Below are 280,604 nucleotides of genomic sequence, written 5' to 3'. Positions count from 1 at the left end.
CAGAGCAAAGACAACAACAACAAAAATAACGATGACTATAATAAGTAGACATAGTCATTAAGCATTTAGAAATGTCTTCAACTTTAGTCTTGGAACTAAAAACATTAAAAAAAAAACAGAACCAAAACTTAAACTCGTCTTTCTCATTGACTCAATTCTCGATGTTATTGTTGTTTTTGTTTTTTTTTTTTGTTACTTCTGCCAACGCCTACCTAGACGAAATATGCAATGCAAACAATTTCTTAATGGATTTCATATAGATTAAGGCTTAGCAATATTTCAATACAGTAAAATTGATTTATTTTAAGAAGCATATTTAGGGAATGACAAATAAGTAAAGCTTCAAGTTGAGTTTCAGCTAAGAATTTAAAATGTATCACTTTTCACTTATCGAACTTTAATTCAGCAATTGGAAATTAATTTCAATTCGCAAAATTTTTCTAAAATGAAATAAGAGCTAGTTTAAGATGTTAAATTCCGAAAAATTCTTGCCGAAAGTGAAAACCCGAACCTGGCCTTTATATTTAAGAGATTATGTTGAAGAAAATTAATTGAATATTTTGAAGAAAATTGATTTTTATTTACACTTCTTAAGGTTTTAAATGCTTTGGCGAATACAAAAAAGGAAGCAAATAAATATTTCTAAATATATAATTCCCATTCTAACTTTGGAAAAAGAAAAAACATTTTTTTAATGAAAATAATTCAAAAATTGTTTACAATTGTACCGTTTATATGTACTGGGCATGTATAACACAGCATTTTCTAATGAAATATATCTAAATTCAACATTATATTCAACAATGTTGTGCCTATTTGCAATTTTATTACTTTTTCATTAGCATTAAAAAATTATAAATAAAATAAATATTAAACTAATATTATTAAATATTATTTAACAATTGAAAACCAGTCAAATTGAAATATGGAACATTCATATGGTTATGTATCGATAGAAAGAACTCCGCAGGAAACGTGCACCACTCGCTTAATATTATATGTCAGAGTGAATATTCGTAAAACTCAAACCCAAATATATGAACATGTGCAATGGGTGTGAGTGTGCGCCTGTGTGTGTGTGTGTGTGTGTGCGCGCCTGTGTGTGTGTGTGTTGTGAAGGTGTGTGCACATCGTTAAGTGATTTGTAATATTGTATTTCCCAGGCATTACTCAACGATTGCCCACAAAATCAACCACCCAAAACAGAAAAACGAGCAAAATATATACTCGTAGATATAGAAATACATCTATAATTTTTTGATGGGAAATTCTCGTGTGTGTGTTTCACTTTTCTTCATAATTTTTTTTTTGAAATTATTGACAACAAATGACATTTTTGCAAGTATGTTGCACTTGTCTCATTATTGCCACATGTGTGCACCGAGTACGTGCCACAATTGCTGTGCCCTGTGAGACTTTGATGTTGGCCTGAGTTTGGCACTTGTCATTTTTATGGCTCAACATTTTTCCGATATGAGCAAACGTGTGGGAAAATACACATATATATATATGTGTGGACGACCAAGCGACCCAAGTTTTTGTGGGTGTCGATATGTAATTGCTAATTTTCGACAGAGTGTAAGTGCGAGAGTGTGAATATGTGTGTGTTATGTGATATGTTTGGGAAAATAAAGGAAAAGCGTTGGGTATCAAGAGTTTCAAGTGCAGGATATACACATCGCAATCCTTTAGGGGTAATTCACATCAACAATGTCTGGCACAAAACGCTGCCACGCTGTCTGGTATGTTTTCAGGGTCTATATCGAGAGTCGGAGTCGGAGTCGGTTCTGTTCTTTTCTCTTAGTTGTGGTATTTGGACTTTGAAGTTAAGATTGCCACAGAAATGTGCAGTGCACATGTGTGTACGGTTTGCGACTGTTTATTAACTACTAAAAATAATGGAAACAAGTAGTAAAAAGTATAAATTTACTGTGTAAACAACAATGGGCCTGGTCCCTGAATTATGAATGAAGACAACGCGAGAGCGGCAGGCAAAAAGTATCTCCTAACTACCAACAATTTGAGTATATATATAAATATATAATACAACTCGTATATAGCATAGGAAATCATTAAGTAGATGTTTATGTTGTTGTGTCGCTTTCATGTGGTCGTCGTCACATTTCAAGCCTTTGATGAGAGAGCGGTCGCCGAAGCAGTTCAAGTCAATCAAAGGGGCATGCCTCTCTGATGTGGCAGCAAATTGTGGCACAAACACACACACAATTGTTAATTATGGCAAGTTATGTGAGGCAACAAATTATACAGCCCCTAGGGTGGTCCATATAATGCACTACATATACTCTATTATATACATATATCTCTTTATGTATAGGGAGAAAGTATATTTATATAGAGCCTCTAAGGCAATTGCGATCATTAGACGCATAATCAAGTTATTACCAATTGTGTTACGCGTCAACAACTAGAGCAAGTTAGAATGCTCTTGATAAGTTTGCTCGACTAAAGAATTCCCTATGATCAGTTAAATATTTTTTTTATACTTTTCCCTTACTGGTTTCTTGAATAAATCTTTCTGAAACAATCACAATGCATGGATAAGTTATTTAAATAAATATTAAGCTTGATTTACTTGATTATAATTTTTTTTTTTTCGTTTCAGTTCATTATTTATATTTAATATTAATTTTAATTGTTAATTCCTAATATAATATTTAGTCTTGTTAATCTTTTTCTTTGCAAAAGCATTTAGTCGTGTATTAATAAAAATAAAAGAAAAACATAACTATTTTGCTTATAACTAAAGATTTAATAGTCTCTTAAACAAATAAGCAAGACCAGCTTATGTATAAACCTTTATTTGAATGATTCCTTAATGTATTTATACTAACTGTCATAATACTAACTTACTAATGTTCTTTATTACAGGGTATTAAATAGACTTGGGCTCTGTTTTCCTCATGGCTTGCGTGCTTACGCAACAACAAAAATCAAATAAAATGTGTACAAATAATTTGCCGTGCGTAATTTGTGCAAATAATATGCGTAATTGCCTGACGAGTTGCGCCTTTAAAAATGACACGACCGACGCAGAGAAGTAGGGTCAACAGAGGGAGCACTGCAGACCGGAGGGGAGAGAGGAGGAGAAGAGAGTTGTTGGCGAGTTATAGCCGACGGGACGGCATAACATCAAAGCGCAGTCAATACGATGCACACACATACTTTATGTTTCTTTAAACAAAATTCAGTAAATGTTCGCTTTGTTTTTATGAGACCAACGATAATAAAATTTAAGGCAGCAGGCGACAAAGTAAACACAACAATAAACAATTGATTAAAATTAAAACATGACGAAGAATGAGTACACTAAGAATGTACTGTAATTAGATATTAACAAGTATACAAATAAATTTAAAAAATATGTCTTTTTTTAGGTATAGTATAAATTTGCGTGAGTCTTAAAAAAAAGTACATTACAGTTTATAATATAGGTGTATTAAGGCTAAATGTATATTTTTGTAAATAATATGTAATTTTAAGTTTGATAAAATATTAAAATAAAAATATTTGTGTGTACAACCGATTATGTTTTAAGTGTATTTCTTCAATGATGAAAAATTTTTGAAATATAATTTAAATTTAAGTTTTCTCAAATATAAAAAAAATAATTTAGGTGCATAGTAACAATAACATAACAATCTATTATTTAAGTGTGTTTATGCATTGATAAAACTCACCTAGAAAAAATAAAAAATATTACAGATTTTATACTTGTTCTTATTGTTATTTATTTGAATTAAAATAATAATACTCAACCGCATTCTAAGTAAAATATAAAATAAATTATTTAATATTTGAATAATTTTAGGTGATTTTTCGATTATAAATATAATTGGATTTCTAATACTTTCCAATGTTGTCATAAGCTACCCAGAGGAACACTAAGCAACTGATTGCTAAGCAGATTGACTAACCGACTGTCTGACCGACTGACTGATTGACAGACTGAGGGCAATACTTGGCAGGGAAGGGCGCCAACTGGAACGGACGTAGTTAGAGCAAATGAAAACATTAGTAGAGTCCGATTAAATAACTCAATTGTACTGCAATCAGTTGAGTACCTCAAGCATTTGCTCAGTCTTGAGACCCATAAGGATATTCCTGGCACGTTTAATTATCGGATACTGTGAGACGACCTTGGTTCTCGTCAAGGCTGTGGACTTAGTCGTAGTCATCAACTGCGTGTGGCAGCTCATTATGCACATTTTGGTTAAACAATGGTCGCATTGATAGACCGGCAATGGTTTTATGGCCTCTTTATGACAATGTTCGTCCTTCGTCCTTCATACCCTGGTAATGAGTTCTACACGCCCAAAAACACAGCTCAACTCAGTTCACCTTGATTTTAACTACTTATATGACATTTGACACGCGCATTTACAAAATTAATAATGGAATCTTTCAGAGTGCACGCGTCTTTCTATCGACTTTCCGGGAAACTCAACTCTAGGCTCTGTCATTGACTTTGACTTTAACTTTTGGCCTGCAAAGGATCCTACAGGATCCTTCTCCTGTGACATTGGCATCTGCGGGTGTCGCAGCGCTTGTAAAATTTTATTGATTTCTTGTTTGTCTTTTGATTTAGTTTAAGACACATTGTGCCCAAACATCTATCGCTTTGTTTTCCCATCCTGTTTAAGTAGTCGTCGTGCTGCTTCAGTCGGAGGACACGCGACAGGAGCTGGTGACAAGTTTTTCGCTTTTGTCACAGTCACTACGAAAGTTTTACAACACCCTATACAAAAACTTCTCAAGGTTGCAGTTCGAAGCGCAGTGAGCGGTGTCAATGAAATAAGATATATTTACTATAGATATGACAGGAGCTTGTCAAAAGTCCTTGAGAGTTGTAGTTAAGAATTCTGTTTTCTGGTTACCAAAATTTATATTTCAAAAATCGATCTACCTTCGAGAGTGACTTTTATTTTGAAAAGTGGTTTATAAAACTCGAGTTCATTATAGTGCAGTTTTTTATTATAAATATCAAAAAGTTTTTAATATAATTCCGTGTTGGAAAATTTTAATTGCATGTCATATTTATCCATGTTATATGATAATCCTCATGCTAAGTTCTTACAAACATTTTTGAAGCTATCAAATTAAAATTTAGGATTGCTAAAAATTTCCCAGGCCACAGATTAAAATATTTTACTAATGAATACATGAATTTTGCCGTGAAAAGAATAAATTTTATTCTATAAATTTTCTTTCAATTAGTTTTTAATAATTAAAGAATAATTAGAAAATTAAGAAGACAAAATTAAATTCATTTTGATTTAACGTCTTGTAGTATAACTTTTTATGAATTTCTACCAATTAATTTTACAAATATTTCATAAGAAGACATTTAATTTTGAATTCAAAAAAACAAGTATACTCGTGAGCTATTCTAGGAACAAAACTCTATGAAAACAGATAATCTTCTACTGTCAAGATGTTAATATTACACGTGTACACAAGTTGGCATACATCATTCAATCATTGGGTGTACAAAATGGAAGCTACCTGCTTTGATTGCTCTTGAACGTCCCAAATTCTGATCAGACTCATACAAATATACACACAGACACTCAGACACTACAACACAGATAGACCGCGATCATTAGAGCTGATTCGGCCCACGTTGACGACGACTACTCCATAAGTTGAGTGTGATTAATGATTTGCAACAAATAGAGGCACAAATCTGTGGCCAGCAGCATAACAATAGGGAGCCAGAAGGCACACCTATTAACACCCAGACGTACTTGGACTGGCACCTACATTTCTTTTTCTTAAAATTCTCAACTAGAAGACCATGCTTCCACGAAGCAACAACAACAACAACAATAAAAACAACATTATTAATTACATGCATTAATTTCTGGCACAATTCGTGGAGAGGAGAGGCAACTGACAAGTGATGCAATGTTTCTGAGAGAATCAGAACCAGAACCAGAACCAGAAACTGAACCCAAACCTCTGTTCAGGTTTTAGGCGCCACTGTTGATGGATTCGTGTCTCAAACTGAGCTCATGTAAAATGATGTGCTGGTGATGAAGAGCCGTCTAAATTATGGAAACGCTTGTCACCCGCTGCGTGTGAGAGCCACAAAGGAGGCAACAAGTCCGACCCCACAGGCTGTCTATTACATATACATATAAATATATTCATGTGAAAGAAACCTGTACCATATAAGTATAACGAAATAATAATAGTAGTATATCAAACACTCACACACATTATGTTATATGTGTGTGTGTGTATCATAATGCAGCCGCCATATCGTTAATTTAATTTGTGCAATTTTGCAGCCAAATATTTTCCACACTACCAAACTGCCAATAAAGCCCACGCAAGCGCAAACCTGGCAACTTGGTTGGCCAGTTACCTAGTCCCTAAATCGCAAACGCAACTACATTTTACATACATAAAATTCACAACTATACATACATACATGCACATTGTATGTACGTGTACATCACCATCTCTTTCTGGCATAAGTTTTGGCAGAGTGAAACAAGTTTTTCCAGTTTTTCAGCCAATTTTCTTTTGTGCGCGCGCAATTTTTCATAACTATGCTCTGTATTTTAAATTTGCTAAAGGGTATGCTAAGGCGTATATTTTAGTATACTTTTGTAAGAAACATCTGGGAAATATCTTAATTCTCAAAACTCAAAACAATGAGAATCTCAAGAAAGTAAAGTGTGAACTTATTTTTCTTAATATTAAATTTACAAAGCTGTAACCTAACTTGTATTATAACTGATACTATATTCACGAAAAACTTTTTCATATTAATTTATATTCATTTTTTATTTATTTTTTAACATAACTCAATTAATTTTTTATTTATTTATTCATTTATGTACGACTAAAAGCAGTCGGCAAAGAAAAAATGACTAAGAATAAAAATTATGTTAAGAATTAAAATTTAAAATTAATAAAAAATACTAAATTTATTAAATTTGCTTAGTATTATTCAATTATTGTTGCATTCCGAATTATTTTTTTTTTAAGAAAATCCATTAAATTTTTTGTTAGCATCTTATTTTATCTTTATTTAAAAAATGTATTAATAACTTAAATTGGTTAACCTTAAATTTAAAAAAAAAAATGGATTAATAATGTTTATATAATTATATTAATTTCTCTATTATTCTATATTAGACATAATAATGTATTTTATTGCATTTTTTTTAAAGAAATTCATTAAAAATTAACCTAATTTAACTTTATAGTTGAAACAAGTTCACATATTATTTATTTTTTATTTGAATTGTTGTTATTTGCGAAATTCATAAACGATTTTTTTTTCTTCTTTTCTTCTAGGGTATTCAGTAGTTCATCAGCTGGATTTACAATTTTTCTACTTGTTTTAAAGACACTTTGACGCTTCCTGCTGGCAGCGTGAAGCACTTGAATTGCTTTCGTTGCATTTTAGTTGCATTGTTTTTGTTGTGCACAACGCGCACGCTGCACGCTTTATAACAACCATAACATACATAACAACAACAACAACAGTCATATCTATATATCAAATATTTAATTCACAAAAAGCTTCTACCTGTTAATTAATTTGTTGATATGGCAAAAGTGTTGGCTGTGTGAAAATTGTTGATCGAATTCCTGGAATTGGCCGCAAACAGAACGGAAGCATTTTGGCAACGTCGACAATAAGCCAATGTATGTAAATGTTGTTGTTCTTGTTGTTTTTGTTGTTGCAGTTGTTGTTGCTGTTATCATTGCATTTGAATTTGACCCAATTTGTCAGCGCTTTGGTCTCAAGTGCAGCGGAAATTCATAAGATTGTGTTACAAAATCAAATATAAAATGTTTTAAAAAAATATATTGAAAACAAAAAAAAAAATTGAAATAAGACCTGAGACGCATTGGCGCGTCAACTTTAGATTTTTGACGCGTGCCCGAGCTGCATGACTCTCCAAAATTGTGTGGCTATACACGCTAAAGATTTGTTGTGTATTTTGTTGTTTGTTGCACATCATTGTTGCAACATCAGCGCGCGCGAGCTTGAGCTCGAGCTCGAGTACTCTTATATTTGAAGTCCTCGATCGAGTGTCTCGAGTGCTAATAAAAACCCACTGAGTGACTGACAGTCTCAACAACAATCGTGAGTTATTGAGGCAGCTAATCTGGGTTGGACCTTTGCCTAAGCCTGTTAGACAGCCAGGCGGGTATCCATGAATCCGTCTGTTGTGTGGGGTGAATAACAAACAAGCTATTTAACACTGCACAAAATGCTGAGCAATCGGACAATGAGATGGCAAAAATAAAATAAAACTGCAGATCCACACAGAGATTCAAAGATTCCAGATGAGAGTCGCGAGTTGCGAGTCGCGAGTCCAGAGAGCTACACAAAGTGTCGAAGATCAAAATCAGCAGCGTTCGAGAGGCGGGAATTGATCGCGTCGATTAATTTGTCTTGCAGCAAGCTTTAGCTTCAGTCTCTGTGTCTGTGTCTGTGACTGTGTCTGTGGCAGCATGAGTCTGCAACATGTTGCCTCAACCAACAAATGGAATGCACTTAATCACGATTAGTTGTAATCGATAAGCACACAGGAGCCGAGCTAATAACTACACTGACAACAGACAGTCTGTATTTTATTCAGTTTTTTTATTTTTATTTGCTTAGAAAACAAACACACAAAGATTGAGTTGAGTTTTTGAGTTTACTCGGGGTGGTCCTCGATTTTTGGGCATTTGCATATGAAAAGCTCCACAGTTTGCCTTAAATGGCCCCTCAATGATTTCAACATAATATTGTAAGGCTTTGTTACAGACTATCTACTTACTTGCCCCCTTACCACCACCATCACCAATCAATGATAAATGGCGCAATTTATTAAAATCAACAAGCCCACATTTCCACTTTCCTCTCTCTTCACGCACTTTTCCTCCCGAAGTCTACCACCAAAAACCAACTCAATTCGGGCTAATAATTTTGAATTTATCAACATTTGTTAGCCGCGATTATGAATGACGTGTGAGGCCAGGTAGCCAAGAAGTCGCCACAGTCTCCACACACACACACATTAAAAAAACGCATACAATCAAACATTTTTATTCATTCATAAAATGTTTCGTTTGCTCCGCGGGTTGCCTTTCTGAAAAAAAACATATGCAAAAAATTGTATTCAATTATTTCGTATGCCCAAACGTGTATTTTGGAAAAAGGTTTTTTTGTTTCTTTCCAGGTTTTTAAATTGTCCGTATCGTGTGGAATGTGTTGTACAACACTTTTAACAATTGCTTTTAACAATTTGTGAGTGTCGTTTGGCTAAATGCAATTATTTTCATACAAATATTTTGAAATATGTATTGAATGATAAATAAATTGACGACTGTTGTCGGATGTCTATCATATTTTGATTTTCTTGGATTTTCATAGCAAAACTTGAAAGAATGCTGTGTAAGACTGGAATTTATGTCGCAAATTAAAAAAACATCAAGTCGGAAAGGATATAGTCAAGATCCCGGCCATAGAATACCCGTTACTTATTTCAATATATATATTAAAGTACTCTATAGAAATTACTACCTAATAAAACTATTACATACTTTTGGGGATTGCATTTCCTTAATTTTTAAACTCTTTGGTTTGCTATTACTGCCGTTCTACTTCTCTGATCTTGCTGCGATTAAGTAAATTAATATTTAATACTAATAGATAAAGTTAAATACCATAAAGAACAAATTATCATAAAATCTGAGGCTGTGGTGTCAAATATGTAAGCATGGGGTCTATATAAATCTGTGTGCCAAATTTGGTTGCTATATCTCTTATGGTCTCTGAGATTTAGGCGCTCACACCGAAGGACGGATAGACGGACAAGGCCATATCGACTCGGCTGTTGATGCTGATCAAGAATGTATAGTATATACTTTATAGGGTGCCCCTCTTTTTTGTTACATACATTCCAACAAACAAAATATACCCTTTCACTTATTTTGTAAGTAACAACTGAAACTACATCACCACATATATAGCGGAATATAGTATCTATAAAAAGGAACATTTCTTAACTATATTTAACTTTTAGAAGAAATGTTGAATAAATATATAAATATTTGCAGCTATAGTACAAGAATTAAAATTGATTCTTAAGTATATTTCCCCACACAGAATATGTATAGTTAAAATAAATTGAAAAGTCGTGCTTTCCCAGCTTGGTAACAAATCAACACTCAAGTTAAACCCGCTTCCTTTTACCACCTGACACAGCTCATCAGAGAGGGAAGAAGAACACAAACAAGGCATAATCCAGCAGAAAACGAGACTTACAACAATAAAAGTCTCAAATCCGAAAAACGATCCACTAAATTTCGTACAAGAGGAGGCGCCACGTGTGGTCCTGTTTAACATGAGGCACAAAATGCATTAAATCAAAATTTTAAACAAGTGCAAAAATGTCAATAAAAAAGCAGAAGGAAACAAGCGAACGATCGAAACGATCGAAGGGCAAAAATAACTTTTTTTTTTTTTTGTTGCTTAAATTTGATTTTTCGAATGGCGAGTGTGAAGCTGGAGTCTCAACCTTATGTTGCATGGAGTGTATATGCTGGCATGCTGTGCATTTAATTTTCAGCTTTTGACATATTTATGATAACTTGGGTCATTTACGTGCAACCTTTGTCTTGTTGAACACCCCAAGTTGTTGTTCGAACGCCAGGTGGAAGGAAGGTGCTGCGCCTGTGCAACGTGCCTCAACTCATACCGAATGTGGCATTCCACATACACAGAGCAGGGAGAGAGCAAAAGGGCAACTACTTGGTCAGGGCAGACAGTCAGTCAGCGGACGGCACGGCAGGACATCGTTTAATTGCGAACAAGTTTTTTAACACGATGTTGTACAACTTTGCCTTGTTTGCATAAACTCAAACTCAAACTCCAACTCCAACTGCAACTCCAGCTCCAGCTCAAACGAAAGGAAAAGAGAACAACAACATAAAAAATAAATAAACAGTCATCATGTTGCTTGCAACATGTTGCCAAGTGCTGAGCCACGTTTATACAGCCTGATTATCCTGGGGCCGATTGCCTTTTGTTATAATGAGTCTTAACAGCAATTTTTATTGAAGGCAGCTGCCCTTGAGCTCAATGCCTCGATCCTGTCGCCTCGCTCATTTCACCTGATCCTGACGCATTGATAACGCGCTGAAAGCCACACCACAAATTAATTAATTTATGAGACGACGACCCGAAAGGCGCGGCAGTGCAAAGCGTCGCGCTTCGTCTTGGCATTGAGAAATGCGCCTCACTGATGAGCATAAAATTGCTCCCATTTCACATCAAAAGAACGACGAGTACGAGTATAACCCACATTCGCATGTCGCAGTCATAAATTCCATGTACAACAGCAACAACAGCAACAACAACAATAACAATAAAAATTTTCATGCTAATGAGCAACACGCTAACTGTACAAATGTCTAGTGTGGAACTGCAACTGCAACATGTCCCTGTTTGGGAATATATATAGTATGACTATATGTGTACCTACGTCTAGGCCTTTTTTTTCGAGTGAGAGGGCTTAGCAAATGAAGCTTAGAAGCTTTTGTCCTTGCATGGCATAACTCATAATTTCCTTCATTTCTATCTCTCTCTACCATTCTCATTCTCTCTCTGTCTGTCTCTATTTGTATAACTTTGCAGCGGTTATTATAATTTTGTCATGAAATGTGTAGCACATTTCCATATTATTAAACCTATATTTCTAGGCAGACTCTCTGTTTTAAATGAAACTTGATACTTTTATTTTTGCAGGACTACTGTATCATATAGGGATAATTGTTGCTAAATCAAGATTATTTATAGAACATATTTATGTTTCTTAAAATATGCCAACAAATCTCACAGGCTGTGTATAAAAACATGATATTTATTAAGATCAGATTATTATATTTTATAAGAAACTGTCATAAGAAAGATTGAGCCTTAAACAAGTTTATTTTATAAAAAACAGTGTTGTTTTCTTGGGATATCGCAAAAAAAATCACAAATTATGTATTTAATAATAGTTTACAACAGGGGTGCCACAAAATTCGAAAACAACCGAAAATCTCTCAAAAACTGGGACTCACCCATATGCTGTCAAAATTTTATGAAATTCCGACTATCCGATATTTTGTAAAACAAAATATTCTTTTTAAGGATATTTTAATTAAAACCTGTATGCTTAACTACAATTTTACAGAATTCTGAGTGAGTATGCAAGAGTAGCCGAAAATGACTTTGAATTCCCATTTATTATTTAATGTGAGAGTTTATAAAACTATTTTTTTATATCAAATCTTCGGACATAACTTTTTTCTAGTTTTCTTTTCTCTCTCTCGTTTTTCAGCTAGTGTATCAAATCTTCGGAGTGTCGAATATAACTATTCTTTCTAGTTTTCTTTTCTCTCTCTCTCTCGTTTTTTGCACGTCCGTTCGTCGCATCGGCCCACACACGACTACAACTATGCGGCCGAGCATGGACTTAATTTACACTTTTGTGTTGGGGCGCGTGTTTATCGCACACACAAAATCTCTAAAGTTGCACACACACACCTGGGGAAGAAGAAGCAGAGGCAGATAGAGGGAGGTTGGTGATTGGGGGTTTGGTGCTATATGACTGCATTTTTATAAGCTGCCAACATGCGAAAATGGGCTTTAGCAGTTGTTATGAGTGTTAACACTCTCATGGATACCTGGGACTGGCCCGCCAACAACAACACCAACAACACAAACAACAATAACTAAAGAACGAAACCGAAACTGAAACCCTGTGGGTTCTCTGCTTTATTATTATTTTTGGACTGGTGATATAATGTATTTTTACTGCTCTATGTATGTGACTTTTGTAATTTGCTGTAAATGTTGTAAAATGCCTGACGTGTAATTTAATTAATAACAACAACAACAACAACAACAACGACAACAGCAACAAATAAGCGACATAAAACGAGCAGTGAAAGTTTTGCAGTTATTAGTACGTTATAAAAATAGTTTTTTCTTTTGTTTTTTATTTTTTCATTTAATGAAATGTATATGGCTGAAAGGGGCAGAGGGGTCGTCAGGATTGCGGCCTGAACTTCAGTTAGTGTGGCTTTTATTGTCGTGTTAGCAGGCAATGCCAACTGGGTGGGGTTCGGTTGTAATCTTAATTTTCGTTTTCGTAGTTGCTAATTTCGAAACCATATATCATCAAGGGGCGCAGCAGCAATTCATCAAATGATAATAATAGCGATAGTCGAGAGAAATTCGCTTTCAAAGTCTTAAAGTGTAAATAATGCAAGTCGAGGCTTACACATAATATGACATGTATTTTACCTTTTTATAGGCAATCTAATCTATCTTCCAATAGGAGATTTTTGCTTTGTGATCAAACAATTATAATTCTAATAAACGAAAATAATTTTACACAAATATATAATTTTCAAATTAATATAATTTTTTAATTCAAAGAAATATAGATCCCACATTTTCAGCATAACAGTTAGATGATTAAAAAATATAATAGGTTCGTAATCATATAATAAAATCATAAAAATACAAATGTAGAAGATTGCCGATTAATAAGTTAAAAGATTTCTAAATATCATTATATTAAGATTTTGCATCCTTTCTTATAAGGAAAAAGTTTTAAATTTTCCGCCTAGCACAATAAAAAAATCCGATTGATTAAAAATCTCTTGATTTTCAAACAACAAAATTCTGGAATAGAATTCTATTGATTTATATTAAAGTAATAAAAATTATAATAAATCTATATTAAACAGCGACAATCTAAATCTTAATTTGCATTTATTTCTATTATATTTTTAGTATACCAGTTTGTTGCTTGCTTGTTTTCTGAGCTTCTTGCAGCATATACTCTCTCAGTCGAATATCTCAAGTTGCAACTGGCAATTTGAGGCGTGTTAGAAGTTCTACCCCCTCTTCAACCCAATCCAGAGCAACCTATCTCATACCCAGCTTGCATGTTTGGGTCTGTGGCATTCTCTGGGTACGTGCAGAAAATAACACAGCGATAATATTAAATTGCTGTCAACAAGAAAATATGTTGGTAAGTTCTTTAGCTTTTTTGGTATGTTGTAAGCCTCAATTGATTTTCTGTCAGCGCACAAAGTGCATAATGCAAAACACTTTTGCAAGTGTTGATATGTGTTATATGGTAGTTTCTTATCAACAATGCCAGTCTATTGCCTGGCTGACGGAATGATGGACTGACATGCACAGAGCGAGAACGACAGAGAGAGAGAGAGAGGGAGAGCGAGAGAGAGAAGCAAACAAATAATAATCAACGGTCTAACATCAAAGGTGAAACAATTTCAAGTTTTCATGTAATTGCCGACATGCGCATATGCCATAAAGAAAAACCCCTTGGAGTGAGAACAGCAAGAACAACAACAACAACTAACATTCCTTTGTTTTGCCAAGGCGCCAAACTATTAACCGAATAGCAGTAAATTTGTTAATGCCTTTGTCTAAACATGTGCGTTGGCAGGTGCCTTAAATTCCATAGACTTAACTCAGTTTGGATGGCAAAAAGCAAAAGCAGCTGAAACCAAAAAAAGGGGTTAAAATGTGTTTATTTGTTTATGGGGCAACCCCCTGCAGTTTCCCCCCGCTGCTGCTGTTGTTGCCGCTTCTTCTGCTGTTGTTGTTGTTGCTGTTGTTGTTGCTGTTGCTGTTGCCGTTTATGGTGTCCAAGAATAATACTCGCAAAGGGTTAGGCCCATAGTTATATATAGTTGATGCCCCAGTGCGTTTGACTAATGTCTCATTTGCATGCCAAAAGCAGTTAACAAGTTTTAACAGCGCAGCGAGTTAACCAAAATTATGCCTTGTCTTGCTTTTAAAAACAACTTAGTGGATAATACACCCCTAGTGTTAAGCCATCCAGTCAGCCATCCAATACTACAGCAACAACAACAAAGACACATTCATTTCCTCCTTTGGCGCGCCTCAAGTGTTGTCACCTGTCATAATAAGTGCGGAAGCAGCAAACGTCGAAAGGAGACCAAAATGAAGAAGAAGAAGAAGAGAAGAGAATGGAAAATATAAGCAAAATCAATATATCGAATAATTAATACACTAGAAATATGACTCCAAATTCTACAAATAGAAAAAAGATATAAGACAAGATAAAACTTTGAAGAAGAACATGCAGATAAATATAGCTAGATATTGATAAAACTAAAAATCAGGTTAATTTATCAAGCTCGGGGAAATTAATGAACTTAACTTCCCATCTGAATTTTACATCTCGAAATATTCGTAAAGCCAACTTTCTAAAGAAGTCATTTTACACCATTTGCAATTTAGAAAATTAAGCAATAAGTACCAAGCCCACTATTTTATTGAGCCTAACGATTTTCTTAAATTCAACTCACATCTCTAAATAGAAGCCAACTTTCTGCAATACTTCATTTATACCCTATTCCAAAGTTAACCAATCTTAACTAAAATAATAATAGACTTAAAAAAAAACCAACTCTTCTAATTAATGGAGCTTAAGGGATTTTGAAGATTTAACTTACATTTCTAAATAAAAGCATACTCTTTGAAGAATGGATTTTACACCCTTTTGCAAGCAATTCGGAAATTTACAAAAAAAAAAATTATAAAACAAATTATAAAAATAAAAACCAAGTCTACCAATATATTATTTATCAAATTCTGCTCTAATTTCTAAATAAAAACAAACTTTCTGACAAAGTGCATATTCCTCTTATATAGGCAATTTAGAAATTATTACTGCATTTGCTTTCAATTTATAATGTGTGCCGACGGAACGCAACGTTGCTGCTGCTATTTTTCAATTCATTTTCATAATTGCAGCAAATGTAAATTGCAATATTATTTTTTTTTCCCCTTTAACTTCTTCAGTTGTGGCAAAAGAAACACACTCACATTTCTTTAGCGGCATATGCGTGTTGCACTTGAATTTGTTGGAACTGTCGACTGTCGCACTTGAGTTGAACCTGAAGCGAACCTGTTTCAAGTGGATTGTTGTGGAGTGCCTTGTAGGTAAGTTAGTAAGTATGTGGATTGCTGTTGGGGGCCTCTGAAACGGAACCGCAAATTATTTTAATTTGCGTTAAATAATGCAACGAGGTGAGAAAAAATTAAGAGCATTGCTGTATGAATTGTATATGAAATGCAAAAAAAGTATAATAATCATAATAACGTTGAGAGAGCACAAAAAAAGTATGGTACATTTTAATGTAGTCGTATATGTATACAAGTCAGACAGTAAGTCGTATGTCTCAGACGAATAAAGGTTGCAATAAAATTATTACACGGCTGTGAGATACTCAGCTCTGTTTGGCACGTCGAGCTTTAGAAAATTAAAAATTATAAAAATCATTTAAAAAATGTTTTTTAACATCACATTTACAATATACTATTCTCAATTAATATGAATAAGAATAATAGATTTTTTAATTTATGCTATTATGAAGTCCAAGATGGTATTAGAATATAAACTTCTGTATTATGAAGGATAAATTTAATAGCAATTTTTTGAATGGTAAAATATCTCAAATTATAATTATCTAAAAATATCATTTATGAGGTAGGACAATATATGTATATTCAGTATTAAAAACGATAAATTGAAAAAAGACACAACTTTTATAGAATAATTCGATAATTTTCTTTCCACTTCAGTTATAAAATGCCCGCTTATCACCGTTTGTGAGAAAGGGGTATTCGAAAAACGTTTGGCAGTCGCGCCTGGTAACACTCATTAGCTGACAGGCAGCCTCGTCCAACGGTCTGTCTGCCCCCTTTCATATCCTGGCACAAAGTTAAATGCGCCGACCTGTAATTTGCCTGCAATACGGCGTCGCAATAAACTCAATTTACGCTGCCTTCGTAAAAGACGAGTGCCACATGCCCCGAAAAGAAATATAAGTACGAGAGCTGGGAGTCAAGAGTTGCAAGATGTGAGTTGTGAGTTGTGAGTTGTGAGCTGTGAGAGGCAAAGTTCCTGGAGTTTGAGAGCAGCTCCTTGTTGTAACGTGTTCATTGGTCTCCGACTATCGTAATGTTTATGTGAAATGGCTGTAGGGTGCTAAAAGCGAACAACAATGCCACGCAGTTTAGCTCTTGACATGTTTAGCAACATTGTGGCCAAGCCCATGTTGCTAAAGACCAAGAAGCTCAACCTTTAAGTCTTGAATATTGTGTTGGTGTGTGTGATTGTGTGTGTGTTATATGGTAAGCAGATGTTGTTGTGCGGTAGCCACTACTTGTTGTTAGTGTTGTGTTGTGTTTTTTGGCTTATTCACAGGCAATTTATGCATGTTTAGATCGATCATAACTCTTAATTAGCAGGCAGGTAAACCTTGTCAACTGTTGATTGACAAGACTTTTAAGGTTTCGGCAATCACCGAAAATAAACATTTTTGCGTAGGCCGATCAAGTGAAAGGCGAAATATTCAAAACTATTAAGTGTGTTGAAATATAGAAAGCGAAATTTTAGCTGCTCAAGTTTAAAAGGCAATAAAAATGATGATTGAACCCAAGTTCTTAGTTTATCTTATTAATCAATTCCATCCTTAAAGTGTTAACCAATTTTTTTGTAATGTTAAATCAAAATTAAATTTTTTTTTAATTGATGTGTTGAAATCGAAAAGAGTTTTAACTTGATTAAAGTCAAAGTTCTTAACAAACTTTTCTTTACAAACTTTAAACAAATTTAATTGACCAAACGAATATTTTTAAATGACTTAGTTTATTATAGATTTCAATATTATGCCACACACTATTTAAAATGCAATAAATGAAGTCCAATAAAATATTCCAAGTCATCCTCTTGGTTAAATCTTAATAAACTACAACTATAATTGAATAAATAAATATTAAATATTTTAGTTTAATAGATTGTAGTAAACATTTCCAGCAACTTTATATTTACTAGTTGTCACATAAATAAAAGTTTATTAAATAAATACATTTAAATAGTAATAAAATAATGCCTACACACGGTGTTTATATTCCTTTTTTATTATTTTTCTTTCGTATAAGCCAACTAATCCAAATGTTTTCATATTCGTAAACCTCATTCTTCGAACTGCCCTCAGGCAAACCCACACGCAGTCCAACCAGACACAATGACTCCAATGACTCAAGCGATAACAAACCAACCACCCACACACACATTCAAGCATGAGTACCCGTATATAAGTACGAATATATTCATATACCTACGAAGTAAATGCCACCTTCAATCGATCTGACAAACGCTGATCGATCGCCTGCGAGGCATAAATCTCCCAATGCTATAAAACTCAAGTCAATTATTTTATGATAACTATAAAAATAACATGTATAAAAACGAATAAAAAAATATTTAAAAAAAAAAGAAAACTTGTAAGGACAACAAGTTGTTCATTTTTTCTATCGTTTTATTCGTTTTTTCTTTCAAATGTGCACATTCAATCGTTCAATCATCAATCATAATTTTCAACGATCAACAGCTTTGTAGGCAAACGTTTTCATGTAAAGCCTTAAATATTTTCACACCTTACAAACAATGTGCAGTCACGATCACGTTCAGTTTAGTTCAGTTCAGTTCGGTTTGAGTTCAGGTAATGCGCCCATTGTCTCTTCAACAATGGAAACTAAGCGACAGTTGAACAAGGCCCCCATATAGATTTTACTCATATCTCAAAAAAAAATCTATATTTCTTTCTAGCGAATTATGACGCGCAATGAATGATCGATGAATGATATGATTTTATACGATTTGTAAAGGGTCTTTCAGAAACGTCATATTCCCGATGAGTCAGTGCAACATTTTTGTTTCTTTATCTTTTCTTTTTTTTTTTGAAGATTTATGCTTTTGACTGTTCTATGATGGAAAGTTTGTATAGGATGCTCGATGCCTTTCACTGTGTCATTGACTCGAACTGCTGACGGCTTCATTAATACTCTTCTACGCGGAGTCTGTGCCGATGGACCACAAGTTATGCATAGATATTAGCATTCTGAATGATCACGAGTCGAGTGCGCAGTTGACAGCGTTGACAAGTGAGCTGGCTTATGATTTTTGACAGGCCACAAGGCGTATACATAACATGCAATCAGACAATCTCTCAAATACTTGCATACACCAACTAGTTAATAAATTTAAATTATAGTTTGTTTTATGTTAATCAAACGGCAACAACGACAACAGCAACGACAGCAATTGCATTGAGTCAAGTCATAATTGGTTAGCAATGCGAACCGTAAATCAACACACACACACACACACTCTCAAGGGGTTCAATGGCATATAAAACCCAATAAGATAGGGAAGAGAGGTGTGAGTGGGGACTTGGGAAGACTGACACCTACACCCGGGCGGTAGCTTGAAACTGAAGCCACTGAAGCGACTTAAGCAGCTTCCAAAGTTGTCAGCGCAAAATAAGACAAATGTTCAAAGCGGCGACGTGGTGACCAACCAAAAAAAGTGAAGAAAAACAAATTAAGAATGTGACAGCAGCACAGTTGAATGAATAGGAAATACCCTGTAAGTAGAAGAGTTAAGTTTAAATTAATATATTTAACAAATGGATCAAAAAGCTTAGAAATCTGGCAAACAAAACTAGACATTTTGATAAAAAAAATTGAATTTAAATAAAAATTTGTTTTAAAGATTAAAACTTCATTATTATATGAAATAAAGCTGCATCTATTTGGAGACATTGAAAAGATATTATATTCGGGTATTAAAAAATATATATTATCTATATTACTGTAATAAAAAATTTAAGAAAATAAAATTAGCACAATTGAAAGAGTAGGAATTTCGCTAATTTAGAGCTAGAGATTAAAAAAAAAAAATCTTGCAGTGAAAGGTTTAATTTCAACATATAAGCAATAAAAATTTAACATATCAACAAACAGTTTAAAATATATAATACATAATTCAGGACATATGCAAACTGAAACTTAATTTTAAATTGAAAATTAGCAGTAACTGTTGAAAAACATTGTAAACATATGATGTTCAGCTTAATATATTTATTATTTTCAGCTTCTCAGCATACCCATTTATATTTGTTTATTTTTTACTGGATATCTATATGAGCATCTGTCTTGCAACGCTGTGTGGTCCAATTAAATATGCAACCGGGTCTGAGAGCGGTTCGGGGTCTGTGATCGCGTCTGCCACCAATGTGCGAATGATGCGTGAATTTGGAAACCGAGCAAATCTTGCACCACCACCACCACCACCATCACAGCACCACTGCACCACCAGAGCTCGCCTGTTGACTGATGAGCGCGCGTGAGGCACATTAATTGGAATTGAGCAACCCAAAGGCAATGCAATCCAAGCAATTCAACATTTGAGAGAGAGAGACTGGCGCATATTTTATCGCTATTGAAGCGTTTGGCGTTAATTAAGACAAAATCAGGCGAAATTTTTGTCACATTGCCGAGTCTGAAAGACACAGTCCCCAAAGCGCATACAACGAATTCTGATTCCGATTCGGATTCAGACTTGGATTCTTATTCATATTCCGATTCTCAGTTCAGTTACACTACACTGTGGCCGTGATTAATTGTGCCTTGTGCTGGCTGCCAAGTTCTTTGCGACTGTTTACTTTTTGCTTTGTTTTTATTACGACCACAGCAAAGAAAATGAAAAATTAGTCAAGAAAATCTGGCGAAATAAAATGTCGTCGGCGACATTTTGCAAAGAGTTTCTTTTTATACTTTTTTTGTTCTTGTTTCTTGTGCTTTACATGTGTGCAGTCTGTCAGTGGGTGTTGTAGGAGAACTATATATACATATATATATATATATATATACTTACGATATACTCGTCAGCATTCATCTTATACTTTAATCGTTGCACATTAGTCAGTAGGTTTTGAGATTTGTGAAGAGAAATGGAAGGAAAATAGCCTAATATGGTTGAGTTCAACAGTTGCATGCACTACAAAAGATGCTTAAATTAATTTGAAATATATATCTAAAAAACTAGCAAGCAAATAAAATATTTTCATAACTTTTATTAAATTTTTTTATTAATTCCAAGCTTAACTTTCCGATTGTAGCTCATTTTAAAGTTTAGCTAGCCGCAATATTTTTATTGCAATTATTCATAGAGAAAAATGTGCATTTATTGTTGTTGCTGTATAAAAAAGATCAAAGAATTGGCATTATGTGGTTGTTGTCGTTGTCACATCAACGCGTTGCCATCGACAACAAAATGCAAAAAAAAAAATTAAAAGACAAAAAGAGACTGGCCGGAAAAGCGACTAATTAATGTGCTTTTAATTATAAATGTGACCGCAGAAAGCTGTAAAAATACATATATACACACAAACGAGACCGCAAAAGCTTAGGCAAGAAAATTATATGTAAAGGACAGGACAGTAAAACAGGAGGAGATCCTGACAACCGCAAGGTGAGTGGCAGCAATAAGCAAAAAGGGTCTCTTGTTGTGCCCCATTGCGACATGTCAGGGCAATATAACAATAACTACTCAAGACAGCCCAAAAGTAACACATTCGCAGATGGACATGAGGAGAGAGGGACAATAAACATGGTTATGGACATGGATATGTTGGCTTGTTAGCACACGACACGCTGTGGTCAGCAAATGAGTACAACAGCTGACCAAACTGGGCTCAAACGGCATTCTTCATCTCCCTCTCTCTCTCTTTGTCTCTCTCTTTCTCACTTGACCTCTGTCTCACCTTTGGTAATTGTCGTGTCAATTTGGCACATAACCACTTGCCTGGACTTTCGACTACAAACGACATCGTCTATGTCAAATTTTAAACATTGATTATCTGGAGACATATTCAGCAATTAGCAAATCAACTCGACTGCGGCTTGTGGCATAAGATATAGTGCTAGTACTTGCCACAAGCTCAGACCGAAGGCCTCAGCTGCTCCATAAATGACAATTACCAAAAGTGTCAAAAGCATTCTTGCTCTTAGTGTGCGTGTGTGCGTTTGTATTTTGTTAAGTTTTAATATGACAGCAAATAGATTGGAAGAGGAGACATATTGAATCAGTTCAGCATATGACAAACCATATTTGATATTTAGATGAGACATTGCCCAGAGTAACGCTCCATAAATGACCAAAAATTTAAATTAAATTAAATTAAATCAAGACGCATTGTTAACTACAATTATGGAAAGCTTATAAAGACGCCACTGACGGGAGAATTTAAAATTATATATGTTTCTATTCGGTTATTTCCAAAAGCTTATGATGATGATGGGCTTTGTTTGACTAAATCAGACAGATCTATCAAATGTGTTCCAAAAATCTCTAGAGTTTGTGAAGAGAAATGCTTTTGAAAAAAACCGTTCAATTATTTCAAACATATTTTTATATATTTTTATTCATTTAAAAGATAAATATTAAATTTTGTCAAATCTCTAAAAAAAAATTTAGACATTTAAAAACAATAGTTGCTTTTTTTCAGGAACATCAACATTTGCTTTTGGGTTTCTTTTTCGCTGTTAGAATTTTGAAAAGCTACACAGGGCATATTCTATAAATTTCTAACAACCCTAAAAACAACTAAGTACTTGTAGAAATAATGTTATTTCTTTGGAAATTAAAAATTTATTGACCTTAATTAAACTTATGTTTGTTATTAATTTATTTATAACATAAAAATATGTCATTATTTAACTATCACTATTAATTTTTAGTATGAAAAAATTTATTGTTTCTTAAGATATCTCAGCCAAACTAATAATTGAAATAATAATAGATATGGTTAAAGTTTTAAGTACACACAATCCTAAATATATCTGCAAAGTGAGCGATGCCGTCGGTATGTTTCTTTTTCTTACAGTTATTACCAGTTTTGCTTACTTTTCTTTTCTAATAGGGTATAAAATGTCAGTCAGTGCAACTAATTTGCATATACCCTTGAGCCTGACAGGAGTAAAGTCGAGTCTAGTCACCTAGAAATCGTTGAGCCCTTTCCCAATGGACATGTTTAACGGCTTCATTTTACACATCATTTAATGCAAAACAAGTTTCAGTTGATGTTCTCTTTTCCTTTTCCTTTTCCATTTTTAACTTTTCGCTTTTCCTTTTGTCACTCAATTTAAATTTATACTGCTAAGGGAGGCACACAAAAGGATTCGATTGATTTATGGCACACTCCAAAACAAGAGAGTGAATCTTTCACTTGTCAGAGCCTCATACAGTTCACTGATTTTGCATTGTGCAATTACAAAGTGTTAACTAGAAATTTGCTGGGCTTGCAACATATGGCAACAACATTTACATTTCACATTTGCTGGCAAACAAATTTTAAATTAATTGCGTGTTGTCGAGCGAACCTTTGACACATGGCGCAGTTGTCATTTGGTTGCAAGTTGCAAAAACTAAACAAACAAACAAAAAAAGTTTCTATAATTTAGCTTTAGTGTGTGTGAGTGTGTGTGAGTTGCGGCTCTTCTTCACAAAAATTGACAACACGCAAATGGCTCATTAGCCGCACCTTGAATGGAGATAGGTTTAGCACCTCCTCCCCGCTTCCCTTCTCAGGCACCACAAAATTCGCACTGGCAATTAATAAACTTTACAGCTCATTATTAAGCATTATTGTCTTTCAACATAGGCAAACGCGTCCCCGTCTTTGGCCCCGGCTTGAATGCAGTTAGCAGTTTTGCAGTCTTGCCAACTTTAGCGTTCAACTTGCGGCCATTTGGGTTCAGGTTCCTTCAGGTAATTGCCGGTTTTTGCAAAGCGCCGACTCATATTAGTTGCAGTAATATTTCATTTTGACTCATCTTCGCGTCAATTAAAAAGTAACATGTCTGCTATCACCTCTCGATCTGGTGATGATGAGTAAATTGCATGCATGTTGATAACGCTTCAGTTGCCAGACGAATCTACTTGCAAACTTGCAACACAACAATGGACAGTTCCTTAATTTTTTCAGCCTTTTGTTGATATTGTTGTTGTTGTCTTTCATCATTGTCATTATCCATCTGTGTGGATCTATGTCACCGCCACAAGGCAGAAGAAGAAGCCTGAAGAATTTAGCATTTCAAGCTTTCAACACAAGCTTCACAAATTGTTTCTTTATATCTAAGTTAAGTTTCATAATCTTTTAAAATTATGATGTAAAATAGAATCAATTCTGAGGCCTAATAAAGTCCAAAATGGCATTATGTTTAAGAATTTTATTAGTTTTGAGAATGTTATAAATCAGAATCAAGTTTAAAGTGTTGTTTTATACTAATTACAATATAAGTATTTGATTAAAAATAAAAACATGAGATTTAAAATTTTCAAAGTGTGGCCACCTTTTTAAAAATGATTTTCTGCTTTCATCAGTCTGTCTACCTTAACGATTAGTCCAGCCAATTATCAACGAGTAGTTACCACATTTGTACACACTTATTTGACATGAGTTGCAGTTAAATTATTTGAATTATTTAACAACAATGTTATTGAAAAAGTCACATTCACGGCACATGTTCTATAACAAGTTCCTCAAATAATTTTGCGAAATGTTTTAACACATGTTCAAAGCCTTGTATCAACAACTCTTTCGATAGAAACTCGTACAGCGGATGCAAATCTAACAACAAATGCTTTAAAGTCACGTTGACTCGTTTGTCTGTCGATTAAGAAAAATATGTTCAAGCACGTTAGTTAACATCAAAAAAGAAATGAAAAAAAAATAATGTATGTAGGCCAACAAATAAGATAATTTCAGCTAAGAATTTGTTAAAGTTGTATAAAGTTCTTAAGCAATGTCAAGTTTTGTAATTCTTGGACTTTCATTTTGTTGTCGCTTTTGTGGGTTGTCCCACTGAAACTGATTTCAGACTTGAGTGATTTTCTTGGCGAAGAAGAAGAAGAGCTCAAGATTTAAGTTCAAGTCAAAAATCATTGAAGCATTCATAGCGATTTACCCCGTTAATGAGACCATAGATAACAGCAAAATAAACTGTCAACTTGGCCAAACAAAGAGAGACAAGAGGCGCACACTGATTAAGTCAACCCTAACAAATAGAGTTGCGTTCGGCAGTAAACAAAATAGGCCGTCCCTTGGTTAACCCTCAGCACAACAAAAGGGGTAAAATGTGCGAAATATCACAACTTGTCACTCGGATGCGTCACAACAACAACAACCACTACGTCAACAACAACAACCACTACATCAACAACAACAACAACGATGCCAGTTACGCCGGATTAACAACCCCTTCTGTATCGAGACGAAAGGGAGTTCGATGCAATGAGCGCAATTTATAAAATTGTTACGCTTAATAAATTAAAATTTCATTTTGAAGTATTGGGCGTGAAATTGAGCTTAGCTGAGGCGTTTCTCTATGCCCGAATTCGCATTAGGGATGGGGGTGTATTTATACCCAAACAAATTATTCAAAATTGGTTACGTTGATTTTAAATCCTTGCATTTAAATTAAGCCATTTTTAACTGTAAATAATTCAATTATTACTTGGTATTTAAATTTATATAGAATTTGAATTGGAAGTGTACTTTTATTGCAATTTATTTTATTTCTCAACTAAAATTTATGTTCTCGATTAATTTTAAAATCATAGGTGTTGTAAGTTGAACTAAATTATATTTTCCTTCCATTTAGAATTATAGAAATTTTAAATACATTTTAATTGGTATTAACGCGAAAATTTTTTTTCTGCTTGCGTTTTATCTAATTTTAAACAAAGTTTTAATTTGAGAATTCTCCAACTATTTTTGAAATGTGTAGAAACAAAATTTGAAATAAAACCAAATTCGGAGCTCATTGTTTTATGATTTATATTCATATATAAGTCGTATTATATTATTCTTATATCAACCAATAGGTATCTAAGTTTTATTTCATGAATTTAATCTTATAACTTTTGAAACTACCCATGCTGATGGATCAAAAGCTTCTGAAGGCGGCGGCAGCAACAAAAGCCATGATCTAATCGACACACGCAATGCTCGTAGTTTAGGCCAATTTCTAATCAAACATTTTCTCACCTCAGTCTGAGCCGAGTTGTTGTTGCTGCTGCTGATGTTGTTGTTGTTACCCTTTTGCCTTTTTGTGTTGTGGGCGTGTTCGTTGTTGAACGTTCTGTCGGCGTCGGCATCGGTTGTATCAACAGCAACAGCAACAGCAACAGCGGCAACATTTCTGTGTTCTTTGCATGTTTTTTGTTTTTCTTTGCTGCAGCCGCATTTAACTTGATTCGTTGTCGTTGTTGTTGTTGTTGGTCTGACATGTGAGAATTTGCCGTAAATCAACCTGTTGCTGTTGTTGTTGCTGTTGCTGCTGTTGTTGCCGCACACGTTTTTCGGCGTCTGCGGCAGCAACAACGGCCACTTGGCTTATGAAGTGCCACAGAGAAACAGGTTAATCGATTTTAAATCGGTTTTGATGTTGTTTTGATCGCTGCTTTATGCATGATTGTGTGTGTGTGTGTGTGTGTGTGTGTGTATGTCGCTGCTCTAGTTTTCTAGTTTTTGACGTCTGAACTTGATTACAGGTGATTTTAATAATGATGTGTCTGCTGCATGCAACAACCTCAGCCACAACGCCAACAGTTAATTAAATGGAACCCGCCAAGTGCTTTGGGCAGATGCGTCTTTTAATCCTTGATATACTCGTATGCCAGCAATGCCAGTTGGCCAATTACTAAGTACGAGTAGTTGCTAAATGCGTTGCATATTCATTTGTCTTGCTAAATGAATGGTTTGTGCACTTGATCAAACCAAAATACCCTATGAAGATTACAGAGTGCATTTAAGTCGATGGAATTGCAAAACTCTCAGCGGCGAGCAAGCAAGATAAAAATACTTTGTTGAAAAAGAGCATAATAAATTCTACCAACTCTTAAGAGAAAAAGAGAGTGAGAGAAAGCCACAGATAAAACACAATGATAATGAAAAAGTAAGTAGAGTTCTAAAATACAATCAAAAGCTCTAAAAACATCTGTAGATTTTTAGAAAACATCGAATAAGTTGCAATAACACGACATATGAATATAAAAATAATTAATTATATCCGAGATAAAATTAATTTAAATTATTTACTTTATGAACCTTTATCAAAATTTTTACAATAATATTTTTTACTTGTTATTTCAAGGTATAATATTTTTAAATTTAGTTTAAAAATTTATTTTTTTGTCTGCTAATTTAGAAATCACTTTTTTTTTAAATAAATGAATATGATTAAGTATTTACTCTATTTCTATTAATTGTTAAATTTATTAATTATTATTTCATATAATACATTTTCAAAACATATCCATAATTTATTCTTCCCTTTTAATAAAAAAAACCAAGCCACAATTAATTCCACTGCTACTTGAAACATACAAATCAATAAGCTGACACTGGCGGCAATTGAAGTATCATCTATGTATTTATTTCACATGGCGTAACGCTCAGTTTACCCCACTAACCACACTTAGTAGTACAACATAATTTTCCGCAAGATTTCAAAACAAAACGCGTAAATAAGATAAAATACCAAGAGCAAAACAGGCAAATGAGGAGGGAAATGGAGGGAAAACTATGGAAGCAAGCGAGTGTTGGGGTAGCCCAAGATGATTTATTTGCGAACTCGTCTGTTTGGTTCCACGCGAGTGACAAACGCAACGATGATGATGACGATGCGCTGCAATGGAGTTGGCAGTGAAGCACTTAAAAGTGCTGTAATTGCTGCAACGATTCCATCCCTATCCCCATTCCCATCCCATTCGCAACCCAAACCCGACTCGACTCCACTCAACTCGACTACTGGGATAGCAGGAAGTGCGCGACCGCGCAGACCAGACACTTAAGGCAGTCAGCTAACAGATCAGCGCTACCAGCAACGAGTTAACAGAGCTGCTACACTGAGAGAAAAAATATTTGGTAAATGGCATTGACAAATTACAAGTACCAAAATATTCAAATGACTTTGACTTGTATTTAATTTTGAAATATTCTAAGTTGCTCAAATAATTTACTGGCAACTTTAAAACATCGAGAACTGAAGATATTTAAACCAAATAATGTTTTGAATTACGAACTGAAAACCTCTATAAATCTAAAAACATTTTATAGGAAAACAGTGGCACATACGATAAAATATTAATTCTATAATGTTTTGAAGCTATGTTAACTAACAATAAAAAAATTTTCAGACTTCAGATTCCAACGCAAAAAGATAAAACCAAAAACAGATTCAATGGGATTTAGGTAAAAATAAAACCTACGCTAGTTTAACATAAAAGGCTCAGTTTATGAGTATATATTTAAACATCTAATTTGAATTTTGAAATTTCGGCATTTAAAAGCAATTAAAATTATATAATTTATTAATTTTTAAATTGAGCTTAATTTTTCTAACAGTGTAGCAGATTTCTTCATGTCAAATGATGAATTACAAGCGGAAGAGAGACATTTCAGTGGCAGTGGAAATGAAACTGAGAATCTGTGGCAGGCTCAAGTGTTCTTTATTTTAGTGCCCACTGACAGGCGAGTTGGCTTCTAGTCAACACACACAAACACACACACATGCTCACAGAGAGTTAGTTGCACACACTAATTACCTAGTTAAACTGTCAAATTGACAGATGACAGTTTTGTCTGTGCGCGTAATGCAAGTAACATTTTGCCTGTCAAGTTTTGTTTGCAGCATCCTTTTATTTCGGTTGCATACTTGCAACATTTTTATTTGTCATGCCTCATTTTCTGTCAAAATGCTGTCATATATCCGAAGATCATAATTAACAATTTCGACAACAGAAGCAGCGTCTTCTGAGAAATGCCGCTTTTGTATTTTCATGTCGCAAATTTGCAACTGAACATGGGCCACAAATATCAATGGGCGCACTTCAGTGTTTTCTCTGGTCAACGTTCCCCCTCCCCACACCACACCCGCCGACCTGGTCCAATGTCTGGGCGTTTCGCCGACAAGTACGCGCTATTTGAGTATTAATTATGCAAACGTGTGAAACATTTTAATTGGGTGCAAAGCAGCAGCCGCAACTGCAACTGCAACCAAAGACAAGTCTCAACAGTCTCAAGGCGTCTAACAAGTTGCCTGCCAATGCAAATTTTCTTTCAATTATATTTCCACATTTTCAGCCTTCTTGTCACTATTTTTTTTTTGCTCGCAATTTTTTTTTTTTATATTTTTTTTGCCGCTCGACATGTAATTGCGCGCTTTCCTAGCCACAATTAAACTGTCATAGACATGACGCAGCATTATGACGTCGCAATTATAGCTGTCACTTTTGACAGCTAAGCTCCACGAATTGCTTATGATGAGTTTTCCAAGAGCAAAGAGCATCGAGCATTTCCAAGCTTAGACCACCCACTGATTTGCATTGATATCATTTTGGAATATTCAAGAGGGATTTAACAATTCACCAGCCCACTGAATTTGATTGACATGATTTAACATTTTGTAGGATGTTTTCAACTCTCTTATGCATTTTTTCTTTAAATATATAAAACATGTTTTTTTTGTCAATATCAAATTAAGTTGTCAGCTAACTAAATGAAAGATAATTTAACGTAAAATATTTAGAAATGTCAAATTCAAATACGCATTTGATTAATATATCAAATTTATAATGAAAATTATTATAGTTTTTTTGTTAGACTTATAGAACAGTCTAAGGGAAACAGTCCCCTTTTGTTTTTTTTTATTTTTCAACACTCCGATCTATTTGCAAAAGCTGGCAGCATTCTCACGCCTGCAACAGTGCTGCCAGACTGCCCTAATCAGCTTAAATTATGCTTTTGCCAGGCTTTTTTGGTCGCAATTTATAGCCAGACATTAATAAGCTGTCAACACATGTGTTAGACCCCAAAAAATAAATAAACGTGAAACCAAGAGAATCGTTCAAGTTCAGCTACAAAATCCTGTTTTTAATTTCACTTAACAAACTGCATACGAGCTGAACCCTAATGATGGCTCATAACTTTTGGTCAACACAAAACAATTCGACAGTTTTATATGCGCTTTTAAAGCCCAAAAACTTTTTCGAGGCCAAAGGCTAAAAGTGGCATCGAAGTGAGAGAGAGAAAGATATATATACTTGAACCCTACACTCCGTTGGCCCCAGGTAAAGCCCCGACAGTTAACAGTTGGCATTTGCTTATCCATACCCTCGTTTATATATTGATCGATCGTTCGACATGCAAAAACGCCAACTGCAAAGTCCCAGTGACCGTTGCCCATCGTTGTCGATCCCGCAGTCCGTTTGTCCGTCTGTCTGTTTGTCCGTCTGTCTATCCCGCTGTCTCTTTGTCTGCCTTTTATTATTAATTTTTGTATTGACTCTCTCCTGTTCTCCTTTTTGGCCATTTAACTGATTACAGTGCCTTGTGTCCAGGCCCAGCAGGTGGTTTTCAATATGCCTCAGCATCGACGCTTCGATGTCGTCGTCGCTCCGTCTGCTTTGGCCACATTGAAGCATACTTTGTTATCGAGCAGAAAGAAAAAAACGCAAAGTAAAAATAAAACTCATCAGCCGCGACATTCCGCAACTGCCAACTGTTGGCAACACCCACGCCAAAAGTGGCCAAGAAAAAAACCTAATCCAACGACTTATTTTGAGCCGGCAAAAGCGATAATTGTGCGTTTCCAAATGGCACGGTAATCCAGCTCTAGCCACACCCATTACGTTAATCATAATAAAAACATCAACGTTGCAACGTTCGAAATTTACAAGCTGCCCTCGAGCAATTCCCGCTACCCCAATAACAATGAAAGAGTTGCTCGCCTAGGCGTTGTAGCTGCTTAAATGCAACAATTTTATTTGTAGCAGCAACGCATGCAACTAACTTGAGACAATGTAGTTACACTGAACAAAAAAGCAAGGTACTTATGAATTAAAACATTTTCAGTTACATAATTTAACGATTGGAAATTATGCAATATTTTTTGATATACAACCGAAATAATACTAAATTAATTAATTTAAAAAAAAAATAACAAATTTTTAATTTGAGCATTGTACACAAAGTACACCAAATAATAATTGATTTTTGCTGACAATTTTCGTGCAGTGCAATTTTTGAGCTCCTGGCAGTAGCAACTGTAAAGCTGTCGCCCCGCTTTGCAGCTTCTCTCCTCTTTGCTCTCTGTGCCTCTCTTTCTCTCCACGTTCAGACGCTTATGCGCCTCTCTGTCTGTCAGTTGGTCTGTCAGAAATTGCCAACATGCCAGAGATTACCAACTGTCAGTTGAATGTCATGCCATTGGAACATGCCGTCAACTGAAGTGTTGAACTAATTTAGCAGCTGTTGAAAAAAGCCAAAACAGAGCGAGATAGCTACACATACAATAGGGAAAGATAGCAAGAGTGAAAGAGGGAGGGAATGAGAGCAAAAGAGAGAGTTACCCAGGCGTATGTGTAATGTGCAATAACAAAGAAATCGAAATAAAAATTCAAGTATTTATGCACAATGCAAAAATTTATTAAAAATTGCGGCTGTGCTGCAATTAAAATGCTTGGCGCGCATGTTGTACAGTGTACACTGTCCATACATACATATGTACATAACGTAAATACTAATGTACAAATGATTGCAATACAATTAGCTGCACATTAAAAACATATGATAATTATGGCGTGCAAAAAAAAAATAGCTGACGGCGACGGCAACGATGATGATGATGATGTTAATGATGTTAATGATGTTGATGATGTTGACCAGCGGCAACAGCCCACGCCAACATCGTGACCATCTTCTAGTCAAATGAAATCAGCGCGACGACGGATCCGTTGATGTATCTATGCCGGAATCCATCAGCTTTAAAGGAACCAGCACCACTGGCAACTGCAACTGCAACGGCAACGGCATCGGCGTGTGGTGTTGATGGTCGTGTAATTAGAAAATGTTGTGCATAATTGGAATTGTAAATGAGCTCAGCTAAAATGCAACACACACACACACACACATACACAGTTAAGAAATGATTATGGGCAAGACAAAGCGTCAGCAGCTCAGGAAGTCAGCAATCTTGTTGAGCGCTTTCCAACAGTTCTCTTTCCCTTTTTCCTCGCTGCCATCCCCGAATGTGTCCCAGTCCCAGTGTTTAAGACATGTTCGTGTTTGCGTTGTTTCAAATGTAAATCTTCAAGTCGTTTCAATATTTTTCACTTTTGTTTCAGTTGCTCGCTTTGCTGATTTTTATCTGCAGTTAAAAGAATTTGTTGTCTGCATTGATGTTTGCTGTATGTAAACGTTGATTTTAATGATGTGCCATGCGGCCAAGTTTACTTCACTCCTCTCCGCTCTCAACAGCCTAAATCATTCCACATAGAGATGGAAGACATGAGCAAGACCGACTCCTCTCTAAGCAAATAAGATTATTTTTAAATTTTCTTCCTTTTAGTGATTTGAAATTATAATAAAAGTATTATATTTCATTTACAAAATAAAAACAAACTTACTGTATATGAATACAATATTTTCAATATTATATTGAATTTTTCCAATAATTTTTTATTTAATATAACAATTAAATACCCCCAAAATATCTTTATATTGACCAGTAATAACACTTTAAATTATCAGTTTTTATTCTTAATTTAAATTAAAATTAATAATATATAGTTTTTTAATTCTTTTTAATTAATATCATTGAAATTTTTAAATATTCTCGCTTCGAACGCAAATTATAATTAATATAAATTAAAACCTTGTTTTTTTACTGTCAATACTTTAATAAATTTTCGAATTTTCATTCATTGAATATTTTATAGGTTTAAGCAATCAAGATAAAGTGGAAAAGAAAGTGATGAAATTAAATAGTTATGATAAATTCTAACAAAATCAATATAAATGTTCTTTTTTTACAAGTTTCTTTTTAAATGATTGCCAGGAACTAGTCAAGTTAAGAAATTTAAATATATAGATTATCGTGTCGTTTCACGATCGAATAAAAAAGTCACGCTTTCAACTCTAACTTCATACGATACAGCCACTGCCTTTCGGGTGGATAACTCAAGCATTTTATTAGCCGTTGAATGAAATGACCAACTCCGCTTGACTAACTTGACTAAGTTGATTGTCTGACATGACTGTGGATAGCTGACTGCTGCTAGATACCAGATACCCGACTATATACTCAACAGATACAAATACAGATAATCGTACATACGAGATTGTACATCTATGTATACATTTATAGATATTGAGCCGCTTGAGCTGCTTTTTAGCCAGTTTTGTTTCAAGTTGCTTGACTTTGTGCATTCATTTGGTTTGAAATTAAACCGAACATGATTTTAAATGTTGAATTTTAACGTTTTAATCGTCGCGTTTATATTGCCATAAAATAAAACTCAAGAAGTTGGCAGCAAGAAAGTAAATCAAAGGCAACAAAGTTTAAAAAAAAAACGTTTCGTGTTACACGAATTTGAAAACACACACTTAAATGTTGTGCTTGATGTGTGTGGGGCGCTGTCATGACAGAAGGTGGGTAAGATTGGTAAGATGATGGGCAATAGTCATCGGGATCGAGATCGCGAGTGAGGTAATAGTATAGATCTGGTAAAAAAAAAATGTGAATAATAATAATTTTAATAATCCTAATAATTATTATTTTTATATTTAACAAAATTATTTATAAGTGCACAATGACCTTTTAAGCCGTTGATGATTTATATATATTTTTTTTAATTTTTAAGAACACATCTATTAATTTTTGTATATAAATAGTGCAAAAGTTGTAAACTTTATAGCAAGTAACATAAATACATGCATTCTTTAATCACACATCGATCAGTGTGTTGTGCAGTGGAAAAAATTGAGATTTTTACAGGTCATAAATTATGAGACACCTGTAAAATGAGTTTAATGTCATACCAAATGCCAAACAATATCATCTGACGTTATGGTAGACGTCTAACGTTGGGGGCGCGGATGTTGTTAAGCTATAAAGCAAAAGCCGATTTAACCATTTATACCAAAACAGTTACAACACGAAGCGAACTAAACCAAAATTTTATGTGCAACGAGCGTTTTGTTGAACATATCATTAAAATATCAAAGTTTATCACCTTGCCACACACGACAGACACTAGACCTAATGTAAGATCGAAGAAGAGTCACACACACACTCACACACACACAGACATTCAAATGATTGTAACAGACGGACGGTCGACTTAATCCGTTCATTAGGTTTACGGGCATAAGTCCATGCTGTTTAGTGAGGCGTTAGAAGCGAGCACAACAATGGAACTGATGGTTCTTTTCTGGGTCTCTCGAATCTTGAGGTCTGAGAGTCTGACAACGTTTGAATGACAATCACAATGACAATAAGAGAAGAGAGTTGAATGCTTGACAGCATGACAGCCTTTTTTGTTCAGGCCGCGCATAATATTTTGACATTTTTAGTGCCGCTTATGAAATGCCAAAGAATTTCAGTTGGACCAAAACTCAAGCTCAGCTTCACAATTCTTTTTTCATTGGGTGGGGGGCTTTTAGTTTAATTAAATTCTAATTTATTGTAATTTATCGCCGTTTAAAGTGTATTTTCATGTTTGAAAATTATGTCAACGTTGCCACGATTTTAGTTGTGATCCATTTTCGATTTTATTTTCGTTAGTTGGTGAGCAACTTTTTGATTTCAGTTTTTGTTTGTTATTTTTTTAAACAAATTATCACTTCTTTTTTTCTGCCAGAGCAAATATTGGTCAATTGTTGGTAAGCGGCTTAAAGTTTATATGAGAGCTCGCTGAGATTTCAGCATGTAAGCAGCTTAAATAAGTTTTTATTTTTCTTTTTTTCTGTCTCTCATTTTTCGATCGCTCAACAATATTTATCACAATATTATGACTTGATTATGTGGAAAGACTAATTTTTATTTGCCTAAGAACTTTTTTGTGTAACACAAAACGTTGCTCTGTATTAAGTGTTAAGTTGGCACTGAAATGAACATCAAGGTCATAAGACCTTTCACTTCCTATTGGGCAATTTGGGTCTGATGGGAGTTTTATAAGAAACAATGCGAATCGAAATGATTTGTTGTGAAGATTTCATAATTGAGCGGAACAAAGATGTCAAAGAAATACAAAAAAATACAAATTTTTGGAGAGACCTTAAGTTGTAAGGCTTTAAAAGCTTGATGGCCATTGAAATATAGTTTAATGACTTATTATACCGATTACTTTTATAGATTTGCATTTAAATTTACTGACAGCTGATATGATGTACCAAGATCTTATAGTCGATTGTTATCAAAAGATTTTAAATACCTAAACTTTTTTAAAATACAACATACAGATTTTCTGATTATTAATTATATAACTTTCTATCCTTCTTATTTGCTAAAAGTATTTTCAAATAATTACAAAGATTTCCCTGTATCATTTTAGAGAAATTTTTTTTAGCTTGTTTATACAGAATAAATAAGAATGAGTGCATAATGTATTTTCTCTTTACTCTCACACTCAGAGCTTCTTTTCACCCTTTACCATACATATATTTGGGGTACAGGGTATAAAAATGCAGATAAGCCTGCTGCATACTTTTAAAACGATTTAAGACACTCACTCAAAATAAAAAGACACACACAAACATTTTCAAATCAAGTGCGTTGAAAAAGTGAGCCCAAAACTTCCCCTCAAAATAAATTAAATAAAAACTGAAGCCCAAAACAAAGTCAAGTCAAAGCCAAGTTGCGGGCCGCACGCGTTCCCTGAGCCAATTAAACGCGCGTTATCTGAGCCAAATTTTAAAGCGTTGATACATAAATCCTTTCGTTAAGCCCCGCAGCGTTCTTGACAGCCAAGGCACATGCTAACATGCCATTTTCCACACCCCAACCATATAAAAGACAACCCCAGTTCCAGTCCTAGACTCAATCCCAAACCTTCTTCAACTCTTTCTCTCTGGCAAAAAAAAGGAAGCGCAAAACTTTTTCGAAAGAGTTTTTTCTCTTGGGCGTAAACGATGCGTTCCCTCAAGGATAAGCCAACAGGACGACGATGCGTAGCTAAAGCGAATCTCTCTCTGTCTCACTCTATATGTATATACATACAAATATGTGTGTGTGTGTGTGGCTGGGTGTATTTTAAAATTCAACTGTGGCTTAGCATGCGCATCATAAAATAAATTTTAAGCGCAAGTGGCGCCATTAAGACAGCTTTTAACTTTTTTGCACCCACTACGCGGCTGAGGCGATTTCATAGAGGATTTTCCGGTACGGGTCAACAATGGGGAAAGGAGGGGATGCGGTGGAAAACCGGGTGCTTGCTGTTCCCATGTAATGTGCAAAAAGTTTTTCAAAACCCTTTCCACACCCGAAAAGCGTAAGCGATATAAACATATTTATATACACAGACAGCTCATTCGTTAGGGTGTCTCAAGACGTTGATAAACTGATTTTTATACATATCAGAAATAATACAAAAAGTGGTTTGCTGAAAAGCTTTACAGAAAAAGCTTAGACCTATTTACCCTGTAAATGAAATATATTTCGTTATGACCCTTTCGCACGACTTAAATATTTCCATAAAACTAAGAATAAAATGTTCATTCTCCATGCTTTTTTATAGCAAATAGTGATGTAAAAACACATTGAAATATCAACAACTCAATATTCGCGGAAGCGATTATCAACAACTTGAACTCTATCATTTTTTTTATAATTTTTAATATTTGACCACTAATAAGATTTTGCAAATAAATTAAATTTTTATCCATCACTTTGTATTTTTTTCATGACAGTTAAAAAAACCGTTTTGGGTAAACTCGATATTCGTAACTCGATCAGAGTTTCAGAGTTTTAATTTACAATCACTAATCAGAAATAGAAAGCTAAGTTATTCTCAATTTTCACTATGAATAACCCTACTTAAATCTATATGTATGTATATCTACATATAAAGTTGAGCCAAACAAAATGGCGGCACAACATAACAGAATATCTTTTGCTCCTTTTTTGCCACACTTTTCTACATTTTTTCCCTGCCACAAAACTTTTCGACGCGCTCTTTTACAAATTACCAACAACTTTAGTGCTATTTTTACGATCAGAATAAGCGTTGATGTGGATATATAAATATATAAATATTTATATATGTGTGTGTGGGTGGATAAATATTTACAAGCATATATACAAAGCTCGTAGATATTTAAGTACGCTTAAGCGTGAATTATATTTAATTCGAAATTTCAGCTAATTCGCCCCGCGGTGAATGCAACTGAAAACGAATAAACACCAAATAATTGAATTAAACTGCCATTCACGGCAAAAATGCACGTTTTTCTTGCTGAATTGTTGAAAAATAAAAGCAAAACGATTTATAATTAATTTTCTTTTTTTCATAACATGCCGGCAGCAAAAACAAAGACTTATGGATGCTTTTTAAAAGGCTATTAAAAGCCCGATTTTGACATTTATATTGACAGGCAATAATAGACAACATAACTAAGGAAAGCACTCGACAGTCGAAGAGTCCAAGCTCAAAAGTCTCGACTCTCATGTAGCGGCAACTGTTGCAACTCGTATAAAAATTAAAACCCTTGCGGTGCTCCAATGCAAATGCCACCGAAAAAAAAGAAAACCAGTAGCCAATGAGACCTGCAACAGGAATGAGGTGAACTGAGGCAAGTTTAGAGCCAGACGGCGAGGCAGGCATAAATCTTTGGCGGGAATTTTCACCAAGGCAGCGCCAAAATGACAATTGTGTCAGCTACTGTGTGTGGAGTCCATGCCCCCAATGAAATGGCAAGCGGCAGCTTAGAAGTTGCAACTAGCAACAGCAACAACAACAAAAAATAAATAAATTATTTTTATGTGCGCGAGTGAACAGTTTATTTTTTTTGTAATTTTTTTAACCAATTTTTTTTTGTTAGTTAAATTTGCATATAGCAATTTTTAACACCTCGGGTGGGTCATCAAGCGTGGCCTAGGCAATCATAATTAAACAACAAAAGCGTAACGAAAGTGTGTGTCAGTGTGTGTGAGTGTGTGGAAGCTGCAACCAGAAGCTGCAGTCGACAATTATGCGCCGAGTCTAACAGAGGCAGTGAGAGAGAGAGGGAAAGGAGAGAGAAGGAAGGTAGGAAGACAGGCAGACATGTTGACGTACCTTTTGGGCATAAAATTGAAATCCCGACCAGGATGCCACGTTGCTGCCGCCGCCGTCGTTGTTTTGGCATTAAAATTTGCCACTTCTTCGACATGCGGCAGGCTGGCAGGCTGGCAGGCAAGTCAAGTGAGGCAGGCAACACGATGGCAACGACAACAGCAACATACAAATTTATATGGCTGCGGGGCATGTTGAAATTATGCCATCAAATTGGTATCAACAACCCAGCGAAGAGACGAGACTTGCCTGCTGCTGCTAGGAGTTCTCTTCTCATTCTCATACTCGTACTCGTTCTGGTTTCTTTTTTCGATTCCTTTAAAATGCTAGTGGGCTGCAAAAAAAAAAACAACTACAACAACAACAACTAGCGACAATTTGTATGCGATGTGTAAAGTAAAATGTTGTCTGGGTGTGAACCTAATGCGTGTTGAATGCCGCATGTGGCATCATGCGCAAAACTTGCCCCCGAACAACAACAACATTGCTCAAAGTGGGCTTGTAAGCAAATTAGAGCAACTTGTGCAGCAGCAGCAGAAATTATAATTGCTTTGATATAGACGTTAAGAGTTTAGATGGCGATGACCTTGTGCAGATTATTAAAAGGTAAGAAAAAAATATAAAAATACCAAAATAAAATTCCTAAGTGGAAGACAATGTGGAAGACAACTTCATGACAGGTATAAAACTATCGAACACCTATCACATAGCTTTAATATCAATCGATCAATCGATGAAGAAATAGATTTAAATAAATATTTTTTTTTTTTTATTTGATTTGTACAAAAATATAAACAAATACATTTTATTTTTATTATGTTATTACGAAAATTATATAGTTATTTGAATTTTTTGAGAAAAATTAATTGTATTTTAAATAAATTTAAAATTATTTCCTCTAGTTGATTAGTTAAAAAAGACATATATTTATGTAGATAAATTTAAAATTAATTTATCTATATCAATTACTTTAAGTTATGTCCAGTTTTCTATTAGATTTTTTAATATACCACCCAAAAAATCTTAAATATTTAAGATATTTAATTAGCAAAAAGTTTTCGACTTTATTTAAATAATTCTAATATAGATTTTAGATATATATAAAATGTAGGATGACAAATTTAGCTTTTATTTATAGATATATTTTAATTTATAATAGCTATACAAAAATGTACTTTATATATATATTTTTTTAGTGAAAATGGGTCAGTTTTTTTTATTTATTTTCTTTTTAATAATTTATTTGTTTTTTATAAATAACAAAAGCTTTATTTAAATACTTGATTTGTTCGCAATAATAACAACAGATAAATTTAGTTTTGAAAAGATACTATGTATATTATTCAAATAAATATTTGCAATTTTAAGCATATATGTATTAACTAAAGAAATTCCTTTCAGTTTAAACTGTGCATTTGCCTGGAAGCTCTTTCACATATCTCACATTTTGTAGAGTCCTCCATCCTCGTTGGTTGTGGCCAAAACGAATTGAAGCACGCAACGAGTAATTTCAATAAATAAAGCAACGACTGCCCCTTCACTTTGTCGAATATTGCGAAAATTAAGAGCACAAAAAATAATTACGCACTATTGCAATAATTTTATAAAAGCGAGCGATCCACAAAAAGGGATCGCAACAACAACAACAAGAAATGCAGGCGGGTAACATGAACCTGTCGGCAATGGAAAAAGAGCCAAAGAGATCCGAAACATTAAAAACAAAGGAAAAGAAGGAGTTGCGCCACAATCAACGCCCCACGGCCAGTTCAAAATGCCAGAACGGCGACGGCGGCCCCAACAGAAGTTATGATGAGGCTGGCGGCCAATATAATATGGAGAGCAAAGATCTGGGGAGCAGGGAAATGGTTGCTTGGATGCTGTCCAGCGATTTGGCAATTGGCGCGGTCTTTTTAGGCCCTCAGCTTGAAAATTGGTAGGAGTTGATGCGTTGATGCAATTACACCATAATATTCACACTTTGCGAGGTGAGAAAATTGCGGGCTATTAAAAGATCATAATAACGCTTGATGCCGTACGAAGCTGAAGCTGAAGCTGAAGCTGATGCTGCAGCTGTAGATGAAGATGAAGATGCTGCAAATTGTTGCCAACTGAATACTGGCAAATCGGTAGATGTTGCCACAGCAGCAGAGGCAGCAACGGCAGCAACCACGGCAGCAACAACATCAGCCAAAGCATTGCCGCCGACATTTATGACAGGCTATGAAATAATTTTTGCACCCTTTTCTTCCATATAAATACGTAATATAATTCCCTCTTTGTCTCAGTTCGGTTTCTTCGTTAGTTGTGAAGTTGTGGCATTATTTCCAATGCCAAAACCGACAATGTTGCACACATGTCAAAACTTGGAGGCGCTTCACTTGATTTAGAACTGTGCCAAGTGGCGTTCGCAGAAATTGATTTTAAAATCGTTTTGAAAACTATTAAAAACAAAACTCAAAATGAGTCCCATTTGCGTTCCGTTTAATACAAAGTTGTCAAATGGCTGAAATCTCTGCGAACTTTTTTGGCTGTCATTTTTTGGTTCATGGAAATCAGCATGAACAAATATTTTCATTATAAATAAATCACATGATCATTATTAATTTTTAAGATTTGAAGTGAACATATTCTAATCATGATTTGACTCTGAGATCTATAAGCCCTTCAAAGGGTATTATTTTTCATAGCTATCTCTTATCTATAATAACTTGAATATCTAGATCATAATTCTAATCAACAGTTGTAAAAAGGTGTCTCAACTCACAGCGTTTTTTGAAACCAGTTTGCATCCCTGGCGACTACCTGCAGTGAGATCAGCTAGATTGTCTTATCTAACCAGCTTTTAACACAATATCACATTACGATCCGTAAATCCGTAACACATTCACAACGACCTTTAATCAAAACAGCTAGTTAACGTTCATTTCAATACATTTTATGATTATTAATATTATTTGTTTATATTCAGCTTGATTATCACTTTGTTCAAAACCAAAACAGCCAACACACGCTGTCCACTTCCATACATATATTAATCTGAACTCAACCCAACAACATTATACTTATAATCGTATATACGTATATATATCAAGAGTCATTAGAATTGTCAACGCATAAATTAATTGCTCATAAAGTTGGTAAGTTATGATTGCTTTATACGACTATAACTGCTTTATTTTATTTTTTTTCTTTATTTATTTTTTTTCTTGTTCTCATTTTATTAATTTGTGTGAATGGAATTTGTTTTGCGCCGTTTACGAAATCAATTGTGACATATCCGTCGATTTAAGTTTTATTTTGCAAAGCTTTTAATTACCACGACTGTTTAATGACCTATTATTAATTTTAATTGCATGATAACATTAAGAACTTTCGATTTTTAACTTATTAAGGGGATTGTCAGCCTGTGAACAAAACTATGTATGATTGAAATTTTAAAAAATATGAATTTTAGAGTCACCTCTCTCACTCTATATATGAAATTGGTTACAAACGTTATGGTTTAAAATTTATTTCAAATTTAGAGTATTTCCTAGTCGTTCATTTCCAACGACGGCATTCTTGCTTCTTTCTTATTCAGCATACATAATTAAGTGATACAAACACCAAATAGAAATACTATTTAGATATGTTCACAATGAACTACGGAAATATAATGACATAAAGCCATCAAGTTGTCAATATATCAACAGTAATCATCACGAAATGTTATAGAAAAAAGTTAACAAAATACCTACTAAATTATGACCAACTTTAAGATAAATTGAAGAGAAACTAGTATTAGTTTAAAGTTTAATACAAATTTGACTATAAATGGTTTTGTTAATAATTTTTTTTATAAGTTTGAATTCTAATTGAATTCTCTTATTAATTATTTATTTTCACTTTTTTATTTAATATCAACTAAATAGCTTTCAAGATAAAATTAGAACCATTATTTTAAATTGAAAATTTAGTAATATTACATAATAATGTAAATTTAAAACTGTAAATATAATCAATTTTGATCAGAAAGCATTTGTCCACGATTCAGTTGACTTTTATATTTTATTATTACTTTCAATATTATCGATAACCATTCAAATTTTTTATATTCTGTTTCTGAACTCTATTCGACAATTATGTTTTAAATGTACTATGAATTATTCTTCTCTTAAGGCAGTGAACTCTAGGTATAATCGAAATTTCACAGTTAATAATGAAAAACCAATCGATGGATAGTTTTATATTTGCCATCAACACATAATTAAAAGTGTCTGATAGTTTCGACTATTAGATTAATGTATAAATAATCAAGTAAATTCATCAAGCATTCGCATAACGAATCAGATTTATTACAAAGCAATTTCCAAAGACCATAATACGAACATTTCACAATCCAGAAAAAACGATAATAAAGCATTTACACAATAAAATGTTAAAATTTATGGAATTTTGATTAAGAAGTGTCTGATTGGGCGCCACGAGTTGTTCAATTTGTGGCATGTTGACTGGGTAAATGTTTCAATCGTTGTAGCAAGCATTTCAACGCAAATTTACAAAATTACATTTCAATTATTTGTGCTATTTTATTGTGGAATCTTCGTCTTCATTTCAGTTTCTGGCCAAGGGAGACAGCGATCATCACACCTACTTTCTGGCAATGATAATTGCCCATAATTCAACAGCTTTATGCTGTAGAAGATTCGAGCTTGAGTTCCGACTTTCAAGACCTCAACATGTGCTGTCAGTTTCATGCAACACACGTGCAACATGCCAACTTCTGTGTCCAACTCCGAAAGTCTCCTTTCTGACTTATCACAACGCATGCCACTCTCTGAGGCACACAAATTAGTTTCGTGCTTAATGATTGCGTAAATGGTTGATGGAATTCGTGTTGCTATTGCCCATTAAGTTGGTAGTCTTCAGTATTCTTCTCTCTAGCCATAAGTCGAAAGATCTGCATGGACTGCAGATGCACAACATACATACATACTGTCTGGGCTATTACAAGACTTACTGAAGCGCCAAGCTGGCAATAACTTGGCAAATTAGCTGGTAGTAATTAGGTTGTAAAGAGCATGAAAGCTTAATTCATCCCATAATTAAGCAATAGAATATTTAATTAGAAGACATATTCGAAATCATCCAATTACAGCATAATGCATTCCAAACTAACTGAGAAAACTCTACAATTTATTTCATAAATAAAAATTACACTCAAAAATCAATTAAATAGTTCTGACATTTATCCTTTTCACTTCTACCGAATTCATCTTTTTATTTTTCACATGAATACGTTGTGAAATCCCAAATGCATTCCATAATGCGTTATAATTATGAATACAATGTTTGTATAGCCGCTGGCAAGGATATAAATACAAAGTTGGCAACATTAACAGAGTGCCAAAGAACATAACCTCAATATAGAGCAGCATAACCTCAATTTTTTATGTATTTATAATAAATATAAAAAAAACAATAATGTTGCGTGCCTTGACAAACACACGAGATACCAATCAACAGTATGAAAATCAACGATGAAAATAAAAACAGAAGAAAAATAATACAAAAATTTTTATTAAAAAATTACAATACCCAAATGACCACGCCGGCTGTCTGTCCCTTATGAAATGATGATCTTTCGATGCGATGCGATGCGATATGATGTCGATCCCATACCAAAAAAAAAACAAAAACAAGAGAGGAGAAGAGAAGAAAAAACCTGTGCCAACTGCACATTAAATTGTGATGCATCAATAAAATTTGCCTGCAGCAAGTTCCCAAAGCCATGCTACGAAAGTGTTAACTTCGAAATATGTTGCCGCTCTATAATTATGGATGGTTTTCGGTATAATTGCGCCTGGGTCTTCAGTCAGCTCGCATGCAGAAGGCAGACGAACTTCGACTGCTTCAATCAAAGCAACTGACGAACTGACGAGCTGCAACAGCAGCAGCCCCAGTGGCTGTTGTTGACGACCCTCGACACTGCCCCAAAACTTCAGAATTGGTATCTGTATCGGTATCGGCATTGGTATCTGCATCTGTATATGTGTATGGGCCAGGTTCAACACGGTGTTTGGTAGCTGCCGTCGCTTGAAGTAGCGCAAATTCATTTATCTAAAAAAGAAAAAAAAGAAATGAGAACACTGAAAAGGCACGCCAGTCAATTCTAAGGTGTTGGCCAGCTTGCTTTAAGCCAAATACGACCCCAAAAACGAAAAACGAATGAGAGCCAAGAAGAAAAACGAACAAAATTCGAGTAATTCCGGTAATTTACGGACTCCCAAAAAAAAAAAAAAAGAACCTCGTCGACGCTTATGAATCATAATCACAATTTTTGCCTCTCTGTCTCTGTCTCTCTTTCTCTCTTTCTCTCTTTGTTTCTCTCTAGCTATCTCTCAACTCGGCGACTGTTTTGGACACTGCTGATGATGATCAATGATCTGTAAAGTGTTTTTCGTTGGAGTTATGACTCTGAAGGCTTCGCTCTCGACAGTCTCAGCCTCAGGCTAAACGTGCGCTCGCTTTAATTTTCAATATGTCTGGAGAATCGGAGACGAGGACTATGGAGATCGGAGACGACGACGACGGCCACTGGGTCAATGCTGATGGCTTTTGTTTTTATGGCAGACATGTAGGCACCTTTCAACTAATTTATAAAAAAAAGAGATTCGTGAATCGTTTTATCTTTCTGTGTTTTTTTTTTCATTGGTGTGTCTAAGCGAGTGTGTGTGTTGGGTGTATAATATACACTGTATATGCGTGTGTGCCACTGAAAAAAGTAAAAAAAAATATATAATTAAATGTTTTGAATTTTGGAAAATTTTAAAATCACAGCTTAGCGTGTTGTTGCTTAGCAGTTCTTGGTATGACCCAATATAATTAAAAGTTTATGAAGAACTCAATCAAAAATTAAAATAAATTACTTAAATACATATTGAGTGAAATTTTTTAAAAGTAAATATTATAACTAATTAAATAAAAGCTAATAAGTAATATTTAAAAAAAAATACATATAAATAGGCTGCAATTTTTTGTAAAAATACTCACAAATTAATATTGTAGAACTCTACAAGAAATTTACATTAAAAATATATTGAAAAACTATTAATATTGGTTTACAATAATAATATAATAAAATTGGCAAAACCCCCACCAAACCCATCAAAGAAAATACTTTTAATCAAATTGCAGATCAGAAATGGTGGAAAAAAAAGTATTTTAAAATATACAAATAAATATAATAAATAACTGCACGTAAAACCACAACAAACTCATTATTTTACATATCACACATATTTTGACATAACCATAACCAACTGGACAAATAAATTGGCAACAGCCAATCGATTTTGGTAGCTGCTTTTCAAGTGAGAAAAACATATCCTTCTCTGTCCTGTAACCGCCATTTCCAATTCGTGGTCATAAATCGCTGGCTCCAGCTTCAATAATTCAGTGCGGGAAATTTTGTGCTGGGTGTTCAAACAAATCAAACCGCACACAGCAAAAAAAAAACCAACAAAATTCAGACAACAACAAAAGTAAAAATCATTGCTGCACAAATTTATGAGTCAAATAACAACGGGAGATGACAAGAACCCAGCAACGGTCACCACCTACAGTTCAATTTGTGCTGCCTGCTTATGTTCTTGTTGTGGTTGGTTGTGATGCCATCTACCGGGTCATGTTTTGGCCACTTGGTCAATAAGTCAGTTGCTTTGGCGCAGCCGAGGAATAAATGTGACAGAAAATTCGACTTAAAGATACCTCACATCAATTTCTATAAGAGAAGTTATAAAACTAAAAAATAGAGGAAAATTAGATTCGTTTAATAATTATGAAATATTATTATATAAAATTATATATAATGTTTTTCTAAAAATTAAATTTTTTTCATTTTAAGAATTAAAGACAAATTTTCGCTTTCTGTAAGGTTTGTTATACTGATTTAACAAAAGATTTAATTTATTTAACCTAACGCGAATAATATTAGTAATAATAAAACTAATTTTGGAAGCTTTAAATCTGTTTATTTTTAAACAGTGTTGTCCAAAGTAGGCAATAAAATACCTTTTTCTACCATTCCTTTCATATCTTGATACGAAAAAGTCTTTTATAGAATACTTAATCCAACTTTTGGACGACACAGTTTTAAAGAGTAAAAATTTTCCAATTGCATTGCAACGTTCGCTTTTCATCAAATAATCAAAATTTTAGTAAAACTCGTGAAATGTGTTAAACAATTAGTCGAGTAATTGTTTTGACCAAATATAAAAATTAATATTTATTAATTTATTCTTATTTTTTTTTTATTAAGATATTATATGTTCTAAGAAACAGAAGCCATTAAAAAAAATATAAGAGACAAATCCAAACAAATACCAAGCAAAATTTAATGGATCTTACAATAATAAAAAGCTTTAGTTTAAGCAGAAAATAAATTAAATTAACTATTCAAGCTGTCTCTCTCTTCAAGGGGAATACACTTTTTGTTCATTTTTATTTACAGGGTATTTAGAACGCGTGATAAATATTTGCGTTTCATTTGTGCTGCAACTATGGGACATGTATAAATAATATTCGCACGATATATGTCCCCTTGGCAGGCAGACGACGCCATCGCCAACTTCATCTCCAACTCCAACTCCAACTCCAACTGCAATACCATCTCCATCTCCGAATCCGTTCCAGTCTCCATCTCCATTGCCCTTGCCATGATGCGCAGGCGCGAAACAGGCGCCTCTGGGCATCAGCGGGTTTGGCCTACGTGGGCGCCGTCGCACTTTATGTGCGGAATTCCATTTCAAAAAAAATAAAAAATGTAAGAAACGAAATAAAATAATAACAAACAAAACAAACGCAAGTCGCCGTCGTCGTCGCCCAACTTGATATATGCGCTGCTTGCTCATAAAAATGTCAAAAATTGTGTTGCGATTCTGGCCAACACAGAGAGCTCCCTTCAGTGTGTGTGTGTGTGTGTGTGTGTGTGTGAGCGACGCTTTGTCTACCTTGGGTCCTCATTCTGGACAAGGCACATGGAACTTGGGCTGCTGAGCGCATGCGCGCATATTTCGCTTTAATTGGCAAACGCAGCCACCACCGAACCACCAAACCACCAAACCACCGAACCACCATGGGCACCGCCAACGATGACGCTAAATGTGCACAGCACACGCATAGGTGGGCCACGAGATCCTCTGCCCGTTCATCCCTCTTCAGCTTCCATTGCAACGCTGTCTTGGACGCGTTTGTTTAGCGCTTTAAGCGCATTTAATGTGACACAGAACGAAAAGGATAACGACGACAGCAACGGCAACGGCAGCAGCAGCAGCAGCCGCGCAGTCGACGCAGACAGAGCAGCACGTGACACAATGGGGCAAATGGCCAGTAAGAAAAATACTGAGACGACGCATGCGTGCCAAAAGCAAATTTCACGCAAATCAAAATGTCATAAATTCGTGGCTTATGCCCAGTGAGAGCCTCGGGCATCAGTGGCTATATTTATAACGAAAATGATACGTCTGTGCATCGTCCCATGCAAAAGCACATACACTTATAAAAAAACATACACTGAAAACAAAAATATTGAGCATAATTTATTTTAAGAAAAAAAAAAAATGCAAAATGCTTTCTCTTAATTTAGGAATTTTTGAGGACATAAGCTCTTAAAATTCATTTTTCACAAAAAATATTTGACCTTAAAAATATTTTTAAAACCAAGAGTTTTCTCTAATTTTAAAAATTTTGAAGACAAAAGATCTTTAAAATTATTTTGTCAGAAACCTAAGAAGTTTTCTTATTTTCTATCAGTGTACAGGCAGAAAGACTAAAAAGATGAGCTAAAGCAAACGCACAAAACGAGAACCAAATGACAAGTGTTAAATTGGCGCGCGAGTTTCAACATGTCGTCGGCCGGCCTCCAACAAAGACCAACAACAACAAGAACTGACGGCGCTCTCAAGTGGGAGTTTGCATGCCTACGGACAAGGGCGTAGCCAGAGGGGAAAAAGGGGTTCAAGGCTCCTTCAGCTACATTTTTTTTAGTTTTCGAATTCCGCTCAGAGTTGTAACGAAAACACATCAATGTTATAAAATCTGAAATTAGCGATCCTTCGACCTTTTTTTGTTTTCAGGAATGAGAATAAGCTCCAGTTGTATTTCTATTTATAGAAGGACTAAAGGTTATACGGCAAGTTACAAATTAATTAATTCAAAAATCAAGCATGCGCTCGAAACCGACTAGAAAACTAAGAACAGTTGGGAATTTTAAGGTTTTAATCTTATTTAACTGATAAATTAAATTAATTTAATAGAATATTTATAGTATTATAATAATAAATTTTGTTGTAATATTTACTGTATTGTCAACAGAAGGCTAGTCCTTGAAAAAATTACTGACTGGAAGGAAGATCTTATCTTAGATAAAATTGCAAAAAAACCCTCGAAGGTCAATTAACTATAGTGTGTAGTTATACGAATAATACCACACAAAAAAAATTATATAAAATTCACCCTTTCACACAAAGCTGACTACGCTCTTGCTTATATAAGGATGTGTGCATTTATTTTTGTGTGTCTGCTTTCAGAAATAAATGTCCAAATTGGAATGCGAGATTAGGAGATTATTATGAATAGGCTTTTAATTTTCACTAAATTTACTCCAACGCACTGACACCGTATATTTGTCCCGCTCTCGGACACGACATCGCCTAAACAAATGGAATTTGACGAATGATCGCATAAATTTGGGAAAAAAAAGCCTGATATTTTCGATACTTATCGAAATCATTAATTGATTAGGGCTGTCAACTGATCTATATATTCAGCATTAATGCGACAATGCTAAAACCCATTCAAGCTTACAATAGTATTATCAAATCAAAATAAATTTGTATGTAGAATGACTGTTTTTGAAAGTAAAACATTAATGTGCTTTTTTTTTTTTGCAAGAAAACATTTATATCCATTTTGGACTGCATACAACGTTTATAATGGCCGTTAAGGCTTACAGAAGGCACATGAGATGCATGTGTGTGTGTGTGTTGAATGCGTATAATGGACGCCATGCTCTTAATCGCTTCAACAACAACAGTTGTAACAGTAACGGCAACAAGGACCAAGGCTAAAAAGAATGGTTTGGGCCCTTATAGTCCAGTTAGTCCTTGCGATTGCGACATTCATAGTCTGACCAACGAACAGCAATTAAAACGGATTAAAAAGGCAACAAACTGATTTATGAGCCAAGAAACTCAAATAACGACAATACGAGAGCAATGTGGGTGGTTGGGTGGTTCAGTGGTTGGATCAGACCTGCACTTTGGTTGGAATAAACGATACTAGTTCAACTCATTCGAAATTGAAATAATTGCGCAGTGAAGCAATTTAGAAGAATCACATTCACATGCGTTGCCTGTCGCTGTTTTAATACCCTCTTAGAGGCTATTATTATTTTATTATCTTATATGTAACACATTAAAGAAGGCTTTGAGGATCCCATACATACAAATAGACTTGATCAGGATGGCAAGCTAAGTCAATTTTAAAGCAATATTAATGAAACTTGGAATGAATCACTATTTTTATAAGGCTCTCATGGAAACAATTGGTAATTTTTACTTTTTACCCTGAGACCTTTTTTACTTTCACCTTGAGACTTGTGGATTGTCAATTTTATTATTTTTTACCCTTAAATTTAATTTTGCATCAAAATTGGAATAAACAATATTTTCCATCACTGTCCATTTTAACCTTTTTTAAAAATTGCAAATTGCCATACCTTTGTCAAATCTGAACCAAATTTCTTGTGGAATGTAAATTTAATCATTGTTTGGTCTGTAATTTGATTATGCAGCAAAATTGTAAAGTGAAATATTTTTTTTCATCACCGTCCATTTTTCGAATACTTTCGCTTTTTCAAAAAAAAACTGATTTGTGGGAAAACCAGGTCTACTGTATCACATAGCTTTCATAAAACCAATATCATTTGAAAATTTAATATAGGACTCTTTAAGGGAATCTAACTTTCGGAGTGTCGATTAAAAACTTGCTTTTCTCTTGCTGTTGTTGCTCTAATTGAAAAATATTAGCAGAGCAAACGAAATGGCACGAGGCATGCCACAAAAGCCAAAAGGAAAGCTTTGCTGCTGCTGCAATTTGGCGCATAGATCTGGGCAAGCAATTCATGTATTTGGAATTTATAACCGCATATAGCGCACATAAATCCCATGCAGCAGCCAACAGCAACAATAGCACAAACAACAACAATAACAACATCAACAACACCAACAAAATCGAACTTTATGTGTTGCAATGCCAATGGCTGCCATATGCTGCCACCACCACCCCTCTGGTCGTAGCCCGGATAAAAGCCCCTCTTGTGGCACTGTCGCCAAAGCTATTGCCACCGTTAGAAATGGCTGACGACGGCATTGCTTTGGTAAGAGAAGGGGCTAAATCTGACCAAAGGGAGGCGGGGGATTGGCTGTGTACAACGCTTATAATTGCCTGTTGTTGTGCTGTGAGCACGCATCGGTCTAACACCCACAACCCACCGTCCAACGTCCAATATCCACTTCAGTGGTGCGATTGTAAAATGTAAAATTCCAAATAAATGGCCATGAGGTGGCTGCTGCTGATGTTGTTGTTGCCACTTAAGCGCCACAACCACCGGCAAGCGCTGCTCTGACCATGTGTTATGGCCTAAAGTAAATCTTCATTAGATTTGCCAGAGTAACCAAAGGCTGATGTTGCCTCTGCTGCTGCTGTGGCACGACCATAAAAAGCAGCGGCAACTGGACATATCGGTATTTATGGCCACTTTTGTTGTCATTTTAATTGATTTCAATTTTTGTGCATTGAGTCTCTCTACCAACTGCCCCCGATAAGGATGAGTTGCAAGACAAAATTCTCGGCACTTTCAAGATTATTCTATTCAATTTTGCACTGAAATGCACTCGAAATTTACGGTCAGTCGATATATTTCCAACTGTCACAAGAAGCACAATCTATACAAAATTTTAAAACAATAAATAAATTGACATTTTTGTAATAGTTTAAAGTTGTACTAAATGCATTTATTTAATTTATCCTAAGTTTTGCACGATTTCAATATGTTTTTCTACATTTTTTTTATTTTAATGTTACACATAACCTCAACTTTAACATTAATATTGACTGTATATATTAAACTAAAGAAAAATAAACTGAAATAAAGTTTAGCTATCAGTCTGAAAACTTTTTCAAAGAGAGTTTTGTTTATATAGAAATCTATAAATTTCAGCTCAAATAAAATAAATTAAATAACAAAAAAATCGGAAAAACCGCCTTGCTGTTGATGCTGTCTGTTAAGATTATGATCTTAAGAAGCTGTTGCATTTAAATTTATATTAAAATCGATATTTTGAATGTAATGAATACTAATCGATTGTACCTGAGAAACTCTACCTTATTTCGAAATGGTTAATTTTTATGTAAGAAAGTAATGGTCACACTGAAAGCGAATACCAACGCAAATGAAACGCAAGAGAAAAACTAATTTGAAACAAAGAATAATTACTTTATAATTGTTGGGCTAGAAATTAATTAATACATTTGAATGGTATGAATATATCAGTCTGTTGCTGCCAACTCTCGAAAATTCATCATATAATTCATCAATATATTCCTTACATCCACAAATTCCCGTCTTATATCCTCAAATTCCTTAACTCTATTCTCCAATTGCTATAAAATTGTCTAACACGAATCACAATCCTTTAAGAAATCACCATTTACTTAAGTTGAAAATTGATTTTAACTACAAATTAAATGAAATGTGACTCAAGTGGGCAACAGTTCAACAGAGTTCAACAAAGAATGAAGAGAAGTTGTGAGGAAGGGGCTTCCCTGGTTGGAAGTAAATGACAACAGCTGGTTTCAGTCTCTTTAGCCTCTAGTAACACTCCCTGAACCTCAAACGCTCCACTCATTAGCAATTGATGAAGCGCAAAGGGGGCAAAAAGAAGAACTGAAAGTTCACAAAAAACAAAAAACTTTATGAAATTTTGTGGTTGCTACCGTTTTACCAAAAAATGTCTGCGGTCTGTTGTTGAAGGGCAACCGCATGGCCAACCCCTAATTGTTGTGGCCAGCAAATAAGTATACTCTCGCTCTATGTATATAATGCAAAACCGACTTGTACATAACAGTAAACTTGTGAAAGACCAATAAAGATGATTAAAATGTAATTATGCTTAATTTTCTGACAAACACAGGGTTGAAAAATACTCTCAAACTTGGCATATTTTAATTGATGAGCTTCGGGGTTGAACTTTTTAAACTTTTCAACAAATTGTAAAGAAGGAGGTGGTTCGGTTGTGGGTGGTAGAAGTACCTGCAGCTGAGTGAGAATTAATTTGTTTTTGAAAATTTGGCAAACTTCGTTTTGTGGTCTGTGTGTGAACCTTTTTCATAACGATGAGAAAATATGAAATAAAAATGTGAAAGAAGGCAAAATAAATAAATATTGTTGTTGGGTGAAGTGGTAGGGGGTGTGCTGCGGTTGATTTGCCTTAGATGATTTTCTGCGTAAAATTTGCACTTGTTACGGCAATCATTGAAATTTGTCCTCATTTTGTTCCACTGGGATTTGGACATAGGGTAAAAGGCATTACGTTAGGGGTTGCAATCATATGAGGGGGGTTGAAATGATATCAGTAAGATAGCATTATTAATCACATAGAGGCATAAAATTAATGTCTTGTGTGCAAGTGTGGCAAATTGATATGTTCAACCAGATATCAATTGCAATCTGTGGAGTGTAGTGTGGGTGGGAATATTTTATAAATCGAATTGTAAGGAAAATTGTTGATCAAAGAAATTCTTAGAAATATTGGAATTTTATAAATTTATTTAAATGTTAATGTGTAAATAACGTAAATAAATACTAAATCCAACTACTATTGGTGAACATTTAGACATTTACATTTATGTATATGCAAGAGTTTATATTATTAAATTTAAATAAAATTAAAAAAGCAGGGAATCAAGCCGAAACAACTATGTCGGTAAAAGTTTCTATTTTGTTCTCGGTTTCGGTATCAGTAATTAGTAAATTTTCTAATGTTCTTTTAATTGTTGTTTTATACTTATTGTGACTAGTCGATTAAAACGTAAGAGTCATAGTTTTCAAATTTAAATTGTCTTTATATAAAACTCTTTAACGAAATTAATTAAATTTAAGTACAGAATCAGTTAGCAGGTCAAACCAAAGTCAAAATGACATTACGCTTGAAAATCGGAACAATTTCAACAAAGTTATACAAGTTAAAAGTTGGTTAAATCTTTGACCTAGCAACTTTACAACTTAAAAACTGTTGTTATTTTTGAATTTCCGGTTTTAGTCTCTGATACCACAACCAAAATTTTAAAAAAAATTTTTAAAAAAATTATACCTAACTAATTATATGTATCTTGTGCATATTTGTATTTGTTTTTATAAAATGCCCATCCCAACTGGGTCAATTTATTCTTCCGCCATCGTTAAAGCTCGCACACAATAACCGCACCAATTAAATGTTGTTTTTGATAAGATTTTGTATCAAAATATAGTATTGAATTATGTTAATTAATAATTAGATACAATGCCCCAACTCTAAACTAGGCATTTTTATTTCTCAGCCACACAATAACCGCTTGAAGCTATTGTTCATTTTATTAATCATTTTAATTATAATTTTTTTTATATGTTTTTTCTCTAAGAAACAATGCCGAACGAGTTCCTAAAAACTAATCAATGAATTTATAATAACTGTCATAAAAGCGGCAAGTGTGGAAAATATTAAGAGCGTTAAAGAGGAACAAAAACTAGATAAAAATCTTTAACAATTTGCTCAACATGACAAAATACACTGAAAGTGAGAAAGACAGAGAGAAGCTGGCAGAAGTGCTCGACTGGAAGATACTCTGTAGACAGAAATAAAAAAGGGTTTCTTTATTCCTATTCTTATTTATTAAGGAATTAAATTTTTAAAAATATATTTCACGTTCAATGAAATTCAGATATAAAACTAAAGAGAAAACTGAATTGAGTTGCTTATCAATATCTCCTTTTCATAATTTTCTTTTCGTACAGGGTATTAACATGCGTCTCGCTGATCAAAAGACACTTAAAACAGTTGGTGTGCAGAAGCATAAAACTAAGAAATTTGTTTAATATGCTCGAGTGGCTGGTAGATTGGAGAAAAGTGTGAAGAAAAGTATCAAATAACTCAAATACTTCAAGTTGAATCATAAAAACTACTCATACAACCGCTGTCATAAACTGAACCACAATTTTTATATCTTACGTAGTTTTTTTTCATTCTTTTATTCTTTTTTCATTTTTTGTTTTTTTTTTTTTAAGTGGCATTCTTTGTATCTTTGACTCTTGCCATTCAACAAATGAGCTGTTAAAATAAAAAGTCGGCATGTGTCCTTAGGCCATCGAAATTAAAACGGCATTGTTGTCCCCTTCTGCCCCAACAAAATTCCGGGTGCCCCCCATCCAGTCACCCAGACAGTTGGCAACTCACTCCCGCTGTGCGAACTACCATCAACTGCAGGATATTGCATATAGAAATCTGTAAACACGACACATCAAATTTGAGAGATTATGACATATGCATTTGTTTCCGAATAGTGAATACTCTTCTTAAATCATAGGTTTAATATGTAAGACATAATTACTGAGGAGTATATTTAATGTGAGCTAATTTAAGTAGGGCTTTGGTCCTTTTTACAAAATGAATTTTAAATATTGTTTGTGAGAACTTTTTTTAATCCAAAAACTACTTTATTATTCCAATTGAAAGTATCAAGGATCAAATAATAAAAAAAGTCTTTACTAAAATTTAATGTATATGATTATTAAAAACTCGAACAATTTTACAATCAAACTCGATACTGATTGAAAATTTTTTTTTATAAAATATGGTATTTGCATAAAGTATAAATATTTTTTCAAATTATAATATGTAACTTATCTTCTTTGATTTGTATTGATAATAAAATATTCTTTATAAACCAAAGCTTATTATAAATAAATGTTCTTATTTTTAAAGCCCCAGCTCCTATTTTGTATTCAAATTATAAAAAATTATAAGGTTTACAATTTATGCAGTATTAAAAATAAGCATATCTCTATTTATCCAATTAATATTTTTTGTTTCATATATGTTACATTTTTAATGATAAAATAATAATACCTTTCTTTATAGGTGCGTCGAGAGTAATAATTATGTTCAATGCGCGTCTAATTTGCATTTATAGGCGCCGAAGTATTTATGATTTTGTTGGGCTGTCCAAAAATGTCTTGAATTCAATAGGAAAAGCGAAACCGTTAGATGAGCGTACCGACACCAGTGACAGCTCCCACTCCCACTCCAACTCCTCTCCAGCTTCAGCTCCGACTCCAACTCCAACTCTTCTCCAGCCAAGTCATAGCCTATCCAATTAGTTTGGGGAATAGCATATGCGTCATGTACTTCCATGATTCACGCTAATTGCAGGCCCACAGGTTGCAAGTTCTAAAGGCTTGAGGTGAGTTGTCGGGTGCTATGAATGATGCTTGCTACGTGCTACGTGGCACGTTGCCTGAGCTGATCAATATGCGTACTCGTAATCGGTGTAATCAGCCATGCCCTGATTAAATGGCGGCCTGACGCGTATACTGTTCAAGTACGAGTTCAGGTAGCACCCAGAGAGAGAGGGTCTCTGTTTATAACGGTGTTATGTCGTTAATGTGCAATTGGCATGTTGGCAACACGACTCGATACTCTCACACACACACACACACACACTCTCGGAGGCAGTTACCTCAAATTGAGGCTGTTAAATTGTTAATGAGACAATTTCTTAAGGCAAGCAACAAGATTTCTAAGCAACATAGATTATATTGTAAGCTACTTAATACCATTAATACTTTTAGAAATTTGGTAAATACAGTTTAAATGTCGAACTTTAACCTATATATTAACATAAGCGAAGTTGTACTAGAGTTATTTTAAACATGTCTATCCTAAAATATATTTGAAGAAATTTTCAAAAGCTTGACTAACAAAACTGAAAATAAATAGAATTTTTGTCATTAGCAAGTAAAAAAGAATAATAGAATTTTCCATCCTTATCTCAATATTACATGAGTTACAGATCCTATTTAAGCTCTCATTTCTATATAAATAATCCTATGATAATAGCTCATCATTAAAATTATAGCGTTTTTATTTCAAAATGTTTTTTTATTACTCTGACCGTTTCATTATTTGTTTAAATGGAAAATTACTAAATGTTATTAATTATTATTTTTAAAATGTATATACTTTAAGTTACTAAGTAAATTTCATTAATTATAATAAAGTCTATCGCATAATCGAATTGCTGGAGATTTTAAATTCTGGATAAATATTATTAATTTATTTATTGCGCATCTTTTAAACCAAACTTTTCCTACTTTCTTCTCCTTCTCCTTTTGCAGCTGTATCTACCGTACACAACCCCAAAACATTCCCAAATTTGAACATAAATGCTTCAAATTGAGGCGGCAACGCCTTATTAAATGTTTTTTCCACTCTGAAAACATTCCACGCAATGGCATCCTTCCACAAACCGCACGCATGCGATATTTAGGCTAAATGAATATGAGAATATCCTGTAATAACTGCTTAAAAAATTTAATTGCAGTTAACACACAAAAAATGATTCATCAAAATTGAACATTTGGTTACAGTGAACGCCCCATTTAAGAACTAACGTGTGTTCCGGTGTGCGGCAAAAGGTGAGAAAAGTATTAACAAAAAATGAAAGGTGGTACAACGTACCAAAAAGAAACCGCAAATTACATGCACATGCTAACAAATAAAAAAGTACAAAAGTGGAAGACGGTAAAAGACGAGGGGATACCCTGTAGGCAACTATGAACTCGCATTGGGCAGCCATTTCAGTTGTCTCCACTTATCATTTGACTGGAAGCTGTTCCAACTCCCGAATGAATCGTTTAGAAAGCGACTCGGACGCGGATGTGGATGCGGATGCGGATGCGGATGCGTCGAGCTGTCACTCTGGAACTTTAACAGGTGCGCGCTGAGGGAGGCGCGAAAAAAAAGGAAAATGAAAAAATAGAAATGTAAATAGCGAAACAAATGTCTGGCAAATGCGGATAACAAACTGTCAAAGTTTTGCGCTTATTACCAAACAAAAAATAGAGAGAGAAATGAAACTACACTTGTAAATATTTGTTGTACGCTTATTTGCATGACACGGTGTCCATTTCTGGACTCCCCAGCCCCCTCCTTACCCACCCGAACTGGACCGTTGTCGTCTGTGCAGCACCCAGCGGGACGCGTTGGTGTTTTCTTTATTTTTTACGTATGTTTTCGTTCTCTTTCTGCCTTCCTCTCGTTCTCCTGCTGCCTCACTTTCTGTATCTCTATCCAGTTTTAACTTCCTTTTTTTCCGAGTTGTTTGCCAACTGCGCAGATTTTTCATAACAAAACTGACTGCCAGTTGTCATTTTTTTTCTCTGCATACCCTATAACTGCGTGCATTTAGCGAAGTATCTAGCAGGGTATTTTCTGCTTAACAATTAAAATATATATTTTATTACTTATTTGATGTGCAGTGAACAAGTTGAAAGTATTTTTTAATAAATCATTATTTATGCAAGTGACAGTTAAGTTAGTTTTTTTTCAAACAGAAATTCAAATATCGAAAATAAATAAAAGTGAGAAAGAAATAGAAATATTTAAAAAAATTGTAATACAAATATTTATGTTTTATTAATATAATAATTTAAAAGTGAAAATAATTTTTGCTCACATTATATGTAATTTTTTTAAATTTTTTATACAGAAATACAAGTAGAAAAATATTTAAGAAAACAAAATATTTATGGTTTTTTCAAATGAATTAATCCTAATTTTCAAATTAAGTCGTATAGTTAAGAAAGAGACATTTGTTAACTCAATAGTTTGAGTTTGGGAAGAATCATACCGGAGAGTATAGAGAGGGAACTTAAAATAGTTATAGCCAAAAGTCTTACGCTTAACATCATCAAATCTTGGCGTGAATCCAATATGCTAACAAAGCCAACATATCATTTAGAATATTGCATGGGGAAAAACTGGAAAGGTAACGTTTGCAGAAACATTATAATAAACTTTCAACAGATATGGTGTGATTACAGTTGCCAGCGGCAGCTGAAGGACTCAGCTCAGCTCAGTTTCCAGCAATTGTCATTTATAAAATGAAAAATGAAAATTATATAAGCGCAACCCTCGCCACAAACACACACACACCCACTCATACACATTCACAGAGAGACAAAAGCAATAACTTTTTTCGAGCTCATCAAAAATGGCTTCAACACGAACAAGCAGAGACACAAAATGGCGACAAAAGCTAAGACACAGACACACACGCATACAAAAGCAGACACCCACATAAAAAGCAAGTGTAAGAGAGTAAGAGAGCGAAAGAGTGAGCGAGAGAGATGGAAGCTGCACACACACTCACACACACACACACACACAGTGTGGAGACAGTACGAGAAATGAGTCCCATGTCTTTCATTAAAACTTTCGGCAAATTATCGGGTAACATATGCTAGCGGCCTGATTGTCAAATATAGTGCAGGGAAAGCACTACATATATACAAAATATATATATGTATGTATGCATGTTATATATGTGTGGGTGTATCGCATACTCACCCCATAAATTCCAATATACTACCCCTTCATTGGTATGTGTGCGAGTGTATAACACTTTAGCGCTTGAGTGTTGTAAGGGGAGTATTTTCGCATATATTCTTGAGAGAGAGAAACTTTATATAAATATTAAAGCATCAGCATCAACTAACGGTTATTCATACGTTTTTCTTTGATTTCCTCGGGGATGCACAAAGCGTGCGCAAAGTAAAAGTGCAAAACAATGAAACGGATGAAGTAGAATTTATTTCCCCACTTTTATTCCAGCAGAAAGCTAAGAGAAAAAATTGGTTGAAATATAAAGAAAGAAAACAAAAACAAATCAAATAAATTCGCGCAGGCGTTGTAATTTTAGAAAACCTGTATAAACTGAAATTCTATTCTGACTGAGATGATGTTTAGCTAAGAGTTGGGATTCTGGGGTGGAAAGTCATTAGTAGTCCAATGTTAATTTGGTGCGCCTAATAAACTGCTACTTTTTGCTGGATGCTCGTACACCTGTACACTCTAACCCCCTTCCCCCTCTTTGGATGCCTTTCTCTCTCTACTCCCCTGGCTGTCAGGCTGTGCAAATTTGCCACTTCAACAGCTCCTTTGCGGCAAGCGAGTCACGTGCGCTTAGCGAGTGAAAGCTGGAAATTTTGTTGAAAAAGGATATATGGGCACACTGCTGGCGTTGTCATGACATCGTGCTCTGCATTCCAAATGTCCTGTTCGCCATCTTGTCTGTACCAGTGTACAGTATACACACACCTCTTTTCTCTTACCACTTTTTTTTTGCATTTTTAAATGACGTGGCACTCCTAAAAAACTCGAGAAAAAAATAAAGGAAGTAAGCAAATTATTGATTTTCTGTGTGTTTTTGTCTTCGTGTGTTGAATCAATCAAACCATTTGTATGCATACTTGGCAACCCTGTCCAACTGTCAAAGTGCTCACAAATGTTGTAACTGTCAAATGTGGTTTCATTTATTTATTCATCATATTTCTTAACTGCTTTTTCTTAGTTTTGACATGGACATGTCCATCATTTTATACTAAAAGTCACAAAAAGTCAAGGCATATGAAAGATTGTAGAACTGACAAGTCACGCGGGTGACAATCCCAAAACACCTACAAAAGAAATCACTAAAATAAACATTAACACGAAATCATGAAAAGATCTACAAAAAGTTGACAATTGAATGACAATAGAATAGAATGTACATATTTGATACTTACATGAAATATTTGATTATTTTAAGTTGAAGTAACTGGTGCAACAAGTACATTTCAATTATTATAGTTTTCAATACATAAAATTTCATCTCTAATTCAAATCTAGTATGTCTGTTAATCTCTTTGATAAAGAACATTCATTAACCAATAATTAAATAAAAATTTACCACCTTAATTGAAAAGAATTATATTGAAATCAATCGCAAAAAACCAAGTTAATGCATCCGTCAAAAAAAAACTATAAGAATCGCTTTATTAACAACTGGCCAACGCAATTCTGGTCAATTGATCTTCAGTTAAGCGCATCCGTTGCGTTCCGGTCGTATAAAAGCATAAGCATAAGCCGATACAGAAAAAGTATTGATTGCACATAATTATAGGATATCGATACGCGACGCGCCAGTTCAAAAAAAGTGAAAAGTGAACTTGCAAAATGATTAATATTGGCAAAATTTCACACAAACACACACACACACACACATGTGCAACTTGGCCAATATTTGCGCTTAATTAAGAGCTGGCAACTGGTTTTTGGGAGTTTCGGGCAACTTTGAGCGTTTTAAAGTGAAACGCATAAAAATCGGAAGTTGCAGCTTTAAATTTAATGCGCTTACTTTAAAAAGAGTGTTGAAAGCGAAGCAGCAAAATCACGATTAAATTACCAACTTGCAAAATGACAGACGCTCATTTTGCTACCTGATCAAAACGGGATGTGGATATTTTATCATATTCAAAATTTTTATTTAAAATTAATTAAAATGCTTAAACGTAACGTATTTATTTATAGCTTAACGAAATTGCTACACACTTGACGAAAACTGCTCTGCAGCTGCACAAAAGCTGACAGCTATATATGTGGGGCAGCTGTTTGACAAATAGATGGCGCCACCTTTTAATAACAATCATCAAAATCTTCACACGTCGCGCAATTTAAATCTTCTTTGAATTTTAGCAGTTATATAATGAATTTTTATAATTGGATAAAATATCGGTGAAAATTTTCTCAATTCTAGCTTTAAAGTAATAATGGAAATTGATCACAAGCCTACCAACCCTTTCTTTTTGCGGCATGACTTTTTAAACAATTTGGCAGCACTGCTATTACTACCGGTATTAAGAAGACCGTTGCCCGGCAACCATTTTTGAATTAATCAAAACACAAAGTGACAAATCAATTGAAAAAAAATAAAGAAATCGAGAATCATGAAATTTATACCGCTGCATACAACAAACACTGCCATTGTGTACAAAAATTCGCTGTGTTCGTTGGCATCACTAATGGTATTGGTTTTTATAGCATTATCGGTTATGTTGCCGGTTCTATTGGTTTCCCTGCTGAGTCCCTATTCTGGGATTTCCGAGTCGCGGGTGTTGTATGAACAACCCAACATACAGTTCAACTATCAGTATATTTTCTTGGCCAACATGGAAACGACGACGGAAAATGAGGAATCCCCGTTCTTGGCCTGCAGCAGTTTTGGCAACTTTAATGCTCGCATACAAAAATTTACAAACAGCTGTGATGCTAGCAAATACTGGACTGAGGATTTGGATCATGATACTGTCACGGATCGCCTGCACTTTCAACTGGAGCTGCAGCATTTGCCATCCCGTCTAATGAACTTTGATTTGTTGCTCTTCTTCGAGGCAAGACTGGGACACAAGTGTGTGCTGACTCCTCCTGCTGTGTTGGCACATCAGCTGCAACTGCCACAAGCGGCACGTCTGCGGAATGGTCGCATCCAGCTCAAGGGAGAGCTTAAACTGAAGCAGTATGTGGAGTTCACCTGCCCCTTTCCAGGACGCAACATTCAAACCCAGTTCCGTCAGGTACAGCTGGACACGAATAACAGTCATGCGGACATGTCGCAATACAAAATGGAATCCTTACTCGGACAGGTTAAAGCCAATCCCGCCTACTTTCAGCTGGCTGTACAGGAAACGTATTATAGAACAACTGTTCCACGTTTAGAACCGGGATTGTTCATCGAACTAGAGGTGGATGTTCTCCAAGTGGCAGCACGTTATCACTTGAGCATTTGGGAGAGACTGGGACAGTTTTGGTTGTACTTTGCCTCCTTCTTTGGCATTTCGTTTTATATAATGAACAAGCTGAAGGATTTTCTATTCGGCCGACATATCATACGCTCCTGGGAGATAATTCCCTGGAAGAAGCTCTACTGACACCAATCTGGCGCCATTCTGGAGATGGACAACTTCTCCATTGGCGAGTAAGACATTTGTCATATTTTCAGTCAATGATTAAATTAAATAACAATTATACAAAGAATTTTAAAAATGTAAGCGTTGATTGGAGGGCGGGATTTCCTTATTTATCGCGACTATTCGACATAAGCGCCAGATTACCAAATCCTGATGAAGAAGGTTCTGGCGTTGGATCATACGCTCGGTTATCCTCCAATACAATAGTAGTGCGTGGGTAATGATCCAATTGCACAAACAGATAACGAAACTCTTGCTTTCCGGATGAGTTCTACAATATTAAGGGAATGGGAGATAAGCGTAATTATTTTATATGAAATTGATCGCACCTGTCGGGACTCTAGCTGAACGGTGGCCTTGTTGCGCAGTCCTTGGACATAGAACTGCATGCGCATGTGCGGCACGCCATTGCGATCAAAGCTGCTGTGTGCCACATGCTGGCGACGTCCACGACGTGACGTTTCCCCAAATCCTTTGATTGGTGCTCCCAGTGAGTCCTGTACACGCGGATCATCCACCACACGCTGCAGGGCAGTGGAATATATGTTGTTCGAGCTATCCTTGGAGAACAGCTCACGGAAGATGGCATAAAACATGATTCCGGTTACTCCCAGTCCAGCCAATATGATGGCCGTATAACTGGCCGTCTTTGTGTTCTCCTTGATCTTCTCACCAATCGGCCGCACATCTGTGGAAACATTACTGCCGCCACGTGACTCCTGTAAGGCACCACCACCGCCATTCTTGGCCCCTAAGAATTAACAACATTAACTTAATAAATAAACAAACTTATTTCCTAGTTGACTTTACAAACCAGAAGCCTGCTGTGCTAAACGAGCGCTCGAATGCAGCGCTGCCGCGCATTTTAGGCGCACCACAGTGGGCAACAACACCGTCCGCCTGTGCAGCAAAAAACTGCGCAGTAATATTGATTGGGACATGTTACAATCAATAAAAATAGCAAATTAATGCACGTAAGAGACAAATAAATAAAATGGAAACTTAATAAACAGCTGATTTGCTGACACTGGTGATTAGAGTCGTATCGAATCGTTCGAACTAAGTTCTATTGAACTAATACCTAAAGTGAAGGAACGAACTAAATCCCTAATTGTAGGTCATTTAGTTCAGTAACTAGATTCTTATACATTTCGTTCAGTAAAAGAAAAGTGTCGTTGTTTTTCGGCGAGGCGTTCTTAAACCGAGGGCTGCCCACTCAGTTAAAATTTCTGATCTGGTTTGATTTTTTTTACTTAAAAAATAAATACATATCCAAAAAAAGGTATTTAAATTTTTGTACAATTTTTCAATTTTTTTATTAGCTGGAATTTTTAAATATTTGCAGAATTTTCTCGATATTAGATATAAATTGGAAATCTAACTATTTGAAATAAATGTTAAAAATAATTCATTTTCTATAAATTTATAAAAAATGTAAGTTCAAAATATTAGACAACTTTCAGCTATTTTGCATCGCAATTTTAGCTGTTTTTTAGAAACAGCTATTTCGTCCTCTAAATAGTTGGCATCGCTGAAACAACACAGCTCTACAAAGCAATTCGACAACTCTAGCAACAACAAAAAATTAGATTGATATAAAAAGAAAAACAGTGCGTAATCTTTACGCCAGTTACTAAAAAGTGCGCAATCACGTCGCTCTTAACGCTAGTAAATCAAATCGCCAAGCGTACATTCGCGGGTGGTGTTAACCAATTGAAAAAATCTAAAATTATGGTCGTCACACACAATGTAAAGGGCTACGAAGAGTTTGCCAAGAAAATGGAGGAACTGGAAACCGGGGACGGCAACAATCCGGTTCATGTTCTCTTTAGCGGCGGCAAGGATGAAAATGGCGAGAGCTGGTGTCCATACTGTGTCAAGGGTAAGTTTATAAAACGGCTAACCACAATATCTTTTAATTACTTCTACTAAACCGCAACCCGCATTTTTTTTCTTACCTGCAGCCGAGCCGGTGATACACGATGCTCTGAAGAAGGCTGCGGAGAAATCCCACTTTGTGCATGTCGACGTTGGGGAGCGCTCATAGTAAGTTGTGATGAAATCGTTTAAGTATATATTTGAAGTGGTAACACCCAGAACGTTCAGTGATAAAAGTTAAAAAAGCCGATAGCTGATCATTTTTATTGTTTCTTTTATCTTTATGAGAACTTAAAAGAATGCGATGATAATCGTAGATTACACTAGGCAACACAATTGTTTTCTTTTTTCTTTAGCCTTTAACAAATCTACTATTTCTGATATTATTTCCATGATAACATTAAACTAGTTTTAAATGTTTTCTGTCTTAAATTTTTTGTAACCTTATTTGCTAACGTGCAATTTTGATCAATACTCGAAAAAGGCACAACAGTTATTAAAGAACACAGCACTTTCGAAAGTGAATATAATATGTATCTATTAATCATTCAAACAAAGTTTAAACATTAAACCATTAGTTTTAGAGATATCTATTTTTTATTTTTAATTAGGATAACGTATTTGTTCGTTTTTTTTTTTTTTTGGGATTTTTGTACTTAATTTTGATAAGAAAATTTTAAAATAATTTAAATTTGATGATAAGAACGTGAAGCTTTTTGTGCTCCATTTTAAGCCTATTTTAAGCTATAAAATTCAAAGAAAAAAATTTTAAATCTCTAATTTTATGTGTATTTCCAGCTGGAAAGATTTGAATTGCCCATTCCGCAAAGATCCCAACACGCACTTGATCTTTTTGCCCACATTGCTGCGCTGGAAGTCGCCACAGCGCTTGGATGGCGAACGCTGCTCCAACAAGGATCTTGTCGAGATGATGTTTGAGGATGAGGATTAAAAAACTTTAGAGACAACATGCAGTTACTTATACATATTTTTATTTTGGAATGTTTGCATACACATTAAAAAAAGTTTCGAATGTCGCTCAATAGTTGCTTTTATACTTTTTTATTTCAACCATAACCACATGGATATTCGTAAGCTGAGCCCTCGCATTTGGCGTTAATAGCTTGTGGAAGCGGTGATAATATTGCACTAAACTGGCCAATGCCAGTTGCAGAAGCTGCGAACCCGTCAGCAGCGATGGAAACGATAAAAGCACTTCGCGATTAAGTTCCTCCAGAGATTTCTTCCAATTCGCAGAGAAGCTGGCAACCAGACCGAGACTTCTTCGCTCTTGTTTACGCAACTCGTCCAGCTGATCCTTTTCAAAGTATTGCTCGCACTCCTTCACAAATTGTATGATGCCGCCAAAGTGGGGAGCGAGAATCTCCTCAACATACTCAGCGCTGCGTGCATTTAATTGCTCTCGGAAAGCCTCAGCTTCTTTGGAGTTGTCACGCGTATGCTCCATGAGCACGCCCAGCACGAGATCATAGTTGTTTATCAGATAGATCAATTGATCTTTGCGTGTGGCAAATATTGCCGCCATACGTAAAATAAAGCATTCCACCTCGTTTTGCAGATCCAGTAACAAGCGGCTAACCAGCTCATTTGGAAAATGCTCAGAGATGCCCACAATGGCAGCACTAAATTCAGCATAACGACGTGTAATCTAAAAGAAAGGGACTTTAAAAGACTACCAAAAATTGAAAAATAAATAGCATACATAATGTGGACCCATTTCCTTATTAAACTTTGTCGGATCGCAGTCGTGGATGCTTTGAATGTTCAATCGAAAGACGTGCTCAAGACGTGGCCAGATAGCCGATTGGAGTGAGTCCCAATATCTGTAATAATATTTAATATTCAACAACGATAGGTTCGATAGTGATTATGAACTTACTTATCCAGTGCAGGCACACAGCGCTTGTGGCACATGAGCTGATAACGAAAGATTAAATGTATGCAAAGGAACATGGCTATTGTATCATAACAATCATGTATGGACGTTTCCAGATTTTTCTAAAACAAAGAATATAATATAAATATCTGAATATTCGAAGGATGCAACAAGAGTCAACTTACAATCATCAACGTCAATGTTTTGCCCATGATTTGATTGAACAAATCTTGTGCCTGGGTGCCACGGACCATAAAGAATTCAGTTACAAACAGATACTCCCGACAAGCGTTGTCAACCAAGGCATATTGCTCAGAACGAAACAGAGCTTCAACTGTGTACTGAAAGAGGCAGTAGCTTAAACTCTAATAGAATCAATGAGATTGAGAAAACCTACGCGATTCTTGAGCTGTGCATGGGGTACAATAATGGGTGCCTCCAGCTGCTGGTTAAGAATGTCACCGCGTTTGCCAATGGTAAAGATTGTACTCTTGTGTTTAAGGCTTGTCGTTTTGGCAAACAAACCCTTGGATGCATTGTCCTCTATGCCCATTAGATCGTCCTTAGTGCAGGATTCCTCAAACTTGAGACCAGTCAAGCGCGTCGAGTAGCTCTGCAAGGCAATAAATAGTTAATTTTAACTCTGATTGTAAATCCAAAACTCACCTTAAAGTAGGAATAATATATTTTGCCCATCGTATCGATGTATTCACTGCAGATTTCCTGTGCCACATGCCGCTCATTAGACAGAATGAACTCAAAGAAGAACTTGTGCTTCAACATGGCATTCTGTGGGATCTGATAGTTGGTCATCGGTTTACGGAACTTGTAGATCTGCTCCAGCAAATAGGTGCGTATCTTGGACATTGCCTTGAGCCGTAATTTGTGCAAGACATCGCTGACGTCATTAGTCGACTTGGATTCCTTGAAGCTGAGTTCCTTGACCAGCGACAGCTTGTGATTCAGCACGTTTAGTTGGGTGCTAAATTCACGCTCCGTCACAGCCGTATCCATAATGATGTTGATCATCTCCTCCGATACGGCCATGTCCTCAATGAATTGCGACAATTGGGCTTTAACCGACTGTCGATTGGTCAACTGCAGCGACATGGACACCGATTTGCGTTGCAGCTGGGTTATTTCTGTGCTGATATTGTTGAGAACACTTTGGAAACTCATCAGCATGTTCTCCATGCGTTCCAGCACATCGTCACAGTCGTTGATTTGATTATGCAGATTGGCAATGTTTTGTGACTCGGCAATGTAATCCTCAATAGACTTGTTTTCCACATCTTTGAACTCCTTTTCGATTTGCCGCGAATATTGACGCAGATCCGTTGTGTTCTTTAAGATCTCGCGCACTTCTTCGTTGTCCAACGACGCCTCCTTAAGAGCGTCCATTGTTTACCAAATTTGGGTGCAGTTTTTTACTTATTTTATTTGTATCCAATAGTTGTTAGAGAATGTTATGCTGACCACGAGTACAGCAAAAGTGATTCCTTTAAAATGCAATATTGTTAATAATTAAGTGCTCCTACACTTTTATGCCGAATAGTTATGTGGTTTTTGTCATCTAATTAATGCTGATAAATTTATTAAAAACTTTTCTGCTCAAAAAAAATAACAATACTGCATACTCGGCTGAATATGCTAACAGCTGTTGCAAGCTTTTCAGCTATCGTTATCGATGTAATCTATCGATAACTATGAAAAGACGCGATAGCGATAACGTTGCTGAATTTAAATTTAATATTTGAAATAAATTCATAATTTAATGTGATAAAGGTGTTCATATTAATGAAGGTTTGAGGTTCATCATCCCTCAGGAAGAGAGGTTACAAATTTAATTTTAAGAATAAAAATATAATAAAATCATCAAAATTCGAAGAAAAATTATTAAAAAATTTTAAAATAATGAAAAAATTTTAAAATGGACTATATTTTAAGTTACTATTTTTAACATTGTACCTAAAATAATACAACTTGCCAGATCGCAAAATTTTGATGGGTGGCAGCCTTTTGGGCCAACACAGTGTTTCCAGTTTGTTTGGCGCCGCGGTTTCTAGTTTGCGTGCGTCGCTTAATTAAAATTTGTACATTCAGTGCCTGAATATATAAATATATATATATTTAAATATTAGCTTTTAAAATTACGGTTCTGTGCTATTTCGTTATCTCATTCTGTAATGCCATCAAGTTGTGTTTTCGAATTCGATCGACCCAATCCGATTTACTATAGCGGCGAGACAATCAACGGACGCGTTGTTTTAAATACAACAAGCAACAAGTCTGTCAATGGTAATTGTTTGTGTTTCTTTATAGTTTTAGCTAAGTAACACAGAGAAAAAGCTTTTCGCTGTGATAATCAAAATTCGATTATGCGATGTGTATACAAGCATTAGTTATAAACCAGTTTTGTCTGCGAGAATGAAGTTAAGCGTTGCCTTGCCTTATCAGATTATCAAATTCGCCAATTGAATTGTTGAATTATTTTTTTTTTTTGCACAAATTCTAAAATATATTGCACAATGCGCAACTAAGATGTATAGTATGACGTATGCCCAAAGTTAATAAAATTTAATTTCCAGTACATGAGAATATAAAATAGCTATGTACTAAGTAAACTGTGAAATACACCCTAGACAAACAAATGAGCAAATTATAAAATTGGTCATTTTTTTTAAAAATAAACGAGTTTGAAATAATGTATTGTACTCACAGCCACCACAAGCTAAAAAACTCTTAAGTACAGCTTGTTATAACTAAAACCTTTTTATAAGCTAAAAATAATAGTTTTTATATTTTTTTTATCAAATCAAATGGTGTTTCATACAATTGATAAGCACTCGCTGCCTGAAATATTTACATGGAAAATCTAAAATACATGATTAATAATCCACTTTGTTTCACTCTGCGTGCTAGAAAAAAAGATGCAGACGACGAATGAATAATACAGAAATAAAAACTCAAGCATGTTGCTTATTATGATTTGGCTTTATTTCTTGCTGAACAGCGGTCTACATACTATTCGAGGGGGAGGCGAAGGTGGGTTGGGAAGAGACTCACACGAGGACTGTTAATGAAAAAATTGAGTCATATACGGAGTATTTTCGAGGCACTGAGGCATATCTGAATACTCGAACCAATGTATTTGGTGAAGGAGAGCTTCTGCAAGGCAGGCACACCTTCACATTCTGCATTCCCCTCCCGCTGGACTGTCCAACATCGTGTGTGGAATGGTATGGCAGGATTTCGTATGAGGTGTCACTCGTAATCGATCTATCCTGGCGATTCAATAATGTATTCAAGCAACCACTAACCGTACTGCAAACATATAATCTCAACATGTACCCAGAGATGCTGGTAAGCTATTACCTCTCATAAAGGCATACTATGCAAGAAACTGGTCAATTTTCCCGCAGGTACCATTGGTCAATGAAGACATCAAGTACTTTTGCTGCTGGCCCTGTTCGTCGGGTCCTGTTGTCTCAACGCTAACAATACCCTTTGGTGGATATGCTCCTGGACAAAGGATCAACTATTCCTTACAAATAGATAACCAGATCTACGAGTTCAAAGCCAGTTCACCTCATTACAAAACACGGACCCACAAGAATACTCTCTCCTCAGAGTTCCAGGCCGAACGAGTGCTCCGTTTATCGAAACGCCTGATAAATGGCAGCCTGGTTATACCACCCGTGCCACCCTCATCGAGACTTAATCGCATTATAAACGTGTATTATATGATTTCCATGGCCATCAAGACGGGTTATTGTCACACAGATTCGGAAATTGAGATGCCCATCATTATTGGCACAATCCCTCTAGCTCAAAGTGCCCAAAATCCCCTTAGTGCTGCTCAATGGATTCCGCAGACACCTGACACTCCAGCTGGGGCAGCTGCAGATCTGCCACCAAGCTACGACAACTGCAGTGAGTACCCCCGATAACTTTATTAAATATTTTAGTTTAATTGTTCATCTTTTTTCTCGATTCCACTATTAAAGAACTTCCCTCATTCGAGCAAGCCACTCATATTGGAGGGAAATTCGTGGATACAGATGTCAATGAACATGATCGTACCGACGATTTCATACCCCGATATCCCATGTACACTAACTTTGCTACACCCACGGCACCACTACCAGAAGGACCAGATGTGCCCATCCTGCAATTACCGCATAATCCCAATGCACCTCCAGCGAACTTTTAAAAAGCTGTTGGAAATCTAATTGAATCTTACTACAGAGCCTCACTATGCTAAGGACATATTATTAGTAGTTTTAGATTAATTTTCAATCTGAATTATATATTTTCAAATGTATTGCCTTACTTATATTATTAAATGCATTTATTAATCTTAAGTTTGTCTATTTACACTTAATGAAGGAGAGGAATTTAATCATGGATATTTTAGGGACACTAATTAATATTTCATAGACGGTTAAACCAGTTATGCTTAAATCAGATTTTGCGCACACTGCTTATTCTGTCCAAAGATTTTTGGACAATTAAATTAAGGCTATGAGCAAAGCACGGGACATGACGCCAATTGCCGATTCTTATGGCACCAACAATGTTGAATGCATTGTCCGATGCAATTGCCGACACTTTGTTTTTAATGTCCCATTTCTCAACGATTTCTTCTAAAAATCCGCAAAGATTCAGCGATTTGTTATGGATGTCCAACCATCTGTTGTTAAGCAAACTGCTGTCGCCGCACGGAGCTTTTCCGTTATGGATGACCCAAACTCATCGCGAAGCTTGGCTATCAATGAGTTTGTCAGAGTTTTTCTGGTTGGCAGCTTGTAGCCTGGGGTATGTGACACATCGTCGACGAATTGATTGAACTCCGGCTCTTCCACTATTCTCAAGGCGTGGTGACCCTTGGCGATCATGCGGACCAGTTGCCTGTCAACTTTTTGGGTTTTTCACGCTGGGACTGGCCGATGCACAAAAGTTGTTATTTTTGGCTGCGCATTTTGAGCAACAACCTCACTCTCCTCATTTTGGCGGACAACGGGCTCCATAGCTGCCGGGTGCTTGCTTCTTAGATGCCTGCTCAAATTGCTCTGTGATTTGCAGAGCAAAACACATTTACAATATTTGCATTTAGCTTGCTGGCTTCCAACATCTTCAAGATAGTTTCATATTTCACTATATTTTTTAATTAGGGACATTATGAATTTTTAAAATGAGTTTTCAATAATGCCGCTAATTCAAAAAGCGAGTGAATTCAAAGAAAACAAACGCAAAGATGAGCAAGGACGCAATGATAAGCAATAACGCAAAGATGAGCAAGAACGCAAAATGAGCCAACAGAATACACGCAAAATGCCCTGACAAACAACGAGCGCAAAGTAAACCTCGAGCAAAATGCGGAAAATGAACAATAGTGAGCAAGACAGAACATGTGAGCAAAATAGAACAAGTGAGCAAAAAAAGCTAGTTTGCAAAAAAGAGCAAGTGAGCAATAATGAGCAACTTGGAAGGAACATGTTCACTTGCTCACTTCAGTGAGCAACTCTTTTTTGTTCACTCACTTACGAGCAACCCAACACTAGTTTCCACAGTTGGAATGCGAATGTAAACAGAGTGAACGCGTTGCAATTTCATAAAAGTAAATAAACAATTGCGCGACTATGTCGGAGTTTAATCGAATATTCAGTGTGCTAAAGTTTAAATTCGCACCAAACATCGATTGGGGCTATGTGGAAGACTGTCTAACCGAGTATGAGACTGAGGAGGAGGCGAGACAATGTGCTTACAAATTCTGGTCTTTGCCAATGTGTAAACAAAATCTTCAAGAGCAGGATCATCAATTGCAAATGCTTCGAGAACTATCAAATTGCATACGGTCGATAAGATGTGGTGATAATGATAACCAAAATAGCTACGACGCAACCTATGATAACTGGGCAAAGATCGAAGATATTTCGCCTAGAGAATATTTGGCATATATTTATGCACTCGCTAGTCTGGCTACATTATCGCAAGATACCCTAAACGGTGCCAAGGAGCCTTTAAATGAAAATATCAACATTCAGCTAGCACTCAATGCAGTAAGCACGTATTTCCTCACGCTGACCATTCCGGGCGCAAAGAGTTACGGTGTCTTCGACGAGGGCGTTATTGAGCATTGTCTGAAGGTTTTTAAATTATTGGAACTGAATGCCAACTCTGGTATACGTGCTAACAGTATTTGGATATTATTTGTGTCCATCTGTGATGATCTCAAATTAGTATTCCGCTATGTTCATTTCAAGGATCACCAGAAACCACGTAACGATATTATAAAATGCCTGCTACAAATTATATATAATAATTTTCGACATGGCTACAACAACTCGTGTAAGTACTTGCAAATTAATTACATATTTAACATTAATATCTCGACACTGTGACTGTGACCTTAAAATCACTAAATCGGACATCTCTGATTATTTATTGCAATAATATGTGAACACAGCCGGTGAAAGCGGTGTGTACACACTGGCACATAGCCATCAGCTGTTTTGGTGAGGTAAAGATTATACAAACGATTGGTTGTTTAATTAAAACAATCATATATTAATTTATAAAACTGCTTAAGTAGCTTTCCATGCTGCGCACATTTGGATCGCTGCGCGTGCAGTGCCAGCAATTGCTGAGGAGCACGCAATATCGTTGTCCGAACAACAAACAGCAGCTACAACTCCGACCATGCCGCCTCAAATCCACACTTGGCGGTGGCAGAGGAGGAGGAGTCGATCCAGAGGCAGCGCGTAAATTGAGAACAAAATCGACACTGTACTACATAACAGCTGGCGGTGTACTTATTGTGGGACTCAGCTATGCCGCCGTGCCACTGTACAGCATATTCTGCCAGGCTTACAGCTATGGCGGCACCACCTCTTCCCAAGGCCACGATGCCGAAAAGGTGGAGCATATGCAGAAAGTGACGGATCGTGTGATGAAGATACGCTTTAATGCCGACATTGGCTCCTCGATGCGCTGGAACTTTAAGCCGCAACAGTATGAAATTAAAGTCGCACCTGGAGAGACTGCACTCGCCTTCTATACGGCTAAAAATCCGACGGATAAGCCCGTGATTGGCATAAGCACCTACAATGTGATACCGTTTGAGGCTGGAGCATATTTTAATAAAATTCAATGCTTTTGCTTTGAGGAGCAGATGCTCAATCCCCATGAGGAAGTTGATATGCCCGTCTTCTTTTACATTGATCCTGAAATAACGCAAGATCCGGCCTTGGAATATTGTGACACCATCACACTGTCCTATACGTTCTTTGAGGCAAAGGAGGGATTACAGCTTAACTTTCCCAGCTATGTTAAACCACATGCTGCCAAACAGGCATAAGATTCGCTTGTGTATTTGGTTTTTTATGAAATAAACTTGTTGACTTGTAAATTGTACAGTTAGTTTGTCATATGGAAAGAAAAATACCCAGATATATATAAGGAGTTTTACTTTGTTTATAATTTATGATGTTGGTTAAAGGAAGCGATCGCTCCGCGAATAAAAAATTTTTCAGACCTAGAAATCTGAGCTTGAACAATTTCCATATTTAATCCAGTTTTTGATAAATGGTCTGCTCGGCATTTTTGTATTTTGAAGCTAGAAAGAATAATGCAATTTGTTGATTTTGTTAAAATTTGGTCGAGCTTTTGATAAACATTTTTTTATAAATAAATTTGTTATTTCTCTCACCGAGGAGTGATGAACTTTTAACATCCGTACAATGATTCATCTATGCTTTATATAATTTTGAATTTCATTGGATTTTTAATTGCTTTCTTAAGCATTGGTTTGCTTAAATTTGTGTATTTAAATCGCGGGCAGTTCGAATTTTGATAATAGCCAGAACTAGCTATAAAATGGCTAAGCTGGCAACAGTTAACAACTGTTTAAGAGCATCAGTTACAGTTCAATACAGAAATACAGAAAACCAGTGAATCTCAAACTGCGATTGCATTTATGTCGTGGTCGATAACTGCAGTTGCAGAAGTCAAAACAGCTGTTGTGTTTTAAAAGCGATATGTTATCGCCCGTCAGGAGCTGATTAAAACATGTGTAGCGTTCATTGAACGCTAGACGCGAGTTTATAAATAGATTAAGACTCGACAATTGTCCAGCAGCCGCTTCCGTTAGACGTGTCGATAGTGCGTTCGACCTTTTTGAACTGAATAATGGTATTTGGCATGACGTGGAAATAATAATGCGTGTAGTTCTTGTCCTGCTTGTGATTTGCGCTTTGAGCGTCGGTTTTGCATTGGATTTGGAGTACGAAAAGCCGACGGTGCTAATAACGCTGCTGGTGCGCAATAAAGCACACATATTACCCCTATTCCTTAGCTATGTGGAGCAGCTTGATTATCCCAAAAAGCGCATTGCCATTTGGTAAGTGAATAGTTTTCAATTGGGATTCTGATCTGCAAAATGATGATGAAAATTTGCCAGGTTGCGTTGTGATCATAGCAGCGATAACAGCGCCGTGCTGTTGCAACAGTGGCTGAGAAAATCGGGAAATCTTTATCACAGCGTTGACTATGACTTTGACCAGAAGACGCAGCGTTATCAAAATGAAACCTCTGTCTACGATTGGCCGGAGTCGCGTTTCAAGCATTTGATTGCACTGAAAGAGGAGGCGCTGCAATATGCACGTGATATTTGGGCTGACTATATATTCTTCTTGGATGCCGATGTACTTTTAACATCGCCCCAAACTCTAACTTCGCTCACACGTCTCCAGTTGCCGATTGTGGCACCCATGTTGTTCTCGGAGGGTCTTTACTCGAATTTCTGGTGCGGCATGACTGAGGATTATTATTATCAGCGTACGGATGAGTACATGGAGATATACCATAGACGTAAAGTCGGTGTCTATGAAGTGCCCATGGTGCACACAGCTGTCCTGGTGGATATGAACTATGCCGGAGCACGCTACTTAACTTTTGACCGTCAGAGATTAATCCAAATGCAGTCCGAACAACAATTGCGAGTATATGATGGACCCGTCGATGACATCATTGTATTTGCCATGTCAGCCAACAGTTCCGGCGTTCCGCTGCGTGTCTCCAATGAGCTGGCTTTTGGCTATCTGATGCAACCACTGGAACCAAGTGATACTCTGGAGCAGGATGTGCAGCAGTTAATCAATATACGAGCCAACATGGTTAATGATTTGGGCCAAGTGCCGCCAATTCTTGATTATTTTCAAAATCACATACATTTGCCTGAGAAAAGCAAAGTTAATTTCGATCACATCTTTATGATCAACTTGCTGCGTCGTCCAGAGAGACGGGAGAAAATGGAGCGAATATTCAATGAAATTGGATTGGATGTGGAGCACTTTCCTGCAGTGGATGGCAAGGAATTAAACGCCCAGCTCGTCCAGCAAATGGGCATTAGTTTTCTGCCCGGCTATGAGGATCCGTATCATCATCGACCCATGACCATGGGCGAAATCGGTTGTTTTCTTAGTCACTATCGCATTTGGCAGCAAATTGTGGAGCGCCAGTTGCAGCAGGTGCTCATCCTAGAGGACGACATACGCTTTAAGCCATATTTCAAGTCAAATGCGTTGCGTGTGCTAGAACAAGTCGAAAAACTGGACTACGATCTCATCTACTTTGGACGTAAACGTTTAAAGGAAGAGAATGAGCCATGGGTCGATGGCACCGATAATCTTGTGCATGTGGGCTATTCTTATTGGACACTGGCATATGTCATCACGTTGCAGGGCGCAAACAAGTTGCTGGCAGCGAAACCGCTGGAGAATCTCATACCTGTGGATGAGTTCCTACCCATCATGTTTGATCGACATCCACAGAAGGACTGGAGCTCTGTTTTTGAGACGCGCAATTTAATTGCATTTAGCGCTGCTCCATTGCTGCTTTATCCCACGCACTATACGGGCGAGTCCGGTTACATATCGGACACGGAGGACTCCCAGCAAGTGGCGTTCGTGGAGACAACGGCTGACGAACCGCAACCAAAGAGCGATCGCCAGCAAATATTTGCCAACAGTCTGCAACTGGATCAGGATCTAAAGCTCGGCGAGAGTAGCCATAACAATGCCTTGCCCCAAGTGAGCATGGGAAAATCCCATCAGGAGCTCTAAGAACTAAATCTTTGTTCAAGCAATTTTTCATATAATGCCAAAATTTATACATTTAACTACTTTTAAAAATGCTCTGCCAAATGTGTGCCTTGTAAAAAAAAGTTTTAAGCTAACAAGCAATCTCCATTACCACCAAATACTAATTAAACTTAGTGAAACACTTAACGAACAACTACACTTAAGATGATAATAAAGAAATACGTTAACTTGGTGACAAATTAAACAAGAGTTTATTATAATCTATTTTACAGAGAACGTAATCATTATAAGTATTATTTTTACTAATTACATAGTAATGATTACTCGATGATTTTTACAAATTTTCATCATTCAGAATAATTATTGCAATTTATGGCTTACGGGTAGAACGTTATGCCAATTCAGTTTCATGTCTTTATAAAAGGAATAAAAAAGGCTATTGATATTTAGTCATTATCTTCGACTTAATTCACTTGATTCATGGCGAAGGGAATGAAAATTATACTTGAGCAATCTATTCAATGCACTTAATTTTCCTTGTGTGATTTTTCTGGGCTGCCTTTATAAGTACATGCGGCAATATTTGGAAAAAATCCTACCCGATCAAAAAAAAAAAAATTGTATGTGATTACTCAAAAATAATCATTATCATTGATGAAAATACATAACAATCAATAAAATGCAAAGATTTCATTGAAAGCTTCATTGTAATGTTTATCTTTTTCTTGTATCTGTCTTCCTTGTCAATGATTTTTTGAATGAAAAACAAGGAAAACTATCAATCTTTGTGATCTCTGCTACTTTATGCTATAGATTTTGATAATAAAATCCTCTAAATTATGAATCTCAACTGTATTATACATGAATCCAATTCCCCCAGTAGAAAATATCCAAAACCTACACACATCTTGTAAAAATTGCTGTACACCTTTTTATTTGATTTTTGTTAACGACTATATAAAACTGTAACTACTTAAATATTATCAGCCCCAACTCGTGCTTTTAGCCCATTGCGCTCTTAATGAACATGTTCTTGATGGGCGGCAGATTTTCAGTCAACTGTAGGCCAAGACTTCGCAGCAACACAATTGGGCTAAATTGTGTGCTATAAACGGAGTGCAAGCCATGAACTCCAACCATAATGGGCACATTCTTGGCCAGACATTTGCGCTCGTATTTGATGAGATGCTGTGTGTCGCCGAGCCGGAAACCTGCATAAGCTCCTTCGGCCAATGTTTCCACCAGATGTCGCACATCACCAAAGCCCAAATTGACGCCTTGGCCAGCCAAGGGGTGAATGCGATGTGCAGCATCGCCCACCAGAGCAGCACCATTGCAAACGTACGAGGATGCGTGGAGGAATCCCAGTGGGAAGGTGGCACGAGTACGTTCCTGCAGGCCACTCACACGCGGCGGATACTGACGCAGATGCTGTGATCCCTTATTGCCAAAGAAGGCATTCACGGCTTGCATCGCTTTATCTGCCACATCCATACGGGGATATTGGCGGCAAAAGGCCTCGTTAACGGCATCCACAAATTGTGAGGGCTCCATGGCCAGCAGTTGTCGGGCATGCGGCACTGTGGTGCTCCAGACCAACGAGCTTTGCTTATCGCTCAGCGGCAACAAGGCGATGGGACCATTTGGCAAGAAACGTTGCCAGGCCACTGAATTATCACAACCATCCTCAATGTTCAAGTCCAGATTGGCCACCAGGCTCATACGGTCGTACTTAAATGAGAAGACATCGACGCCCATTTGTTTGCGCACCACAGAGTTGCAGCCATCGGCTCCAATGAGCAGTTCACATGAGAAGCTGCGTCCATCTTGCAACTGCACACGTGTATTGGATGCCCCCGATTCCCGGGGCAAGCTGACACATTGTATGCGCGCCTTATTCAATACCTTATAATTGGGAGCTGCTGCACGGACGTGGGCATAGACCGCATCCAGTATTAGTTTGTTCTCTACGATGCATGCAACATCGCTGGCAAAGTTGTCCTGTTGAATTTGAATCAGCGCATCGCTATTAGCCTCCCACACCTGCATCTGCTTGACCGGCTTGCAACGGGCGGCCTCAATGTGTGGCCAGGCATCAATCGACTTGAACAGATCAATGGAACTTTGATTGATGGCCGACACGCGGTTCAGGAAGGGACCGCTGGCATCGAAGCCCTTAAATTCCGGTGCTGCTTCCAGTAGCAACACCTTCTTATCTGCAAGTGTCGCATTCTTGGTCATGGCAGCGGCCAGTGTTGTGCCCACCATTCCGCCTCCGCCAATAATAATATCATAGTGCTCCTCTGCCGGCGAACCTTTTGTTGTTGTCGTCTCTGCTGTCGTTGTCTCTGCTGTCGTTGTGGCCAGCAGTCGTTTGGCAATGCTGCACACTTGTGCGGTTGCCGCAGCTCCACCTTTTTTACGCAACAAGACCAACATTTGGACTTGTATTTAATTTCACAACAAAAAATAGTAAAAGGAGAAATAATTTCCTATCGTTCGTAAGCGGTCCGTTGGAGATGGTCGCTATCTGCGCAATTTTCATTGTCAAACATCGATTCCCGCTATGTCTAAGTATCGATTAGTTGAACCATGTCTGCCGTGTGTAAGCTCGTTATCGAATCACGCTGTGACTGAGATTCTTTTTTCGGACGATAGCAGCTACTGTGTAAATTTATTTGCTTTATAAATAGCCTAGTTTTGTAATGCTTACAATTTTTTTGCATTTCCATTGCGTTCTTTTATTGTTGCTTACCATCGCTTCTTTTATCTGTGACTGTGATCGTCATCCTGTCACGAGCTCATCTCCAACTGCTATTTTTCGATTAATTTATTTTGATAACCGATAGCAATTCAATCAATTTTGAATATTTAAATATCTCAATTACGTTTTATTTACAGGTGCAAGTCAATTGCATAGTAAATGCTTTGAACTCTTTGATGAGATTGCCAATGAACATAATGGCGATGTATACGAGACCTTAAAATTTATTATGGCCCAGACGTTTCACATGCATAGTTTTCCGGAAAATTCAAAATCTGGTGGCCCACAAATTGGCGATCACATTTCTGATTGGTTTATCAAGCTTTTGGAAAAGTATCCAGATATTATATCGAACGTATTGGCGACCTATATTGAGTCTGTGATAACAAACCCCATTCGGGAGGTAAGTAAAATTAATAACATATATGAGACTATAACATGGGATTTAATATATATTTTTAAATTTTAGTGGAAAGCTGTCGATGAAAAAGTGGCCATTGGCTATGCGGCCAAATATGATGCAGCGCTCTTTGCCAAATGTAATAAATCCTGCACGGATATTTTAAAAGAAACCATTAAATCAGACGACGCTGTGGGAATGCAAATACGAACTCTTGAACTTATTGAGCGCATTTTGCAGCAGGAAACCCATGTGGAATGGAGTATCTTTCGGCACGATGTGTCCACCAAACCACGTGAGGTGTCCCTTATCGGTGAAACAATATTATGCCTTAACGATAGAACATTTACGGTACGGAAAAAGGCCAGCCAGGTGATAAATCTATCGCTTAAACAGGGATCGCCCATCACAATTCGAATACTCCAAGAGTGCCTAAGTTTTGCGCAATTCGGAAATCCGGAGAATCCATCAGAGCCAACGGAACGGGAACATCAGCTAAGTCATGAAAAGCCTGGCGTATTACAATACGCCTATAGCTTTGAGGGACATGAGGAGTTGGAGCCACTGGTCAAGAAAATGCCACAAATAATCTACGAACGTTTTGTGGATTCAAACAATGGTCCCGCTCGATGCTCGGGGATTACTCTGTTGGAGCGTTTGGTGCTGACCAATCAACGTATCATCTACGACACGAACTATGAGCGTGAGTTTTCGTGCTTTGCCGTAGACTCGCTCTCCTCGGTACGTAAGACAGCTCTGGAAAGCCTCGACACACTATTGCAAATATATTGCAATTGCACGATTCTTATAGATCTCTATTGCCGCTTATGGCCTTGTCTGCTGAATGATGAGGACATAGCACTCCAGAAATTGGCATTGAACGTGAGTGGAATTTAAAGAAGTTTATATAATTATATTCTTGGAGAGGGTAATTTAATTTTGTCGCAGTGTCAAAAATAAACCATTAGTATGAAAACCAATGTTGTTTCTCAAATTATATCAGCAAAGCTTAAAGATTTTGTTTTTCTGTTGTCCTCTATATCCTAGTCAAATTTAGTTAAGTTCAGAGTACTATATCATATATACTATTGGAGTGATCAGTCGAAAATCAAATTAAAATAAGAAAAATTTTCTCCTTTCATGTTTTCTTGAGATATTTCAACTAAACTCACAGTATTTGTATCAGCTATTATCTAATATATCCTAACAAATTTTGGCTAAGAGCAGAGTACAATTACATAAACTCCTATATGAATGAACGGTCAAAAATCTGACTAAAGTACGAAATATTTTGTTTTTTTTTTTTGAGATATCTTAACCAATCTTAAAGATTTGGTATTTATATTATATTATAATATCTGACTGCTGTATTAAAAGGTAAATGATGAGTTGAAAACTGAATAAAGAACTCTGCAGGGGTATCAAATGTTATATTTTCTTTCTTAATAAATTCCAAATTTACAAAAAAAATTTTTTCAGAGTTTTAATCGGAACGTGTTGATGAACATACAACCACTGGAGTACATCAATGAGCCAAAGAATCGTTTGCCTTGGCGTATTCTAGCCACATTGTTGACGGTGCAACCACGAAATTATATTCAACAGAGACTCACTCTGCTTTTACAGAACGAAAATATCGTGACGTGAGTAATATAAGTTAATTGTGAACTAAAGAGTCTACTAATTTGTTGTACATTTCACAGCCCCCAATTGGTGAATACCATTATATCCTACTTGTCCACGGCTATGGCAACGGAAGCCTGGACATTGCTTGTCTTTATATCGAGTCGGATAACGAACAATTTGGATTCGCTAATCACAACATTTAATGGCTTGTCTTCGTACAACATGAAGTCCAATCAGTTGCTGGCACTTGAATTAATTACTTATTGTCTCAGGAATTTCTCCAAGTCGGCACTTAATCAGCTTTTCACACGTCTGCTGTCGGCCCTGAGATCGGGCAGCATCTGGTTGGCATTGGTTTCTCCCGCTGTGCATCTGTTGAATCACATCGATCGATTGTCGCACAGTCAGGGACCACAGGACAGCACCTATGTGGAGAATTGGAATGTGCAGCTACTCGAGGATGTCACGGGAGCTATTCTGAAATCTATGGACAATTTCCAGGAGGAGCATATCTGCATGGCATCTCTCCTGGGCACCTATACGGAAATTATTTCAAAGTCTCCACAGCATCGAGCCGATATGCAAATTGTTAATTTTGTTCTTAATTATTTGCAATTATGTTCGAAATTAAATGACTCCAGTTTTGATACGGATAACGAACGCAATTTAAACTGGATGGTTGTAATCGCCGGTCGATTGTCCTTACGCGATAATAGTCTTGCCAATAAATTGTCCAGAATATATGGTCAGATATTAAGTAAAAACGATCGTCCGCAGTTAATCAATAGCACACTAATTGGCATGAACGATCTGGGCAAAAAGTATCCCACAATTTTGGAAAACAATATGAAGTGTATTCTGATCAAATTGTACTCCAAGTTTGCCACGACACGAGTACGCACCTATCGCTGTGTCAAGGATGTTATACTCGCGGGCAACATTAAGCTAAAGGGTCCCATACTTATATCTTTACTCGCTGGCCTGGTGGATGATAGTCCCGAGGTGGCACGTGAGGCAGATGCATTTTTTATACGCTATAAAAAACTGTACGATAAGATGCTATTTCATCATTGTCTGAAGGAGTGTCCCTTCGACTTCAATGATCAGGCATTTCTAAGAGGCTCAACGCGACTTGATGCCAGCTTTAAATCGCCATTGAAGGGCACGGGCATGGCTAAAAGTAGACGTCTTATATATAATCATATTATGACCTCGCTGGATGAGAATACTCTGCTGTTGTACTTTGGACAACTTAAGCTTTTGGCGGGTAAAGAATCACATATATGTATATACTGCTGATTTTAAAATGAACACACTTTATAAATTTCCAGAGAAAACTAAAGATACTGAATTTATAAAATCCGCTGGTGCCTTGGACGTCATTGTCGATATATTGTTTATAATGCGACGCATCTGCTCTTGCACCAAGGCCAAGGGACAGCAGAGTGGCTCACAAGCTGATGGCGGGAACGACGATGGAGCCGCCGAGGAGGACACTCCAGCACCGCCAACGCAGCAGGAGCAGCCACCCACAACATCCGCTGAGGCTGCGCCGGCCAGAGCACGTGGACGCGGTGCAAATAAACGTGATGCAGGCGAGGAACCGGTAAGATACTATCTGTAATCTTTAGTATCATTCTGCTCATCCTTTTCTTTCTCTTGGAACAGTTGAAGCAACTCGAGCGCTGTCTGCGTTATGTGCCGGAAACGTATAAGAATCTCAACAGTGTCATGAATCCGGAACTGCAGCATGAATTTGATCAATTTTGCCTGGCTATGACTTTACGTTTTTCTAACTATACGGATTTTGCACAGCCAGCGGAGTTTTGGAAGAAGTATAAGCAGACCAAGACCAACAGCAAACCCAAACCTAAACGTCGACGTCTCAACGAGGAGGGCGATGTGGCGGAAGATGATGATCAGTCGGCATCTGGAGGTAGCGACAGCGACAGTGAACTGCCGCTGGATCGGCACACATTACCGAGCTCGGCACACGGAGGTCTACAGCGTAGAGGTGGCCTCGATGTGCTGGCAACAGAGCTGATTTTTCAGCAACATGACTGGTAGATACATTTGTATCTACAACTGAATTATTCTAAAAAGTTAACTTACCCACACATTACGGAAAGAGCTGTGGGAGCCAAGAGAGCTGCTGTACATATTTGAAATTGTATTATATTGATTGCTATGTATCTACGATCTGAATTATCTGAATTATTGTAATACTCGTAAGCGAATTTTGTAAATATTTGAGTTCATATTATATTGATTGCTATATTAGGAACTATAGACCTTTATTATGGATTTTAGGCTACGTGTAAACTCGTGAAAGATTACCTTGCCCACCTGCACCTCAGTCAATCCCAGATCCTCGGCTTCAACCGCCTGGATGACAAGACACTCGAGCAGTGCCGCATTTATAGGCTGCTTAAAGATATTCACATCCTTTGGAGGCACAGGAGTCGGGTTCGGGTTTGTCGTTGTTGTTGGCGTTGTGGATAGCTGTGGTTTCTTGCCCAGAGCAGCTGCACTCGGTGGTGGCAATGTGATGACATTATACAAATCTGCAGCAGGCAGCTGGATTGCATCTGGCGCCGGCTTCTGTGGTGTAAGTGCCACCACCGATGGCTGCACTTGGTTACTAAATTGTTGACCAACAAATGCAGCTGAGCCAGGTGCTGGCTTGAGATGTATATTGATGCCAGCTTTGGCAGCAGCTGCCGCTGCCTTTGCACTCAGCGCTGCAGCTCGTTCCCGCTTTGCAATTTGCGCCGATTTCTTCGGCGGCGTTGGCACCGCCAGTCTCTCTTCTGTGTTGCGGCATCCTGCAGATTGGACTCTGAAATAGCCATGTTTGAACACTGTCATCGACTTACCAATGCATTTGCAGTATATGGAACAAGTTGCCATCGACTGATAGCAATCGCAATAGTTTTTAATACATTGCGAACGCTTGCAACAACATCCTTTGGGAGTTTGCTGCTTCACTTGCCTCTTGGTGGGCTCCTTGGCAAAATTATTGTAGGACCTTGTCTGGGACATTATTTGCTATAAAATATGGAATTGATAAGCTCTCTGACAGCTCCTGACAGCTGTCATGCCCGTTGTAATAATGGCATTCCCGTTGTCAACCTCAATCAAAATAAAAGAAGCTAAGTAAAAGTGATAACCTGAAATTTGAAATTTTTAAAATTCCAAAGAGGGCAGGCTGCATTAAAATCGAAACCAAGATCCAGATGGAAATTTTTAAGAAATTAAATAAATTTGAATGCAGTATGAACTTATAGGTCAACCCATGATCAAAATGACATTCTGCTTAAAAATTGGTCCAGTCTTGACAAATTTATAAAAGTTTGTAGTTGATAAAGCTTCTAAGCTTCATCTAAGCTGTCACTGTAATTTTTAAAATAAGTTTATATTTAAATACTATTCTGCAAGCTTGAATTTTTAATCAACTTCTTGTGTCATAATAAGATTGCATTTAATTTCGAAATTATTTAAAACAGTCACAAAACATTGCATAGATCCCTTAAGCTGATAACAAACTGAAAACGGAACCAACTTTTTATGAAAGTCCCGCTTGTTTTTAAATTTACAACGTCATCTAATAAACATAAAATTTCATTGCTTGTCAATAACCGTTGTTCGCTTTGCGGAAGTGGTGATAAATTTTCGTTTACACGAAACGCGAAAATGAAACTCCTTGAAATTGTTGTGCTTGTTATCATAATAAATGTATTTGTTTGCACTATTCAATCTATTAAGGCTTAGATAAAGTAATTATGTACAATTATATATGTTGTACTTGTAATAAAGATAAAATTTGTTAAGTACCTTTTGTTTAACAAGTGAGTAATATTCAGGTTTAACAAATAATTAGTTGTTGCTACATTTTCTATAAACTCGAATATGTACTATGTAATATGTATACATAATATGGCATGGTATGATATTTTTGGTGTTATTGTTACTAAGTATTAATAACACTAATCGAAAAGCTAAATTTTTCGAAAAATTTAAATTTTTATGGAAAGTCATCATCGTTTTCTTGTATACTAGTGTTAGCACTACCTATGAGTATTTATTGCTTGCACTTTACATAGTTTTTTTTTTTAATTTTTAGATTGGCAGATACATAAATAATTGTATTGGTTGCTATACAGGCAGATACGAGTGTATATGTATGTGTTTAGTAGAAGACTTATTAACAATTAGAAAGTAATTTCGTGGCCTGCAATTAATTGTTTCTAAAGTAAACGCACACTTTTCCCACAACATCATCATTAACGTCTATTATCCGATGGAAGTTTCTGCTCATGGGTAAGGCAACAGTTTGATTCTACGATATGAATTCCACAGTGATCATTATCACGAATTCCTCCAACGCATAAACGTTATCACTCAACAAATTGTATTGTTAAGCATCTCATAACAATTCTGAATAGATCCAGCTCCCGTTCCCGCTGCAGACGCCTCCTGTCGCGTCTTTAGAAAGTTACCCACCCAATGTGCGGTTAAATCCAGATATTTTGTTTTCGAACCAGGATTATAATCAAGAAAGCCGGCTCGTGGTACGACCTCCTCAATTTGGCTCCCATCGGGCCAATTATTATAGCTGGCAATGCTAATGAAGCCCACGTGATTAAGTATTGCTGTGCGCCAGGCCACGCCATAGTACTAAAATAAAAATAAAATATTAATTCAATTATTTACAAGTATTTAATATTAGTAATCAGATAATATAAATATAAGAACAGCATACGCGAAATATTAATTTGTTTCACAAACATTTTTAAAAAATACAAATACTAATAAATATTAAAAGCATTATATAAATGCAATAAAAATAATTCATATTTTAAATAATTAAAAAATAAAAACAAGTAAATTTATTTTTCTTTAGTACGTCTATGTATATTAAAATTAAAAATTTAAAGCTTAAATAACCGTTTATAACAAAAATTATAATATAATAAATATAATGGCCTGCTCTAATTATTTTGGAAACTTTTATATACGAAATGTCTTAGAACTTACGCGTCCATTGCTGCGATGTCGCTGAATATCTCCGTGTCTTGGAAATTTATTACGCTCGGCAAAGCCCGGTCCTACCGTGGGCACAAACAGCATTTTGTAGGACAGTGCATAGGACTTGAGATATGACCAATTCTTCCAGGTGCTGGCAAAAACAGCTCCATTGCTTGGTAATTTGCTGTAGAAGCCATCGAAGCACAACCGACGCAACACATCCGCATGGCTTTTGAGTCTGTAAAGGATGGGGAGTTTACTCTATCTCTAAATAAATCAGGTATCTCAACTCTCACCTGATGTGTCCAATGAAGAAGGCATCTAGGACACGTCGTAGTCCACCTGGCTGCTCATTGCCAGTCGGTTTAGCTGACAAAGTAAAGACCGTTGGTCGGCACAGTTGACGTCCCAAGCTCTCGCTTAACTTATAGGCATTGCTGACATAGAGTACTGGGAGCAAGGCCGCACGGGATTGACTCCACACCCGGTAGAAGCCGGGCAGCTCAACATAGCTGGAAATCTCCTGCAGCTGTTGACGCACATACTCCACAGTGCGATTCCCCGCCACACTGAGCTCGAAGGTCACGCTGAGATTGTGTTGCGGTGCAAGCTCCAGGATTTGATGCAGTAGCGCAGGATCTGAGGGTCGGGTGAAGCTAAGGATGAGCACTCCAATGCCACAGCTGCGTATATTCTCAAAGTGTTGACCCAACAGCTTGGCACTGGGTTTGTACAATCCCAGAGCCGGATAGAAGGCGGTGTTCAGAATCTTCACTGGTTTTGGCGTTGTCAGTGGTAGAGATGCCACCTCATTGGGATGCTCTGGCGGTGGCAATGGTGGTTTCCTTGACTTGTACCACGGCACTGGAGCCGTGTAGAAGATGTGCACTGCTGTGGCAATCGCATCTATAGTGGTCCGCTCCTGTTCCGCCTCATTGTCCCGCTGCTGCTGCTGCTGTTGCTTTATCTGCTGCAGACGACTCTGCATAATCCTCGTCTTAATCTTCTGCTCGTCATACTTCTCCGGCACAATGACACCATGGTCACGTGGTGACTGCAACAATGCCACTGCCCCATCCCGCGTCTGCTGCTCCGACTGCGGCTGATAGGCACGTGCTATAAAGCGTTCATCCAACAATCTCTCAACCGCTATACCATTTGGTCCCGAGGAGCCCAATAAAATGATGCAGGTGATCACAATCAAGGCCACAATTGTCACCAGCAGCAATATTTTAAATTTGCGTCGTGTTTTCACATATTTTTTAAGCATCATTTTGTGTTTTCGCAATTACTTTACACATTGTTTGGCCATTTTTTTTTTGTCGCTTGTCTGCTCTGTTTCTGATTTTTGCTACTGCCCACCCCCAAATGGAAGCCCCTTTCACCCCACTGCCCTGGCGGACAACTGCCGGAAACTCCAACGTTTTGCGCATGTCCCACAACGGACGTGAAAACTGCCCAAAATAAAAACCCCTTCGAACTATAAATTTGAAAAATCAAAAAATTAACAGGGACTGTAATTATGGAAAGTTTTATTATAAAAAATACCTCATATTCATTATTTTTAATTTTTATTATTTACATATCAAATATTGACTAACTTTGACTTATACTTTAATTTAATCTCAAGAATTAATCATTATTCGTTGAGTTTTATTCTTTTGCTCAAAAATAATGATTATTGTTAAAGTTTTTTAGTACAACTCAAAGTCAATCATTATTTCAATAATAATAATAATATAAATTGTAAATTTGAATATCATGGTGAAAAATATATTAAAGAACAATATTGGTATATTTCACGCTGTTTCACAGTTACTATAAGTGAATAATTTTTGAATTTAAAAAACAAAATAATTATTGTTTACCGTCCCTGGACATTATTTCTGAAATCTTACTTCTAACGACAATTTATAGCTTAGGACAAATTAAACTCGTAAGATACTTACGAGTATTATCCCCGAACTGTTAAAAACAACATTAAATTTAACAACTTAACTCATTGGGACCCTAACTAAAAATTAGGCACTAATAAATTACTGATTAGTTTTCGTAAAAAAATTTTGTGTTTATCTTTGTACGTCAACATATGGTTTTGGATTGTATTTTATTAGTTATAAAGTAGAGTTTATAAAAAATGTATCTTTTCATTAATTGCTGGATGCATTTTTGTCATATGCATTTGCATTTAAATTGTATTTGCTGATTTCCGTCTGCTGTGACTAGCGTCCCTCAACTATAAAATACAGATTAAGATGGGAGAGGAGTTAGAGATATTTGCAAATAAATGGAAATTTAAAACTCACTATAAGTGGACAGATCAATTTCCTCTGGCAGCTCGCTAATGTTGACATCGAAACGATCCTGAACCTCGTTAAGTGTTTTGGCATCGTTCTCATCGGAGACAAAGGTAATGGCGAGACCTTTGGTACCAAAACGACCGGCACGTGCCACACGATGCAGATAGGTATCGGAATCCTCGGGCATATCGTAGTTGAACACAATGTTGACACGCTCGATATCCATGCCGCGACCAAAGAGATTTGTGGCGACCAAAATGCGCTTCTGGAAATCCTTGAATTGTTGATAACGATTCAAACGCTCATCCTGATTCATGCCACGATGGATGCCAATAGCCGGAAAGTTTTGTTCGGTCAGCAATTGAGCAAGTGCCACACATCGTTGCACGGACTTGACAAAGATGACAACCTAAAAGGGGGAGGTAAAAATCAATTGTTATACAATTACACCACAGAGTGAAATGTCTAGTGTATAATTACTTGATTGAACTCAAGAACATCGAGCAATTCAAAGAGTTTCTTGTTCTTCTCGTTCTCCTTCAGATTGACATAATGCTGCTGCAGACCGTGCAGCGTCAGTTTGGCCTCATCATCCACATAGACTTCCATGGGCTATTTCAAAAATATTGGAAATTTTTTGTCGCATTTTAAAGGAAAAACAATAATGATTGACAAAATACAAATTGCAACTTAAGCTAAAGTACGCCTACAAATTCTACATACGGCCACGCTAATTAACCATCATCATCAACTCTAAGTAGTTTGTATGTACTCGTATTTAATGTAGTTGTTGTTGCTTTGCTGTGCCCCATTTTTGTAGCGTCTAGCATCACCTCAATCTGCCCCAAAGGCTGTTGCGGCAAGTAGCAATCGCTCCATGCGGCCATCAGACGTTTTCGCAGTATCGTAAATGTGTGACTGTTGTTGCTTTTATTTTCTTTTCGGGTTTTGTTTATGTTGATTGTATATCTGTTCTCTTATTTTATCTTATTCAGGAATTATTTGGCATTTTGCGGTTGCATTTTACACGTTTAACCATTTAGAAAATGGTTTTTTAGCAGTTATGAACGCGAGCTTTCTTTGTTTTAAACGCATTAAGCGTGTGTCCGTTTGCATTTAACGCGTTTAACCATTTAGAAAATGGTTTTTGGCAGTTATCAGCGAGAATTTCAGAAATGTTATGCGCCTGTAGCGCCGGATCGTTTACAATTATCGCGTTTAACCATTTAAAAAATGATATTTTTGGTATTTTGCATTCAACGACAGGTATACGCATGTTTTAATCATTGCGGATAATGATTAATCCCAATTTTGGAATTATTTAATTAGTTTTATACGCGTTTAACCATTGGGAATATGGTTTGCTGATTTACGGAACAAGGCAGAAAGTGTGACAATTGATTTTTATGTTGGTAGCATTTAGATTGATTTGTAGGACGTGCGCGTTTTGGTAATGGATTATTATAGCTAGTGGTCGTAATAGTAGTAGTAGTAGTATTGCGACGGAGATATTTACATCTTGCATGAACTTTTTGCAAACGGGACGTATCTCTTTGCTCAAAGTGGCCGAGAACATCATAACTTGTTTGCCGTGTGGTGTGCTACGGAATATCTCCTGCACATCGCGACGCATATCTACAAACAAACAAAAGATAGAAATCGTTATATTTAGAATCAACAATTATAGTAATTAATTTTTAAGAAACCTACCCAGCTGCTCCAACATCTTGTCACATTCGTCCAGAACAAAGTGCTTCAAGTGCTTCAGGTTCAACTTCTTGTTGCGAATCAATGCCAAAATACGTCCTGGTGTGCCAACAACAATATGAGGAGTGCCATTCTTGAGAGTCTCCTCATCCTTTTGAATTGCCAGACCGCCAAAGAATACAGCAACCTATATACAAGAGACATACTTATTAGTCTCAAGTCTCTCTAATCAATTGGGATTTTGAACATACCTTAACTGTGGGCATATATTTGGAGAAACGTTCGTACTCCTTGCTAATTTGGAATGCCAGCTCTCGTGTGTGACACATGACTAATACATGACAGGTGTTATTGTCGGATGGCTCAAGTTGCTGCAGCGTGGCAAGCACAAAGACAGCTGTCTTGCCCATACCGGACTTTGCCTGACAGAGAATGTCCATGCCGAGCACAGCTTGTGGTATACATTCATGCTGAACTGCAAGTGTTGCCATATTTATTTATTAATCTATTGTTTCACATACACAACTGTACGTTTTACATACCTTCGGATGGATGCTCAAAACCGCAGTCAACGATTGCACGCAATATTTCGGGCTTCAATAAAAAGTCACGGAATCCCGAACTGTGTATCGATACATAAGTACCCTTCACATCTTTCTTTGGTGCCTCTTGGCTCTCAACGGCAGTGGTCTCGTTCTGCTCCTCATCCTCGTAGTCGAGAAGATCGTCATTATCGGCCATTTTTTTTTTTTTTTTATTTACTTTCTGTGTCTACACGCTAATGAAAATGTAGAAAATTCTGTAAAAAAAAAATGGCTCTTGTAAATTACATGTGTTTGTGTGTCGTAAATGCCGCGTTTTTATGTGCCAAACCGGCGTATGCTCTCCGCCATCTTGTTTTTCACCACAGTGAATCATGGCAAATTTTCTTTATTACACATTAATGTGAAATACGCGCGATGTTTTTGTATATATGTACATATACACATTTCATTACACAGCTGTACGCTTTCCTTACCTTTTGCAAGAATTTCTTTAATTTACTTAAATGCTTTTTATATTTATCGAACGAGTTTATCAAAGCGAGGCTGGCGTTGAATGTGACGGACGAAGTTGTTGTTGGATTAACTTCAAGACGCTGCCACCTGGTAGAATAAAACAGTTGCCTTTTATTTTAGCGTTGCCAGTCCTAGAAATATGATCTAGATCATTTTTAATATATGTTTCCTTTTTTTTAAATGATCTTCTTGGTCATTTTTTTAATTTTGATGCTAGAATATTGAAAATTTATTGCTGTGTCTAGAATTTTGTCGATCTTAGATTTATTTATAAGTTCAATTTTTAACTTCTGCCCCGAGAGATGACGATTTTTCAACCCCATTAAAAACTCTCCCTTTTTTTTATGTAATTTTTAATTATTTATTGCAAAATTATGTGTAAATAAACTAAAAATAAATTCACACTTATATTGTGCGCCATTGATCAAATTGTTCGAATTAAGTTCAATTGAATTGATCACTTAAGTGAGCGAGCGAGCTAGATTCCGTTGATTCGAAATCGAGTCTTATTTTCGATAGACGTCATGCCTAAAGTTTTTAATAAAATAAACTATTAACCGAAAGAAGAGAAACGTAGCCAAATATAAATAAAACTGTGATTTCCATTATTAAAACTTAACTAATGTACAAGATTAAATAAATTAATGATAACAATATCTACAACATTCAGGGTTGCATTCGATCTGCAACGACAGCTAATATCGTCACCACAAAAATATCGATACCGATAGTTTTAGCGTCAGTCCAAAAGAAATTTCACGACGGCCGCGTTTTCCGTCGGCAATAAAGGATTTTGCATATAATTTGTGCAGTTATTCGATAAAATAGCAGTGCTCACGTAAGTTTGTTTATTAATTTATATATGGATCAGTTAGTTGTGTGTAATTTGTAGAATTAGCTAACGAAAAGTGCAAATGAATTTCCGTCCCTGATTGCCTCTCAATCTTGATGCTGTTGCCCCCCTGCAGCTGCAACAAAATGCCGATATGAAAATGCAAATTGTGAATTAAAATCGCCATATTGTGCAATTTGAAAGAACTAATCTTAATACAAATAGTTCAACGCATTGTGTGCCGCAAACAAGTAGTTGTATGCAGTATATTTAATAAACATTTCGTTGCCGCACCCGCGTATTTATACCCCACACCCATAAACAAAACGCCGCAAAAGTCACTCGAATTTTTTCGTTCGCTTTAGTACAGTCGCTTGAGTGAAAATCTGTGGTACGTGTTTGTGCTCTGAGAGCGTATCGGCCGCAAAGAGAAAGAGAGAGAGATAGAATGAGAGAGAAAACTCGTTTCGCTTTCGTTGTGCTCTTCCGCATTTTTGAGTAGTTTTTATTATATTTTCAACATTTCTGTTTCTGTTTGGAATTTTATCAGGCCAAAAGCGAACGATTGCGCGCAAAAATATCTCGAGCTAATAAAACGTAACGTATTAAGGTCAGTTTAAAGTCTGCTTTATTTTGATAATAATAAATATTAATTAGTGCACAATTGTCTTATTAGACCGTAAACAAGATGTCAACTAAATCTCGACGCGCTGGCACCGCGACGCCGCAGCCCGGCAGCACCTCGACCCCGCTGCCACCAGCTGGTCCACAGCAGCAGCAACAACAACAGGCGAACAGCCCGTTGAGTCCCACGCGCCACTCGCGCCTCGTGGAGAAGGTGGAGCTGCAAAATCTGAACGATCGTCTCGCTTGCTACATTGATCGTGTGCGCAACTTGGAGACGGAGAACTCGCGTCTCAGCATTGAGGTGCAGACAACACGTGACACTGTCACCAGGGAGACAACCAACATCAAGAACATCTACGAGACGGAATTGCTCGAGGCACGTCGCCTCCTCGATGAAACCTCGCGTGAGCGTGCTCGCCTCGAGATCGACACGAAGCGCTTGTGGGAGGAGAACGAGGAGCTGACCACGCGTCTGGACAAAAAGACCAAGGAGTGCAGCACAGCTGAGGGTGAGTTTCGACTGACTACTAGTTACCCATATTAGCATTAATAAACAAACAATTAATAAGAGTTCCAACGTTAGAAAGAAACATAGGAAAACAGAGTTGGATAGCCAAATTAGGAGACTAAAATTAGGAAATGTGGGAAACAAAATATTGATAAGCTAAAAATTGGAAGGAACAAAAATTTTAGTATATTTTAAAAATAATTCTTTGCATATTATAATCGCATGTATTGCTATTTCCTAATAATATTTTCATTTGTATCCATTTGTTTCACTCTGTTTAAAAATTCTTTATAACTCAGTCAGTTTTTCAGTGTCTAGTGAAAGGGTTAGATCACTATCAGAGATTCTTTGACGTAAATTGTATAGAAGTTAATGTTAAATTCAAATATATCTCTTTGATAAAAACTAAGGAGACACTTAATTAAAGCTTCTTATTTTGCCACTTTATAAGTTTGGTTTTGCTTAAATTTGGTAATATTTTTTGTTCTTTGCTCTTGTAATTGCTTGATTCAATTAATCTTAATAATTAACCCCCTCTCCTTCTCTATCTGCATCCCTCGTTTAGCCAATGCCCGCATCTATGAGTCGCGTGCTAATGAGCTGAGCAACAAATATAATCAGGCCAATGCGGATCGCAAGAAGGCCATCGATGAGCTTAACGAGGCTATCAAGGAATTGGAACGCTTGCGCAAGCAACTCGACGATTCGCGCAAGAATCTCGAACAGGAGACATTGGCACGTGTTGATCTGGAGAATAACATACAGAGTCTGCGTGAGGAACTCTCGCTGAAGGATCAGGTGCATGTGCAGGAGATCAACGAGTCGCGTCGCATTCGTCAAACCGAATACAGCGAAATCGATGGACGTCTGTCATCGGAATATGAGGCAAAGTTGCAGCAATCTCTGCACGAGTTGCGCAGCCAATACGAGGAGCAAATGCGCAACAATCGCGATGACATCGAGTCCTTGTATGAGGCCAAGATACGTTCTCTGCAGGATGCGGCTTCCCGCACCCACAACTCGACGCACAAGTCCATCGAGGAGCTGCGCAATTCACGCATACGCATCGATGGCCTCAATGCCAAGATCAATGATCTGGAATCGATCAACACCTCATTGAATGCCCGCATCCGTGAGCTGGAACAACAACTGGACAATGAACGTGAGCGTCATGGCAATGATATTGCCTTGCTGGAGAAGGAACTGCATCGCCTGCGCGAGGAGATGGCGTTGCAGCTGCAGGAGTATCAGGATCTGATGGACATCAAGGTCTCATTGGATCTGGAAATTGCTGCCTACGACAAGTTGCTGGTGGGCGAGGAGGCGCGTCTGAATATAACGCCCGCCAATACCGCCACCGTGCAATCCTTCAGCCAATCGTTGCGCAGCACACGTGCCACGCCCTCACGTCGCACCCCCTCGGGCGCCTTAAAGCGTAAGCGTGCCGTTGTCGATGAGTCGGAAGATCGCAGTGTCTCCGACTACTATGTGTCAGCCAGCGCCAAGGGCAATGTCGAAATCAAAGAGATCGATCCGGAGGGCAAATTTGTAAAGCTGCATAACAAGGGCAACGATGAGATATCCATTGGCGGCTGGCAGCTACAGCGTTCCCTCAACGAGGGTGGACCGGCGACCACCTACAAGTTTCATCGTTCGGTCAAAATCGAACCGAATGCCACAGTGACCGTCTGGTCTTCGGACTCGAGGGCCACACACGAGCCGCCATCCAACATTGTGATGAAGCAGCAAAAGTGGATTACGGGCGACAACACCAAGACGACTTTGTTGAACAACGATGGCGAGGCTGTTGCCAACTTGGAGCGTATCAAGCGAATTGTCTCAACGCACGTGTCCTCCACACGTCTCAGCCGTCGACGCAGTGTCAGTGCCGTTGATGGCAACGAGCAGCTGTATCATCAGCAGGGAGATCCAAATCAGAACGGCGAGAAGTGCTCGATTATGTAATAGATGCAAGACAAACAACAACCATAATAATAACAACAACAACAACACAGAGCCAGAATAACAGACAAAACAGACAAACAGAACACAGAGAACAAACACAAACAGACAGTCACAGAGACAGACAGACAGAAAGTATAGCTATCAGTTAAGTTAATCAGTTTTGTGGCTACCCTAAGTAGTAACTAATTTATTCAATTGTAAATCTGCAAGAATAGGCAGTTGAACGATTTATGTCTTCAAATTCTATCCACATGTTTAATTATTGAATCCTGTTCTTTCAATTCCCCCCACGAGTTTCGTTTTCTGTTCCTTTTGAAAAAACAAAATCAAAATCAAAAAAAAAAAATGACAAATTATTAATTAACGTTACGTGTTCCGCCTTTAAATTCAAATACAAAATTAAAATAACATTTTTTCCATACAATTCAGTCTCAAATATTATTAAGTTTGTAAACTTTATTTGGTATATTAACAATACTGTTTATACACTCGTTCTCCGAGTTGAATACTAATTTTATTTATACCACATAGAATTTACAAGAATTAAATTTCCGTACTACCTTTTTTTTTGTGCGTTCAAGTGCTTTGAAAATGCTGTAAAAATCGTAGCATTTTTGATGCATTTGTACGATTTCGCCTATCCACCATATAATTAATATAAATAAAAACAAAATACATATATATAAATAGTTTTATAAGCAGCATTAAAAACATACGACGAGCTCATGTTAAACTAAATAAAAAACAACAAAAACTTAAACTACACACATGTAAGCTCTTTTACCATACACGTATGTATAATAAGTTAAGTATATATTTTGTACAAGCAGAGCATATAAAAATACATTACTCAAAAACTTAAAAAAAAAGATGAAGAGATTTCGTAGTATGAGGAAAGCCTGCAATATATTTTTAAAACGATTCAATTTCTTAGGTCAACATGAAATGAAAACTGCTCTCTCCCTCTAGTGCTGCTGGTGGTGCTCATAAAAATATTTTTTTTTGGAAATTTTTTTTTGGGCGCTAAACCGGTTTTTCCTGTAAGAAGAAAAGCAGCTCAATTTTTTATGGGCGTGGGTGTGGCCACGTCAACACTAAACTACACCTACGAATATTGAAATTAAATGTACATTCTAAGTATGTAACTGCTAAAAAAATAAAAACAGATAAAAATGTTTCATAATTTTTATTGAAGCTATTTCCAAATTTGTGCTTTACGTGCTCTCTGCTGAGTTATTTTTGGATATATTTATTCTATCGTTGTGTGTATGCATGTGACTATTGAGTTTCACTCAATTATGCTCTTGGTTGCATTGCATAGTCTGGCAGCGCCACAATCGCACAGTAGACTCAAAAAGGGCGTTCGCAAATGTCACTCAAACGGCTAGCGGTAAGTTCAACGCTCGCTGCATGCGTTTTTTTTGTTTTTAAATTTTAAATCAACTGTGGCTGCAACTGAACTGGCACTTGAACTGATAATCAAACTTAATTCATATCACTAGTATAGGCGCGATAACGTCAAATCGTGTAAAGTATCTCAAGGTTATAATTGTCCCAAAGTATTAAGTATGCTTCTGATTGCAGCTGCGTCAGTTACTCTCTTTATCGGTAAGAGCGCCGCAGTCCAGTCAAGAGCTAATCGCGTTCGGTAAATAAATATTTGTGTATAGTACATGTATATACATATGCGTATTGTATAAATTGGCAGCCAAATTGAAGCGGCACCCACAGCTCGTTGCCAGTCTCGAACTCAACTCGAACGCTCCAAGTTGACCGCTCTCGATTTTGTTCTCCAGCTACGATATTTAGTGCTTGCCTTTGTACTTTTCTGTTATTGTTTTCGTTGCCTGTGCGTTTAATATTGCCAAACGTTTCATTAACATTGCTAAGGTGAGTGAACAACTTGACGACCGTCAAGCGTCCTCCTTCAAGTACATGCATACATACACACATAACTGCATACATATATATGCATAACTGCATATGTTTGTTTGTATGTATGCATTGCTGAGTGTGTCTTATAATTTTGAGAACGAAAGTGTTTGTGGCTACAGTGCACGCTCAAGATGAATGTCAATTTAATTATAATTACAATTGTTTAGTAAAGTCAACTAAAACAAAATAAAAATTAAATTAATAATTACGATTTTAATTTAGACAAATTTATATGTGATTAATATTCATTATTTTTTAAACAATTAAACCATGAGGTTCAATCAATATTTAATTAACGCATATAAAAAATAATAATAAATAAAATATTATAAATTTCAAATAAGATTTGCATTTAAAATCGCTTTAAATTAAATTTCAATTAGATAAAATAGTATTAATCATCATTGGACATTTTAACCTAAATGTTAAATAATAAATATTGATATGTTTCTATATCAAAATGCTTAATTTCAGTTAATATATAATCTCCACATACATATTTAAAAAAGTATGTTTTCTTTTTCATTTAAAATTTAAATTTTATAATAAAAACATGAATTCGACTTTAAAAATATTTAATCAATGTACATAAAAAATATGCAAATAATAAACAATTTTGAATTTTAAACTGAAATGCTAAAATGTTAATATATAGGAGTATACGTAATTAATAGGCAAACTAATGATAAACTTAAAATTCGACATTTGCACCTCATTGATCAGTCATATCGAGCGTGCACTGTCGAAATGCCGAACTTTAATCAATGGGCGGCTTGCCTTCATTGTGTTTACGAGCGAAATACAGATATACAAGTGTACATACATGCAAACAAATATATGCCAGATCTAATCAGACCTTATCTGTAATCTATATTTATAAACAGAGTACAGTAATTTGAATTCCGAATTTACCGTCTTAAAATGAGATTAATAATCTTGGAAACGAGTGAATCGGTGGGCAAATGGGCGGCCAAGTATGTGATGAAGCGCATCAATGACTTCAAGCCGGGACCAAATAAGTAAGTTAATACCAATGTGATAATTGTGATAAGCTTAATCATATTGACATTGTTTGTATTACATTTTATAGATACTTTGTGCTGGGTTTACCCACTGGAAGCACACCACTGGGCATGTACAGGGCGTTGATTGAGTTCCACAAGCAGGGCAAGGTCTCCTTTCAATATGTGAAGACCTTCAACATGGACGAATATGTGGGTGAGTTGTTGCTCCTTTCCCACTTTTGATCTTCACCCAACTTGCAGCTAATTGTTGCATGTGCATGTTGCAGGATTGCCACGTGATCATCCCGAGAGCTATCACTACTTTATGTGGCACAACTTCTTCAAGCACATCGACATTGAGCCCGCGAATGTCCATATCCTGGATGGCAATGCACCCGATCTCGTTGAGGAGTGCAATCAATTTGAGCAGAAGATCAAAGAATCCGGTGGAGTGGAATTGTTCATTGGCGGCATTGGACCCGATGGACACATAGCATTTAATGAGCCTGGCTCATCTTTGGTCTCTCGAACGAGGGTCAAGACGTTGGCACAGGATACGCTCGAGGCGAATGCTCGCTTCTTTGACAATGACATGAACAAAGTGCCCAAACAGGCGCTCACCGTGGGAGTTGGCACCGTAATGGATTCGAATGAAGTCATGATCCTAATCACGGGAGCCCACAAATCCTTTGCTCTCTACAAAGCCATCGAGGAGGGCGTCAATCACATGTGGACCGTGAGCGCATTCCAACAGCATGTGAACACCTTAATGATCTGTGATGAGGATGCAACGTTGGAGCTGCGCGTGAAGACGGTTAAATACTTCAAGGTAGCTACCAGGCCTTAATCGAATAAGTTTACGGTTGTATGTAGCTATTTACCTTCTAAAGGTGTTTGGAGTAGATCTCTGTAATATTAACCCATTAGCTGGCAATGTTCTACACTTACAAAAGGTTTCAAATGGTTAGTTCTTAAGGCTGAAGAGACTCTTGCTAATTCTTGGATGATATGATTTCACAGGGAATACTAAGAGATACAGACGAAGGCGCCTCCCAGGAAGGTTACACAAATTTTAAATGTAATGTATGACCAAAATGGTTGTGCCCCCTCTTTTATATCGTTTACTGTTATACAAGTTGATAATTTTTTTTATCATTTTAGCAATTACTTAGATAAATATACATATAATAATGTAGAGCATACTTCCAGCTGGTTTAAACAAATTATGCCTAAGAATATTTTACATTTGGAAGAGATCTGATATTCAAGACTGTACCGACTGTAAATTTTTGAAAGCTATTATAGAAGCAATTAAAAAAGAATCATTTAAAATTTATTAATATTTTTAAGCAGTTGATATTTTATTTTTATTTTGTAGATTATTCTTACAGGCGGTTAAAGTTATTTTAATATTTTATAGACTGAAATAGATATATGAATGATTTTTATAAGAATGCTTTTCATAATTTGAAAAGCTCTTGATTATAACCAAAATTGTCTTAAGTTAGTAGTGAAGTCAAATATGGTCAACATACAATTAAAAGCAATTTTAAGCAGATTTTTTAAATTTTCGGAAATGAAATTTAAGTGAACTAATGATCAAGACTTTATTGTTTGTAGCATGTGAAAAAAGACAAATATGGTTCCCCCAACAGATCGAAGAAATCTTAAGCTAACATTTTTCTATTATATTTGTAAAAATATATATTTTGTTAAAATAATGTTGAGCATTCTTACAGTTCGAAGAAAACGGTAAAAAAAATGTTTCAGAAATGTAAAGAAATTGAAAATTTTTTTGCTGTAATTTTTTATTTTTTCATATATGTATATTATTATACTGAAATTGGCAGTTACCAAGTTAGTTAACAAGTAAATAAAACATTAAGCATATAATACATGTGATATGATGTTAAGTTAGTTGCGATCTTATTTTATAGTTATAGTGGTTATCGGCTTAACAGGCTGTTAATTTAGATTAACAGTTGAAAGCGATTATAATGAATGACAGAATTCTTAACTTAAGTGGAAATTAAATTATAAGATGTTACTCTAAGTACTGTGTACAATGCTTAAAGACTGTTATTAACATCTGGTTTATCTTTTCAGAGCCTGATGGATGTGCATGCCAAGCTGATTGAACAGCAAAAGACAACGTAACTTAAGATGTGACTACGCTCAGCCAGGATGGATTCGGATCCACACGGAGAGAGCAACAAATTGTTTATGAATTTATACAAACTTATACTTATGTTTAGTCTTTATAACGAGGAAACACTGTGCGTTGTATATTTGTTTATATGTGTATATAAAGAGACAAATCCTAACAACATCCACGGTTGCGAATCTGTTTCTCCTCGTGCTTTTCAATGAGACGGAACAGTTGCTTGGCATAGAGCATGGAACGCACAGACTCCTCCAGGATGAGCTGATGATTCGCCACAGCACGACGCACTTGCTCCTGTATCAACATGGCCTCCATTCGCTTGGCCCGTTCCGTCAGTCGATTGACCACGCTGGCATTCACATTGATGATGCCCTCGGCGGCACTGATGATGCTTTGACAGACCGCCGGAGTGTTGATCCTCTCACGCTTCAGACTCTCACGGATGAGTTGCTGCAGCACCGTTTGCCGGGCAGCTTTCAAGTAGCCACGTCTTAGGTGCTTACGCTCTATCTGGTGACGGAGGGGTCTAAAATGAGATCCCTGTGTGCCGCCCCAGACTTTGCTACGCATGGTCTGATTCCTCTTGCGCTTGCGTAGCGATTCCCGAAAAGTTGCCGCTTCACACGTTGCAAGCTGGCGTTTCTTACACTCAAGCGTTCCGGCTGGAGGCAAGTGTTCACCTGGTGCCAGATCTCCTGCCGGTTGCTCAACGATGTGCTGGGTGCCCAGTGCAATTTGTGGGCCAATCCATTCATGATGTACAATTGTCGTATGCACTCGTTGAGGAAACTGCGCTTCGTGGGACTCTGATAATTTGGCGGATTATTGATTATATAGTGATCCCGCTTATAGACGACACAGTAGCCACTGTGTCCGGCCATGATGCCCGGATATTGGTAAACGATCAACTGTTGGTCCGAGTAATCGATCGGTGAATTAAAGATAATGAGCTTACTCTGTGCGTCCAACGGAGTGCGAAATATCAACAGCTGCGATGTGTCCATGACTTCGAGGCGTTCCAAATGCGAGTGTTGTGGCTAAGGACACCTCAACGGGCTTATATAGCCGACAGGTAAACGTTTATCCTGTCAACTTGCGTAAAAACTACCAATCGCGAATGTGCGTGTCGTAATTTTCAGGTTAGCTACGAAAAATTGAGGTTAGGTACGAGCAATTGAGGTTAGGTAGTGACTTAACTTCGCATAACTGCCGGTAAATATTAAAAGTTGAACATCTGATTTATTAAGCAACATATCACCCTGCTTACCTGACAACTAGCTTCGTATTAACCAGGTGCGCATCTCAATTTGTAGGTTAGGTATAAGCAATTTAGGTTAAGTAGAAATTTGACTTTGGTAATTTTGGACAAATATTAAAATGGGAAAATCTAACTTTTTATCACGTAGAGTCTGATTTCAATTTGACCTGGCAGTTTGCGTAAAAGAACCCAAGCGCAAATGCGACTTAACACAATTTTAAGATTAGGTAACACTGGTAAAAAACGAGTACGATAACTTTGTGCAAATTTATGTAACAGAAAACAAGAAATCAAAACTGCCTAGACAGTTAATAAAGTTAGATTAAAAAATATAAGATGGGGAAAAGACAAAATAAAAAATGATATTTACAAAACCAAACCTTGAACGTAATCATTTTTTCTTCTTGTTTATATATATTTACTTGTTTATAAAACGTTAAAATAATTTTAAACATAATCTTAATATTAAAATTTGTAAATCTTGGAAGCTCCGACTTATTAACTCAGTAGGCCGAAAAAGGGCAGCTCGAAACGAAATCGAGTTAATCGAGTTTTCTATCCGAATTTCTGGTTCAATTACAAAGTAGGCATGTTATAGGTACAAAGCTGGAAACCTTATTGGTAAGCAGGTACGTGTTTATACAGAAAAGTACTACTTTCCAAACTTTAAAAGGTAACTTTATGCAGGTCCTTTAAGGGTTATATGTGTAATCGGTTCGCTAATCCATCGATACCAGGTGTTTCCCTATGTAAAGTAGGTAGCTAAAGCAGTTACCTGTTCCTGATATTTTTGGCATATAATATGCAGTGTAAACGAGTTGCAGCTGTCAGATCGAACTGAACTATTAAAGCAATCACAGCTATATACGCAATATGGGAGCTTCACTCGACAGCAAAATGTCCTGCGAAAAGCCTTTGGCAGTTGTCAATCCGATGCCAGCAGATGATAACGTTGTCAACATTGAGGAGGACGAGGAGGAGAAGGCCAATGTAACATTGCATCTATTTCATTATCGTCAACAAATAGGCCTCAAATCCCACCATGTGGTCAAATGGGCCTCGGCCAAGTTGCTTCTCACCGAAGAGTTGCTCAAGCAACAGCAACAACGATTGCAGCCAAATTTGAAGATATCGTTGGATGAGTTAGATTCGGATGCCGCGTGGGCTGAAAGACAATTGGCCATGTTGACGGATGACGAGGACGACAATGAGGATGATGACACGGAGAATAGACCACCAAGAGGCACTCCTCTGGACAGTGAACTCAACCATCTGATGAACTATAGAATGAAGCTAAGGAATACCATAGTCCAGGTGGCCCAGGAGAAGCTGCGGAAACGCGAGAAGACAAAGATCAAGCGTTTGAAACGCCGCACGCTCATCTCCTCCAAGAAGCCCAGCAACAAGGACAAATATCGAGCATGAGTTCGGTACTCCAGATTAATTTTACTTACTTGTATATATTTAGTTTAATTGTCTTATTTGTAATTTTAATTGTATTTGTTTTGTTTTCAACGCCATTAAAATGTCCGCTTGACACTGATTTCAAATTTAAAGCGAAATTTTTAATTTGACCAACTTCCTTTTTTGCGCTTAATTCGAACAGTTCAAAGAGCAAAGTTCAATGTGCTGCCGTGTCAATGTCCCAGTAGAACCGCTTAACCCCTATTGCATAATTAATTCCCCCAATTGGTAAATGTAATTGCCGATTTCAACTTCTTCTCATTTGCTATCTGTTAAAAAAAAGGACTAATGTTCTTTCCGCAGAGATTGACTAAAAATTCTGTTTGGTTTATTTTATGCGAAACAATTCTTTGGAAGCTTGGGTATCCTAGCTGGTATAGTAATTAGGTGAAGTCAATAATAAAACAATTGTGAATTAAGATTAAAATATCTAAAATATGATATTCTACTATATATGAATAAATTGTATATTTTAAATTCTTTAAAGTACCTATGCCCAAAACTAAAGGAAACATGACCGACCCCAGATATATTGCTTATATAAGTCAGAGTTCCAATTCTCAATTTGTTATACCTTTTACTAATTAAAATACTTGATAATGGTAAGAAAACCTTTTTTTTCAATTATTTATGTACTAAATACCACATCGTTCGTCACAAAATGTTTCATTATAAATTTTGAGGCATGTCCTTTTACCTTGTAAAGAGGTTTTTTTTTTCCAAATATTAATGCATTAGCCACGTAAGCTCGATTCCTAGAAGCCTAGATTAAATGTAAGCGAGTGTTACATTACATTTATTGAGAATATGTTTATTTGACATGGCTTCTATGAATCGATCAAGTTAGATTTTTCGTAGATTATAATCTAATAATTATTACACTCGTGGCTATAAGAGCTGAGAATCGTAAGTAAGATTAAGATTTTCAACAAACAAACTAGCAAACTTTTCATTTCATTTTGGAAAGGCCACTTAACATTTTAAATTTAATTATCTTTTGAACCAGTTGTCGGAATGGGATGTTGTATCAATAGACGCGTATTTTTGATATGATTTTGCGTCTTCGACTTACACCCCCTTTTCTCATATATTATCTAATTGTAGTGACTCCATTTTCAGTATTCTATTTGCAATATACACTGTTAATATCCTATGCTATCATATCCTTAAAAAAATTTGTTTTTTTTTTTCATTTATGTTTTTAAAGTTTTCGTATCTAAAAATAGCCTCACATTTATGCATGGACAGAAAGAGTAATATAAGACATTACATAACTGATCGGTTTTTAAACAAAGTAGAATATTATTTTGAAAGCTACAATCTCAGATATCTATAGCTTAGGAATTTGATAAGATTTTATTACACCCCTGTTAACTGAATATTAATTTTTTACTTTTCACATTCAATTTGTTAAAATTCTAGGGTATTGCAGCTTCGTATCTTTCATTTCCCAACATAGCAATTTATAGTCGCAGCTTTCCGCAATGTAAGCCACCAAATTAGTCACACAAAGCACCACATAAATAAATTGACTTTAAGGAAAATTGAAAATTTGAAAATGAAAAAAAAAAACACCACATAAATTTTTAAAGCCATATCAGTTAAGGGTAGATTTTAGCATTATGTGGTACCGAATTCTGTTTTAGGCTGAATATTCCGATAAAATTAGTAAATTTCATAAAAATATTTAATTAAAGCATAAATACTTGGAGTATCCGGCTGCTCGACAATTAAGAGGTGGCACGGCAGGCACATAACACACATAACACACACACAGCCAAATACACATATGCGTGGTCCAAGCCAGTTCAAGTAAGTGGCAATTCTCCGATGTGGTGCTGCCTCTTTATCCTCCTCACCAACCACTTGTCAGCATGGAATGTCCCACATCTCTCCCAGTTCTTCTTAAATGCGAATCAAAGAAGGGTATGATAACTTAGTGCGCATGCACGTAACAGACAGAAAAGGTCGAAGGTCTAATCAACTTCAGTCTGTCATAATTTTTCCAAAACTTAACCGATTTTCAAGCGTATTGTCGATTTGATTATGTTTTGGTCGCTAAATTCACTCTGCATTTGAAATTTGTTCTTTTATAAAATATAATATTTTTCGACTACCATTTTCAGAATTCGATTTCGATGGCAAGGGTCCCCTTGTGATTTTTGAAAATTGCAAATTTTAAATCTCATGTTTTTACTTCTAATCGACTCCTTATGGCGTAATTAGTATAAAACAACACTTTAAACTTGATTCAGAGACCTTTTATATTCTTGTAAAAAATCATGTCAAATTGGACAAAAATTTTGACTTGTAAAGTTGCTAGGGGTAGAGTCAGACCAACTTCAAACTTTCATAACTTTGTCAAAAGTGAATCGATTTTTAAGTGGAATATCATTTTGTTTATGGTCTTTTTTTTAATATCAAATTGTAAATTTGGAGTTTTTACTTTTAATCCACTTTTTATTATTATTCTTATTATATTTAGTATCTTAGTGTAGAGTACACTCGACTATAGCACACTAAATTTTTTTTTTATATGTTATTTGTTGTTGTTGCAGCTGATGGCCACGTAGCAGGCATTGTTTTTGGCTAGCACTCATAATGCTAGCGAGGAGTAAATTGTGCATTGTGGATTGCTCTGTTGTACATGTCACCATTTCATTTGCCGCTGCTAGGAATTCCAAATTGTCCAGGGGGGTTGACAGGCAGGCAGACAGGGGTGAGAGGGAAAAGAGGAAGGGAAGGGAAGGGGAACGACCCGCTTGAGAGCTTGTTATGCAAGTTGAAAGGGAATTTGTGTCAGGCTCTGCATTGGCGTCGTGTCTGCGTATGCGAGAGTGCGTGAGCGGATCATGATGAGCAGCAGCTGTGGCACAGAGTGAGACAGAGGGAGAGAAAGAGAGAGAGGGAGGGAGGGAGGTAGAGGAGTTGGACCTGGACAGCAGCATAATTCTAATTATTTTATTAAAAGCATTTCATCCAAAAGTATTTAATGCACGCGATAATTGCAGCGTCATTTTCTAATTGCATGCAGACACGTTTCTGGGACAAGTTCAAAGGATGCATTCGACATGGTCCTCGATGTCGAGAGTCCTGACAACATTTTAGCCAAAAACCTTTTCTTTTTATGGATATTTGGACAGTTTGTCAGGAGTTTAAAAGGCATTTTGAAGCGATTAAATTGGATAATATTAACTTAAATTTAAAGTATTGTTCTTTTCAATTAAGGAATTAATTTGGGGCTTATTTGAGTATAAGATCGTTTAAATAATTATGTTCACAACATGTATGTAAAATTTAAATGCATTAAAGCGCATAAGTGTGTATAATTATATGTGTGTTATAAAATTTTATTTAAATTAGCTTAAACAAATGGAAAAAATTATATCAGTGAGTTTTGGGATAATTAATTTTCTTTTTGCTTAAATTAAAAATTGTATTGATTCACATTACACATTGTATTAAATTATGATGGAAGCTAGGAAACTTTTTTTCTGCTTGTAATAGTATGCTTTGGGAAATGTTTTTCAGTTTTCGTTGGATCGGAGTAGCCTGTGCCCATTCATAGGACAATTGTCAAGCAGAGCTACACGAGTACAAGCGATATATTATCATTTAGTTTTTGAGTCTCACAAAATTAACTCGTTTTCTGTTCCGTTTTCCGAATTTATATTCATATATATTTTGAGAAAGTAAAAATAAAAAAAAAACCAAAAAAAATTAATAATATTCGTTTACAGTCATTTTCTAATTTTCCCCCATCTATTATATATCCGATATATATTCAATTCGTGCATGAGTGTGTGTGTTTGAGCAATTGTTCTCTGTAAATTGAAGGAAGGAACTGCACAGAACACAAACCGCAATCGACAATCTGATAATCTGACAATCCGACAATTCGATAAGATGAGTGAGGAGAAGAATATTGTGTGCCACAAGTGCAACGAGACGATAACGAAGCGTGTGATCACCGCATTGGGAAAGACATGGCATCCGGAGCATTTCCTGTGTCTCCATTGCGATGAACAAATCGAGGATGCCACATTCAATATACAGGACGGCGAGCCGGTCTGCAGCAAATGTTTTGTGGAGCGTTATACAAGCACCTGTGCCGGATGCAAGAAACCCATATTGGAGCGCACCATTTGTGCCATGGGAACAAGCTGGCATGAATGCTGTTTCAAATGTGATGGAGCCTGCAAGATGCCCCTCTCGAATCGCCCCTTCTATGAGCGTGATGGCAAGGCCTACTGCAAGCAGGACTATGAAGATCTATTTGCAGTTCGCTGTGCCAAGTGCGAGAAGCCAATCACCGACAGTGCCATTGTGGCCATGAATGCCAAATGGCATCGCGATTGCTTCCGTTGTCAACGTTGTGAGAATCCCATCACCACACAGACCTTCACCATCGAGGGTGACAAGCCCGTCTGTCCCGCCTGCACTTGCTAAGCGTCTATATCAAGTTGAAGTTGCAGTTCCAGTTCCAGTTCCAGTTGCCCAGCTGCAGATCCATCATTGGAGCCACCATACCAAATAAGACACATACTATATGCTATATTATAGTTTGAGGTTAGGTTTTGACTGTTTATGCATTTATAGTTTTTATAAGCCAAAATACTCATATTGCTGCCAGGAGATTGAAATTATAAATGTAACAACACGCTCAATCTGAGGCTCAACAACTATGAAACATTTACGTATACAAACACACCATTACACAAAGCGTTCCCGCTCACCTCCACCCACCTACACCCACCCACCAAACACTGTCTACTCACCACTCCATCCATCCACCTACTTAATATACCAAGAAAATGCCGATGAGAATGTTTGAGATGTTTTATTTCATTTTCATAGCAAGATGTGACCATGTTTTCTTTAACAGTAATAGTATTTAATATTCCTAGTCTGGATAGTATTTCAGTAAATAGAAATAAAACACATTTTAGTCCATATTAAAAAAAATCTATCATTTAATCTATCATTATTTTATGTATTTATCAATTTTATTCTAAAAATAAATTTTCAATAGGTTTAAATAATTCTAGGTTTTAATCCAACAACTCTTTTTTTCCAAAAGAATAACTAGCTTAACAAACTTCAAATATTTTGTAACTTGAGCTGAGCTCAGTCAGAATTACCTCTTTGACTAAAGTTTGCATTTTTTTCAGCAACTAAATAATTAAATGAACAATTCATAAATATTTTTTAACCTAACGGCAATCGAAAATAAGATATTAGCATTCATTGATTCTAAAATATACTCTAAATGTTTTAAATTATCTTCTCATTTACATTTAAAAATTTTATTTTTTCACAATATATTTAAGTGTGCATTTTTTTTTGATAATGTTTTTAATTCAAGTAATTAAAGTTTAATACAGAAAAGCAAGTTATGGAATATTTTCAGATCTTATCCCAAATTAAACCGAATTCGAGCGTTCTGTGGATGTTTGTTAAACACACAGTAAACAATAAACACAGAGATAAGCAACCCTTGCCCAATAGATGTACTCATAAATATAATTTGAGATTCTCTATTTACCGTTTGAGATGTGCACATAAATGTTGAGTACTTTGTGAAGCGGGATGAGATCATGTTTCGGGCGGGCGTTGTCTCAATGGAGGCAAGAGACGAGAGACAAGAGAATATAGTAAATGGTATGAGAGTGAATTGCAGAGACAAACAATCAATTTGATTATCTCATGTTCATAGACAGATTCAATGTCATATTCATATTCATAGACATATTCATATATTGGCTATCAGTGCGCGTTGGGATAAGGATTAGCACGTTGATAAGTAAACAGAGTCATCAGTGGCACAGCAACAGTGTGACTGAAGGCGGAAAATGCACTGGGGATGTTTTTCCAAGCGAGGAAAATTCGCTTCGACAACAGTAAACACACACACGCACACACACACGAAGTCAACGATGACGATAACAAGCGAACACCGAGAAGAGCCGACGAAGTTTCGTTTTATTTGGTGGCTTTTGTGGCTTTTTCAGTTGACTCGTTGCCGGTTTCAGTTTCATTGGTAAAACGAAGCGCATGGAAAGCGGTTCCAAAGCAGCTCCAACGCAATTGCCAATTAACTAACGTGGTTAACATCGTAACGTACCGTAGCAATTTTCCGACGTGCCGTTGATTTTCTAACTTGCGACCAAAAATTTCGCTAATTAATTGCAATGCAAAAACTATGCAAAACAATAAACAAATGTTGCAAGCCAACTAAATACAATAATTACAAAAGAGTTTGCAGCTGCTGGCCATAAATTGAATCAAAAATCTTGTCGAAAAGATATCCGAATATTTATTCTCGCGATCTTTTGTCTCGATAACAAACATATTTATTGCATATTTGTGGATATAAGATAAGAAAAGTGCACAAAAAAAAAAAATGGTAGCTGTTCGGTTGAAATATAAAAAATAGTTAAACGTAGTAGAATAATGAATATAATGATATTATTGTAAGTTTTACATAGAAAATTAAGAATTATACAAGATTATAATACTTTCGGAGTAAAATTTGGAAAAAAAAAATAGGTTAAAGTATTTATTTTAGTTCTTTAAGATAAAATAGAAAATAATTTTTTTTAATTTTTGTAGAGTTAAGTAAACTCAGTTTAGCTTTTTTGTTATTAACTTCATCAAAATACCCTTGAATTAATTTATTTAAAAATGTATGATTTTTATACAAAAGTAATTATTGCAATTTCGGCTCAACTTATTAGCCTTATCAAAAATATATATGTATAAGAGTACCTCCTCGCACAGTTATATTCTATTTTAATCAAACTAATGAAATAACTAGAACATTAATCATTTCTATATATATATTTTATCTTCTTCAATTTTAATTTCCATTTAAGATTAATTACGCATCAATTGAAAGTATATTAATGCAACCTTAAGTCAATGTAAACTACAATATTAAATAACATGTGTTTTTATAAGCTCATTAGCTGCTGTTCAAGTATGTAAGGTGCAAATGGTTCAACACAATAATTATAAGCTGAGTGACACTTGATTAATAACATTACCAATGAGCAATCATCTTAATCAATTTGCATATTGCAATCTAGATGCAAATTGTTATAAAAAATTGTTTTCAAGTGCTCCACAGTTGACAATGAACATTAATATTATATCAAATAAGGATAATTTACATTGGTTTCTGGCAAATGAGTCTCTATTGTTTGGTTTCAAACATTACGCATACGCCACCGCTTACCTTCGCTCAAAATATTTAGAAATTTTGAACCCTTTTTCCTGGAAATTAAACAAAACAGCAGCAACTAAAAAAAAACTAAAGTGTGTTATCAGGAAGTTATACACTAGCAGATACCCTGTACAAATTTTATCTACAAAAAAAATATAATAATAAAAACTTACCTTACCATAATTTAAGTTGTATTTTTAATAATAATAATATATTGCCCTTGGCAACCAGCTCTTTGATACAGGGCATTAATAACGCAACCCAATTTTGTAAGCTCACAAATTTTCGAAAAACGTAACAATTATTTTATTTTTGACGGTTGCCACGATGCGTAGTCTGTGAATTGGCAGCGATAGAAGCAACAAGAACAACGACGACGACAACAATTCCCAGAAGCCTCAAGTTCATACAACTTCGAACAGTTGTACTTTGACTTTTGCCAGCGACGGTTGTCGGTTGTTGGTTGTCGGTTGCGGGTTGTTTTCTTGCCGCTTGTCGGATGAACATTTGCTGTTTATGTCGCTGCCTTTTTCGGGCGCAACAGGACGCACCTTAAAAACCAAAACCAACAATTTCGTCGCGCTGCTATTTCTAACCTTTAATTGGGAAAATAAAAGAGCGAAAAAAAAATAAAATATCTACAGGCAGCTGGCAAAGCCAAAGCCAGTTGAAGTCGGAGTTGAAGTCCACTTTGGAATTGGCAAGTGGTAAAGTGGCAAATGGCTTTTGGTGCTTAGAAGCCGGCTTTGTGTCAGTGTTGTGCACAGTGTGTCAAATGTGTTGAACTTTAAAGTGGCCTCAGGTACTGAATGAAGTGCTTGACACAGCCACAGTTACAAACGGCAGTCAGTCTGTCAGACTGCCAGTCAGTTAGACAGACAGTTGGTATAAAATTTGTTTATCATGTTGTTTGACTTTGTGCCTCTTTTGAATAATGCTTTGCTATCTACACATGCCTCTAGTTTCAGCTTTTTTTGTTCTTATTTCTCTTTATCACACCTGCTTTGAATAGCTCCACAAACTAACAACTCCACAACTTCCCCCTCAACGAACCACTTCCCCATTAAATAAACTACAAAATGAAAACTCCTAAAAAGCACTTCACAGTAAGCTCGTGATGATCTGCTTTGAGTCTTTTTTAAGAATTCATTTGTTTTTTTTTTTCTTTTGAAACTTTTGTTCAGATTTGGACAATTGTTGTTTAATAAAGTTGCCAATTGAGAAATCAATTAATGTAAGCCAAATGTGTAGCTGTTCAATGAGTTGGCAAAATTATTAAATTCTATTATTTTTAGGGGCTTGCCAGCTTAAGTCGAACAAAATCCAAGTAAATACTTGTATTGCCAAAAATAGCAAAAGAAACAATCAAGGAACCATTTAAAAATACACAACACAATTTATCAACAAAACATTGTAATATCCCCCAAAAAAATTAATAAAACTGATAAATAAATTCGAACCCATTTTTAATTGCAATAATCAGAAATTGTACGGAAAGTCCCTTGAGCTCGATGGAACTTTGTGTGGCCTTAGTTCTACGATAAATTAAATTCAATAGCTTGCAGAAGAGCGGTGCGGTCGACTGGATGATACCCTGTAAATAGCTGTAAAAGATGCTTTAGGTTTCAGTGTAAGCAAAGCGTTAATATTATTTATAGAACAGTAACTTAAATTTAATTTTATATTAATACTTTCATCCTCCTCATTTTAAAAAGTTACAGGGTATTTTAATATTTTGACTGATAGCAGTCGAAAATTATTGTGAACTTGCGTTGTAACTCTGTCATTTATTATTAAAATATATTATATACATTTTTTTATCGTCTCACTATTGTTACTGTTTTTTTTCGCACATTAATTGATAAATGTTTTTTTTATCAAATTGTGATCAAAAGTAATCAAGCGACTGATACAAAAAAAAAAACAAAAGCAAAATGAAAAGTGCGTAAAAAGTGCGAGAGAAGAAGATAATTGTCAACAGAATTAACAATTACAATTATAAACAGAGCAAACAATTTTGCTGAGTGGCGGCGAGGCAAACATAAGATACAGTTCCAGTGCAAACCCAGACGAAGAAGAAGATTCCTAAAGCAACAACAACAACAGCAGCTGCAACAACAACACTTGCTGATAAGAACAAAGAAGCAACTGAAGAGAAGCTTCGTTTGCTTTTTCGCATCGCTGCGTGGAGAAGCGCAGCGCAGCAGATAAAATGGCGTTCAAATGCAGCGGTAGCGACAGTACCGTTATTGTGGCTGCCATTGTTGTCGCAGTCGCACTGAGGCTTCACATCTGTTTGGGTAAGTAAACGAAAAGAGACAGACATTATATTTGATGCCTTTTGTATATTTTGTAATTGTTTTACAAATGTTTTATCATAACATGCAAATGTAAACAATTATGTAGATATTTAAATGCTGTTAGATAAGGGTACACAAGCGACACTTGCCAACATGTTGCCAGATAACCTTTTACATATTCGAGTATCTGTATATTTATCTATTAATCTTAAGTTGTGCGAGATTATTTGTTGGAGCACTTAAAGCTCACAAAGTGAAATGAAGCTAAAAGCACAGCGTTGACAATATAAGCAATTCAGTCAAAAATTCCGATGAAGCTATAAAAAGTAATAGAGAAAATATAAAGACAATTACATCAAAATTTCATAACTTTTTGAACACTTTATCAATGTTAATATGTTAACAGATTAACATTTGTTTAGAAATCCTAATTAGCATATGAACAATTTTAAATATTATACATATGTATTATTTATTACATTGTAAAAATGTTTATGAACAATGTCATTATAATCATTGCTTGGTCGCTATTTTTATTCTTCATATAAACTTTTTCCATTAATTTTTTTTTTCGAATATTTTTCAAAATTTCATAGCCTTATAAAAATGTCAAAATTTAACTGATTTCATTAAATAATTCCTTGATTATATTTTTCATTGGGTTCATTATATTTTTATTTGGGATGTAAATCTATCAGGGTTGTGACTAGCTAACTAATTTGCTAATGCATTGATCACTTCATTAGCATTGAAAAAATTAATGCTAATTTAAATACAATTTCACTAGACCTAAAAATAATAGTGCTAATGATATACAATTTCAGTAGCATTAAAAAATAGTAGTGCTAATAATATGAAATTTCAGTAGCATTGAAAATAGTGGTGGTAATGATATGAAATTTCAGTAGCATTGAAAAATAGAAGTGCTAAATATATGAAATTTAACTACAATTGAAAATTGGAAGAAAATTAAAATTAAAAAAATAACATATAATGAAAAAATATTATATTTGTTTCTACAAACAGAATGTTTTACAATAGAATATGCGACTTTAGAGAAATTAATTAAAACTAATGTAATTTTAGTGGAGTTTGAAAGAGTATTAGAAAAATAATATACAAAGATGAAACAGAAGGAAAAGGTGGGTAAGAAATAGATAAGCAGAACTAGGAGCTCAATCGAAATGCAATTATCAAGCAATTATCAAACTGATCGTTTTATTAGATGCCCGTATAATGCTACTTGAGAATCAACATGACACGCATATAAATTGACGGGCCGGTGCATTTCTAAAGGCAAACCAATGATGATTATTGTGGGGATACTTTCCCACTCCGAAAGGGGAGACGATCATAAAAGTCAATTACACTAATTTGCATCGAGTGCCGGCAAACGAACCTCACAGATACGCACCGTGGGAATGCGGTGGAAGATACAGATACTGAGATACTGGAATACCTGAAACCCTTTTATTATACAGTTCCATTCGACCATCGGTGGTTCTTCTTTAACGTGGTTTATTGTGATTTATGTATACCACTCACCTAATGATATGTACGAGTCTCGAATTCTTTATGGGCCTTCCGCACAGGTGTGAACAGCACAATTTTTTACTTAACAGACAGTTTTGACATATTCGTAAACGATATGTCAGCGTTTTATAAATTTGTGGGCATTGCACAGGACCAGCTGACGTTGGCTAGTTAGTGTGTATTATGAACACACCCAAAATTATTTCACCACACAGACATATCAAATTTGTAGCCTCTTCGGGGGTTGGATCAGTAGCTGACCTCAGTCACCCCTCTGCTTTACCTTTTGCATTCCCTCTCTCCGCTGCCCTTTTCTGACTTTATCTCTGTACATATTTGCATTATTCCAAGTTGAACGCACTGCGTCCTCATCGCAGTCCAGAATCTCTGCTCTCTGTTCGTCAATTGAAAGGTGTCAATGTGCCAAGCACAGCTGCTGCCCAATTTGAATTTGAAAAATCAAAATCAATGAAGTCAATAGGTGTCCGTTTATTGAGTTTATAATATTCGTATTCTGCGAGCATTTAAGTGGCCGTGGTCACTTGGCACTTGGCTCGACTTTTGTCCCACTTCAGCACACAGCACTACGTCACTCTCTTTCTCCCCCAAGAGAACCAGTCTATGACTTTGATTAAATTGTTGTTATTATCTGGTATGTTGTTGATCAAGCAAGTGGTTAATAATAAAATATTAAGCAATAGTCTTTAAACACATTTCGAATTATGTAAATCTTTTTTAATTAATTTCCAATTTTGAAAAAAAATAAAATGGGATGCCCATAAAATCTCGTTCGGATATCGGTGGCAATGGTCTTATCATAAAGTCACTATAAGAAAGAGGATCAATGCCGAGTCGTATGACCATTTCTTTCATTGTAGGCCGCTTTTCTGGATCTTGATCCCAACACTGTTGAATCCATGCTCTTATGGGTTTGGTTTGTTCCTTAATCTCGATATCATCAATCGATGGACGTTCATTTTGACTTGCTAAGTTCATAATGACTAAAGGATCTCGACATTGCAAGTGATAGAATGGCTTCTTTTGGGTCATTATCTCCCAGCATAAAATGCCAAAGCTGTAGACATCACATTTTTCCGTATAGCGACCATGACCAACCTGTTTATGGAAGAATTATATTATGATAAACTTAAAGCATTTTGAGGATAACGTACTTCTGGAGCCATATAAGGGGCGGTGCCAACCACCGACATCATTGAGGCCAGGGGCCTTACGGTTCCAAAGTCACATATCTTCAATGTTCGATTTCCATTGAAAAGTAGCAAGTTTTGTGACTTAAGATCACGATGTAGAATTTTTTGAATTTGGTCATGCAAGTACTCAATAGCCTAAAAATCATAAAATGAGAATTATTATCAATTATGTAAGGTATTTGATTATTCGAACGGACCTTGGCACATTGGAGCATCCAGTTGAGTTTACCCAAATTTGATACTTGTATCTCACGATTATCATCTCGGTTGCAATGTAAGAATTTGTAAAGACATCCACATTCGGCATACTCCATAGCAACGATAATTTGATTTTCATCATCCTTTGTGGCTCCATATAATTTCACGATATTGTCGTGGTTAACGAGCGACAAATACTTTACCTCTCTTTCAGGGTCGACTCCCAAATCTCGCTCAACATCTCGAATTCTTTTAACCGCAATATTTCTCTTGCCATCTTTAGTTTTCCAGACAGCTTCATAGACATCTCCAAAGGTTCCATGACCGATTGCCTTTTTTATGATGATAACATTAACACATTTATCATAAGATAGACAATTAAATTTTACCGGTTTTTTTAAACTTAAGTCAATCCAATTAACTTTGTCTTCATCCTTTAAGCTAGGCTGATATAGGCCGTCTAGAATTTTAACCAATGCACTCATGTTTGGGCGATTAATTGGAAAATTGTCACAGCATAGTTTAATTATCGCTTTTATGACATCGGAATTCTCGACATCTAATTCTCTTGGGTTATTAATTTTTGCAATGAAAGTCTAAAAGTAATCGGCTTTTATGTCAAAATGTTTGGTTTAGGCATTTTGCAGCTTACCTCCCAAAGTACAATGCCAAAATTGTAGATTTCGGTTTTTTCCGCAAATAGGTTGTTGTAGTGGCTCCCAGTTGTATTCGATAGATCTGATTCAGAAGCTGTGCTAAAATCACATATCCTTAATGTTTGAAAATTGTTGCTAAGTAACAAATGGCGCGTCTTCAAATCATTATGGAATATTTTTGGAGTCATGTTATGCAAGAAAGCAACACCCTAGAAATACACATAATAACAAATATTCCAATTTTTTAATAGAATCGAATTAAAACTAACCTTGGCACATTGAAGCATCCAACTGAGCTTACACGAATATGGGACATATCGATCCTTATTTTCCAAGGAAACATTAGGCTCATATGCAATATCTTGATAAATAGATTTTCCTTCATCATGTAAAAAATCGTAAACAGTACCACAGTCAGCATATTCCGTGATCATAAGACCTTTAGATGTCGAATTTTTCATTGCGTAATAAAATTGTATAATATTCTCATGTTTGATGCGTGATAGATATTTGATCTCGTTCTGAAAGTACTGATCATCAGAGTTAGTTGCAGTTACTTTTACCATGAAAATCCTGCCATCTTCATGTTTCCTGATTTCTTTAATGCTTTTGGTGTTGGTTGAAAACTGAAATAAAGCATTGAAAATGTATTAACTTAAAATTAATAAAAAGCAAGATAGAAACTTTTTCTTCCACACGCCGAATATTAAACACCCTTATCTTAAGAAATTTTTAAATACAAAACAAATATAGTTTTCTAAATAAATTCCCTATTCCACCGATTGTTCCTAACTTAGCTATATCACATACATACTATATGTAGTAATCCGATCTCGCTGGCTCCGTCGTAAGTATTTTTAAAACGTAATATGCGTACTATATGGGCTCTGTAACGTAACATCACGTAATTCATTTAAAGAAAAAATTATAATGACTCTGCAAGGGTATATAAACACACACACCGGCTCACACACACACACACACACATTTTAATAGTAATTTGGTACCTCTTTCTTGGACCTTAAGTCGCTCCACTGTATTTGGTTAGTCATTTTCCAACTAAGCTTATCAATAAGACAAGAGTTAAGCTGCTTCAATATACATATATGTATCACTATAAACGCGATTCACTTAAACTGATAAAGTCTAAAATTTCAGGAGCCAAACATGCAAAAGGTTTGATCGCAACAACTTATGACAGCTAACTGCAGGTAAAGATAAGAATGTTAGGGACGGAACAAAAAATTTTTATTTATCGATCACTTGAAATGTTATTTTGCTATCAATATTGTTAAGCTTATCGATTATTATTAACTGAATATTCAAACTTTCAATCCAACTTTATTTTGTTATATGAACTTGGCAACCTAAACAATCCAAGGTTTTATCTAACAAACTGGTGATAAATTATTGCGGAGTTTGTCAAAAACGAGCTCAGTTATGAGTTGTGTCTGTCGCACCCAGAAACGTCTCATAATTAATGCATTGACTATGTTATATGCATTCTTTCTCTTTAATCATAAGAGTTTGTCATTTGATTTCTTTAAAGCTGCCGACTTTATAAATGCCCTGGATTCAATTTACTAAGTACCCTTTATCACTCGCCCAATATACTTATACTCCTTGATGATGCCCTGTAAAAATTAGATAACAATATTGTGGATAACAAAGCCAGCTTTGAATTCTGAAACTTTTATTACGATCAGATAATACATATAAGTTTACAGGATATCCTCTAGTCAAGCACGCTAATCTAAATCATTTCTGCTTGTTTATGACCTGCATTTGTCATACGAAAACGGCAGCTTGCACAGCTCTCGACAGATGACTAGAAACACGTCGAAATTTTGTTTGCTCTCAAAACAGTTACGTATAATTTCTCACCCCACTGAAACTGTGAACTCCATACGATTTTAACTAATTGTAGGCTCCATTAATTAAACGCAATTAGCATAGAAACAAACTCGTCCGCTGACTTTGACAAATGTGCTCAACGCTCTGCTGACAGTTAACAATTATAGAGTCAGCCATCGATCACCTTTAAACGCAATGTGCTTCTATTCAAAGTGTCAGCTGTGTGAGGGCAGCTGTGTGGGTGTGAATAACTGGTGTACTCACATAGCGAATACAACAATGTCTTTCAAGTTCATTTGCATTTACGGCGCATTTAAGTTATGTTGATTTCCCTTGAACGTCTTTCGGAAATTCAGCATTCAACTTAAAATACAGTACATGTTGTTTAGAGTGCGTAATTTAAGCAAGTTTTGAGAATGCATTTTCAAGTTTTATAAATAATATTTAATTTAATATATTTAAAAAAAATTGCACATAACAATAAAAAAAAATTAATCTACTATTTGAATTTTTTTATTTTATTTATATTTATAACAAATAAAGGACATAAATATATTTTTTGTCATCTTTTTATACGGAATAAAAAAAATATCAATTATCCATAAGTCTTACTTATTTTAAATGAAGTTGAATGCCCGGCTTGAAAATACTCTAATGTAAATTCAATTCAGGAAATATTAAATATTCGATCAATGCTTTTTGCTGTCTGCTTATTTGTTATTCAATTTGTTCTCGCAGACAGGCAAAAAGCAAAAGAAAAACGTTGAGGGAAATTGCAGGAAACAAGTCAAGCAATTGCTTGGCACACTCGTTTTTATAACAAGGTCTTCTAAGTATGTATACGTATTGTAATATATAGTGAAAGTGCTGGGAATGAGTGAAAAACGAAACGAGATTTCATAATAAAGGATTTCGGCAATGCCAAGCCAAACAAAAAAGTTACAAAGAGACTGCGAGACTGTTGAGGTTGATGCTGCGGAATACGGGTCGTATGAGTAATGAAAAAACACAATGCACATACAGAAAAACAACTGTGACAAAGATAAAGTTTTCATTACGCTGTCTGCGTAGACAGAAACAAAAAAAAGAATAATATACAAGAATAGGGAGGGGGGGGAATAATAAAAACTAATGTCGGATGCTGGCTGGAAATTTGTGAGGAAATGACTCACGGCAAAAGGACAATGCACCAAAGCAAGAACTGAGGGAGAACTGAAGGGAGGTGCGTTGGGTCAACAAACAAAATAAACAAAATCAACAACTGTCGACCTAATTCGATGTAAAGTCAATTAATTCGAGCAGATTAATTAGTTAAGTCAAAACTAGTTGACATCGCCCCGTCAGGCCGCACCTCAATTACAGTTTTTTTTTAGTTTCCTGTTTGCCGAGCCCCGCCAGGACTTTTAGCTCGCCACCCCCTCGCTGCACATTCACCACGGCAAGTTCAGGTACGAGCCGTAATGGTGTCCGGACATTTGTTGACTATGCTGTCATTAGCGTTAGTCGTCCAATCACCCCAAAAACTCGTACTTTGACTTTTTAATGCGCCATTTGTCGTCCGTTTTAATTGTCCTCCTGATAGATAGCCTTATCTTTTCACATTATATTTCCTTTTTTACCGCTCGATTCTTTTTTACGTCTGTTGACTTGTGGTAACACCTCCCCAGACACAATCAACAATCAACCCACCTGCTCTGGGGAGGATTCCTAAACGAGTTCAAGTTCCGCGTTTATTCGACAATTGCAAGCTAAGCACTTGCTTAAGCTGGTTTACTTTTAAGATAAGCTGCAATCAGTTTAACTGCAGATTATCACAAATAAGTATATAAATGGAGATTTCAGTTCCCAAGTGGTTCTAACGCTAAAATTCCCTTAAAGTGTGTATAACTAAAAGAAAGGCGTGTGATTAACTATTAAATCAACCTGCGTAAGTTCCTTATCCTATAAATGCTACGCTTTTCGAATTTGAGTTTTCTTTTTGAAGATGTCACAGATATAAAGATTTCGTCTCAGAGCTTTTATTTCTTAGTAACGAGAGCATTTCTACAACTTACAATTAGAGGAATTATTTATAAAATATTTAATTTGGTTTGCTTCTTTCAAAGTACCTTAGAAATGTACGTTTCGTGTGATATTTTTATTATTTAAATTAATTTTAATAGCTAAAAATTATTTTTAAAATATAAATTGAAAATTAAAGTTTGTCATGTTTTTGAATTTGGCGACGCTTTTTGGGCTTTAATTTTGTCTAACTCATAATTATTATTGGCGGTCCCTGCTAAATATGGCATATTTTGTAATGTCATATTACTAATATAGAAAATCAAACTTTAATCCATATCGTTTCCCCATACATTTCAGTTCCCTTATAAACCGTTCCAATCTCTCTTTTGGAATATAATGTAAACAAAAACTGTCGCTAATTGGATGTTTGACAAAATACGTGTGTATTAATTGTGTTTAATCCTTGGAGGCAACTGCCAATCCTTTCCATTATGGAATGCACACAAATCGTCTGAAAATGAGTATTTCTCTTATAAATTATGAACGCATTCATTACAATTGTGTTGACGCTCAGGCATGCGAAAAATTCAGATAAAATATGTAGAGGATATTATGATGTTTTTGGGGGAGAGGCAGCGACAACTCACAGACACGCATTTATAATGACATTTTAAATGCCTGGGACTCTTAGGGATAGGAGTAGTAATAGAGCTACAACGTATGGCGTCAGTTGTCCCTTATCCATAAGCTCGTATCCTGCACATGTTCGTGTCCTTGGCGCCCTTTTAAACGGATACCAACTCCGAACCACCCACGAAATATTAATTCTGTAAGCAGTTTTTTGCTGAATTATGCGTGTGTGTGTGTGTTTGGGTCGGGAGTGTGAAGTGAGAAGGAGGGCAGCTGGAGTATCTCAAGGAGTATTATGCTAACTGCTTGGGATAAGGCGGCGCCATTGCTTTTTATGTGACACAGCAATCAGTTTGTGGCATAATAATGTGTTTAGTCCTTGACTTTAAGAGAAAAGTGTGTGAAGAATTTGGCAGTATACAATTCAATATATTTGGAGTATTTCTCGAGCCTGAAAATATTCTATTATAATATTAATTATTGCATGTATAAGTAAGATGCCCGAGTCTCGAATCGGAGACCTACAATGTAAAGTTATACAATATAAAGTAGTATTTCTTCCTAGCAGAAATGATAATCACAGATAAATTATGAATTTTACTTCTTCTCTTTTGAATTAACAAAATTCATTTTATCTAAATTGTAAATATAAAATGAAGTAAATATCAAAAACAATTTAAAAATATATAATTTTAGATTAAAGTTAACAAACTGTGCTGGTCACAATAAATACATTTTCAATAAAAGTATGCTGAACCGAAGGTGGGAAAATTAAATATTTTATATATGATTTCACTGAATCATACGTGTCTAATTGAATTTCACACCCAAAATCAGATTCAACCAGTGGATTGCCGTAATTAGACCTATTCAAACCACTTACCAGTCCATTAAATGCTTTAACCCCAAGCCACAGTCTGTTCCAAAATTTCCTGACAAAACATTTGTTACCAATTATGCCCTCAATTGTTTGTTGTGTGTTTTCACGCTTAGCGAAAGTACATTTTTCCCCACAATTTTTTTTTTTTTTGCTTGGTTTTGTTATCACAAAATCAATACGCGATGACGCGATCATTTCAATAAAAGTGCGTTTGACAAGAGCAAGGGTGAGTTTAAGAGAGTAAGGCAGAAGGGTGGTCTTATCGGGCAGGCGTTCGATATAACCCATATGCTAATAACTAATATATGTATTATATTTATTTATGGCTTGTATTTGAATTGAACGTATGCAAGCACACGACCAAACAACAAACAGCGTCATTAGTGGGAAAAAAACGGAAATCTTATCATATTACGCATACGCCGTGTTTCTTGTATTAAATGAGTCAAATCGTACGTAGGATTTAAAGCCCGTTCGTTATTGAGGTCAAAGCGAGCTTATTAAACAACGTTCATAATTTTATTAGATTTGATGAGAATGATGATAATAATGATAATTATGATGATGAGGATGATGGGTAAATACTTACTCATAAACGAACCCACCACAAAATAGGCAGACAAATCACATAAGGGTGGCATTTGAGTGGGTAGAGAGGGTGGCACAAATACTTGAGATAGTCAGCATACACTTTGGCATTTATATTTGATTCAAAGCAACTAATGATTTCCTTTGGTTTTCTTTTCGCAGCATTGGATGTTTATTTTCCCACCACTTCCGTGAAATTCAAGCTGCCCCTCAATGAGGAATCGGAGAGCATTTTCTCAAAGATACCATTGGCACAGTTTCAAGTGTTGCGCCTGGATAACAATCTGCCGGCCACTGACTATATCTACAGTCTGGAGGATAATCCTCTGTTGCGTCTCAATGCCAGCTCCGGGGAGGTTTATATGCGCACCGATTACCGACCTCTAAATGAGAGTGTCAAATATGTATTGACTGCATTTCCGCGTAGCCAGGATGATGATCAGGCCGAAGAGCTATTGCAGCAGGTGGCACATCTAACTCTGGAGGTGATACCACAACCGTTAGCCGATTACTGTGCCGAGTTGGAGCACATTTGCTTTTGGACAGCCGCCCATTACAGCATTGCCGAGTCTACAAACGACCAGTTTGAACCGGTGCTGATTGGTGCACTGAATTCGCGTGCTGCCAAATATCTATGCCCGCACAGATCCCTCGAATATGCTTTGAAAGCAGGCAGTGCACACTTTGCCCTCAAACAGAATCGCTTATATACAAAACACTCCTTGGATCATGATGAACTGAATGGTCTACAGGCTCATGCCGGCCAACTGCAGGCAACCATTTGTTGCACGGTGAAGATATCCGGACAGGAGCAGCGACAATTTTGGAGAAGCTACAATGTCACTTTGCTGGATCGCAATGACAATGGACCACGACTACAAGAACGTCAGCCACACTTTAACTTTTATCTGGAGCAGCCCTATTTCAATACGGTAAGTGTCGCTCCCACTCCAACTCCAGCTGCAGCTCCAAGTCCAGACCCGGCCCAGACCTGGCCCAGACAATCGTCTGGCCAATGTCTGGTGCTGCTCTGGGTGCGGGCTTATTGAATTCGCGCTTGATAAACGCCCGCGGGACACGCAACCTCAGCCCTCGAACAGCTACACTACACTACAAAGTGATTACTAATTTGTTATTTTAGGTTGCTTAGGAAATCTACTTTTTCTAATTTAAATTATGAGAAAACCTTAAAAAAAATTGCTACATTTCTATAGTGCGACTTTTTATAGCGATTCGCAAATTAGGGTTATAAGAATATGAATTAGAAAAACTGAGCTACACTTTTTTTTGTAAGGGCTTTCTTTACTTTAAAAGAATAATTTAATACTTCCGATTCGCTTTTCAAATAATTAAAAAATAAATTTTACTTTCCGATCAAGTTCAAAAAAATTATAAATTAAAAACTAAATTTCATTTTCTACATAAAATATATATTTCTTGATATATTTCTTTATCTATAAAAGTAAAACACAATTTAAATTTGTATATACTATATACAAATCATTCTATAACTATTAAAAATGTAAAATTAGTGTTGAGTAGTGTTATTATACCATTATCACGTCTGGCAGAGAGTTCGCCTGCCGTTTCCGTAGTTCGTCATTAAAAACGCGTAACGTTTTACGAACTTTTATGATTGCCGAACGAAACGCGAAGGGTGTCAAGTGACTGGAGTTGCCTCTTAAAGCTTGCAGCTTTAACTTGGCTAAAACGAAACGTGGCCGGCAAATTATGTTGTCATGTTGCGGCAAGAGACTAGAGCCAAGCCTATCCCAGAGGTGCGCTAGGAGCCGCTAAAACTATGTCATTTACTTGTTAGTTAGTTACATGTAATTGCTTAACATCCTCAAAACATTACACGTATCTGTAATAAAAAAAAACACATAACAAAATAAATTTTTGGACTCCGAATAAAAAAACTGAAGACCTAATTTCTAAAAATATAAAAAAAAAACAGCTATTAGAGTACTATACAAAATTGTTAGTTTTTGAACAGCTTTACTTTCAAAAGCGTTCTTGGGATTACCTTTTCAATATATTAACAAGTACGAATAATGCCGATCCTGCTAGCAATTCTACTTTCAAAAAAAAAGAAATCAAAGAATTTTGTGGACAAAAAAACCTATTTTTCAAAAAATAAAACTCTAATAATAGACACAAGATAATATTAATCGAATACTAATAAATTTTTAGTTCTTAAACTTTTTTAGTCTAAGAAGTGTTCTTGGGACAATGTTTTAAGTATATGAATAATTATGAATGAAATTAAATCTAATAACCTAGTCGTTCTATTCTAATGGGAGTGTCAAAAACTGGTACGAAAATGTTTTTATAAATTAATAAAGCTAACAAAATGTTTTTATAAACTAATAAAACTACATACATACATACTCCAGGGAGTACACCCAACAACAAATGTCAGCTCCCGAAGGTGTTGGACACTTTGCCCCATTTGCTGACCTTGTGCACAATATAATAAAACATAATGTAAATTAGAGCTGAGCTCCTTGGAGACAGCATTAGTGCAATTTGTAGCTGGAGGTCACTGGGAGCGGTCCACGGAGCATTTAATTAGTGCTGGTCAGTTAATGCGAATGCTAATGAAGTTAACCCTTATTGTCATTATTGTAGGAGGAGCCGGTGGGTGAGAAAATCATTTACCTGGACAAGGACACACTGGCAGCCAATGCGCATCTTGGCTACACCATATTAAATGATGCACTTGGACTTGTCCAGCCCGATTGCCACGCCTTTGAGGCGGATCACACGGGCAGGCCACACACCATCATCAGTTGCCGTAAGTCTAAGTCATGTTTCTAATTTGTGTTCAGCGTCTCGACTCGAAACAGCACATATGCTGTGTGTTGTTGATGCTAAGGTCTTTTATTATTTGTCAGGCGCTGTTCTTGTATTCTCCCCGATGATAACGTTTTGAGTTTTGTGGGCAAATTAGGCTACTAGTTGCTTACATCTGGTCTAAAGATTAAAATATTTGGGATTTTTTTATACCCGTTACTTAAAAAATAAGTAAAAGGGTATATTGTGTTCGTTGGAATGTATGCAACAGGGTGAAGGATGCGTTTCCGATCATATAAAGTATATATATTCTTGATTAGCACTAACAGCCGAGTCGATTTTGCCATGTCCGTCTGTCCGTCCGTCTGTCTGTCCGTCTGTGTGAGCGCCTAGTTCTCAGAGACTATAAGAGATAGAGCAACCAAATTTGGCACACAGACTCCAATGGCCTTGGAGCAGGTCAAGTGTGCTTTAAATTTTTGATACACCCCCTTCCGCCCCCTTAAATCGCGAAGGCCACCACACTCACAGTTCTTAAGACAACACGTTTCCTATGATATTAAACGTTATCTATTATAGTTATCTATTATCTCGCTGCAGTAATAGCTTACCAAAGTTATTAAAAATTAAGGCAATACAAGCACCCAAAAGTATGCAGTAGTTTTTAGAAGGTAGTAATTTCTATAAAGATCTTTAATATAAAGTATTTTGAAATAAGTAAAGGGTTTTCTATGGTCGGGATCTTGTTTGTTTGAGCTAATTGTGTTGTCTTTTAGAGCTGTACTTCTCGAGAAGCGGTGTCCTGCGGCAGACGCCTTACTGCATCGATTTGATGGCTAGAGACATGACAATCAAAGCGAAGAATGCAAACACATCTGCGACGGCTCACATCTGTCTGCATGTGGACACGAGTCGGCTGCACGAGAGCGACCAGGAGCGTCCACAGGCGTTGCCATTGCGTGTGCGCCAGCAGCGAATCTTTGACAATGCCGGCGACATGCTGCACTCGGATTTGGCTGGACGACGCCACCTGAGCATCGACTATGAGAAGGATGTCTTTGTGCATCGGGCCGCAGCTGCCTTTTATCGTGTGGCACAGCCGGAAAACTTTGTGGAACTGTTGCGTCAGCGCAGTTGGCGTTTCTCCCTCGTCGAGGATCGAAGTGGCGCCTTTGGACTCACGGAGACGGCGGGCATTGTTTATGTGCGCGATGGATTGGCCTTGGAGCATGCACCGGAGACCATATACTTTCTGAATGTGACCTGGCTGGATGCTGAGAAGCAATCGCACGCCTTTGTCATCAATATACATCTGGTGGAGGGCAGACCGGCGAATGCCACCTGCGAGCTGAGACTTAAGTCGCGAACTCAGACCTGTGCCCAGGTCAAGTACCGTACGCAATGTGGCAACTTTTGTGGCCTGGCCACCAATGGAGGTCCGTGCATGTGGCGCGGCTCTAGTGCATCCATGTTTGGACGCAACTATGGCTCCTGTGTGCCCGATGCTCGCTACTGTCCGGATCATGTCTGTGATGCCTTGGAGGAGTTGAATCCGCATGCTTGTCCGCAGGATTGCACGCCCTCCAGTCGCATTGTGGGACCGCATAGCACCAATGATTATGGGCGTGGCATACTAAGTGGATCTGGAACCTGCATCTGCGAGGACAATGGCAAATGCTCCTGTGGCCCACTGCCCGACGAGGGGGAGATGAATTCCCGACGTCAGCGCAAAAGCAAGAATAAAACGGATACCGAAGTGGTCAGTGTTGTTCCAATGCAGGAGCAGGGTGACCAAGAGCAGGATGCACTAACTCTGGGCGTACTCCATTTGGCGGGCATGGAATGCAATCGCTTCTGTATACTCGTCGTCATCAGTTGTCCGCTGATCTTTGTGCTCCTGCTGATCTGCCTGCTGCTCTCGCAGCGCAAGCTGTGGCAGCGACGCCGTGGCAAACAGTCGGTGACACCAGGTGGTAAGCAGGCACTACCCGCCAGTCTGGAGACATTGGGCGGCGATGGAGATCTACCGCTGATGCCGCTCCAGAGCGGCTTTAAGTTCGAGAGCGCCGATACCAAGTGGGAGTTTCCGCGGGAGCAACTCCAGCTGGACATTGTGCTGGGCGAGGGTGAGTTTGGACAGGTGCTTAAGGGCTATGCCACCCAAATAGCCGGTCTGCCCGGCGTCACCACCGTCGCCGTTAAAATGCTGAAGAAGGGCGCCAATTCGGTAGAGTACATGGCCCTGCTCTCCGAGTTCCAGCTGCTGCAAGAGGTCTCCCATCCCAATGTCATCAAGTTGCTCGGTGCCTGCACACAATCGGAGGCGCCTCTACTTATCATCGAGTATGCCCGCTATGGATCACTGCGAAGCTATCTACGTCTCAGCCGGAAGATCGAGTGCGCCGGCGTCGATTTCAGTGACGGCGTCGAGCCCGTCAATGTCAAGATGATGCTCACATTCGCCTGGCAAATCTGCAAGGGCATGAACTATCTAACAGAGCTTAAGGTACTTACCCATTTCCTTTTTACATTTCCCTTTCCTTTTCATCCATACTATGGCTAATCCTTCTACTCTCTCCATCGCAGCTGGTGCATCGCGATTTGGCAGCTCGTAATGTTCTGCTGGCCGATGGCAAGATCTGCAAGATTTCCGACTTTGGACTAACCCGCGATGTCTACGAGGACGATGCCTATTTAAAGCGATCCCGAGATCGCGTGCCCGTCAAGGTAAATTATTAGAAACTCATTTGAGGATAGCAAAAAGAGTTATGAGTTTTTAAAAGTTAAGCCCGACTAAAATAATCTGGTTGAAAAATACATTAGGATGTACCAAAAAACACATTTTGGGGCTTACTAAGAAAAATTAGTTTTATATGGTTAATTTAAAACTTTTGTGAGCATATCCGATAAAAATGCCGTTTCCGATTTCGGTTCCGGTATCAGAACCAGTGCTTACCGGTACTTCAAGTAAATTTTTAAAAATTGAAAAATTGTTAAAGTGCAGCTAATCATGACATCAATTGATAAAAAATTTAAAACGGGAGACCCTTAAAATAAATTAAAATGCGATACAGACAGTCGATTAAAAGTGAAGTCTTGAGATTTTACATTTTTTAAATTCCACTGTGCAATAAAAAATTGAAATAAGAAATGGTAATCAAAAAATTTAAAAATAAAAGTTATTTTTTCTTTGCCTAATAAAAATAAATAATATAGTAACAACAAATATTAATTATAATAAGAGAGTTGGCATTAATTTTCTTAAAAACAATTTTATCGGATCTTTCTTTAAAAATTTTTACGTATAGTTAAGTGTACGAATTTTTACAAAGTTCATTTATTTTCTCCCTACAGTGGATGGCTCCAGAATCGCTGGCGGATCATGTGTACACCAGCAAGTCAGATGTTTGGGCATTTGGTGTTCTCTGCTGGGAACTGATCACATTGGGTGCCTCTCCATATCCTGGCATAGCGCCACAGAATCTCTGGTCACTGCTTAAGACAGGCTATCGCATGGAGCGTCCAGAGAACTGTTCCGAAGCTGTTTACTCGGTGGTGTGCACCTGCTGGGCGGATGAGCCCAATGCTCGACCCTCATTCAAATATCTGGCAGCTGAATTTGAAAAACTGCTGGGCAACAATGCTAAATACATTGAGCTGGAGACGAATGCTGTATCCAATCCACTTTACTGCAGCGACGAGGCAGCCTTGATGCCTGGCAATGGACTGGTTGAGGAACTAGGCGAACCGGAGTCACTGCATCATTTATGGAAACCGCCAAAGATGAACATATATGATATACAGGATTTGGGCAACAGTCGCGACGAGTCCATTCCCGATATACAGACCACATCGATGGCTGCGATGGCGCCTCCTGGCTACGATTTGCCACGTCCCCTTATCGAAGCCAGCACCACAGAGCAGGTGCTGCGATATGAGAACGATCTTCGCTTTCCACTCAATATTCGCAAATCGAGCTGCGCTCCCAGCTACAGCAACATGACCAATTGCAGTCAGGCTACGGCTTTGCCCCACTATGCGGTGCCCGTGAAGCGTGGACGTTCCTATTTGGACATGACTAACAATACGTTAATACCGGATAATCTCGACAATCGCGATTTTGAGAAGCATCTATCCAAGACCATCTCATTTCGTTTTCCAGCTTGCTTAATCTCAAGGAGCCCGAATCGCCCCACGGACAGATCGAGGATGCTGTTTAATTGCACGAATGGTCAATTTCGACTTGTGCTTTTTAGTTCAAATTGTTTGTTAATTAGTTTTAGAAATATGCTGATGCCAGAAATAACTCGATTACTCTTCCCCACTTTCCAAATGCTAGAAATCTAGACAAAAAATGCATCCGATATCTATTCAAAAAAATGACTTAATTCATGTTTAATTTTAAGAATATCCTCCATATTGAAAACCAATTCTCTAAATACTGAAAAAAATTCTAACTCCAATTTCCAATCGAAATATTTAATAATTATAACTCATCAAAGTCATTTTGCATGCCTTTAAGAGAACATAGACATATAAATTTGTTTAATACATACTTACTTTTCATTGTCATTCAAAGATATGCGCTTTTTAAGAACTTTAACTTTAAGCCAAAAATATGAAAACTTTGCAGATGATTCTCAAAGTCATAGTCACATTTGCCAAATACTTATCTTTATTTGTATAATTTACTTTATAATCGTATTAAGTTAATGTCTCGCCTTAAGATCAATTGATCGGTGCACCATTATTTAATCGTGAATTTCTTTTCACTAATCTCCTAATTCAAATGACATACATTGATAGGTTTTTTAGATTAAAGCTTTGGACCATTTGTACTTATAAATGTATATGCCAAAAACTAGACTGTATATAAATACATACATAAATGCATACTGATATACAAATAAATTCATATATTATCTCTCTATTTTAAAGACTGTTAAAAATATTTTTATTAAGATCTGGGTAAGAAATCTGGAAATTATCATCGACTCTATATTGCACTATAAGTATATTTTCTACATTTTCATCATTGAGGAAACTTGGGCAAAGAATAGAGGCTTAGGAATTAAAAGAATTGAAAAAAAGAATAATAATATTGACTTGCGAACAGCAAATGCGTTAGGAACTTGTGTTCTGATTAAAAAATCTTTTATAACATAGCAATAAAATGTGTATATAGTTAAGTTAAGATATATTATCTTCGACTTTATCCATTAAGTTCTTAGGTCTAAATGGAGGTATGTATGTATGTAAGCTTTTCTTCTTGGTTCACAACAATTAGGATCAACGCTGCGAACTACGACCAATTCTTTCATTGTCGGCATTATTATCGGATCTCTATCCCAACACCGTGGAACCAGTGTTTTTATGTGCTCGGTTTTCTCATCAATCTTGACATTATCGATAATGAAACGGACCATTTTTACGGTTAATAACAATTTTAAAATTTTTCTTGCAATTGATCTTTGAAAGTAGCCAGACCTAGCTATAAAATAGCTTTGTGGGCTTTGTTATGCTCCCATTTGCTCAGCTGTTTGCATTTTTCTTTTCTGCGCACTTTGGTTAACAGTTCTTGTAGTTCATTTCGTGTACTTCTGTTAGCTCATCTTGCGTTCATGCTCAACTTTGCGTTTGCTTGCTTTCTAAGTTCAAAATTTGTATTCGCAACAAGAAAAAAATTTAGGAAACCTTATGTTCGCAAATAAAAATGTTTATAAGAAGTTAGTAATTATAGCCCCATTTCCATAAAGTGAACAGTTTTATTTTTATTAGAGCCGTTATGAAAGCATTATACATTTTTAGGAAAATTTTAGTAAAATTTTTACCATAATTCCTAATAAAGGAAACAAAACACTTTTTTTGTTATCCTAGCATATTGGTGTAGCATTGAACTAATTTTGTCGAAAATGCTTGAATTTATGTATTTTAGAGCAACCTATTATAATACACCGATTTAATAAAATGCCAAATTTATTTATAAAATTAGAATTGGTTTTAATTTAACTTAATAAAAGTACATAAAACAATTTTTAATGAAATTATTAATTAATAAAACAAAGCTAAAATAAAAACTTTCGGACTATCTTTAAAAAAATTGAATCTCTAGAGTTATGAGAATATTATTCATAAATGTATATTTATGTTGAAACTACAAAACTACAATCTACTCTAAACATACATAACTTCAAGAAGAACAAGGCAATTTGTGTGTTTTATTCGTCATCGGGTACGAGAAGATTAAGATTAGCACTGCTGGCCAGGCTGCCAATGAAGGTCTCCTCATCGCCACGCACCGAAAGGGATTCCCGACCAGTGCAAACTTTACGTTCTCGTATCATGGCCGTGCGCTCCCAGCGTGATCCTTTGCAGCTGCTGCAGCTCTGTTTGGGCAGCTTGAAGACGGTGGTGGTGCGATTACCGCAATCCTTGCACTGGAAGAAACGCTTCTGAGCATCAACCACTTTGAGAGGATGCTTCTCTGCCTTGCAAATATCCGCGGCCGAGAAGGCGGTGTATTTGCAGCGTTGACAGATCACCGCCTTGCAGGCCATTTTGTAGGTGCTCAGCATTTTCTCCTCCATTGCCTCTTTGCGTTCCAGCTTGTTGAAGTAGTCGTCCTGGGCTTCCTGTTCGCGCATCTCTACCAAATTTGTGTGCGACGACGTGGCGGCCATAATGCGTTCAATGCGTGATTTACGCATCAATTCCCGTTCCTCCTCCTCCAATTTCTGGCGCTTCGCGCTGCTGGAGAATTTCTCATTCAAATCATCGATGGCACGTCGCTTGCCAGTGTCTGAGCCGCGCGTCGAATTCGGATTGACTTTCTCCAATGGCTTCTTCTTAAGCAGCGCAGCTGCTTTCAATTTGGCGCTCTGCGCCTGTCGTGCTCCAATGTTCACATCGAAGCTAAAATTCTCGCTGCCAGCGAGTTTGGGCGTGAGGCTGGGATCGAAGGAGAAACCACGATTCTTGAACTTGTCGGGAACGCTCTGCGGTGTTGTGGGCGTGGCAACTTTCACTGACGTGGGCGTAGAAGGTGTGGCAGGCGTTGGCTGTGGTGTTGCTGTTGCTGCTGCTGCTGTTGATTCCTTTTGAAATCGTTCGTTTTCGGCCCGCAACAGTCGAAGTCGCTCCAGATCCTGATGTCGCTGCTTGCTGGATGCCTCCACATTGCCGGCCAGTCGCGAAACGGGACCACCTCGCTCGGCATAAGGCACATCCTCTGGCTTGTAGGCCCTGGGCTTGGATGCATGATCAACGCCATGGGCAAAGGGTGACACATCGTAGCCAGCCAGTTTGCTTAGACGATCGCGCTCCTTTTTGATTAAGTTGGCGCTTTTCTTGGCCGGCACCGCCGAGAAGGATTGCCCGCCATAGAATACTTCACTCTTGCCTTGAATAAGGTTAAAAATGAATGATTTGTAAATAGAATGATCATGACTTTAACTTACCCAACACCTTGTTGCGTAGCTCATTAAGGCCACGTCCTGATGTGGCAGATTGCAGTTCCGATCGCCTGGACATCTTGCCGTACTCCTGCTTCACATGGAACACACAATAATCGCAGTCGGTTAAGTTCACCAACGATGTGCATTTATCGCCATTCTTTTTGGTCGCCCGGCACGTACCCAAATCCTTGGACTGACCCAGTATCATGACTTTCTGGGAGGTGTCTATCGACAGGCAGGCGACATCTTTGCTGCCCGCACGCTTCTCAAATATCGTTGGATTAAGGACAGCCAGACACATTCCTTCCGCTGTTTTCCAAAGCGCTTTGTGAGCTTCTTTGAAGAGAAATACTGACGCAGTTTTCACCTCGCCTCGCAGATCCGATAGACACCAGGTTGAGTAGGGATCACCCTTTTTGGTATTGCGTACCGGCTGCTTAGACACCAATGCTCCGGCAATAACCCAATCTTTGGCCAAATCACCGCGTTCTATGTGAAATGCCAGGCCGGAAAATGGCACAGCCTTGCGGCCATTCATGCGTTCCTGTAGTAATGCGCTCGATATAAGCGGATTGATCATCCGCAGACCAAACACCGGATCTGTATAGGTCGTGGAGATCGGTGTTTGCTGGATTGGTTGGCTGGCCGTTGTGACTGCTGCAGCTGGCGGCGGTCTTTGGAACGAATTGCTCGTTAGGGATTTTCTTTGAATTGGATTGTGGGGATTCTTAAGACGCAGTGCTTCCGGTTGTGGCGTTGATGTGACCAGTTTTGTTGTTGTCCTTAGCGACTGATCCACCTCACGCGCCACTTTGCTTTCATGTGCACTTTCACGTTGCTGCTTGAGTTTTTTATTGATGTCACTGCCATATTCATTATACTTGCGCTCCAAGAAGTTCTTGACCTCTTCGTCGTCAGATGAATCGAGTTCCGGCTCGGTTGGTTTTCCTTTTGCCGGATCATTTGTCTTAGTGGGTTTCACTGCTACTTCATAGCTAAATGCGTTGGCAAAACTGCTGTCTTCGCGAAGTCGAGGCACAGCACTAGACAAAGGTGGTGACTTTTTATCTTGTGCTGAGTTTGCATTTCCAGCATTGTCCGCATCATCGTTTTCAGCTTCTCCTAACAATTTTTCAAGCTCCAATATTTCTGCTTCATCTTCTATGCTAATATCTGCCTGTGACACGTTTGCGGGACCCATAGTTTATGTTTAATTCAATAAAAATAATTGTTTTTCACAAATCGACCGAAATAGCGCGCACGCAAATCATTTTTGGCGGGCCCACATTGTGTGTATTGGGTAATACTCCAATAATTCTATTATTTAACACTAACGAAAACTGATATCGCTTATCGTTAGCAACACTGCAATATTATGTTCATCTAGTGCTGAGTAATTATGGCTTTTCTTTAAATCAGCTCCTTCGCTCATTTGGTTCCATTTTAATGAATACGCTCATCGATCGAATGATTTAATTCTTTTACATTAATTTGTGTAAATTATTCATGTCAGAGCATATTTATGTAAGCTGAATTGACACATTAATTATTTGTGAAATGTGTGCAATTGTATTAACAATAAAAGCAATCATAATTTTAATGAACCTTATGTGCTCAAATGATCCAACGGTTCTTTTTCGTTTGCACATAACCCAACACTAATTTCTTCGTCAATATGTCATCTTTCGGCTTTTATTCGCGAAAAGTTTAGTTGCAGAGCACCGTAATATTTAAATTTTTTGCTCTGGGCAGTGCTAAATCGCAGCTATTCGCCCGTCTAAAAAACAACAACAACTCGGGACATTAGTTTAACGCTCACGCGTCTGCTGCAACGGCTCTCCGAAGGCCCTGAAAATTGTAAAATATTTGCGGTTGTACGGAGACGGACGCGGTGCCGATTTGCCAAAAAAAAAAAAGAAAAGTGGAGTGGAAAAGACAAAGCATACCGGGCCCCATATATACATAAGAATCGTGTATTTAGTATTTAAGAATAAAGTTGTTTGCTTTTACCACAGGCCTACTGTTCTGTCCGGCAATTAGTGCACAGGTAAGGAAACCTAAATTATCGAGAGCCGATTTTATTTTCTTTGCTGTTTTGCGTGTGCAAATAATGTGCTGTTCTGACCGACTTTTGTATTCGCTTTCAAACCGCATGCAATATACACACATCTGTAGATAATCGTGGTCGTTTTGTGGTTAGAGCAGCTTCAAACAAGTCAACCCCCTAACCCCACGTGTGTCTCCCAAGCACGTCTTTAATTACATTGTTAATTGATGTTGGTGTTTTTGTTGTTAATTTTGTTGCTGCTGCGGCTGCTTGTTGATAGCCTTTGACTTGTGTTTTTTTGTTGCCCTTATCTCAGTGCATGCTGCAGAAACGAAAGATTTTAAAAATGCATGCTAGGGTTGCCAAACAGCAATAGGAGTGAGCAACAACAAACATTAATAATTTTCCGTTGCATTTGCACTTTTCGTTTTACGCATTTTCGCATTCCACGACATTTGTATTGGCTGCGCGTGTTTTGAGTTCTCATTCGTCTGCCGCCTGCTGCTGTTGACTGTCACTTCATAAGCTTTCTGCTCTGCTCTCTCTTGCAAGCGAACCCACACACACTCTCAAACAACATCATCAACCGCTCTCTCATGCTCTTTCTGCATGTCATCTGTCGCGGTTAGTAGCCGGCCCCCAACCCCCCGACCATGGCCTTTGCACACACACACACACTCACAAACACAACTAAATAAGTGGTCCAGTGTGTAGTTTCTCATTTAGAAAAGTTAAAATCAGTTTTTTGTTTGTTTTTGTTGCTTTTATATCGACCTACGTCAAACTCATCGCCACCCTCAGCTTACGCCTGGTATTGAAATATATGCTCAATTTATACATATGTATGTACATATGTGTATGTATGAGAAAGGCCGACGCCTTTTGGCCTTCTCGTGTTAACTCATTGCTGCTGATCAAAATGGAAATGTTTGTTATCTATCTATCGTAGAGTTGTCGCATAGGACGCACTGCGTCGGCCTGACAAATTAATTTGTCTGCATGTTGAATGTTTCTACGTGTGATCCACAAGATTTTGCCGGTATGTGTTTCACTTGTTTGTTACCCTGTCCTTGTTTATTGCATTTGATATGGCTTTAAATTCAGTAAAGACCTCGACGCACCTGCTTTAGTTACACGCACGGCAAGATCTGGCATATAAATACGCTCCAAAAAAGAACGCACATTGTTAGTTTGATTTTGTTGCTTCACAAGATTGCAACACATTGATAAATAACACACACTCTCTCTCTCTGTTTTGGTGTCTTTTCTCACACACAGTGCTGCAACGATAAAGATATGAGCTCAAATATATTTCAAACGACAGCGGAGAATGGACTGCGACATGATAAAATTGTTATACTCGATGCTGGCGCACAGTATGGCAAGGTAATTGACAACTCAATCTACGATAGATACTCCGATTACTAATTATATTATTAATTATCATTGTCAGGTCATAGATCGCAAAGTGCGTGAACTTTTGGTAGAATCGGACATTCTGCCATTGGATACGCCAGCATCAACGATACGTGATAACGGATATCGTGGCATCATCATATCTGGCGGACCGAATTCAGTTTATGCCGAGGATGCGCCCACATATGATCCCGATCTTTTCAAGCTGAAAATACCAATGCTAGGCATCTGCTATGGCATGCAATTAATCAACAAAGAATTTGGTGGCACGGTCCTCAAGACTGACATCCGGGAAGATGGACAGCAGAATATTGAGATTGAAACGTCATGTCCGTTGTTTAGGTGAGTAATCATGGCTGCAGTGCATCCATATTCTATCCTATTCCCATCCCAGCAGCCAAAAGAAAGCGTACAAGTTCCAAGCTCACTTGACCGTTGATACAATGCTGCCAGATAAAAACAAATGCCAAGAACAGTTCACTTTAGCGTAGTCTATAAACTGATCTACACGTGGCATAACATTTAATTAAATTAAATAAATTATTTTAAACAGTCCCCAGGGATCACAAACATAAATTATGGGATTAAAAATTAAACTCGAAAAATGTGACTCAGATGAATTTGAAAAACTGAGATACCCTTTTTTATATCCAATTAATTTAATTTTGTTTAACCATTTAAACTTAAATTAGTATTATTATTTTACTATTTTTAATTTAGATTGAAAAAATACCTTATTAATAAAATTGAAAAAAAAAATAATATCAATGTTATAAATTTGATTATAATAATCTTAATTGTTACGTTCGCTTCATTTCAACAAATCAGTTGTTATTAAATTTGTACGTTTTGTTGTCTCTTGCAGTCGCCTTAGCCGCACACAGTCGGTATTACTCACCCATGGCGATAGCGTGGACCGAGTGGGAGAGAAACTGAAAGTGGGCGGCTGGTCAACGAATAGAATTGTAACTGCTATTTATAATGAAATGTTACGAATCTATGGCGTGCAATTTCATCCGGAAGTCGATCTAACCATCAATGGCAAACAGATACTCTCCAATTTTCTCTATGAGATTTGCCAAATAACGGCTAACTTCACCATGCGCAATCGAAAGGAGGATTGCATACGATATATTCGTGATAAAGTGGGAAACAATAAGGTCTTGGTATGTCCTTGGCTTTATAAACTGTCTAGGAATTATTAAATAATTGAGTTCTTGAACTCATTTCCAGCTGCTGGTCAGTGGCGGCGTCGACTCGACTGTATGTGCAGCCTTGCTCCGATGTGCTGTGCATCCCAGTCAGATAATTGCAGTGCATGTGGATAATGGTAATTATATTTATTATAATTTTGTTACGAACGGTAAAAGGCGTGGTTCCTTCATTAATGTAGCTATTTACGTTTGCTCACGATTATCAATATTAATAAAAACCCTTCTCAATCAATTCGTTGCACAGGTTTCATGCGAAAGAACGAAAGCGAAAAGGTGGAGCGTTCGCTGCGAGAGATTGGCATTGATTTGATAGTGCGAAAGGAAGGCTACACGTTCCTCAAGGGTACCACGCAAGTGAAGAGGCCCGGACAATATTCGGTGGTTGAGACACCGATGTTATGCCAGACCTACAATCCGGAGGAAAAGCGTAAAATAATCGGTGATATATTCGTCAAGGTGACCAACGATGTGGTCGCCGAGCTAAAGCTTAAGCCCGAGGAGGTGATGCTGGCGCAAGGAACATTGCGGCCCGATCTAATTGAGTCCGCCTCCAATATGGTCAGCAAAAATGCCGAAGCCATCAAGACGCATCACAATGACACGGATCTGATTCGGTAGAACGCTAGCATATTCAAGATACATACATATATTTAAATTGTTTTAGTTTATCTTTTGGTATGCCTTGGGAAAATTATTAGAAAATTCATGTACTATATATATAGATATATATAACTGAAGCAGAACATATATGGAACATATACCTGGAGCAAAACACTTTAAAGAAATTGATCCTACAACAAGTTGTAGGCAAGTGCTGGCACACCATTTTACGGATATATAATTTTTATCTATTTGTTTAGTTTTTATCTGATGTAGTACAACTTTTCGCTAATGTAGTCTCAAATCTTTACAGTGAGCTGCGCAGTGCTGGACGCGTTGTAGAACCATTATGTGACTTCCACAAGGATGAGGTGCGCGATCTGGGCAATGATCTTGGTCTGCCAGCGGATTTGGTCGAGCGACAGCCGTTCCCAGGACCTGGCCTTGCCATTCGCGTACTGTGCGCCGAGGAGGCGTACATGGAAAAGGACTACTCCGAGACACAGGCATGTGGCAAACAGTGAATTGCAATTGATGTGTATTAAATACATTCCGTATGTTTAACAGGTCATTGTGCGAGTTATTGTGGACTACAAAAATAAGCTGCATAAGAATCATGCGCTTATTAATCGCGTAACCGGCGCCACCAGCGAAGCTGAGCAAAAGGAGCTACTCCGCATCTCTGCCAATTCGGATATTCAGGCAACACTGTTGCCTGTTCGCTCGGTGGGTGTGCAGGGCGATAAGCGCACCTATAGCTATGTTGTGGGCTTGTCAACGACGAGCCACGAGCCCAACTGGTCGGATCTTATATTTTTGGCCAAAATTATACCGCGCATATTGCATAATGTAAATCGGGTCTGTTATATCTTTGGCGAGCCCGTGCAGTATCTGGTTACGGATATAACGCACACAACCCTTAACACTGTGGTGCTGGCGCAGCTGCGGCAAGCGGATGCCATTGCCAATGAGGTGAGTTCGTATAGACCCTGTACCTAAAATGTAGTCTCTTAGCTGCTTAATTTTGGTTGTTTAACATGTTTTGTAGAGATGCAGTGATGTAGCTAAAATACGTCGAGTATAACATAGGGAAATCATTAGTTTAATTATAAACTAATCATTTATTTGATTAATTAAATATGTACAATTATGATTTCAGATTATTATGCAAGCGGGACTGTACAGAAAAATCTCACAAATGCCTGTGGTTCTGATACCCGTTCATTTTGATCGTGATCCCATTAATCGCACGCCTTCCTGTAGAAGATCTGTGGTGCTGCGTCCATTCATAACGAACGATTTTATGACTGGAGTGCCAGCTGTACCCGGTTCCGTTCAACTGCCATTGCAAGTAAGTTGAAATCACTTAAACTGATAGTTGAAACAATTGCATTAACTGAAACTGAATGCTTGACAGGTTCTAAATCAAATTGTGCGCGATATATCCAAATTGGATGGAATCTCGAGGGTATTGTACGACTTGACAGCCAAGCCGCCCGGCACTACTGAGTGGGAATGATGCGTTCAAACCAAAACTTTCAACAGCCATTTCATAGAAATAGAAATATGTAGAAACAATAAACTACTGCTTGGTAAACAATACAGAGACGCGTGGGAAAATAGCAGATGCCGCTGCCGCTGCTGCTCATCCAAACCAGGAACAGCCGACAGCTATTGTGCTAAACTGAGAGGAACTAAGCGAAAATACAATTAGAGTGCCGCTTTAAAATCAACCAACAAAATAACAAAAACAATTCAGGTTTATAATATCGATTATTGTGTGTAAACAAACAAACAAACAAATCAGAGAAATAACACCACAAAGCAAATTATTGCTGTATAATATTAAACATAAAACATGTTCTATTAGACGTGTTCAATTTGTTCCTTTTATAAAAAGGAAACTACAAGAAAAAAGATAGTAACAGAATCAGAAGAAACATACAAAACGATTTATTTACGCATTTTTTAGTTATATACATAATTATCTATATATATATATATATGTATATATGTATACATTTATATGCATATATAAATTTATATATATAAATATATATACAGATATTAAAATTAATGCAAAACCATGTTCTGAACGTTGTATATTTGCATAAAAGCTGTTTTCTGAAGAAATCGTGTTTGCAAAACAGAAAATTGTAAGAAGTACGAACTAAAATAAAAAACAGAAACTATTGTAAGCTTAAAATTATGAATTGTTATATAAAAAAAAAATCGTTTTACTATTTAAATGGCAAAAAACCACAGCAAAACAAATTATTATGATAAAAAAAAAAAAACTAAAACTAAAACAAAAGAAATGTAATAAAATCGAAAAAGGCTATATGTAAATATATTGTCGAATTTTATGAAGGCACAAAATATTCTTTGTTCATTCTTCGATTCATGTGGAGCGTTTCTTGCCCGTCGACTTTAGATTTTCAAAGGCTTCGGGTGTCAGGAGGAGGGTACTGCGTCGACGATTCCTTAAGCTTTCCATCGCTTTTAGCTTGTGTGAAAAAGAGACACGAGTCTTGGACTTTTCCCTTCCCATTCGCATACACTTGGCAGCGAGACTCTCTTGGGGCTGCTCCTCGGATTTATCCAGTGGCATCTTAAGCAAATATTAGTCAAATAAGTCTCGTAGTACATTTTAAATATACCTACAGTAGCTGTAGACGGTTGTAAGCTTTGGTCTTTTCTATCGAACATGTGCTTAAATAGGAAATGAAATTTATCCGAATAGCACAGCTTTCGCGGCAGCTCATCGACCTGGTTATAAAATTTGGCTTCCTGCTGGTGCACTTGCTCAAACTGGACTCTGTAGCGCAATATGTGTATTAACCGCTTCCATTTATCTACATTTGGAATGGGATTTAAAGGACTTATCATTTGGTTGGCAATCTCTTCCCACAGATTTTCCTTGAGAGCAAAGTTGAAAAAGTCCTTGTGATTTTCCATCCACAAACATTCGTGTTGGCTGTACAAATCGATGAGCTTGAGATACATTTGAAGTCGTCGCTTGTTACGCAAGCGATCCGATGTTGATGCTGAATTACTTGACTGAAGACGTTGATTTATGTTGGCCATAATGATTGCTTTAAAATTTAGACTATTTTGTTAATCGAAAATGGCATTAAAAACTTGAAATTATTTGAAAATAAATGTAGAGTTCAGTTGAGTTTGACATTTTATTTGTTTAATATCGCTAACAATCTATATTTAAACTTTTTATCTCATAATTGATACAATTAATTTAAACAAATGTTAATTTGGTATTGGGCGGTGGCGAGGGCGGGAGCGGGAGCAAGGGATGGGCGTGGTCATGCTCACATTGCCACTTATTGTCCGCTTTAGAAATGACAAAATGTCATTAAGTAAAAGAACCGGCGTTGGTTTTATTTTTTTTTTTTCTTCTCATACATATTTCTATAAATTTTATTCGCATGGTCAGCAAACAAATTCGCAAAGAAACACAGGTAATTAAAATAAGTTTGTCGTATATAATGTATGTAAAATTGTATATAAAACTGTTTCACAATTTGCTCGCAATCGTTCGATTACATCATTTACTATTAGCACTTTGACACTGAATATAATCTGAATAAAAAGCAATTCGAAAAAAACTAAAATAAAAGAACAATACCATAAACTGATTGCTTGCGTTTCAAAGTCGGGTATATAAGTAACTATATGTGTGTGAGCGTGTGTGTTTGTGTTTGAGGGGGTGGATGTAAGTAACTTATTGGGCCAACTCCTTCATGCGATTAAGAGCGCTGCCAGCCTTGAACCATCCAATCTGCAGGTCATTGAGTGTATGATTCAGCTTGATCTTATCGACCTTGTCGCCGTTCTTGATCTCGCATTCAACTTGTTTGCCAGGCGCCAAACCGTTCAGATTGACCAGCGAAATCTTGCTCGTGGGTTGAATCTAAAAATGCACCAAACATCAAACATGTTAAAGGCAGAACATTACTTGAATATAATTGTATATTTGTGTTATTTACCTTGTCGTAATCGGCTGGATTGGCAAAGGTCAGTGGAAGTAAACCCTGTTTCTTCAGATTGGTCTCGTGGATGCGAGCAAACGACTTCACAATGATGGCACGACCACCCAAATGACGTGGCTCCAGCGCAGCATGCTCGCGAGACGAGCCCTCGCCGTAGTTGTCATCGCCGATGGCGACCCACTTGATGTTGTTGGCCTTGTAGTCGCGAGCGACCTCGGGCACATTGCCCCAGCTGCCAGTGCGCTGATTCTTGATCTTGTTCATCTCATTGTTCTCGTAGTTGGTGGCGCCAATGAACATGTTGTTGGAGATGTTGTCCAAATGGCCGCGGAACTTGAGCCATGGTCCAGCCGCTGAGATGTGATCCGTGGTGCACTTGCCCTTGACCTTGATCAGAACGGTCATGTCCTTCAGATCCTGGCCGCTCCACTTGTCGAATGGCTCCAGCAACTGCAGGCGCGTTGATTTGGGATCCACAGCCACCTTAATGTTGTCACCGCTCTGTAAAAATCAATGAAAGTTCAAAAATGTAATTGTAGAAATCATTCTGATAAAGAAGCGGGTATAGAACGATACTTACAGGTGGGGGAGCAGTGTAGGTGTCCTGGCCGGGATCGAAGCCCTTGGCGGGCAGCTCGTCACCGAATGGAGCCTTCAGCTTGAACTTCTTGCCATCGGCGCCGGTGAGTTCATCGGTCATTGGATTGAAGTCCAGGCGACCAGCAATGGAGAGAGCTGTGACCAACTCGGGGCTGGTGACGAAGCAATGAGTTGCCGGATTGGCATCGTTACGACCGGTGAAATTGCGATTGTATGAGGTGACAATGGTGTTCTTTTCACCCTTCTTCACATCCTGACGATCCCACTGACCAATGCAGGGACCACAGGCGTTGGCCAACACAGTGCCGCCGAATTTGTCAAAGATTTCGGAGTAGCCGTCACGTTCAATGGTAGCACGAATCTGCTCCGAGCCGGGTGTCACATTGAATGGAATCTTGGACTTAAGGCCATGGGCCATGGCATCCTTGGCAATGCTGGCACATCGACCCATATCCTCGTACGACGAGTTCGTGCAGGATCCAATCAGGCCGACGCGAATGTCCATTGGGTAGCCATTCTTCTTCGAGTTCTCCGACAGCTTGCTAATGGGGTGACCCAAATCGGGTGTGAATGGACCGTTGACATGTGGCTCCAGTGTATCCAGATTGATCTCAATCAGCTCATCGTACTCGCAGTTGTTATCCGCGGTCAGCAGCTTGGAATGATACTTCTGGGCCTCTCCGGCAATACCGGCGCGGCCGGTGCACTTAAGGTAATCGGCCATGCGCTGGTTGAAGGGGAACAGCGATGTGGTGGCACCGATCTCAGCACCCATGTTACAGATGGTAGCCATGCCCGTGCAGGAGATGGAATCGACGCCCTTGCCGTGATACTCAATGATGGCGCCAGTGCCGCCCTTGACAGTCAAAATATCGGCAACCTTCAGGATGACATCCTTGGGCGAGGTCCAGCCGCTAATCTTGCCATTCAACTTGACACCAATCACCTTGGGACACTTGAGCTCCCAGGCAATGTCAGCCATGACGTCGACGGCATCGGCACCACCAACACCAATGCAGAGACCACCCAGACCACCGCCATTGGGAGTGTGAGAGTCGGTGCCGATCATCAACAGACCGGGGAAGGCATAATTCTCCAGGATGATTTGATGGATAATGCCGCTGCCTGGCTTCCAGAAGCCCAAGCCATACTTAGCGCATGTCGATGCCAAAAAGTCGTAGACCTCACGATTCAGATCCTTGGCACGGGCCAAATCCTTGACGCCACCGACCTGGGCCTCAATCAAGTGATCACAGTGCACGGTCGAGGGAACGGCCACCTTCTTCAGACCCGAAGAGATGAACTGCAGCAGAGCCATCTGAGCGGTGGCATCCTGCATGGCAACGCGATCGGGACGCAGGCGCAGATAGGATGTGCCGCGGACAATATCCTGATTTGCCGGATCATCCAAGTGGGAGTACAGCACCTTCTCGGACAAGGTCAGGGGGCGATTCAAACGACTCTTCACCACATCGAGACGCTTGCTCAGCTTATCGTAGGGCATATAGACGCCCGAGTCAAATTTCGACAGCGCCACCTTGGAGGCGGCATAGCAGGAAGCATGAAACTGACGCGCCATTGGATCCACGACATGTTTGCCCAGTTTGCACACCTGAGAATATCAATTGGACAAAATTAAACCAATTAGCACATTAAGCATTCATTAAAAACACTGTTTAAATAGAAACGGGCATATAAAGCTGTGTAGTGAATGCGAAATAGTTCAGATGAATGCGAGTACCCGAGGTTATTCACTAAATGGACTTTATTTGTTATTTATTTATTATTAAAAACAAAAACAGAATGATTTAAGCAGCTGCTAATAACATTTTTTTGTTGGGTAGCATACAATTACAAAATTAAAATGACTAAGTAACCGAGGTTATTTAATTATCAACAAACTTTGTGTTTTTAATAATAATAAATAAACATAATCAATAAACAAAATAAAGATTAAAACATCTTAGCTGCACTTTCACTTATATTGAAATGCTAATAACATATTTTATAGTGTATTTAGCATGACTGTTAGTTAACAGACAATGCACCACAATTTCACAATAAATCACAGTTCATGATCACTTGCCCATCGCTAATGTTATAGTTAAACCTTGTGATTGCTTGATTAACATATCACGGGCACTTATAGTATTAATTAATATGATTGATAGCGATAAGATAAACAACTGTGAAGCAGTTGAACAAGCAAAATACACAACAAAATAAATAAAAATGCATAAACATTTACTGCATTTACAGTGTATTACAGCACGTGATCCATGAATAAAAACAAAACAAAAATTGGCAATAAAAAATGAATTACGTCAAAAGGTCATTAACTTATTGCCAGAACTAATAATAATGCAATGCGTGGCACACTCATAATGTATATGTACATATACTTAAATTTAAATAAAATGTTTCCACTCGTTGAAGTGGAAAAGTACGTGACGAGATCGTGATAAAGTGGTACAGTTAAAAGCATTGCGAAATTTTATATAAGTATTAATTAAACGTATTATCAAACTGTCACAAGATAAGAACAAATTCGAGAAAGATATATGACTGTCTGGCTTTCCCAGCGGTTCCCAGTTGAGTAACAGATGCTTATGTAAAATGTACAAATTAAACGTTGTTTAATTGTTGCAAATGTTGCATGCTACGACACACACACACAAAAACACACAGAAGCACAAAAAATTGTCCACTATTATTTTTATTAACAATATGCAAACACAAGAAACTCGATTAGGTAACAACTTTAGACTCGTTTTTAGGTTAGAAAAGCGCATCGCGAAAATTACAATTTAAATTGCGATTGTGTTTAATTGTCCTGTTGATTTGCATACGAAAATAAATCATTTTGTAGTTTGCACATTTTACGCAAATCGTTACTGGAATTAAATAGTGTTATCAGCTTTAATTTCAGGTGTGTGTCTGTGTGCCTATATATACATATATATATATATATATTTATATGTGTATGTGTGGATGCACTTAATCCCGTTCCCTGGAAACTGCGACAGGGTAATTGGCATCACGTACCTGTGCCTGAGCGCTCATTAATCTCACTGCCATAATTACGCGCTTTTGAATATATTCAACTATTTATAAACACTCGAAATTTTGCGTAGAACTTTTAAACTAGAACCCAGTCGTACATCAAAATTTTCAGCCCTCTCAGCCGGAAGATTTTAACACAGACTGAGCGCAAATCGCAAAAGTTGCTGGCGGCGAGGGTGACATCGTATTAGAGATGAGCAGTAACCATCGCTGTGGCTCGATAGTAGGCTATACAAAATTATTAATTACAATGGCATTTAATAACTTTAAGCGAAACGTAATGCCTGCTAGCTTAAAAATCGGTTCGCATAACTGTCGAAATTTATTAACTGACGTCTATTTAAAATTTTATATTATAAAAGTCACTGTGACATTTGTTACTATCGCAACACCTCCAACTTGTATGTAATCGTTATCGATAAAAGCATATGTCATTAATCAACACTATTGGACTGTTTTGTTTGCGTGGGCGATGGGCGGGCGCAACCATTTGCCACAACTGTGCGAATAATAGATCAGTTAAAACAAATTAGAAACTATCTAGAAATGCACAGTAGTCGTCTTAGTGTTTCCTCGAGCAATGTCGGATCGTCATCAACGTGGCTGTATGCCAGACGCAGCCGTGGATTATCAAGCAGTGCCGTTACATGCAGATGCAACGGCTGAAATTATCAATCGAAATTCAAACTCAACAACAACAACAAAATCAACATCATATTGCAGGCGTCCCACGACGCCAGCAGTGGATGAAGAACGTGCCTTGTGCTGTGTGCACGGCTACATTATACCCGTCCTAATACTATTTGTGCTTGTGCTAATTGTGTTGTTGTTGCCGTGGGAGACGTTAAACCGACATACAGACATAAACACCCCCGTTGAGCTCCCGTTGCCTTGTCAACTGCAATTGGTGGAGACTTTGCCCATTGGCCTAAACTATTCGCAGGGTAGTCCAAACTTCCTCAGTACGTTCGAGGCGTGGCAGCTGCTGTTGGACAAGGCAAAAGCCAGCATTGATATTGCTGCACCCTATTGGACACTACGGGGCCTGGACATTAACGATACGAGCACTCGACCCGGCGAGCAGCTTTTCCAGCGATTGCTCTCGAATGGTGATGCGGGAAAACCAAAGTTACGCATACGTATAGCGCTTAACAAGAGCTTGGAGAGCTATTGGCACGCGGATGCCAAGATCTTTGCCAACTATGGTGCCGCACAAATTGTGGCTGTCAAGCTGCCCCACAATGGAGCACTGCACACCAAGCTCTGGATCGTGGATGGCGAACACTTCTATTTGGGCAGTGCGAACATGGACTGGCGTTCGCTGACCCAGGTCAAGGAACTAGGCGTGCTTGCCCAGAACTGTCCCGAATTGACACGTGATTTGTCCAAGATCTTCAAGGCATATTGGCAAATTGGCAGCAATAAAGATGCTTCCATACCCAACCAGTGGTCATGGCTATTTCAATCCAATTACAATCAACGTCGTCCCTTGTTTATTCGAGTGAATAGAAACTATACAATGAGTGCTTACATTTCAAGTGCACCTCCGGCACTTACTGCCACTGGACGCACTAATGATCTGGACGCCATTCTCCATTGCATAGAGACTGCTAGTGAATTTGTGCATATTGCCGTCATGGATTATTTCCCTTTAACCGTCTATGGCTCCAACGTGGAGTATTGGCCTCCCATTGACAATGCGCTGCGGAAAGCAGCTGTGGAGCGAGGTGTGGCTATTAAGTTGCTGATATCCTGGTGGAAGCATTCGGATCCCAACGAGGACAACTATCTGCGTTCACTGCAGGAGTTGTCCACCTCAAACCAACAAATAGACATACAAATTGTGAGTACAATTGAACAATTCATATAACCCATCAATTAATTATCAATTTAAATTCTAGCGCCGCTTTGTTGTGCCGTCGGACGAGCAACAATTGAAAATACCCTTTGGCAGGGTTAATCATAATTCCTATATGGTCACCGAAAGGATTGCATACATAGGCACCTCCAATTGGTCTGGCGAATACTTTACCCACACAGCTGGCGTTGGTCTCGTCTTATCCGATGTGGATTTTGAGAATAATACACAGAGTACATTGCGCGCAGATGTTTTTAATGTATTTGCACGTGATTGGTATAGTCCATATGCCCTGCCACTGAAACCTAATTTGCATATTTAAATTATTTTAAGTTTCGCGCGCTGCTAATTGTCAATTGGTTGTTTTACAACACTGCCACTGACAGCTGCTGAATGTCATAACAAGCAATCAATTCCAACCTCAATTAATAGTTAATGTGAAACAAATGTTTTTTTAAATGTCAACTATTTTTATATTTTGCAAACATAAATATTAAGGCAAAGATGTATTTGATGTACCCGAATAACAGTTCATATGCGTTGTTACTGAAATGTTTTTAATTTGAGTAGTACAATTTTTTTGCGTTTCATTCTTAAGGAACTTTACAGCACATGAAAAAAAAAGGCAGCAGGCTAATTAAGAAATCCGGCGTCGTTTTACTGGAAAGAAACGCTCCGGAAGTTGGTCAAGGAACAAACTTGCATTTTTGAATTTCTATAAGTTTCGCGCGCTTCTATTTGTCAGTCACTCGTTTTACAGCACTGCCACTGACAGCTGATTAATGTCATAACAAAAATCGATTCCAACCTCAAAAAATAATAAACATTAAAATTATGGCAAATAAGCCGACGCGTGATCTTTTGGGCATTATTTGGCAAAACTTTTGCGCTCACTGCGTCCGCGACAGTATCGTGGCAATCTCATAGGCGAGGATTACTTTGGCAACAAATACTATGAGATTCCCGCCAATCCATCGATTGGCAAGCGAAAGCCTTCCCGTTATTTCGAGCCCGTTGACAAGGATGCCTTTGATCAGGAATTGACGGCCGAGTGGGAGGCGTGGCTGCGTGGACGTCGTGACGATCCGCCCACCCGAGAGGAGCTTGTCAAGAATCTGCAAATCATGGACATGAAGAAACGCAATGCGGCCCAGTTGGATGCACATAATGCCAAGGGAAAGGACGAGGGGGCGCTGCCCAAACAGGTGGAGGGGGAAACAATTGGCACGTTTCCCAAGTACAAGGATTACGATATGATACCCGGCAAACATTCAACAAAGAAATGAAACTTATGTTATTTTTTTCGAATTAATTTGTAAATATATATATGTATTTCTAGATTATGTTAATGCTAGCACAAAGTGTTTACCAATCATTCAAATCCAAATCCTTGACAATATCCACAGCCGTTGCAGCCTCATCATAATCATCTGCTGCCTCTTCGGTTACCGCTGGCTTCGTTGGTTTCTCCCGCTTCTTTTTGTCCGCCTTGGGTTTCTTTGCCTTGGGTTGTTCCACCTCCAGCTCGGAATTGTCATCGTCGTCATCATCTCTGGGTATGCCAACTTCCTCATCTTCCGAGTCCGATGGGAACAGCTCCAGCTCGCCATTCTCATTGCGCACTGGGACACCAGTCTTTGCCGCCGGTCGCTTCAGCTTGGGCACATCATAGTCGGCATTGATGTCATCGACTTGAGCCGCTTGGCGTCGCTTCTTCGTCTCGTGCGTCTTCAGCCAGCTGGTGTAGTAGATGTCCAATGGAGTGCGCTTGTTGCGCACCTGCTGTTCCCAGGCCTGCACAGCCTTTGCATCCTTCAGGTCAAAGTTGACGCTGCTCTTGCCACGCTGCTGCTCGATGAAGCGACCACTTTCCTGAATCTTCTCCAGCAACTGCTTCAGCTTGCGCGTGTAGTTGGCATTGCGGCACTCCTTGAGATATGCCTTGATGGCCATGACCACCGGCACGACAAGATCGCTGAACGCCAATGTGGCCGATTCGTGGGCCAAATACTCCAAGAGGAGACCACACACCTGCTCTACGACCTCATCACGGAATCCGTTCTCCGCCAGCTGTGCCTTGTTCAGACGCAAGATGCAGGTGAATTGCAATGGCTTCATGGACACTGATGTGTGCTTGCGATTGAAGGTGTTGCTCCTTAGCACCTCCACAATCAATGGCAATATGGGTATAAACGTGTTCGTCTCCTTGGCCAGCGAGATGAGCGACTGCAGACAATGGAAACGCAATGGGAAATACTGTGCCGTCGGGATAAGCCGAATGACACCAGTTGTGATAGTAACCAGTGGATAAACCAATGGCTGCAGTTGCGGCTTATTCGTGCTCGCTCCAAGTAGATCCGCCCAGAGACGCAGTGAATTGATATACTGCCAATTGTAGACGGCCTGGAAGCTGTCCTTCTTCTTCAGTATGACCGCATTGCGCAGATGAATGGCCAGCTGACGGATGTAGAGAAAGGCGTGCTGATAGCTAACATTCAAGTCCAGGGCGAACATCTCCACCAGCGAGCGACGCATAAAGTTAATTCCCGGCAATGTGTTGGGCGAGACGAACTTGGAATTCCGCACATACGCCAGATACATGGCCTTGAGCACGTGATTCAGCATGGTGGCCTGCAAAGGGTACAAATCAGTTTCAAGCAATCCCGGATTAACTGACAACTCACCTGCTGTTTACGTGTGATTTTCAGGATGCACAAAAAGGATAAAACTCGCACCGTTTCATCACCCGTTGCCCAGAGCACAATCAGACGCTTAAGTATGGTCTTGCCCAGAGCCGTGAAGGGCGCCACCATGCCGGCCATCTGATGCAGATGCTTGAGCAGCACATTGAGTATATTGGAGCTGGACACTTGTTCCACGAGCCGAATCAGATCCGTGAGATAATAACGCAGACAACCGCGCACCTTGACCCACTTCTTGTGCTTGTGCAGCGGCAGACTGCTGTTGGGCTTGACACCCAGCATTCGGATGATCGCCGGCTGCAGATGGAGCACACACAACTGGATGACACCATTGAAGGCGGCAGCGCCCACAACTTTGTAAGCAGCGGCATTCGCCTGTTCACCCTCAGCGTCAGCGCTGATGCTGGCCAGGGCCGAATTGAAGGCCTGTATCACCTGACGCACTGTCTCAATGGGCACATTGGGTTTGCCCAGCTGCAGTTCCCATTGACGTAACAGATTCAGTGTGATCTTTTGCACTCCACCGGCTGTCGTCTCCTCGTCATCATCGTCACCTTCGAAATCACTCTCATCGCTGCCAACAGCCAGATCATCGCTGGGCTTATGGTATTTCTCATCATCCTCGTCGCTCTCTTCCTCGCCAGCTTCTTTCACCTCTTCTTCGTTGTGATCTTCATCGTCGTCGTCGTCGTCATCGCTGTCCATAAGATTGAAGTCCAAGAGTTCCTTATCGTTCTTTTGCAGAAAATCATAAAACTCCGGATCTAGATCCTTAAGACCTTCCAAATCCTTTTTGTGAGACTTCTTTGTCACTTTCTTCTTTGGCCGCTTCTCATCTTTGTTTTCTGACTTTTGCTTAACCGCTTTCTTTGCTACTTTCGAGACTTTAGACTTCTCGGACTGCTTCTTTTTCTTGATAGCATCCTTTTTGGGCTTAGTTTTGTCCAAAGTCTTTACTTTCTTCGTTGCCAACTTCATTATTTTTACCGAAAATTAAAATTAAGTTAAAACACACGTGCGTACCTTGTTATTTCGAACCACTGTTGTCAGCTTAGCTTTTTTAAAGCTAGATCTGGCTAATTTTAAAGGTCGTTTGCTGAAATAATTTCAAAATTGCTATTAGCTGGAAATCTGGCTATTTTAAATATATATTCAGCTTAGTTTTACTATTAATATTTTAAGTAAAACTGTATTTATTTATTTAACTAAAAAATTGGCAGCAGTGTTTCGAACAGAGCAGCATCAAAAGTTGCCATTTATTTTAACGTTGCCAGATTTTAAATTCTGATCTAGTTAATTTTAAATTTTTCCTTCATTTTTTTTAAGTTTAAACGTAGAATTTTAAAAATTTTTGGCCAGTTTTTGTTAAAATTTCATCAAATTCTTGGATTTTACTAAATTAAACTTATTAACACACTTATCCTCCTAAAGCACAACGAACATTCAGCATTCATAAACAATCACCTTTATTTTATCCAATTTTGAAATAAAAATTTGCGTTAAATTAACAATTTGTTGCCAAATTATTGCTTACAAAACGTAATAATTTAAATTGCTCGCCGTTTTGCAGATTTTTATACTGTTAAATGAGGAGCAAATTTTTAATGAGGAGTAGCGTGGTCGCGAGTGTGACAAAAGATGGCGTTGCATATATTTTTTTTATGTTTTTGACTTTTTACCTAAAACGGTACGACTTGCCAGACTGGAACATTTTGCAGAATGTTCACCTTTTTAGAGGAAAATAAAACTGATTCTGGCTGGAAACCATCTAAATTGGTTTTTCTAGGTTGCGCAGTTGAAAAAAATACAGCAATTTTGGTATTTTTCTAGCAAATGAACTTTGAGAAATGTCAGAGCTAGCTATAAAATAGCTAAGTTGGCAACAGTGTCCGTCACTCAACATAGCTGCTATTAACAGAGCTCTGTTAGCAGCGATGGACAGAGTCGGTCGCTCGATAAGTTTTCGATAGACTTGCCGGCTACTCAAATTTAAATTTAAATAGAAATTATCAATTCAAAATGGTCGACCATTAAATTAATAAACATTCTATTGTATTTTAATAATTAAATTTATAATATTATATACAGCTTAGGTGTAGTTACTTTTTAATCTTTCTAAGGCCATAACCTATTTTATTGCGCTGCAATTAATCAGTTCATAAGGTAGATTAACTGATGGAATGATTAAAGAGGCGTTGACCAAAACAAATTTTACTATCATTTCTCGGTTGCAGTTATGCTTCGGGGCCACACATCTGGTCAACTGCCGTTACAAGTTGTTGTTGCTGTAATATTGAGACTGAAAACGAGAGTTAGGCTTATAAGTGGAGCAGGGGGGGCTGTTTGCCTTGATCACCGGCATTCGCAATTATTAATAGAAAAATTCACGTAATGTTAGAAAGAAAAATACTTGATACGACAGACCAGCTTAAATAATTGTATGCAAACACTTTGAGATCCGTTTGAATGAACACCTACGTTGCCCCCTTGAATTCCAGTTGCAGTTGTTGAGAGAGTCGACCGATATTCATACTCTCCAGTGTCTAGACATCCCCTAGGCCTGCCTGGTATAGTACAAGTGTTACGAAATTGCAAAGTGAGTTTTAAATGGAATGAATTTGCAAACATGATAAGCGAAAAGCCCAAACAGCCGCCGCTTCAATAAAAGTGTCAAACATCTACCGTCTCTGAGGTCTTCCAATAGTGAGTGCATTGGCAGTTGTCTTGGCCACCGCCCACAGTCTTAGCAGCAGAGAGAGAGGTGAAGGGGGAGAGGAGGGGGGAGAGGGTGCTGAGTAAACAGCAGTAGCAGCAAAACAAGAGTCGGCGCCGTTGTTGTTACCGTGTCATGTTGGCAGCCAAGCCCAATACCAATTGGCCATAAATCTTGTCCAGCCAGTTGCCTGTGGTTGTTGTTGCTGTTGTCGTTGTTCGCTGCCATTCACTTTTTTTTGCGTATGTGCACGCAAAACGCATGACGCAGTTGAGTTTGAGAGATTGGAGGCAAAAACCAAATGGAAATCATTTCCTCCTCCGTCACACACAAGTTCAAGTTTACGCACTGCAATCGGAAAATCGCAAAAACTCAAATAAAAAATATGCTTCCTGCTTTAGTCGGAATCACAACGCACTTTTCAGGTTTTGCACGCAGAATGGAATTCAAGTTGGCCCACTGAATGTGGCCAAGAGCTCAGTGCCGCAAGATTAGCAGTCAGCCAAGGCCGAAACAAAGTCATTTGGGCCAACGCATAACGCATTTGCTTCGTTGCTCACTGTTTCTCGGTTGCTGCCGGTTTCTCGATCTGGTTTTGGCCATTATGCAGTTTTGGCTTTCGTTATTGTCTTACCACTCATTGCAGTTACTTGTTTATGTTTGTGTTCATGTGATCATGATAGAGCGTGGGCGACACTATGAATTACTGAATAAGGTTAATGGACTAACTTATCCAAACAGTGCATTGAGTGTTGTACGAGTATGAGTATACACGTAAGTATGTGAGGTGTGTTATTTCAATTAGTTGATTTTATGGAACATTATTAAGCTAAAGCTAAATTGTAGTTTAATGATTTTTTGATGACGAGTTAATAATGACAGATCGAATTTAATTTCGTTAAATTTAAATGCATGAACAAGAAAATTTACTTGACAGAATGATTTTATTCCCTATTTCGGACAATATAATATAGATATTTAATAAACAAGAAGAAACCCCACAAACATTTCACTCAATTAAAGACATTGCTGATTAAATTCTATGTTTTGAGAAATAAATATAAATATTATACTACAAGTATACGATATTAGAGTATAAGAAAAATTTATAGCTAAATACCTGAAAGTATTTTTCAATAAAAATACATATACTTTTATAATCAACTACAATTATAAGTAGATGAAATAAATATTTCTTTCCGCACAATTTATACACAAGTTTGACTATATAAATAATAAAAATACAAATCGATTTAGCTGAATATAACGTGTAAGTGGACCGTTAAATTAAAAAATAAAACAATAAGAAATCTTGAATTAAATAATAATCAATCTATTTTATGCGAATACTACAGTTATGCCAACATAAAATAATACATAAGGATCAAGTGAGCAGTTTATAGCTCATATTCAGCTTTAGGCGCGGCACTTCGCTTCCTCAACTCATTCAAAATGTTAACTAACTTTTATTGTGGTGGTAACCACCTGTGGATCAACCTGCAAATCTGTTTATAGTCAGTAAAACTTGTTGCACCCCCAATAAAGTGTGTTTCTTGCAGCTTGCTTGATTTGTGGCATTCGCATATTTTATATTTTGTTGCAAAGTCGTCAAGTCAATGCAATTGGCATCCCAGTTCCAATCCCAATCCAAATCCAAATCCAATCGAATGCCACTTGGAATCGTTGGAGCGTGTGCACTTCAGGCATTTAAATTGGCCATAGAACGTGTTAGGTAAATGAGAATACTTGATCGTAATACTACTTACTCTCAGTTCTCTCTGTACGTTGTGACAGTTGTCAAGTGGTTAATTATCGAGTTAACTTAATGGGCATTAACAGCGCTTACCATCATAAATATAATTGGATTAATTACGCCAAGATATAGATTGTATTTATAAATCATTAATGAATATTAATAATTGAAAGTAGTCAATAAATTTGGCTGTTTTCAAAATATTTAAGAAAATGCAATTTCAATATTTATCTCGAAGTCCAATAAGTATTATCTATGAGATATTGATTTTGACCTCAAAATAACTAATCCTTTATATCTCTGAGACGTTAACTAAAAACTAAAGAGCAAGACCTATTTTAACATTCATTGCTAAAGTTAACTTGGACCTGTTCTGTTAGTTAAATGAGAACGTAAGTGGACAATGGAAAGTTCCTAAACATGTATAACAAAACTGAATAATATTTCAAATTTTTTAGTCTGAAGTAGTCATTTAAATTAATGTAGAAATAATTTCCCAAAATTTGAATTTTCTAAAATGCCTTATATTGTTATTATGCCCATTTACAGGGTAAAATTATTGCATATTTAAGTTGCAGTTGCCGCAATAGCTCGGAGGCCACCCACTTAAGTTGCTACAATTAATTAAATCGAATGCATTTAATTCGATTATTTGCAAACATTAAATTAATACAAAGAACAATAAAGCGAGTTCGACTTTTAGCTACCCTAAAGTTGACCACTTACTTTATATGCATATACTTCATTATAACTTATTATAAATATAGTATGCAATAGTTTATATCAAATAAATGTATCCATTAAATAAGTTTCCTTGATGTAGGGTATGCGATAGGTAATGAGTAACATGGCAAGGTGTTGGCGGCGTGGGTGGAGAAGGCATTGCGCCAACTTGCAGCACAATCGAACACTGCCAGTGGTTTTTTGTTGCCACATGCTGGTGGCAACTTGCAACAATCAAAGAGTCGACAACAGCAACTGCCTAGTCTCTGATCAGGCCGGGGCCAAATTGAATTCCAACGTGGCTAACATTGATTATGCCAGATTAAGACCAGACCAGACCAGGCACAATTCCCCGCCCAACCGGACTGGGCCATAATTAGTTTATTCTTTTTATGCGATTTTAATATGGAATTCGCATTTATCTAACTGCCGCTCGTTCCAAAAGTGGGCGTTAAAAATTTTCAACAAAAAATTAGTGAATGATAAGGACTTTGAATGCAACATTGTCATGATGCAATCATGGCAAGAGATTGCGGCTAGCTCCACTTGTTGGCGGAACTACGAGGGTGGGCTGATAAGTCCTCAGGAAATTTTTTATTTTTTTTTAAATAAATGTTATTCTCTATAAGTAATTCACTTTATTTAAATGTCCTATAGTTTTTTTTGGTTCACAAATAAAAAGCCTCCTCAAAATAGGTTTATTTCCTTAAAATCTTTTTCTATTTTTTTGTTGTTTAATACTATAAAATATAGCTGTGACTATAGTTCATAAAACTTAAGCAGCCATTAGTTGATGAATTACAGTATCCAACAGATTTATAATTTTGTTGTAATATTTCTTGTCTCTTATTTAGATCTTGACCTTAAAATTCAACCAAAATTGAATTGTACTTCATGAAACTTAATCAGTTATCAGTTGAGTTACACCATCCAAGAAAATTATAATTTGTTTAAACATTTTTATTTGTTAGCCAACCCTCGTAACGGGCTGGATTGGGCGACTTTTGTTATTAAAATGCCATAGAAATTGGGCCAAATGTTGAATATCTGTGTTGTTGTTGTTCTTGTGTGCCGAGTGCGACATGTGCATTGTTTTGAATTATGCAATTGCCCGGGTGTCAAGCTGATTTATGCCACTTGGCTGACCACGGCTTAAGGGGCGGGGTGGGGCAGGGCGGAACGGACCGGAGGGTTAACGCCTTGCCGCTTGGACGCCTCCTGCTGCACGTCACGTAGCAGTTGACCAGCTGAGCCGTGTCCAAGATCAATGCCAGTCCCAGCTCAGATTTGCATGTCCACGTTTGGAATTTTAAGGCGCGGCATATTTAATAAATGGGCGAAACGATATGAACTTATGATCCGTGAATTGCTGCAGCTTTTTTATTTATTAATGTATGCATGTATGGATGGAAACGTAGAACAGAGAAATACGAGAATGTAATTGCCCATCTGTTTCTTTCTAGACTTTGTAGCCGACAAGGTGACGGCGTCCAATTACCTCGCCCACAAAGAACCAGGTGATCACCTCAATGGTGACCAGTGTATTTAGCCAAGCTTCAGCCACGGTCACTTGACCAAGACGCTTGCCCGACGACTTGAAATCCTTTCCGGCCGTCTTGGCCGCTTTGGCCGCCTGCTCGGCTGACTTGCGAAAATTCTTGAAATCAGCTGGTGTCGGTGGCGACAACTCCACCTTGGCATAATACATGAATTCATCAAAAAGTGGACGAGCCTGTGCCTTTGCAGCTGAGCAGAAATTAATAAATTATTATTTTCATGATTATCAATTCCTCGATAACGAACTTACTATTGATAAGACCAGTAAGTCTAGCGCCTAGTGTGGCCATTTTGATAAATTCTTGAAAGCGTAAATAAAAAGCTTTACAAAATTGTGTGCTTTACACGTTGAAAATATTTTTTGTCAAGTCAAATATAGAAAATCTAACGGAGCTGTCAAGCACCAGGGCTACAAAACAAGTATAGGAATGATTGAAATGAAACAACAATCATTCAAGGCACATTTTGTTGGTATTTTATTTGCTTAAAATATTTTCCGATGATTTAAAAAAATACGTTTATGCAAGCTATCAACTGTAAAAACATTTACGACACATTTTGTTTGTACCCTTTCTTTTGTTTTTAATATATTTTGATGTTTCAATACAATTATATTTTGTAAAATTTTTAAATTGTAAAAATATTAAAAATAAAATGTAAAATAAAATACAATTATTAAATAGAACAAATAGTACAAATCGTTAAAATATTTTACATTTTGTATGGTTTAATTTTTTAAAAATATATTTTGATGTTTAAATACTTATATATTTTGTAACATTATGAAATTGTTAAAATATTAAATGTGAATTGTAAAATAAAGTACAATTACTAAATAGAAAATATAAATTGTTCAAATATTTACGACTATATTTTGTAAGGTTAATTTTTTTTTTAAATATATTTTAATATTTATTAAATATACATTGAAACACTTTTAAATTCTTAAAATATATTTATTTATAAATACTTTCGCCTACATATGAAACAATTTCAGCACAACTTGCTTGTCTATGCCCAAGCTACAAGAACAACACCTGCAATCAATGTAAATGTGTCCAAAATTTGCATAATCGTTCACGCTGACCGCTTGCTTTACATGTTTCATGGAAACCTGCACCAATTAGCCGATTTTGGGGCGATAACTGACCGATCATTACAATGCAAGACAAGATTATTATTAGGTAAGCACTTCATGCTAAAAATCTCCACCCACTTTTTAGAAAATAGCAGCATAGCAACACAATAAAAGCACGAAACAATGAATGGGATGATCACGATTAGAGGCAATGTGAACCGATGAATATTATGGGCTCAAGCAAGTCTATTTCATCATAAGTTGGCCAGTTCAATTGTAGTATAATCTAAATCAAATAAAATTCGTATTAATTAATAAGAGTCGACTTCTCAGTAAGTGCTTTTTTATTTTCTAAGGTTATAAATATTAATATTGGTACGGTATTTGCCGTAATAACGCAAGTTTACGACATTCCAAACCCGTTATAGCCCTCTGCAAAATACTATTAAATGTGATTAATGCAGAATTTTTGCCAGCTGTTTTTAATTTGTTCTAGTCTTGTAATAAAATAGCAAACTCATTTAAAGTCTTAAATTGTCTTTGACTTCTTGACCCTCGTTAAAAAAGGTAACCGTGTTAAATTTGATTTCCATCTTGTGTCAATTTCAAGTTGAAGTTGCAATTGACCACTAAGGCAACTATTTCGAGTACTTTTTAAGTCAGCTGGTAGTAAGTGTCCAAATATGGAAATTTAGTTCACCAATTTGATTTGCTATTTTGCATTTTTATTGTTTGCCGAATGCTGACAGCGTTTGATTTTATTTATTTTTGGGCGTTGCCCGAGCACATGCCTTCCTACTTTGGAACTAGCGATATGCTTGCTGTAGCTGCAATTGTTTATTGAGAGCACTGAGAAAAATCTAAATTATTTTAATTTTATTGAAAAACACTTAGATACGAATTATCTTTCAACTTTACAAAGACTTCTAAATCTAATTTAGTCTTACGAACGACCCTTTTTTCGACTTTGATTTCGTATGTAAAAAAAAGGCTCAAAAACACAAAATGACAAAAGAGAAAAAAAACTTTATAAAAAATTTGAATGGTGATTTGCTCGCAGATTCAAACATTATGAGCTCCTTTTTTATCTTAGTATTCTTTAACTTTTTTTGTGCTCCGGCTTTAATACCCTAACCACTTTCCTAGCTATTTACCGTTACATACACCTGGGACATTATAATAATTTTTCTGCATTAAATATGTTGGCATGTATTTACTTTTCAAAACTAGAATTGCAAGAAATTTTCAACGTTCTTTTTGCAAATCTGTAACGGTCACACATATAATCTACTATAAATTTTTCTTAATTTTTCAAAATCTAACCTTATTCTCCTTCAGGAATACCCTAAATATGTGAAAAAAACTGTACTACTGGAGTTGGATTGAATTGGAACTGAATGAGAAAAAACGCAAATGAGCTAAGGAGCTTTATTGATCGCATATCGATTACAGTTAATGCACATCACTTGTGACGTCGCAAACTGTTCTTATGAAATTAACGTTAAGTTCGAATTCATTTAAATTCTGTCCATGAGTATTTAAAGTCAAAATTATCGATTTCGATTATGATGCATAAAATGAACAAACGGAAATACAACTATTTTTCTAGCAGTGCAGGCACGCGACTATTTATTGGTGTGTGTCAGTGTGATATATAATTAAAATTATTCTGACAATCACAATAACAACGCTTAGTATGCAATTGCTGCAAGCGTCGAGGTAAACATTGGGCTGCTCTTTTGGGAGATGGGAGGGAGCGGGTAACGGTTGCGGCCCATTGCCGCAGGTCTTTTGCTTATGGCTTTTAAATGTGTTTGCGGCTTTATCAATATAATTTCGTTTGTTGTTGTTACAATTTTCGTGTTTTCGATTGGCTTTGCCGATAGTTTTCAGTGCAAGTATGTGTGTGCTTTGTTGTTTGTATGTTTCCTTCGGCTCTAAATTCTTGCTTATTGCAATTTGCGCAACAATGCGAATTCCGCCCCCGCCCCCGCACCACCAGATGCTCCAGAGACTCCGACACCACCCAGCTGATCTCTGCCGGACGATTTGACGCTGCGACTGCGACGGCGACGACGACTGCGACTGCGCAGCTGGGCAGTGAAAGGCTGGCAGCAAAGCGCAAGGCATTAGATTAGTGTTGTCAACTCTTTAAGTACGAATAAAGCTACAAAAATATTTAAAAAAACCTACAGAAAGTTACGAAATCTGCAAGAAAGCCAGAAAATTGGACAGGAAGGTAACATGCAAGAAAGAAAGAAAATAGGCTAAAGAGGTAACATGCATTAAAAGACAACTATTACACTATAAAGCATATACATATGTTCTAAAGTAGTACTAACAATCGTGCCGATTATCCCATGTCAGTCCGTTTGTATAAAAACCAAGATTTTAAGGACCCTAACAGGTAGAAATACAAAAATATGCAATGCCATTTATTTCATCATTATCATATACAACCACGGTTGCCACTTAATAAAATAAAAATAGGCCAAAAAATGTTTAAAAAGAGCCAATTTCACTAAAATGAGCCAATTTCATGAAAACTAACCAATTTTTATAAATAAACCAAATTATTTGCCAAACAAAATTCTTTTAACACTTGTATTTGAAAGAATCTATTAAATAATAAATATTCAATTTAAAATAACATTAAAAAGCACAGCTGTTCATTTAAAAAATTTAAATTGCGAGTATTTTTGTGAAATTAACATACTACCTTATATTTGGTCCAAAATTTACGTACTCTTTCCTTCGTTGTGTTAGAATGCTCAGTAGAATAAATTTTTTTTGTTGGCAGCGAAAATATTTAGATTTATATAACATTCTTAATAGTTTTCAAGATACTCTTGTTGAAACCATGAAAAAAAACCGATTGCAACAAAAAAAGTGTCATTGCGTCAATAGAAAAATGCATATACAACTATAAACAATAGTAAACTAGGAATAATCAGGTCTGGTAAGATTTATCGGAAGTGAAACTCTTTAACCTGTTCTAATTTTATTCCGGAATTATTTTGCGTTTGACTTCACTTTTTGTGTTGGTAAATTTAAGTATGATAAAGAGATAAAACATAACTTTTAAATACTTAGCCTTAATGCAACGCAAAAAATACATAATCCTATTAAATATGAAGTGAAAAGGAGCAGTCCAGAATAATATGAAATATTTCCGGTCGTTCTTAACTTTAAAAATAGCTAAAGATCTGGCGGGAAAAGAGCTGAGCTGGCAACGCTGCCCAAGATCTGCTCCAATTCTGCAGCAGCGACGTCAGCTGAGCCTCTCAGCCATTGGCTTGTGCCTCTGACTTTGGTTGGGCGTCGGTCGACGATGTTTTGAGTCTAGTTTTTGTGTGTTTATTCGAATTTGATATATATATTTTCTTGAGTGCATTTGTTGTAGTTGTTGTTGCTATTGTTGTGGTGTGGGGCAGGTTTTGTTTTTCTGCCTTATAGTACGGTTGAAAATCTATGCTCAGATCCGCGAAGTCCGCGTCAATTTTTTAGTATAAATGTGGCCACAATTTGGTAGTCGAAATCAGAATCAACTCGTTCGCTGAGCATTCAACAAGTCTTCCTTCTACTCCTTCAACTTTTTCAACACTCTCAACAATAACAACATGAAGGTACAGGACTCGTCAATAATCTTCTCTGCCTTTCTCTTAAGGTCTATCTTCTATTAAATGCCGTCTTCTCTTTGCAGTTCGCCATTGCCGTAGTCATGTTCGTGTGCGCCGTTGCCGGTGCTCAGGCTTCGTGGGCAGCCATTGCTCCTGGTGTCTCCTATGTGAACTCGGTTGCCCATGGTCCGGCTGGTCTGTGGAACGGCGCATGGAATGGTGCCTGGAATGGTGCCTGGAACGGTGGCTGGAACAACGGTGCCTGGAACAACGGTGCCTGGCATAACGGCTGGGCAGCACCTGCTGCTGTTGCCGTCCATGCCAGCGCCCCCTGGGGCCTGACCGCTCCCGGCTGGCACGGTGGTGTTCCCGGCATTGCCCTCGCTCAGGGACCCCATGCCGCTGCTGCTCATGGCCATGGTCATGAGGGTGTCTATGTTGCCAAGACTCGTGGTGCCATCCACACCGCTCCTCTGGCTGGTCACATCAACTCGGCCACCTCTGTGAATGTGGCCCCCGCCCCGGTACTCTGTAAATACTGCCCAACAACTCGAATGCCAAAATGGAAGTGAGGAACAGCAGGGGGGGCCGAGGATGCACATCAGCTGGCAACAGGCGAACCAATTGTTGTCTGGCTCTCTTCTTCTATCCTACTTCTATCTACACGATTCTACAACGACTCTACTCGGATACTCTACCACCAACCACCAGGAACCAATTATTGTTAAGCACACCGATCTTAGTCCCGTTATGAACGTGAGAATCTTCAGTGATTCTCTATCTCGTTCACACACAAAACACACTTACTCACGCGCACATTTGAGTTAGTTCTGTGTTCAGCAAATAAGTCCAACAACAACAACAACAACATCAACAATTACAACAACTACAACCAACAAATAACAGCATGTTAATTTCTTATTACTTGAGAACTTTCAACCCATCAGCTTTTCCGCTATTCCGCCTACCCTTCTTCTTTCACTTTTCTATTCTAGAAACTATATCTATCTTGCTATCTCTCTTTGCAACAATATACTTTCAATCTATCTCTTTCCCACTTCTGTATGCAACACAAACTGTACATAATCTATGTATATACACATATGTACAACATACATACATATATATACATAACTTTAGTTATTTGCAACAATTGTTAAATTGACAAAAAAAAATTGTTTTAAATAAACTCACGCAACGTTTTTATTTACTCAAAATTTTATTACATTATTTAAATGTGATTATACATAGTAATTCATTCTACTTTCAATCTGAATCAAAATTGGAAAATTAATTTTTTTTTCTATCATTGTCCATTTTTTCCACTTTCCTTTCCCCTTGACGCTTTTTTAAAAACTTCAATTTCAACTTCAATTCAAAGTTCAATTTCAAACTCTAACTTTATTCTTTAGCAGAATTGGGAAGTTAAATATTTTTCCATCACTGACCATTTTTTCCATACTTTCTCCTTGATTTAAGCTAAAACCCTGCCGATTGACCGACCACTCAATTCTTCTTTTTCCATTATTACATTTCAATGTATTGCTCGATTATATTTTAAATTTACATCACTTTATGTACATTTTGGTCTAGTTCTGCGTTAAGAATTCTATTAAAATTTAGAGTAACCTGCGGGGGAAGATATTAATTTTCCAAAAAAACCTCTGTCCGAGGTTAAAGTCTAATGACGAAAGTCTTTCCATGCCCCAACATTTCTTAAACCTAATTTTGTGACGAACAATATTCAATTTAATTTATAAATTTAAAACAAAACATACATTAAAAAAAAAAAATTACATTCTGCACCATGCGCAAAAAGGTTGATCTTTTTATTACATAACAATAAGTTTAATTATGAATTAAATTTATTTTAAATTTAATTATCTTTTGATCTAGTCGATCGACGCGTATTTTTGATAAAAATCAAAATTTTATCAAAAACACCCAACGGCCCCAATAGCTGCAATCATTAAAATTTTGCCTTACACCTCTTATCTCATGAACCATTTGAGTTAGCAAAAGTATTAGAAAGCAATTTTGTTATTTATGACTAAACCTTTTGATCGGTATATAACTCTATCTGATCGAACTGTTGTAGCAAATTTTCCATACCAGCTGTATATATTGCTATTCGCCTTTCGCACCCTTCGTGCTGCTTTCGTCACTAGCACGGACTGCCGTCCGCAGTGATAATACTGCATACTTTTAAATTTAAATTTTTCGACTACGACAAAATCAAAATATAACTAATTGAAGTTACTAAAATAATTGTCAAAACACCGAAGCATATCTTCAGAATCCAGGGTGTGGATAGATACTTAAGGTAATAGACAGCTTTTTAAACTTAACTCGACCTTGGATGGTCGTACTTACTACTCATAATAGATATACACATGTTTGTACAACCTTGAATATTTTTAAGATTATTTAATTGATTTTAAATCGAATTGTATGTCTTTGTACTTGCTTAAGTAATTAGATCAACTGTATACTAAGTAGTTAATAGATGTATTTATAGAGGTTTGTTTGGACGTTTTAATGGTCACAGACCAGGCCAATGTGCATTTAAGTTACTTAATTGGCTGAAAGGCGTTGCTATGCCAAATTATATTGCGAACACAGGGCGTATGCTTAATTATGCAAACGCTTAACGCTAATTATAGACTAGACTGTCTGTCTTACCACCTGCGCCCAGATCGAGCTAAATAATCGAACTATATGTCTATATAGAGAAGTATTGTTTATAATTTATACCATCGTCACAACAATTCAACTTGAACTCTTTCAAAGCTAGCGTTAAATAAACATATTTACGCGTTGGCGTTGGCCAAAAACAACAACAACACTGAATAGCTTACTACTTTCGCATAAAGTTGCATTGCTTTTTGGTGCAATAGCAAATGCCGGATCATTTTTGTTATACACTGCGCTGAAGGTATATTAAGTTTGTGCAAATATACGCAGGCGCGCAGCTGAGCGTTATATTCGAAATGAATATGGACATAACGCCAAAATAAGTGAATGAAAAATTTCTTAGAGCTTGGAAAAAAAAGAATTTGAAAAAATCACTTACAAATTTATTTTTTTCATAATTTTGGTCTGGGCTTGGTCCTGCCCGCTTTAATAATTGTTTCTCCTGCCAGCACAATTAGCTACGAGGAGATCTTTAAAGAATTCAGAAGTGCATTATTTTAAGATATTGTAAGTAATTTAAGAGATTGAAAAAAGGGTCTAATATTATTTTTGACCCGGGCCCCGAAATGGCTAGCTGCGCACCTGAATATACGTGCATGTAGCTGAGAGAAAAATCGTCTCTGACTAAGTGTTGGGTTGCTTGGGTTGACAAGTTCGTATACCTTATATACTGATCATTTTTTTTTCTTAAATTCAAGTATTAACTTCATAATATCAGCATGAATTTTTTAAGCATGGATCTACGAAAAATTAAGAGCATATGCGAAAAAAAAAAATTAATATTTGAGTTCAAGCTTTAAATATTTAATTTTAATAAAACATTACTTATAAGAAATATTTAAGTACTGTGATTTGTTTATATAAATTAGAGATCACCAAATTTTTGAGATTTATATTTTTTCCCGAAATACAAACATTGTATACGCTAGATGCATATTAAGGTAGATGCATATTAAGGTATTAAGTTGGAGGGACGATACAAGGGTGGAATATTATGTTCAAAGTAATCGATGTGCAATATTGATTATGGAATTGCAATTCAAGTAATCGATATACCGAGAAATAATATGAAGCTTATAGTTTGATTCTTTATATTCTTGTTATTACCCACAGTTAGCTGCCATAGGTGGTAGCGATCAAACCTCTTGGACGTCTGATTCCTTAGATTGGGAACATTATCAGTTATTGTGAATCGCGTTGTTTGTGTAACATATTTAAACGTTAACTTGTGATAAGTTTTGTTGGAAAAATGACTAACCAAATGCAGTCGAGGGACTTTCCGTTCACAAAAGAGGTAAACTGACGATTTTATTGAGACATAATCAGTGTAAATATATATTTATTTTAGTAACTAAGAAACTTACCCATAACGTATGCATTTGGCTTAGCTAATTGAAGATAAATTGATGGTATTTGTGTCACTGACTTAAATAAATATGTTACGCATCATGAAAAAGATTTTTATACAAATTTCACAAGATGTGAAATGCTCAAAGTTCAGCAATCATAAGATAACTTTTCTGTATTGTTCTGTTTCTTTTTGTTAATCTTAAGGTATTTTATTGTCAAACCTTAATTTCAGATATCAATTAATGCCAAAAGCGTGAAGAAAATTATGAAATTTAAAGACGGCTCGAAATGTATGCTGAAAAAACCTCAACCTAACTGGGATGAAAATGACTTTCAGAATGAGATAAAATATCTGTCAAAGAATTTTATCATTGAACATGATAATTTTGTAAAATTTTATGGCACCATGCAATATCCAGAATTGACAGGTCTTATGGTAATGGAATATGCAGACTGTGGTACTATTTACGATTTCTTGTATGATGTACGAAACAAGGGAACATATGTTTCAAATTCATGTATGCTCGGTTGGATGCTTCAATGTGCTAAGGTTTGATATAATTACTAATTTTATAAAAAAACTAAAAAGAATAAAAAATAATTGTTTTAATGTGTATTGCTAGGGTATTGAATTCTTGCATAACAGGTCTCCAAAAATATTCCATAATGATTTAAGGACGCGCCATTTGCTACTTAGCAACAATTTTCAAACATTAAAGATATGTGATTTTAGCACAGCTACTGAATCCGATCCATCAAACATCCAAAAATATCAATATGCGGAAAATACCGAAATCTACAGCTTTGGTATTGTACTTTGGGAGGTAAGAAAAATATCTCTAGCTTAACCTTAAAATATGAACTCACATTATTTTTAGACTTTTATTGCGAAAAATGAAAACCGAATAGTTTTAGATGTCAAAGATTCCCAAATCATAGAAGCAGTTATAAAACTATGTTGTGAAATTCGAATTAATCGACCGAATATGAGCGCATTGCTTACCATTCTGAAATGTCTATATCAGGAAAGCTTAAAAGTTCAGGACAACGTTGATTGGATTGACTTAAATTTAAAAAAACCGGTAACATAAAATGATATATCTTATGGGAAAGTTTTAATATTATTATCACTAATAAGGCAATCGGTTTTGGGGCGTTTGGAGATGTCTTCAAAGCCACCTGGAAAACTAAATATGGTGATAGGGAAATTGCAGTTAAAAGAATTCGTCCAATTAATAAACAAGTGGATATTGAAAGAGAGGTAAAGTATTTTTCACGCGCTAACCATGAAAATATCGTCAAATTATTCGGAACCACAAGAGATCTAGAAGATCAAATTATCGTTGCTATGGAATATGCCGAATGTGGATCACTTTATGATTATTTACATAAAACCCTTAGAAATAATCCAGAGACAGAAGTATCAGTTTTGCGTAAGCTCAGTTGGATGTTGCAGTGTGCCAAGGTACGTTCGAATTTTCCAATACTTTATACGATAATTTCAATAATTTGTATTTTATAATTTTCTAGGGAATTGAGTACTTGCATGACCAAAATCCAAAAATTCTTCATCGTGATCTTAAGTCACAGAATTTGCTACTTTTGAATAAAAATCGTACATTGAAGATATGTGATTTCGGTACCGTTAGGCCTCTGGCCACAATAATGACGGGTGCAGTGGGCACCGCCGAGTATATGGCACCTGAAGTACGCTCTCTTTAACTTAAATGCTCCTCCTCCTAAAATGAATATATTTTTAATAGACCAATATTATTTCATATTCAGGTGAGCAAAGACAAACCCTATACGGAAAAATGTGACGTCTACAGCTTTGGAATTGTATGTTGGGAGATAATGTCGCAAAAGAAGCCATTCTATCACGTGAAAAATCAGAATCCCGTAGTCATTCTGAGATTAGCAAGTGAAGAGAATGATCGTCCACCAATTGATGATGTCAAGATAGATGAGGAAGCCAGGGCCATAAGAGCGTTGATTCTACAGTGTTGGGATAAAGATCCGAAAGAAAGACCAACAATGAATAAATTGGTCAGACATCTTGACATTGATATTCAAAGCAAACATGACGCAAATATAAGGTTTTAAAAGCAAACGAATCTTCATTTTGGACCTTTTGTCGAAAAAATCCTTCGAGGAATAAAACTAATATACATAACATTTGCTTACATATATACACATATATACATGATTTTTACATATATATCAGATAACATTTTGTTTTCAAGATCACTTATATTTGTGTTTTTGAATTTTGCTCTAAATGTTGTACAATTTAAATAAAATATTTAAAGCTAATATGTCTTATTTAAAAAAAATATTCTTTTTTTTTTTTTTTATCAATTTGAGAGGGATAAATTGGCTAGATGCACTATATTTGGTATGTGAATGTCATATTTTAAATTTTGAAGCTAAAGACTTTTGACACGTTTGTTGTATAACGGTCCTGATCTACCTTGACAATTTTTATCACGATCAGATAAAAAGCTTGTAAGAAACATTTTAACAAAGCTTTGAGACAAATGAAGAAGAAATACCATGCAAATATCTGTAGCTAAGGCCTGTGTGCAGGGTGTACCGTAGTCGCACCCTCTCAACTATAACGCTCCCACTTGTTTCTGAATTTTGCAATGCGGGGATACGACTTGATGCCCCAATACTGGTTGGCAATGCGGCTGCAATTGGCAAGATTTTCTTCGTTTTTGTCCATTTGCATAATTGAATTGTTGCGTTTTTCTACTTGTTTTTTTTATTGTTGTTTTTTGCTTTTAGCTTATGCGGGTGTCTCACTCTTTGCACTGCAGCCTGAGTTAATTGTATCACCTAATGGTCGATCCATTGCAATCCGGCTGTAAATTTTAGACGCCCACTCGCCGACTTTACTATGAAATCGAAAACTAAAAGCAAGGGAATGTCTTAGTGGGTGTTATGTAAAACCATTTAACCATTCGATCCATTTTACAATCACGTGGCGAAGTAATTAAAAGTAAAACTAGGAAACAATCATACTAAATAATTGATATATTTTTGCACTATCAATTGGGACAGCTAAATATGGTACATGTCAATTTTTGGTGGGTCTAATTTTAAATTTATTAATGCGAGTTTGGTTGATATATAAGAATAAAATTTTATTACCAAATACATATTTTAAATGGGTAACCCAAAATTAACTAACATTTAAAAAGTATGTAATAAATAAGACGTTATTAATTATATACCTGATTTATGTCTCGCCGTTTCCAACACCATAGCAAATTCTCATAATTTACAGGGTATAATTGCATACAACTGATTCGATTTATATATAATTATAAAATGTATGCATAAAAGGGTTGAACTAGTTGATTACTTTCGGATTGTAAATCAATTAGTAGTGCAACATGTTCAGGATATAAACGCAACCATAAATGGATCACAAGCAAGTCACATTATATGCTAATGAACTACAAATAACAACAACCACAACAACAATGACAATAACAATTAAGTAATTAAAAAATCAGCCAACGCTTTGACGCAGTGGAAAGCGCCGAGTTACCGGAACTGCAACTGAAAAGTGGGTTGGGTCAATTGAACATGGCTAAGATCGTTGCGTTTGATCGATCGACTGAGTGTTAAGTGTTGAGTGTGAATATGAGTATGGGTATGTGTACTAGTACCAAGCATGTCATTACTTGTAATCACATGTATGCAAAAGATATATCTTACAGATATACATATATCTATTAATATATATTCTTATGGTAAATATGTATTTTATTTATGTATGTGAATTCGAACTCTCACTTGTCATGAACTCTTGCTGACCATTGGCTGCTGTGGTCGACTATAAAACTGGCGACAGAATCGACAAGAGATCAGTTCAGAACAAGAGTTCAACAAGAGCGCAACAAACCAATCAACATCATCAACATGAAAGTAAGTCTCTATCAAGGATTTTTGAACTGATCGAAAAGGATTCATCTGGAATTTCTATTTTTTATATGTGCAGTTCGCCATTGCCGTCATCTTTACTCTGGCCCTCGCCATGGGAGTGCAGTCCTCGGTGATTCCTCTGGTCTCACAGCTGGCAGGTCATGGTCTGTCCTACACAGCCGTCTCTGGACCCGTAGTGGCCGCTCCTTGGGTTGCTCCTGCTGCCCATTGGCCCGCTGCTGTATCTGTGGGTGCCTGGCCTCATGTTGCCCCTCATGTGGTTGCCGCACATGCTCCCGCCGTGGTTGCTGCCCATGCTCATGCTCATGCTCCCGTTGTGGTTGCTGCCCATGCTCACGCTCACGCTCATGCTCACGCTCCCGCCGTCGTTGTCGCTCCCGTTGCCCATGAGGGTGTCTACACTGCCCAGACTCGTGGCGCTGTTCACACTGCTCCTCTCTCTGGTCACATCCAGTCGGTGGCTTCCATCAACGCTGCTCCCGCTCCCGGCACTCTTTAAGTGCAACCGTCCTGCCAATTAAAACTACGATTTGACCCCGTCACGCTATGACATGGAACTGCCAGAAGCTGATGCCAAAGGACATCACGATTTTAACATATATATACTCGTAAATGAATGTTGTAAATATATAGTATATACTTATAAACAGGGTACTCGCACCAGCCATCCAAAATTTCCATTCGATTGCACCCTCAATTCCTTTTCTATTTATTCAAAAAAGAACATTTTCGTAACATATTTCCAACTGTGAAAACGACTTTCTTCCTAGACAATAAATCTATGTAAAAAAGTTAAATATTGCATTTTTTTTATTAATTTAGAACTTGGAATATTAGAATCCATAGAGTTAAAAAACGCATTCAATTAAAAATAATACTTTTGTTCCAAGGTTTATACACAAGTGAATGTAATTTCCGAACTAGATCAACCTTTATCATATTCACATGTATAGTATTTACTTCATTGATTAGAACTTCCAGTATAGAGGAATTTGTACAGTCATTAAGAGTCTACTTAGTCAGCGGTTTTGAAGGTCTTGACTTTAATTACGTTTTCGAACGTGAAAAATACAATTACTAGAGCATTATAAAAATAACTAGTGATATACTGCTACGAATTAAGATATTATATACAAAGAAATAAGTGGTTTAAACCATATAAGGGATAGATCATGTTATGTTAGATTAGAGATACAGTTATAAGTTGTTCCAATATTAAGTCCAAATTTAGTAAGTTGAGATCAAAACAAAATTAGAAAAACCTAAAAAATTATTAAAATAGTCCCTGAAGATCTTATAAAAAATTAAATATAAATACAAATTTGATTATAAAAAATTATTTAGCTTAAAAAAAATAGTAAAATAATCCGTGACGTGTAAATCATTTATTAATATCGTAAAAATCATAAGATTGCCGCTATAGAAATGATATAGTTTCAAGAACAAAGTTTCGGTAAAGTATCTTTAATTTTAAGGTTGAATTTCTTAACTTTTTGACCTACCCACGTCCGTTAAGCATAAGAAATATTGTAGAAAACTGCAATTCGAGCCAAGTCAAGTGCCAAGTTCATTCGCATGCGCATAGTTTTTTATAAAGGCGAACCTTTTTTCCATTTACCCGCAATGCTCCTCCTCCACTTTGCCCCCTTTATTACGAGTACTCTCAGTATATTTGAACTATTGCTGTAAGCAATTCAACGCTTTTGTGACTGAAGTGTGATTTGCTTGAATGTGAATGTGAATCAATTAGAGGGTGAGTGGTCAGGGTGAAGGGGGATAATAGTTGTTTGTTTTGTTTTGCCGCATTTGGTTGCAAAATGATAAACTGAGGGGCAACAATACAGTTGCCCATATCATGTTGCATTGATTTATGGCACGCCTGCGGCCAAGAGTCAATCGTGTTGAATGCAACTTTGTCGCTATCTCTATCTCTCTCTCCATATTGGGAGCAAGTCCTAAAATGGCCAGCAAAAATCTCCAACGAGGCTATCGCTTACAATTGTCAGTCAAGTGAAAATTTTCAGTTATTAGGTAAACTAAAAACAACGAGTTTTGTATTCCCTTCCCAGGTAGTTTTTTTTAAATGGTAGTTGATTTTAATACTTTTTGGGATAGTAGTAAAAGTCAACAAAACATATCAATTGTTTTTGCAGCTTTATTAAAAAAAATTCTCTTACTACATATAATCACAATAATGAATTAATTAAATATAAACTTTTTATGAATGGTTTTTAATTTAATAATTCTTGTGAATGATCATAAAATTTATTACTTTTTGAGAATAGGAGGAAAAATTACTAAAGATTTTACTTACATTTCAATCATAAACAATTTTATTTATTATATTTCCTTTATTGCAATTTTATTAATCAATTACACTAGGCAACAAATTTTAAAATTTTTCAATTATCGGGTACTAATTGCACCTTTTTTTATACATATTGCTCTTGCGATTTCTGAAAGCTAATGAATATCTGTAATAATAATAATTAATAAATTTTAATTATATGAATATTTTTAGTATTGTCTTTATGTTGTGAATGTTAGCGGAATTTATTACTTCTTAATAGTACATAGTTAAAATTATAAGAGAATATTTTGGGCATGTTTTGACTTGATGCGATGGCCGATTCCTTAAAGTTACAAAGTTACTACTAAATACTACTAATGCTACTAGTAGTTGCTTGACTATGCATCAGGTGTATGCGCCTCTCTTCTTTCTCTCTTTCGTTTCACACTCGCACAAAGACAGAGAGACAATAACAAACATTGCTCGAACTTGGTTTCGTTTCGGACTCGAATTCGGTTTCGGATTCATACCGAGGGTAACGGCGACTATGTGGCTACAGCGGGACAGTTCGCTGGCTCAGCGCTCGCAGTTAGTCGTCGGTAAAGACGCGCTGTCTGCGTTTCTTGCAATTATTGATACGCAATCTGCGCAGTTGGACAAGCAATCGATTTGCCGGATTCACGACTGTTTGTCATGTTTTAAAACGGAGGCGGTTCGTGTTGTTTGTTTGCAAATTGTCGCCGGTATGCAAATGCAATTACAGTGTGTTTTTGTTGTTGTTGCTGAAACAGTGTGCAAATGAAAGTGTGAGATTCGATTAAAGGCTTTTGATAATGATTGCGACAAGCTGTCACTGCTAAAACTTTTGATTATCTTGGTACGAGTGTGCATGAAATACACTTGGCAAAGTGATTTTGTTTTTGGCTGTTTTCCACAAGAATTAGAATTATATACATACATATACTTAAGCGCACAATCCTAGGCATTCTGTAACGTCTGGGTATTTTTTCACAATTTATTGCGCACACTTTTCAATATTTATAAACAAGACAAGAAAATGCCGATTGATTTGCGGTCAATTGGACACGTTTTGTGATTTTTCACAAATTGCATTCATAATTTCTACTCTCAACACTCTCCACTCATTGAAAACTAATTGACGTCATCGTATTTGTAGAAAATACCTCCCACACACACTCACCCACATACATATGTATGTATGATTTGAGCGAAACCGTAGCGAATTCATTTACACAACACTGTTCAAAACAAAGAACAGCTGATTGGCGCCGCTCCCATTTACATACAAACAACAAATAAAAACAAAAAGCAACAATATTTGCTGTTCTCCTGCTTCGCATTTTGCAGTAATTTGTTGCTACAATTAACTTGTTGAAACGCTTTGAGCTTATGAGAGCAATGACTCTCTTTTACTCTCGCACTTCCATTTCGTTTTCTCGCTTGGCAATTTGCGAGCACCGAATGTCAAGTGTATTTATGGAAAGAGAGTGAGTGAGTGAGATGGTAACAGAAATAGGTAGTGCATCAGCTGGCTGCCTTCCCGCTGTCGTCGTCCATTGCCCCCGATCGCCATCAGATTATTGAAACTCACGCATTTCTGCTATGTTTAAATTGATTTGCATTTTTGTTTTGTTTTGTTTTCATTTTAATTTATATATATAGATTGCTTCTTTGTTAATTCAACAATGAAAAATGATTAAGAAACTTGTAGTAGTTAGTGTGCACCTATTTAATTGCGTTTACTTGTGTGTATTGCATTTACGATTCTTTATGTATGAATGTATGTGAGTTTATTAAAGTTTCGTATTCACTCAATAGCATTACTCATACATACGTACAAAGCATCGACACTGAACAGTGGTTACGGGTTTATTTAAATCGGCCTTCTGCTTTCCTTGTAATTTGCGAGATAGAAGTCGGTGTAAACTTTATTTTGTTCGTCACAAAATTGGATATTAGAAATTTGGGGCTGGAATACGCTTTCGTCACTAGACTTTTACCTCGTGTAGAGGTTTTTTTGGTGTGATAATCTTATCCGAATTTGGAATTTTACTTTTAATTGCATAAGCGAATCTCATGCTAATTTACGTACATATGTATGAAGCATTTCTAAAAATGATATTAAAGAATGCTTTAACTGGTTTTTTTTAATTAGTATTAGTTAAATATAAAATTTGAGATTAGCTTTTTTTTTTATCATATTTTCTTGGTACGAAACACAATTGGGTAAAGCTGTCTATGCAAATTTAATCTAAAAAAAACGAAATATATGAAAAGTTTTTTTTATATAGGTTCTATGACTTATAATAAGTAAATTATTATCTTCCATTCATTCTTAATGTATGTAACGTATCAGTCGACTTTGATTCAGTGTCCACTTGTGTACGCATTCGTACAATCAACACATTCATACGTATATTTAATTAAATTCATTTTCTTTTTTTTTTCAAATTATATTGCTTAGTGGCGGCAGCTACAGCAGCAGGAACGGCAATCACAATCATCGCAAATCGCATCATTTGCTTTTGAGCAACGGAATCGGTTGGGTGTTTATTCTGGTGTTTATTGTGTTGTGATTGAAAGTTAATCGTGAGGGGAGAATTTTCGACGTCTCTTACCCTTCCCGTCTCAAAACATGTTCATTAAAAACTGCTAAAGTGCACATCAAGAATTAAATAACAAAATTTTAATAAGCTACAATACATAAAGGCAAAGCCGCTTAAAGGCAGTGTGTAGTAAGAATATTTTCGCTGACCCCAAAAACGCTGTTAACTGGGTCAGCAGTTTTGTGCAGAATTGAGTGCAACTTGGTGACGAAACGAACTGAACTTGAAACATAATAAAATTGTCGATTGATAAACATTTGCAATTGACGGGATTTCGATTGGCCTCGTCAACTAGCCAAGTGCCTTTTAGCCACTTGACAACAAACAATAATATTATTGGCAATATCCGAGTGTGCAAGTTCAAATGACGGCGTTGCTGTAGCTTCAATTGCACCATGAAAGGTATTTGTGGCGATGCCAAGCAGCAGATCAACCATTGTATGTTTCTGGGCGACTCTGAAAATGGGATTGGGATTGCGAATGGGAATGCGAATGAGAATTTCATCGGTGCATCGCCAGTGCATCGAGGCGGTCGCACATTTCGGTCGCGTCAAGTGTCCAGTCTGGCAATACGGAATACCAGCTCGTATGATACCATGGAGCGACCCTTTCGACCTGACAACCTACGCGGTCGCTGGTCCAAATCGGTGGATTTCTATTTTGCCAGCTCGAGCTTCGCCTTCAGCACAATGGCCTTCTCAGATGTACCCGTCTGGGCATTAATGTTCGGCGGTTGGAGTAAGTACATAGCTTCATCTCTTACTGACTCCCCGTTTGTTATTCAATTCGACGAATTGGTGTCAGTTAAATGCCATATTTAATCAACAAAGTTCTCAGTAATCTCTTATCAATTCAATTCAATTAAGTTACACAAATTCAACTAATTATGTTTAATATGATTTTGTCTAATTAAAATTATTGTTATCGTGTATCAGCTTGCAAATATTTAAGTTAAAATACAACTTAAAGTTCACCGCGGCGTGTGAATAATTAGACATAAGTATATTTATTATTAATCTGATATTATTTGCAAATTTATGAACTTATTTATTATAATTGTTAGGTCATTAATTCATGCATGACTATTAAATTACTTAGCTTTAATATATTTTTAAATAAATTCACCCACGTGGCGTATGAGCAACAAAGTTGCAATTTATGTTATATTAATACTCATTATTTACAAGTTAAAAATATAGCAGTGAAAAATAAAAACACATTTCTTTATACAAATAAATAGTTTTCGTTTTACTCATGAGTATTTTAATGATAAACACCATGAGTTCTCCTTTTATCTAAAAACTTCCCATGATTAACAAATTTGAAATTATTATCGATTTAAAATTTAGTATATATATCTATCTTTTTATATGTTCAATTGAATACTTTAATTAAATAAATATAAAAATTAATAATTTCAGAATTCTATCTAAGTGCCTATCTGTTGTCTGTTTGTTTCTATTCGTTGCCCATTTTTCTGATACAAACATTTTTGGGGCAGTTCTCCACTTCGGGTGCGATCTCTGCATTTCGTGTGTCACCAATATTTAAAGGTCAGTATGCAGCACACATATGTATGTAATAACGATCTGTCTATAGCTTTGGTTTCATTTGTTTGTTAGGTATCGGCTATTCGATATTATTGCTTAATCTGGGCACACTAACGTATTACAGTGTTAATGCGGCTGTGCCACTGATTTATGCCGTTAACTCGTTGCACAGTGTCATGCCTTGGATGAGTTGTAACAACTCGTGGAATTCGCCCCAATGTTCCACACACGATAGCTACGATGAGGAGTCCGATGTAAGTCAATAATACTTATACCATTTCATAAGACTTTTACTCTTTATTTAAACTCATATGTATTATTATTTACATTTATACGTTAAACTTATATTCTATATACTAATACTCAGGGAATAAAATCGAATTAAATATAGGTTCCGGCTTTGCTTTCGGTACGTCCTGAAACAACTATTTCTGTTTTGCCTTTTCGGTTTTGGTATTAATACCGGTAGGTATGATATAACAAGTTTATTAAATGATGAAGCATGAGATTTAAAATTTAAAAATTTTGAAAGCTGCTTCGCAAGATCCTTTGCATAAATTTGAATCCAGAATGAATTTAGGGGTCAAAAAATGATCACACTGATCATGATCATGATCTGCTTGAAAATCGGGGAAGTTTTGACAAAGTTTGAAGTATGTCAAACCTTTGAACTAGCAACTTTACAAGTCAAAATTTTTGGTCCAATTTGTTATGATTTTTTACATAAAAAAAAGTGTTGTCAGTTTCGACAAAGTTATGAAAGCTTAAAGTTGGTTTGACTTATTACTCTACTTTCTACTTATATTCTTGCATACGTGTATATTCAGTATTTGTACTTTATACTTTTACTTTATACCTTCACTCCCTACATAGATTTATATTATCTACTTTGTTTTTTTTAGGAATACTCATTATTAATTATTTCGTCTGTTTATATTCTTCACTTATACTCACCACTTATTATTCCTATACATTTTTTTATATTCACAGGCTGATCTATATCCGCACTCCACTGTAGAGTATTTTCAGTAAGTTTTTTTTACAAACACATCATTAAATCGGTTCAATAAACCACAGTTATTTTTTCTTTTAGCTCCATGATAGGTTCCATTAAGGAAGGCTCCAGCGATTTCTCGTTATCTTGGTCCATGGTTGTAGCCATTCTGGGCATTTGGTTTGTAGTACTTGTCTTGCTCGTGACCCGTGTCTCCATTGTAAGTAATAGATTCAGTTTATCGACTTTAGGCGATCTTTAGAGCTATTTTATTTTTCCAATTTTCAGATTGGTAAGGCGTTACGTTGTGCCTGTGTGCTGATGTTTGGATTCTTTCTGTCGGTTTTTGTCTATATGGTAATACATGAACAGGTCGGCTGGCGGAGTCTGTTGTATTATCTGCATCCTGCGGTCGATAGCTGGGAGGGTATATGGTCATCTCTGGGCACAGCGATATTGCAGGCCAGCATGATATTGGGTCCTGGCTGGGGCAGTGTCATAACCCTCGGCAGCTACAACAGCTTTCGCACCGATGCCGAACGAAAGAGCGTTTGGGTGAGCATAACTCATGTCATCATCACGGTGATGGCCATCATATGTGGTCATGTGGCAAACGATCACTTTGAGGGTAAGCTTTCAACTGGTAGCTCACTATTTATTATATGTTCTGTTCACAATTATGCTTATGTTTCTTCTTTAAAATCATTGATCTCAGAAAAGTTAAGACTAAGACTTATATAATTTTGTAAGAAGACAGTTAAAAACCAAAATAAATTAATGACATTCTATTCTTAACAATCCTTTAAGAACAGATGGAGTATTCTCTTTTAATTTAATTTTTAATTTCTTTTGCTATCAATTTTATTAAGTTTGCATAATTCTTGGCTTGACTCAGTTTTTTTCTTTTGTAGCACATAAAATATAATTACATATACAGCAAAACAATGTGCAACCCCAGAAGTAGAGCATAATGTTTTTATTCTACTACATTCCAAAAAATTTGTGAGGGCTTAGGTTAAGAGCTCAATCTCTTACTCGGAGACCCCGGACTTACTATGGAAATCAAAGACTGCAAAATTTCAAAATTATTTTTCTCACCTGACGCATTTTCAGAGCGCTGCATTACATTTTAGACCGATTGTTCCTATGGGCGCTATATCATATAGTGGTCCGATCCAAAAAAGAAAAAACTTGACCTGTCTGCAATATAGAGGAATCTACATACCAAGTTTGGTGTCACTAGCTCATATAGTCTCTGATATCTAGGTGTTCATACAGACGGACATTGCTATAACGACTATATATACTTTATAGGGTCTGCCACGCCTCCTTCTGCCTGTTATGCACATATTCCCTAAAACAAACTTAATAGACCCCTGGACTTTTTTTATGTACGGCGTCTTATTACATAAACTTAAAGGTGGACAGCGTGCATAATACTACATTTAACTCTGTTATAAAAAAATTGTTTATTTCAATTTATTTTCTTAAACTCTTTTATTGTTGCAGATCATGTCGCCATGTGGCATGTAGAGAAGAAGCACACAATGCAGTTTACATATGTAGCCTATGCCTATCTCTTTGGTAGCTTTACAACACTGCCCAAGCTCTGGTCTTTTCTCTTTTTTGTCGTCATCTTTTTATCCGAAATGTGTGCCCTGGCAAGTCTATATCTACTATATATAACATTGACTACTGCTTACATTTCTTGCTTGATAGATCATTCAGATGATGTCCGTGCTGACGGCGCTGTTCGATGAGTTTGAGGTGCTGCATAAAATAAAACGACAGGTTACAATTATTCTCGTGCTTTGTCTTACTTCTATATCCGTTTATTTTTGTACCCAGGTAAGTATACTGTAATACTATACAAATCACTGTTATCATTAATTGATGTGTTATCAATTTACAGCTGGGCTTTAGTCAGGTGAGCGCTTTGTCCTATATAGCGCTGTTCACACAGATTATCTTTTCGGCACTTTTAATACTGATGACCACCTGGATCTATGGACGTGTGCGTTTCCAATGTGATCTGCAGTTTATGCTGGGAAAAACGATCTCAGAATCGAAGATATTCGCCATTCGCTTTATTGCCCCATGCTTTATAGCACTTGCTCTGGTAAATATTTTTGATTTTTATGACAAATTAAGCTTTTACAATAATTTCTCTATTTGTCGACAGTGGGAGCTAAGCATAATGCTAGTAAGGAGTAACGCGGACGATACACTGATCTGGTTTTCTCAGGGTTTTATCTATCTATTTGTCGTGGGCTATATGATCTATAAATTGAGCCAGACAAATGGAACATGGCGTCAACGTATGAGACAATGTTTTGCTCCTCACGATTGGCATCCTGTTAGTGCTGATAATCGACGATTCTATGAAGAAATTATGGGCAACTCCGAAATGCTCGTTTTCGATAATGGAAATGCCACATAAACATACAAGTACTACATACTTTTAGTGCCTAAAATACCAATAGGTCTATAGATCTATATAATTCATTTTTAAAACACGGGCACTTGCCTGTACTTAAGTCAAGGACCTCAACCTCAGGTCGAACTGAACTCATTTTTGTGAATACTTCCAGCACCCGATACACCAAAATTATTTAGATATATACAAGGATAAAGAAGATATTTGGATATATCCATGATGGAAGTTGATCGTTTTTTAAAATGTACTGATATATTCAAATCTAGTTGTAAAGAACAATAATAAACTGGTGATATTTGTAGTTGCAATAAATAAAGAGCAAAAGCTTTAAAAAAAATGTGTGAGAGTGAATTAAATGAATTGCGATATAAAATTGTTTTTTAGGTAACTACAAAAATTAAATATTTACTCAAGTAATATTATAGTGTTTACCAAGTTTTTTTTGGAACTATATTTACAATGTAACAGAGGCTTAGCATAAAGTTTCATATATATTATAGACTAAAATAGAAGAATAGAAGAAATCATAATTGGCATGTGGACAGTTGAATACCCTACACCAGGGATGTCCAAAAGTTGGATAAAATTTGGACACAATTGACAAGAATTTCTTACGTTCTTTGCTTTTTAATTTGAAAAGAAGAATTGCGCTCTTCTAATTTTCTAGAGATTATATACATATGTAACCTGAATTATGTGCGTTTCACTGAGTATCTTCCAGTCGAGCGCTGTTTACTTTATTTGTTTTAACAGAATTTTAATTGATTTGCATACTTTTTGGCATCGCTTTAATGACCAATTTACAGTTTTTGTATAAAAATTAAAATAGATTATTCCATATATTATACGACAATTCGATGTAACATTCTAATTTTAAGATAAGCTAACAAATTGCTCACATGAACAAAAAGAATAAAACAATGTGCAATGTCCGACGTAAAGTAAAACGTTAATATCCGAGTGCATGAAATCATTTGAAAATAATTTTTATTTAGTTTAATATAGCTAGTACAAACAATTTACACATTTATTTACTTCTAATCATTGCAATGTCATGTGCTGTGGTTTTGCTTTATTTGCTTGTATTTTAAATACACAGAAAGTATGCCTAATACTTATAATAATAATAATAATAATAATAATAATACGTGTCGGCTGAAACTTGGCAATCGTTTGTATACAGATGCAATATAGATGTCAGTTCGTATGTGCATTCGTACATAGACATCGTTGATAATGAAAAGTATCTATCTATTCTATTCAATTCTACGGATGGATGTCCGAGAGCTCTCGGAAGCCTCACATTCAGTCTGCCGGCATCGTTTCTTCTAATTAGAACGTCAATTTAAGCGTATATGGGCAAACGCGTATTCATTGCGAAATAAAATAAAACAAAAGTCAAAAAAAAAAAAACTGTAACAAACAGAGAAGAATCTTGGAAAACATATAATCGCAATTAAATTTTTTGCATAAAGTGGAACGTCTTCTGACTTTTGCGACGTTGTTAAGTGAAGCTGCTTTAGAATTGTTGATCTATATATTCCATTATCATATAATTCTCCTATATACTAATCTAATATGGTCTATGAGTCATCCTACGAGACTGGTCGAAAGCCCTTCACTCCTGATCTGCAACGCGGAAAATGGGAAAAACCAACGGATTTTATTTTTGCATGCTGTGGCTTGGCCCTCAAATTGGATATATTTGTGGTTTCCTATTGGTTTTACTTTGACATGGGGTGTAAGTAATCATACTGATAAGCCACAAATTCTAAAAAAATGCTCAAATTTACTGCAAGTGCAATGAATACTGATAACCCAGTCATTTTAATAAATAATTAAAAGCAAGCATATAAATTATATAGAAGCAGTGAATTCTATATACCCCAAATGTGAGGATTGTGCATCAATCAACATTGAGTATCAAATTCAAATACAACTATGAGGAAATGCAAAACATTCGATCTAAATGATTAAGATCTTTAAATATATTTGAAATGGTGTCAGGTTAATTTCAGTTACGAGTATTTACAGTATTTTAATTCAGAACTTGACTACATAAAAGCACAAAATTTGTAAAATTAAGCAATATTGTAGTATTTTTAAATGTCCGGTTTTTAAATGTCTAGTTTAGGAGTTTGATACCTACATACATCAAAAATATTTTGACTCAAAATTTATAAAAATTAATGCCATATTTAAAAATATCTCTTTGATCAAATTTAAGGAGACATTGCAAAACCGACACTCAGACAACAAGAACAACTGTATTTATGAGAAGCAAGGGCCAGCTTATCTACTGAAATTATATTTTGATAAATAAACAACTGGCAGAAAAGTTTACATTCAATTTAGCGTAGCTACACAATAACTTTAAAATTCAAATAAAAAATTAAGCCGGAATGATAATAGATAAAAGAAATTTAAAACCTAAAAGGATAAAAAAAGAATACAAACATTAAGTCTTATTCTGAAGTATGTTATAGTAGTCTTGAGCTTAATAATATTGAAATAATTTAGTTGCCAGTTCGGCTAGCGGTGTCCCTTTTCAAAGCAGAATTATTTTAATTTATTAAAAACTATTTAGAATGTGATTAACAAAGCTATAAGTTTTATTCATAGCAAAACTGACTAAATTGTAAGATGCCAATTCTTAGTATCGAAAGAAACAGAGATACATTTTTGTTAATATTTTACTAGTTTAATGTTTAATTCCAATTTTAAATTGTTTTTCTAGTATTTGGCATATTACCGTACTATTTCTATATGGCAGTATATATGGTGCCACTTTTGGTCATCCATTCCTTTATGGGTCAGTTCTCAAGCAGCGGTTTTATCTCCGCCTTTCGTCTATCGCCGTTCTTTAAAGGTAATATCTTAACTATTAAGACACGAACAAATGTAATCAAATGAGTTTTATATAAGGTATGGGCTATGTGAGTGTCTTCTTGAGCATTGCAAGTCTGCTCTTTTATTCCATCTTTGCGATCGTTCCCCTTGTTTTTATACTACATTCCCTGCGACCAACTATGCCCTGGAGTTGCGAGGGATTGGGGAATGTGGGAAATCTAACGACTGTGAGTATAGATCCCAAGATCCATCATAAAAAGGCTTAATAATATTTGTTTTCTTTCAAGATATGTGACATGAATATTTCGGAATCAGACGCCATTTCAACACTCGCGAATGAAACCAATTTCGATGTCTTGCATACAACTGAAACTCATATACCTTCAGTGCTATTTTTCAAGTATGATTACACGGTGCTACAAAAAAAATCAAAACAAAACTTCTGGGTTGGGACATAGCGTATGTTGTAGGCATAGGTAAATACAAATTTTTTGCATACTAAAATTTGTTGGATCACATCGAAATTTTAAATTACGCTAAAAAAAAAATCCGTTTTTCCATACTTGCGCTCACTAATACGCCCATAGCTTCGTCAAATGTCCACTGATTTTGAATTTTTTAACGGTTTTGGAAAGAAGAAACTTAGGTATTTAAATGTGTCATACTTGACATAATAGGTTTTAAATCCCTTATTAGAGTATTTGCTATGAACAACAAATTTTTTTTTTTTTTACTTTGGTGATGTTTTTGAAAACTATTTTGTTTGAGACCCCCTAGCCTTGTTTTATTAAAAAAGAACACATTTCACGAGTAAAATGTGTCTCCATTTTCTGAAATTGGTCAATAAAAAGCAAAGATTAAATAGATTTTCGAAAACTATATGTTGCGCAGTATGTTGATGAGCGCGCCATTATAACACTGTCGACTGTCATAATATTGTTGAGCACTTTATAGTAAATTCTTAATAATTTTTTGGAGTGAAAGTGTCTCTAAGAACTGTAAAATTTAAAAAATATATTAAGCTACATCTTATTTTATTATTTTTTCTTTATTATCTTTAGTACACACTTAATAATGTTTACTCGTTCTTTTTTTTTTAACTCATTATAATCCGTTTCTCAATCCGTGCTAAGGGAGCAGCAATCATTTGTTATTATGTTGATTTTATTTTTACCATCAGAGCGCTTTTTTTGAGTAGCGATTTCTTGTCCGTCTTGAACTGATCCAGATTACCTGGGAAGAAACTTAAATGGGAATGCAAAAAATGGATTTTTAAAGACATGCTGCATCTCATGTCATTGTACGCCATTAAAAAATAATTTATCAAGTTGCAGAAGACGCAAAATTAATTGTTTTTTGAAACTGCATACCAAAAGTAATTAGTTTTTTTTACCAATATGACTTAGTAATTTTTGTTCAAAGTACGGTGAAGATGCAAAAATCTGAAAAAAAAAATCCATATATTATTACACTTAGCTCCCTCAATTTTTATCCGAGTTTGTAGTGTAATACACCGTTGGAAAGGTGTTACCTTTTTTTCCAATAAAGTATTTAAGTATATAGTAGGATGCATACATATGAAAAAACGTATACATCGAAAAAAAGGTTTTTTTTTACCTTAATTTAAAATTTCGATGTGCAACAAAAAGATCTAGTATACCACAATGTTTCTTTTAACAATATCTACAACCTACGCTATGTCGCATCTCAGAAGTGTTTTAACTGTAGCACCGTGTTCTCTATATCACATAATATATTTATATGTCTACCTCAAACTGCAGGCAACACTTTGAGTCATTGGGCGGTGGCTTCTTCACTGTAGAGGAAGACTCACAGTTTTCATGGACTATTGTGGGATTCTCAGCAATGATCTGGGGGATAATCGCATGCTTATTCTGGAGTTTCCCGGAGGCTGCTAAGGTAATTAAGGATTTCTAAACTGTATATATTATGTGTTTAATATTAATAGAGATAAATTATTTTAGTTTGGCAAGCTACTACGTTATTTGATTCTGTCAGCATTGATTCTACTGTCGTTATGCTTGGTGCGATTTCTTTTTCTACCCGGTGCTTTAGATGGTCTCTTGCACTTTGTGAAACCCCAAATGCACTCTATGGCAAATGGTGGCGTTTCGATGACGATTGTGGTGTTGCAGGCCTTTGGATCTGGATGGGGAAGCGTCATGTCTCTGTCCAGTTTCAATAAATTCAAAACTAACATTATGAGATATAGTTGGATAATTGCTTTTGGACAGACACTCGTCTACATTCTTTTCGGGATGGTTAGCTTCATATTGAATCACTACTTTCGAGGTAAGTATCTCTTTGCTATAAATTATAATTCACAACTATATATTATAATTAAATATTGTGTATAAATTTTTTAAGAAATGAGTGTCTCCAGCTACGATTTATATATCGAAACTAATTGGGTTCTGTACTTATCGAGTGCCAGTGCTTTGGCCTCACTGGAATGGGCCAATCTCTGGACAATTATATACTACTCAATGTTGCTGATTTCTTCGCTAATTGTGATGGTAGCTATGCTTAAAATCCGATAAATATCATTTTGACTTAAAAAATACACCTTTTTAGATAACTCAAATTTTTACCGTACTTACGAGTCTCTTCGATGAGTTTGAGTTTCTTCGAGTGCATAAGCAAAGGGTCACCTACGGACTCATAGGATTCCTAGCTTTCTGTTCGTTATTGTTTTGCACGAATGTAAGTAAATTTTGTATATGTAGTTTAATTCTATTACAAAACATTGGTCGCCTTCACCAGGCAGGTTTGATCCCTGATAATTTTTGTTAAGCTTATGATACTTCTGGTGAACGGCAGTGATACCGTATCATGATACCAAATTTTGTGTACCATGATACCTGAGCATGTATCATAAAAAAATGCTGCTACTTTGTGCTACCTTTTTTGATCCCGTCAGATTTTCTTATCGAAATACATGAAATGCTTATCGAAAGTTTTCTTTGCTATCAATGTGAAACAGCAGCAGGAGTTTTTCAATAACAAATAATTTGTTGTAATTTATTAGATAGTTTTAATTTAATTTACTATCTGCGTTGTTCATAACTTTTATTATCGATAATTCGATTATTAGGTGTTATCAGAAAAATGTATCAAAGCAGGAAGTATCAGTAGCATACAGTTTTTGGGATACTTGATCAGGGAGCATATTTTCTGGGGAATGGGACCATTGATTTATATTTTTATTTCCATTATTTTCTATTACATTCCTTCGGTTTTTTTTTCTAATCTCTGATTTTTATTGTTATTTTAATCATATCATAATAAAAATCAACAGAGTAGATTTACACCGGTTCTTCTTTTTTTTTTTATTTTCTTTTATTTTCTGTTAATGTCTTATATTTGTTCTGTTGTATTTTTATACCCCTTACTTAAAAAATAAGTAAAAGGGTGTATTGTGTTCTTAGGAAGTTATATAACAGGGAGAAGGAGGCATCTCCGACCCTATAAAGTATATATATTCTTGATCAGCATCAACAGGCGAGTCGATATAGCCATGTGTGTCTGTCCGTCTGTCCATCTGTCTGTCTGTATGAATAAAAGGTTCTCTAAAACTATAAGAGGTAGAGCAACCAAATTTGGCATATAGATTTTTAAATACCCCATGCACATAGAGTTTGTTTCAAATTTAAGCCGCGCCCCACTCCTGTTCGTTTTCTGTAGGAACAAAGGGATCTCAGAGAGAATTAGAGATAGATTAACCAAATTTGGCACACAGATTTCTATACACCCCACGCAGTTCAAGTTTGTTTCAAATGGCGAAAATTCCACCACACCCACAGTTTTTAAGATAATACAGTTTTTATAGTAAATAAATATTATCTGTAATCTGACTTAACCACAGCCAGATCGGACAAGTAGAACGGGAGCATTAGCTAACCAAAGTTATTAATAAAAATATTATTTCAACACAATCGCCTAAAAGTATGCAGTAGTTTGTATTAGGTAGTTATTTCATTAAAGTTCTTTTATATATATTATATTGAAATTAGTAACGGGTACCGTATGGTCGGGATCTCGACTAGCCTTTCCCACTTGTTTTTTTAAGATCTATTCTTTTGTTCTGAGTTTTCTATTCTTTTCCCTTTCTTGTTTCGACTCTTTTTGTCCCATTAATTTAATTTTTCGATCATCTCCCATTATTTTTCATTTAATTTATTTAAACAACTTTATTCACCTATTTTTTTGCTCCTTTTGCAGCATGGTGTTGTATTTTCCTCCGCCGTATCCCTAGATGCGATTTTAACATATAGCGTTATGCACTTGTTACTAATACTTGCGGTTCTATGGATCTATGGAAGAGAGCGTTTCCAGCGAGATATTGAATTCATGCTGGGACAACCTTTTGCGTCTTGGAAAGTCTTCATATTGCGCTATATAGCTCCACTTTTTCTGATATATACTTTGGTTTGTATCCGCCCGATGATCCCTTATGTCACATCTATTAGATTGTTTCTGTTGTCTTAATTTCAGCTGGTGGGATTGTTTATATCATCCATGGAACATATTTACCAGTCGACTCTTGTGTTATTTATCAGTCTGATTCTGGTGGTATTGCCACTGCTATTTATTCCTGGATATGGAATGTATATAACTTATCAGAATACAGGAGGGTTTTGCAATCGTTTCAGACGTGCTTGTCGACCAACCGATTGGTATCCCCAGGAAATGGAAAATCGACAGCAATATGAGGAGGTTGTTGGCAACTCTGATTTGACTCATCAGTTGTATGAAGTAACCGAGGAAGTTAATTGATATTATATATATTTACATTGCATTATTTTCTGTGTAAAAAGACATAGTGTGACAGAATACTAGGTGCATTTGTATTTGTATCTGAAATATATGTGTAAAAAAATGATAAGTAAGTAATAATAATTGCAATACGCGCAGCTGAAATTGGGCAATCTGTTGCAGTATATAGATTTATTAAACATGTGAGTACGAGCACTTAAATGTGTCCCATATGCATTGACACAAAGGCAACATTGATAATGAATCGTATCTATCTATTCCATTTCATTCTATGGATGCAAGTCCGAGAGATCTCAGATGTATCACATTCAGTCTGCCGGCATCGTTTCTTCTAACTAGAACGTAAATTTCAATGTAAACAGCCAAAAACTAAAATTAAAGTCTCAAAACAATATAAAAGAACCTAAAAAAATAATTTTCGTAAATAAATTTGGAAACTAAAGCCGAACTTTTGTTGAATTTTGTTATATATTTATATAATACTGATATTTATGTTATAATCTTCAGTATGGTCTATGAGTCGTCCTACGAGACAGGTCAAAAGCCATTCACTTCTGATCTGCAACGCGGAAAATGGGAAAAACCTACGGACTTTATTTTCGCATGCTGTGGCTTGGCCCTCAAGTTAGATATATTTGTGATTTCATATTGGCTCTTCTTCGACATGGGCTGTAAGTTGTCTTGCTAAGACTGTGAAATATTGATAATAGCTAGAAGATGCAGTGAATATTGTCTACCACTTAACAAACTGATTATCAAGTTACACTGAAAATATGGGGACATTTTCAAATCATTAGATCCATTAAAATCTTCACTATATATAGAAAACTTATAATATTTGCAGGATAATAAAATTAAAAACATCAATAGAACTATGTCAACTATTATTAATATTTGTAAAGTTTAAATTTAAAAAAGTTAAACTTTGCGTAGGTCTACTGACCAGTAACATCTGCCTTATTAAGTGACTGTGTTGGAGGGGCGTTTTAATGACATTTATAGTTATTTCAAATATATAAACTGATAACCAAGTGTGCAAAAAAATTGTAATGGCTGATTTAATTATTAATTAAAATAAGATAAAATATGTAAATCTTTTGTCATTCTAGTATTTGGCATATTACCGTACTATTTCTATATGGCAGTATATATGGTGCCACTTTTGGTCATCCATTCCTTTATGGGTCAGTTCTCAAGCAGCGGCTTTATCTCCGCCTTTCGTCTATCGCCGTTCTTTAAAGGTAATATCTTAACTATTAATATACGAATAAATGTTATCAAATGAGTTTTTAAATAAGGTATGGGCTATGTGAGTGTCTTCTTGAGCATTGCAAGTCTGCTCTTTTATTCCATCTTTTCGATCGTTCCTCTCGTTTTCATACTACATTCCCTGCGACCAACTATGCCCTGGAGTTGCGAGGGATTGGGAAACGTGGGAAACCTAACGACTGTGAGTATAGATCGAAATAATCTTATTATAAGTAGACTTTTAATATGCGTTTTCGTTTAAGATGTGTAATATGAATATTTCGGAATCGGACGCCATTTCAACGCTCGCGAATGAAACCGATTTCGATGTCTTGCATATGACTGAGATTCATATACCTTCAGTGCTATTTTTCAAGTATGATTACCCTCTATATCACATAATATATTTATATGTCTTCCTCTGACTGCAGACAACACTTTACGTCACTGTCCGGAGGCTTCATGTATTCACACACGGGCTTTGAGATTTCGTGGACAATTGTGGGATTCTCGGTTCCGATCTGGGCTATAATATTGTGCATGTTCAGAAATTTCTCGGAAACTGCGAAGGTAATATTGAAAACTGCAGCTAAATAAATGTTTAATATTGTATAAAATATATTTTTGTATACAATAAATTCAAATGTGAGCAATAAAATTATTCTTTTGGTTTTTTTATCTCTTACAGTTTGGAAAACTATTGCGTTATATGGTACTGACTTCGTTGGCCTTACTGCTGATTTGCTTGGCTCGTTTTCTATTTCTGCCCGGGGCTTTGGACGGTCTCGCTCATTTTGTAAAACCTCATGTAGACTCCATGGTAGAAGGCAGTTTTATAATGACGGTTGTGGTTCTTCAGGCCTTTGGGTCTGGTTGGGGAAGCGTAATGGCTTTGTCCAGTTTTAACAGTTTCAAAACAAACATTATGAGTTATAGTTGGATAATTGCCTTTGGACAGACACTCGTCTACATCCTTTTCGGTATGGTTAGCTTCATATTACAACATTACTTTCAAGGTAAGTAGCCCTAACTCATTTATAAAATTAATAAAAATTTGTTACATTAATCATTTAAGCTATGAGAGTTGACAGTTTTGATTTATATGTCGAAACTAATTGGGTTCTGTACTTATCGAGTGCCAGTGCTTTGGCCACACTGGAATGGGCCAATCTCTGGACAATTCTATACTACTCAATGTTGCTAATTTCTTCGCTAATTGTGATGGTAGCTATGGTTGGATTCTGTTAATTAACACATTGACCCGAAGAATGAACTATTTTCAGATCACACAAATCTTTACCGTGCTTACTAGTCTCTTTGATGAGTTTGAGTTTCTACGAGAGCATAAACAAAGGGTCACTTACGGGCTCATAGGATTCCTAGCTTTCTGTTCGTTATGGTTTTGCACGAATGTAAGTAAATATCTGTGTATATTCTGAAAATTTATGTGTCCTCCTTTCTATGACTTCCAGTTTATTTTCTGTGCTTTTCGTGTATTCCACTTTTCGTTTCTTCTATTTTCCCATATTGTCTCCTCAATCTTTTTCTATTTTTTAAGTAACGGGTATAAAAAGAAAAATTGAAGAAGAAAAAGGCAAGTTTATACCCCCAGAGACTATAAAAGTTAGAAACCAAATTTGGTACACAGAATACGTTTTAACTTTATCTATTAATATTATTTTTTACTTCACTTAATAGCAGCAAGATCGGACAAGCAGAACGGCAGTAATAGCTAACCAAAGTTATAAAAAATTACTTCAATTCAAGCGCTCAAAAGTATGCAGTAGTTTTTATTACATAGTAATTTCTGTAAAATGCTTTTATTTAAATTGAAATAACTAACGAGTATTCTATAGTCGACTATAGCCTTTCCGACTTGTTTATTATATTTTCAATATTTATTCCTTTTGATCTTATAACTTTCTTGCTCTTTTGCTTATCTTCTAATGCAGTATGGTGTTTTATTCTTCTCGGCCGTATCAGTAGATGCGATTCTAACATATAGTGTTATGCACATGTTACTGTTACTTGCGGTTCTTTGGATCTATGGAAAAGATCGTTTCCAGCGAGATATTGAGTTTATGCTGGGACAACCTTTTGCCTCATGGAAGGTCTTCATATTGCGCTTTATAGCTCCAATATTTCTGATCTTTTCTTTGGTTTGTATAAGGAAAATTATTTATTTTTCCATACCTTAATATTGTTTTTGTTTCCAGCTGGTTGGATTGTTTTTATCATTTACGGAACATGTATATCGATCGACTCTTGTGTTTTACATAAGTCTTTTTCTGGTGATAATCCCACTGTTATTTATTCCTGGCTATGGAATTTATATAACTTATCAAAATACTGGACGACTTTGCAATCGCTTTCGGCGGGCTTGTCGACCAACCGATTGGTATCCCCAGAAAACGGAAGATCGACAGCAATATGAGGATGTTGTTGGCAACTCTGATATGACTCATCAGTTGTATGAAGTAACCGAGGAAGATAATTGATGTTATAAAAATCACATTGCATTATTTACTGCAAATATTTTATTTGTTAATGTGAGATTTTAAAAATAATTTAAAAAAAATTATTATGTTAAATAGGTTTTTTTTTTGGTATCTGGCTCAGTATTTTTTATAGTACTTTATACTATCACTCATAGTGTCTCGACTTCGAAACTATTTGCAAACTAGTCGGAAAGGCTATAGTCGAGATCCCGACCATAAGATACCCGTTACTTATTTTAATATATAAAAAATTACTTTAAAGAAATTACTTGTATTACTTCGACAACATTAAATCGCCATAACTGCCATTCTACTGGTCCGATCTTGATGCTATTCAGTGAAATAATATATAATATTAATATTAATTAATAATATTAACAATTAATTAGCATCCCACAAAAAAAAACCTCTACACGAGGTAAAATTCTAGTGACTTGAGCAATTTCTTGCCCCAAAACTTCTGATATCCAATTTTGTGGCGAACAAAGTTATGTTTCATATAAAAATTTTAAATAAAACAAGTGAGAAACGCTATAGTCGAGATCCCGACCATAGGATACCCGTTACTAATTTCAATATACTATATATAAAAGAACTTTAAAGAAATAAATACCTAATAAACACTACTGCATACTTTTAGGTGAAAGTATTGAAATAATATCTTTATTAATAACTTTGGTTAGCTAATACTCCCGCTCTACTTGTCCGATCTTGCAGCAGTTAAGTGAGATTCTAGATAATATTAATTTACTATCTTAAAAGCTGTGCGTGTTGTGAATTTTTCGCGATTTGCGGGGGCGGAGGGGGTGTGTCTTTAAACTTGATCTGCGTGGGGTGTATAGAAATCTGTGTGCCAAATTTGGTTACTCTATCTTTTATAGTCTCTGAGATCCTTTTGTTCATACAGACGAACGAGCAGTTTTTCGAGATTTACGAGGATGGAGGGGGCGTTATTTAAATTCCAACAAACAAAATATACCCTATTAGTTATTTTGTAAGTAACGGGTATAAAAAAGCAAAAGAACAAATATAAGTCATTAATAAAAAATAAAAGAAAATACAAAGAAATAAAAAAACCGGTGTAAATCTACTCTCCTGATTTTTATTATGATATGATTAAAATAACAATAAAAATCAGAGATTAGAAAAATTTAGTTGGACGGATCTACAGTCAAGCATTCACGACTGTCAGAGAACCTGTACTTACTATGGAAAAAGCTAAGACTACTAAAAGTTCAAAAATATTCTGCTCACTTGACGCCCTTGCAAGCGCTGTATTTTCGACTACTTGTTTTAATGGCAGATATATGGTATAGTAAATCGATTTGAACTGGTAAGGATATATAGGAGAAACTTAAATGCATATTATCGTAGCAAATTTTCCTAATTAGCTGTATATATTGCAAGTCGCCTTTCGATCCCTCCGTGCTGCTTTCGTCACTAGCGCGAACTGCCGTCCGCAGTGATAAAAAACGTATTAACTTAAAAACTATGGGTGTGGCGGTTTTTCGCGAATTGCGGAGGCGTGGCTTAGATTTAAAAAAAAGTTGATCATCGTGGGGTATATAGAAATCTCTTATAGTCTCTGAGATCCAGACGGACGAATGGTTTTCCGCGACTTCCGGGGGCGGAAGGGAACTTGACCAGGTTGCTCTATCTCTTATGGTCTCTGAGATCTAGGCACTCACACAGACGGATAGACATACACAGCTATATCGACTCGGCTGTTGATGCTGATCAAGAATATATGTAGGAATCGATACACCAGAAGAGTTTATAAGTTTACAAGTTTTATTTTTACACAAAGTGGACGCCGTTATTAAGCACTAACTGATAGAGAACCATGATGAAATAAGTACATGGTGGTCTCGTCGGCAATATTATTCCCTTAGCTTAATGCTTCGGCTGCCTACGAGAGCACAAAACGTATTGCATCGTAAAGCTAAGGGAATAAACGAAAGAGCTTCGGCTGCCGACGAAACCACATATTACTTAATTCATCATGTGCCGGACATTCGGTGCCAAGATCGCGAGCAAGACACACGCAAGAAGCCATACGTTAATACTTTAAAATTAACTACATATACACATTCTCTTAAATAACTATAAACAATACTTGACCTATAATAAATAAACTATTAATAACTGAAGCAACGTCGACTCTGAGGATTATTGCATCACTGCAGAACACCAGGATGCCTCCTTCTCTCTGTTACATACATTCCAACGAACACAATATACACCCTTACACTTATTTTTTACGTAACGGGTATTCAAATTCGGAGTAAATCATATCATATGTATCGCCTAAACTTGGCAATCAGTTTTATGTAGATGAAGTATAGATGTGAGATCATATGTTCAAACATTTTTACATAGACAGCGTTGTTAATGAGATTATCTATCTACTCTATATGAATGTCCAAAAGCACTCGGTTGTCTCACATTCAGTCTGTCGGCATCGTTTCTTCTAATTAGACCGTGGCTCTACACATAAACGCGGAAAACAATTAAATTGAAACCTAAAAAACAACAGAATTGAGCAGATTGAAAAAACTACATTCGTAAATTAATTCTTAGCAATAGCATTAGTCACAGATTTTTTATAATCTTAAATATGGTCTATGAGTCATCCTACGAAACTGGTCGAAAGCCATTCACACCTGACTTGCAACGTGGAAAATGGGAAAAGCCTACGGATTTTATTTTCGCTTGCTGTGGCTTGGCCCTCAAATTGGATATATTTGTTATTTCTTATTGGTTCTTCTTCGACACGCGCTGTAAGTAATTCAACTGACAAGCTTAGAATTTAAAATTGAAGGAAAAATTATTGCACGTGTAATGACTACTGATAAACTAAACATTCAGTTATTTATAAAAAACTAGCGTAACAATAATGTAAATGCAGTGAATACAATATGCAAATGTTAGAATTACTCCCCGACTATAAGATAAAGATAAATATCACTTTAAGTATTAATTTTAACCTCTAAAGGTATAAAAATATTTCTTACTGTTGGGCGCTCGCATTGATTAAAGATCTAATACCATAACTAACGTTATATTTGACAATACATATTATATATTCAAAAAGAGAGCGTTCTGTCTTGTCATTTTTTAGGTCACTGAGACGTTTGTACATCAAGAATATATACTTTATAGGGTCTGCAAAGCCTCTTTATCTCTGTTTTAAACATTGCAAATGGTATTAATGTAGTGAAAGTTCAAGAAATAATTGCAATGACTGCTATAAAAACTTGGTTAGATTAACTTATTCAAGTATTATTGCAATAATATATGTGAACAAATGTTGAATTAAAATACCTGGGACTATACCTTGCTGCCCAAATTAAAAAAAAACAATAAGGCAAAAATTAATAAAATTTTCTTTATTTTAGCTTTACAGTAACATCTTCAAATTAGTTGAATAAGTTAGAGGGGCGTTTTTGTTACATTTACAACTATTTTCAATACACATACCATATATACAAACAGATAACCAAATGCATTATGTACCTATTTATTTTATAGAAGTATTGAAATATTTGTTAATTGATAACCTGATTATAATCAATGCTTAATTTCAAGTTTAAATTGTTATTCTAGTATTTTTCATATTACCGTACTTTTTCTATATGGCAATATATATGGTGCCACTATTGGTCATCCATTCCTTTATGGGTCAGTTCTCAAGCAGCGGCTTTATCTCCGCCTTTCGTCTATCGCCGTTCTTTAAAGGTAAAATCGTAACTATTAATATGCGAATACATGTTATCAAATGAGTTTTTATATAAGGTATGGGCTATGTCAGTGTCTTCTTGAGCATTGCAAGTCTGCTCTTTTATTCCATCTTTGCGATCGTTCCCCTCGTTTTCATACTACATTCCCTGCGCCCAACTATGCCCTGGAGTTGCGAGGGATTGGGGAATGTGGGAAATCTAACGACTGTGAGTATAAATCCCAAGGTCCATCAGAAGAAGGCTTAATAATATTTGTTTTCTTTCAAGATATGTGACATGAATATTTCGGAATCAGACGCCATTTCAATTCTCGCGAATGAAACCGATTTCGATGTCTTGCATATGACTGAGATTCATATACCTTCAGTGCTATTTTTTAAGTATGATTACACTCTATATCACATAATATATTTATATATCTACCCCTGACTGCAGGCAACATTTTGGGTCATTGGGAGGTGGCTTCATCAGTGAAAAGGATGACTTTCAGTTTTCATGGACTATTGTGGGTTTCTCAGTTATGATCTGGGGGATAATTGCATGTATTTTTAGATACTATTCGGAAACGGCCAAGGTAAATATGATACCCTAAGTAATACATACATATGTTCGATATTAAATTATTAAAATGTAAATAATGAAAATACCATTTATTTAATATAAAATGTATTCTTTTTTAGTTTGGAAAACTTCTGCGTTACATGATAATGACAGCGTTGGCATTATTGATGATGTGCTTGGCGCGCTTTTTGTTTCTCCCCGGGGCTTTGGACGGTCTTACGCACTATGTGAAACCCCATTTAGACTCTACAATAAATGGCAGTTTAGTGATGATGGTTGTGGTTCTTCAGGCATTTGGATCTGGATGGGGGAGTGTCATGTCGTTGTCCAGTTTCAATAATTTTAAGACAAACATTATGAGCTATAGTTGGATAATTGCCTTTGGACAGACTCTCGTCTACATTCTTTTCGGTATGGTTAATTTTATACTACAACATTACTTTCGAGGTGAGTAATCTTAAACTATTTGAAGTATGCAATTTATATAATGTTTCTGTATTAATTATTTAAGCGATGAACGTTGACAGCTTAGATTTATATGCCGAAACTAATTGGGTTCTGTACTTATCGAGTGCCAGTGCTTTGGCCACACTTGAATGGGCCAATCTCTGGACAATTCTATACTACTCAATGTTGCTAATTTCTTCGCTAATTGTGATGGTAGCTATGGTTGGATTCTGTTAATTATCACATTGACCCGAAGAATGAACTATTTTCAGATCACTCAAATATTTACCGTGCTTACGAGTCTCTTTGATGAGTTTGAGTTTCTACGTGAGCATAAAGAAAGGGTCACCTACGGACTCATAGGATTCCTAGCTCTCTGTTCGTTGTTGTTTTGCACGAAAGTAGGTTTATGCATGAATATATTGTGCAATTTGTATTATGTTGTAATATACTATCTTATCTTTGTGTTCCTTTTTACAGTTTTGTTAAATTTTGACTCATTTGATTATGCTTTCTTTCTGTTAATTGTGTTTTCTATTACAGCATGGTATTATATTCTTCTCAGCCGTATCTCTAGACGCGATATTTACTTACAGTGCTATGCACTTGTTACTGATACTTGCGGTTCTCTGGATCTATGGACGAGATCGTTTCCAGCGAGATATTGAGTTCATGCTGGGACGACCTTTTGCCTCATGGAAGGTCTTCACATTGCGCTTTATTGCTCCACTTTTTTTGCTCAATACTTTGGTTTGTATTCGATGTTATTCATTTATCAAGTTTAAAATGATTTTTTCATCCCAGTTGTTTGGATTATTTGCCTCATTTATGAAACATGTGTACGAATCGACACTTGTGTTATACATAAGTCTGTTTCTGGTGATAATCCCACTGTTATTTATTCCTGGCTATGGAATGTATATAACTTATCAGAACACTGGAGGATCTTGCAATCGCTTTCGGCGGGCTTGTCGACCAACCGATTGGTATCCCCAGGAAATGGAAAATCGACAGCAATATGAGGATGTTGTTGGCAATTCTGATTTGACTCATCAGTTGTATGAAGTAACCGAGGAAGTTAATTGATATAATACAAATTACATTAAATTATTTACTGTGAACATTTTATTATTTAATGTGTAAAAAAAAGTATTTGCACAACATATATACAGAGATTTGAAGAATAATTAAAAAAAATATTGTTCTATTACAAAAGATTTATTTGGTATCTGACTCTGTATTTTTGACCCAATTGTAGAAAGTAAAACGCAACGTATGTATTCGTTAAAGTACATTTATTGATTAACTTCAGATTGCACACTCATTATGTCTCGTTTTTAAAATTATTTGTAAAAAAGGCAAAATAAATCATATGTGTTGCCTAAGCTGGGCAATCTGTTTTATGTAAATGCGGTATACTAGTAGATGTGAGATCATATGTTCACACATTTTTACATAGACAGCGTTGATAACGAAATTTATCTATTTATTCCATTCTATTCTGCGGATGGATGTCCGTAAGCTCTCGGCCTCACATTCAGTCTGCTGGCATCGTTTCTTCTAATTAGAGCGAAAATTAAAACATAAACTGGAAAAAGATGAAATGAAAACCTAAATCAAAAGAACGGAGCAGTTTCTAAAAATATATTCGTTAATTAAGTCTAAGTAAGAATCCGAACGTGCTTTGACTTGTGTTATAAATTTCATTTTCATATAATACTGGTGTATTAGTCACCGCCTTTATAATCTTCAATATGGTATATGAGTCGTCCTACGAGACTGGTCGAAAGCCATTCACTCCTGATATGCAACGCGGAAAATGGGAGAAACCAACAGATTTCATTTTTGCCTGCTGCGGTTTGGCCCTCAAATTGGATATATTTGTGATTTCTTATCAGCTTATCTTCGACATGGGCTGTAAGTAATCTAATCGATAAGTTAAGGATTTCTTAAAAACTAAACATTTGGTTATTATTAAAAATTCTAGCTTAACAATAATATAACAAAATCTAACGTAACAAGAATAAAATATGCAATTGTGAGAATTATTCCCCAACTCAACTCGCTCGCCTACCCCCGGCTCGCTTCGCCCGGCTCAGCACGCTCGACAGTAGGTTACCCTGTGCCCAGGTAGTTTGTACTAAAACTTGATTTTCGACCGATTGTTTCTATGACAGCTAAATGATATAGTTAACCGATATAAACCAAATTTAGCCAGGATGTATAGCACGAACTATCAACATTTTCTATCAGTTTGGTTAAATATATCTCAAGAAACAAAAAACTTTTTTATACTAACACTAGATTTTCGACTCACCGTCTTTATAACAGCAGGTATTATACATCCAATTTTGGTTCAAATCGGACCACTATATCATATAGCGGCCATAGAACCGATCGAGCGAAAATACTGTTTAAGTATGAAAAACTTTTTTGTTTTATTAGATATCATACCTAAAACTGATAGTATATGCATTTAATTTGTCTCGTCTGTAGCCCCGCGAGCAAAGCGAGCAGAGGGCGGAGCCCCCTACTTTGCCTATTTTTAATAGGCTCAGGGTATGAAAATAAATTTTGATTGTATCTCTAACGGTATAATAATATGCTTAATTACGGTTGTTGGTGCAGATCAAGAATATGTATATATTCCTTTAAAGAGGTTCCATGCATGCTTTGCTCTAGTATATAAATTGCAACGAATGCTAAATTTTCATGTACTCTACGAATAATTGGTATTATCACTGTTAAAGTTACCGAAAACATGAAAAATATACCTTATTTAAGTATAATTGTAAACTAAACTCTAACTGGGAATAAAGCTTACTAGAAATTATTGAAATTCATTTAAAAAGATATTTCAATGCTTCTCAAATTAGAATTGCAACAGTACAGTAACATCTGCCAATTGAGCTGATTAAATAAGAGGGGCGTTTTTACGACAGCTATAACTATTTTAGATATATTAAAACAGATAATCACATCATAATGTAATTTGTTATGAAAGTATTGCTTTTATGGTGATTGTTAAACTGATTATAATCAATGTTTAATACAATTTTCAATGTTGTCATTCTAGTATTTGCCATATTACCATACTATTTTTATATGGCATTATATTTGGTGCCTCTCCTGGTCATCCATTCCTTTATGGGTCAGTTCTCAAGCAGCGGTTTTATTTCCGCCTTTCGTCTATCGCCGTTCTTTAGAGGTAATATCTGAACTATTGAGATGCGAATATATATAATCATATGAGATTTTCCATAAGGAATGGGCTATGTGAGTGTCTTCTTGAGCATTGCAAGTCTGATCTATTATGCCATCTTTGCAACAGTTCCCCTTATTTTCCTACTACATTCTTTTCGACCAACTTTGCCCTGGAGCTGCGAGGGATTTAAGAATGTGTGGAATCTAACGACTGTAAGTCTAGATCGAAATAATTCTACCATAAGTAGACTTTTCAATATGTGTTTTCCTTAAAGATGTGTAATATGAATATTTCGGAATCGGACGCCATTTCAACGCTCGCGAATGAAACCGATTTCGATGTCTTGCATATGACTGAGACTCATGTACCTTCAGTGCTATTTTTCAAGTATGATATTTATGTATTATATATCAATCTACACATCCATAACTCTCAATTTTACTGCAGGCAGCACTTTAAGTCTCTGTTCGATGGCATATTTATTGGAGTGACAGACAGTCAGTTTTCATGGACTATTGTGGGATTCTCCGTTATGATCTGGGGAATAATCGCATTTATTTTTAGGAATTATTCAGAAACGTCCAAGGTATATCCAATAACCTAAGCTATACATATGTTCGATATTAAATTATTAATGCATAACTTTAATGAAATCTGTTTTAGTTTGGAAAACTTCTACGCTATATGATACTCACAACGTTGGCCTTATTGCTGATCTGCTTGTCGCGCTTTATTTTTCTGCCCGGGGCTTTGGACGGTCTTACGCACTATGTGAAACCCCATTTAGACTCCACAGAAAATGGAATTATTGTAATGGTAGTTGTGGCTTTGCAGGCTTTTGGATCTGGTTGGGGAAGCGTTATGTCTTTGTCAAGTTTCAACAGTTTCAAGACAAACATAATGAGCTATAGTTGGATAATTGCCTTTGGACAGACACTCGTCTACATCCTTTTCGGTATGGTTAGCTTCATATTACAACATTACTTTCAAGGTAAGTATCCCGTACAAATTTGAAAAATTAAATGTTATAAAATTATTGTGGATAAATCATTTAGCGATGAAGGTTGATAGCTTTGATTTATATGCCGAAACTAATTGGGTTTTGTACTTATCGAGTGCCAGTGCTTTGGCCACACTGGAATGGGCCAATCTCTGGACAATTCTATACTACTCAATGTTGCTGATTTCTTCGCTAGTTGTAATGGTAAATAATGTTATCATCTGATTAACAGTCTTATTAATCGGAAACTTACTTCTATCAGATCACTCAAATCTTTACCGTGCTTACGAGTCTCTTTGATGAGTTTGAGTTTCTACGAGAGCATAAACAAAGGGTCACCTACGGATTCATTGGATTCCTAGGTTTCTGCTCATTATTATTGAGCACACAAGTAAGTTTTATCTATATTTATTCCAAAAATTTAATTTTTTTTGTAATCACGGCTGCAAACCACCAAAATTTTCTCAAACCGGTTTTTATCCCCCTAAGACCAAGATTGTGGTTCGAGCCTTGTTTTAATGTAATAAAATAATTTTTTTATTTTAAGTTTTTATCTAGATTTTAAAAACGAATATAATTTTTTATCTATAAAAATTCAATTTTGTAAAAAAACTTAATTAGTTATGAGATTTAAATATATTTAAATATTATTATTTTTTTTATTTTTTATTATTAACATCTAAGCGCTTCATGTTGAACTTATATTTAAAGCACACAATTATTTTAAATAGTTCAGCAATATTTGAAAAGCATAAAATGTAATTATACCGAAAATTTTATTTAAGAAACTGGTTCGGTTCAGGTTCAGGCTTGCGGTGTAAATTATTTCAAAGGGTTGGTTCATGATCCAGTTTGGCTCAGAACCCGTTTTGCAACCGTGGCTGTAGTATATTATCTTATCGTTTTATCCCATTTTTTATTTTTTCACCTATTTGATTTTGCCTTCGTTTGTCGTGGTTTTTATTACAGCATGGTATTGTATTCTTCTCGGCCGTATCTCTAGATTCGATTTTAACACATAGCGTTATGCACTTGTTACTGATACTTGCGGTTCTCTGGATCTATGGAAGAGAGCGTTTCCAGCGGGATATTGAGTTTATGCTGGGACAACCTTTTGCCTCATGGAAGGTCTTCATATTGCGCTTTATAGCTCCACTATTTCTGATATATTCTTTGGTTTGTATGCACAAAATGATCCCTTATGTCATATCTATAAGATTGTTTCTATTTTCTTAATTCCAGCTTATGGGATTGCTTATGGCATCTATGGAGCATATGTTCCAATCGAGTCTTATGTTATACATAAGTTTAATTCTGGTGATAGTCCCACTGATATTTATTCCTGGCTATGGAATGTATATAACTTATCAGAATACTGGAGGATTTTGCAATCGTTTCAGACGTGCTTGTCGACCAACCGATTGGTATCCCCAGGAAATGGAAGATCGACAGCAATATGAGGAGGTTGTTGGTAATTCCGATGTAACGCATCAGTTGTATGAAGTAACCGAGGAAGTTAATTGATATTTTACAATTTACAATGCATTATTTATTGTAAAAAAGACATTATTTGGAGGAATACTTGCACAACAAATTTACAGAAACTTAAAACATAATTTATAATAAAAGAGATTGCATTAAAAATAAGTTATTTGGTTTCTGGTTCTGTATCTGACATGAATGCGGGCATTTTTCGCTGTCTTCTGAATTCCTCGTATTCGGCGCGATCATTTGGGTCGGCTGGAGTCCAGTCGAGAGGCTTTAAACGTTTCTTCAGACTGTCACACATCGTGTCTCGTTTACGTATCATAATGTAAAAAATATAAAGCGGAATAAACATAACGGATGATACAAAACTTAGCCAACCGATCATAACTGCCCAATCTGGGTAGGCAATGCCATTATAAGTAATTGTTCGTATGAATACAATGCTCGTAAATAGAACAAACTATTGAATTAATGAGAATTAATATACTTATCTGGTAATATAGAATCAATAACTTACGATTAAAACCAAAGGCACTATATACTTCCAGGATATTTTCCAAAATAGCGAAGGACGTCGGCCTAACATGAACTCTACGTCGGTCATAAAGTTATCGACTCCATAGATATAGGCCACCATAATAATCTCAACCAGGCAGACAACAATGATTGCTATAGCCGAGGAATACCAGTCGAATAATTGCAATATATACATGCCAGCCTAGAGAAGAGTTCAATGCTTAAATCAAAGTCTGCAGAATTGCATTATCCTACTCACATTGGTGCACATAATGCTCGATAGGAAAAAGAAGGTAATGCATAGAACTAAGGTTACTTTCCATTTATGATCTCGCAGGTATGCCACCTCATCTAGTACTGCGTTAGTGATACACTCCAATTGCACAAACTGAGAATTAATAAATGAAGTAAACAAGAAAGGGTGATTCATAAGTTGTGTACACCTACCACACTGTCAATGCCCAAGATGAATAACATGATGAAGAACATGAGTCCCCAAAGTTGTGGCAGAGGCAACAATGCAATTGCCTGTGGATAAGTAACAAAAGCGAGGCCTGCCCCCGATGTGGCAACTGTAGCCACGGGAATACCTGATTGATCTATATAAAAGAGTTACATTATCGATCTTTCATGTTTTCGAAAACTTACGCGATAGAAAACCCAGCACTGAGAAGACCACAAATCCAGCATAGAGACTTGTAAAAACATTAACAGATACGACGAGTATTGAATCAAATTTGGCTTTGTTACGAAAGGTATTGAAACTGGCCATGTTGATGATGCCTCCCCATCCAGGACCAAGGCCAAAAAACATTTGAATAGCCGCATCCGCCCAAACCTTCAGGTCGAGCAGACGATGCCATTCCGGATATATAAAGAATTTAATGCCAGTTCCCGCTCCTGGTAAAGTGACTCCTCGAAAGAACAAAATGGTTAACAGCAAATACGGAAACGGAGCCGTGAAATAGACCACCTTGCCGACCTGTAAAATGGATTTAGAAAAAGTTATAAGTTGTATATTAATCACAGTCAATAGATTGTTTTTTTCTAATTAAAGCATTTTTGTTTAAGCATTAAAATTAATTTCAACAACATATTTTTATTGTGAACCGAAAGCATACCGGTATTTCGAAAACGAAGCACACCCAATACCGGTGACCTGTAATGTCAACAGTAACCGAAACCTGTTTTGGTTTGATACCTTGAAAATATATATACTTACCGATTCAATGCCTTTTGCCACACAGAGATAAATGATGATCCATGTTATAAACAGACTAATCAGTTGCTCCCACACCATGCCCCCCAGATCCGCAATGCTGCTCGAGATGCGTAGCACTTCAAGACTTTTACAAAATGCAGTATAAATAAATGGTTTTTTTATATTAACTTAAACTTACTGAAAGAATTCATCCGACGATGTCGTCAACTTTTCCCCCTCGACATATTGCAGCTTTAGAAATGTAAAATCTATTAATATTGAACTAAGTTGACTATGGACATACTTACATTGCTAACGGATGTACAATTGGGCGAGTTCCAGGAATGATCACAACCCACCCAGGGTACGCTCTTCCAAAAGCAATAATATATCATACGTATTGGGTAGGAGATGATAACAGAATAATAGCAAACGCAATACATATTGACAATAACCATACAGTAACCGGTGCCCTTAAGAATGGGAACCAATCGAAACATGCCCGTGCATCCTGTGCTGGAGAATTGACCAAGCAGCACCTCCAAATAGAATAGAGGTATTCCACATAATATTACCATCAACATATACGGAACCAGGAAGGCACCTTTAAAAGAAAAGAAGAAAATGGAAAAAGGTGAACAATAATAATAATTATAATAAAAATATCCAATTAAAAAAAAAATAAAATTAAGTAATTTGTTTACAAAAAATGGAGCCCAATAATTAAAATCTTTTCAGACGGATGGATTATTGCCTAGAAAAATAAATTTATAAAAAAGGAAACCAACTACATTTATATTAACCATCTTTTAAATAAAAGAAAAAAATTCTTTTTTTTAAAAGTAAAACCAAAATTATAATCCTTCGAGCCGGATTTGAACCAGCGACCTATGGATTTCAACATATCGCGATTCAATAAACTGATGGTACAAGAGCAAGCGCTGTCTAGGCCATGATATCATTTGGCTTAGAGTCCTGCCACTGCTCGCAACACCAAGCCTCGAAAACTCTACAGTCCATCGCTCTACCAACTGAGCTATCGAAGGCATTCGCTGGCCGCCATCCAATGCGCCAGTAAATGCCACAAATTGTACCCAGACACTCGTCGGGGCAGCTTTTACTCGAAAGCTGTTCGAGTGGGGAGAGCTTAAAATAGACATTGCATTGCTCACTCATAATGAAGACGCGTCGTGACGTCAGAGCATGCGCTATTTATGGAAAGCAGTGAAAAGCAGACACTCAAAAATTCACAGTGACAGAAACACGCACATACACACTCAATGTTGTGTTGTGTTGAATTGAGCAAAAACTCAATTAATATATGCTCATTAATTGCTGAAATGATGACGAATAGTCGACTTAAACATACCCAAAAATTAATTCTCAGCTAATGTAAATCAAACGGATAGACTTGAACCATCAACATCAAGAGTATTTATATATATATTTTTAACAGAGATTGACCTAACCAGCATTTTTGAACCACTACATTATTAAACTTGTTGTTGTGTGCTTATGGCTTAATTCTGTTAATTAAGAATTCTGCATTAAATTTTATGGTTATCTCCTTCCACTTAAAGATAAAATCTTAAAAAATTTTTAAGTTCATTTAATACACTATTTAAGAGTAAAATTGTTCATTTCTATATTGGATTGTTACAGGTTATATAGTTTCGACTGTAAAACTTACCGCCGCCGCTGCGGTAACAGAGATAGGGAAAACGCCAAACGTTGCCAATGCCAATGGCATACCCAATGAGAGAGAGTATAAATTGAGTTTTCGAGGTCCATTGTCCACGATTCTCATCCCGTAGAATTCTCTTCTCTCTGCGACGCGGTCGCGGTGGCGGTGTTGCTTGTGTTCTAGCATTCGGTGAGTTCTCTGCTTGCATTTCAACTGTTCAATTTTGTAAAAACTATTTTTCGATTCAAATTTTTAATTATTTTAATTTTTGATAAAGAAAGAAAAATCTATGTGTTATGATAAAAAAATTTTCAGGTTTTGTAGTTTGGTTAGGAAATCATCAAAAAAGTGGTAGTTTTGCGTCTTCTAACATGTTGATTTCCCATTTAAGGGAAGCCGGAAGAAAATATCTAAAGGTTTTCCGCGTGGGTTTAGTTGACAATCCATAATGTATTTATACCTTTTACACTATTTCCAAGTGAAAGGTATCATTTAAAGCTTTACGATAATTTTAGTCAACACATTCAAAGAGATATCGTTCGATATTATATAATGATATTGTTTCTTCATTTCCTCTAATGTTAATTGAAGTGAACTATTTACAACTCACTGAATTGGGATTTTTTCTCTCTTGCGATTCTTAGTTTTTATCATATTGTTTCATTTATTTCCCATTTTTCTCCCTTTCAAAGTTCAAACACTTTACAGAAAAGACAGTTTCGATTTGTTTTTATAGGTTTTAGTAAATGTTAAATATATTTATATTGGCAACTTTTAGCATCATTAAAGTTAATTGATTTAGTTCTAGCTTATTAATTAGATGAGTGGGTTTTTGTTAAAGCTTCGTTTTGTTTGCTTTGGGAGCCGTTTCCCTCTTCCCCTTGTTTCTAACAGTGTAATCGCAGGATGATTGCTACTGCCAGCAATCCTAGCAAAGGTATGACTCCTCGATTTGCAGCTGAATTCTGACCTGCTATGGCCACATTATCGTCATCAGGTCGACGTGATGCTCGTTTCTCTGCCTTCTCGCAGATGTCACCGCAATTAGCGTGCTCACAAATATCGCAGATGTTCGACTTGGGCGCCCGATAGAATTGTCGGGCCCGACGTGCTGAGAATGATTATCAAAAACAGATTAGTTATGTTAATTATAGGGTATTATAGAGACTAAAGTGCTACCATTATCGTAGTAATCATACATGACGACGGGCACAGGGCGATGCTTGGTGACCTTCACGGTTTTGTAGGCATGCAACGTGGGGCAGACTTCTCTCCTGTCCAGGTAATCAAAGTAGATGACTACCTTTGTATCACGTTGATGCGTCTCGACCTTCTTGATGCGCTCACTGGACTCTAGAGTGGGCAGTGTATCGGTATCTACGACAAACCCACTCGGCAGATGTATCTCCATGACAGCCATGTTGGATCTCTCGGCATCTCCAGGCACAGAGACAAAGCTGGCACAGGCCGACAGATGCAGATAGTCTGCATGGGAGTTGCGATTCACGGTGGGATCGAGCACAAATCTAGGCCAGGCGCTGGTCACATTCGTGTTGTAACTGTAACTGATCTGGGCCAAGGCCATGCCACGTCCAGTTGCCGACACGCTCACATTCTTGATGTTACTCGGAAGCTAATGAAAGGAACATTTTTGTTAACAAAACTAATTAAATTTAAATGCAGAATGAATTTAAAGGTTAAACCATGATCAAAATATCACTTCGCTTGAAAATCGGTCCAGCTTTGACAAAGTTATGAATGCTTAAAAGGATCAAGGATTGCATAACTCCACGACTGAGTTTACTTACCTCAACACTTTGTAGAGCGAGTGAATTCTCCGCATTCACATTCAGTATGGTTTCGGCACCTTCTCCGTAGTGGAATCCCAGCTGGACATTGTTGCCTTGACTGGAGAAACGTTCGGCAAACATGAGCAATGCCTGCAGACCCACAACCGTGTCCTGGGAGGCAACAAAGCCACCGAAGGCATTACGTTGGTCCATCAACCAATTGAGCACTGGCAGAGCATCTCCCACAAGATTGTTCTCCAGCAGAGTCAGGGCTGCATAAGCCGAGATCTCAATGTTGACACTGCGTGTGGCATTGTACCAGGGCGACTTTTGTTCATTGGATGGCGCCGTCTTGTTCCACCATTTTCGTCCATCCGCATTGGTGGCCATCGAGTCCAGACGTTGCAGGAAAGCGGCTTTCGAATTGTGATTGGCACGTGAGAGCACATATGTGCCCAAGGACATGGCATGCAGATTGCTAGAGGAGTCTAATCCCCTAGTGATAAAGTCCAGTGCTTTGTTGATATGGTTACGATACTCGGGGTAAACATTCTGTAAAGAGAGTTGCACTTAACCCCCTGCTCTCTGAGAATATGTTTGCGACATACCACATTCTCCATCATGGCGAGCGTCACAAAGGCTGTCAGACTGATGCCTCCATCGTCCAACTGCTCAAAGATATCGCCATGCTCCTCGTAGCCTCCATTACCCGACTGCATGCTGGCCAAGTAGGAGAGGGCACTCTGCAGCACATGCTCATCCACCTGGATGTAGGGAGTCGCCTGTCGCAGCGTCCTTGCCACATAGGCAGTTAGCCAAGTGGAGCTTTGCTTGACCGAGTGGCCAAAGGCGCTGAAGGCACCATTCTCATGGCGATAATAAAGCAGACGTTGATAGCCCACAGCCAGGTTATTTGTAGCACTCAGTTGGATCTCTGGGGTGAGCTGGCGAAGACGCTGTACGAAAATAGACAGATTGAATCAAAAAAAATCGAAGGTACCTCAACTTTTTTCTTGCTTATACTTACAGTCAGATATCGCAGCACTAAAAGATTTGGCACAAAGTTCACCATGGTCTGCTCACCACAACCCGTGGGCAGAAGAATCAGCTGCTGAAGATTTCCCACAATGCTGCCCACAAGATCTCCCACAGCCTTGACCTCAATGCTCGTCGAATCTGGAATAGCATTGCGAGGCACCTTAATGGTCACATTCTGTTTCCGTTGAGCATTGGAGTTCAGCTCGAAAAGGAAACCACGATTGATACGCTCCGTGGCACCTGGATGCTCAACCAAAAGAGTACGCTCTACAGTGTCCCCAGCTTGGGAAGTGGAAGCCACTGCCTTAACAGGAAGCGCACCTACACGTCGAGGGGTCACAATGAAGGAGACGGAGCGAGCTGACTTGGCGGGCACGCGAATGGTGCGACGACTATAGACTTCCACTTCTGCAAAGGAAATAAATTCCATCAATCTCCATAACATTTATAACAAATATTTTCCTCATTTTAAAAATTCGACATCATCATGGCGATGATAGGTAGAATAGCATCTAATTATCGGAAATATTTTTCTTAATTATACGAAAATTGGTCCCAAAAATGTTTGGTTTAAGCAATATTATTTCTCAAATAAGCAAATATTTATTTTCCAAATGCAAGAAACATGACTTAAGGTTCCAGGTTTTTAAATATAAATATTAATATATTAGTACCTTTAAACTGCACTTACGCGATTTATTTGTCTGCTTTGTGTCCAGTTGGGGAAAAAGAAAGTCTTGTGCCGAATTATAGAATGTTACATCCACGCTGAGATCGCTCTCCCTGTTATTATGCACCACAAAAGGCAGCGCAATAAGTTCATCTATAAGCATAGGTGGGTTTAAGATTAAAAATAATGATGATCTTAAGACTCTTTCTTAACTAAGCTAGGCTTACTTATGTTTCAGTTTAGCCTAATTAAAATGATAAATTGTATCTTTATGAAATTTGTTACATGCAATTTAAAAAATCATCCCTTTACTTACCTTTTCTTATAGAATATGGTAGCTCTGTAGATATGTAGAATTCCTTGTAGGCCTCCAATCTGCTGTTGGGTGCATTTAGACCCAAACCATTGACGGGATCCAGTGAAAAGGCCGACAATACCCAGGAGGTCATATCACTAGGTATACGTCTATGTATCGTATTGCGACCATCGCTGCTGGCCGAGATGTTCAGGAAGAGCCAAGTGTCGACAGGATCACGCATCACATGCACTCGAGGGTTGTGCCAATAGGGTTTCGGAGTGTAGGAGAAAGCATAGCGACCTTTGCCTGGAGGCAATGTGTTTACCTCGATCTTATGGGCGGGTCCAATGTCCGTTTTTCGCACAGCTGTCAGCTTATCATCCTCAACGGAAGTATCACGATCAATGCTGGGAGTTGTCTCTGCCTCTATAAAATTCGAGTTATAATTTTAATTTTCATTTGGTGTCATTTTGTTAAACCTTTCTCAACAAAGTAGTCCGTATTGGACATGGTAATAACACCGGATTCCTTGCCGGGAGAACCAACCGGAGTGTTGACATCACTCAGCTCGTAGTCGTAGAGAGCATCCATAAGACGATCATGTGTTAGATCATTACCTGTGAAGGAAAGGGACTTAGATTGGGAAACCAATTGATTAGTAAATTCTGCGTTTACCATTACGTAGTCCAGGCGAATTTTGATCGACAATCATGAGACCCACATAGGAGTAGGGCTTTGTGCTTATGCTTATATCAATATCCTGACCAGGAGGTGCTCTAATGGGCGCCTCAATTTGTACCTAGAAAGAATGGTTAAACAAATCAGAGATAGAAAAAGTAGGAGAGTTGGAGTTTCATAAGGAATTCAAAAGAATCATGGATTTGATGATAAATAGTTAAGAAAAAAAATACATTATTCTATGCTCTACTTACGGCATTTAGAAGATTCTCCTCGAATCTTATAATCTGTTCATCATAAACATACTCGCCATTCACCACCATATAGACAAGTAATTTCGCACGCGGCATCATAGCAAATGAAGCTAGGAACTTGATGGTATGGAAAGTATTGTCAGCAACCTGAAAGAGAATAAGGAAGTTAACATTTAACAACGTTATAGATAGTCACATCTCTGACAAAACTAACATCCACTGTGCGGGAGAGTATAATGTCGCCACGCCCCACAATCTGATACATAAAGTATTTCATGGGCTCGTTCGATTGCACCACAACAGCGATTTCCTGATTAACAATGGGTCTAGAATATAAAAAAAGTTATGTTATTGATGAATTGATGAATTGGTTCATAGAACTCACTTATCGTTGAGCACCTTGGCTGTTATATAGTTCTTGGTATGTAAATGTTTGCGTGGAACCTTGCCCACATCGCTGATTACACCCAAATAATCCACAATTATGGAATGAAACTCATCTCGATCGCCCTGGGGCACTGTGAACTTCATCTTGAACTCTCCGCGTGCATCCAGACTGTAGACGGTGCGATTATACATTTCACTGCTGCCATAGACATTGGTTAGATAGGCTGTGATCTCTGGATTGAATTCACGCAATGAGCTGCCATCATTACGAATAATGCGTGCCTATGGAAAACGGTATTTTTAAGGGGAGAAACTTTTTGAATCTTTTCTTAGAAATCCTTTTTTTAGTGGTTAAGAAGAATTCCTCCAGATGAACTTGAACAGAGAAAGACTTTTCTACTGGGTTGCAATCCGAATCAAATATCGGTTTCAGTTAGGGTTTCGATAATGTTTGAATTTTGGTTTGAATTTGATGCTTGATTGAACCGAAACAAACCGTTATACATGAATCGGTTACTAATCGCTTATTTCGGTTTAAATTGGTTCGGTTTTTCGGTTTTGGTATAATAAAAATGTGTAGTGTTGGTTAGGGTTTCAGTTACGGTTACCAGTTTCAATCGGTTAATACCGGTTGAAGGTTACGGTTTCGATTACGGTTTTAATACCTGATTTTCTAACTTGAAAGAAAGAAGAGAGAGAAGTTCAAATAATACCCACAGAATACATTTTTAAGAAGAATTTCAATAATTTAATTCTACAGTTGATCTTCTCCTAACCCACAAGTAAATAGAAAAGTTCAGTTCAGAGAAAAGTTCCACTGATGAACTGAACTTTTTAAACTCGAAATTAATTTGGATATTCTAACTTACAGTGGCTTCAAAGGGTACGCCTGGAATATAGTAGCTCGGCAATTTAACGGGTTCCACTCGAAAATGATTCAGATACAGGGTGAGTACAGTTGAATAGTTTTGCACAGAGCCCGTGGAACGTTCCTCGACAAGTGCATCCAATAGATACTGACGCTCGTAGTCCTGTTTGAGACGCAGCTCCTGTTCGATGTCAAACTCAAAGTATGCATTGCCATCTATGGGTACCACCTTGCGGGTGATGAGATCATTCACAAATGGCTGAAGGGAGCCAAAGAAGGTGGGATAAATGGAGAGAGTGGCCTCTCCAACAATAGGCTGACCAAAGGCGTAGCTACAAAGGGAGAAAAGAGTTACTCGGATATTTCCTAAGCAATGTGTAGTACATACTGTGCCTTCACTGTGGCTGCAATCCTGCCATCCTTATATACAGCTTTGCGTGGCGTTTCAATGTCCACCTCAAACTTGGGCAATATGTGATCCAGAATCTCAAAGGTTTGCTTGTGCTGCTGATCAGCAACTTCTACAACAATCGACCAATCTCCGAAGCGAGGCAAGTCCGACAATTGAAGTTCGTTGGAATAAATCGCATTTGTTAATCTTATGTCCTTGTAGCTTCGAATGATGTTATTGCCAGAGTCCCTGATCTCTAGATGAACACGACCATAGCCTCGAGCTGGCTTTAAATTGGCATCGAGCAGGAGTATACGATAATGAACTACATCTCCGGGCTTATAGATACTTTTATCCGTTTGCACGAGCACCGTATGCTGTTTGTTCTCGAAATGCAACTGCGTTTCATTTGTAAAGATAATGCCGCTGAGACCCTCAACTGTAAGACGATATCGATCTGCTTTTAAAGCTGGAATCTGTAAGTTAAAACTACATTTAAGTACAATTTTTATAAATATACCAAGCTGATAATAGTTCACCTCAAAGTGCAGCAACTGTGTGGAGTAGGGTCTCAGTTCGACCGTCTTGAAATCGGTATAGGTACTGCTCAGGATGCCCACCTTAACCCTTGTGGGCTCCGCTGCCTTGTGGATGCTCACAGCCACATGATACTGCGAGTTGGGTCGCACACTATTCGGCGCAATTATGGAGTACAGGCTACAAAAACAAAAAAAAAACCAAAAACAAAATGAAAACAATAAAAAAGATGTACTTAATTCATCACCACAATAAAACAGAGACAATGTACCGCAAGTAAAGTTGCTGTTTTTGTTGGGTATTACACCTATGCTGACATGGTATCTGAATCTTTATTTCGTTTTCTATTCATTCACGCGCTTAACGGAAGATCAACAATACGTGCGACTTGACGGGGTAATGTACTTTACCTCGCTTCGTTTCGGTTTTGGTTTTGGGTCTGAGTTTGGGTTCGAGTTGGGGTCAGAGTCTTGAGAGACCGCAATTCCGTTTGATTCATGTCGGAAACGATGGATTTGTAAGGGGAAGGGGGTTCATTGTTATTGCGGTTTTTCCTATGATACTGCATCGTTTGGCAAATTTGTAATAACACTTATGATTGACAATTGCAGCTGTTGTTAGATGAGTCAGCTTTTTGAAATTAAAATATACTATAAATACTGGTACTTTATGTACGAGTACATTGTTTAACTAGATTCTTGTGAAAATCAGATTTATTAAAAATGTATATATTACAAGTTAATTTCATTTAATTATATTGTATTAATTAAAATTTAAATTATTTTAAAGTTCTAATGAAAATGTTTCAGTGCTTGTTTATTTGGATTTGAAAATTAACCAAAAACTATTTAAGAAAACTTAATCTTAATAATGATAGTTCATAGTAGCTATAGTTATTGCTCTGTTTAATAAATTAAATGTAAGTGAAGGGATTAATTTTTTAATTGGCGCCTAATGGATTTTTCTAGCAAAAAAAATTATGTTTTTAAGGCTGTGGTGTCCCAAGTAGGCTATAAACTGCTTATCCTATAACTTGTTCTTTGAAAAATCATTTAATAGTCTACTTTATCCAACTTTTGGACATTAATGCTTGATGGTAATGATTATCATTCATTATTTTCTTTAAGAAAGAGTAAATAAAGTGTTCAATTTCTTTAATTATAGTGTTCAATTACTTTTATTACTCTTTATCGTCCATATAAGAATAAACGTCATCAAAATTGTATAAAGTAGTAGTTATGCCTAGCACTAAAATTTATAAGTAGATCTTGTAGGGCTAAGATGCTTAAAAAAATTAATAACCAAACAAAAATGTTTCTTAAAATGCCCTAAATTTAATATTAAGCATACAGAATATTTAAAAAAACACGATAGTTCTTAAATGATACAGTTTTTAATTCAAAGTTGAGCCAAAAATTTACAAGCATCAGTTTCAAGTGACAAACATCAGTTTAATGTGAAAGAGTATTCCAGTTTTGGTGCGCGACTTGCATAACTTCAACAGATTCGTTTAACAATTTTGGAGCTGAGCTTGATGCTTGTTTTGGTTTTGATTCCCACCTTTTATTTTGCTGAGCTACCTAACCTACCTACCTGTATGAAGAAGAGGAGTGGGAATGAAAGGAGAGAATGGGGCAGGGGAAGATTTAAAGTAAGCGTCAAGTTGGGCTACTCGTTTTCAACAGTTTCGGGTGCTGCTTGCCGCATTGCAAAATGTATAGTAAATGTCTAACTGTGTCGAGTTGTCTGTCGAGTTGTTATTGTAGTCGTTGCTCATGTCTGGCTCTTTGGTACGAGCGTAAGGCACAGTTTCTGGTTGTTCTAATTTCAATTGGTGTTGTCTAACCTGTTCCCACATTTTCTTTTGTGTTTATGTCACATTGTTGGCCAAACAGGTTACTAACTTTAGGCGGTTAAAAACGATTTCGCTTTTGTTTTTCAAATTGCACACAAAATGCAGTTGCAGCGAAAGATGTGAATGGCACCAAAAAGGTTTCACATGATTGCATCGCATTCAATTTGGCGTTAAGTGTCAACTTTAATAATAGTTAATATCAGGTGAATTAACAGAATTTACATAAATAATAAATAAAAGTATGTACATTAATTGCGTTGTCTTTTTGCCTTGAAGAGCTGCACCTTATAAGGCCAGTGAATGAACTTGAATACCCATGCCAACACTCACAGTTCGGTAATACTTAAACTTATGCCATGTATGGAATTGAGAGAGCGAGAGAGAATCGATTGGCGACCAGCAGGAAAACAAGATTGACGCCAACATATCTTTTAATTACAAATCAATCAGAATTCTGCGAATCGTATTCGTGAATTTCGAGTATATTCGTATTTGCAACATTTAGCAACTGGTCAACTTGACAGGTACTCAAGGTGAGGCGTCGGAAATAAAGCAGTGTTCGTAAATAAATAGCTGTCCGAGTTTACTATGTGTCCCACGTTCAGTAGGGTGATTCACTAGTGTAATTTTAATTACTTGAATTAAGTCTACTTGTAATTGACATAATTAGCTAACTTAACTTTGTCAGTTAACTTGAATATTTTGGTAAAGTGAGGTACGAATTTGTACAAAGTTAAACATTGCATCACCCCAATGTGTGTGACAGAGACAAGAAGTTGCTGTTGTGCGTAGGTCGTTTGAAATCTCAGCTCAGATAAAAGTTATTTCATTCATTTGATGAGGTCTTTGCTATTTGTACCCTGTAAACACAACATGCTTATTAAGGTATATTGAAGAGATAAATTATAATGGATTGTTCTTAATATGTATATCAGAAGAGATACAAATGCTATAGGGTATCTCTTTGTATAATCTTTTCTTTTCTTGAGCTTTTGTCATACAACAAGTCAACTGGAAGCTGTGTTGTGGTTTCATGCTAATTTCTTGATTACACCTTGTAAATTATATGGCACATGGATAGGATGGATAATGAGTGTCTTTCGAGTGTTTCGAGTGTTTCATCTACCGGCAAAACATTCGCTGCGTGTCAAAGTTAAAACATTCAATTCGGTTCGTTGCTTAAGTCTTTTGTTTTCATATTTCGTCTCAGTTAAGTGGCGTGATGTCATTTCATTACCTCTTTTTGTTTTCTTTCTTCTTATTTTTATCATATTTGTACAACTCGTCACCTGTATTTGTCACAGTCGTATACTTATTAGTGTGGGAGTTCAACAAATGTGCATATTATACACATTATATATCTGTGTGTGTGTGATATTTACTAACCCCTGAGCAGCTGTATCAGTTGGCAATAGAAATAGTAAACAACTTAGAAATGTAAGCACCCAGTTGACTCTCATTTTGCGCATTTATCACTTTTGTTTTTGCTTATTTAAATATTTTATTTTTCTTTTTTTGAATAAAGTAGAAACACGTTTCTCAATTAAATAGCCAAATTATTTTGTATATTGTCAGCACACATAATTTACAAGTTGAATTTTCGTTGGCTTTTAGCCTTTTCGTGTGGGTTGAGACGCCAGTTTAGCTCTCGCGATTGACCGCACAGCTTGCTTTGCACTCTGCACCAATAACTTGGCTTAAAGCTCGTATTGGCTTGTTTTTTTTTGTTTTGTATTTTATTGTTGCTTCACTTGTTCAACGAGCACCAAACGATTGCGCCAACTTAATACTGACGCGTTTTTGGAGCGTTTTGCTCACGTTTTTGTATTTCACTTTCGATTTGAAGCGCGTCCACCTGTTTTGCGATTCGCGCTGTTGCCCGTTTGTAAGCTCGCATTCAACTGATTTTTCTGCCAGCATTTTGCTTTTGCATTGCTCGCATTTTAAGATGCCCGCTTAACCGGTAAAAGCAAAGCTTAAGCTTTAGCGTGGGCACAGCTTTCGCCTTGTGGTTCTTGTCTTTGGTAAGCAGTTTCAATTCGCAAACGGTTAGACAAATAATGAAGCTTTTGACTTAGATAACAAGTAATTATATTTTCTCCATTTATTTAATAAAAAAAACTTATTTAAATATATATTATTAAGTTCATTATTTGTTTTGGGTCAGTGACTTAATTTTTTACATCAGTGAACAGATTAGGGAATCGGTTCATTTACACTGATTGGGTCAGACTTTGGGTAGAAAGGCAATGTCATTACCGGAGGGAATAACTTAACTTAACTTAACTTTTTATAATTTAAAGTGTAATTACATTAGAACAAGGATTATATGAAAATAACACTTAGAATACCGACCCGATAGTATATAATTGGTTCCTTCATAACTGAATACCCCTCCGATGTTGGCTTTGTTCTTTTTACAGAGACTGATATCTCAGACTATAAAGAGGTTGGTTTAAAATTTAAAACATGAAAAACATCCACCTTTTTATTTTTTACGCTAGCTTTTCATTTAAATTATATAAGTAATTTTATTAATTTAAAAAACTGGCAGCTTCGTATTCATATTTAAGAATAATAAATTAAGAAAGTGTTATTTTATTTATCCTTGACGTGTGTTTACTTTCAAGATTAAAAGTCCTATAAATATGTCATTAATTGATTAGTTATTCAACAAAAAAGATATTCAAAAGATTCTCCTGCATCGAGGCTTGAGCACTAGACTTCCCTAACACGTATAGCTCGACTCATTAGAGTCGGTCGAAATCAAACAGAAAGTGTAAACAAATAAAGTTCTCTCTGTTGGAACTCTATCATCAATGACGTCGAGCAAACAGAAGATCGTTCGGCATGTGCCGAGGCATCGAAGCTACGCAATTAACAGCGGGGAATTCCTCAGAAAGAACTACTCGGAATTGCACATGTGTGTATTTGCTTGTTGACAATGCTAACCGTTTAACCGATTGGTGCTCGTGAGAGACTCAAAATCGTACTTAAAGCACGCTTCGCATCGAGACAAGCTCATTGTGGATCCGAACGTCGATCGATTCGGATCAAAACGTATCTTGTGGTTGTTCAGAAAACCCAAAATGATTTTTTATTGTGCTGTGTATGCGTGTGTACTGTGAATCATAGACACTTTTGTAAATAGTATTCAAAAGTACCTTCCTTTTTAATTTTTTTTGCATATATTTCGGTCGCGTGTCCGTGTTTTCCCGAAAGCCCGTTGCGCAAAACAAACGGATTAGCATTTTTAATTGCAATTTGCAAAACTAAACGCGAATATGTCGCGTAATTTAACAATTTGCTTTTGTATTCTTCAATTGGGGCTGTTCATAAATGCCACTGGGTAAGTACATAAATTCGAGCTTAGGCTGACCATGATTATCAACAATAGGTATATGCAACTAAACAAATGAGTGTAATATATAAGAAAGTTCAACTAAGGATCATCTAATTTATTTATACTCAGAATAAATTAAGTTATAAGCAAGATGCTGTGCACCAATGTATGTGCGCATATACGTGTATACGTGTCGCTAGACTGAGAGATAAGGGGCTCCTCACGAATTGAGACATCAGAAATGAGACAATGAAAGATAAACATTTCTTTTTATTATTTTTGTTTTTGCTTTTCTTTCTTTTTTTTCGAAACCGGTCGAATAGTAATAAACCGAAAAGTGTATGCATGCATTGTCAATCTATAAAGATACATCTTCAATGTTACGTTAACGTTATCTCTTGACATGTTTTAAAGATACATTAAAAACCTCTTTATTATGCCTGACTGAATGCCCACAATTCAGGCAATACTCGCACCCCTCTTCTCTGTTCTTTTAATGTGGTTAAAAATGGCTTCATTAACGCTACGATAATTAAATATCTTTGTTATGCAATTGGTAAATTAATTGAGTGTTCACAGAGTACGAATAATATAAAATGATGGATGATCGTCAGAATTAACACATAATACATAAAAGCTTCATTAAGTTTATATAGATTCTGATAGATGCTTAGTTATTGATAGGCATTCAAAATCCGGTTTCTGTTGTTCGTAAACTTTAATTAGTGTGAACCAAAAACAAAACAAAATGAACAATTGATGAATAGGATTATTCTTAAATCTGTACTTTATATTTGTTATAATATTTATTTTATTTTCAATTGTAATCAACATTGAACTAATGTCTAACAAATATAAAATTAACTTGTAGTGGCAGTAAAAACAATGACAAATAAATATTTTAAATAATATATAAATATTGCAGTTTGTATACGGTAATCGGACCTGGCACTATACGCTCCAACTATAAGTATAATGTGGCAGTTTCTGTGCATAAAGGCGAAGTAAAGAGCATCATTAAAGTGGGCATTACTGGACCATCCTACAATGAGACAAAACAAGTGGATGTTGAGCCCAAATCGACGGTGAATGTTGAATTCGATGTGCCGAAATTATCAAGTGGCGATTACAATCTGACAGCGGCCGGTATTGAGGGCGTTATCTTTGAGAATTCAACGAAATTAAACTATGCCGATAACAAGCCATCGATTTTCATACAAACCGATAAGGCGACCTACAAGCCATCGGATCTTGTTCAATACCGAGTGCTTATTCTGGATGCAAATACACGACCGGCTGTTATCGATAAGCCAATAACGATTGTTATCAGTGATGGGGCCCAGAATCGTATTAAGCAATTGCTGGACGTTAAACTAACCAAGGGCGTCTTCGCCGGAGAACTTCAGTTATCGGAACAACCAATGCTGGGAATGTGGAATATCGCTGTCAGTATTGCCGATGATGGATCCGAGACAAAATCCTTTGAGGTAGCCAAATACGTGCTGCCCAAATTTCAAGTGGTCGTAGAATCCGCCAAAGATATTGCCAAACAGGATGGTGTCCTTAAGGCCACAATTCGGGCCAAGTACACATATGGAAAACCGGTGAAGGGCAAGGCAACTGTTTCCATTTCACCCAACTATAGTTACTACTCTCCAAGTGGCAATTCTCTTGAGCAGACGAAAACAGTCGATGTCGATGGCAAGGGACATGTTGAATTCACACTTTCCGATATGGAATTGCAGTCCGCATATAACCCACCTCTCAAAGTCTTTGCTGAAGTGACTGAAGAACTGACGGGCAATAAACAGAACGCATCCACTACTGTCAATCTGCACTCCCAACGCTACAGACTGGAAGCTATCGATAATAGCATCAGTTATCATCCGGGAAAATCGTTTGTCTATCAGGTTGTAGTAAAGAACTTGGATGGCTCACCTGTGCGAGATGCAACCAAGAAGGCAAAACTAACATTGGAGCCATCTCACAGATACTTTCACTTTGATAGAACTATTCAATCCGATCCAGACAACGAGTCACATGTGTTTGAAGCGCTCTTGGATGAGCATGGTATTGCCACATTCAATATTACTCTACCCGTTAGTACGGATCGGTTCTTCAGTGTTAAGGGATCCTACGCGGATGCCACCTCTCAACTGGGTTCCTTAAACAAATTCCAACCAGCTATCGAGTCAAATGACCCTTTGAAGATCGAAGTGAACACCAAAATGTAAGTTTTGCTGCAAAACATAATTATTATTATATACAGTTGGTCAAGTAGTCGTTACTTTTGCTTATGGTTCATAGAACAAGTAATCATAATAAATAATCAACATTTAAATAACAATTTCTTCTAACTCATTCATTTTACAGGCCCAAATTGGGAAATAGTATTTCCATTGATGTGAAATCAAACGAACCAATTCCTTACTTCATCTACACGATCGTCGCGCGTGGAAATATTGTGAAATCCGAGTATGTTGAAGTTCCCGAGAATCGCAAGAGCCATACCATTAAGTTTAACCCGACCTTTGAGATGGTGCCACAGGCCTCGATTTATGTGTACTATGTCGTCAACAACGAATTACGTTTCCAGGAGCGGACGCTTAATTTTGAAAAAGATTTCGAAAACTCAGTAAGTCGATGAAAGTTCATTGAAAAATAGGTTATAAATTTGATCTTTACACCACAGATTGAAATCTCTGCTCCTTTGGAGGCAAAACCAAGTCAAGACGTTAACATCCAGGTGAAAACCGATCCCGATTCGTATGTGGGTTTGCTTGGCGTCGATCAGAGTGTTCTATTGCTAAAGTCTGGCAACGATTTATCCCGCGATGATGTCTTTAACAGTCTTAACAAGTACAAGACATCCACACCCTGGCAGCAGGGATATGGTCGCTATCCAGGAGATTCTTCCGGCTTGGTGACACTCACAAACGCCGATTATCCTTATAATTTCGGTAAGTTAATATGATCCAAAGTAATTTTGGCGAAATTTATAAAATAATTGTTCAAATGAAGAAAGAGTATAAATAGTATACGAGATACGGGTTTCTATTGGGTTCAAAGTTAGATTTGTGGTTCGACTGAACACATTTGTTGGTATACAAATTTTAGCAACGCGTTCTTCTGACGATGAGGTCGATGGCTTTCCCATATCCCAAGAAGATGAATTTGAAGAAGATGCTATCGCATTTGATAGTGATAGCGAATTACACGTAAATTCAGATGCGACAGAAAAAGTTAAATTAATACGTGAAAATTTCGCTGAGATCTGGATATGGCAATCTTCCAAAATGAGGTGGGTTGCTGCCTGGATAACCTTACGCATGGTGCTCACATATTAATCAAGTATTATACAAGTAACACAATAGCTTGAGATCGCACTGACAAATTTGTAGTACTATACTATTAGAAATACTCCAGATTTCGGTAAACTAAGGTTAAGGTATTTTCCCATCAGTCTTTCAGGACTAACTTAACTATGTTCGGCTGTATTCTTATCCAGATAAACTTCCCTACGTGTCATACATGTTTAGAGATTATTTCTCACATTCAGAAGTAATTGCTTTTGAGCAGGACATAAAAACTCGGGAGGAGTTTCCTGAAACCTGGATATTTTATAACGCTAAAAAGTACGACTTGTGTTACGTAAATTCATTAAATGGCTAGTATAGTTTCCGTTTCCTTATCATTGTTATTGGGGTGCTCTAATTATCTTTATTGTTATGATTACTAAAACCACTTACTTGTATTACATAGGAGAGGTTTTCGTGGTAATAGGCTTTGATTAAACTCTGTGACACGGCTTTAGATAGGATAACGACTATATTACGGGGCAGGTATTTTCAGGCGCATTTATTATCCTCGGAATAGACCAAACTCACGGATATTTAATAGAAGACCTGTAAGCTCTTACGCTTCTTCATTGCCTAATATGCGACGTGGTGTAGGAATGCCGATGCTCCTGTCTGCTCCTGCAGTTGTTCAAGCAGTTGTTCCGCAAGTTCGTAGAGAATTTCCGGAAACATGGATATTTGTTTGCAATAAAACGTAATTCTGTATACTCAACTTTTCCACATAAGATCGAATGCTTTTGGGCTAACAACTAACTGTCTTATCGTCAAAGCTAATGCATCAAATATTAATTTTCATAATATTTCATTGAGAAAAATTCGAGTCAGTTGCGTTCTTTTTAATGCATACTTTATTGATTGTATAAATTACAAGATTATTTTAATAGAATATTATTGAAATCATTTTTTTCCTTGCATTCAGGTATCCGAGACATATATATCCGAGACTTTAAAGACTTAGTATTTAAAGAAAAAATGAATATTAGTCAAATATCAAACATACGATTTCACCATAGGGCAGGAGTTTATACTCCAATGTATGTTCCTGGAGCTATTTCCAAGACTCGAACTGAATTTCCGGAAACTTGGATATTTAGTAACAACTATGTGTAATTACGATAATTCTATAATTTTACCGTATGAAAACAAAAAATTTGTGTTAACAACTAACTGCACAAAAAATGATCGTTAAATATAATATATGTACATATAGAAAGAAAATGACGAAGGAACATTATATAGATACGGACAGACAAACTTGGGAACATGGAAACTCATCTGTTAATCATCTGCCGATCAATTAAACTATGCGTGTTGAGTACTAAAACGAATCACTTTTGTTTAGGTTATATATATTATCACGATGCAGCACTTCCTTTATTTGGTAGCGGGATTGTGCTGTATTCATTGGCTGCACCGGGCCCACCAATAATATCTGCGACAGGATTTCCTATATCTACAGCCGTTCCTCAAGTTCGAAAAGACTTTTCAGAAACATGGATATATCTTGACAATACTACGTAATTCCGAATACATTCTATTTTATCAATGAAATTAAGGGCTTTTTGGTTAACAACTAACTGTATTAAGATACTAAAGCTTACTGGAATACGCGTTGAAACCAACTAATATAAAATTGTTTAGTGTGTTAAGGGGGTATCAGTGAATTCTCAACGTGACTGTATTTATTTTATTTATCCTAAAAATGTTATATTATTTGTATATTCATACATTCTAAGTAAATGAAGAATTTATTCGACAAGTTCTGTCTTACATCAGTCAAAGAATTGAACCTCGACATTTTCCGACACATATAGACAATTAATAACCTTTAGTTAATTCTTTGTGTAGTTCGAGTTTTTATTGTTACTAATCATTGGCACTTTTACTTTAAACTATTAGCATTATAATTCCACTGATTATATTGTTCTGAAAAATATAGTACTCTACATCTCATTCTTGTTGAATTCCAACTCTAAATTTTGTTACGATTGTTAATCTTCTGGGCGCAAGGATAATGATTCATAATTTGTATTATAAATTATATTCTTTGTACAGATACATTCTATGACTTTACTATTCCTGCAACAGAAAATCTTCTAGTCTCGGAAGAAACAACCCTCTCTAATATTGCAGATGGAGATAACATCAGCTCTAACCAAAATATTCATATACGTAAAGAATTTCCCGAAAGCTGGATTTTTGAATATTTCGAGAAGGACAAGTAAAAAGATCTTTAGTAAATGACTTGGATAGTCAAGGTTTTGTTGCTATACGATTTTGTCACTGACATTTTAATCCATTCCAATTATATTGCCAGCAATTAAAATGATCCCAAAAAACAGATCCCATTAAATTGTACTGGAAATTGTTCTTTACTCTAGAATTTGCACAACTAATCTTTTTATACAGTTTCACGTTATTGTCGGCAAATTCAATTCGCTTATAATCTTAATCTTTATCATCTATAGCTCCTTGTGATTATATATAACATTCATTACTATCTCTAGTTCGATATTTTCCAAGGTGGGGTGGAGGGGGACCGCAAATGTACGATTATTTAATGGTTGGAGCGGGAAATGCCCAGTATATGATGGCATATCCAAGTCCAGGCTCTGCCCCTAATTTCGCTCGAGCTCCAGTCTCTCAAATACGTAAAGAGTTTCCCGAGGCATGGATATTTGTTGACAATACGATGTAATTTAGAATGCTTATATTTATTTTTATGAATGTATTGCTTTTGGGAACTAACTGTAATAAAGCCCTATGGAATAAGTGTCGAAAATAATAAAAAAAAAAATAAGAGAACCATTCGTATCCCGAATGTGGTATAGAATAAGTTTGAAAATTAATTGTAATGAAATTTGTCATACAGATAACTTAATTCGTATTGTGGAAGTTGTATTAAATAGTTGTAAAATTAAAAATAGAGAGCTCTGTGACTCCATTAAAAACTAGCACATTTGAATATAGCTTTTTAAGTCGAACTTCAACAAGATAGTCTTAGATTTCTTAACAGAGAAATTATCTGCTCTATCCAAAAAGAGTTTACTCATAAAGAGTTTCCCTAATGCTGTATTCTTTACATAAGTATTTTTCGATGGGGAAAAGTTCGATCGAGCTTTAGGAAGTGCTTTGGATAGTTCAAGGTGTTATTGTTATTTATTATTGGCACAGGCATTTTATACTATTTGCGTTATAGTACAGCCGATTATAATGATCTCAAGGTTCAGATTATAACTAAAATTTCACCTTCCTCCTGGCTATGCACAACTAATTCTTGTCGATAGCTATACTTTATTTTGGTCAAATTTAATTCCATATTATTTGTCTTTATTATCCGTAGCTCGATGGGATTAATGTATTATATCTTTATTCATTACTATCTATAGGTCGAAAAAGACTAATGTGGGGTGGAGGGGGATCGACAACGTTTATCGAGAGCCGTATGCAGTTTTCGATGGCATATCCAAGTGCAGGCCCTGCTCCTTCTTTTGCCCCTAAGTTTGCTCGAGCTCCAGTCCCTCAAGTTCGTAAAGAGTTTCCCGAAACTTGGATATTTGTTGACAAAACTATGTAATTGTGAATGTATATATTTTTTATGAGTGAATTGTGTATTTTGGGAACTAACTGTGATAATGGCCTATGGAATAAGTGTAGAAAATAATACAAACACGAGAACCACTCGTACACAAATGTGGTATAGAATAAGTTTGAATAATAAATTCCTAATATGAATTGTAAGGGTCAACTTATTATAATGAAATTTTTCCTACCGATACCTTAATTCGTTTTGTGCAAGTTGTACTCATTAGCTTCAAATTTGATACTAGAGAGCTCAGTGACTCGAATCACAAATTTAAAGTACAGGAATATCTAATACTATATAACTAATTATTTTTAAAACTCTTTATGCAGATCCGTTAATTCAACTCGAATTTCAACTAGATAGTTTTGGAATTCTTAACAGAGATATTATCGAATCTGTCCCAGATTTGCAAATTCGTAAAGAGTTTCCCGAAAGCTGGATATTTGATCATGTCGATAAATACGAGTATGAATTAGATTGTATTAATTTTGTGGGTAACTACAAGTTTTTCTTCCTTTTCTTTTTTCTACCTTAGCTCCTATTTGAATCATTCATTTCTTCTACTATTCTTAATTTCTGTGTAAAGTTAACTGGTACGTTGGAATGGAGTTTGAAATATACAATGTATATAATACATCATAGGATGATTTCTAGGGATATTAGAGCATTATATATGTTTATTGCATATGAAAATCAATTCTTTTTCTTTGCTTATTTAAACACATTATTTGTGATTAGATGGGCTCGTGGATATTAGATATGTATCGCGTTTTCCTAGTCCTCAATTGACGTCGATATCGGGGTCTACAGGTCCTTTACCTCCGATTCCTCTTCCTCCATCAATATCGGGATCGTTTGGTTTTCTCGCCGTCATCCCTCAAATTCGTAAGGAATTTCCAGAGACTTGGATATTTCTTAACAACAATACGTAATTAATGCTATTTTTAAATATCCAATTCAAATGATGTGTTCTGGATGAAGGCTAAATTTAAATTTATTTAATGGAATGAAATGCACTTTTATTAATCTAGTACTAGTTCTTAAATAAATGTACGACTTGCTACTAATAACTAACGCACTAATCTTTCTAAATTATTTAAACATTTTAAGTAAATAACATTAAAAAACTGGAAACGGGTATAGTTCCCATTATGAAAGTCAGTGGGGAAAGGCTGAATCCCAACAAAACACGAAAGACAACACAAAAACCATTTGAATCTGAAAACTCAGCCGATGAGGACAAATACGAGTATTCAGCGATTTTCGGCTCTGGAATACGTGAAATATTTATCGAATCTTGGATTTTTGATGGAAACCTTACAAAAATGTACACAAAATTTATAATATTCTCAAATGAATGATAAAACCCAGTAATCGTACTTGTCCTCTTATTCAAGATTGCTTGCTTATTTATGGTATGATATAGTGGTAATTTATGTTGGTATTGGATTCATCATGTACATAGAACTCATTGATACTTGTGCTTGTGTCTATCTGTAGTTAAATGTTAACGTTGAACTCAACTGACGAGAAATCTAATAGTTATATCTAATTATTCCGAAATAGTGCTGACTCCGGAGAATTTACTTTGACGAGAAAGATACCCGATACCATAACTTCATGGGTTGTGACTGGATTCTCTTTGAGTCCCAATAAGGGCTTGGCCCTAACAGAAAATCCAAGCAAGATTCGGGTATTTCAGCCCTTCTTCGTTTCCACCAATCTGCCTTATTCGGTGAAGCGAGGTAAGTTTTCATTAAATTTTTCAGACTCTCTAGAGCTTAACACACTTAATTTTTAAAGGTGAGGTCATTGCCGTGCCCGTTATTATCTTCAACTACTTGGACAAGACGCTGGAGGCTGAAGTAACCATGGATAACGCAGACAAGGAGTTTGAATTCACCGAAGCCACCAATGAAGTTGAGGAAAAGTCCATAGATGAAATACAGCGAGTTAAAAGGATTACCGTTCCATCGAATAATGGAAAGAGTGTCTCCTTTATGATACGCCCCAAGAAGGTGGGGTCCTTAACTTTGAAGATTACAGCCACATCGCCGTTGGCGGGAGATACGATTCATCAAAAGTTGAAGGTCGAACCCGAGGGTGTTACGAAATTCGAGAACAGAGCTGTTTTCATCAATCTTCAGAATCAGATCGAATTCAGTCAAGAACTGAAGGTGGATATTCCGGCCGAAGCGGTGCCCGATTCTGGTTTTATCGAGTTCTCTGTGGTTGGTGATCTTCTGGGACCCACAATCAAGAATCTGGACAATCTGGTGCGCATGCCCTACGGTTGTGGTGAACAGAACATGGTCAATTTTGTGCCAAATATTTTGGTGGTCAAATATTTGGAGGTGACTAACCGCAAGATGCCCAGTGTGGTGTCGAGAGCCAAGAAGTTCCTCGAAGTTGGTTATCAGCGTGAATTGACCTATAAACATGACGATGGCTCCTACAGTGCCTTTGGTAAATCGGATCCCTCCGGCAGCACTTGGTTGACTGCCTACGTTGTAAGGTCCTTCCATCAAGCTGCAAAATACACAAATGTCGATCCTAAGATAATAATGGAGGGCCTCGATTTCCTGGCCTCCAAGCAGAAGGAAAATGGCGAATTTCCCGAGGTGGGAAAACTCTTTGATAATGCCAATCACAATGCTCTTGGTCTTACATCCTTTGTGCTGATTGCGTTCTTTGAAAATGAGGTAAGTTGTAGATCGAGTTCATTTAATCAGAATTTAATCAAAAGTTTTTATTTACAGGAAGTAATATCGAAATACAAGGAAAACATCGACAAGGCTCTACAATATGTGGCCGAGGAGGTGGATAAAACAGACGATCAATATTCCATGTCGATTGCAGCTGTTGCTCTGCAGTTGGCCAAGCATCCACAGGCCAAGAAGGTGTTGGCCAAACTGCAGAGTCTTGCCAAGCAGGAAGATGGTCGCACCTGGTGGTCCAAGGCAAATTCGCCGTCCAGTGAATCGGATCGTTCAGTCTACTGGCATCCACGTAGTAATGATGTTGAGATTACATCTTATGTGCTGATGGCACTCCTGGAGGAGGAATCTGCCGAGGCATCGCTGCCGATCATCAAGTGGTTGATTGCCCAGCGTAATAGCAACGGTGGCTTCTCCTCCACACAGGATACGGTCATCGGTCTGCAAGCCTTGACCAAGTTCGCCTTTAAGACGGGTTCTGGCACTGGAAACATCGACATTGACTTTACATCCTCCGATGGCGCTGGCAATGACAACAAGGACACCATTCAAGTGAAACCTGACAACTCATTGGTCCTGCAGAGTCACGTACTGCCAAAGACAACACAAAAGATCGATTTTACCGCCAAGGGTCAAGGATCGGCAATGGTTCAACTGTCGTATCGCTACAATCTGGCTGAGAAGGACAAGAAGCCCAGCTTCAAGGTAACGCCCACTGTGAAGGACACTCCCCTGCAGCAGCTGACTCTTGAGATCTGTGCCGAATACGTGCCCCTAGAATCGAACGATCCAACCAAGGACTCCAACATGGCTGTCATGGAAATCGCTCTTCCCTCCGGGTTCGTTGGAGATTTAGATAGCTTTGGCAAAATTGAATCGATTGATCGAGTGAAGCGTATCGAGACCAAGAACTCTGACTCCACGGTGATTGTCTACTTCGACAGCCTGACGCCAGGTGATGTCAAGTGTCTACCTGTGGAGGGAATTCGGGCCCATTCTGTGGCCAAGCAGAAGCCCGCTGCCGTTTCCCTTTACGACTACTACGAGACGGATCGCCGTGCTACCGAGTACTACCAGGTCAAGTCCTCACTCTGCGACATTTGTGAGGGATCTGACTGTGGCGAAGGATGCAAGCAGGATAAATAGGTTTCATTATCTTTACTATAAAGTGAAGCTTTATTCAAATAAATGTGCATTATATATTTGTGTATTCTATATTTCTTATTCTGTATTCATTTTTAGAGGTCGGTTTCATCGCTAATTAGTGACTTCTTCCAGCATCAATGAGTCTGAAATGTTGAATTCTATTATAAGGTTTGTCTTAGAGAATCTACAACTTACGCTTGCACATTTAGGATTAACAATTCCGTCACCAAACCTTCTTGCCTTGTTATTCCTTTAAAATTGTCCAGCGCTTTAGGATTGACCATTATGTGAATCTCCGAGCGGCCATTGTGCCATAAATTATACTGCATTTATATAGGAAATACATAATATTATAATTACTTTTTGCAAGGAAATATTTTAAACTCTAGATTTTCCGCTGGTGATAAATTTTTCTTGGATATCTTTTTGTTGCATTCTTACTGATTTTGAAGAGACAAAAGATAAAGAACTACAAAAATTCCATACGATTTTGGTTGGTTTTCGGTTGTTTTACATTTCACACCAGATTATGAAAACAACTAAATTTTTTTAAACAGCCATGATATCAAGAATATTCGTATATAAAAAATTGTTTATGATATAGTTAACAATCATCATGCCCAGAAGTATGTGAAAATGATTTAATTTACAAAATAAGTTCAGTTTGTTTTTTATCATGCCCTAATGTATGCAATAATTTTTAAAAATATTCAAGTTTTGTTTCATCTTGAAAGTATGTAATGTATTATTTTGTTTTGCTTTAAATTGTTATGCTTCAGACCAGAATTTACTTGATTTGCTAGATTCAGCAGGTTGTTGATTATATTTCGCTGCTCAGGATTATTTATATGAACTTTATAGACAGCAAAATTGTCGTAACGTTTGGGTTTTTGGAACCCATTGGGCATTGATGCAACTTCTAGAACTGTTATCACAATTATTGCAATGACAAAACGCATTTTGTTGATAACTAAATACTTACTGAAAGATTTCTTAAAATAAACAAACCTGGAAACCTTTTTATATTCATAAATTGCGAATGATTTCAGCTTTTTTTTTTAACAGCTGTCGTATGTGGGGCACAAAATGATGTATATTAAAAATCAATATATTTATATAAAAGTGTCTGCTTTACGTTTCCCAAAAGGCTTAATTAATGAAACACCTTTGCTTTTATGTGAAACTTTTTATTTTATTTCATTTTCATATATTTGTTTTTTTTTTGTTTATTTCCTTTTTTTTTTTTTGGTTTGCTTTTATGTTTAAATACTTATTAAAATTGTTTTTGTTGCGGTGTGTTAGCTTCTGCATTTTGTTGTTGTTCGTATGTGTAATTGGTGTGTGTGTATGTGAAATTTTTTTTTGGATTTTTTACTAAATGATGTTTTTGCAATTTTTTTTTACTTTTCTTCATGGTTGCGACGGCAGCTAACTGTTACTACATATGTAATATAGATGTAAGTAGTTGTATGTGAGTGTGTGTGTGTGTGTGTGTATGCGTGTGAGTATGTGTATGTGTGTCTATGATTTTGTTGGCTTTAGCTTAGCCTTCATTCTGAGCGTTACTATCATGTTTATCATATCATTTTCATGTTGCTTATCATTTCATCAAAATTGTTTAAGTGAGGAATGGAAAAAATACAAGCAATAATTATAATCGAAAAGAACTTTACAAATTACATTTAAAAATTACAAAGAGAGCTTTCTATGTTTGTAGTGAGAGAGTGAGATAGAGTTAGAGATAGAGATAGAGAGCTAGAAATAGATAGTTAGATAGCGATAGAGATACAGAGGGACTAGATGGACCCTCCCACTTATTTACAAAAGTATTTATCCTCATAGTGCTGACAAAGGTCACAGATCAAGTCACAGCAACGTCCATTAATGAATCGACAACGACACTTTTCCACCTGCTTAAACACACGGGTGATGTAGCCACGCCCACAGCATAAATTCGCACAGTTGTCGGGATGCAGACACTGGCGATCCTTGGTGACCGAGCAGTAGGTGGGCGAGGTCTCCAGATAATACAGTGTTGTGTACTGCGATTGTTGTTGCTGCTTCAAGGAGAGAGTTGAACGAAATTTTGTTAGTGGAGAAAATTGGTCAAATTTTTTGTAATAATCTTCATTAAAATTACTAATATGTACTACAAAATTTGGGAATTATTTTAAGAGTACATGACATTTAAATTGGAGCAAAACTTATAAAGGTAAAATTGAAAATAAATAATAAAGGTTCTTTAAAATCAATTATACATATTTTAATGAAATAAAAATTGTATTATATTTTGAAGAAGATATTGTTTGAAAGTAATTTTTACAATATGAATATAAAAAATTTTCCGATTGTTATAGTTACAAGTTTTAAATTTAACAGGACTATGGAAAAAAGGTCGAAATGTTTGTAACATCCATTTTTCGTTGTTTTTGTAATTCTTATAAAATATTCGGAGTTTGCATGAGGTACTGGTAAATAAAAACTTACTTTCTTGCGTCGCTGTTTTGGTTTTTTCATGCGACTCGATGGCGCCTGACGCATGGTTCGCTGGTTGGGGGCCTTCCTAATGGCCTGGTTGTACTTCTGGCGTAACAGTGTGGCCGTAGCATTAAAGTCAGCCATTTTCTTCCAGCAGGTCTTCATCGAACAGGAGCCAGAGACGCCATGGCACTTGCACGTGTCCTTCATCAGCGTGGAGACAGCTTCGATGCCAACCTGTTTGTTAATTGTAACATTTGTAATGATTGTCATTTTCATAAAGTAACATTGAATCTACCTCAGAGTCATGTCGCAATATCTCGGTGACTTCGTCTCCATCGCCGCCGCGTAGATCGAGAAAACTGCGTGTTACCCGTTTGCCATGCTTCAGATTATCGTTACAGCCGCCCCACTGAAAGTCCTGATCCACACGGTTCTGCTTACGTGGTCCGCAACTGCATTTGGTCATCCGACCCTCGGCACAAGCCCGGGCTATCGAGTGTGTCATCGCAGCTGCCGTGAGAGCGTGCACAAATGCCGTCTCCTTGTAGAGCTTCTTGAATATGTTGCGCTTGCCACGTGTCTCGATTGAACAGTTCCAGCGATCGTATCGAAACTGATCCTCACAATGGGTGGTGGCCAATCGTCGTGCCTCGCTTAGTGTTCCCGGCAGACCTGTCTCCTTGCGGCACTGATGATTCTGCCGTCGCGTGGCAGGCATATAACGACAGGGCCCACCCACCTGACCTTGGGATGTGAAAACCGCCATGACTGTGTGCTCCGAAATGAAATGCTCGCTGCAGGAAGACAGAAATGGTGTACATTATTAAATTAAATTCGACAAAAGGCTAAATTCATATGTATAAAATTAAATTAGATAACTATTTATTTACCAAGAATTGTTTAATTTACATTTACCATGCCTTAAATATCAATACCATCGAGTAATGACACACACTACAAAATTGCTCCACACTTAACGAAATGGCTTTTATTATGTATCACAACCTATAGCTAATTTTCGCACCATACACAAATGAAAAGTAAGTAAGTAACTGAAATAAGTAGATATAAAGGTGAATTCATTTTAATTAAAAATTAATATTTCGAAATTCGAGAAAACTCTAACAAAAATTCACTCAAATCTTCCAACCTCTTGCTAAAAATTAAAAAAATTTTTTGAGAAAAAATGTACTTTTGTTTATTTTTCCTTTCCAAAATAATCAAGTATAGCCAAATAAAATATGTTTGATATATATACAAGCTTTTTATTTATTTTTGAGAAACTGTTGTGATGATAATGATCACACCTCTTTCACCCCATGAAATGTAACTGTTGATGTAACATAACGTTGCCAAGCCCAAAAATCGTTTGCTTATCAGTTTTCCCGTTATGCAGTTTCTCAGAATTGCGTAAAAGTTAACACAGAATTATTAAGAATCTTTTATTCAACTATTTATTTGGTCTTTTAAAAAAGCCGAAGTCGTAATACACTCTGATTTTATAATGACGCTGCTTTGCCGCACTTCCTGTCCAACTTTGGGAAATGAGCCGTCTTTTCGTATCTGATATGAGGGAAATCTTAAATTCTCATAAAATTTAAGTGCACCGTAAATTGGCGTATGAGTAACGATCAGAGTATTTCTTGCCTATTTCCATCTCCGTTTCTGTTTCTTTTTTTATTGGTGCCACGGGGCATTCAAAGCCACCGATTGCCTCAGTTTACCTCTAGCTCTTCCCATTTCAATTATATTAATTTGCTTCCCCCTACCACTAAATCTGCTGTCCAATTTGATTTCGACTTTATGCCTCTTAATAATTTTTGTACATCATTTTTGTTGTTGTTGCGTGTGGGAAAAATCGCGTGCGTTTCTAATGCGAAATTAATTTGCCAGATTTTCGCAATTAATTAATTAATCAAGTGCTTCCACAATGTTTACAGCTTGTTCGACTTCGCACCACACGAAATTTGTTTGTATTTCGGACCGAGCAAATTTTTATCTATTTATCTCCCGCTGTTTTATTTCGATATTTGACGTAGTTTTCGATTTGATCAAATTATCATTTCCATTGGCCAATTGAATTACTCTTACCAGATACGAGCACACTCGTACTTTCTTAGCAACTTTGTTGGCCAACTCTGAAATGCTGGGTGGCCGTGTGAAAGCGGAAATTGTACTCACTCAGTCTATAAAAATTGCAACGATTTTGTTTTGGTGCGAATAACATTTGACGGCTGTCAAATCATCGCGCCACGCTTCACACTCTCTTTTCAGGTGGAAAGTCCTAGCATAAACATGAGAACTATTTCTTGGCAACTAAATATACCTAAAGATTAAGTTTCCACAAATATTGTGCACAATTTAAGCTTTTTTACAAATTAAATGAAGTGCAAAGTTCTCTTGTCCAATGAAATGTTAGGTATACGAGTACTCATATGTACGAGTATATGCGGGTATGATTTTTACGATTGAATCCAGATTGACTGGTGATTTTTATTGAATTTATTTTTTTTTCAAATCTGAAAAGATGATCACAAAAATTTTATGATTTAATGCTAAATTAATGTTCCTTAAGATCATCGATTGCTTGTATAAATATATACTTAATAATTTTAAAAAGCTGTAACATTTTGATGCGAATTTAAGTGAGTGTTAAAATTATGAAATATAGAGGACTTGGATAGAATGCGAGGGGAGTGCTGAGCTAGAGAATGTCCAAAACAATTAACGAATTGAAATATACCGATAGAAAAAAATTGGGAACGTCTATAAATGTTCATAAGTTTCGATAGTTTAAGCCATATAAAAAATATTTAAAAGGTTTTGCGAACCGGATTAAGAAGATCAATTATGTTTTTTTCTGAATTGTTTTCCCATTTTCTTAATTTTTCTTGCATTTATTAAAAAGTTTCCTAATTTACAAGAGAATCTAACTTAAGATTTTGATTAAACTTTAATTTTTCACAGTTTAGGTATCCAGCTAAAATAATAATAATAATTATTAATAGTTAAATTATTTTAATATAATGTTGATATGATATGCTCTTTCCAATGTTTATTTTATTTACTCGTATACAGTTGTAGTTGTATGACCTTTTCGAAGTCCACTATGATGTTTTTGATTTAATACTTGCCAATGTCTCAATCAATCAGTATTTGTATATTTATCTATTATATCAAAGCTACAAAAATTTGACGCAGCAAGAACAACAACAATAAAATAGTCTTAAATGACGGCTCAAAGCTCATGTAAGTCGTTGTGTAAGCTTACCCACTGTTTTTGTCGTTGTTGTTGTTGTTGCAAGTGCAAAGCAAAGCGCATTAGTCAAAGCCCACACATGAGAAGCTTCCCCTCTTCCTCTGGCATTCTCCAACCCCCACCCCCCCTTGCCACACCGCTCATGTTACCCACTTCAAGTTGGTTAATGTGTGTCGCCTTTCGGCATGGAACATGTGGAATTACCAGCTCAGCTTCTGCTTGGAGGCGGAATATGTTAGGGGGAGAGGGAAGTGGGGAGGTGTGTCACTTAATCCTTTTGACAAAACGTTTACATGCGAAATGAAATACAATTAGCAATGCAGGTGGGCGTGGTCGTGAGACAGAGACAGAGACAGAGACAGAGACAGAGACAGAGACAGAGACAGAGACAGAGACAGAGACATAGACACAAGGAGAGGGGACAGAGGACAGACTCGGGATTTGTGTGCACTTTAATTTCACAAATTTAGCTGCCAGCAATTTGTATCTTTGAGATACAAAGTAGATGAAAGCTATTAAAATGGCCACAGAGCAAAACAAACTGAAAAATGTTGTTGTTATTGCTGTTGTTGAAGTTGTTGTTGTTGATGTTGTTGTTGTTGTTGTTACTTAGGCAGGCCAAACAACGAATTGATAGGCAGACAGACGGATGTGTGCCAGCAAACATGCGAGAGCCAAAAGAAAGGGCGAGTAAACGGTAGAGAAAGAGAGAGATAGAGAGCGAGAGAGAGATAAAAAGGAATAGAGAGGTAGAGTGAGGGGTACCATAAAACAAAAGTGTTGATGGATATTTTCCTCGTGTGCTGACTGACTGACGACAACGGCATTGAAGTTGTGCCTAGCTGATGTTGTTGTTATACCCTGTAATCACAAAACAATTGCAAGGAAACGTAACTGAAATGTGCCATCGGGTTGAAAGTGAAAACACCTTTTAATATTGTAGAAACAGCCAGCAAAGTAATTGTTTACACTATGAAAATAATCACATATTTTTATATTTATTTTTAAAAATAGTTACACATTATTGATTTCATTATTTTAACTTTTTTTGTTTTCTCTAAGCACCAAAATATTTTGAAAAAGTTTATTCTTTATTCTTTGTTTTCTAAGAATTATATCACAGGGTAACTTTAAGTCAAGTACTGGCGCATTAATTGACTACACTTAGTCATAGTTGTTGTTTCTGCTGCTGCTGCTGTTTGAATGCTACGCATTTGTACAGATTCATCAAATTTTCAGAAACGTAAAATATTCAACATTCACACACACAGACACACACACACACACATGTGTAAAAAAAAAATCCCTTTGTGCCGTGGCAAAAGCATTTTATGGACTTACAGTTTAAGTCGCCACAGCAGCCAAAGAGCATAGCAAATGTGCAACAGCCACAGCCACAGCAGCAACATCAACTCCAACTGCAACTGCAACATCAACAGCAGCAACATCGGAAAGCGATTTGAAAGTAGTTCGAAATTGAAATCGACACACAGTCATAAAATCTTTTTTAAGTAGCATAAGCATATGAACTGGCTGTGAACCGAACTGCATCTCTCTCTCTCTCTCTCAATCTATCTCTCTCTTTCTCTCTCTCTGGGTTTCTTTCATTCATTTTTTATGGACTTTTTACCATTTTATTGCCAAAACATAAATGCAGCTGATAGCAGCTTCTACTCCTCGTTGCACTTTATTTATAAAACGTTGCACGGGCTACCAATTTGTGGCTATGAGATGAGTTTATATGGTATGGATATGAATGTGGATATGGAAATGAATATAAATATGGGATGCTGTATATTGTGGTATGGCGTTGTATGAGTTGGAAATCTTCTCTGGTGGCGACTCTTTATTTGTTTGCTTTCTTTGGTCATTTGCCTGTCACATCATTTAAAAGCAAAATTTCAATTAAAACGCCGAGTGCAATCAATGCAAGTTCGAGGCACTTGCAAATTGAAAATTGAAACTTAATCGCATTGTTTTGTAATGGGAAATCGCAAATGCCTCAAAGGCGCATCCATTTTCTGCTCATGTGGGAAATTAGCCAACAGTGCACGACAGTCCCCAAGATATGCCACATAACATAACACAACATATAGTCGAGACAATTCGAGACGAGACCAAACGAAACGAAACGAATCGAGTCTCCAAACAGAGTTGATTACGATATTCGCTTGGGTTCGTTTAATTGATGGGTGCCTATAGGCAATGGCGCTGCAGAATCCATTAATTTCGAATGGAGGCTAATGAGGCGTCTGTTGGTTGAACATCTTCTGTCAATAGCTATACTGAATACTCAGTATCAACTTTATAGATATTAATGAGCATTGACATTTTTGTTCATTTTTTATAGAGCAATTATTTATCTAACAAAAAGATTTAGAATTTAAATTGGGCTCTTATCCTTGAAGAACAATCTATTTATTAATCGGTTAAGCAAATATTTTGAATTACAGATTTTGTTTCTTTTTAAATAAAAATTTATATTTTAATCTTATTTAGAATTTTTTAAATAATAATTAATATTAAGGCATAAAAAATGTTTTATCATATAAATCATAAATATAAATTATGTTAATTTCGACTTGAATATGGATTTTTGTGTTTATTTATTTAGTTAAGATTTGGTAAAAAGTTAGGTAAAATTCAAAAAAAGAAGAAATTCAGATTTCTTATACACTCTTTCCGATACAAAGATTATTAAAATTTTTCTAAAAAATAGATACATATGTTTTTTTTTAAATTCCAAAACAAGTTTATATATATATATTGTTAGTAAGGAACAAATATTTAATAAGAGAGACAAATTTAGATACAGTTGTAAGTTTTGTTGGAAAAAGAAATTCCAAATAAAACTATTAGAAAATAAAAATTCATCTATTATTTTTTTATAAGAGAAGAATTCTTCATTTTGTTGAAACAGTACTATCATTAACAAGAGTTTTGTTTTAATACAATATTTAAGTCTTATTATTTGGATTATATTGATTTTAAAGCCGTCTGAATCCTGATCAAAGTATTATCTTCAACGTTATAATAAAAGCTGATAATGTAAATTTTTTGATATATATTTAAACCTGTCTGTCTGCGTTTTAAAAGCTTCAACTTAAGTGTGATTCAAAAATATGTTTTAATTTTAATCTCATTCATTGCCCTCGTTTCGGTAATTGCCAGTGAGAATGTCGTTGCTCATTGTGAAAGCATTTTGTCCATATATCATTTGTTTGGCCATCTGTTTTGGGGCAATCCCCAATCCCCAATACAAGCAGCTTAAGAACAGCTTCCATCCATTCTGAGATCCCATGGCTACCTTTGTCTCAGCTGCAGTCTTTGCTTTTCTCCCTTTCCTTTACAGTTTGAGTTTATTTTTGAGAGCCAGTTTTGCGACACAGCAAAAAACACTTTGAAATGCGTTGTAAATATGCGCTTAAGCTGTTAAATTGCAAGCCGGCAACAACAGCAACAACAGCAGCAACAGTCGCTGACAGGCCAAAAATTGCAAGCGCGAAACCGCAAGACAAACGTTCGCCTGTGTTACGCCCCCCGCCTCCTGTTATGCCCGCCCCCCAGGGGGAGCAACAACAACCCCACGTTCCATTTATGAGGGAGGTTGTTGCTCTGCTGCTGCTGCTAAATGCTGATGTATGAGCAACTGTTGTTGTTGTTGCTCGATTTCGACAGCGTTAAAACATAAAATATGCTGCCTCTCATAGTCATTTCCGCCCCCGGCCCCACCTTCATATCCCGTTCCAACTTAGCCCATGAATAATGTTGCAGTGGTGTGGGAGTTATGGCAGCAACAGTCGGTGGTTGTTTGGCTGTTGCTGTTGGTGTTGCTGCTGCAGCGGCGCTTCATCATAAAAAGCGCATCCTTGCCACCGTCCAGAGGAGTTGCGCTCAAGATTATGGTCATCAATTTTGGCATCAAGCGACGACGACAAACAGTTGTAACCGTAAACATTGTCAGCTGCTGTCCAACGTACTTCTCCCCCCAGCAGCAACAACAACAACAAGAACAGCAACAACAAATGTGCCCCTCGAGAGTTTGCCAAAAGCAAAAACTGGAGAAGGGGAAACGTTAAGGCATTTTTATGGGCTGGCTCATAAAATTTGTGCACGGGATTTGGTTGAACAGTAAGTAGACAACAAAATGACGTCGCCTGCTATTTTTTTTTCATCTCGAATTTTTAATAAAAGCTGCGGCAAATGATTAAAACCGGCAACAGCAGCGATGGTAACAACAGCAACAGCAATAATGACAACAATATCGACTGCGCAGTAGCAACAGCAATCAATTTATGCCCACCCAGGCAGACTTACTCGCTGCCAGACAATACGAGGGTCGCTTCAGCACTTTAGCATAGTTTTCTAATGCTCAAATTGCGACTCCCTCTCTCTCTCTCTCTCTCTCTCTCTCGCTTTCTCTCTTGCTCTCTTTTCTTGTGTTTTTCTTTCATTTTGTGAATTTATTTTCATTTTGAAGCATTTTTACGGCTTACTTAGGCAATGTTGTTGTGTTGTTGCTGCTGCGGTTGCAACCTCGTCGTTTATTTACTCGAAACGCTTCTTGCGGCAAACAAATCCAAAATGCAAGCAACGTTAAAGTTTATCATTAAGCTGGCACGTCCAAAAATGCCATGTTGCTGCTACTACTGCTGCTGCTACTGCTGATGTTGCTGATGTGCTGCCTGCGTGTGCGCCATAAAAATGCAATAAAAATCTTTACGACATTTTTCGCCCTGCAACCCTCCTCACACAGCATTTGTACACTTCACACCTTGCCAACGCATCTTGGTCGCTTCCTTCCTGCCCTCAAGTTGCTGATGTTGCTGCTGTTCAGCAATTGCTGCTGCTAACAGCGCCGCATCTGGCGAGTAAATTTAATGCGACCACTGTTGCCAGCCCCAGTTCGTGTATTTAACGCCATTACCGTAGCTCATTTGCCACGCCCACGCCCGTGTTGCAGCTGCTGCTGCCGCTGCTGTTGCTACTGTTGCTGTTAAAGTTACTATTGCTGCTGGTCACCCGCTGCTTGTGTCATCAGCAACGTTTTGTTTGTGCTGCATAAATTCGCAAGGTTGTTATGCTTTTTATTGGATTTTCATGCATTTGACAGCTTCATTATCAATATGTGCTGCAATTGCCAGCAACCGCAACAGCAATCAATTCTGTCACTAGCAACAACATTGCAGCGTTGTCTTTAGCAGTACGCAGATTGCTTGTCTAGTTTAGTTATATTTTTGCTATTTAGTTACAATTTTTTTATGATTAGCTTTCACATAATTTATGTGCATGTTGCTCTAGTGCGACGCCAGCAACATGTGCACCACACTAATTGCCACTTTTGATTAATTTTCTAATGATTAGATATTGTTTACAGTAAAGTTACTCACAGCAACTAATATGTCAAGCAAACAGAAAAATTGACTAGAATTTCTTTGCCCACAGCAACTAATTCTTGTTGCTGACCTCAACAACATTTGCCTTGATTTAACACACAGGGGATTTTTCTATGCAATTGTTATAGCTACCCCTGAGCAATATCTATTCACTTAGTTTAACCATTTAAGTTTTTTGCTTTCCTTAGGGTTTCGTTTTTAAAAGTGCCCACAATTAGTTTCATTATATAATTCAGAGTCTCTCAATCTACACTTTTGAATGGGTTTGCCCTTTGGTTATTTCAACGCTTCCGCTTTGTTGCGGCTGCTTGTTGTTGCTGCTCAGCACAGCAGCAACATTCATTAGCCGTTATTGCCTGATGCTGCTGCTGTTGTTGTCGGTGTTAGTGATTGTGTTGGTGTTGCATTGAATACATTGCCAAACTATTTTTCAGCTAATATTAGCCATTGTTGTTGGTTGCTGCTGCTGTGGATGCTGCTGCTGCGTACTCGTATTTGTTTCTGCTTCAGCGGCATTCCGGCAATTTGTCTGCATTTCATTTCCAACAACCGCATTTCGTTTGCTGTTATATTCTTTCCTATAATTCTGTTGCTTGCCCTCTGCATTTCCACAACAATTTGTTGTTGTCCCTCGTCCCTCCCTTTCTCTCTCTCTTGCTCTTTCTCTCTTCACGAAATATTTATCAGGTAATTTCTGAATGAAGAAATTCTTGTCAGCTTTCTAATAAGCAATTCTCTCCTGCAACTGCTGTTGCTGCTCCTCCTTTTGAAAATTGTTGTTGTGATTTAATATCGTCAGTGAGCATTTCAGATATTTATGAGACCTTCTACTCTGGCCACTTGACATCTTCCTTACCTCTCACATTATACAAACGTATTTATAGAAATGTCATAATATTTTCATGCTGTTTTTCTTTAGCTGCCGCAATCGCTTTTACAAGCATAAGCAATTAAATTAAACTGCTGGAATTTGGATTGAAAATATCTCCTCCTTCCACCTCCCACTCTCCCAGAGCATTTCATCAAAATTGACAACACATACAATTTAAATTCATTTTCAGTACGATTTTTTTTTTTATTAATGATTAATTTTCTTGGACCAAGTTTGGTTTAGATGCTCAGACTTAAAGTCAAGGGACAGAAAGAGAATGGAAGAGATAGAGAGAGAGAGAGACGCATTAAAATTAAATAAGAGCATCAACAGCAGCATCAACATTAACATTAACGCAAAACGCAATCAACATTAAAACTTTAGCTGATTTTGCTGTTGGTTTATGCGTGCTCTGGATATTTCCGCTTACCAAGAAGGGTGTTGGGCTGTAGGTATGTAAGTATTTTAAGCGCACTTTTATTTGCCTTCATAAAAAGCCCAACAACGTTGTATGGGCCAGCGATAAGAAGGCCAAAATGCGTTTCGCATAAAATGCGTTTTTATGACCATGACGAAAATGCGAAACGCACCCAAATATAAAGGCGATCCCAAAAGCTGAGTAAAGGGCAAAGGGCGTGGTATGTGGTGAGGGGGAGAGGGGGAGAGAGGAGTGGGGTGAGGTAGGTATATAGGGGAGTCATCACGTCATTCTCAATCCATGGGAATGATGTATTAATGGACGGTCACGTAGAGCACATAAGAGATGATGTCTAAAAGCAACCCTCGCAAAAAGTTGCCCATTAAGGCAGCAGCATCGTTGGCCTTGTCGATAGCATCGAGTAAGTACTCAGAGACAGAGTGTAAGTGTGCAGTATGAATACTGAGTATGAATATGAGTACTCGTACTTGTGGCAGTTGTTGCAAGTTTGACTGAAAAAATGCCTCTTCAGTTGCTCATTGAGTGCTAATTAGGCAAATGCCCTCCCCACAAATTGGGGCCAAGTTGGCGCCACATACACACACATGCACACACAGAGATACACACCCACACATCAGCTGATCGAGTGTATGTATGTATGTATGTGTGTGTGTGTGTGTGTGAGCTTGAGTGCTTTATTTTCTAAACAAATCAAATGCTGGCAAGCGAGCATTCAATCAGCCAAGTTGATGTTGCTGCTGTGAGGTGATAAAACAAGTTCATGTTGCTGCTTGTGGCAGCTGCATGGATTGTTGCCACTTACAGTACAAGTGCGAGCAATCCATACATATATTTCAGCTCTTGTTTTGTTAGGTTTATAAACCAAATTATTCGCTAAATAGTTAAAGACTCACATCTTTCGCTTTCTCACTCCTATTTAAAAGCATATTTCAAATCATTAAATATAAGAACAGCGCCAATGAATTGAAAAAAAACAACTAAATATGAATTTGTAAACAATTTTAAAACTTCATTGGCATGCAGTTCAATTTCTGTAGAACTTCTTGTTTGGAATATTTTCGAATTTTTTGTATATTAGTTATGAGTTTAGCACTCAAATATCTTTTGATGTTTGTAGATTCTCATACTCGTATATCAACTAGAAGTGCTATATTTATAAGTACTTATGTAATATAACTACGAGTTCATTGTCTGTTTGGATATGCATTCCATGTGCTAATAAATAGAGTTTCGACTGCATTCCTCAAATACATAAATTAATGCCAAGCTGAGTATTGGAATACAACATCTTCTCTTGTTCTCCTAGAGAGAGAAATTTTTAAATATATATAAACTTTTAAAATATAAATCGAGTTGAATTTTAATGGAGAATACTTATTAATAGATTATTTGGAAATCCATCTGTGAAACTTATTTTAAATAAGATTTTTATTTGATTGGCATTTTACTAAAATGTATTTTAATTTAAAAATATACTAAAATACACATTTAAATAAATGCAATGCAATTTTACATGAAATAGCAATTAAACAGTTTTTATAATTCAAAATATTTATTGAATTTTTAATAGTTGTAGATTATATATAATTTTTTCTCCTGTTTAAAATGAAAAATCTTCTAGAGATAATAACTATCAAACAAATTATTGAAGTTAGTATTTACAGAAGTTCAAGTAAGCTTTAATGTAATTCAATTACTTTAATTTATTTATGTTGAATTGTATTTTAATTAAGAATGGTATTTACCAAGTAAATATACTGGTACTCCAAGTTGGGTTATTTCAAATAATTGAATTTAAATTTAAATAAAAACTTTGAATATAAATCGAATTCAGAATGAGTAGTTAATAAAAATTAATAGAATTTATATATATTCAATTTATATATTTTCTGCATTTATTATTATTTGTAGCTTTATCTTTATCTGCGATTGTAGCACATTCTATTGGACACTTCCGTTATTGGCTGTCTGGTAAGTAAATATCATAAGTACATAACTCAGCATTGAGTGGATGCTACAGCTGTGTGGCAGAGCTTTAGTAGAGTGAGGGAGAGAGGGAAAGAGAGATAGATAGAGAGAGAGAGAGAGAGAGAGAGAGAGAGATATGTGTTGGCATCCCCAATCCGTTAGCAACTTCCGTTTGTTGTATGCCGCATTTCGACACTCCAACAAATTTAAGCCAAACAAATGGACAAACAACCGAAAAATGCAATCCAATTTGAATGTGGCACGCCTAGGGCATGCCTCTGTATGTGTGTATGTGTGTGTATGTATGTGACTGGCTGGTTGCTGCAACAGTCTGTGACCACACAGTTGACTCTGGGAGGTGGCTCGGCATATTTGCTGTGCCTGTCAACGCCAAGATGCGCTTAAGCATTATTAATTGTTTATGAAATGAACTGCGCCGTCCACTAAACAAATGATAATGAGCAGCGAAATATGCAAAACTCTGCCTAAGCAAAGCTACAACATCGACGATCTGTGGCTGCCACAGCAGCAGAGTCGCAACGAGGGGCAGGCAACCGAATGCAGTCACATTCATGCCTCGTCTGAGCATCGACTGGGCAACCAAACAGTCAGCAGGCAATTTTGCATAATTTCCGAAACACATGTTGCCTTCAATCATGCGCGAAGCTGCCACAGCAAGAGGCAAGGGGCAAGCGGCAACAGGCTTTGGTCAGAAAGATATGTACTATAGAGGCACTGGCAGAGACTGAGACCGAAAAGGAGACAGAGACAGAGCCAGAAATGGATAGTGTGAGCCCTCGGGGCACATAGACAAATTGACTAACTGACTGAGACCCGCGACTCGAATACTCGTACTGTTTCGATGTGTTGTGTTGATGATGTTGCATGCAGCATGGGGCATGGGACCCGGGTCTGGCATTGCCCCGGTCGACTGGCAGCTGAAAATCAAGTGAAAATGTAGCGGAAAACATTTTAATACTAATTACAAAGAATTTGTGCCGCCGACGTTTGGCACTTTCCTTTTCATTTTCATTTTCGTTTCTCTCTCTCCCTCTCTTTCTCTCGCTCTCTGTTATAACCTTACACTTGACTTGGGTATAGTAACTAGTTCAGACAATTTGCAACAACATGCGATATGTAAATTATTGGGTTAAGATCTCAAGAAATTTACATTTTCCGTTGATAAAACAAAAATGTGCAGTCTGTAAAATGTTTACGAATGAAGTTTAAAGCACAGCTGAAGAATCGAGTTCATTCAAGAGATTAAACTAACTTTGACAAATTAAATTCTTAGAAGTCTGTTATCATAGATTAATAAGAGTAACTAGATTCGTTGTGATTTTTCGTTTTCCGCTTTTATTATCATTTTTTTCTCTCCATCAAACATTCGGGGCGAATGATCACATTTGTATTGAATCTTAATTTCTGGCCTTATAAAAATGCACATAGCCAATCATCATACAATTTCTAATAAAGAATCAAAATGTGTACAAAATTAATTTGCAGCACATAATTATTTTAAACAATTCGAGTAGATTTTTAAGAATATACAAATTCTAGCCTGCTAATTCTTACTTATAAGATACTTTTTCTACTTTATCCTTCTTTAGGACTACACTGCTTTAGAATGATCAGTCAGTGGATTAGAATAAAGAGTCTTTTGATCTATTATTTAAATTTTCTTCCTAATTTTCCTATCTCAATCTCTATTTGGTTCCATTTTGTGTGTTTTACACCTGTCTTGGTTATACGACTTCGGTTCTAACAACTTGTACAGCACGATCTCTTTCGGTTCCTCGAAATACACACAGCAGTCTGTAAAATGTTTACGAATGCAGCATAAACAAGAATAGAATACTCAAATGCAGCCAAAAGATAGTTTACCTATAAATCAAATGATCGCAATAGCAAAATCAATAAAATTCTATCAAAATTTATATACTTTAACATTTGTTTTTAGAGAAGTTTGCTTTTAAAATATATAATTTCTTATAAATTAAGAGTATAATAATTCAAGCTTTTTTTGAAAGTATTTTAATTTGTCTGTTTTGTCAATTGTCACTTTATTTTTCGCTCAACTTCGCTCTACACTTGGTTCACTCTCACTTTCGGGGCATGCAACGCTCCCCCTTTTTTCGATTTCCGAAAATAAAATGTTGCCACGGTGCTGGCGGCACAGGACGACGACGACACCGTTGATATATGCCGATTTCGACTCTGACTGCATTTTAATTGGAAAAAAGTCGGAACTGGAGCTGTGGCCCGTTGCAAGTTGCAGTATCAGCTGCTAGTTTTGGACTCAACCCGTCGGCATTTTCGCTTTAATCAAATCGTTTTATGACAGCTCAAGAAATGCCGACAAATGACACACAAGACACATAAACGTCATTAAGTAAACACAAGACTCGCAGCGAATCCCCCACAGTTGGCAAATGGAACTGCATGTGGGTGAGGGAGAAGGGGAGAGAGAGAGGGAAGGGGATGTATGGGAGGTAGATGAGTTTGAAGTCGGTGCTATGCGGGTGGCAGGTGGCAGGTGGATCGCTTGCTTGACATTAAATGCGTGTTAATTTCAGTTAATTTGGGACGTGATTCCCTTTAGGAGTGCGGCGTGAAAACAAACCGGGCCCAACGAGGGCACAACGACAACTCCATGTCGTCCATGTTCGTATTCATCCATCAACACGCGCCGCGAGCTCCGACAGCGGACGCTTCACTGCATTTGTCAATCAGCGCTTGCTTGGGCCGAATTCAGGAGGGGGAAGAGAAGGTCAGAAGAGAGAGAAGAGAGAGAGAGTAATGGCATCGTTTGTGGCATTTTCATGCTTGTGCTGTAGCCTCAAGGTCCATTTCCATCACTTGTCTCGCGCTTTTAGACTGATCTGATTTCATTTCGTTGCTTCTTCAGCGTGTGGCGCCTTTTTTGCTCTTGAAATTCGCCAAGAGTAGAACAGAGACTAAAATGGATATATGTACTTAGATATGGGAAGTTGGAGTAACTTCAGCTAGAAGATCGTCTTGTGAAGTGCATAGTCATGTTGTGGTAGATGATCTAGAAAGTTGCACTCGTTTTCAAGTGGGTGTGGGATTGCGATAGTTGCCCCCCATGTGTGTGTGTGTGTGTGTGTGTGTGAGTGGGGGGCGACTAATCAAATCACTTGCGTGACTGAAAGAGAAGTCGGAGAAAAAGCTCTCAACTGTAAAAAACTCCTGATTTTAATATATTTATCTTTGATGAAATATTTGTATTTTAAATAATTTTTATTTTTTTGTCAACGTCGTTAGGGTGTCAAAAAATTATATAAAAGATTTTTTAACTTTAAGTGCAACGTACAACATGTTATTCTTTATATAAAGTTGATTTCTATTAAACGTTATTCTCTTTCAACCCACTTATTGATATCATTATATATCCTTTGGTAATCAATTAAAATTAATTTTAATTAAAATATTATTAAAATATTATAGAATAATATAATATCAGAACTTTTTTAATTCGATAAACAATGTATTCTGATTTATCGATTTGCAGTTCATCTATTTTTTAAGGCTTATCCCATTTTTCTAAATAATTTACTTTTAGATAACACTCATATTATATTCTTTGACAATTAACTTGCAATCTCTGCCGTTCATCTTTGATTTAATTTTCTCCTTTATTTCAATTTGTTAATTAAGAAACTTGTATATCTTTATCTGCTTGCATAATCAACTTTTTCTGATTCAGAATCCTTTTGATTTCCATCTTGATTTCTCAGCAATTGTGTATCTGAGTTGTTTGCTTGTAACCAATTGCTGTATCCATTTCATCTTTCTCCGACACGATGACAACAAATTGAATTAAAATACCGAAAATGTTTTTCTTTCTCTTCGAGGTTTTTTTTTTTTATTGTGGCGGCATCTTCAATTCTCTTCACTTCTCACGCGTCTTCTTGCCAGCTCTTCTTTTCTTCATTTCCATAATTGTTATTTCTGTTGTCTGCATTTGCTCTTGTGTCGCCGCCGTTTGTTGTAGTTGTTGTTGTTGCTGTTGGCATTTCCATTGTCGGCAGCTGTGTTTTCAGGGTCATATTGCCAATTTATATCGATCTGCAGACAAGTCTCGGCCACGCCCACAACACTGCCCACGGCCATAAAACACACCCACTGAGAGAAATGCATTTTAACACCTACGCAGCGTCAGTTGACACAGCAAGTGTGAAGTGTGAAGTGTAAAGTGCGAGCGAGGAGGGAGGTGGAGGGAAGAGGAAGCCAGATGAAAGGGGCATAAAGTGACTAACGCTTTGAGCATCAATTAGGCCTTAAAGATCTGTCGAAAGCTGCGACGCGTCTTGACTCTTGTCGCTAATTTGCGCAAATTATGTTGCGGGCCTCTTAAAGTACCGCAAACTGAGAGTCAAGCCGTGACAACGAACGAGGCAGACAACACGACAATACGACAATGCCGGATGCCACATGCCACATGCAGCCCAAGCCCAGCCAAAAGTCCAATTATGTCAACAGCAACCGCAACAGGCGCAACATCAAAGCTTAGCCAGGTGCCACAAGCGGAGTCGGAGTCGGAGCCGGAGACGAAGTCGGAGTCGAAGCTAGAGCCTGCCCCAAGTGTCATTGCCGACAAAGCGGCAACAACACTGACAACAACAGCAACAGTTGCTTGGAACGCCGCGGCCGCCAAGAACCTGGCCAAGAGTCGAGGCTTGCGCTTTTTCTTCTCTCCTCTTCTTTTTGTAGGTTAAACCGTTTAACAGGATGTGACTGCAATTTAACTGTTAACTGCGTGTGGCAAACGCTGCTGCGGCTCACTAAACTTCCCTCTTTACTCCTCCTCCTCCTCCTCTCCTCCTTTCTTTCTCCATCACTCCCTACACTTGCTGCGCCCGCTTTGATCTCTTTGATGTGTGCGTGTGTGGAACGCCTCAAGGTCCGCAAAGAACTTCAAGGTCTCAATGTAGCATCTGCCACATGTGTGTGTGTGTGTGTGTGTGTGTGTGTGAGGGGAAATGTTTGTCTTTGATGCAACTTCCTCAATGCGCTGCCAAAACAGACGCAACTTTGGACCAGACCAGCAAAGACAGTGCACGAGATCAAAGGCAACACCAAAGTCATCAGCAGCAGAAATGAAAGCAGCAGCAGTTGAAGATGCAACCAGAGATACAAGCGCTAAAATCTTATTTACACTGAGATAAACACGCCAGAAATATAGTTAGAAGATAAACCTTTGCATTTGATATAGTTTAATAATATTTGCTGAATTTAATAATTTAAAAAAAAATTACAATATTTTTTTTTTTTTTTATAGCAACGTTTCTTTAAATAAAAACGAGCAATTGAATTAAAAATATCTCAGTTTATATTTAGTTTTAAAAAACTTTATTTAGCATTAAACAATTTTACACTGCCTTGTATTTATAGATACTTTTTCTCATTTTTTAACCTCTTTATTTCTCTCAGTGCAGACTCATTTGCAGCTGCATTAGAGTTTATTTTACTTTTGACACCTTTAACGATCTTTCAACATCGTTGTTTGATTATCGTTTTGCTGAATTGAACGCTTGAATTGCTTTACTTCAATCTCAACCTGAGCTGAGGTTCAGCTTGATTTATCTTCTTTAGATTTGCTTAAGTCATTTTTGGGTTTTTACGCACTTTGCCACATTAATTACATGAAAATGCATTTTACGTCATGGGAACATTCAAAAAATTTCCCAATTTTCATTGTGTGTTTAGGAATACAACCCTCAACAGCAGGAATCTTGCCTGTCTTCAACTTCAGTTTGAGTTTGAGTTTTAGTTTTTATCATAGCCAATTTATGATGCGATCTTTTTTGGACTTCCAGCTGCTTTTTCTATTCAATATTCACTGTTTTTTTTATATTTTCTTTCATTTTATATTTTTTATGGCACAGCTTTGGAAAGCGCACAACAAAGGATGCTGCATAACCCAAATGGGGAAAGACTGAAAACCCCAGTTTATCATTATAAGACAAATACCACGAGCAACGGAAACGTCTACAGGCAGCAGCTGAACCTAGACGGGAACTGAGGGAGGTGTGTGGGAGGGGCAGCTGATAGAAATGAAGAAGTGAAGGCAACGGCATCATAAAACGCAGCCATCAAAACGAGAAAATTAAAAAGTTCAAATGGCAAATGGCAGGCAAATTGTTAGCTAGAAAACGGCTAGAAAAGCAAATTATTACAACTTGGCGACAACGCCGAATGCTTGAATGCACTACTAACTAACTAATGCAGAGGTAAATAAAGTAATTCATTTTGTTTTGTGTAGACAAAAAAGAAATTTTTTAATTTAAAGGGGCAATACAATTTTCAGGAAGTATTAGTAATTAAAAAAATTTGGGCCACACAATAAAAATGTTAATAATAAAAAAATTTTTATAATTAAATTTAATAAAATGAAAATAAAAAATGTAACTATGTAAATGGCTTGCAAGCAACATTTTTCTCTCGAGTGTACTCCGCTTAAATTGGTAATATTTTTATTTTAAATTCCCATTGAAATATCCATTCCCTCCACTATATTAAAAAGTTGAACTGCTTATCAAATAAATACATTTATAAAAAATATATTCGAAATTATCAGAGTTCATCCAATGTTAAAGTTTTATCTTAAATATTAAGATAATAAGTTATATCTTAGCAGTTTTAAATATGCAGCTTTGATGCTTTAATTTTCTGTACAAATTTCAGAAACAAGTGTTGTTGACCATATTTATGTAAAACCCATTTCTACTATATATTCTGTAACTGTCTTAAGCTAATATTCGTTAGACTTTCTTCTAAATTCTTTTATTCGCTGCTCTGCAATTTTAGCACCTTCCTTCATGCGTCACTAACCACTTGACCATGTCGCAATGCCCTTAGTACTACCAAAATGGGAGAGTGAGAGAGAAGTAGGAGTAGTGTGAGTGAGAAAAAGGGAAACAAATTAAATAAAAGACCACAATAATACAGAAAAAAGGAAAAACTTTATGCCTGCAATTTCATTTTGCAAGAGAACAGAAGTCATTCCAGGCTGAAGCTGAGCTGTTGAGAAGCTGAGAAGTTGAGGAGTTGGGAGGTTGAGAAACTGAGAAACTAAGGAGTTGTAGAGAACTGTTCCTCCCAAGCGTCGTCTTCATTGTCGTCGCTGTCGTCGTATTGAGACAAATAAATTTTTGGTGGTGCCACATGGCGATGACTGCAGCAGCCGCAAAATAAAGATTTCCCGCATTTCTTTTTCGCCGGGATATTTTTAATTCTGTGGTAAAACGAAATAAAAAACAAAACCGAAACTTTGCACATAATCGTTATCGTCAATTTGGTCGAAAGGGGATCCACAACCGTTGAAATCATCTGGCAAAGTCAAGAAACACTCATAATTTGCGGCCTGTGTGCAACAAAAGAAAGCTTTTCTTCTGTGTGGAAATTAACATTTTTATGTTTCCGCCAGGACGCCAGACACTATATAGATATATATGTAGATAGCAGAGGCACTATAACTACAGAGAGACAAGAGTTAAGAAGAGACTCCCAATAGGAACTCGCATTGTTAACTTTAAGTTGTTCTTTTGTGCCAAAAAGGACTAGGAAAGACAACAAGCCAAAGGCAACCCGGTAAGTAAGTAAGTTTTAATTACTGTTTGACAAATATTTAACATGTCTGTAGGCATGAGTAGGGGTAGGGGTAGGGGTAGAGGCAAATTCTGGAAGGGTTACGTTGTGTAGACTTACGCACAATTAAGCAGATTTTTGCCGCTTGTAAGGCAAATGAAATCACAGCAGGCAAAAGGATTGACTGAACTGTGAATTCGTAATCTTTGGGTATGGGGGTTCTCTACATTTGGGGTGGCGTTTACCCCTGTAACAACATCATTTTGCGCCGTATAATGTCATAAATGTCTGTTAACAAAACAACAGACGTCACACAACGATAGAAAGAGACAAAGGGAGGCAGAGTAAGAAAGAGACTCTGTAAAACATTATTACATTATTTGCCTTTTGCTGAAATTGAAACCAACCCTGCCCAACTCTAACCCCCCTCTCCCCTGTCCCCTAAACTCAAGCAGCAGCTCTAGTCAAATTTTCGGTTTGGTTTTTTTTTAATTTTACTTGTTTTTTGGTTTTATTTGACTTGGCTACTGGTTGTACATGCCTTCTTCTATTACAGGCACACAACCCTGGGCCGGAGATTAATTGCGACTGCCAAGGGAATGAAGATGAGACAGTGGCAGGGGTAGGGGTAGGGGCAGGGGCACGGGGCGGCGGTATGATGGCTTTGTCCATTGAGTGCCCTGATGGCAATTATTAAATTTTCATTACATCCCCTAATCAGCTTTTCTGCATATTGATTCGTGTAAACAGGAGATGTCCTCGCCTCGTCTGTCTCAGTCTCTCAGTCTGTCCGTCGGACAGTGCGTGCCACATTCGCCTCAATTTGTATTTACATAACTGAGATTGCATTGGCAAGCAAGAATTGTTTAAGCAGGTGTTGAAGTAGTCATGTCCAACTGAGCAGCTTGAGGGGACTATGCAAATTTGAAGAAGTGCATCAAGAGTTGAGCAAGAGCTTAATGAAATAACCTCATTCCAATACAAAAATATTCAAGTGGTTTTTTGCCCGTTTCTCATACATTTTTTTAATTTGTTGACTGATAAAAAATACAGTTTTAAAACATCAAGAAAACTAGGAAATATTACCAGCACCGTTAACCGAAACTACCCACGGAACTGCATCGAAAATAAATTAATTTTCATGAACTGAAACTGGAAAAAAAATAATTTTTTTTTCTGTAAAATTAAATTTTTTAAATTAATTAATTTTTTGTAAATTTAAAAATATCTTAGAGTTTCCATTTAGCTTATCTCGAAAGTATTTTGACTTCTTCAGTTGTTAGTTCAAACGTTTTACCAATTTCAAGCTATCATAGCTTCATCTGAACTAAACCAATTTTGAATCAGAATTTGATAATTTTGATAATGGATTGGCCTCTAAATTCAATCTGAATTCAAATTTATTTCGATTTTATTATTTTTTTTTTATATTTTGGAATTCTACTCGGTAATGACAATGACTTTGGGGAGAACTCTACGAATTTATTTGAAATTATTTATGTACATGCTGGTGAAGTCATGACAATTCATTCCAAATGTAAAGACCTGAACTTTAAGGTAAATTATACAAATTACACTTTTGAATTTTTTGCTGAACATACAACTGCGATCGGAATACAATCTAATAAACCCATGTAGATGTTGAAAAATTCATTAGTAATCCCAATTAGAGTCGTCTTCTAGTCTCAGTCAATGGATCCCTAAGTTAGCCATCATTTGCTGACTTTGCTGTCAATTTGTGCTGACATTTCGAATCAATAAAGTGGCACTTTGCAACTTGCAACGTCAATTGTTCGGGTAACAAACACAAAGAGCTAGTGAGTGAGCAACTGAGAAGCTCATCAGCCAAATGGCAAATGGGTAAATGGCTCCGGTAAATAAGCCGATTAATTGTAATCAAACTGGTCTAACCGGACAATGGACAGTAGACAGTGGTCAGAGACTGTCTCTATCGATTTGTCTGGCCCCGACGACTCTTGGGTCATTGTATGAGAAACTGAAACACTTTCTACCCCAATGCGACATGCAGAAATGCAAAAAAAAAAAAAAAATAGCAACAGAATTAACAAGGAATCAAGCAGCAACTGTAAGTGCAATAATAAAAAAGAGAACAACAAATTGCGAACTCTTTCCCAGTTCTGACCAGGACTAGGGTGAAGTAATTGCAACTGGAGATGGCTTTAAACAGGAGTTGGAGTAGCTGGTTTGTTGTTGTTGCTTGGTTTTGTAATGACAAATAATAACCATTGCCGTGTGGCATGGCCACTGTACGCCGTCGACCACTCCTACCTCTCCGCCCCCTTTTTGTTGTGTTGTTGAGTTGTTGTGGTTGCCGTTGGGCGGGCAAATGAATGTGAAGTGTAAGTAAAATTTACGTGGCAGCCGCCGCAACGCAGCTAATAATCATAAAAAACGTCGGCTCGCACATTTTTCGACAACTGGCAGTCGCGTGGATCGGCCGACGACCAACAACTTAACCCACAGCTCAGTCACAGCCACACAGCCTCAGTCACATACACTCATTCTCGAAATCTACGATCCTTGCCATTAAGATGGAAAATGTTTTTGGCTGACAGGCGCAAAAATCGCAAAGCAAATATAAATAATTGTAGTTTATTGTTTAAACGCGTCTCCGGGGCATGGATCATGCAACAGACTGTAGAGTAGACACTGTTGCCACAACCATTTCGGGTGGTCTGCCGACTATTGCACAGTTTTCACAGTTATTTATTTGACTTGAAGCAGACTGATTTCTGTCTCTGTTTTTGTCTCTGCCGCATTCTCAACTTCAACTACTGCTTGACTCATAAATTCCCAAGTGTAAACAACAATAAATGCAACCATTTGCAATAATTAATACATAAAAACTGTTTGACAAACATATAAAAACAGAGAATTCTATGAAAAATATTTGAAATTTTTTGAGAAAGTCATTTGGGCTAATATTTTTAGTTTTTCCCGGAACTTGCAGATAGCTTAAGTTAGCATAAATTTCTCTCCCCTTAGAAAGCAATGAAGAAAATTTTATAAAATAATTTTAAATGTATGTCTTGGAAAATTTCCTGTATAAAATATTTTGAATGAAATCCATAAACGGACACTATTTTTTATATAACTTTTAAAATTACTATGGTATCGTTGTGTAATTTTCAGAATATATGGATAATAGACAAAACAATTTTAGCTGGAAATCAGTTAAAAATAAAAAGAACTCTCCAAGAAATTTACTTTAGCAAACATATTCATATACATAACATTTTTATAGATATTTAAAATATTGAAAAATGTTAATTAAAAGTAATAAAGAAAGTAAACAATTACCAATGAAAAGTGTTTGCAAGTAAAACAAAAAAAGCTGTACTTCATGATTGAAACATTAAATCTTGTTTTTTATGTGAAAAAGGGTCAAGAGTGATTAGCTGGGTCAGGCAAGAGTTAAGCAAGAGCTCAAGTCAGGCTAGTATTATAAAAATCAGAGAGTGGGAGGGGGATACAAATGTATATAGCTCGTTGTAATTGCAGAGTAAAAGTTGATTTGTGGATGGTTCAATCTGTGGCAGGGAACAACTTGCACCACATCAAGTCAATGGCAATTGGCCTCGAGTCAGAAAATGCCATAAAAATGCATTGGCTACCCCTACCCGAAGTAAGCCCCTTGCTTCCACAAGTGGCAAAAGAATTTGACGAGCTGTGGCAAGTTGAAGATCTTCATCAATTGATGATAAGATTTCATTTGTGGCATGCTGACCAATTAAGCATATGGTACAATAACTGTTAAATTACTCACTAAGGGCTCTGCAGATCCATGCCTCCGCCGCCTGCGCCTCCTGCAGCTGCCACGCCTCCTGTGGCGCCCACATTCAACATTGTTGATCCATAGCCTCCTCCTCCCGACATTCCGGACATTCCTGGCAATCCTTTGTTGCCGATCCCAACCATACCGAGTTTGGCCAATCCAGAAAGCGGATGACCATGCAAGTGTCCTCCTCCTCCGCCTCCTCCTCCATGTCCTGTTACTCCTTGTCCGCCACCAGGCATTCCCATGCTCTGTCCCAATCCATGTACCATGGCCATTCCATTGGCTGCGGGCGCACTTGCCGTGCTGCTGCCCAGGCTGCCCTGTGGATTGATCATTCCTCCACCGCCGGGCAAGGGCATGAGTGAACCACCAACATTACCAACACTACCTGCTCCCAATTGTCCAGTGTTGCCGAGCAGTGTATTAAACAACGTGCTGTTAAGACTTGCATTGTTGTTGAGATGTTGTTGGTGTTGGTGTTGGTATTGGTATTGGTGTTGCTGATGCTGGTGCTGCTGCTGATTGTTGTTGTTGTTGTTGATGTTGCTAATGTGTTGCTGTTGCACATTCGGATTGCTCTCGATGCTCGGCAGCAACAGTTGCTGCTCCTGGCAGCGTCCCAGTCGACAGAGCAACTGCAGCAACAGCAACGCGTTTATAAATGTCGTTTGCATATTGTTATTGTTTATTTTTAATTGTTATCTGCTATCTGTTATCAATTATCAATTATCAGTTATCAGAGATTTTTCTAAATGCTTTTTTGTTTTGGTTACGGCTAAAGTCTACTTTTTGGCTTAATTTTTTGTTGTTTTGCATGCGTGCTGGGTAAGTACTCGTATTTTGTAGTTAATAAATTACTAAATGCTAAGTTCTAATTAATTAAATATTTATTTATTCATAAATTTCAATATACTCAAAAATGATTCTTTTTGTTTTTATTATTAATTACTGGGTACTGTTTCGGTGTATCAAAAAATGTAGTTTTAAATGCTATGATTTATTTTATTTGAGATTATGTTTATTTGATAGTTTCGATATATTGATTTATATGTATATATTTTTAGCTTTTCTCCAATTTGATTTTTCCTGAACTTTTTTGGACTGCTTAATACTTTTTGTTTGAATTGCGCGCATTTAATTTTCTTGGCTTCTACATTTTGTTTTTCTTTTGTTTCGAAATATATGTTTCAAAATTTTTATACATTTTTTCACGTGAGCACTTCAAACAGATTTTCCTTTTGTTTTAATTTTGTTGTTGTTGTTGTGGTTTTTTCACCTTATCGAATGTTGATTTATTTGGTTTAAAACAGCAGCCACCGCCGCCTCCTGGCCGATCCAGTTGGCTTCCTGGAAACGTTTAGAGCTGCTCGATGAACTTGCTGCCGAGGGCGCAACATCAAAAGGCCAACGATTCCAGACAGAAGATCGAGCGCAACGAAACCCGTTTGAACAGACGACGCGCCGCGTCCGCCTCAATGCCTCACGCCGATCCATCCATCTAAACAGGCTTAAAGGTTTTCAGTTCTTCTTATTGTTGTTGATGTTGTTGTTCTCTTGCTGTTGTTTTTTTAAGCTGATAAAAAGGCGCCGACTGTGTCTTCAATATCTAAGTCGAGTAGTACACGGATTGAGGGGGCCGGCCGGCCGGCCACGTATCATAAGCGCCTTGATCTCGGAGTTCGAACTCGCACCGGAATCGATCACACGGAAGTAAACTTTCCGAATTCAGCGAAAAAATGCAACAAAAACTCGCGCGAAGTTCTGAAATTTCGTATTTGCTGAGACTTCGAATCTCTGTCTCGTTTGATTAACGTTTTTTCTTGTTTTTAGTGTGCGACACACACGTGCGTTTCCCAGCTCGTTCGGAACTCGACTGACGACTGTGCGACGATTGTTGTGCCACAGCAGGCTGCTTCGTGTCTCGTGCACTTTCGTGTCGTGTATCTTTTTTTGGTCTCAGATGCGTCGTGTTCGTTGCCTGCCTCTGATAGGCACATATAATGTGCTCGTTGTTGCTATTGTTGTTGTGGTTGTTGTTGTTGCTGCTGTTGAAGATATTTGCTGCTGCGCAGCTAGAGTCGATTCAGTGGTAGGCTGTCGGAGTCTCAGCGCAAAAGATACAAATGTATCTGTGGCCAGCTTGTTCATTAATAATCACGACAACTTGTCAATTGCTTGCATACTTTTGACATCCATTTGTCTAATCATTATTTATCTGTACAAATGCTAAACTAACACATTTTTCAATTTAGCAAGTATACAAATTTTGATATTAAATTAAATACTCGTACATTAAAGTGTTATTAATGTGCAAGAGTATAAATACACTAATATTATTATAAAATTAGAAGAGTACATCTTTGGAATATAGTTAAATTTGAATAAGACTTTTTTCTATTTCATTTTAGCTTATATAATAATCATAAAAAGAACAGATGGATTTAAGATCAACAGAAATGTTTTCTAAATTTCAGCTAAAAGTGGCATATGACTAATGCGTGGTAATTTTTGATACATTATAGTTCAATTATTAACCTTTAAGCATAAATAAAGCTCAAATAAAAGCACGCTGTATATAAATGTAATCATACTTAATATTTTGTCATCGTCTATTATAAATTAATTACTGAATTGTAATCGTAATAGCACAGTTATTTATTTGTATACAAAAAGATTGTTTATTTATATATTAACCTTCAGCAAATTTCAGTGGACAAAAACAGGATTTAATATTTGATATGCATTTAAATAAAGTTAGAAAGCAAGATTTAAAATAAGATTTAACTTAAATTGAACATAAATGTTTTAAACTTAAAAATATAAGATTTTTGATAATGCACAATGAAATCAGTTTTTATAGATTTCAGCTTACATTTTGTATTCAAGTTCTATCTACTTTTTGCCCATTTTTTTGTGGCTAATTTGTATCTTTATCTATGCGCGTAATTGTTGCTTCGTCTAATGCTACTGCACATCCCTTGGGCAGGCATTGCATCTGTTTATCTATAGATAAACCGCATAGTTGTTGTTTGTTTAGTTTATTCAGCCATCCATCCATCCATCAGTCACTCAATCTGTTGGTTACACACATTTCTCTTTAGGCAAACCCCATATTCCAACTACTTTTCCACTTGTTGTCTACAAAACTTGAGGCTGTTTACTGTTTACCTTCATTCTCCTCTTCCCTCTCTCTCTCTCTCTATCTCTCTTTCTCGCTCTTTCTGTCCGTCTGCTGCGTCAACACATTCCCAAAAGGGCAAGGCACTTTATAATACACTCTTCTACGACTCCGACTCGGGATGTGTTTTATGGGTCTGCAAATGAGGCAAAAATTGCAGTTACAACTTTTGACCCAAAACCGTAAGCGCATTCCGTGTCCCATCAAATATTTGCTCAAGGTAATTACAAAAACAACAAGAGAATAAGAGAGGGAAGAGGAAGAGGAAGAAGAAGAAAATCATAGTCTTCGTTGTCGATCATTCGGCTTGTTTATTTGTCCAAACATTTGTCAATTTCATTGAGCTCTGACCAGGCACATTTCCACATGGAACGATCATCATGTGCGTCGGCAAGTGCTTTGATCGACGTCGACGTTGACGTCGCTGTCGACGCGGACGCTGACGTCGACTTCAGTTTCGGTTCAATTAAGATTCATTTTAACGTTGATATCATGTAGAAGTAAAGTGCGATTACTGCTACTCAGATATTTCTACAATACGAGTACATGCCATGATTGTGCGTTCTATGGCGTTTATCTAATTTACTTTTACTTACACTCAAATGTACATGAAAATAATAACTGCTGGGCGCCCTGTTTGCCAAGCTGATAAATATCTGAAGATGGGCCACCAAATGGAATGAGCATGGTCATGGGAATGCGGGAATGCCAGATACTCAAACACAACTCTAGTCAGCTTTTATTGGCTTGACAATGAGCCCGTGTTAAGCTCTGTCTTACTCTCTCTTTCTGTCTCTCTATCTCTATCTCTCTTTGAAGGTGAACTGTGACTGTTTCTTCGAGTGATTTTTGTTAAGTTTTGCCTAATGATTTTCAATGAGCTCAAAGCTTCAACCGCTGATAGGGAAATTTAATGAAGATTCACAGTTGTTGTTATTATTTTTTATAATGAAGTATAATCATAATGTTGTTTGTGTTTAACTCAAGTGCCAATAGCTCAATGAGCAGATAAGCACCTAAAGACATCATATTTTATATGCCCTGTAGATCGTATATTTTTATAGTTTACTTGTCGTTTAACGATTATTCATTTATTTCATTTAAATAATGTTTTTAAACTTGATGATCTCTATTACTTTGACATAATTCGAATATAGATGCAAATATTGCTTTTTAGATTATTAGTTTGCACTTCAGATGCGTTGAACAACTTAAAAAATATGAAGTTTTGTGCTGCTCTCAATTTCGAATTCATGATTCATTTTTATTGCATACTTTGTGGAGCAATGGATAGTAAATTTGACAGAAAAGGAATGAGAAATTCATTGGGATTTTTTAAAATAAAATTTTTGATGACTTTGCAGAATTGATTTATTAGACAATTTAAAAAAATATTTATTGATGTTATGTTAGTAGTTTTTCTTTTACGAAATGTCTACAAATTTAAAGTATTTTAATGTGGTTAACCAGCTTATGTGCCTTCAGAAAGTAGCACCGCCCAAGTAAATGCAACTGCAATTATGAGAACGTCTGCATTTCCCTTATGAAGTTGGCGACATTGACAATTACCCATTGACCATTGCACATTAGCGAATGTTAAATGTAGCGTAAAATTGCAATGTCAAAATGTTGTCATGCAAATCACGCTTTTTGAAACTCTTGGAACTGCCCCCCAAACAGAGAGATCGTTTCTAATGCGTCAATGGCATGCCAAAGACCGTTTAACTCCTACTTATTTTGGGCTAATTGTCGCCAACTGACGAGTGGCCTTTGAAGTGGTCAACGTTGTCCCCTTTGCCGCTTTTTAACCACTTGAAATGTGTCCACTCTTATTGAAAATTTTAAAATGTTGCAGCACATTTCCTGTGTTTGCTTTCGAAAGTTTTCAAAGAAACCGGGGAGGAGAAAAGAAAATGCTTAATTTTCCAATGCAAACAACCAGTGCTTATCTCATTGTTTATGAAAAGGCAATTTTTGGTAAAAGTTTGAAGATTCGAGATTCGAGAGATGCTGGAAAAGTAACACAAATCAAACATTGGCCAAGTCTAAACATTTTTACAGACACCTGCCACTAATGACGTCTTGTTTTGCTGTTGGCTGTCGGTTCTGAATATTTATACCCTGCACTGATATCATAAAGTGGGGTATACCCAAAACTTAGACAAATTGAAAGATATATAATTTAAAAATTAATTTTTGTAAGAATCTTTAAAGTAAAAGAAATTTTTGGAGTATTAAAATTTTTTAAATTTTGATTTTTAAATTAAATTATAGATTTTTAATTTAATTAAAATTTAAAATTTATGAATTATTAAAGTCATTAATGCATTTACTAATTATAAGGAGATTTTATTTAAAAAGTCGTATCGCCAATAAAAAAATAATTAAATTTTCACTTTTTATAGGATACCTTAAAGTTGTTCACTAGCATACACATACATTGTCTGTATTACCTGTTGTGTTGTTGTTATTGTCAGCTGTTGTTGTTGGCCTGAATCGCTCAATCATGTGAAGTGGTCAACATCTATTCTTAGTTCTTAATTGGCGACTAGGCGCCTCCTGATGCACCCATTATGATGCCACCAAGTTGCTTGCCACTGCCATCTTTCAATTTATACATGTATTTTCAAGTAAATATATTTTTTATTTAGTGAATTCGCCGTCACATCAAAGCAGAAGGAGCCACATGCCTGAAATCAACTTCAAAGGGGACCATTGGCGACGGCTTCCTCCTGGGCACAGGTACGACAGCGAATAGTGAATACTGAGCACTGAGTTCCGAGTTCTAAGTGGGGAATAGTGAATGAGTATTACAGTACTAGTTGTTCTATGCCACACACGTTGGGGCAAGTACTGCTGCTTGTTGCGGGTCGTCGCGTTGCATGCGACATTAACTTCAGTTCCTGATTCTGTTCAGCATAATTTTTTTTTACTCTCGAAATTAATTTCATAGCCAATTGCTTTGTGCACCATAAAATGCCATTAAATGGCCGGCAGGTTCCTTCATCTTCTTCTTTCACATTCACATCCACTGCTTCAACTTGGTTTTCTTTATTTTTGGTTTCTTGTTTTTATGGTCCCTGGCTCAATTGGAAAAGGCATAAAAGAAGAATTTTAAGGCACTCGCCGCAATTAGTGCGTCATTTATATTTTGCAATTCAAAACTATGTGGGAATATAGTGGGCTCTTCCTGATGATGATGATGATGTACCCCAACTCCAATCACGTTCAATTCCAATTTCAATTCCCCATCTCCCCTTCTCCAGCTTCTCTCTTTCCCTCTCTAGCTTGGTTACAATGAACCCGCATTTTGTGCCAACAACGTTAGCTGTCAAACTTATGACAAGTTATGAGCGGCAGCAGCATAAACAAAACGTTCAATCCCACTCATCATTCGGGGGCATTATGAAAATGATCTTCATCCGAGGCAGCTTAATTGTGCCACAATTCTGTGGCAAGCACTCTCGTTGCCACACTCGTAGCTCTGTGTGCCTGCTAAGCAGGCGATAAGCTGCGAAGCTTCGAAGCTCTTTAAGCTGCTTATGAAAGTGCCTGCAACTTATGCACAGGATTTTCACCTTGCAAATCACTTTCCATTTGAGATGGAACCGACGAGAAAGTTTAACACGACAAGTTCTTCAGAAACTGTGTTGATAGAGTTTGGTCTTGACAATTTGTTTATAAATATTAAGAAGCTCTTTTTTTCTAAGATGTGATTAAGATTTAAATAGTTTACATTTTCACTACATTCCAGAAAAGTTTGCAGTTGTTACAGTTTGCTGAAACACTCCTTTAGCTAATTCAAAAAGTATGCTACACTTCAACATTATTAGGTGTTTTCCACAAATCTGTACAGATTATACCATTGAAACAATTATTCAATGAACATATCAAAAATCCATCAAAAAGCACAAAGAGAATGACAAAAATAACACAATAAAATAAAATAGAAAAATGACTAAAGCAACATTTTTAAAAAATAATTATTATTTTACAATAACATATACTATCAGGTGTGTTCCAGAAATCTCTAGAGATTTTGAAGTGAAATGTTTTAGAAAACAACCGTTCGAAATGTTGGTGTTCCTGAAATGCTAAAGATTTTATTTTTTCAAACATACTTTTTTTTGCATTAATTTTTTATTAATTTAATTTTGTCGAATCTCTCAAGTATTTTTTTGACATTTGAATAAAATTCCTGAAAAACATTCTTTGCACGAACACATCTCCTTTCCCAATACTTCTCCCTCCCGTACAGTCCACACATCAAAGCCGAAAAAATGTTATTCAATAAACGCAAACATTTCTTAAAGCCTTCCCCATGACATCCCCATGTATGGGTACCGTTACCGTAACGGTTTTCCGTTTGTATCCCGTTCCTAAGGTCAGCTTGTTTATGCGCCAAATATCCATAAATAGTTTTACGCTTTTACGAGTAGCCTGCGAGTCGTAAGTGCGTCGGCAAGGATAAGGATATGGATATGTATGTGGTATAAGGATAAGGCAGGCACAGGTCCACTTAAGGTAACAACAGGCAGCGGCAGCGGCAGCAGGAAGGCAGCTAGACACATTTGGGCAAAACTTTTGGCTTCTTTCGATGAGGTCTCTCTCTTTTAAATGGGAACAAAGGGATCCAACAAAAGCGCCTGCCATCTCGAGAATACTCTCACAGTTGCCAATTTAATCAGCCCTGTCTGAGTAAGGGGCAGGGGGAGGGCGACGGCTGCCAATGATGTTGTCAAATGGTTCCCCCTTTAGTCCACAGTTTGCTTGTGTTTAATGTGGCGCAAGCGAAAAATTTGCTCAGCTACTTTTGCCTCATTGCACGACGCCAACAGAATTTGTAATGCGTCCTGTAATATTGTTTAAATGTTGTTAAATTTTGATTCAATTAAAGCGGATTTCGAGTATCGCGAGCTACGCTTAATTAGCATTGCTCAACAGCCTGAGGGTAAATGCAACAAAAAATGAAAAGCTGCAAGAGGTTGAGATACACTCAATTAATAAGGGCTTCAAGAAATTAGAGCAATAATATTAGAGTTAACTGTTAAAAACACAACAATAAGCCTGCATAATTGGAAACCCCTTAAAGCCCCAAATCAAAATGTTTTTAAATTTAGTATCTTGCTTTTATTTAGCTTATGAAATAACTGCTTAGGCTGGTTTATGAAATCAAGAATCATATTTTTATTTACATTTAATTGTAAAGTTGTTGGCTTGCAACAGTGGCACTGAAAACTGGCTGCAAAATTTGTTGCATGTTGCAAAATTTTTATACAATAAATATCCAAAGATTCTTACTTTAGAAAATGGTTTAATTAGCTGATTATTTCACTTAATTTCTACAGACTATATCTTATAAACCATTTAAGGCATTGAAAGTTTAGAGTCTGTATTTATAAAACAATTTATTATCTGTAATTTAAAATCAAACTTATTTAAATAAATAATTATAACATAATATTAATATTTCATTTTATAATTAAATTAAATTAATTTAATTTAAATTCTTTTATTTTTAAACAGTTTTTAATAAAGGATCAACATTTGTCTGGATTCGCCAACTGACAAAAGGTAGAGCACAGAAGTTAAACTTATCAAACCAAACAAAAGGTGGCGGCAAAATACTTACAAAAACAGAATAAAAGAGGCGCCAAAAAAAAGGTTGACAAAACGGTCAAAAGGTGGCGCTACAGAAAGTTAGTTTGAAAATTAAGAACACGCCGACAAAGATCTTATGAAATAAAAGAACTTTTTAAAATGAAAAATTAAAAAACGAATGGTATGGTGTTCCAAATCAGACGTACATATTCTTTATAATCCCTTGAGATGAGCGTGTTTTATTAATTTAAATTTTATTTGGCGCCACCTTTTATCCATATTGGGAAGCTTGTTTATTGCGCCACCTCTTTTTTATTGCGAAATGTTTGTTTTAGCGCCACATATTGCCGTTTTAGCGAAGATATGTTTTTTTGCGCCACTTTTTGTATGTTTTGAAAAGCATTTTCTTTGGCGCCATCTCTTGTGTGTTTTGCAAAGCCAGAACAGTTGAATAGGAAAAAATAAGAAAAATAATAAAATTAAAAAAATTGTTTTAAAAATAAAAGGAATTTAAATAAATTAAATTAAAAAATGTTAAAATTAAGATAAAAGTAGCAATTATTTAGTTTTATTGATAATTATTTAATAAAACAATTCGTTTTACCTTTTCAGGAAACTTTTATATGTAAAATTTGAGTGAAACGAAAAAGACCACAAGATTTTCGAGTTTTATTTTATTTGTTTTACTACTACAATTTTGAGCTGTGTGGAAAATATTAAAATAATATTGATTTTGTATTACAAGCAATAAAATGTTTTCAAAATACAGACTATTTACATTTTAATACCTTTTAAGTCTTAATAGGTATAGTCTATAGAAGTTTACCTCTTGGGGTGTGCTATTTAAGTGAAACGGACTGTATAATCAGCGAACTATAAACTATTTACTCAAATAAGAAATTACTAGAAATGCGATTGCTAGTTTTATTGTATAAAAATGTTGCAACATGCAAGAACACTGCAATGCAATGCAACTTCGTAGCCAGTTTTCAGTGCCTCTGTTTTTAGACAACAATCTGTTCACCATCCATTTCAAGCGCACTTCGGGACCTCAACAATAATAATGACGATGCTGTGGATGATGATGATAATGATGATGATGATGATGATGAGAATGACTGAAGTTGAAGGATGCGTGCGCCATAATAAGCCACAGCCACATACATACATAGAAGCGTGTATGTGTGTCCTTGTGGATGCTGCATGCAAAATGCGAAATGCCTGAAGGCTCTGCCCATGCAGCAAACACAATTCGGGTTGTGGAAATACGAGTATAAGGTAGACCATACAGTATAGAGACAGAGAGGCAGAGAGAGGGAGAGATGACTGCGCCCCGGTACACTTGACGCAATCTTAATAACCATGAAGCAGCGTGGCTAATTAGCACAAAAAGCTTGGCAATAACCATGCTCAATGAGGCAGGCCAACAACTGGGAACTAAACAACAATGCAACGGCGAGGGCGTGCAACACGCGTCGTATGCTCAACGAGCATAGGCAGTGCCCCCTGTTGCCATGGGGTGTTGACGACAGAGAGAAAGAGCGAGAGACAGAGAGAGGGAGAGAGAGCAATCTGCTGCACTTGAGAGCAACGTGTATTCCTCACTTCTCATTCCGCTCCCTGTTCTTCCCATCATGAACTTGTGCTGCGTGTTGATTTTTGGTTATGCTTTCGGTTTACATATCAAAACAATTAGCTTTTTTTTTTGCAACAGCAGCAGTCGCAGTGCAAGAGAGAGGGTGGGGAGGGGAGGAGAACAGAAAACGAATGCTTAGAGTGCATTTTGTGCGTGGTTCGCTTGCCCCCAAGGCCACGTTCTCTGCCACTGATGAATTGTCCAGGTCGTTGATGTTGTTTCTCCATTTGCCTGCACCCTTCCCTCCTTCCCTACTCAATATGTTGCTCAATTGTTTACGTGATGTTTCGCCTAAATTAGAAACAGTAGCAGTTTCTAAAGGGAAGCTCCACACGTCCAGTTACATTGCGTATACGCCGAGTTGGCTGCTCTTTTCATATTTCTTTTTTTTATGCTGCTTCTACAACTAGAAGCAAGTGTAACTTTTGCCAGTTTTCACCCTCACTCATTTTTAGAGTGTTTTTAGACTGTTTTCATTTCACTGTGAGTCCTGGCCTCAAGCGTTTTGTGCACTTCCCTTGGCCCATTAATTGGCGCACATATTGCCAATTAAGTTGTTCGTGAAAAACGGAAAATTAATTGGGATTTGCTTCAGTTTGAGATACAAATTCGAATTCCGATTCAGTTGATGCTGCTGCTACCTCGGGGGTCGACTGGCCGGGGTCGAGATGCGGTAATTGAAAACTGGGCCCATTCCGGAGGCAGCGCCATAAATTTTCTGAGAGCGACGCAGCGAAACGCTAATGGTAATGGCTGATTGGAAACTCGTTTCGGGCATTAACATAATCGCTTTAAAATTGAAACTGAAACTAAAATGCAGTTAACAACAACAACAGCAACAACAATAACCACAAGAAACACACACACATCGCACAAATTTGTTAACCGATAGCGGACTATTGTTTTTTTTTTTTTTTTTCTTGACCATATTCAAAACTGAGAGTCCAATACAAGCATCCACAGCTCCATATGCCCGAGGGCTGCTTTAAGAATCGAAAAATCAATATAATCAAATATTTATCAAAATTTTTAATGCTTATCTAATGTTATTATAATATATTATATTTAAATAAATATTAAGGAGTTTTTATTTATTAGAATAAATATTAAAGAAAAAAAGTTTCATAAGGCAATTAAAGTAACAAACTATTCAAGTCCACGAAGTTGTTTTTAATGTTTTAAAACTCATGAACTGATTCTTTAACAATTTGTATGGTGCATTCTATTCAAATAAATACTATTTGTTTCTATTTGGAACAGAATTTCAAGTAATTAAACTACATAACAAAATTTAAATTCAAAAATATTTGCAACCTATTTATTCTAGCATTAAAAGTGTAATAATGATTTATAACTTTTAAACTTACCCTCGCTACTTTTAGATTTGCATTCATATTAACATATCAACATTTGTTAAATGACGTTTGACTTTTGTGTGACAACGCGATATTAATTCAAAGTGGTCCCTCGGTGGCTGCTCAGTGGTTGCCTCTGTTTTTGGCCAAATAATTTATTTAAATAACTCAATTAAGCATAAAAACGCAACTGGTGGGCAACTCTTTGGAGCCCTGGAATTCCCAATGAAATGCCATGATATATGGCTAAATAACAATAACTGTCAACCAACATTTTTTAATTAGCAGCCCAAAGCGCCCAGCTAGATGTTCGAAGCTCGATGCTTGATATGAAAAAGTAATCGAATAAAATATGCAACTTAACTAAATAAATAAATAAAACAAAAAAGAAAACGAAAACGAAACAAAACAAAACAAGACTGAGAACTTAACTCAATGTCTGCATTGGCGACGGGGGAGAGGCCACCTCAAGGTGTGTCCACAAAGGTTGTCGAAATAGAAACCAAGGAGAGCTTATCAGCATATAGAACAAATTAGATACAACAATGATAATAATTAGGGTCATATGGTATAGATACCATGCATGATGTCTGCGCTGTCTGGCAGTGAAACCAGTGAAATAAATTATATTTTTAGAAATTACATGGGGAAAAAATATATATTTAAACACATAAAAAATACAAATAATAATATCTTTAATTTTTTTAATTCTCTTTATTTTATGAACTTAATTAAATAATAAAACTTAAGAAAAACCAAGATTATTCTTAAACCAATTTTTTTGATTAACTTTTAAGTATTACTAAAAGTTAAGTAAAACTATAAAATATATAAACAAACCAATTAATTGAATATTACATGAAAAAATACATTTTATTTTATAAATATAAGCACGAAACATTTGTTGAACTTGTTTGAATTTCTGAATTTTCTTAACTTAAGTTATGCCATGGAATATCAGGTTGCCGCAGGGCATCATCTTGTTGTATGTGCCCTAAACCTTATTTGTTAAGCTCATTTTTAAGATATGCTAACGATTATGGTTTTAAGGTAATCGTCAGCTTCATAACATTTCGAGCAGAGTTTAAAAAATTGCTTATTAATATGAAATAAATGCTTTGGGCCACCAACGATAGACGATAAACGCGACTAAAAGTTTTTGGCATTTACATCTAATGAATATGCAAAAAAAAGTATCTCCCTCTCCAAATACGTAGCTATAACTTAAACATACATACAAACATTTTCTCATAGATGTATGTGCATTTGTGTGGGCTCGTTAATATAAACGGTTTGCATATTTTTGTGGGCCTGGATGCCAAAGTCAAAGTGGTCACAAAATGAGCGTAGCTGTTGAAATAAAAACATTTGGCATTTTATTTGATTTTGGATTATTAAGTTGTATGCATTTCATTACCATCTCGCATCTAAATCGATAGTCGCGCCACCAACTCGGGGGCAGTTTTATAGGGCCAATAGATGCTAATACTGATACCGAGTTGAAGTTGTTTTGTTTTCGCTTACCGAGATTTTTGTATTTTATGAATCAATTTGTGTATTTTTACGACTTACTTTAGAGATTCGTTGTGAAGAATTAAAGAGTGGATGCAACAGTGCGTATGAGTAATCGTAAGAAATTTATTGAAATATGATGACGAAAGGAACATATATTAAATTTGTTCAAAAGCTGATTGAGAATATATTTAAAATTTCATCACTTTGCTGTCAATCAGAGGAAAGAATTTAACTATTTATATCAAGCAGATCATATTTTATTAAATCATTGCCATTGAAAATTTCAGTAGCTTAAAGCATATTTACATCACCGAACTGAACTAAACCTTACTCGAACAAAGTTTAGACGAGTGACTAGAGCATTGCCATTTGAGCTTTATTTAATTTATGGAGATTTTGGCTTTGGCTGAATTTTCTAGTTGCCTTAAATTCCCACACACAGCGCCCAGAGAGCGAGAGAGATAGAGTGAGAGACATTGGAAATAAACACTGAAAACGTTGGTTTAATCAAGTTATTAACTCGTGAAATATCAACACATATGACTGGACCCCAAAAATGATTAAATTATAAATATTAAATGACATAGAAACGAAACGAAGCTCAACGAAAAAGAAAATGAAAAACAAATCGACATGAAATAAATAAATATATGCGATATGAAGATATTAAGACATGAATAATTAATATCACTGATGAAAACTTAATGAAGAAATAGAAACGAAACAGGCACAGACACAGAAACAAATAAATAAATAAAGAGTGGAATCTCCGGGGCAACTTGAAATATATTTGTCATAGTTTTAACGACTACGCAAAATGCTAAAAACCAGAGGCCCGCAATCGCATCCAGATGATCAGATGAACCGAGAGAGCTGTGGACCACACACCTTTCCGAACCAGAGGTCTTCAGCAAGCAGATGAGCAAGTTTTTGTTTCTGTTTTGGGCCAGAGCTATGGGCAATTAATTTATTATTGGCAACTTGAAAATTTATCGAGCCACAAGCTGGAAAAGCAAAGCAAATACTAGAAGAAAGAACCTACAAAAAAATGCTTTAGCAATTTGTAGATCATAAAATTGGTTGACTGCTGCCGTTGCCTGTTACCCTTTCCCGTTTTCCGTTTCCCCTCCCCATCTTATTCCCCTTCAATCTGGCAAAGGTCTGACTGTAACTTATACAAATTTGACATTTTTACAACTGCCCAGGTGATATGAGTTGATAGCCCAGGTATTAAAGGAGAGCAGGGCAAAGGGGGGAGGGAGGATGCAAGTTGAAGTCATTGATCAGCCGCAAACAATTTCAATCCATTAAAGGCGCAACGCAGAAAAACTGCTGCCTCTAATCAGCCGGCCAAATAACAACTTAATTAAAGGCTCTAAAAGCCAACAACACACTGTCTGTGTCTGTCTCTCTCTCTCTCTCTCTCTCTCTCTCTCTGTCTTTCTCTCTCTGTCTTTCTGTGTATCTCTGTCTGTGTGGGGTGCACCAAAAAAAGCATTTCCAATTTACACTTTGCTGCTAATTTGCGTTGACGCTTTTAGAACCGCCCGGAGCGATCCACAACTTCAGCTCATCATCACAATACTCTCCTCATTCCCTCCATCTCACTCCTTACTCCTTCTGTTCATCCTTTGGCATTGCATTCCACGATGCTGTCCCCGCCATGTCCAAGTGTCTGACTGTCTGTCTGTCGCTCTGTCTGTCGGTTCATCTGTCTGTGTGTGTTTTATTATTATGATGCATGCGGCGGCAACGTCGTCATCCTCGACGTCTCATAGCCATTGACATGCACCTTGTGCTCGTGCCCCATCCTCAGCTGATTGTCGATGTCATTGTTGTTGTTGCTGTTGTTGCTGTTGCTGTTGCTGCTGTTGCTGTCGTTGCTTTGTTGTTGTCATTCAGCGTCATCGTCAGCGTTGAAATTGTTCATTTCGAAAATGCCTCAATAACAATAACAATTGTCGTAAAACTGCACAGGATACTCTGGCCAAACAGAGCACAGCTTTCACTGTGTCTCTGTAGGCGTGTGTGTGTGTGTGTTTGTGTTTGTGTGTGTGTTTGTGTGTGTTTGTCTCAGATTGTGTGTGATTATCTATAAAAGGATTTTGTGCAGATTAATTGCGCGTGATTGAAGCGCGCTGCTTATGTTGTTGCACAGTGGCTCACATACAATTTTAATTGGCCTGCAACAGAAAGCTGCTTGCTATGAAAATATATTAAAGGCTTGCATTTGATTAGGGTTAATTTTTAGAAATATTGAAAGACTCGGTAGATTGAATTAAAAAATGCAATTAATATATCCCTTTAATACGCAATTATGTATAATATTTGAATTTTTATTTACCTTCACTAGATTCGCACAGTGCCTAATATGAAGTCACAATCTGGCGTTTGCTTTAAATTAAATTGGGCCTTTTGTATTTCATCAAATTGTTCTACATATATGTTGGATTCCACGTATTGACACAATCTTTTGCTGTATCAACCCTTTTCCAAAAATAATAAAATTTTAAGCAAAAAAGTTGAGTTGATTTAAAATTTTAGTGAAATTATAATTATTGTTATTCTTGTATATAATAGATAAATTCATTTTAAATGTATTTCATGCCTTTTTATTCAATTTGAATAAATTCCTTAAACTTAAAAATATATAAAATATCACAATAAATATTTTGATAAAGCAGCCCTTTAGAAATTTTCATAGCTTGCCTGACTATTTCAATAATAAATCAGCAAATGTGCAATTTCTAGACTTTTATCCAACTCTATTCACATCTGTATTTCACATGCTTGTAACTTTCTTATTGCCGCATTTAAACATTTTTCCGCCAACTTTACAGCACTTTCTTCTTTGGTTGATTTGGCAACCACTGTACCCCCTCCCTTTCTCTCTTTCTCTCTGCAGAAGTAGCCACAGTGGTATGTCGTATGTTTGTATATCAACTCGCATCGTATTGCCATATAAGTTTGTTGTCTGTACGCAGGGAAGTACATAACAAGAGGGGGGAAGCAGTAGGGGCGGGGGAGGAGCTGCGTCTGAGTCTCTGTGAGCACGTCAGTAATATGAGCAGTAATAAAATTTGAATTTATGACGAGATTCCATTAAAGCTTCTTCACCGCACTCATCACACACACACACATGCTGTTAGGAGCGAGCGGGTAGAGAAAAGGAGTGGTAAGGGATGGAGGGAGGGAGGTGGCAGCGATACAATGCGCGATAAACAACTGGAAGGGGATGAGGGGAAGCTAAAACAAATTCAGCAAGCAAAACAAAAATCAACAACAAAAGAAAAGCAAAACAAAAAAAATATTAAAACGCAGAAGCAAAAACAATCAAATGCAAAGACGATGAAGCAGATGTAAAGGAGAGAGAGAGAGAGAGAAGTAGCTGGTTTGCAGAGCAGCAACAAAATGCTCGTAATAATGTGTTTTGATGCGGAATCAGCATCCCCTTCCCTTCGCCCGATTACCCCCCCCCCCCCTCTCCAGCCCAGATGATGCTCACATCATTTGCACGGCAGCTGGCCAACAACTTTGTCTGGCTTCAAGTTGGACAAGTTAACAGATATACTCGGTATATATACATTCAATAACTGTCCCAGTCCCAGTCCCAGTCCCAATCCTTGTGTGTTAAGTTATAGGGGGAGGGTGGGAATGGCGGGCGGGGGGAGTCGCAACTTTTATATGACTTCCATTTCATTACGCGTAAACGAATTGAAATGAATTTTTATTGCGCAACAACAAAACGAGCAGACAGCATTTCGATTGCTCTCCTTGTTGCTGTTGTTGTTGTTCCTTTATCTTTTGTTTAATGTAAAAAGTTTGTTCAATTGAGCTGCGAAATTAGTCGTCGATTAATTTAAATTTTACACGTTTCGATTAAGTACAAGTAGTCGACAAATTTCAAAATTATTACCTCACCTTTTTTTTTTTTTTAATTTTAAGCAATTAGCATGCGCTAATTAAATAATCACAGTCATAAATACCAACAGCTTGGAGATATAAATGCGAGTTATTTTTATTTATTTATATTTTCAACTCCCACGCTGCGATAAGGAGTCAGATTCAGAGGAGCATTTCGATGGCTCCCACGCTACAGATACCGGAGTAATTGTCATTAAACATTGCACAGTTGAAACGATACTCGAGCGTTTGCCGCAAACGCTTTTCCAGGAATTTCATTCGTTTGCTGGAAAAAAATAAAATGAAAAATAAGTCAACAGAAAATTCGAAATTGTGACTCCTTTTGCGGCATGTTCCCATCCAAATAATGTGGAAATAAATATAGAGAAAATACTCTATATACTCGAACTCTGGCAAACACAAGAACAACGACAAATTGTTTAACAACAAAATATAAATCTTAATTGAATTGTGATACTCTGACAGACTGTCAGACTGTCAGACCGTCAGACTGTCTGGCATGGTGATAGCCTGATATCACCACTCGTATCCCATTCCCAGGTGGAGCATTGTTTTGAAAGTGGGTGTGTTCCACAATGACTTTTGTGTACCTCTAAGTTATCTCCTCAACTGAAGCAGATACTCCGCCATCGACATCCGTTTCTCTATCTGTATCTGTATCTTTAGATATGTATCTAAGTATCTATGTAGTTAACTACACTATCTACCTTTATGTTTTATGAATGCTTGTCTTTTCAGTTTTATGACAGGAATACACATGTCTTTATTTATAACCATGAAACTCGATTGTTTTGTCCTTGTTGTTAGTATTGTTTTAAACATATGAAAGTTGCAAGTGGCATGAGGCATGCAACATGGCTATAAATGACTAATTGCTCAGCGATTGTGTGAAATCGTTGAGATCGATGGGAAAAGACAATATTTAGATATTAAAGAAAATAACCCTTAACAGGCTGTCAGGAAATAAAAGTATAATAAATATTTAAATAAATTTTAAAAGTATATAGTATCAGATACGTAATAATTGTCCTACAAGGACAGATATTAAATATAATTATACATTAAAAAAATATTTAAGATTTTAGGTCTTTTATTTCTGGCAATATAATATAAGTGTTTATAAATCAGATTAAAACATTTTTTTTGGATTTTAATTGGATAACTGGATGCATGAATATTCAGTAGATATTATTACGAGCAATATAGTCAACACTACATTCGCAGAGTACATTTTTCCCTCACTTCGTGTTTTCGTGTTATCGCAAAAAGTAAAGTGAAAAGAAAAATGTCAAGTTTTGCTGCTGTTGCTCATGACCTGGCCAACAACAATTCATTTGAAGAATGGCCTTTGGCTTATGCCTATGATTTATGTAGTTCAATTTCGAGTACCTCAAGCCCTAAGAACTGGCCCCAGATCAAAACAAAACTAAATAGGGACTGAGAACCTTCTGCCAACAACATATGAATGCAAAGATTTGGATTTAAATTAAGCTAAATCCGCTCAAGCGCACAGATCGAGGGAATTGCTAGTGAGTGTCTCTCTCTCTGTATGTGTGTGTGTGTGTGTGTGTGTGTGTGTGTAACGCTAATAGACAATAACAAAAAGGTATATGATATAGATACGGATGCAGATACATATACAGATACAGTTGATGCTGCAAAACGGGTACCGCTTAAGTGCCAGAAGTACAAGTACCGACAACAGATACAGATACAGATACAGCAGCTCGACAAGTGTCTTGGCTAAAACTGAGACTGAGACTGAGCGATGACCATAAAGTAGGCTAAGACCCACTTGGATGCAGCTCTGCTTAATTTGCATAAAACTTAAGATACACGTTGCACACTGCACACTGCACGTTGCACGTTGCAAGAGTCGCGTGAATGAGAACTGGCAGCTGCGGCGCGCGCACGCCAGGCGCAACTTCCTGGAAAAGGACCGCCAAAGTTGTTGCCGTTGTTGTTGCCGTTGTTGTACCTGCCGCGTGTGAAAAAAAGAGAAAGATGTGCCAGGCCAAGCCGGCGAGTACCAGTTTTCAGCTGAGCCGAACTGAGCCGACTTTTAGTTTTTACCAAGTGCAATCGATACTTTTGCTTAGCAGCAGAATTCCAGCTTGAACCCGAACTTGTTCTCCGTTTGTCGCATATGTCATTGGCTAAACGGAGGCAAGGCTCTTAGCTCATTAAATCTAATATCTTGCTTATCTTTATGTATCTGAATCTGTAGTTGAGCAACATTGTCAACTCTTATGAATGGGAAGTAAAAAAAAAAAGAACGATCGATCGTAACAGCGGCGATCCATGCTTACAGATAACTCAAAAACGGATAGAGACACTCGGAGATGGAGAGAGAGATAGAAAGAGATGCTGCTGTGTGTGTTCGCCCTATCAATCTCAGCTCAATTATCAAATCTCTTTCATCAAAGTTAATCATTGGAAAATCACATCCTGTTCAGTCAACGATACTCACATACGAGATTACTGCAAATTTCATTTCAAATCTTTGCCAAAGAAGAAGCGCTGTAACTGCTAAACAAAAGTATCTTTCGAGTGCTGCCAAGCGTAATTCGAAAAAATCAAATGTATCTCTAGAAATTGTGTATTTCCTGGATCAACTTCAGCTTCAACTTCAACTTCACTGGGTCGAGGGAAGAACCACACGTAAAGTGCTTAGGTAAATTTGCATAGGCATCACATGATGGGATAAGGATACGGATATTTGAAGAGAGAGAGTTCTTTCCCCCAAATTAAACGCTACGTTACGGTTCGCCACTTGACAGCTGACAAAAGGCCAGGCAAATATTTTGTCAGCCAAAGAAACACAGATGAAAAGGGATGCCTAATTAAGCCATTTACCAAAAAAATAGTAAAAATGCATTCGACTTGTTGTTTTAACAAATTCTCAAAATGAAAAACTTGTTCGCTTTTGAATCTTTTACATTTGTTTGTGTTTAAATTTAAGAAACTCACGAAGCGCGCGCGCCACGTCACATCTTAACCCTATTTTTGAGCTAGGGTTCCTTTTTATTTTTTAGATGGGATGAAATCGGGGTCAGGTAGGTTAAGGAAACGGTTAAGAATGCAGACGTATTTGTATTTGAGCCTTTGTTTGCATTTGGTCCAGTGCTGCACGCGTTCATAAAACGCATCAGCGAATTGGAATAGGAATTTGGAAATGTTTTAAAACAAATAACCAAATCGATGCCAAGTCGGCAAAACGCTAAAATCTTTAGCTCTCTCTCTCCCTGTTTGCTCACATTCATGGGAATATGGGCAGCTCAGCTCTTAGATCTCGTATATACAAACATATGTATGTAGGGCCATGGCCCATTGAACATGGCCCATTCGATCCTCAGCGAGCCCAATCCACTTGCCACTTGCCACTTGCCAGTTGCCAGTTGCCAGTTGCCACCAACACAGCGCGCTATGCACTTTACGATATTTGATTTCCTCATTTACGGATTTAATTTTCTTTCAAATTTACCGATCGACACAACTCTACCCGTTCCTCATTCCATCCTCCATCATCCATCCTCGCACGCTTGCCCAAGGCGAGTTGGTCTAGTCCCCTGTCTTCTGTCCCCTCTACACTGTTCTCAGTCCCCTGTTCCCAGTCCCTGTTTCGTTCTGTTTGCTTAGTTTTGGATGTTTTATCGCTTGATTGGTTTGGTTTGCTTTGCTTTGGTTTGCTGCTTGGTTGCTGCTGCTTTTGCTTTTGCTGTCCATGTTGACCCAGGGGCACATTGCCAACCCATGAATTGAGTTGTGCCAGTGGAGCACTTAGCTGGCCATGAATTATGCACCCAGACGTGAACTTAAGAACCTCTGTACTGCACTTTTACATCCTCGAAGAAGCTACAGTGCAACTGTAGATACTTTAAGAATATATCTTAAAAAGCCTTTAGCTATAGATATCATATTACACTTTATTTAAATTTCTTTATAAGATATTAACCTCAATTAAATTGATATACAATTAAAATACAATACAAAAGATTTGCAATAAATTTTATATACTTAAGGAAACGATATAAATAATAGATCCTATATTATATTATATGGCGCCTTTATCCTTAATTATATACACTGCCAATCTGTACTCTCCTTCTTAAATCCTTTTTATTATTATAAGTTAAAGTTATTGAACTCAATTCAATTAGAGATATTTAATGAATTAATCTCAAATTTCGATTTATTATTACAACTGGTTTCAGTTATCATTATTTTGACGTTAGTCAATTAATTTAAGATCATTTGTTAAAAGTAAATATCTGCTTTCATGTCAAAAGATACATGTAAAAATTTTGAAGAAATACATTTTGAAATCAATTCTATAAATTGAATTCAGTTGAAGTTGTAATATAATCCGTTCATTATCATTTATTTACAATGTTCTAAGTCCGTCTCAAAAATCTCTTCTCTTATTTCCAAAGTTCAATGTCCAAATTTTTGAGTTCTTCTCTCAACAGATCTCGGCCAAGTTATTGACCTCAGTTTGGCGGTAAGTTTCAGTAAACCGATTCCTTTTGCAAACCTTTCCCAACAATTCTTGGACAAACTAATTAATTAGCGATCATCATTCTCGCTACCCCGTTGATCTCCACTCATTGATCCACACTCATCACCCAGCATGAGATCGTTTGATCGTCTGCCATCCTCATATACATAACCTCAATTTGTCGCCACATGTCACACCAAAAACGACGACGAAGATTCCGTTTCGCTTTAGGCGCCACCAGCTGCTCAACACCCTAACCCCTCTTCCTCTTCTTCTTCTTCTCCCTCTGGCTCTCCCTGTCCCTGTCAATGTTCCCATCTCATGTAAACGCAGTTGATGACATCTTTGGCACTGGCTGCCGCCTGGCGTTTCATTTAATTGAGTTCACAGCCCAAAAACAATAAAAATAAAAATTAATTCAAAGGCAACAAACACCCTGCGATCAACAACCAACAACCAACAACAACAACAATGAAATTTTGAAACCTTTTAACCTTTTTCCGTGTCGCAGTCCCCAGGTTCGGATCACATTTAATAGCCATAGACCGAGGCGGCGCAGAAGACCGCAGAGGCCACTCCTTGATCACCGATCTTCAATGTTGTTGTTGTTATTGTTGGCGCTACGCCGACGCTGACAGCAGCTGCCGTTTCACTTTGGGTTGTCAATTCAATAAAAGCCTAGCCAACGCACACGAAATAACAAAAATATAATAAAATAAAATTCAAAAACCGAAACGGAGAATGAAGATCGCCTCAATTAGAACCTCTTAGAAGCGTGCGGTCGTCACACAAACAAATTAAGAGAAATTTAACCAAAAGAAATGTTACAAAAAATTAGCTCAAAAATTCTTGTGGCTTGCTGTGGTTTCTGATTTGTGATCTTTGGTCAGACATGGAACCTAATGAAGCCAATCAACATCAACGCCCGCTGACTTGTTGATCTTTTGTCCATTGAATGGTGCAATTAATGCATTTGTCGATTTATTAATACGTAGCTGCACTTCGTCGCTCTGTTCGTTGATCGTTGATCGTTCGCTGATCGCACGATGAAGATATTTCCTTTCTCACACTTTCCACAAAAAAAGAGGCAAACGAAAAAGAAAAGAAACATAAAGATGAAAAAAGCGGCATGAAAAAGCATTCAGCATACAAAACATGACACGATGACAAGCAAAAAGAAGCGCCAGGGCAGCCAAGATCTCTGATCGAGCTGAGATCGAGCATTAAAACTCAGTCAGCTCAGAATGTTCGATACTGTTTTGTTCGGTTCTTTGGGTTCTGTTTGATTCGGTTCAGTTGACCAATGAACAGGTAAGACAGGAACTGCGAACAGACGGTTAAAAACGATCGTGTGATCAGTTGTGAGATCGTGTGGAGTTAATGCGAGTATTAAAACCTTTTAATAAAAATCTTTAATGAATCAATGAAGGAAGCCAGCTCTCTCGAATGAATGAAGCGCGAACGCTGGAGCTGCAGTCGAGATCCAAAAGAGATCGCTGCACAATGTAGATGGTAGATGGTAGGTGCTGATTAGGCGCATTAATCGATTTAAGCCACAATCATTTTTCCCCCAAGCAGCGCCCAAATCCCAAATGGAATGTGGGAGCCTCATCCGAGGCCTCAACTTCAACTTCAACTTCAACATCGACATTAACTTACTTAGTTGTTGGCGTCTGGGCTTATCAAAAGGCATTCTTTTTGAATAAAAATTAAATGAATTAAATTAAAGGCATGCAACGGTCTCACAGCCTGACAAGCTGGCAACTAAAGAGCTGCAATAAAATTGTTTTTAATCTTATCTGGCCAAGTGGACAGCCGGAGAGCCTTTTAGTCCAAGTCGGAGTCCTCTCTCCCTCTTTCACCCCAAAAAGAAAACATAAAATCCACTAAATATGCTCGACTTATGGCGCATTATTTGCTGTTTCAGCAGCTGCACAACTGTTCCGCATTGCATACTGATGCACTGAGAGAAAAGCGATAATTGTAGTATAGTATTATTGTTATTTTATTTTTAGATATAAAATAATTTATCTACAGTTAAAATAGATAGTAAAGAATATTATATATCAACAGTAGATGCGCAACAGCTTTACGAATACATTAATACAAAAAAAAATATTGTTGCTTCATTTTAAGTGTTAAAAACTATTTAAACTATATGTACCTAAAAAAATTGTCTTGTAGAATTAATAATATAATATTAATTCTTCAATTTATTCGGTTAATTTTGATTGCTTTCGATTCTCTCAGTGTATACTCGTAACTGATAATGCATATCAGTTAAAGTCGCTGCCATTTAGTTTTTAATACTGACATTTGCTGACTTGTGTGCATTTTTTGTGGCATATGCAGCGCCGGAGCCGGATCTTGGCAACGGAACAGAACGGAACGGAAGCACTTGGCCGCTTGATGAGCAGCTGGCAATTTGCGATTACCCCTCGTCTGCCTCATCCCAATGTCCCTCTACCTATAAGGTCCATTTATCTAGTCGGGGCGACGACAGCTCAAAGAATGCCATACTCAACGGGCAGTCGCTTGGTCAGGTTTGGGTTCAACTTCAGCATCAGATGTTGGGTGGTCGCTCAGTTTGCTCTACTCTGTCGCTCAGTCGCTCCGACGATCTGTCGGTCTGTTTGTTGCGCTGCTGTGCGGTTGGTCCGACATAGAGATACTCGTATGTATGTTGGACATACGCATATGTTGATGATGAGCAGCTCTTGCAACGCGCTCTCGCTCTCAATCTGCTTCCAAGCTACTGCCACACGCGGCATGCGGTCGTCAGTAGACGACTCAGACTCATAAGAAGTGATGGTCAAACTGCAGCAGCAACAGAGGCAACATCAGCAGCAGCGGCAGCAAATGAAGTGATAAAGCTGCGCACCACAGGAGATCCAAGTTTGAGATGTGCTCGTGACACGATGCGACATCACGAGTGCTATAAGCTAACTAAAAGCTGTAAATGCTGTAAGTGCTTATGAAAATATTACTTTTTCAAAAACATTTTCTGATAAATAATAAAATAAATAATATTCAAATATGTCGAAAATAACATCTCAATCAAGTACATAATTAATTTGAAGTTATGAAAAATATATTTGTATAAAAATAAATTTATTTTCAATGTCTTGTCACTATTAAATAATTGAATTTATTCATATTTTTCAGTATAAATATATAATAATCTAAGATAATAAATTATCCAAAAATAAGAAGAGATATAATTATGTTTATATATTGAGACCGTTTTTCCATAACTATAAGACAAGCTTAAGATAATTTGATAACAAATAAAAAATAATTTTTTAACAAATTAAAAATGAAACTGAAAACGTGCTCAATGTGATTTGTGCAACCAAAGTCGAATTTAGTTTAAATTCGCCTCACGATGCCATCTCAAATTCCAACACCCATCGTTTTTCGACGTCGATGGTCGTCTTGTGCGACATTCCCACCGTGGACCTTCGATAATGTTAATATGCCGCCTCATGCTGCGGCATTTGAATAAAAATTGTGTCATGTCAACGCAGCAGAAGTTGAATTGTCTTATCAGAAACTCGGAGACAATTGTGGTGCGACAACTGTGGATATCGCATTGGTGGGTCCAACAATTTTCAACGCTGTCTTTTTTTGGGCTCGAAGTCTGGGCTCTGTCTTTGGGCCGGGCTAATATGTGTAAACCATGTTAGTTACGCTTGAACAATAATGAAGACATTATTAACTTGTATTTTGGTTGAACTGTGAGACGAGCCTCTCATTGGATTGTGTGTGTGTGTGTGTGTGTGTTTCCTGCCGCAGCTGACAGGCATTTCACTTACTTTCCTACTTTCACACACACTCATATAGAGAAGGAAACTCCTTATCGAAACTGAGGCTGCGACTCTACTTCTGTGCCCATTCTTTAGCTGTCAGTTGGCCTCTGCCTGCGGTCCTGTCTTCATCTTCGACGTGTGCGATTGAACAGTTAGTTCCTTTGTCGGTGATTTGTGTCGGCACATCCTTTTTGTGCCCTCCCTTCAATGAGGGTGGCCCCTGTTGCAACTGCAACTACAAATCGCAATTGCAACTGCAACAATAACTGTTTTTTAACGTTTTGCGCCACGAGTGGCCTGTGTTTAAATACATCTTCCCATGTAGCCAAAAATCATTTGTTTTCTGAATCACATTCACAATCATTTTCATATTTACTTTATTATCTTCTATACATAACCTCACTCAATTCCAATGAGATGTTTTTGCATATCGTTCATTGCCATTAGCCAACCAGATGACGGCCCACATGGCCCTCGTATTTGTTGCTTCTTTTATTCTTACTCCATTTCAATGTCAATTTTCATTTTCATTTTCGGGAAATGGAAATCGCATTGGAATTGGATGGAATAAAGTGGCTACGTTGTCTGGCAATTGATTACGGCAGCTAATGGTCCGTATGTCTACCGCAGTGTATGCAATTTTCAGTTGCCCTCATCGCTTCCTTTTGTGGTAAGACATAAAAATGGGGGTCGGTAGTTGACGTGGCCCAGAAACCAGATATGAGCTAATATCATAATGAACGGAAATGTGCAGAGATACTTTTGAGTTGCGAAATAAGTTGATGCAAAGAAATGAAATAATGAAAGTACTTTATGATTTGAAAACCAGAAAATAAATGGTATAGACAATTTTTGAAAGTGAAATGTCCGTTAGGGTCGAAACCAGGGAATCAAACCAAAACAAATATCGCTTCGAAACAACTATTTCCGTAAATGGTTCTATATCGGGTTTTTCCATTCAGTTCCGGTACAGTAAATCAATTTTGAAGAATTGTAAAACTATAAGGTTTTGTTCTATTAAAAGTTGAAAGTTGAGATTAAAAATTTTGTATTTTCGAAAAACATAAGGGAAAACTCTTTATTTTGAGGCCATATTATGATTAAAATGGCAGTTCGCTTAAAAACTGGTTCAGTTTTGATCAAGTTATCATGATCTAGCCACTTTACAAGTCAAAATTTTTTTATATTTTTTAAATATGAGTTATATGCATTTTGTATCAGTTTGGTTAAGATATCTTATAAATCAAAAAAGTTTTTCATACTAAAACTTGAATTTCGACCGATTGTTCCTATGGGCGTGATATTGTGGTCCGATAAAAAAAACAAACCTAATCTGCCTGCAATATAGAGGAATCTACATAGTAAGTTTGGTGTCCCTAGCTTTTAAATTGTTCTTATAATTTGGATATGAAATTTTCTATGTCGATTTTTAGGCGGTAAAGGGGACGTGGCCAAATTCCGAAACAAACTTGATCTGCTTGCAATACAGAGGAGCCTACAAACCAAGTTTGGTGTCTCTAGCTCTAATTTTCTCTGAGATCTAGGTGTTCATACAGACAGACGGACAGACGGACATTGCTATATTGACTCGGCTATTGATGCTGATCAAGAATATATATACTTTATGGGGTCTGTCACGCCTTCTTCTGCCTGTTACGCACATATTCTTTAAAACAATCTTAGTAGACCCCTGTACTTTTTTAAGTACTTTTAAAATATGTTTATATTTGTATATATATTAGAGATGTATCTTTAGCAAAATGCTTCAACTTCTATTAGAACTTTCAAGTGAGTTAACATTGATTGATGTGAAATATGATTAATACGTGTGATGATCCGTCTGATAATCTGTTTCACAATCCCTTTCGCTCAATATAATTGATATTTGATTGAATTTACGCATTGTTTCATGCTGTTGCTCCCAGGAGTGTCTTTCGATCATCGCCCAAATCCATTAGATGAATCAAAGGCGATTTCTCAGCAAGAACACAATAGCAACAACAGAATGTCGCTATAGAATGTGAAACCCTCGTTAAAAATGAATGAAAGCTTATTAAAAATATTTCTTTATTATTACGCAAAAAAAAGAACAGGAGAGAAAACCAAACTTGGAATCAGTCAAAAGAAAAAAGAACCGCAAAAAATTAGCCAAAACTATATTTAAAAAAAAAAAAAAAACAGGCGTACAAATGTTAAACATTTGCCACGATGCCATGACG

The 280,604-nt window shown here is 36.7% G+C and overlaps 39 protein-coding genes and 1 non-coding gene across 55 annotated transcripts; 24 read left to right on the top strand and 16 right to left on the bottom strand.

Moving 5' to 3' along the window:
• The first annotated feature begins 61,179 nt into the window (after window positions 1-61,179).
• Window positions 61,180-62,266, top strand: LOC117781418. The gene has a single exon (XM_034618172.1). It carries the CDS (start codon window positions 61,180-61,182, stop codon window positions 62,158-62,160), a length of 981 nt encoding a protein of 326 aa, XP_034474063.1. The 3' UTR covers window positions 62,161-62,266.
• Window positions 62,044-63,207, bottom strand: LOC117781419 (mitochondrial import inner membrane translocase subunit Tim21). The gene is made up of 3 exons (XM_034618173.1): window positions 63,014-63,207; window positions 62,529-62,950; window positions 62,044-62,470 (listed from the first exon to the last, which is right to left on the bottom strand). Exons 1-3 carry the CDS (start codon window positions 63,138-63,140, stop codon window positions 62,306-62,308), a joined length of 714 nt encoding a protein of 237 aa, XP_034474064.1. The 5' UTR covers window positions 63,141-63,207; the 3' UTR covers window positions 62,044-62,305.
• Window positions 63,208-63,794: 587 nt separating this feature from the next.
• On the top strand, window positions 63,795-65,093 carry LOC117780718 (thioredoxin domain-containing protein 17). The gene is made up of 3 exons (XM_034617351.1): window positions 63,795-64,081; window positions 64,164-64,245; window positions 64,876-65,093. Exons 1-3 carry the CDS (start codon window positions 63,931-63,933, stop codon window positions 65,027-65,029), a joined length of 387 nt encoding a protein of 128 aa, XP_034473242.1. The 5' UTR covers window positions 63,795-63,930; the 3' UTR covers window positions 65,030-65,093.
• A 17-nt stretch (window positions 65,094-65,110) lies between these two features.
• On the bottom strand, window positions 65,111-67,508 carry LOC117780717 (vacuolar protein sorting-associated protein 52 homolog). The gene is made up of 6 exons (XM_034617350.1): window positions 66,641-67,508; window positions 66,372-66,587; window positions 66,160-66,315; window positions 65,978-66,096; window positions 65,801-65,921; window positions 65,111-65,746 (listed from the first exon to the last, which is right to left on the bottom strand). The coding sequence occupies exons 1-6, from the start codon at window positions 67,373-67,375 to the stop codon at window positions 65,117-65,119; spliced, it is 1,977 nt and encodes a 658-aa protein (XP_034473241.1). The 5' UTR covers window positions 67,376-67,508; the 3' UTR covers window positions 65,111-65,116.
• Window positions 67,509-68,014: 506 nt separating this feature from the next.
• On the top strand, window positions 68,015-70,188 carry LOC117780530 (arrestin domain-containing protein 3-like). The gene is made up of 4 exons (XM_034617092.1): window positions 68,015-68,272; window positions 68,988-69,337; window positions 69,397-69,907; window positions 69,982-70,188. Exons 1-4 carry the CDS (start codon window positions 68,161-68,163, stop codon window positions 70,185-70,187), a joined length of 1,179 nt encoding a protein of 392 aa, XP_034472983.1. The 5' UTR covers window positions 68,015-68,160; the 3' UTR covers window position 70,188.
• A 1,396-nt stretch (window positions 70,189-71,584) lies between these two features.
• LOC117779529 lies at window positions 71,585-83,151 on the top strand. Its single transcript, XM_034615757.1, has 7 exons — window positions 71,585-72,325; window positions 78,979-79,244; window positions 79,311-80,123; window positions 80,721-80,884; window positions 80,945-82,134; window positions 82,199-82,473; window positions 82,536-83,151. The coding sequence occupies exons 1-7, from the start codon at window positions 71,617-71,619 to the stop codon at window positions 82,932-82,934; spliced, it is 3,816 nt and encodes a 1,271-aa protein (XP_034471648.1). The 5' UTR covers window positions 71,585-71,616; the 3' UTR covers window positions 82,935-83,151.
• LOC117779532 (cytochrome c oxidase assembly protein COX11, mitochondrial) lies at window positions 72,491-73,390 on the top strand. Its single transcript, XM_034615760.1, has one exon. The coding sequence runs from the start codon at window positions 72,576-72,578 to the stop codon at window positions 73,332-73,334; it is 759 nt and encodes a 252-aa protein (XP_034471651.1). The 5' UTR covers window positions 72,491-72,575; the 3' UTR covers window positions 73,335-73,390.
• LOC117779530 (glycosyltransferase 25 family member) lies at window positions 74,028-76,321 on the top strand. Its single transcript, XM_034615758.1, has 2 exons — window positions 74,028-74,375; window positions 74,436-76,321. Exons 1-2 carry the CDS (start codon window positions 74,194-74,196, stop codon window positions 76,096-76,098), a joined length of 1,845 nt encoding a protein of 614 aa, XP_034471649.1. The 5' UTR covers window positions 74,028-74,193; the 3' UTR covers window positions 76,099-76,321.
• LOC117779531 (ubiquinone biosynthesis monooxygenase COQ6, mitochondrial) lies at window positions 76,989-78,614 on the bottom strand. The gene has a single exon (XM_034615759.1). It carries the CDS (start codon window positions 78,514-78,516, stop codon window positions 77,080-77,082), a length of 1,437 nt encoding a protein of 478 aa, XP_034471650.1. The 5' UTR covers window positions 78,517-78,614; the 3' UTR covers window positions 76,989-77,079.
• Window positions 83,122-83,969, bottom strand: LOC117779533 (protein lin-54 homolog). The gene is made up of 2 exons (XM_034615761.1): window positions 83,744-83,969; window positions 83,122-83,692 (listed from the first exon to the last, which is right to left on the bottom strand). Exons 1-2 carry the CDS (start codon window positions 83,907-83,909, stop codon window positions 83,145-83,147), a joined length of 714 nt encoding a protein of 237 aa, XP_034471652.1. The 5' UTR covers window positions 83,910-83,969; the 3' UTR covers window positions 83,122-83,144.
• Window positions 83,970-84,589: 620 nt separating this feature from the next.
• Window positions 84,590-87,168, bottom strand: LOC117780940 (glycoprotein endo-alpha-1,2-mannosidase). Its single transcript, XM_034617636.1, has 3 exons — window positions 86,192-87,168; window positions 85,905-86,133; window positions 84,590-85,544 (listed from the first exon to the last, which is right to left on the bottom strand). Exons 1-3 carry the CDS (start codon window positions 87,166-87,168, stop codon window positions 85,269-85,271), a joined length of 1,482 nt encoding a protein of 493 aa, XP_034473527.1. The 3' UTR covers window positions 84,590-85,268.
• A 788-nt stretch (window positions 87,169-87,956) lies between these two features.
• On the bottom strand, window positions 87,957-91,052 carry LOC117780947 (ATP-dependent RNA helicase WM6). The gene is made up of 8 exons (XM_034617644.1): window positions 90,921-91,052; window positions 90,445-90,701; window positions 90,154-90,377; window positions 89,906-90,089; window positions 89,712-89,830; window positions 88,676-88,807; window positions 88,202-88,604; window positions 87,957-88,131 (listed from the first exon to the last, which is right to left on the bottom strand). Exons 2-8 carry the CDS (start codon window positions 90,641-90,643, stop codon window positions 88,118-88,120), a joined length of 1,275 nt encoding a protein of 424 aa, XP_034473535.1. The 5' UTR covers window positions 90,644-90,701; window positions 90,921-91,052; the 3' UTR covers window positions 87,957-88,117.
• A 616-nt stretch (window positions 91,053-91,668) lies between these two features.
• On the top strand, window positions 91,669-96,072 carry LOC117779457 (lamin Dm0). The gene is made up of 4 exons (XM_034615661.1): window positions 91,669-91,798; window positions 92,343-92,402; window positions 92,469-92,928; window positions 93,493-96,072. The coding sequence occupies exons 3-4, from the start codon at window positions 92,481-92,483 to the stop codon at window positions 94,890-94,892; spliced, it is 1,848 nt and encodes a 615-aa protein (XP_034471552.1). The 5' UTR covers window positions 91,669-91,798; window positions 92,343-92,402; window positions 92,469-92,480; the 3' UTR covers window positions 94,893-96,072.
• A 544-nt stretch (window positions 96,073-96,616) lies between these two features.
• LOC117779459 (glucosamine-6-phosphate isomerase) lies at window positions 96,617-100,162 on the top strand. Of its 3 annotated transcripts, none has more exons than XM_034615664.1 (6): window positions 96,617-96,781; window positions 97,741-97,846; window positions 97,918-98,045; window positions 98,119-98,660; window positions 98,852-98,909; window positions 99,938-100,162. In XM_034615664.1, coding segments are annotated over exons 2-6 (828 nt in total). In that variant the 5' UTR covers window positions 96,617-96,781; window positions 97,741-97,748; the 3' UTR covers window positions 99,940-100,162. The 3 variants fall into 3 exon arrangements, with proteins under 3 accessions (XP_034471555.1, XP_034471554.1, XP_034471556.1); XM_034615663.1 differs by having other exon boundaries at window positions 96,621-96,782; window positions 97,712-97,846; XM_034615665.1 differs by lacking the exon at window positions 98,852-98,909 and having other exon boundaries at window positions 96,623-96,782; window positions 97,712-97,846.
• On the bottom strand, window positions 100,145-101,129 carry LOC117779458. The gene is given in 2 exon segments (XM_034615662.1): window positions 100,145-100,585; window positions 100,588-101,129. Coding segments are annotated over 2 exon segments (846 nt in total). The 5' UTR covers window positions 101,000-101,129; the 3' UTR covers window positions 100,145-100,151.
• A 627-nt stretch (window positions 101,130-101,756) lies between these two features.
• Window positions 101,757-102,809, top strand: LOC117781035. The gene is made up of 2 exons (XM_034617750.1): window positions 101,757-101,882; window positions 101,941-102,809. Exon 2 carries the CDS (start codon window positions 102,127-102,129, stop codon window positions 102,676-102,678), a length of 552 nt encoding a protein of 183 aa, XP_034473641.1. The 5' UTR covers window positions 101,757-101,882; window positions 101,941-102,126; the 3' UTR covers window positions 102,679-102,809.
• Window positions 102,810-106,233: 3,424 nt separating this feature from the next.
• LOC117781876 (transforming growth factor beta-1-induced transcript 1 protein-like) lies at window positions 106,234-107,545 on the top strand. The gene has a single exon (XM_034618755.1). It carries the CDS (start codon window positions 106,624-106,626, stop codon window positions 107,164-107,166), a length of 543 nt encoding a protein of 180 aa, XP_034474646.1. The 5' UTR covers window positions 106,234-106,623; the 3' UTR covers window positions 107,167-107,545.
• A 4,595-nt stretch (window positions 107,546-112,140) lies between these two features.
• On the top strand, window positions 112,141-128,937 carry LOC117780416. Its single transcript, XM_034616932.1, is given in 7 exon segments — window positions 112,141-112,242; window positions 121,959-122,728; window positions 124,428-124,593; window positions 125,369-127,098; window positions 127,179-127,319; window positions 127,947-128,748; window positions 128,751-128,937. Coding segments are annotated over 7 exon segments (3,759 nt in total). The 5' UTR covers window positions 112,141-112,154; the 3' UTR covers window positions 128,813-128,937.
• Window positions 128,938-130,706: 1,769 nt separating this feature from the next.
• LOC117781996 (protein MCM10 homolog) lies at window positions 130,707-133,329 on the bottom strand. The gene is made up of 2 exons (XM_034618901.1): window positions 132,050-133,329; window positions 130,707-131,991 (listed from the first exon to the last, which is right to left on the bottom strand). The coding sequence occupies exons 1-2, from the start codon at window positions 133,245-133,247 to the stop codon at window positions 130,811-130,813; spliced, it is 2,379 nt and encodes a 792-aa protein (XP_034474792.1). The 5' UTR covers window positions 133,248-133,329; the 3' UTR covers window positions 130,707-130,810.
• A 364-nt stretch (window positions 133,330-133,693) lies between these two features.
• Window positions 133,694-139,233, top strand: LOC117781924 (GMP synthase [glutamine-hydrolyzing]). Its single transcript, XM_034618808.1, has 10 exons — window positions 133,694-134,093; window positions 135,372-135,479; window positions 135,547-135,851; window positions 136,375-136,675; window positions 136,743-136,839; window positions 136,968-137,337; window positions 137,637-137,829; window positions 137,891-138,295; window positions 138,483-138,674; window positions 138,741-139,233. The coding sequence occupies exons 2-10, from the start codon at window positions 135,390-135,392 to the stop codon at window positions 138,840-138,842; spliced, it is 2,055 nt and encodes a 684-aa protein (XP_034474699.1). The 5' UTR covers window positions 133,694-134,093; window positions 135,372-135,389; the 3' UTR covers window positions 138,843-139,233.
• LOC117782412 lies at window positions 135,900-136,033 on the top strand. The gene has a single exon (XR_004617248.1).
• A 408-nt stretch (window positions 139,234-139,641) lies between the features above and the next one.
• LOC117781925 lies at window positions 139,642-140,425 on the bottom strand. The gene is made up of 2 exons (XM_034618809.1): window positions 139,988-140,425; window positions 139,642-139,934 (listed from the first exon to the last, which is right to left on the bottom strand). The coding sequence occupies exons 1-2, from the start codon at window positions 140,408-140,410 to the stop codon at window positions 139,725-139,727; spliced, it is 633 nt and encodes a 210-aa protein (XP_034474700.1). The 5' UTR covers window positions 140,411-140,425; the 3' UTR covers window positions 139,642-139,724.
• A 288-nt stretch (window positions 140,426-140,713) lies between these two features.
• Window positions 140,714-145,128, bottom strand: LOC117781923 (probable aconitate hydratase, mitochondrial). The gene is made up of 4 exons (XM_034618806.1): window positions 144,976-145,128; window positions 141,911-143,542; window positions 141,328-141,831; window positions 140,714-141,251 (listed from the first exon to the last, which is right to left on the bottom strand). Exons 1-4 carry the CDS (start codon window positions 145,006-145,008, stop codon window positions 141,063-141,065), a joined length of 2,358 nt encoding a protein of 785 aa, XP_034474697.1. The 5' UTR covers window positions 145,009-145,128; the 3' UTR covers window positions 140,714-141,062.
• Window positions 145,129-145,453: 325 nt separating this feature from the next.
• LOC117780552 (5'-3' exonuclease PLD3) lies at window positions 145,454-147,412 on the top strand. The gene is made up of 2 exons (XM_034617119.1): window positions 145,454-146,836; window positions 146,895-147,412. Exons 1-2 carry the CDS (start codon window positions 145,574-145,576, stop codon window positions 147,171-147,173), a joined length of 1,542 nt encoding a protein of 513 aa, XP_034473010.1. The 5' UTR covers window positions 145,454-145,573; the 3' UTR covers window positions 147,174-147,412.
• Window positions 147,413-147,685: 273 nt separating this feature from the next.
• LOC117780603 (NADH dehydrogenase [ubiquinone] 1 alpha subcomplex assembly factor 2) lies at window positions 147,686-148,214 on the top strand. The gene is given in 2 exon segments (XM_034617197.1): window positions 147,686-147,734; window positions 147,737-148,214. Coding segments are annotated over 2 exon segments (450 nt in total). The 3' UTR covers window positions 148,138-148,214.
• LOC117780601 (nucleolar complex protein 2 homolog) lies at window positions 148,155-150,603 on the bottom strand. The gene is made up of 2 exons (XM_034617194.1): window positions 149,536-150,603; window positions 148,155-149,482 (listed from the first exon to the last, which is right to left on the bottom strand). The coding sequence occupies exons 1-2, from the start codon at window positions 150,529-150,531 to the stop codon at window positions 148,217-148,219; spliced, it is 2,262 nt and encodes a 753-aa protein (XP_034473085.1). The 5' UTR covers window positions 150,532-150,603; the 3' UTR covers window positions 148,155-148,216.
• A 5,491-nt stretch (window positions 150,604-156,094) lies between these two features.
• On the bottom strand, window positions 156,095-156,682 carry LOC117780566 (ATP synthase subunit g, mitochondrial). Its single transcript, XM_034617141.1, has 2 exons — window positions 156,550-156,682; window positions 156,095-156,488 (listed from the first exon to the last, which is right to left on the bottom strand). The coding sequence occupies exons 1-2, from the start codon at window positions 156,587-156,589 to the stop codon at window positions 156,202-156,204; spliced, it is 327 nt and encodes a 108-aa protein (XP_034473032.1). The 5' UTR covers window positions 156,590-156,682; the 3' UTR covers window positions 156,095-156,201.
• Window positions 156,683-160,860: 4,178 nt separating this feature from the next.
• On the top strand, window positions 160,861-161,897 carry LOC117781420 (adult cuticle protein 1). Its single transcript, XM_034618174.1, has 2 exons — window positions 160,861-161,003; window positions 161,081-161,897. Exons 1-2 carry the CDS (start codon window positions 160,998-161,000, stop codon window positions 161,567-161,569), a joined length of 495 nt encoding a protein of 164 aa, XP_034474065.1. The 5' UTR covers window positions 160,861-160,997; the 3' UTR covers window positions 161,570-161,897.
• A 2,931-nt stretch (window positions 161,898-164,828) lies between these two features.
• Window positions 164,829-167,146, top strand: LOC117780536 (putative mitogen-activated protein kinase kinase kinase 7-like). Its single transcript, XM_034617098.1, has 7 exons — window positions 164,829-164,985; window positions 165,274-165,591; window positions 165,665-165,865; window positions 165,920-166,123; window positions 166,180-166,506; window positions 166,572-166,748; window positions 166,827-167,146. Exons 1-7 carry the CDS (start codon window positions 164,941-164,943, stop codon window positions 167,142-167,144), a joined length of 1,590 nt encoding a protein of 529 aa, XP_034472989.1. The 5' UTR covers window positions 164,829-164,940; the 3' UTR covers window positions 167,145-167,146.
• Window positions 167,147-168,956: 1,810 nt separating this feature from the next.
• LOC117780157 (adult cuticle protein 1-like) lies at window positions 168,957-169,792 on the top strand. The gene is made up of 2 exons (XM_034616580.1): window positions 168,957-168,977; window positions 169,051-169,792. Exons 1-2 carry the CDS (start codon window positions 168,972-168,974, stop codon window positions 169,492-169,494), a joined length of 450 nt encoding a protein of 149 aa, XP_034472471.1. The 5' UTR covers window positions 168,957-168,971; the 3' UTR covers window positions 169,495-169,792.
• Window positions 169,793-171,865: 2,073 nt separating this feature from the next.
• On the top strand, window positions 171,866-179,222 carry LOC117781448 (sodium- and chloride-dependent glycine transporter 1). Of its 3 annotated transcripts, none has more exons than XM_034618209.1 (11): window positions 171,866-171,997; window positions 173,771-174,650; window positions 175,334-175,465; window positions 175,535-175,716; window positions 176,453-176,490; window positions 176,556-176,676; window positions 176,745-177,084; window positions 177,966-178,117; window positions 178,176-178,304; window positions 178,369-178,575; window positions 178,639-178,896. In XM_034618209.1, exons 2-11 carry the CDS (start codon window positions 174,308-174,310, stop codon window positions 178,894-178,896), a joined length of 1,902 nt encoding a protein of 633 aa, XP_034474100.1. In that variant the 5' UTR covers window positions 171,866-171,997; window positions 173,771-174,307. The 3 variants fall into 3 exon arrangements, with proteins under 3 accessions (XP_034474100.1, XP_034474099.1, XP_034474101.1); XM_034618208.1 differs by having other exon boundaries at window positions 171,866-172,091; XM_034618210.1 differs by lacking the exon at window positions 171,866-171,997 and having other exon boundaries at window positions 174,308-174,650; window positions 178,639-179,222.
• Window positions 179,223-180,136: 914 nt separating this feature from the next.
• LOC117780203 (sodium- and chloride-dependent glycine transporter 1-like) lies at window positions 180,137-186,677 on the top strand. The gene is made up of 10 exons (XM_034616638.1): window positions 180,137-180,634; window positions 181,631-181,762; window positions 181,819-181,970; window positions 182,031-182,143; window positions 183,525-183,663; window positions 183,729-184,056; window positions 184,132-184,280; window positions 184,339-184,467; window positions 185,986-186,192; window positions 186,259-186,677. The coding sequence occupies exons 1-10, from the start codon at window positions 180,472-180,474 to the stop codon at window positions 186,538-186,540; spliced, it is 1,794 nt and encodes a 597-aa protein (XP_034472529.1). The 5' UTR covers window positions 180,137-180,471; the 3' UTR covers window positions 186,541-186,677.
• Window positions 186,678-187,048: 371 nt separating this feature from the next.
• On the top strand, window positions 187,049-190,379 carry LOC117780204 (sodium-dependent dopamine transporter-like). The gene is made up of 10 exons (XM_034616640.1): window positions 187,049-187,211; window positions 187,650-187,781; window positions 187,839-187,990; window positions 188,052-188,164; window positions 188,220-188,358; window positions 188,477-188,804; window positions 188,864-189,012; window positions 189,072-189,200; window positions 189,741-189,947; window positions 190,005-190,379. Exons 1-10 carry the CDS (start codon window positions 187,049-187,051, stop codon window positions 190,284-190,286), a joined length of 1,794 nt encoding a protein of 597 aa, XP_034472531.1. The 3' UTR covers window positions 190,287-190,379.
• Window positions 190,380-192,903: 2,524 nt separating this feature from the next.
• LOC117780207 (sodium-dependent proline transporter-like) lies at window positions 192,904-196,437 on the top strand. Its single transcript, XM_034616643.1, has 10 exons — window positions 192,904-193,066; window positions 193,893-194,024; window positions 194,082-194,237; window positions 194,322-194,406; window positions 194,462-194,600; window positions 194,707-195,034; window positions 195,099-195,247; window positions 195,307-195,435; window positions 195,578-195,784; window positions 195,839-196,437. The coding sequence occupies exons 1-10, from the start codon at window positions 192,904-192,906 to the stop codon at window positions 196,118-196,120; spliced, it is 1,770 nt and encodes a 589-aa protein (XP_034472534.1). The 3' UTR covers window positions 196,121-196,437.
• Window positions 196,438-196,788: 351 nt separating this feature from the next.
• On the top strand, window positions 196,789-200,883 carry LOC117780206 (sodium-dependent proline transporter-like). The gene is made up of 10 exons (XM_034616642.1): window positions 196,789-196,951; window positions 198,111-198,242; window positions 198,300-198,451; window positions 198,514-198,626; window positions 198,687-198,825; window positions 198,903-199,230; window positions 199,295-199,443; window positions 199,502-199,630; window positions 200,209-200,415; window positions 200,482-200,883. The coding sequence occupies exons 1-10, from the start codon at window positions 196,789-196,791 to the stop codon at window positions 200,761-200,763; spliced, it is 1,794 nt and encodes a 597-aa protein (XP_034472533.1). The 3' UTR covers window positions 200,764-200,883.
• On the bottom strand, window positions 200,856-204,351 carry LOC117780205 (sodium- and chloride-dependent glycine transporter 1). Its single transcript, XM_034616641.1, has 9 exons — window positions 204,135-204,351; window positions 202,753-203,048; window positions 202,644-202,696; window positions 202,466-202,589; window positions 201,892-202,225; window positions 201,691-201,842; window positions 201,503-201,631; window positions 201,245-201,445; window positions 200,856-201,187 (listed from the first exon to the last, which is right to left on the bottom strand). The coding sequence occupies exons 1-9, from the start codon at window positions 204,334-204,336 to the stop codon at window positions 200,888-200,890; spliced, it is 1,791 nt and encodes a 596-aa protein (XP_034472532.1). The 5' UTR covers window positions 204,337-204,351; the 3' UTR covers window positions 200,856-200,887.
• A 500-nt stretch (window positions 204,352-204,851) lies between these two features.
• On the bottom strand, window positions 204,852-214,803 carry LOC117781135 (CD109 antigen). The gene is made up of 16 exons (XM_034617864.1): window positions 214,281-214,803; window positions 211,042-211,219; window positions 210,500-210,978; window positions 210,113-210,443; window positions 209,242-209,525; window positions 209,071-209,182; window positions 208,857-209,003; window positions 208,600-208,723; window positions 208,404-208,541; window positions 207,943-208,350; window positions 207,648-207,779; window positions 206,946-207,364; window positions 206,527-206,874; window positions 205,937-206,470; window positions 205,308-205,761; window positions 204,852-205,239 (listed from the first exon to the last, which is right to left on the bottom strand). The coding sequence occupies exons 1-16, from the start codon at window positions 214,361-214,363 to the stop codon at window positions 205,016-205,018; spliced, it is 4,395 nt and encodes a 1,464-aa protein (XP_034473755.1). The 5' UTR covers window positions 214,364-214,803; the 3' UTR covers window positions 204,852-205,015.
• Window positions 214,804-215,924: 1,121 nt separating this feature from the next.
• LOC117794465 (CD109 antigen) lies at window positions 215,925-227,116 on the top strand. Of its 11 annotated transcripts, XM_034635066.1 has the most exons (9): window positions 215,925-216,243; window positions 217,163-218,467; window positions 218,611-218,872; window positions 218,930-219,197; window positions 220,516-220,522; window positions 220,553-220,702; window positions 224,749-224,927; window positions 224,986-225,884; window positions 225,942-227,116. In XM_034635066.1, the coding sequence occupies exons 1-9, from the start codon at window positions 216,179-216,181 to the stop codon at window positions 227,043-227,045; spliced, it is 4,239 nt and encodes a 1,412-aa protein (XP_034490957.1). In that variant the 5' UTR covers window positions 215,925-216,178; the 3' UTR covers window positions 227,046-227,116. The 11 variants fall into 11 exon arrangements, with proteins under 11 accessions (XP_034490957.1, XP_034490948.1, XP_034490950.1 ...); XM_034635057.1 differs by lacking the exons at window positions 220,516-220,522; window positions 220,553-220,702 and adding an exon at window positions 224,293-224,509; XM_034635059.1 differs by lacking the exons at window positions 220,516-220,522; window positions 220,553-220,702 and adding an exon at window positions 223,921-224,110.
• On the bottom strand, window positions 227,043-227,957 carry LOC117794466. The gene is made up of 3 exons (XM_034635069.1): window positions 227,837-227,957; window positions 227,241-227,368; window positions 227,043-227,188 (listed from the first exon to the last, which is right to left on the bottom strand). The coding sequence occupies exons 1-3, from the start codon at window positions 227,951-227,953 to the stop codon at window positions 227,161-227,163; spliced, it is 273 nt and encodes a 90-aa protein (XP_034490960.1). The 5' UTR covers window positions 227,954-227,957; the 3' UTR covers window positions 227,043-227,160.
• Window positions 227,958-228,419: 462 nt separating this feature from the next.
• LOC117780627 (protein Wnt-4) lies at window positions 228,420-253,644 on the bottom strand. Of its 2 annotated transcripts, none has more exons than XM_034617234.1 (4): window positions 252,858-253,644; window positions 229,822-230,320; window positions 229,533-229,760; window positions 228,420-229,105 (listed from the first exon to the last, which is right to left on the bottom strand). In XM_034617234.1, the coding sequence occupies exons 1-4, from the start codon at window positions 253,541-253,543 to the stop codon at window positions 228,860-228,862; spliced, it is 1,659 nt and encodes a 552-aa protein (XP_034473125.1). In that variant the 5' UTR covers window positions 253,544-253,644; the 3' UTR covers window positions 228,420-228,859. The 2 variants fall into 2 exon arrangements, with proteins under 2 accessions (XP_034473125.1, XP_034473126.1); XM_034617235.1 differs by having other exon boundaries at window positions 228,420-229,102.
• Between the last annotated feature and the right edge of the window lie 26,960 nt (window positions 253,645-280,604).

The sequence above is a fragment of the Drosophila innubila genome (genome assembly GCF_004354385.1).
Source record: "Drosophila innubila isolate TH190305 chromosome 2L unlocalized genomic scaffold, UK_Dinn_1.0 4_B_2L, whole genome shotgun sequence".
Lineage (NCBI taxonomy): Eukaryota > Metazoa > Arthropoda > Insecta > Diptera > Drosophilidae > Drosophila > Drosophila innubila.
This window is presented reverse-complemented; position numbering and strand designations above follow the sequence as displayed.

Excerpts from the sequence above, each read along its gene's own strand:
- LOC117781418 (XM_034618172.1), top strand. The coding sequence starts at position 61,180 with ATGAAATTTATACCGCTGCATACAACAAACACTGCCATTGTGTACAAA.
- LOC117780940 (XM_034617636.1), bottom strand. The coding sequence starts at position 87,168 with ATGATGCTTAAAAAATATGTGAAAACACGACGCAAATTTAAAATATTG. Across the intron at positions 86,134-86,191 it reads TTCTTCATTGGACACATCAG|ACTCAAAAGCCATGCGGATG; the intron begins GTGAGAGTTGAG and ends CATCCTTTACAG. Across the intron at positions 85,545-85,904 it reads GACATCGCAGCAATGGACGC|TACTATGGCGTGGCCTGGCG; the intron begins GTAAGTTCTAAG and ends TTTTTATTTTAG.
- LOC117779533 (XM_034615761.1), bottom strand. The coding sequence starts at position 83,909 with ATGTCCCAGACAAGGTCCTACAATAATTTTGCCAAGGAGCCCACCAAG. Across the intron at positions 83,693-83,743 it reads CATATACTGCAAATGCATTG|GATGCCGCAACACAGAAGAG; the intron begins GTAAGTCGATGA and ends TCCAATCTGCAG.
- LOC117780718 (XM_034617351.1), top strand. The coding sequence starts at position 63,931 with ATGGTCGTCACACACAATGTAAAGGGCTACGAAGAGTTTGCCAAGAAA. Across the intron at positions 64,082-64,163 it reads GTGTCCATACTGTGTCAAGG|CCGAGCCGGTGATACACGAT; the intron begins GTAAGTTTATAA and ends TCTTACCTGCAG. Across the intron at positions 64,246-64,875 it reads GACGTTGGGGAGCGCTCATA|CTGGAAAGATTTGAATTGCC; the intron begins GTAAGTTGTGAT and ends GTGTATTTCCAG.
- LOC117781876 (XM_034618755.1), top strand. The coding sequence starts at position 106,624 with ATGAGTGAGGAGAAGAATATTGTGTGCCACAAGTGCAACGAGACGATA.
- LOC117794465 (XM_034635057.1), top strand. The coding sequence starts at position 216,179 with ATGTCGCGTAATTTAACAATTTGCTTTTGTATTCTTCAATTGGGGCTG. Across the intron at positions 224,510-224,748 it reads GATGGAAACCTTACAAAAAT|TGCTGACTCCGGAGAATTTA; the intron begins GTACACAAAATT and ends ATTCCGAAATAG. Across the intron at positions 224,928-224,985 it reads GCCTTATTCGGTGAAGCGAG|GTGAGGTCATTGCCGTGCCC; the intron begins GTAAGTTTTCAT and ends TAATTTTTAAAG.
- LOC117780601 (XM_034617194.1), bottom strand. The coding sequence starts at position 150,531 with ATGAAGTTGGCAACGAAGAAAGTAAAGACTTTGGACAAAACTAAGCCC. Across the intron at positions 149,483-149,535 it reads AAATCACACGTAAACAGCAG|GCCACCATGCTGAATCACGT; the intron begins GTGAGTTGTCAG and ends TACCCTTTGCAG.
- LOC117781996 (XM_034618901.1), bottom strand. The coding sequence starts at position 133,247 with ATGGGTCCCGCAAACGTGTCACAGGCAGATATTAGCATAGAAGATGAA. Across the intron at positions 131,992-132,049 it reads GCTACGCAACAAGGTGTTGG|GCAAGAGTGAAGTATTCTAT; the intron begins GTAAGTTAAAGT and ends ACCTTATTCAAG.
- LOC117781448 (XM_034618210.1), top strand. The coding sequence starts at position 174,308 with ATGAAAGGTATTTGTGGCGATGCCAAGCAGCAGATCAACCATTGTATG. Across the intron at positions 178,305-178,368 it reads CCGTTTATTTTTGTACCCAG|CTGGGCTTTAGTCAGGTGAG; the intron begins GTAAGTATACTG and ends ATCAATTTACAG. Across the intron at positions 178,576-178,638 it reads GCTTTATAGCACTTGCTCTG|TGGGAGCTAAGCATAATGCT; the intron begins GTAAATATTTTT and ends ATTTGTCGACAG.
- LOC117781925 (XM_034618809.1), bottom strand. The coding sequence starts at position 140,410 with ATGGCCAACATAAATCAACGTCTTCAGTCAAGTAATTCAGCATCAACA. Across the intron at positions 139,935-139,987 it reads TACAACCGTCTACAGCTACT|ATGCCACTGGATAAATCCGA; the intron begins GTAGGTATATTT and ends TATTTGCTTAAG.
- LOC117780205 (XM_034616641.1), bottom strand. The coding sequence starts at position 204,336 with ATGCAAGCAGAGAACTCACCGAATGCTAGAACACAAGCAACACCGCCA. Across the intron at positions 202,590-202,643 it reads TCGTCGGATGAATTCTTTCA|TCTTGAAGTGCTACGCATCT; the intron begins GTAAGTTTAAGT and ends ATTTTGTAAAAG. Across the intron at positions 202,226-202,465 it reads TGGCAAAAGGCATTGAATCG|GTCGGCAAGGTGGTCTATTT; the intron begins GTAAGTATATAT and ends TCCATTTTACAG.
- LOC117780717 (XM_034617350.1), bottom strand. The coding sequence starts at position 67,375 with ATGGACGCTCTTAAGGAGGCGTCGTTGGACAACGAAGAAGTGCGCGAG. Across the intron at positions 66,588-66,640 it reads TATATTATTCCTACTTTAAG|AGCTACTCGACGCGCTTGAC; the intron begins GTGAGTTTTGGA and ends ATTGCCTTGCAG. Across the intron at positions 65,747-65,800 it reads AGGAAATGGGTCCACATTAT|ATTACACGTCGTTATGCTGA; the intron begins GTATGCTATTTA and ends CCTTTCTTTTAG.
- LOC117781135 (XM_034617864.1), bottom strand. The coding sequence starts at position 214,363 with ATGCGCAAAATGAGAGTCAACTGGGTGCTTACATTTCTAAGTTGTTTA. Across the intron at positions 210,979-211,041 it reads CACAGTTGCTGCACTTTGAG|ATTCCAGCTTTAAAAGCAGA; the intron begins GTGAACTATTAT and ends TTTAACTTACAG. Across the intron at positions 208,724-208,856 it reads AGGAGAATCTTCTAAATGCC|GTACAAATTGAGGCGCCCAT; the intron begins GTAAGTAGAGCA and ends CATTCTTTCTAG.
- LOC117780203 (XM_034616638.1), top strand. The coding sequence starts at position 180,472 with ATGGTCTATGAGTCATCCTACGAGACTGGTCGAAAGCCCTTCACTCCT. Across the intron at positions 183,664-183,728 it reads GTTTCCCGGAGGCTGCTAAG|TTTGGCAAGCTACTACGTTA; the intron begins GTAATTAAGGAT and ends AAATTATTTTAG. Across the intron at positions 184,281-184,338 it reads TTTCTTCGCTAATTGTGATG|ATAACTCAAATTTTTACCGT; the intron begins GTAGCTATGCTT and ends ACACCTTTTTAG.
- LOC117779530 (XM_034615758.1), top strand. The coding sequence starts at position 74,194 with ATGCGTGTAGTTCTTGTCCTGCTTGTGATTTGCGCTTTGAGCGTCGGT. Across the intron at positions 74,376-74,435 it reads AAAAAGCGCATTGCCATTTG|GTTGCGTTGTGATCATAGCA; the intron begins GTAAGTGAATAG and ends AAAATTTGCCAG.
- LOC117780947 (XM_034617644.1), bottom strand. The coding sequence starts at position 90,643 with ATGGCCGATAATGACGATCTTCTCGACTACGAGGATGAGGAGCAGAAC. Across the intron at positions 90,090-90,153 it reads AATATATGCCCACAGTTAAG|GTTGCTGTATTCTTTGGCGG; the intron begins GTATGTTCAAAA and ends TCTTGTATATAG. Across the intron at positions 89,831-89,905 it reads CAAGATGTTGGAGCAGCTGG|ATATGCGTCGCGATGTGCAG; the intron begins GTAGGTTTCTTA and ends GTTTGTTTGTAG.
- LOC117781923 (XM_034618806.1), bottom strand. The coding sequence starts at position 145,008 with ATGGCAGTGAGATTAATGAGCGCTCAGGCACAG. Across the intron at positions 143,543-144,975 it reads TAATGAGCGCTCAGGCACAG|GTGTGCAAACTGGGCAAACA; the intron begins GTACGTGATGCC and ends TGATATTCTCAG. Across the intron at positions 141,252-141,327 it reads ATCCAGCCGATTACGACAAG|ATTCAACCCACGAGCAAGAT; the intron begins GTAAATAACACA and ends GTGCATTTTTAG.
- LOC117780204 (XM_034616640.1), top strand. The coding sequence starts at position 187,049 with ATGGTCTATGAGTCGTCCTACGAGACAGGTCAAAAGCCATTCACTTCT. Across the intron at positions 188,805-188,863 it reads ATTACAACATTACTTTCAAG|CTATGAGAGTTGACAGTTTT; the intron begins GTAAGTAGCCCT and ends TAATCATTTAAG. Across the intron at positions 189,013-189,071 it reads TTTCTTCGCTAATTGTGATG|ATCACACAAATCTTTACCGT; the intron begins GTAGCTATGGTT and ends AACTATTTTCAG.
- LOC117794466 (XM_034635069.1), bottom strand. The coding sequence starts at position 227,953 with ATGCCCAATGGGTTCCAAAAACCCAAACGTTACGACAATTTTGCTGTC. Across the intron at positions 227,369-227,836 it reads TGCTGAATCTAGCAAATCAA|TATAATTTATGGCACAATGG; the intron begins GTAAATTCTGGT and ends ATATAAATGCAG. Across the intron at positions 227,189-227,240 it reads TTAATCCTAAATGTGCAAGC|ACTCATTGATGCTGGAAGAA; the intron begins GTAAGTTGTAGA and ends TCAACATTTCAG.
- LOC117779457 (XM_034615661.1), top strand. The coding sequence starts at position 92,481 with ATGTCAACTAAATCTCGACGCGCTGGCACCGCGACGCCGCAGCCCGGC. Across the intron at positions 92,929-93,492 it reads GGAGTGCAGCACAGCTGAGG|CCAATGCCCGCATCTATGAG; the intron begins GTGAGTTTCGAC and ends TCCCTCGTTTAG.
- LOC117779531 (XM_034615759.1), bottom strand. The coding sequence starts at position 78,516 with ATGTTGGTCTTGTTGCGTAAAAAAGGTGGAGCTGCGGCAACCGCACAA.
- LOC117780566 (XM_034617141.1), bottom strand. The coding sequence starts at position 156,589 with ATGGCCACACTAGGCGCTAGACTTACTGGTCTTATCAATA. Across the intron at positions 156,489-156,549 it reads ACTTACTGGTCTTATCAATA|CTGCAAAGGCACAGGCTCGT; the intron begins GTAAGTTCGTTA and ends ATTTCTGCTCAG.
- LOC117780207 (XM_034616643.1), top strand. The coding sequence starts at position 192,904 with ATGGTCTATGAGTCATCCTACGAAACTGGTCGAAAGCCATTCACACCT. Across the intron at positions 194,025-194,081 it reads TCTATCGCCGTTCTTTAAAG|GTATGGGCTATGTCAGTGTC; the intron begins GTAAAATCGTAA and ends TTTTTATATAAG. Across the intron at positions 194,407-194,461 it reads CCTTCAGTGCTATTTTTTAA|GCAACATTTTGGGTCATTGG; the intron begins GTATGATTACAC and ends CCCTGACTGCAG.
- LOC117779532 (XM_034615760.1), top strand. The coding sequence starts at position 72,576 with ATGCTGCGCACATTTGGATCGCTGCGCGTGCAGTGCCAGCAATTGCTG.
- LOC117779529 (XM_034615757.1), top strand. The coding sequence starts at position 71,617 with ATGTCGGAGTTTAATCGAATATTCAGTGTGCTAAAGTTTAAATTCGCA. Across the intron at positions 80,124-80,720 it reads TCCAGAAATTGGCATTGAAC|AGTTTTAATCGGAACGTGTT; the intron begins GTGAGTGGAATT and ends AAATTTTTTCAG. Across the intron at positions 82,135-82,198 it reads ACAACTTAAGCTTTTGGCGG|AGAAAACTAAAGATACTGAA; the intron begins GTAAAGAATCAC and ends ATAAATTTCCAG.
- LOC117781035 (XM_034617750.1), top strand. The coding sequence starts at position 102,127 with ATGGGAGCTTCACTCGACAGCAAAATGTCCTGCGAAAAGCCTTTGGCA.
- LOC117780627 (XM_034617234.1), bottom strand. The coding sequence starts at position 253,543 with ATGCAAACGACATTTATAAACGCGTTGCTGTTGCTGCAGTTGCTCTGT. Across the intron at positions 229,761-229,821 it reads TATTGCGACATGACTCTGAG|GTTGGCATCGAAGCTGTCTC; the intron begins GTAGATTCAATG and ends ATTAACAAACAG. Across the intron at positions 229,106-229,532 it reads CAAAACAGCGACGCAAGAAA|CAGCAACAACAATCGCAGTA; the intron begins GTAAGTTTTTAT and ends CTCTCCTTGAAG.
- LOC117780206 (XM_034616642.1), top strand. The coding sequence starts at position 196,789 with ATGGTATATGAGTCGTCCTACGAGACTGGTCGAAAGCCATTCACTCCT. Across the intron at positions 196,952-198,110 it reads GCTTATCTTCGACATGGGCT|TATTTGCCATATTACCATAC; the intron begins GTAAGTAATCTA and ends TTGTCATTCTAG. Across the intron at positions 199,631-200,208 it reads CATTATTATTGAGCACACAA|CATGGTATTGTATTCTTCTC; the intron begins GTAAGTTTTATC and ends TTTTTATTACAG.
- LOC117780530 (XM_034617092.1), top strand. The coding sequence starts at position 68,161 with ATGCCATCAAGTTGTGTTTTCGAATTCGATCGACCCAATCCGATTTAC. Across the intron at positions 68,273-68,987 it reads AAGCAACAAGTCTGTCAATG|CGGTCTACATACTATTCGAG; the intron begins GTAATTGTTTGT and ends CTTGCTGAACAG. Across the intron at positions 69,908-69,981 it reads ACCAAGCTACGACAACTGCA|AACTTCCCTCATTCGAGCAA; the intron begins GTGAGTACCCCC and ends CCACTATTAAAG.
- LOC117780552 (XM_034617119.1), top strand. The coding sequence starts at position 145,574 with ATGTCGGATCGTCATCAACGTGGCTGTATGCCAGACGCAGCCGTGGAT. Across the intron at positions 146,837-146,894 it reads AACAAATAGACATACAAATT|CGCCGCTTTGTTGTGCCGTC; the intron begins GTGAGTACAATT and ends TTTAAATTCTAG.
- LOC117781924 (XM_034618808.1), top strand. The coding sequence starts at position 135,390 with ATGAGCTCAAATATATTTCAAACGACAGCGGAGAATGGACTGCGACAT. Across the intron at positions 135,852-136,374 it reads ACGTCATGTCCGTTGTTTAG|TCGCCTTAGCCGCACACAGT; the intron begins GTGAGTAATCAT and ends TGTCTCTTGCAG. Across the intron at positions 137,830-137,890 it reads AGGACTACTCCGAGACACAG|GTCATTGTGCGAGTTATTGT; the intron begins GCATGTGGCAAA and ends TATGTTTAACAG.
- LOC117781419 (XM_034618173.1), bottom strand. The coding sequence starts at position 63,140 with ATGTCCCAATCAATATTACTGCGCAGTTTTTTGCTGCACAGGCGGACG. Across the intron at positions 62,951-63,013 it reads TTTAGCACAGCAGGCTTCTG|GGGCCAAGAATGGCGGTGGT; the intron begins GTTTGTAAAGTC and ends GTTAATTCTTAG. Across the intron at positions 62,471-62,528 it reads TTCAGCTAGAGTCCCGACAG|AACTCATCCGGAAAGCAAGA; the intron begins GTGCGATCAATT and ends TTAATATTGTAG.
- LOC117780536 (XM_034617098.1), top strand. The coding sequence starts at position 164,941 with ATGACTAACCAAATGCAGTCGAGGGACTTTCCGTTCACAAAAGAG. Across the intron at positions 165,592-165,664 it reads GGATGCTTCAATGTGCTAAG|GGTATTGAATTCTTGCATAA; the intron begins GTTTGATATAAT and ends GTGTATTGCTAG. Across the intron at positions 166,507-166,571 it reads GGATGTTGCAGTGTGCCAAG|GGAATTGAGTACTTGCATGA; the intron begins GTACGTTCGAAT and ends ATAATTTTCTAG.
- LOC117779459 (XM_034615664.1), top strand. The coding sequence starts at position 97,749 with ATGAGATTAATAATCTTGGAAACGAGTGAATCGGTGGGCAAATGGGCG. Across the intron at positions 97,847-97,917 it reads TTCAAGCCGGGACCAAATAA|ATACTTTGTGCTGGGTTTAC; the intron begins GTAAGTTAATAC and ends TACATTTTATAG. Across the intron at positions 98,046-98,118 it reads CAACATGGACGAATATGTGG|GATTGCCACGTGATCATCCC; the intron begins GTGAGTTGTTGC and ends TGCATGTTGCAG.